Source organism: Chroicocephalus ridibundus, chromosome 3, assembly GCF_963924245.1.
Source record: "Chroicocephalus ridibundus chromosome 3, bChrRid1.1, whole genome shotgun sequence".
In the NCBI taxonomy this organism is placed as follows: Eukaryota; Metazoa; Chordata; class Aves; order Charadriiformes; family Laridae; genus Chroicocephalus; species Chroicocephalus ridibundus.
This window is the reverse complement of record NC_086286.1, coordinates 57,993,359-58,234,205: the sequence shown is the minus strand read 5'-3', so window position 1 is coordinate 58,234,205 and position 240,847 is coordinate 57,993,359. Positions and strand designations below refer to the sequence as shown.

The 240,847-nt window shown below is 42.0% G+C and overlaps 8 protein-coding genes and 1 non-coding gene across 15 annotated transcripts; 7 read left to right on the top strand and 2 right to left on the bottom strand.

Annotated features, from left to right (window-relative positions):
• Positions 1-37,017: 37,017 nt before the first annotated feature.
• LRP11 (LDL receptor related protein 11) lies at positions 37,018-59,429 on the top strand. Of its 2 annotated transcripts, none has more exons than XM_063329287.1 (7): positions 37,018-37,676; positions 42,851-43,008; positions 47,678-47,819; positions 49,987-50,112; positions 50,880-51,092; positions 57,602-57,703; positions 57,980-59,429. In XM_063329287.1, the coding sequence occupies exons 1-7, from the start codon at positions 37,139-37,141 to the stop codon at positions 58,132-58,134; spliced, it is 1,434 nt and encodes a 477-aa protein (XP_063185357.1). In that variant the 5' UTR covers positions 37,018-37,138; the 3' UTR covers positions 58,135-59,429. The 2 variants fall into 2 exon arrangements, with proteins under 2 accessions (XP_063185357.1, XP_063185356.1); XM_063329286.1 differs by having other exon boundaries at positions 37,020-37,676; positions 42,848-43,008.
• Positions 59,430-65,282: 5,853 nt separating this feature from the next.
• On the bottom strand, positions 65,283-99,291 carry PCMT1 (protein-L-isoaspartate (D-aspartate) O-methyltransferase). Of its 2 annotated transcripts, none has more exons than XM_063329285.1 (8): positions 99,009-99,291; positions 86,595-86,699; positions 85,430-85,461; positions 84,751-84,855; positions 81,409-81,529; positions 76,527-76,612; positions 74,739-74,955; positions 65,283-67,530 (listed from the first exon to the last, which is right to left on the bottom strand). In XM_063329285.1, the coding sequence occupies exons 1-7, from the start codon at positions 99,271-99,273 to the stop codon at positions 74,776-74,778; spliced, it is 894 nt and encodes a 297-aa protein (XP_063185355.1). In that variant the 5' UTR covers positions 99,274-99,291; the 3' UTR covers positions 65,283-67,530; positions 74,739-74,775. The 2 variants fall into 2 exon arrangements, with proteins under 2 accessions (XP_063185355.1, XP_063185354.1); XM_063329284.1 differs by having other exon boundaries at positions 74,786-74,955.
• Positions 99,292-105,277: 5,986 nt separating this feature from the next.
• Positions 105,278-115,687, top strand: NUP43 (nucleoporin 43). Its single transcript, XM_063329283.1, has 8 exons — positions 105,278-105,440; positions 105,843-105,965; positions 106,211-106,288; positions 107,211-107,388; positions 110,364-110,499; positions 111,420-111,571; positions 112,546-112,668; positions 113,950-115,687. The coding sequence occupies exons 1-8, from the start codon at positions 105,321-105,323 to the stop codon at positions 114,162-114,164; spliced, it is 1,125 nt and encodes a 374-aa protein (XP_063185353.1). The 5' UTR covers positions 105,278-105,320; the 3' UTR covers positions 114,165-115,687.
• Positions 115,688-115,854: 167 nt separating this feature from the next.
• On the top strand, positions 115,855-139,838 carry LATS1 (large tumor suppressor kinase 1). Of its 3 annotated transcripts, none has more exons than XM_063329282.1 (8): positions 115,860-116,122; positions 120,844-121,352; positions 125,347-125,482; positions 127,388-128,913; positions 132,719-133,301; positions 134,315-134,497; positions 134,743-134,849; positions 135,878-139,838. In XM_063329282.1, the coding sequence occupies exons 2-8, from the start codon at positions 121,002-121,004 to the stop codon at positions 136,391-136,393; spliced, it is 3,402 nt and encodes a 1,133-aa protein (XP_063185352.1). In that variant the 5' UTR covers positions 115,860-116,122; positions 120,844-121,001; the 3' UTR covers positions 136,394-139,838. The 3 variants fall into 3 exon arrangements, 2 of the variants coding, with proteins under 2 accessions (XP_063185352.1, XP_063185351.1); XM_063329281.1 differs by having other exon boundaries at positions 125,347-125,497; XR_010070329.1 differs by lacking the exons at positions 134,315-134,497; positions 134,743-134,849; positions 135,878-139,838 and adding an exon at positions 130,041-130,107 and having other exon boundaries at positions 115,855-116,122; positions 125,347-125,497; positions 132,719-132,860.
• Positions 139,839-140,310: 472 nt separating this feature from the next.
• On the top strand, positions 140,311-140,381 carry TRNAG-GCC (transfer RNA glycine (anticodon GCC)). Its single transcript has one exon. It is a non-coding gene; the product is annotated as a tRNA-Gly (tRNA).
• Positions 140,382-140,659: 278 nt separating this feature from the next.
• KATNA1 (katanin catalytic subunit A1) lies at positions 140,660-160,510 on the top strand. 2 transcript variants are annotated; one of them, XR_010070327.1, is made up of 12 exons: positions 140,660-140,743; positions 145,758-145,932; positions 146,647-146,804; positions 149,070-149,253; positions 150,789-150,910; positions 152,289-152,394; positions 152,736-152,894; positions 154,045-154,171; positions 156,002-156,136; positions 156,410-156,536; positions 157,608-157,744; positions 160,176-160,286. XR_010070327.1 is itself a non-coding variant. In XM_063329278.1 (11 exons), exons 2-11 carry the CDS (start codon positions 145,762-145,764, stop codon positions 160,372-160,374), a joined length of 1,488 nt encoding a protein of 495 aa, XP_063185348.1. In that variant the 5' UTR covers positions 140,660-140,743; positions 145,758-145,761; the 3' UTR covers positions 160,375-160,510. The 2 variants fall into 2 exon arrangements, 1 of the variants encoding a protein (XP_063185348.1); XM_063329278.1 differs by lacking the exon at positions 157,608-157,744 and having other exon boundaries at positions 160,176-160,510.
• A 3,937-nt stretch (positions 160,511-164,447) lies between these two features.
• GINM1 (glycosylated integral membrane protein 1) lies at positions 164,448-184,438 on the bottom strand. Its single transcript, XM_063329277.1, has 8 exons — positions 184,280-184,438; positions 175,097-175,156; positions 174,819-174,915; positions 171,803-171,954; positions 169,680-169,836; positions 168,780-168,910; positions 167,156-167,319; positions 164,448-165,359 (listed from the first exon to the last, which is right to left on the bottom strand). Exons 1-8 carry the CDS (start codon positions 184,382-184,384, stop codon positions 165,251-165,253), a joined length of 975 nt encoding a protein of 324 aa, XP_063185347.1. The 5' UTR covers positions 184,385-184,438; the 3' UTR covers positions 164,448-165,250.
• Positions 184,439-188,376: 3,938 nt separating this feature from the next.
• Positions 188,377-209,823, top strand: PPIL4 (peptidylprolyl isomerase like 4). The gene is made up of 13 exons (XM_063329276.1): positions 188,377-188,501; positions 189,444-189,511; positions 189,601-189,665; positions 190,164-190,281; positions 191,916-192,058; positions 192,414-192,510; positions 193,981-194,097; positions 194,938-195,062; positions 197,280-197,346; positions 198,269-198,380; positions 201,428-201,524; positions 202,167-202,305; positions 208,377-209,823. The coding sequence occupies exons 1-13, from the start codon at positions 188,432-188,434 to the stop codon at positions 208,599-208,601; spliced, it is 1,443 nt and encodes a 480-aa protein (XP_063185346.1). The 5' UTR covers positions 188,377-188,431; the 3' UTR covers positions 208,602-209,823.
• Positions 209,824-216,154: 6,331 nt separating this feature from the next.
• On the top strand, positions 216,155-231,752 carry ZC3H12D (zinc finger CCCH-type containing 12D). Of its 2 annotated transcripts, XM_063331044.1 has the most exons (6): positions 216,155-216,658; positions 220,706-221,145; positions 226,321-226,460; positions 227,553-227,787; positions 228,758-228,864; positions 229,609-231,752. In XM_063331044.1, the coding sequence occupies exons 2-6, from the start codon at positions 220,763-220,765 to the stop codon at positions 230,655-230,657; spliced, it is 1,914 nt and encodes a 637-aa protein (XP_063187114.1). In that variant the 5' UTR covers positions 216,155-216,658; positions 220,706-220,762; the 3' UTR covers positions 230,658-231,752. The 2 variants fall into 2 exon arrangements, with proteins under 2 accessions (XP_063187114.1, XP_063187115.1); XM_063331045.1 differs by lacking the exon at positions 216,155-216,658 and having other exon boundaries at positions 220,554-221,145.
• The last annotated feature ends 9,095 nt before the right edge of the window (positions 231,753-240,847 follow it).

Here is a 240,847-nt window from a genome sequence, read left to right as displayed (position 1 = left end):
TTCTTTCTGCCAACAATTATCTGAACAATACTATTGAACAGCCTTTCTACAGGTTTTTAGATGAATAGAAGTATCGCACCCTTTCATGGCTGGAGCCAGTGTCTCTTGCCAGGCTTTCTTGGTTCTCCGCCCTAGGATTTTGGACCATAGGATTTGGCCTTAGGATTTTGGTCTATGGTCTGTTAATGAAGAAAAAAAAAAAAAAGGATGCTTCCTTGAAAAGACACATGCCTGACTTCATCTCTAGTCTGACATACCTGCTAGCAGAAGCACATTCCTACATCATTCAAAATAAGGCAGCCCAGTGCTTATCCAAGTTACGTTTTTATGAATCTCTCTTAAAAAAAGACAAAAAGAAAAAACAGATGTTCCTTATTGGCTGAAGGGAGGTGGTGAAATTAATTCTGAATTTATTCTTAATTGATAGTACTCTGCATTGCACCATGCCTCGATGAATATATTAGACTGTACAGTATTATTATTATAAGAGATATGATATTAATGGCAGTAATGATTTTACCATTAAGTAATGCAGCAATAACCAGCTGTTTGTTTAATAGTGTTTTTACCTGGCTGATCTCCATCTTTCCTGTATTAGCTATGGGATTGGTGAATCCTCTAGGTTCATAGATTAACATGACACGACATGTTTCTTTTTATGTCAAAACATTTACATTATATTTATCAAATTAATAGAAGGTTTTAAATAAGCCCCTCTCCTCATAGCATGGCTAGGTTGTTTATTTCTAATTCTCTTATGAGTACTGCCGTTGAATTTTGTTCCTCATAGCGGAGTCCTCCGTATTTTCAGTAAAGTCAGCCGAAGTGTTTTCTCCATTAGCGTTCCCATTAGCCACAACAAGTCTTTCTCTTGCTGCCCGTGCCTGCCCTGCCTGCCGTTTCAACACTGACTCATGACTGAGAAGAGATTAAGACTTTGACTCGACAGGTTATAATCCTCTGCCTGCAATGGGAATGCCTGCTGCCCAGGGAGCAAAGCCGGGCTCTGCTGCCCTACAACCGCTGGTCCCCGCCTAAGGATGGCCCCAGCTGAGGTAATTCAGCTTGTCCTTATTAGATAGGGAGGCAGGGGGGAATACACACATATCTAATTGAAGCATGGGAATAATTTTTTTGGATTACTAATGCAGCTGGAAAATCTATGGTCACATTTATTAAATAAGCGTTTGGTCACACGTGTAACCTGGCTCACTTCATTACCCAGGGTGAAGGTTGGAAACTGCACCCTGTGAAGTGGTCGGAGCTTTTCTTGATTGCGGAACAGGCAGCAATTTTCATGTTCTTTCCAAACCATCTTTATGATTCACAACGGTCTTCTCTCTCTTTCTGAAGCTTTATATTATTGCACAAATGCTAAGAATGCCACCTGTTCTACAGAGCATTGCCAGTGCTTTAACATGTATTCCGGTACATTCATACATTGAAAAAAACCTAAAATGTAGCAATAGAGTTACACAAAACACACCTCTCTTGTATTTTCTTATGTGCTTGGTATCCTACCATCTGCTTTGCACATAATACTCATGCTTGTGGAGCAGCTTCCAGGATTTTGGCATTTCTATTGCAGATGCCATGCTTCTTCCCTGTTACAATGCCAAGCTTTTCTTTAATGTGAAAAACAACATACACAGGTTATACAATAGCTGACAAAGCTGAACCAGTGTAATTAAAGAATAATGATTTCTGTAGGAAACCGCTTAAAAAGGCTGCTAGGGCTACATCATATCTAGTTGGCAGATAGATACTAATTCTCAACTTATATTTAACTGTCATTAATTGCCATACTGAGGTAACGTACCCATCCAATTTAGAAAAATGCCAAAAAAGTCCCGAGGATCATTATAAAAGCACAGTTTTCATTAATACGCTTCCGAGTTTGGAACTGACACTGTGTTTGGCTTCCCAGAGGGCATAGCAGGGGGGAAGACAAAAGCAGATTTAGGGCATTGATGCAACAGGAGTACCCTACCTGGTGTGGGGGGACACCCCGAAGCCACTACACAACCCAGGCCACGCTGGGTACAGGGCATGGGCCGTGTCTTCTCTCAGCACAATGTCTAAGGACCTGCGTCTCTGGTCCAGGCTGATGTTATTTCAGTAAAAACAGCAAAGTATTATTACCATTATTACTATAATTATTGTTATTATTTTCTAATTTTACCTCCTGAGTGGGAAAAATACTGATTTCATAATTTTTGTGATTATTGCTAGGACTTTTTCTCCCACACTCCTTTCCCCACACAGAGCTTTGTTTGTGTGTTTCTGAGCCTTTTGCAGTGCTGAGCTGCTTCAGAGAACCACAGAGCTATCTTCATTTAGCAGGGGACTTTAAATTAGGCAATTAAACTGGACTGCTGCGGTTTGCCTTGCAGACTGGCCATTTTCTCTTACTACTTTTTTTTGGCAACCTTCACGATGATTTTGTGGCAGAAGTTCTTGCGGAGTTCATCCATGTCTGTGCTTGTCACCTGCCTTTGCATCTAACAGTACAATTCTGCCTCTTAGAAGGCTTTTTCCTGATCTTCCCCTCAGCAGAGGTGACCTTACTGCAGGGGAAAGGCTGCATCATCACCCGTTTGACCTGGAGGTTGCCCCAAGCTGAGTCTGGAGAGAATGGGGCAAAAAGTCAAGCTAAAAACGGGTGAAAGGAAAAAAACCCACAACCCCAGACTAGAAAGAGGCCCTGAAATTTGAGAAATAATCCCAGGGCAGCTCTGTTTATAACTCATTCCTGATTAGTTTTTGCAGAGGTCCAAAAGGTCCTGCTCTCCCAGCACAGATTTGGGAAGGCTCAGAGTAGAGCTGTGCTGGGACAGGTCATTCCGGTGCCATCTGCAGAACCACATGGCAGCTTCGGATGTGCAAACCACGTCTTTTTCCTCACGATGCTACACCCATGCCCACCACATGCTGGCATTCCTGGAAGCCGTGAGGACACAGGCAGGCCGCAGCGTGGCTGGCAGGAGTAATTCTGCTGCCTGTTCTTCAGATGTCCATCCTAATCCCGCTCCTCTTCTCCATGCCCAGTATAAAGCCTCAGGATGAAAGCCAGCCCCACCGAAGTCAAAAGTAAAACTCCACTTGAGTGGATGACGCTCAGCCAGTGCTGTTCGCACTACTGGACCTCACCAAAATGAGGTTATAGATCATACTGTAATATATCATTAGCCAACAATACCAATTCCAGTACTCATATACCAGATTCACTATGAAATTCACAAGGGTAATGAGGTATTCAAATTGATTGCTACAAGGAAGTGGAGCATCTCCCTTTGTCACCATTTAAGAACAGATCAAACATGGACGAAGTGCCTTGCTGCTTCCCAGATCCCCTTTTCTATGATTCCACACAAAAAAAACATTGTGAAGGTATTCTAAAATAATTTCAAAACCCAAATACATTCAAATACGTCACATGCGTCTCAGCCAAAAAAAGCATCAAATCCATCAATATGTTCTTCAATAGCTACAGCTTTGTCCCCATGCTTCACTGGGGACATCCAGCATGTTCAAGGCCTGGCCAGCATTGAGCACCGTGTAGAGCCAAAGCAGCTACTTAGTCCCACCTACCTAGCACCAGTAAAAACCTAAAATCATTGTTCTTTCTCTCCTAACACTTAACATTTACTGAAATCTCTAACTGAGTCCCCAGTGTAAGGGCAGCTTTAGGGTAAGTTCATCATCACTGCTCCATCTGTGGCCGTACAGTCCCTCGGCGAGTCCATCACTCACGTCTTCCCTTGCGCACCACGACCTCTGGCAACCACTGGAAACAAATGTTTGAATTTCCATAACATTTGTTTACTTCTCAAGCCTGCTTCACCTGCTCTCGCTAATAACGGAAGAGGTTTGATTTGGAGCAAATTTAGCCCTTATAGCCAGCTCGGTCAAGGAAGTATCAGGTCCTTACTGACCATCCTTTTGAGATTATTTTTTCCCTGTTTATTTAACTGGGAACCATTTCACATGTGCAGGGCTTTTCTTACATTTTCTGGGCACCAGAAATCAATCAGAGTGCGGGAAACAAAAATCTTGATGGATCATCAATATGTCAGGCTCCACCAACAAAGCATTCAATTTTATTCCGAAAGGGAGTAGGACATTTTGCTCAGTTTGCGGCTTTGGAGCGGAGCCAGCCCCGTTCAGCAAAACCGGAGCCTGGAGGAGGACACGGTGCCAGATGCTCCCGCTGCCCCTCGCTGCCACCCAGCCCACCAGCCCTGTGTACAATGTCACACCTCATGTGGCAAAGGGCCCTGCCAGCGTGGAAGGATGGAGGGAGCCAGTGATTTCAGCTTCTCTGAGATTTGGGCCAAGGCTGTTGCCCTTCTGCCCTCGCCCTGCTTACAGGGGGCACTGACCATCAGCAGAGCAAAAATTCAGAGTCTTTACTGGGAGTCCCTCCTTTCCTCAGGGCTGGCTTTTATGTTGCTGATTTATTTTTCACCTCGAAGACACAAAACATTATCCATAGAAATGGACGTCATTTTCAGAAAAGACAAAGGCAGCAGTAAGTCAGGCGTAACAGACTCACAGACATTTAGAAGGATATGAAAACTTATTTCTTTGCAAGAGTGCTACAGCTTTCAATTCTTTCTTTATTCTTCTTTGTTCTTTTCTTTGCAAGATTATTGTAGCTTTATCTTTGCTTAATAAATAAATTGTAGGCATTTCAGTGACTTGGCCTACAGTAGCATTTTTAGGGCCTTTAAGGCAGACCCCAACAGCATCATATCTTGTCCTCATGTTTTCTTCTCTGCAGAAGTTTAATTTTCCAAAACTAAGCTCCCCAGTTTCTCTCTGTATTTTCTTCGTGACTGTTCCACTTAAGGCTCAACAGTCTTCTACCCACTGGAAGTGCACCGGATTGACTAATGGAACAAACATCACGATTCTGGAAAAGTATTTCCAAAGCATGTATATTCTTGTTCGGCTCACGGTGTTTCTCTCGGTGGGAGAGTTACTATGCTTATAGGAACACGTTATGTACCAGTTAGTCAGGTGATTACACGTAGCTTTTTAAAGGAACGTCATGCCTTTTTGTGCAGTTTTGACTTGCTTTTATGGACTTTTTTGGCAGCTTGGTCTTTGTAGTTGTTCCCCCCCCCCCGCCCCCAACCGCACCATTGTTTTCAAGAATCTTAGAAAATGAGATATGAATGTTTTGATTTTATTCTTCCTGTTCAATAATTATGCACTTCACTCTCTCTTTTTGCTTTCCTCCCATTCCAACGGGACAGAAGCACAAAAATAAATCTTGCAATTACTGAAAACGCAGTTCTGGGCTACAGTTTCCAGAGATCAAAAAAAAAAAAAAGAATAACCCACAAAGAAACGGAGGTTTGATTTTTACGTTCTGGCAGGCAAGCCAACACGCAGAGTCAAACATATAATTAGGAGCTAGCCAAGATGGTAAGCCGCAGCCTTCAAGAAGAGGCTGCGTGGACTTGAACTGCCCAGCAAAATCCCGGGGAGGGATGCTTCCCGGGGTGACCGCAGGGAAACCCCGGACTCTGATGCCCTGACAAAGACAGGATACGACGTGTTTTTTCCACCGTGGCTGTTTCACACAGATGGGCAGGGGTGCAGGCTGCTCCCCCGCTTTCTACATGCCTGCTGTGACTTTCTCTGCCTGCACCTGCACTGGGGACCCCTCTGTCAGCTGCGGGGGGTGGGCTCGGCAGTGACCCCACGCCGTGGCTCCCACCGTCCCCCCTCGCTCAGGCACAGCCTGGCCTCTGAGCCCGTAAAGCTGCGGATGTTAGAAAAGCCTTTTGCGCTTTTTTTTGCCCTCCTTGGGATAAACAAGGATCCCGAACAGCGGGCAGGCTGCCCAGAAAGGCAGGCAGGCTTGGAAAGGGAGACTAGGGCTTTGTCTTTAACACTTCCCAAGGAAAAAAGATGTTTTCTTTACTTTGGAGCAAATAATGGGCATGTGATAAATTCGCAGGAGAGACTGGGCATGGCAGTTTTACTGCAAGAAAGACTCAGTAGCTAAGGCACTAAACTGCCTCTTCCCGTCCTCTCCAAACACCCTTTCAGGCTAAACTCATTTATTCTGTACTAAAGCCTAATATGCTGTAGGTATTATCCACATATTGATTTTTGTTTTTTTAACCTCAGGAGACTTCATTCATGTGAGGTACCCCAAGGTGTAAAATACACCACTTTTAAGCAAAAAAAACCAAACAGCCAAACAAACAAGCCCTGTGTCGGACTGGATGTTGCTCATTTTAAACTCTTCCATCCCAGATTACTCTTGTTTTCTATGAAGCCTGCATACCGAAAAGCACTCCTTCCCTCCTTTAGATCATGAAACACTGAGAAGAAACTCCCTCACCAGGGAAAAGCCTGGGGGTGTGGAGGGGGCCTGAGCTTCTCCATTTGCGATAGCACTGGGGAGATGGCTGGTGGATCAAGGCAGTCATAGGAGAGGACAAAGAGGAAGACTCACCAGGGAATGCTGAAGGTACTTTACATGACATATGCAGGTAGCTGCACAGACTTTTGAGGGTTAACTCCACACCCTGAAATTCCCTTATAATAACAGTAAGTATCACACACAGATAAAATCTGCTGTGCTACATCATTCTTTCCATCCCCGCCGGGAAGAGAGTATGAAAGCTGTCAGGGCTGCCATCCACGCAGTCCAAAGGCTGGTTCCCCCTTCCGCATCCGCAGGCTCGTCATGCACACACCTTCCTAATGGACTAGAATTGGCTTAATTTGATCCTGACAAAATAAAATTAAGTAAGCGCAAAACCACTGAAGCTATTGTACAGAATGTCTTTCTGAATCATACTTAGCTTCATGCCCTGCCAGGAGATAATCTCCAGCTAAATCCAGCCTCAGCTGGAAAGAAATATGGAACCGATTCAGCTCAGTATACTTCAGATCTCAACAGCGCAGTAACTACAACTGCTAACCACTCTTAAAACCTTCTCCTTTCCCAGGCTGTTTTAGAAAGCTAATCTGAATGATCACCCTGAAAATTGATTTCAATTTCTGGGTGCAGCTGACTTATTGGTAACATTAAAAAAAAAATCTGTTCCAGAGGTCTCTCATCTACCAAAGGTTTAGATTGTCTAAACATGACCATCCTGCCATATTTAGGCTGCCTGTTCAACCGCTTGTTCCACTGCTTTCCCAGTTTGTTGTTCAAGTCGATCATACAGAGATGGAAAACAGTTTTGTCTTTGTTGCAGAACAACGAGATATAAGGATATTCAACTGACAGCAGTTGTGATTAAATTGTGATTAAAATAAATTCACATTCAGATGTCAGATCAAATCCTGAGTAAGTGTAAAATCATTATAACCCTGTTGAATTCATTGAATTTCTGCCCATTTTCATCAGCTGTGGCTGTGACTAGAACTGGGCTCTCCTGAGTAATCTTCAGCTCTCTGTTACTAACAAAATTAGTAATTTGCTTTTCCAAACACCTTGCAATGTTTCTGTCCATTCATTTACGTAGAGTTCCTCTTCGGGGTTTCTTGTAGCTTGAACAAGAAGCAGAGGGATCCTGCACCAATTCTTGCTGAATCAGGGCTCAGTGCATATACTACCAATCACTTTTCTCACAAGGGTGCTTAAAATAGCAGCGTCAGCCCATCCAAGCTCACTGGGAAATCTGTCAGCAAATTTCATGTTTCTATTATTACAAGACCAATTTTAGAACCGGGAAAAAATCATAGCAGTGATAAAGCTCCAGAGTGTTTTAAAGGAATCCAGGTGGAGATGGGTCACCACTGCGAATACTTTCACAACGAAGTGCTGAAATTTCAGGGTGAATTCACTTTTAGCATGCTCCTATCATCTTGAATTGGCTTTCCACAAACATTTGGGCCATTAAAATGTTGATTGACAGCCGTGTTTACGCCTCATTTCTTATGAAGCTGCATATGCAAGTATTCATGATTAATCAGCTTTGCATTAGCATTAGCAATTATTCTTGCCAGAAATGCTAGCACATTTCCAAGTTTAGGAGAGCAGGTAGGAGTCTGCCTAGATCCATCCTTATTGTGGGCAGTATGGAAGCGTCTGCTTACATCCCAAAGATTTCCCCCAGGCACAGTTCTAAATTCCTCTGTTGACATGCGGGACCCCAGAACTGAAGCTCTAATGAGACTGGGGGAGGTGGAGACTGGGTGCCGTATGATTTACCAACTAGTAAGCTTAAGTAGCTAACACCTTGCTATCGCCCAGAAACTTTAAAAAAACATACATACGACTGGTTTAAAAATTTCTAATAATACATCTTGAGAGAAATCACAAGTGCTTGTAGATAATGCTCCCATAATGAAGGAACATCCATTATTTAGTCATTTCTGTCAAACATCACTTTAGAATCAGACCAGTCTAGCACTTTTCTTTGTCATGTGATCAAGCTCTTTTAGACCAGACTGCAGGCACTCTGGTTAACAGCAGAATATAAAGGAGTTCTGACATGTTCCTAAAAGAGAAAAGCGGAGAAAATTCCTCAACATCTATGAGCCCTGCGTAGTAGTAGTAACAAACTAGGTAACTCCTGATGCCTTGGCTAGTTGTGTTGAAGGGAAAGTCCGATTTAAATGCACACACACCCCTCCTGGAAGAGCCTTCTGGGCTCTGTAGCCCTATTTCAACCGCATTCCGAAGGGTGTCCTAAAGTCCCTGGCGGTGCAGCCCAGCACTGAGGCGGTCACAGCGCTGCTGCTGAACTGACTCACTCTTGAGAGGGCAGTGGGAAACCAGACAGCATCTGAAGAAATTTAAAGTAACGTGGAGAGGTGGCTGATTTCAGTTGGGAACCGAAGTATAAAAATAGAATTAAACTCTAATAACTTGTCGTGCCTGTGAAACTTGAAGAATGAACCATGCATTGCAGATAATGTCATTATGAAATACGACTTCATGGTTCTTCGTGGATGGATCCCTCAGGGTCCAAACACAACTGTGCATAGATTGTTTCACACTTGGTTGACTTTGGGCAAACCTGTAACATCTATTACTGTTGCCACAGTCAGTGTAAGAAATACGGATCTCGAAGTATGTATTTTAATCCTAATTATCTTCCTCTTATTTTTTTCAGGCTATAAAAAGCAAGGTGATTTACATTTACAGGCAGATTTTTGGTGTAAGTTTGTGTTCCAGTCTTAGGGACAGGCATGAGGACACAGATTTATACATCATAATTTTGGAGTACTCATAACAAACATGCATAAATTATTTTAAAAATGCAACAGTAATTAGGATCCTGAACACCAGATGCTGTTATAAAACAACCAACCTCTCCTAGGCCATAAAGAACTTCCTTTACCCACATGCTTGATCAAAGAAAATGGAATTTATAGTCTCTAGGTATTGCTTTGAAAAATTGGTGTCAATAAAGGAGTAATACCTGAAGACAGGAAGGATTTGGAAAGAAAATTTATGAAAAAACCCCAACCTAAAGACTCTGGCTGGAATCTGAATGTTCTGCTAATAAGCAAAAGAATTGCTAACTGGTGCTGCTGCCTTGTGCTGTTCCTGCTGCATCTGCCACCATATTATTATTATTTTGCCTCAAGCATTGCTGTGGAGCTCACTTTAGCTAATGATCACGCAACTAACAGTCTGTCAGCCTTAGTATCTGCGGGAAACAAAATGGAATTTGTCCCTACACTATTAGCCATGCTTTCTAAACACACTTCCTTTGGCCATATGTATTGAACATTACATTTAATGGCTGCTCTACTATATGCCTACTGGATATGCGCAATAAAGACAAAGATTATAGGGCAGTAGGTAGAACTCTACATAAACTTCTTTGGCATACCCTTGAAATACAAAACCGCTTACATCCTTGCTTAGTTTTTGGCATAAATGCAAGAGATGAGAAGCGGCGGGTCAGTAGACCGGCGGCCAATAGCAGTGCCAATTTATTGTAAGACTCGGTTTTTGCCTGAGGTCGTCTAATTACATGTATTGTAACCGCAATGAGATGCAACACAAGGACAATTAAAGCTTCCATTTTGAGGAGGTAAAACGTGTAACTCCAGTGTGAATGAAAGGGGAGCACAGGCAGCTGGAGTAAAATCAGAAAGGGCTCCTGATCTGTGAGACACTTAAACACAGGGAGGGGTTAATCTCTCTAGCAACAGTCACCCTAACCGCCGCTGCCCCCAAAGCCGTGGGTACCGAGCTGTGTCAGGAGAAAAGCTGGCTGCCCGTTGCTGCCCGGAGCGAGCTGGGAAGGCTCCGAAGCCCGAGTCCTCGCTCTCCTCCACTGCATTTCCTGTGGTGCTGCTGAGATGACCCATATGCTACGGTGCTGCTGAGATGACCCATTTCTCATGGCAGTGAACTCATCTGTGAACCATCAGGAAAGCATGAGAGAAGGGAACTGGGGAAAGCAAGTAGCGGATTCCTTTCGGGCAAACTATTGCTGCGTCAGAGTCTGTCCCTCTAGACTATGTTTCCCTCTTCCACAAATAGCTTTGCGTTAAAGAAATCAGGAAAAGTGAAATGACTACATCTTGCTTTTACCAATGTTTTTCCCTTTCTGAATGCCATTATCACTTTTTCTCTCTCTCTGGTCACTTGTTTAACTCCTCAAATTTCACCCCCTTGGCTAAGAAGAGAAGTGCTTGAGATTTACTGGTTCTTTTCAAGTGTTTAGTGACCGAGGCAGGAATCTGTCCTCCTACCTTGGACTCTGGAAAGCTTGAGTTTAGGACCACCTAGCATACGTCCAAATGAAGTGCAAGGAAGCACTTGAACCCATAGGGATCTCTCCACTTATTCTAAAACACGACAAAAGGAATAAACACTCACCACAAGGCAATATAAGGCTTATTCTCTACATCTCAGCTCTGTTATTTTCCATAACCAAGGTCGGGGTCCTGAGTATTTAGGTATTACCACTTTGAAGAAAGTGAAAATACAGCCAGTGCACTGATACCTGTTTTAGTGTTGTTTAGAATAGACTAAAGGATTTAATTCTTCATGCTGTAGGGTGTAATCACCAGAAGTGCTCTGAAAGGGTTGAGTACTAAAAAGGTAGGCATATTAATTCTCCAGGTCTTTTAATTAGCTTCATTTCCATTTCCCAATCAGATTCTACTTCCTTACACCTACCCCAGGGTCTTCCAAAACACATTATAACCCTTCCCACATGCTGCCACATGCTTTTGCTCAGTACCACCTGTCCACCAAAGCCAGTTTGTACCTTTCACCTTTTCTATACACATCATCAATTTCCATACATCTCATCAGTTACCAACATCTTTGCTTAACTGGAAGAATCTCCGTTGTGTATACACACTCCCTTAAAAAAATCAACTAAAAAAACCCTCCAAAGAAGATTCCTAGGGAAACTTACTTTGTTGTCCTATGTATATTTTGTGATGTACTCTATATTATGCCATGTAGGTCATGTCTGTTACTGACGTAGCTTCAGAGCTGAATACGTCAGGAATAAAGACGGTCTCATAGAGACAGGGGTGGCGTATTTAAGCGCTCAACAGGAGTACTGTGTACAGCTGTGCGTATCACAGGCGTTAGCAAAGATGGAGATCACCTGGAGTAAGTCAAAGGAAGGCAAGAGGAGGAGTTATGAGAAGAATGGGAAAATTGGGTTGGTTAGTCTAGAAAATGGGGGCTATGAGAAGTCTTTCAATATTTAAAACGTTACTGCAAAATACCTGAATTAATTAATTTCCATGTGACTGAAGACAGGGGAAAAATGTAATGGATTTATGCTACTTCATGAGAGATTTAAGATGACCTTTAGGAAAACCTTTCTAATGGTTACTGGTAGTTAAACACCGGAGTATCCACTGGGGAGGGAGTGGAGTACTTACCTGAAGTAATAGGGGATAAACCCACTGCTTTTACAGTGGTCTTGACATAACATTATTAAAAGTTTAAACGTGTTTCTCTAGAACATCCATCTCTTGCCACTCAGAAAGGCAACTGGCTGTAGATGGCAACTTCCTAGGGAGAAGCAGGAGCGTATCCTCATCACAGCGGAATGTTGCTACTGCACTCTGCTTTGCTGCAACGTGTGAGGCTGTCTTTCCATTTACTGGCTGATAAAAATTGTGCACGACAAAACTATGTCTCCCTCACTTTTTCTCTTAAGTGGAAAAACAGTCATTCCAGTATTCACGTGGCAAGTGACTTGCTCAGCTGGTTAGTAAACACTGCTAATTACGCTGTGGTTTTGAAGTCTTGAAACCATAAATTTGCACTACTATGCTTGCGACACCACAACAGAGGCTTGAGGAAATTAAAACAAAAATTAAAAGCAAGTTTTTGCTTTATAAATCACATGCAAAATCACTGGAGTCTTCAGAAGTCCTTTTGGGTTTTCAGAGAAGTTATCTCAAGTTAGATCTTTATCTTCAAGAGTTTCATAAAAATTGAAATAAGAAAAAAGTTTAATGTGATAAGCATTCTGGCAGAGCACCCAAGAGTTATACTACCTGAATGCTCTCCTTGGTCCCAAACCACCTGTGCTAACTTCGCAGAAGCCTGATACACCGTAGTCTTTTATTCATTGAAAACGTCCTTTAGTTTAAGCAACACAGTAGGTTACAAGTGTCACCTGGAGGTAAAATCATTCAGCATCTCTACACTAGAAATCTCAGAAAAGGAAAAGGCACAGGAGCCAATCCTGCCACAGTGGAAACCAGGGCAGGGGCATTTGGTCAATGAGTGAAGGTCCTAGAGAAAGCTTAATTGTGTACAAGCTTTATAAGGCACAGAAGATATTCATTTTTAACAGTAAGTGGCAAAGTAAACACAAGACTAAATATAAGGCCTCATAAATAACTACATTTGCAACTTTATATTTTATATTATAAAAATAAAATGATTGCTAAATTGTGTCAATCTTTGTTAGTATACAAATTCGAGTTGGTAATTTAATATTCTCACCGGTGGTTAGGTTCTACACGCACACACTTTTATTGTAGCAAGAATTGCTGTTTTCATGACCATCAATTGCTAGGATTATAAATGTTTGCACTTATTACATCCTTTTCTCTGGAAAATTAGCTGGAAGTGGCAGACATACACATTTTGACACTGAACAAAATCTGCTTAAGCTTAGCGAAGCATCTCCATTGTACAGGAAAGGATATACATTTACCTGTTAGGACAAGACTAATAAGGAAAAATGCATTTGCATTTTATAGGAATAGCGTATACTGAAAAAGGGGAAATCTGAGTCTGCCCAATATTTTTGTCTTTATGGTAACTGTGCTGCATGGGTAGTTCTTCCAAACAAAAAACAAATTGGGTTTATAGTGGAATAGGGCACTTAGAGCATGAAAGAATATTAGAATCTTGCTCTGTATTTCAGTTAAAAAAAAAAAGGAGTTTAAAATGAATAGCTCTTACTTGACATCTAAAATTTAAAGCAAAAAGCATTTAAGAGTTAACTGTGGGTGCATATAAGGATATTGACTAATACTGGAAATAAAAGAGTTAAATTTTCTGCTGGTCAGAATAAGGTAGGTATATCCTTTCTGACATTCCCTAGCCATCTCACTGGTCCCTGCTATGCTCTGACTTATAATCAGTATAATTTATGGAGCAATCAATACCTCCATTTTTATGACAAAATGACATCTTGTGTCCAAATGAAAGATCTCAAAACATCTGTATCAGCATGGCAGTAATCAGATTGCTTGGTTGCTCCGTATCACAAGCAGGGAACGCATCATAAGAATAAAGAGGGACGGTCACACACAGGTGCAATCTGCTAGTCGGGGAATAGCCACAGTAACAAGGCTATGTGAAATATACACTGTTCAATTTTCTGCTCCCAGGGACCCGGTTAGTTTCGTATACTTAGATGCTCAGCATCTCCGCTTGTCAGTCAAGCCACCATCTGCTCCCACTCACTGTAACCCCTTCCAGGTTGCCTGTGTACTACCACGTATCTTCAAATCTGTTCTCCTTCAAAGACTTTGAGACAACCTCTGATCCTTTCCCTCCTGCTTTGAGCGTGTCCCAGCTCCACATCACGCAGGCTGAGAAGCGCTGGCCTGTTAGAAGGTTACGTCCACATCATATTTGGAAGACAGACGCAAGTTTGCTTCAAGCTGGTAGGAAGGGAGCCGGTTCGGATGCAGAAGCCACGTGACTGCATTATCAGCACAATGCTGAGCTTGATGCAATGAGCCTGACGGAGAAACAGAATATATTAGCTGAGCTTCAGTCAGTGCAAAGCACGGGCAAAGCAAGCTTACATCTGCCTGCAATCTGTCAGGCAGCTCCATATTGTGCCTGAATCTCATAATTCCCCCTTCGGTCTTATTAGCCCCCACACAAACTGAAGCAGGGACAGAAAGCTATTCTGTTTGCTTTCTACAGATGAATTTGCTGATACTGGGCTTCTGTCAGAGACGGCACACCTGCGTGGATGGAGTTCAGCTCTGCTCTGCTGTGCCGCCATTTCGATCACAGCTACCAGGTCTACATTTGCCAGAAACCCTTTATACTCCGCATCTGCATTTACATTTGTTCATTTCACCAGCAAGAGATTATTTTATGCACTGCTACCTGTTTCCACCCACTGAGAATCAGCTTGCAGAGCCCTGAAACAATTATTACAAAAACAAAGAAAATTTGCAATTCTCATTCATTTTTGGTCTGTCCAAAAGCAGAAAAGTGCTGATAACGTAAGACTTGCAAAAGCACTGCTTGCTTTCAGTGGTCTACCATCACTAAGGATGAAACCCAGTTAGCCATTTTGAAGCACGTAAACATCATTAGACAAGAAAGATACTTTATTAACCCTTAGGAGGATATCCTCCTGGGAGACTTTACATGCAAACTTTCCCAAAGGCTATTTGCAGTGTTACATCTACTGAATATAAAGGCTGCATACTCCTGGCGAGGCCAACTGCCAGATGCTCTGGCCATTGAGGGCCCTTCTTTAATAAAACTTTGAGAACCCCTGGCTTAGAGTTCTCTGTCCACAGGCATTTTCTCTTTTTTTTTTCCCCCCAAAGAATCCCTGATATATAAAAAAATGTCTTCCTCAAGGAGACACAAGCCTGCAATCCCTGAATTGGCAGCCTAATGCTTAGGTTGCAGCACTGATCGTAAGCCTTGATCCCTTTTTGCACATTGTTATCCAACGTGTCTGTAAATTTCTCTCTCAAATCACAGAATTCATGCCGGAGGGGTACTCGCCATCCGTGCTGCTTTCTTCTTCAGGAAGTGAGGGTGTGTTATTCAATAAAAAGTGTCTAGCTTCTCAATGGGACAATAACTCTCAAATGGCATCCAAATTCAATGAAATTAAGGAAATAAGAAGATGCAAACAGGTTTCCAAGAGCAAGTACCCATTGCAAAATCAATACAGGTTTCCTCCCCACCACCCCCATGCTCCCAGAAACATCCAGTGGCTGTTGGTCAGGGCTAGAGCAAACTGTAGGACCATCTCCAGGCTAAAGGAGAGTGCAACAGGATCAGCATGCCCAGGGCTCAGTGATACCTCGTTGTCTTTTGTGAATCCTGACCTCATTTATCCCTGCAACACAGGTTTCATCACGTCTCTTGCAGGCACATGCATCTGGCTTGACTGAATTTCCACTGTGTCAATCTGCTTCTCAAATCCTTTCAAGCCAGCGAGGAACACCGGTGATACCTGAGCAGGAACAGACAAAGCTGACAAAAAGTGCTCAGGGCCATTTTGCAGTGGGAAATTATTTCATACTGTGTTTTGCTCAGAAAGGTCTGACAAAAAGCCTACCCCAAGAAACTTCTCTGCCTGCTGTCTTACACAGCTTGCTAGCTAACCAAAGGGACACAAATATTTTAAGTGTGAAATAATTGCAAATATTTTTATTCGAGAGGTTTTATTCAGCCTTAGATGAAAGACTTAGACATCTGAACACCTGTCTTTTTATTGACAAAAAATTCTGTTCAGTCTAGTATTTGTACTGGAGACAGTCAGCTGTTAGATTGCTCTTGAAGTATCGTCCTGCAACTGTACTCCAGTGTCTTGCAGTCAGCTCCTCAGGCTGGAGCACCTCTCCTGCACTGTTATCCCCGCTCCATAGTCTCTAGGAGAGCTCTGCAGCTTTGCCTGCACAACATACAGATATCGGGGATGGCTGCTTCTTCCTGCAGCGCTTGCAGAGTGAGATGGCACCTTGTGTATCCCCATGACTCCCCACCAGCACCTACCAAACTCCTCAGGCCTGGAGCCACCAGCACTCACCAGACGGGAGACGTGGTGGGGAGGGGAGCAGGAAGGGTCCTCCTCAGGGGCAACAGGGAGATGAGAACAAGGGTGCAGCCATATGCTTTCACGCTGGCAGGTGGTTGTAGAGAGTGATAAGGTCTCCCCTCAGCCTCCTTTTCTCCAGGCTGAACAACCCCAGCTCCCTCAGCCGCTCCTCATAAGACTTGTTCTCCAGAGCCCTCACACGTTTTGCTCCCTTTCTGCACAGTCACCCAGCCCTGCCCTTGGAGAGGAGGGTGATGCAGTGTGGCTGCGTCACGCCCGACAGCAGCTCCAGTAAGAGGAATTCCCCACCTTCTCCCCTCCCCAGGTTTCCAGCTTTCTTCTGACTACCTCCCATGTCACCCGCAGACTCTCTGAATCAAAAAAATCCCCATTTCCTGGGCTCAGAAGAAGTAGTCACTGCTCCGCCTCTCAGGGTTGCCCCCGAGGGACCATTTCCGTGTCTCCTCGTCTACCCGCTACAATCTCAGCTACAGCCGTCCCTGAGCTTCCATGCCCCGGGAGGCTATTTCACACCCATGCCGTGGCTTCCTGCCTCGGCGCTGGCGGTGTCTCTGCTTTACAAGCCACCTTTCAGGCATGGAAGTTTTATTCGAAGCTTTCTACTACAGGTTACGACGGCTCCTTGCCAGACGCCCACTCATTTACGACTAATGGGTTAGCCTTCACCTGCCTTACTCACGGCTAACTCTCACTGACTCTACGTGCCAGTTCAGGGAGTTCAGTCCTGTTGTGCTCTGGTGACATTTTATTCTAAATGCGTCAATATTTTCGGCAGAGTGACCTACTTTTAAGTTAGACAGAAAGAGAGGTGGAACTAAGGTTCTTCCCTGCAAAAAGGCCAACTTTGGTAAACCCAGGGAACTAGGAGATTAAGCCCGTTCAGCTGAGGATCTCAAAGAACTGAATGCCCACAATGCTCCACAGTTTTTAAAGTAAAAGATGAAAACTTACATAGGACTTTTTTTTTTCTCAAGAAAAAGAAAAAAAGCCACCAGAAAGGGATATAGACTTCAGTGGATGAACAGGCATATCAAAAAGGATATTAGGACCAGGCAGGGAGACACGGGGGATGGATGGGAATGATCACTAGATAAAGCTGTTTCGCAACATCAGTAGCAGAGTTGAAAAAACAGACCTGTCACCAGGCAAGCTGATTTAGCCCACGCTAAATCTGAGCTCTGCTGAAATCGTCATTTCAGCAATATCTTGTAACAATGAATCCTATGTGACAGTTACGAATTTACCCTTTAGTTTCACAATTCAGTATCTTTAAATATCTTTTGTTGCCATTAGTTTGACCGCCCCTAACATTAAATCACCGCTGCTCTGGTATTCAGCGCAGAACTGCCTTGTGAAATGTCTCACTTAGTAATTGCCTCCACTGCCCTTTCTTCCCAAGGCCATCGTTACTGTTTTCCTCCCAGGTTTGCAAATCTGCCAGCGGCTGCCACTGTTGTCTCCCAACCACACATCTCAGTGACCTCATCTCTGCAGGCCACAGTCTCCCTCTCACTTGACATTAACTCAGATCAACAAATCCACTCCCAAAGAACAGCTAATTATATTCCTCTACTGCCAGGAAGCTCCAGTAGGTCCCAGTGAATCCCAAATCAAATGTGGAGCAAACCTAGATCTTTGCCACCAGGTGCGCTCTTTGTTACCAACTGAAGATGTCGTGTGAATCTTCAGTTTGAATATGGACATCCCTGGGGCGTGCTTGTACAGCCGCAGTTCGTCTCAGGCATCCTTTCATAATTCTTGGGAGAGACGGCATTTTTTGAATCGCAACAAAAAAGAGTCTGTTTGGTCCTATCTCTATAGCATCCCACTCGGTTGCTTTCAGATGCAAGCAATATTCACGTTCCTCTCAAAGTCATTAAGCTGCATTTTCAGTGGGACAAAGCTGACCTGAAGCTAAAGAAGCTAAACCGCAATGGGATATAAAGAAGGTACCCTCACAGAGAAATAAATGGTTAAAAGATAGGACATAAAGGATAAAAGCCAGTGGAGGAAGATCGCCAGTGGAGTTCCACAGGAATACACTGATTGATCTAGTTCTAAGTGACCTGGAAAGCAGGACAAGATGAAGTAACAGAGTTTGCTGACAATACTAAGTTATTCAAAGAAGTAAATTTGAAGCCAACTGCTGAGAGCTGCAGAGGGATGTTATAATACAGAATGACTTGGAAATAAAAAGGCACCTGAATTCAATATTGATAAATGTAAAGTAATGCACATGGGAAAAAAAAAAAAGCCCAACTATACATATGCAATGATAGGCTCCAAAATAGCTGTTACCACTGTGAAAACCAATCTTGAGGTTATTACAGAGAGGTCTGTGAAAATGTCAGTTCAGTGCTCAGTAGCATTTAAAAAAGCAAATCAAACGTTAGGAAAGAAATGAAGACCAAACCAGAAAATACCATGATGTCACTGTACAGATTCACAGTGTGACTGCATTTGAATAGCGTGTGCTGTTCTCACAGCAAATCCTCACAGATTTTGATCCTCACAGATCACAAAAGTGGGTGGGAAAAACCAAAGATGCTCCAAAGTCCAGAACAGTTTTGAAATGGTCAACAAGACCAGGAGCCTTTGTCTGAAACAAGAGAAAACCAAGGAGAGCACACAATAAAAGTCTAAACAATCTTAGGTGGCTGGAAGGATGCAAATGGTGAATATCTTTTTGTTGTCTTCCAATATAACACCAAATGAAATCAACAGTGGTAGTTTCAAGGAGAGCAAAAGGAGATAATCCTTCAAACCACAGTTCAGCTGTGTAACTCCTTGCCACAGGAGGCTGTGGGTACAAAAAGTCTCTGTGGGTTTGAAAGGTTCATGGAAAGGGAATCCATTTGATAGTTACTAGCTACAAAGACCCAGAGTTTCCCAAAGATGCAGATCTTGGGAGTGTGAGAGAGGGCTCTGGCAGCGCAGCTGTGTCCTAGCTCTCTTTTTGCATCCTTTTTCCCACTGGGCATCCATTATTGCCCAGTGCTGATGGGTTGTGGTGGGACCCACAACAAAAGCTCTGGTATTTTAAGGTTGTCCCCTTGGGGGACCAGAGTCAGCCCCAAAGCTTACCCTCTCCTCCACGGAAGTGAGTGAGGAAAACTTAGCTCTGATATCTATTTTATGCTGGGATAAAAAAGAGTTTGGTCTAAGTCAAAAGGGAGGTGTAAGCTGTGTGACTTGGATTAATTTGGCATTCAGTGGGTGTGCGAATGATGACATACCCACCAATGGAACAGATGGTCTGGGCAGCAAAAAAAATAACTAGATAGCTATAAAATAAAGCAAGCTCCCTCCAGGCAAGTTCTGATCTTCATTTCACTGGGATAATCCTGAAACAATTTCATTGAAGGGACTGCGCTGTTTACCTCTTTCACTTGAGGTATATCTTAGATCTTTGCCTAATTTGGCCCCTTGGTGGAATTTACTTGCTGGAAATTCATATCCTTCCTCCAGGCTGAGTTTGGCTCCTTACGTTATTAACTCTCTTGTTGAATCTCTTATACAGTGTCTATGGAGCAGCATTTACACTGGTCTCTGGAAAGGTGAAATCAGTCTTACACACACCTCTCCTTGGGGGTGGCAGCTGGGGTGAAGGGGTCCTGAGGCCAACGAGGCAGGAGTGATACGCACGTCTCTGCAGGCATTGCTCGGCACCATGGGCAAGCAAAAAACCCTGAAACCTCTTTCACTTGAGCTAAAACAATCTTGAAGTTGTTGAAAGCCAGTTAAGGTATCGGTCCTTAAATAAAACCACAACACTAGACTGCAGTAAAAATATATCTCTAACAGATACATCCACCGTCCCTCCTTTTCTTCTCTTGCTCTTTCCACACACCCCAGGTAGCTCTTCGTGCTGTGACTGCTTTGGTGTCAGAGGTGGTGACAGGAGCGCACAGGTGACACCCAGTATTGCACATGGAATTTATCCCCAAAGCAAAAAACTTTTTACGTCCCTTAAAGTGACAGCAAGATAAATAATGACAATGTGATAAACAAAAGTATCCAGATTTTAAACGTAATACTAAAATGGAGAGCTCGGTGACAGAGCTTTATCCTAGAATCATATTTTCCACATTGTAGAATGCAGTTTTCTCTATTTTTGTGTAATCTGATAAACACAGGTTTTGTTACCCTAAGCATGAATGTTTGTCAATACCAACTTTAAGTAATAAGAGGCTTATTTGGTTGCAGGGAAAAAAAAAGAATGACTCATCCGGCTGCACATAAAACACTGCATTCTTGTAAATGTATCCCGTATATCTGTATACTTAAACAAGCCTAAGATATGATGAGGCTATATTGTTTCCAAGTAGAAACAGCATCCAGATCTCTGTGTGGGTGGATAGGCAGTGGGTGGATATAATAAAAACCTCTATGATGTATTGTACATATCCCTCTGTTGTTTTCAAATATGGTTCTGAATTATTAATACCTAAAAATGGAATTGTCCAGTTCTGCCCTTATGCATCATATTCTTTACTCCAATAAACCTAAATTTAGCAGGAAATGTTGAATATTTAATTGTGCAGCATAAGTAAAAAAGACTCCCAACCATTCTGGCAAGTCCCTGTTTCAGAGATGGCAACAGTCTTGGAGTGAAGTGCTTAGTTTTATTTTTTATTGCTATAATCTGCTGCTAAAGTCTTCTGATTCATGACTCAGCCACTTGATATGCTGTGATTAACTCCTCACTTTCACAAACCAGGGGGAGAAAACAGGGGGGTCTCTGACTTCATCCTTCATATCCAGGGCATCATTTACCAAGCAGATGAGAACAAATGCCCATCTGCATCAGGCATCCTAATTTAACTTTGCCTTACCTTTTCCTTTGGGACCCACAAGTGGAAGATGCTGAGTCTTTTGCTCATTGTTTCCTTGGCTGGTTTTTGCAAACCAGGCCTTGCTGCCTGCCCCATCTGCGTTTTTCCCTTTGGGCGCTGCCTGGAAGGAAAGCCGTGTGCCTGTCCATGGCGGGGTCCCATGTGTTTTTGCCTGGCAGCCCAGACGGTGGAGACACAGCTGCCTGTGCTGGGTGGGGAAGCACCCTCAGACCAGACATGAAGCGCCTGAGGTAGTCTGTAGAGCAGGATCTGCCCAGCTTGTGATGGCAGGTACTGATAGGAAGTGCACTAACAGAGGCGATGTTGATCTCCTTCAGTTTTGTCTGTAATTCTTACACGGTCTTTCTTCCCCTTTGTCTTGGCACTGGCACATGTCTAGTGCCTCTTCACTGCTGCCTTTGATCTACACCTGAGTGTTTTGCAGTTATGAAAAGTCTGTGGTTAAGGCATAATTGGGCTGTTTCCTTACCCTAGATCTCCAGGAAGTCCATGTCCTCTTCAACAATCCAAGGGGGATTCGTAAGACTAGATAACTCAAGAAAAAACGTACAAATGGGGTGCATCTTGCTGTGGGCCAGCATGCAAATGTACAGCTGTACGCAGCGGGGCTGTGCTGGGGGCAATTACATTTGTTAAAATCACAGCAGCATCCTGGAAGAGTTGGTAGGCACCTCCAGCAAGCTCTGCTCGCCCCTGCACCATGGCAGCCCTGCCCATCCCTGACACAGGGGTGTTCTGGGCTGGTCGGAGGCTGCACGGCCCCTGCCTGTCCCCACATGCTCCCCTAAAAACAACAGGATCCCTTGTCACCTGCTCACGCAGGAACCAGTGCCGTGCCTGCCCCTTCGGTGCACGCAGCCTAAACCCTGCTCTGCACACTCAGGGCCTCTCCCCCTGTACACACACACGTGCCGGGGGGTGGGGGGACAGTGCCACCTGATACCACACAATCATGGCCACCCATTTAAATAAAACAGGATGCTGAAGTCGGCCTCAAACCCCGGCGTGCCACTGCCCAGTCTGGAACGCTAAACAAAACCTGTATTTTGTGTGTCTGAGTTGATCCATCCCTATGTATGAAAGGGCTTCACCACTCATCTGTTCCCTATTCCGTATACACACCCATCTCACCCTCAAGAGCATGGCCAGCAGGTCGAGGGAGGTCATCTTCTACTCTGCCCTTCTGTGTGAGGCCACACCTGGAGTACTGTGTCCAGTTCTGGGCTCCCCAGTTCAAGAAGGACAAAGAACTACTGGAGAGAGTCCAGCAGAGGGCTACGAAGATGATCAAGGGACTGGAGCACCTCTCTTATGACGAAAAGCTGAGAGACATGGGTCTGTTCAGCCTGGAGAAGAGAAGACTGAGAGGGGATCTCATCAATGCTTATAAATATCTAAAGGGCGGGTGTCAAGAGGATGGGGCCAGACTCTTTGCAGAGGTGCCCAGTGACAGGACAAGGGGCAACAGGTACAAAAAGGAACACAGGAAGTTTTGCCTGAAGATAAGGAAAAACTTCTTTACTTTGAGGGCAACAGCACACTGGAACAGGCTGCCCAGAGAGGTTGTGGAGTCTCCTTCTCTGGAGATAGTCAAAACCCGCCTGGATGCATTCCTGTGCAACCTGCTCTAGGTGACCCTGCTCTGGCAGGGGGCTGGACTAGATGATCTCCAAAGGTACCTTCCAACCCCCACTATTCTGTGATTCTCTGATTCTGTGATCTACCTTGATGACTTTAGTCCTTTATTCACTACCATACAGCTTGTCTTCACTAGCAATGGATAGGTAAAATCAGAAAAACCTGCACATTCATTATAGTTTTTTAAAAAGTTATCTGTGTGTCATTGTATAAGTCAGCCAGCTGGCTCTGGCTGCAACCTCCCCTTCCCGAAACCCGTCAACAACAGGGCAGTGTGGAGTTTGACAACACGTTCACGTGGAGCTTGTGAGCGTGGCTTGGGATATTAGGGAGGCAGTATCAGGAAAAGGATTCTACAGAAGGACAGACAAGCAGATACAAATGCACACTGCATGTTTCTTACATACCAGATTATATCTTAATTCCTACTAAAACTGAGTATCTAGGCAATGGTGACACTCCTTCAAGCTAGCAGAGCTTTCTGCATATCATTTCTCTCTAGAACTTTGGAGATGTACAGATGCCACCTTTTGCTTTTCATTCACTTGTCCAAAACACAGTATACAAAATGTCTTACCTAAAAGTATTTCGAAAGCATATTTCTTACCCATAAAGGAAAAAAACCCTATTGATTATTTATCATTACACTTGCACCCACTTTATATGTACTTCCAGTGTCATGCAAATTATGAAGCCTGTAATTCACACTTCCATTTGTAGATAACAATAAGCAATTTCAACATTATAGTTAGTGCATGCAGTCTGGGACAGATCTGCAGCTTCATCTCCAGTGGAGGCAATAATGTTACATGTACATATTGTATCCCCGAATCATACGCACACAATATAACTTCCAGAGGGAGTGGATTGAAAGCAGCGCTCAAGTCAGGAGTTAAGAAAAGGTCTCTGAGCGTGATTGCAAAGTTAGAGATTGACAGAGAAAAAACCTGGAAATTAATAAGAAGCGTTATTAATACCAGAAGATGCAAGGACTACTATACGATTTGGAAGGCACTTTCTAGGACCCATTCAATCTTTTCCTATAAAAAGAAAGGGAGCAAGGAGTGTTTGCTAACCTGGTAACAAGGCATATTATTGTGCTGAAGAAGTGTGAAGCACTAATAAATGAAACTTGTTTGAATTATTCTTGCAAAGCCCACTGAGGAACCAGCGGTCACAGAGGTAATCCAGAGTACAGTAAAGATAGTTTACAGCGGTATATTGCAATTACAGATCACACTGTTGTTTAAAATGAAGGGCTTTAAAGTCTGTCCTTAGAGGTGCTGCACTGGGTGCTGCATGACTGCTTGTAAAGTAGGTAAGTTGCCCACTCTACAAATAGCTTGGATGCTCTCCACTCATTTATAATACATAGTTCTGGCTTCATACAGGTTAATTACAATATCTGAGGGCAGACAGGAAACAATTCTTTTAAAAATGTTACAGTAATCTTTTCTCACTCTCAGGTAGCTTACTCTTCAAATGCAAATCTGCTTTGTTTTTCAGGAACTCATTCAACTGATATTGAAGTCAAAAGTCAGTCTACTGATGGAGCTAGCTGATAACTTTTTGACCACTGGCAGCATCCCAGCTGACCACAGCTATCAAAAGCCTAGACTTTTTAACAATAATTCTGGGGGTTTTGTTATTCTTTAAAAGCAGGTGGGAGGGATAGCACGGTTTCTCATGCATTTATATAAGACATAAAGCTCCATTCCTGAGATAAAGTGACAATTTCCACTCTAGGGATAAAGCCCACCTGTTAATATTGTTGCCAGGACAGAGCTTGAGACTAAAGAATGAACTCTTGCAGCCACCAAGAACCACCTTAAATATTACTATCCTCCACCTTTCGAAAAAGACATTCCTCTTGAGCCTTGCCTTCTCTGAAAAAAAAAGTAAGTACATTTACATAGATTTATACGTACAAATATATGTATGTTTGTTTTATATATATATAAAACAAAACCAAGACCCTATTAAAGAAAAAACAAAGCCCTATTAAAACAAAGCATTGCTCCAAACACACAATTTTCCCCAAGAGAGTGATGAGGCTGAGCTGTTTAGTGGCAAATAGATCCATCACTTCAGGCTCATGCTTGGATATTACTATGGAGAAAGTAAAATGAAAAGCCACATCCAGCATAATGGAGCACTCACTCTCCGTGTGCCAGAACTACCGGCTGTGGAGAGGAGGACACCCTCCTAAGAAGGGACAGGTTGGCACAACTCCGAGCTGGACTTCCAGGCTGCCTGCGGGCTTCAGGTAAGCATGGGCTGGGGTAACAATTATGAGGTCCTTAACCCTGTCCCAAACCTGTAGGTTTTTTGCAGCACCCAAACTGAAGAGGAAGCAAGGGGACCACACGATTTTGCCCACCAATACAGAGTCCACTCATTTCCCTCAGCTTCAGAGCACAGAAGGGCAGCTTCTCTCTGTGTCTCTAATACGGCCCTCTACCTGCTCTTCACCCAGCAAGGACCTGATTGCTTTGTAAAATGCCACAGTCACATCCAGCCTTCAAATCCAGCTCTACTTTAACTCAAGCCAACACAACTGTGCTGTGCAGACAACCATAACCCTGCCCCGGCTCTTGGAGTGTTCTGAGTGCCTGGAGGACAGGGTGGCTTTGTGCAGAGGTAGTGCTAGGTGGCATCTGGGGAGACAATATGCAGGTTTCCACATAGAAGTTTGCTGGTGGGGCTGCGTGCATTTTTAGGGGACTGTGAAGTGCAGGCTAATGGGCAGAGCTGAGGTAACCTGTGTGGTGCAAATGGGTTGGTGCAAGAAAGGCAATTTGGGGTGCAAAGACTCAAGACCTGGCTAGCTGCTTCAGCCCCTTTCCTTCTGCTTGACTGACCTGAGGATGGTCAGGCTTAACCGAAGTCGTCTCACCTCCCCACACCATGGCAAGCATGACCCACATGCAATTCAGAAGGGATGCAGAAAACTCTGGTCTCAAACTACAATGTCTGTCAAGCAGATCGTGAGTTTCCCACTCTCCGGAGCAGACCAGGATAAAAATGTTGCGTTGTCCTTCCCCAAATGAATCACAAGGTTATAGATAGAATAGTACAGAAGGTATCACAAATTATCAAAATAAATTACTAAATTCTTATCCCATTATTTTAATGCAAACAAAGTTCAGAAGGATGCAGTACCTTTTCTTAGCTAAACAACAAGTAATGCAACCTTGCAACACCCCTGGAACGTTGGTGGGGAAAGCAGGCAAAAAATCAGCCTTTTCAGGACATCGGTGAGTACGTTAATGCACCCCCTTACCTACCACTGTACGGTATATAATAAAGGCTTCACATTCAGAAAGTCTCTCTCCTCTTTTTGCATAACCAGAATAAATCAAATCAGATTTAAAAAAAAAAAAAGAATTAAACCCAGATTGCATTTAGCTGGGAGACAGACGTGGGCTTGAAAGGGGGAGCAGGGGCACACAGGTATGGTTGTCTGGTTGAGAGAGCTGGTCTCAATATGCAGGGGAAGGCAGAGGAAAAGGGGCGCAAGGGCTCCATCCTGCTTGGCAGAGGTAGGGTGTGCTGTCGGAGGTAGTGGAAGGCAGGGCAGGGTGAAAAGGGAATTAAATGGTTGTGTCCTGCTTGGGAGAGGTGAGGTGTGATATTGCCCAGGGTAGGAAAGGAGAGAAGATGCAGAAGGGCTCTGTCCTGTTTAAGAGAGATAGGCCGTGCATCTAGGCAGGGGGAAAAGAATACAACGATTGTGCAATATGCGGACTTGGGGTGTGAGGATTGCAAATTTATTTCTAGTATAAATTAAAGCTACATCTCGAAGCGCAGGGACAGACTCTTCCAACTGATCAGGCTCCACTTACACAGAGCCCTGATCTGGAACTGGGATATCCTAGGGGAATAATTGCAACTGCACTGAGGATTTCATTCAGGGTGTGAAAGATATCCAGGAAGTCACTTAGAGAAAAAGTCATGTCATTAAACTACTGAATGTGGAAGCCGTTTAAGCAGATGTTTCCTTTATGTTTATTGTCTCGTAAGTGCAAAATCCTGTAACTGGAAAAAAAAAATCAGATAAATAACCAAAAAACCAATATGCTATTTCTCAAATTCTAAAACTGAAGGGCTGTGCAGGTGTTTACCCGGTGTCTCTGGGTTTGGAAATGCAACCTGGATTAGCGTGGCTGGCTGGATGGGGAAAGGCCACGAGCTAGCTGGGGCACCGCAGGGTGTCGGTTGGGCAATCTATTGCAAGGATTTGGCAGCTTTGTTACAGGAGAAAATTATACTGGGTATTCACGCAGGCTATTGCTAAGCTGTTTAAAGCACTACAGAGATTAATAAATAATTTAAGTGGCTTAAAGGAATAGGAGGATAAATTTATTGTAATCAAGTAACAAATGATGCAAAATACGGCAGGATCCCAAACTCCATTAAGAATAGGTGTGTGACTAAGTGGCATCTTGATCAAATGCAATGCCAGCCTACGGATAGGTGGGCTATTTTTATTGAACAGCCTACAGACGCTTAAGCAATACTTAAACGTATAATACATCTGCCATTCCTTTCTGTGTCAGACCACCGGAGAGTCAAAGGGCAAATATCCGGAGCGCTGCAGGAGGCCATGGAAGACCCAGACATCATGGAGTCAAATACCAAATTTTAAAAAGACTTTACCTTGAGACAATATTCAGTCTCAGGACATACTGAATAGTGAGTAATACCAGTGAAATGATCCTCAGACGTGAAATTTCAGCAACAGCTCGTGAAGAGTGAGTAAGCAAAGCTGAAATGCCCTATTAATATCATAGCTGCCAAAACAACAGTAAAGTCTTTCCCTCCTTGCCATGCATGCTGTAACTAAAACATCAACAGGCTAATGGCACAATTCTTGAAAAAATATTGCATTAGTATTTTCCTGGAGGATGCCCACTCATAAAAATGGTATTTCCGCTAAGAAGAGGACAGTTTTCCTGCAGGAGCTGAGAGAATTTTCAACAAAGTATGGAAATTACCTTAATATATTCCACCTATTTTCCTCCTGAAAATAGGAACTGATTAAAAATTGTACGAATAAAATGTTATTATAATATAGTTAAATTACTAATTCATATAAGCATTAAGTTACATGATTCTCCTGCCCCTTTTCTTGGGAAAAAGAGAGGGTAAACACATTCTTGCTTCCTCTGGAATAAAAAAGTTGCTGGCAGAAACGAAAAAGCTGAGGAATGAGAGGAGAAAACTTTTTAACAACATTAAACAAAGCACATAAGCTTTACTGAGAGCGTTTCAAAGACACCAGAAAACCCTATAGCACACACCATTATCACTTATAATCTACCTCTCAAGTAAACTGTCAATCCCACGCACTATCCAAACTTTCCATACCATCTGGCAGGAAGTTTACACAGAACCCGAGAAAATTTCTCTGATTCCAGCCTGGATGGACCTAATGGTGCGATTTGTGAGGCTGATGTAACTAAGCATTGGATATTTGTCCCACGCATAGACAAATCTCTTGGCTCTTGGAGAAGACATTCATTTTTTATTGACAGAATGGAGAAGGGTAAACAAAAAGTATGCAATCAAGTATTGATTCAAGTATTAGGAACCTGAATACTTGCAGACTATATATCGGCAGAAAGCAAGAGGTTGAAGTCTGGCCCTGCTGGAAGAGATCCAGAGATCTCCACTACAAGACTTACTTAGATTAAAAGAACAAATAAATTCAGTAGGTTTATCGAAATGAGCTATTGCACTGTACGCCTGCTACATAATCAAGCAAAACCAATAATAATGTTCTACAATCAGGTAGCTCCATAATATCCTATAGCAACACCTCAGTAACTCTTCTGGATATGATCTGACTTCCAGTCAGGATATATGATTTACCAGCCACACACATCTCACTCGGAGAGCTAACTTATGACACTGGCGATATGGTCTCAGGATTAGTCCTTTGGCTTTTCTGTGGCCGCTGGAGGTGTAAAAATACAAGCAGGCTTTCAACTCCAGAAGTGCCAAGCACGTACGCACCACGCAATAACCTGACTGTGCAGGGAAAGCCTTTTAAAATGGCTTCATGATATGAATCGAATACACTGTTACCGTAAATCGCACTGCTTCTTAGCACGGTTTCCAAATTGCACATATAAATAACTTCTCTGCAATATTAGCAACAAGAAAACCACCTGAGTGAAAAGTATACTGCGTCATGCATATGAACTGCATTCACTCACAGCCCCTTACACTGACTGAAGCACTATATGGTTAAGTGGGAATATAGTGTCTTGATCAAATATATATATATACATACAAAAAGTCAGTACTGCTCAAGTCTAAGTATTTTCTTTTTCTCTCTCTAAAACAGAGACAAACTGGTTTGGTCAAACCATGAATCTGCTGGAATCTTCACCTCCTGCCGGAACTGAGCTTCAGGGGAGTTGCTTCTGAGGGTCTGAAATAAATGGGTTTTCACTGCTAGTTGCCAGATTAGCCCAGATAAGAATTGCAGAAGCACCAAGAAAATGGTTGTGATCACAATATTTCCAGGCCACATCTGAAGCAAGAAAAAAAATATCTCTCATTTTAAAAGTATTTTTTAAGAATTTTACTAGCCAATTCTGGAAATTCGTAATATGCAATGTCTCAGATATGTATTCAAACTCTGGGTGCTTATTAAATAATGATGCGATCTGAAGTGCTGGGAAAAATTGGAAACTTACAGTCCCTGAAACAAAGTTGGTATCATATTTAGGACCTTTTTTGGTTAATGCAACCAGTGCATCTTCATTGTCAAGGTTACCCTGGGTAATCTGTATCTCAGCCTAACCAAAATGCAGATATTCTCCCATCACAATTTATATACTGTGACAGTATTTAAATTGTAGGTGACTGAGGCACCATGGCTGTGGTTCTTTTTGCTCACACCCCCTGTGGTATCTGCTTAGCCAAGTTTGTCACCTGTGAGGAAACATATGCGTCCTCTGAGACACGTATGGGAGAACGCTGGGAAGAACATTGGAGGACTATCTGCATTCAAGTCATTTTGCCTCAAGCTTCACTACAAAATGTGTGATTTGCAGCCCAACTTAAAGAAAATCCCGCTCTCTCATCCATCTAAGTTAATTTAACAGCCCTCCTGCTTTGACGTTCAGACAGACTTTTTTAATGAGAATAGAAGTAAAATGCTCGGGATAAAACTCATACGAGAGCTCCAATTAACAGGCCAGTTACGGCACACCTAAACCCCATTTCTCCACCATTAGCAAAGCAGGGACACCACTAAACCACACCACTGATTTCACACAGAGAGATTTGTGTGTGTGACCTACGATGCAATAGTGACAGCAGTTCTAATGTGACAGCGGCCAGAAATAGCAGGGGACTGCTAGAATGGTATAGTCAGGGTGCTTAAAAAAAAAAATAAAACAAAACCCATACAAATGCAAATATAGTAATCCAAGGCAAACACAGCTTAATGTGCAGAGGAGTAAGTGGATTGTGTCAGGTGAAAAACCAGGCAAGAATATTTTTAATTGCACCATTTAATTATTCAATGCAATGACCTCAAAGTGTGTTATTAACATGAATTAACTTTTCTATTGCAGCTCTCCTTTTGTAGGTATTGATTAGTATTTCCAATTTGCAAATAAGAGATGCAGATTATGAATCTGACTCAAAGCCTACTAAAGCCAGCAGAAGTCTTTTCTCCAAGCTGAAAGGGCAAGCTATGTGATCTGTTCTGCAAGACAGAGAGAGGATATACCGATCTTGTTTGTACACCTTCAGACTAAGAAAAAATGTTGTGCTTCCAGCTATCAAGGGTTCATTTTTTACGCCTGCAGCAGCAAAATACATCAGGTCCTACTTCTTTGACAAGATAATAGCGAGGCAAACCAATGCGGCAAGGCCATAAGCTATCACTTTTATTATTAAAAAGTACGTGAAGACCTAAGAACAGCCTTTGACTATTTTTGAACATCGAGATTCAGAATTAAAATGATTCTTTACATGAATCTTATTGTCTTTCCACCTAAGTATGGCTGCATGCACTTAAGACAGTAGAAGAACATGAAAGCAGCAACTCAGGCGGCTGACTGAACTAAACTGAAATGCACATTTTCCCCACGCTGGCTGCTTTATTAAACTAGCCAATGCATTCTCAGCATCAAGAGACAAAGCTTTATCAAAGAAATCACTTAGAAAAATCACTAGGAGATCTATCGGCTGTAACACAATGGGTTAAAATTATCCATAATTTCTATTGTTTAACATCCCCAGGAAGAGAAACAGAGAACAGAAGGGTCTGGGAAGCAAATGGAAGTAGAACTGAGTTTACAATGAGTTCCGTGTTTTGCGATGGAGGTTAAAAGGAAGCCCTAAAAAGAACACAGTGAAGAAGGCTGATGTCTTCCACTGCAGACCAAGCTGTCCAGTCAGCTCATGATTTCTACTGTTGTCAGGAAGTTAAACATTATCATCATTATATTTCTGTTTTCCTGCGGAATCAGTAAAGATGTGAAGGGCCTGCTGCCCTTGCAAACATTGCCAAAGCCCTGTATTTTCTGAAGAGTTTGGAAACTGCCAAAAAGAAAGGAGAAGTGCCGAGAAGTTCAAAACTGTTCATTTAAGAGCAGCATACTAAATTCAGAGTGTATAAATGAAGAATTCCGTATAAAACTGCTCACTGTGACCAACTAATTGGCATCTTTTTGCCCTTTGTATGAACAATCACGAGGGATACTGACAGAAAAAGGAGTGGTGGTGGTCACGGCCAGCTGATTCGCTAATTCAGCCGCATCTGCAGAGCCTGCTATTATTTTGTAAACTGTTACAAAATCTTGACATTATTGATCAACACCAAGGCTGCCACCAGCTTCCATTGACTCACTATTCATGAGCTTATTACCCCATTGATTTTTATCAACATACCATAACACAGATGAACGCACAGCTGAAATAGCAATGAGTAAATTGTTCAGCTAGATATTTTCCTTCTGGGAAGTGATCCTTTGTAGTCTTACGCATAATATCAAAGCTTTGCGTATTTCAAAAAACCCCAAGCATAAAGGATTTAGGCTGTCAGTTATATACTTTCAGCCAGTACATGAAATAGTTTTCCATGTTTTCAATATGCAGAAGGAAATTTTTTCATTGACTGGTGGACGCAGATTATACAAATCTTTGCTTAGCTAACACCTTGGAGCACAAGTTGTTCTGCTCCGGTACAAATATAGGCAGAGTTGGTGTCTTCAAAGGTTATATTCTTCTGACTGTTAAAAAATGCATAGTATTGACCCACCTTCATTCTCTCAACCATTCCCCTATTAACGGTGCTCTTTGCAAGCAAAATGACTTTTTCTACTCCTAGCTTAACCTGGGCTCTGGCTGTTCAATTAGGTTTTTACTGTTTGTAAATCAGAGGTAACTTATCTATACAGAACTGGCTGAATTCCAGTTACACATCCACTGCTCTTAATATCGTCTTTCCCAGAGAAGTATTTTAATCTTTTTTTTTTTTTTTTTTAAATAAAATCACAACTGTCCTTCAACTCTCAGACTGCAGCTTTACAGCCTTCTTGCCCAAAAAAAAGCAGCTGTCGGTACCATCGCACTGACCAGAAGGATGCTGAAGGAGCGCTGAAGGAGCATCAACATTTTCCAAGTTGAAAAGAAACGTTGCGTTTTTTCCGAGATCCAACCAAGAAATGTGGTAAGAGTGGTGCTATTCTGTCAGCAATATTAGGATTTCTTTGCTGAGCCTTACCCTACCCCTCTTTTTTCCCCGCTCACATCCATGCATGATTTTGATGAAACAATCAGTTCACGCTAGTAGTGCCTATACCTTAGCAGCGATGAGCACGATCGTTACGCGACCTCTCCTCTCACGGTGAATTTCACCTTACACCAGCTAATAAACATAATTAATAAATTCACTTTATAGAAATGGCTCCCCCTTTCTTACCCCTACCCATCCTTATTCTTTACAAGGAGGGTTTTGGGTTTTTTTAAATTATCTCAGTATCAGCGCCCTGCTGCTTCTTCTGCCAGAGTATCTGTTCTCGTACCACGTGGTGCCTGGCTAATGCCGTGCAGTCAATTATGCAGTATCTGGGCAGAGAAGCAATCACGGCACGTATGAACGCAATGTTAAAGTAATCACCTGATTTCTCTTTCTTAGCCTGATCCTTACCACTGCTGCTAGTGGGAAAGGGTCTCTAAAAAACAATCATCTCATGCCTTTTTTTCATTCTCTCTCTCCTTCCCTATTTTAGTAAAATACCGGGTTTGTGTTAGGCACAATTATAGTCAGGCACACAGAAAGCAGAGGGGTTTCTTCATGATATTCCACTTCATCAAGTAGTAGAGCTCTCAATTTTTGTACACAGATATTTAATATAGCAGTAGAAATACAAGCAAAATTATATGTACTCACACACACTGCCAAGATTGGGCTTGGCTATTTTTCTCTACTTAAAGAGGGCACGGAAAACTGTTTACCATACTTGGACTAAAACCATCTCAAGCTGTAACTGGTCGTACCTTTTTAACTTGCCTCACGGTGGGATGTACATATAATCAATATGATACGAACCATTTTCATGATTACATTACATTTTTCATTTAGGAGTTTGAAAAATGCTTCCTCCTACTGTTTTTGTAACATCAGCGCCATAGCATTGCACAATTTTGCTTGGGAGGGCAGGGAAATATTAAAAAATGGCAAAACACGAAAGCTGAGTTATAGACCTGCAACTCCTCCACTGCCATTGCTAGCATTTACCACCTGACCCTCTGTAATTTCTGCCGAACGCCTCGGCTCTCACTCTCACGGTCAGAAACCTGAATCTTCAAGGTGCAAAGAAAAGGTTATCACTTCAATTCATTCGTGGGCAAATTGCTTAAACTCAGCTGTCAATCGACAGTCCACTCCAGCATCCAAGCTGATTTGTACCTATCATGGGTGTTTTCTCGACAGATTCTCACAAGAAGGCTGGAGCAGAGAAAACGTGTTTAATGACACCATCATGCTGATGACACGTTTTCTGCAGATAACACTTGCATGATGTGTTTACCGTTTGCAGAGCATCTGGAAGATATCAAGTGAAAAGGAAGACATATTTCTTTTTCTGAAGACATATTCCAACAGAAACGAGAACACGAGTCCAGAGGAAAACACTTCAGATGGGGAAGCCTGGATTAACTTTGACTTTTCTTCCTGCTCCCTTCCTACCTTCTCCATTTCTTTCCATCTTACTCCATTATCTTTCTGTCCCGTGATTTTTTTATCCCTGTTCTTCTCTTACTTCGGGAAAAATATATCCAAAGGAAGAGAAAAGCAGATGCACTCATATCTTACTCCCATAGATTCAGTGTTTTATGGATTTTGAATATGAATAGAGATTGAAACTAATCAACAGATGGTTGGAAACATGAATATTCATGAATTCTGAAATCCTGTATTATTCTGCCAGGTATTGCTTAGGTGTAAAGAATACACACGTAGTCTAATCACCACCTTTGGAAAAGACAACTAGCAGTCTCTTTAACTGTCCCACGTCTTATGAAGTGCATATTTTGGACAATAAACTGTGGTACACCTGTGTGTCCTTTGAAAAGGGAAAAAGAACTAAGACCTGATAAATATCTTTATGAATCTCTAATGCCCCCTGCTTGAAAAAAATCACGCTATCCCAAAATTTCACGTTGATGATAGGCAGGAATAAAGTATTTTAAGTGTTGCTATAAACTAAATATTAATTTAGATTTGCAACTCCACAACCTAAAGAAAATCTAAGGCACTCACAACAATGAACCAGTAAAGAAATGCGACATTAAGTGTAAGTATTTATTTACACTTAGGCAGACATTAACATTTAGCAGAATCTATTGTATATAAGTAATAAGCTGCTGCCACCTTCTGAAAAAAGCGCAGCATGACTACGAATGGCATCTTTCACAAGGCCAAAGTAACATAAGATACGTGTTCTGAGACAAGAAAACTCGGCAACAAGCCAAGTTCTGCTCCAGCACCAATACAAAAAAAAAAAAAATCTGCTGCACTTACACATTCTTGGTCAAGAAGCTAATCTGAGGGTGGCCTCAACACTTCCAAGGACAAATGTAAAAGTATGTCGTCCTTATCCCAACTCAGCAAAACACTCTGACATCTACTAACCATCAAACAGGCAAAAGTAAGTGCCACTGAAGCAAACCAGCAGCACAGTTACTTCTCTTTAGCCATACCCTTCTTTACATGCCCACCTGCTTGAAGAGAGTCTGCTCACCCTGGGGACACCTTCCAACCATGACTTCCTCATCATAAAGCAAGAGAAAGTCAACATTTTTCTCAGTGGTTTCTGCAAGAACAACCTGCCTCTCCAGAGGTGCTGTCACCATCACTGACAACCAGGGGCCACCATCACCCCCAACCAGGGCTTCTTTCTGGTAGAACTGGATAGACCAAGAATGGTGGCATGAGCAACCCTCTATGCCCTGTAAACGGGCCGCCGCTAATCAACACTGGCTATGTGCTGCTCCAGAACTGGGACCCTCTGCCCAAGAAGCGGAGCCCCAAATCTTTGGTGACTATGAGGATGTGTTGGCCTGGTGCATTTGCTCCCTCTGCCAACTTCAGCTGCCATAATGGTGGCACGAGCTTTATTTATTTTTTACATTCTGGCAGCACAAGTAGTATGAGAGGGTACAATGGCAGAGCAGTCGCAAACCAGTGTCACTGCTGGCAAATCAGTGCTTCACAGACAGTATCTCTGTTATGAATAGGTTGATTACCTCTCCAAAATTTTCCCAAACAATAGAATCATGGCAGTTCGGCCTGATGATTATCAAAGGAAGTGAGGATTATATCATCTTACTGTCCAGCTGCTCCATCCTCCTATAACCTTTGACTGCATCATCTCAATTTGATAGGAAATGGAAAGTCTCAAAAACATAATTCTAGAAATTTAGAGAACCCACAGAGCACATAGCCAGAGAAAAGCAATTTTCAGAAGCTTCACTGCTGATGGGCCAACTGCTTCAAAGAATCACTGAACTACAGTGATTTGGAGGAGGAAGAGGTAAAATCATAATCCAAACTGTAAGCTGCATGCAAATTTCCTAGGCAACACCTATGGGCCTGTGATGGCAGAACGTTAAAGCAGATTTGTTTTGGAGGCAATTCTGAGTTATGCTGGGAACATGGCCTAAAACAACCCCAAAAATACGAAGGATATTCAAAATATCCTGCTGTAATGATCATTTTTTGATGCAGCTATTAAAACTTTTCCAGTAACTCAAGAAATGTAGGAGCCTGCACTTAAAGAGGCTTGCAAGAATGAAACCAATCAATATGAAAACACAGAATTACCACCAGACGTCTCATTACTAAAGAAAAAATACATGCACCACCCCTTCGTATGCCCTGCAAAGCCCCTCACCAGCTCTACACACTCACTGCCATGTTTATCTTTCCTAATGCCATTAGATAGTTCTCAGTGTGCCATTCCAGGGCTTCCAGGTTCCATCCATCTGACAATAAAAGAACGAGGCAGATGTTCTGGGGCTTGCTGATTTTCAGGGAAGCCATTCTGTTATTAATTTGTGTCACAGAATCAGCCTTAATTTCATAAGAAAATTAAAACAAAAGTTGTGACAGATGTAAAGCTGATATTTTTTTTAACATGGAGCATTTCTCTAAAACTCATTTAGCCTTTACTTCAAAAACTTGCATGAGCAGTTCTTCACCACCATCTTGGGTGGTTAAGACCCCATCTGGAATTTTTTTGCTAAAACTGAAGAAGTCACAGCTTTGCTCGTTACGTTACTATTGAGTGCTTTTTTTCTTTTTTTTTTGTTTAATTTCTGAGCAGAAACACTACACCTGGCATGGAGCCCTCCCCAGTTTGGGGAGTTTTTTTGTTTGTTTGCTCATGTTCACGCAACTGATGTACTTTAGAAACCACCAGCGTTTTCAGTGGGCACTTACCCCAATGCTCCGTAGGTGCCACCTCGCTGCGTGGACTCCCTTATTTGTAAACGAGTATTTACGCCCGGTGGCTTGCGCAAGCGGCTAAACGACGTGCGCGGAAGTTTCCGTGATGCGTTTGCCAAGGGACCGAGGCGCATTTAGAGCACTTTTTTCAGAGAAAACCGCTTCTTTTAGAGGCTGGGAAGGGCCGGCGCGGAGGGGACCGGCCCCCTGGCCCGGAGGCTCGGCCCGCGGGGGGGCGTGGGGTGGTCGGGGGGCGTGGCGGGGGGCGTGGCCGGGGCAGCCCCGCCCGGCGGAGCTGTTCAGGGCGGCGGGTGCTGAGCGCCGCCGCGCCGCCCTCGCGGGTGCCGGCGGGGGGAGCCGCTCCCGCCGCCCCTCCCGCCTGTGCGCCGCCGCCGCCGCCGCCGCCTGGGGCCATGGCGGCGCTGGTGCTGGTGCTGCTGGCGGCGCTGGGCGGGCGGGCCGTGCTGCCGGGCGGGCGGTGCGCGGCGCCGCTGGCCGACCTGCGCTCACAGATCTCGGGCGTGGAGTCGCTGCTGGAGGAGTTTCGCCGGCAGCTGCAGCAGGAGGAGCCGGGGACGCCGGCGGTGGCGGGCGGCGGCGGCGGCGGGGGGGAGCGGTGCGGCGGCAGCAGCAGCTTCTCCGCCAGGCCCGACTCCATCATCCGCACCAAGGACTCCATCGCGGCCGGCGCCACCTTCCTGCGGGCCCCCGCCGGCGTGGCGGGCTGGCGGCAGTGCCTGGACGCCTGCTGCGCCGATCCGCGCTGCACGCTGGCCGTGGTGCAGGGGCCCGGCCGGCCGCGGGCGGCGGCGGCGGCGGCGGCGGCCGGGGGGGAGCTGGGCTGCTACCTGTTCAACTGCACCCACCGCGGCCGTCCTGTCTGCCGCTTCGCCCCGCACCGCGGCTACAGCACCTACAGCCGCCGGCCCGCCGGACTGGCCCCGCCGCCGGGTAAGAGCCGCCGCCTTGGGCGTCGGGGTGGCCCAAGATGGGTTCGCGCGGGGAGGGCTGGCACCGGCCGGGGCCGCGCCTGGACCGGGGAGCGGCGGCCCCGCGGCGGGAGGGAAATGGCGGCAGCGGGGGCGGGCAGGGCCGGCGGTCGGGCCCGTTCGCCGCCGCGGCGCCGCCGCCATTTGCCGCCCGGCGCCGCGGGGGAGCGGGCCGGGGCGGGGGGAGACCATCCGTGCCCCTGCCCCGACGCCGGGAAGGGGCGCCCGTGTCGTGAGGCATCGCCTCCGCGGTGGGGAAGGACGAGGAAGTCCGGGCAGGACCCCCCCCTCCCCGAGCCGGGAGAGGCGGCTCAGCCGTGCCCCGGGGTGCGGGGGCTCCGCGGGGTGCGAGCTGGGACAGCCCGGCCCTCGTACCTCTGCCTCTGCCGAGGCGGTGGGAGCCGGGCGGGGGCTGGGAGCCGGGCGGTGGGGTGAGCGTGTTCAGGGGCCCCGCACCCCCCTGGGGATCAGAGGGGTCCCGGCTGCAGGGTCCGGTTGCCCGGGGGAGCTGCGGGTGCTGGGCATCCCGGAGGGAGCGAACGGCGAGTGCCAGCCACGCCAGAACCTGGTGCAGTAGCTTGAGGGCAAGTACGTACCCTTCCTTCTTCTGGGGGATCCTGGCCAAGTGTTACCACCTGAGTGGGTTTCTCATTCGGTGAATTTAGAATTTTCTCTGCCTAAGAACTCGGGAGCTAGGCTGAAGAAGAGAAGGATGTCTCACAGGTAGCCCAAAAGCAGCATGGAGGCTCCGTATCGCTGCAGCTGGAGTCTGGGCCACATCAAAAAGCAGCAGTTTGTTCAGCCCTGGAGCGTGTTTTAGAACAACATAATCCAGAGCAAACAGCTGCGGATGAAAACAAGTCTGGATTTCTAAATTTGGAGTCTGTTTCCCAGCATCTGATCCAAAGAACTTCCTTGCGCTCCCCCACCTCCTGTTGTTAAAACAGTTGCATCTTAATTCATTTTGTCTTAATTTCACTACCTTCCTTCGACTTTCCTAAATGTCCTCTTCTTCATCTTCTTCAGCGATATATCTCAACTGAAGTAAATTAGCCACTGCACTCAACGTGAAGAAAACCTAGTGGTGGTGTGAACAAAAGCAGTGTGTCCAGATGGCACCTGCTATTACTGCTCCCTTGGCAGGGGAGACCTCAGGCTTGATCCTCCGTCCAGTCCTGCCTGTTTTATGAGAATGCCAGTGGGAATCCCCTGGAGACAAGAGAGAAAAATTTTTACAGGAGTTACGATGCTTAAGTATTTTTTGCCAAGTGGGTGGACAGGTAAACTAGAGGGCTACAGGGAGGAACTTGTGGCAGTAATGATCTTAAGATGCCAGAAAAACCCAAGGTATGATTTTGACATTTTCAATGGGGGAAGTATTAGATCCACAGTACTATTTGCGAGATAGAAGGCTTAAGACTAGATTTTGCATCACATTCACAGAGAATTAGGCTTCTTTGAAAACCTTGGAAAATATCTTCAAATATCCTTCATAATTTTGAACTGCCTTAATTCCATTAAAATCTGGCCCTAATGTAGAGTGCAGTTGTGGCACAATATGAACAATACTACTGTTCAAATGATACTCTGTCTATTAGAAACCTGGAATTCCTTGAATTCTTGAATGCCTTGCCTTTTAGGTAGCTTTCATGACTATCAGCACTGGGCTTGCAAGGCCATTTCAGTTCCTAATCTGCAAATTGCTTTGTGTCCTGTTGGGTTTATTTAAAAGTCTGTCTTGTGGGTGATGGTGGTATCGGAAACAGGGGATTATGACTTCTTAATGCAATTACACTGGAGCTGACACAGAGCCACGAAGGAGAATGAACTTTTATTCAAACATCTGTCAGCCGTGACATAGACCAGGCGACATAAAATTAAGATTGAATTATTTTGCTTTCTGATGTTATGTTACCACTGCGTTCTTGAACTACATTGAAAAATAACCTGGACAACAGCGCATCATCACAGGACGATGAAGACACATCTGTCTTCCCTTGTATCACCCCACGACTGAATTTAGGAAATTTAGGAGAGAGCTTTGCGTTTTGAGGTTTTCTTTTGTAAGGGGATCATATTTTACCTGCTGGTTTCAGCTTCTTTTGTGGAGTACTGGGGTGTTGAGTCTTCTGCTGTTTTCTTTTTGATAATCCCGAACCAACATTTATCCATAAACACAGTGTCCTTATAATTCCAAAATATTTCTGAGCATTAGTATACAGGGATCTCCAGGGTGTTGTGGTTTCATTTCTGTTAAGGATCTTCAGTAAACAAACCCCAATTTCATATTTAATTCTGGGAGCAATTAATGACAGATCTGTATTCTTCAGATCAAATGTATCTCTGTGTACTTCCAGAACAGTCAGTGGTGGGATGAGTTTTTGAGACCAAACATTTCAGTGTAAATCCCAGTCCTCCACTTTACACCCAGTTTGTGCTGGTTTGGCCGTGGATTTACTTTGCGCTTCCAGGCAGTTGGTGCCGTGTTAACAATGAAACCCCTTGTGCTGCACTGAAAGAAGAGGCAGTTGGTTTTGCCTTTGTTAGGCAAATTTTTAAATATTTGGTGTAGAAAGTAAGAGGACTTGAGTGCCTCACCAGAAATGTCTGACTTTCCTTCTGTGCTACTCACTAGCGGTGAGCAATGGGAGGATTCAACACTAAGGTAAACTGATATCAAAGACATTCAGGAATTGGCAGTGAAATAACCTTTTGTAACAAAGCCTTCATTCAGACAGCCCACTGGCAGCTTCATTATCAGCAGGCCAAGTCTATATAAAGGATGGAGGAAGCAGAATAAATTAAGCCTGGCCTGTTCCCCCCCTAAGAAAAAAGTGTTGCTTGTAAAGATGCAGCCCCTTTTCTGGAAAGCAGCCAGCATCTCAGAGTGTTCATCTGGTATCTGAGTTTCGTATTGCTTTTTTACATTCAACCTAAAGAAAAGTTAGAAACAAAAGTTAAAAGAGCTTGATTTTTCTGCTAACCTGTGGCTGATAGTCCTTTACTCCCATGAGCAGTGATTGTAAGTGGTTCCTGACTATGCCTCCTTGCTTTTTTATGCTGACTTCTTAGAAGCATGTGTTCCCCAGATTTGGAGGTCTTTCACTCGCTAAGGATAAAGTATTCCATTGCTTAAAACTTCTCTGTAGCTCCACAGGCTCTCTCCTCCCATACCAGATGTCTCTCTCGGGCCAGTTTTTTTTCTTTACTAGAGCAAAAGAGGAGCTGATTTGCCATTGATTTGCCTTTCTGAAGATGTTCTGGTGGCTTCCAAGCAAAGGCATCGTGCCTCCATCCTTTGGGACCAGAGGCCTGAGTGTAGTCCCTCACTCATCTTTAGCAAAGAGCTGACGTGAATTTCTGTGACCTGCCCCAACGTGAAGTGGTCCTGCCATTGCAACTCAGGCTGTTGGAGTATAAAGTTAGTCTGGGAAAAGAATACCCTTATTGCTTAGGGCCCAGGAGAAGTGGGGCTTCTCTCTGCCTCTGCGGGGCATTGATCAAGTCATTTAAACCAGACAGGTGACATGAAACCTCTCTGCAAGGTAGAAGTGGAAGAATGGGCTGTGCTGGTTTCAGTTATTTGTATGTTTCCCTAATGTAAGGCACTTACCTTGAAGTTTTCTATGCCTTACCTACTCCTGAGAAAAACAAGAAATACAAAGTTTGCCATTTAGTCAGTGATAAAAAATTATCTTATTGTTCCGATGAGCTCAGCGTCTTCGAGCGAGTTCTTGAAACCAGAGCAGAGCACAAGCAAGGGAGAATCCCTGCACTGATGGGGAAGCTCCTTTTCTTCCCTTGTGCAGCTCTGCCCACAATGAGTGAAGCTACAGCCTTGTGTTCAATGGGTGCTTTTCTGAGCTTGACATCGATATCCTTTACAGGGAATCCTTTGCAGAGGTGGAAGAGCAGAAAGCACCTTGGCATTTCAGGGGGCCGGACATCTCATGCCCAGAGAAGGAATGAAGCTTGGGCAGGGAACTGCAGAAAGATGCGATCTTGTGGCTAACGCAGTCAAATGCTGACTTGTAGAACTAGATTTTATCCCTCTCTCTTCCCGAGGGTGCCTGAAGGTTGCAGAGCAAATGACTTAAACCACTTCTCACAGGCCATGTCACTTAACATAGAATCATAGAGTCATTTACAGAATCACGGAATTTCAGAGTTGGAAGGGACCTCTAGAGATCATCTGGTCCAACTCCCCTGCCAGAGCAGGATTGCCTAGAGCACATCCCTCAGGGCTGCATCCAGGCGGGTCTTGAAAGTCTCCAGAGAAGGGGACTCCACAACCTCCCTGGGCAGCCTGTTCCAGTGCTCTGTCACCCTCACCGTAAAGAAGTTTTTTCTCATATTTAGGTTGGAAAAGACCCTTAAGATCATCGAGTCCAACCGTTAACCTAACATTGCCAAGTCTACCACTAAACCATGGCCCTCAGCACCATGTCTACATGTCTTTTAAGTACCTCCAGGGTTGGTCGGATTGGCGAAAGTACTTAGTATTCACAATTTTAATCAAAAGGAATTGTACTTTGCATATAGCAAAATGCTACAAATCCTAAATAGTCTGAAAATCAAGCTTTGAATGTCTTAAATTAGGCACTTAAAATCAGTGGTCGTTTCTGATTATTTTTAATCATTATGTTACTGTGCACTGCTGCACCAGGATGCCGGCTTATGTTAAATAAATCTTTCACTCCTGTACTGATGTATTATAAAAAGACACTAAAAGAGTATTAAGTTATGCAGAGTGCTAAAAAGATGTGCAGTAACTGCCACCTGAATATGTATGTAATTCATATTTAAATCCATTTTCCTTAGTTCAGATTAAAAAAACCGCGCTGACGCTAACAATCCTGTTGCGTTAGTGAAACATCCGTGCATAGAAAGAGAGGCTTTCTATGCCATGTGCTTCTCATGTAGCAGTTACTTCCTGAAGACATGGCACAGTTAACTAAAATTTAAGTGGATACTATTTTGCTTAACAAAATATGCATTAATAAACATATCCTATCTTTCAGGAAGTTGCACAGTGGTGATTCAATACCTTAACCAAGAAAAAATATGTTTTATATAAATAGTCACTCAGCTTCCCCTGATAAATAACTGAGATTCTCTATTTTTTTATTGAAGAAGAATACGACGAGCCTCCGCGGTGCAAGGCGGGACAAGATATTGTGCTGCAGTCACCTGTCGACTGGGTGCTTTTGGATGGCCGAGAAAGCTCAGATGACCATGGAATTGTGCAGTATGAGTGGACGCTGCTGCAGGGTGACTCATCGGTTGAAATGAAGGTACACACGCAGCTTTGCACGTGGACAGTCATCCACAGATTGTTGTGTTCATTATAGCACAGTTTTACATGTAGCAGTAAAAATATTAAATGTATTCCAATGGATATGGCTACCGGGTGCCAAAATTAAGATGACTGTACAACTTGAGCATGTATTTCATAGAACCATAGAGCAGCCCAGGTTGGAACGGATCTCAAAAGATCATCTGGTCCAACCTTTTGTGGGTCAGGGAGCCTAGATGAGATTATCTAGTGCCCGGTCCAGTCGCATTTTGAAAACCTCCAGTGATGGGGACTCTACCATGTCCCTGGGGAGGTTGTTCCAGTGATTATTTCTGGTGTTTTATACAGTCCATCTGTATCCAGGATGGCGTGAGACAGCCAGTAGCAAACCAGTGGATGCTACTACTCTATTGTATTTCAGCTCTGCTCTATTTCACCCTTGTATGTGCTCACTGCACTTGGATTTTGGCTTCTGTGATCCAGGTTAGAGACACCTTAGTAATTCAGTTACTAAAGATAATAAGATATTTTCACCAACAAGTCTTCTGTCAATACTTATGGAGACACTGCAAAGAAATGTGTGATGTAGACCTTATGAGATATCTTGAAATACTGGTTTTTGCATCTGTATAATTTCTGTGCATCTCTGCAATTTGGGTTCAACTTAAAATAAACCATCAAGAGAGGGATTCTCCATCCTGCTCTTCTTTGTGAATGCTCTAGGAGTGGGAGAAAAGGAAAGGAAAAATGTCTCAAATCAATAGAGTGTACTTGCAGTCTGTTCATAGCCCACAGTATTCAGGGCTCAGCAGGGACTCCACCTACAGCAGGAGGGACATGTAAAGGGACGAGGGTGTGGACCATAGACCTTGCTGTTGCTGAGATGCTGCTGATGGATGGGAAGAGTTTAAATAGGACACAGGACGAGCAACGGAAACAGTCCAAAACCCAAGAGGCCGTGTGGGGCAGTGCCACCATGAGCGGTACCTGACGGTCACTGCTTATGTCCGCTCAGCTCAGCAACGTCAAAGACAAGTTGGACAAACTACCAGTATCAGCAAAGTTACTCAAGAATTGTAATGGTGGAGCAAACCAGAGTTTTGCCCAACATAGAGAGTTAGCTAACTGCATTGAAGCCTAAAAATGTCATCCATGGAAGAAGTCAACGGAGCAATTAGTTATTCCTTAGTCTCCTGGAGGGCAGTGTAGGTGGTGTGTAGGTAATTGAAAATCACCATGTGATGGTTAGGAAACATGCTGCTGGATGAACCCTTAGAAGACAGTGGGTTTCTCTGGTGAATAGTTCCCGAAATTTACGCACAAGTAATTTTTTATAACCATATGCCTTGCAGAAAACACAGCAGGGGTGTGCAAAAGTGTGAGTTCAGACAGTGCTACGTACTTTCACGAGTTTTATCTTATACTGCAAGATCCACATCTGTGGAAGGGTGACTATGGTCAGCCAGTCCTGAATTAGTGGAGGCTGTATTGCAATTTGAAACTATGTCAAAAACCACTGTGAGTTTTGTTTATCTTCATTTATTATTTTATTGGCTTGAAAATTAAAAAGTCAAAAGGCTTTCATAAGGAGTGCAAACAGCATAATACACAGAAAAAACCTGAATGAAGCTTTAAGAATAGTTGCTAGATACTGTCTGGATAAAATGAACATTTTATTATCAAGAATTGTTAATCTGGCCCTATGTAGCACTATTTTCTGTAAATAGCAATCAAACACTCTTTAAATGTATCTGTGATGTAGTAATATACCTAGAGTAACACAAAAATTAGAAATTAGTTAAAAAAAATTAAAGTTCATGTTTTTACTTTTACTCAGAGTCACTCCATAAAACAGGCACCAGTCATATTTATTTAAACCTGCAAAATTAACATTAATCTTGGTGATTTCTTTGTATTTGATAAATGAAAACAATCTTGACACAGGTTTATGTTTAGATAGATATTTTTCCATTGTGTTCAAATGGGTGGGGTTTTCTCTCACAGATAGGTACCCTGATGATTATCCACGATAATTTAATTTTTAGAGCTGAATTAGTATTTGATTATTTGTACAATCTTCAGTTGCTATCTTTAGTGCTTTAGTTGCTATCCTGAAGTTACTGGATTTCATGTCATCTATTCTTAGAAAAATATATACGAATCCATAGCTACGAGTGTTTAAATAAGATAAAAGGCAGCTGTTGCACTGCATTTATGTACCAAAGAATAAATAGAAGGCACAGGAGGGGGAAGGACTGCTATAAAGAGATCTTATCATATTGTAGAAGGAAGCCAGTGGAAATTTTTTTCTATTGTGACTGATTATTGCTTCTTAGATAATTTGCTTCTCAGATTGCTACCCACATGCTGTAGCTGCACAGCTCTGTGACACTTGTGGGCAATTCTTGGGCTTTTTAAATGCTGATTATCTGGAAATTTACTGTCTAGTTTGAGACAGAGTTTGTAAGAAAGAAGGTACAGTCAGGCATTCTTCAGGGCAGGACGGAGAAAGCACAGAGGTCACCAGGAGGAGTGGCGATGTATTCAAGAGTCAGTGGTATTTCTCTGCACTGGGAAGAGAGTTGGGCTCCACGGCTCACGAGTTTTAAATACCATACTTGCTCTCCCAGAAGTCATCTCTGACTAAACAGCAGCAGATGTTTTTTAGAATGCAAATACAACTGGGCAGAGAATGGCTTGAGAGCAGCCCTGAGAAGAAGGACTTGGGGGTGTTGGTGGATGAGAAGCTCAACATGAACCAGCAAAGTGCGCTCGCAGCCCAGAGAGCCAACCACATCCTGGGCCGCATCAGAAGCGTGGCCAGCAGGTCGAGGGAGGGGATTCTGCCCCTCTGCTCTGCTCTGGTGAGACCCCACCTAGAGTACTGTGTCCAGCCCTGGGGTCTCCAACATAAGAAGGACATGGACCTGTTGGAACGGGTCCAGCAGAGGGCCACAAAAATGATCAGAGGGCTGGAGCACCTCTCCTATGAGGATAGGCTGAGACAGTTGGGGTTGTTCAGCCCGGAGAAGACAAGGCTCTGGGGAGACCTTATAGTGGCCTTCCAGTACCTGAAGGGGGCCTACAGAAAAGACAGGGAGGGACTCTCTATCAGTGTAGCAATAGGACGAGGGGTAACGGTTTCAAGCTGACAGAGGGGAGATTTAGATTAAATGTTAGGAACAAATTCTTTACTCTTAGGTAGTGAGACACTGGAACATGTTGCCCAGAGAAGCTGTGGATGCCCCATTCCTGGAAGTGTTGAAGGCTGGATGGGGCTTTGAGCAGCCTGGTCTAGTGGGAGGTGTCCCTGCCCATGGCAGGGGGGGTGGAACTAGGTGGTCTTTAAGGTCCCTTCCAACTCTAACCATTCTATGATTTTATGATTCATATTAACTTCTGTAATACAATAAAGAATAGAGTTCTAAGGTGTCACATACTCCATCAGGAGGTAATCAACAGCAAGATCAGATAACTGAGTGCATTAGAATAAATAGAAAAGAAAAGAAGTTTCAGTTAGGAAATTCACTTACCAGATGAGAAAAATGAATTTGTCAGTACACCGTGCTATAAAGATAGGTCTAGGACTGTATTATTTATTGAAAATTCCTGTCTCTTCTAGGTATGAAAACCAACTATAAATAAGCAAAACCAGATGTCTTTCTTGAATTCTGGTTTTAATATTAAAGGTAGTCACAGAGGCTTTTAATGTACCTTTCAGTTACTTAGAAAGATAGCCCTGTATGCTTCATTTGTAAAAATACACTACGCGTTCAATAAACCTGCAGGGCTTCTTTGTAGTTACTGAAGTATGTATTACCGAATTCTCGGACGGCTGGAGTTATTTGTGAGTAGTAATTGTCACAAGGTTAGAAAAAGTTCAGCATTTGATACAAATACCACAGTCATTTTATAAAAACTTATTTCTAAGTAACAGTTGTAATGCCAGTTTGGCACCCGTTTTAAATTAGCATAAAATAAGTTACTTTACTAATTTTTTAATGATCTAATACAATTTAAATTGGTTTTCTATATATTTCTAGTGAGTGATCTAAATATTAGGTTTCAGAAAGTCACGTGAGAAATGATTTGCAGTTCAGAGCAAGGCATGGAAATTCAGCGTGAGGTGTGGAAAAATTCAGTCTGGCAATTTGTAAAAGTTGCAAGTGACTACCTGAAATGTCAGACTGAACAGAGGTGGGCAGTCTTATTAATAAAACAATGCTATCGGTCACCTTTTCATAAATCAATGTATAGCAAAAGTAACTTCTGTGAATACATGTATATTGTCTAAAGACTAACTCGATAGAGAGCAAAATATTTTACTGCCTACCCTCTAAAATTACATTTCTAACTATCGAAAAATTGACTTAAATTTATGGTTCTGTTTATTCTCCAGTGCTAAGATCCACAGCTCCAGGTAATTGAGTGTACCACAAAAACAGTGCCTACATGTCAAGCGTGTTTATTTATTTTTACAAATTGATGCAAAAAAAAAAAAGGCCAAAACATTACAGGTTGATACACATGCTTGATTGGGCTGGCTAGACTTAAGAGAAGTATTTAACCTGTGTGAAAAGCATTGTGCAGAAATGAGCTCCCTATTCCTAGAAGTTTACGGACGGATCCTTTATACCAATATTTTTTCGCTGTGTTTCTTTTATCAGGTCCCACAGCCAGGAACACTGAAACTGTCTCACGTCCAGGAAGGCGGGTATATTTTCCAGCTAACCGTGACAGACACCGCAGGTCAGCGGAGCTCTGACAACGTCTCTGTGACCGTTCTGCCCATGGTTCATTCTGCAGTAGGTGAGAAAATGACTGGAGCCGTTGTCTGTGTGTGACACCCGGGCTGTGACACTCAGAGCAAGGGTCTGGATGGAGGCAGAAGTCTTATTCTCCGTTTCTAGTGTGTTATTTTGCCCTTATTCATTACATAATGACATCTCCCTCAGGTTTGAATTGCTGTTTCGAACGGAGGAAGCAAGCAAGCATCAATTGTTTGTTACAGCAGTAATACTTTCAAGCATTTAAATGTTCACCCTTGTATTGCTAATAAGCGTGCAGGGTTGGAAAAATCAGAACCATAGGGTTGGAAGGGACCTCTGGAGATCATCTAGTCCAACCCCCGAACGAGATATTGCCACATGTATCAGGCACATCGTCACAGTTCATTGTATAGTCGGACAGCGTGTGGGATGTGACAAGGCTTGTGTGATAAGGAAAACACAGCTCAACCCAGTTAATAGTAGGTGTGGCACACAATCGTACAGTAATATTGGCCTGCATCTGCAGTCGAAAAGATGGGATGGTCCCTTGTTTTCATGCATTTCAGCTTTTCCGTGTAATGGTTGTTATCAAAGCCTTATGTTACTGGGGAAAGTAAAACTGGAATTGACCCATCATTTTAAAAATCTGAGCTCCAGAAACATGTAAGAAGCATAAAAGGTAGAGAGTAAGTTAGATTTCACTGGCTGTCAATTCTGCACTCTTGAATGTAATAACGTCTAATTACATTGTAATTAGCAAGTTGCTAATACGGATCTGCCACTCTGGCACACGGTAAAGGTTAAACTGGCATCACAACTACATTCAGCTGAACCAGTAAAAACTTTGCTCTTGCACCAGAGCGATATCTCTATGTGGGAGGGTAGTCCCAGTGGCAATAAATCGGTGTTACAAAAAAATTAGTTATGAGTCTGTTTAATAATGCCTGTATTCTAGTAATGGGTGATAGAGTCGCATTTGTTAATGTTTAGTCCAGCTAAAGCAGCCAGAGAGATTTGCTGATTTCTCTGTTTGCTGCGGTGGGTTTCTGTGGTCTCTCCTGGGAGGAGCACACAGAGGATTTGCTGCCTTTTTTCCTCTTCTAATTCCCCAAGCCCGTTTGCAATTCAAGTGCTACTGCTGTAGTTAAACCAGTCCACAGTGCCTTAATGCACACAAGACCGGGGCTATTATTAGTGCTGAAGTTCGAGAGATGCATTTTCTAAGTATGATTTTAGGGGTTTTAAATAGGCACCTGTGTTCCTGCCATACGATGGTCGGCATCGCGCAGCTTTTTGGTACATTGCAGGATAATAACCAAAGGCCGTGGCTTCCTTATGCAAATCGATTTGCCGTTACAGCATTAACCAACGACTGAATTTGATAGTGCTTTACAAAGCAATGAACTACACCACTGTTGGAAAGACAAAAGCATGGATATAAACTAAACACTTGATAATTACAAGGTGAGAATGGTTTTCCGGAGAGCTTTGAGCGTGCAAAATTAAATGTCCAGGGACACTCTCCATTTCCAGGGGAATCTAAATATTAAAGCAGGCAGCAATTAGTTCTTTCTGGTGAAGGTCACTTGTGAGACCTTGTGTTTAGTCCTGTTCTGGTGCGTGCCGCGTCGGATTTACATTATTGATGTAAATAAATGACAAGCATTCTTTTAGTATTTTAATTAGGTTGCAGAAAACATGCCATAAAAGATCCCATATAGTCCATATGCACGCATGTAAAATAACATATTGTCAGAAATACAGGATGGGTATGTAGTAGGAATTACGTGTTGGAGAGATGCAGTTACAGCCATAGAGATTTCATTTATTTATTTTTAGGACTGTCTTAGGTTTTTAAAGCCAGGGAAGGTCTCCTTTCGGCTTAAGCCAGCAGAGTTTAAAGTGCCGTAGGGGCGCTGCACAAGGTGCAGGGTGCAACAGCCTCCAGGTTGAGTATTCCTGTAGTAAAACAAGGTTGACAGAATAGTGGTGAGGGTGCCAGGAACAGCTATTAGCTGTATTAGCTTGTGTGTCAAAATAGCGTCATATAGCTGAGCCTGGCCTTTCTTCAGCTTTCTGCCGTGTTCGTGGTCCTTCTGGACACAGCATCATTTTGCTTTTTGCTTGGTGCTGCAGCTTTTAGTCACTGACTCAGTATTTACTGCTTGGATGTCTCTTTTGGTAATTTGGGAACCGTTTCTCAACAGCCTGTGTCGGGGTTTGCTCTCGCTACCAGTTTATCTGTGACGATGGCTGCTGCATTGACATCACGTTTGCTTGCGATGGCGTGAGACAGTGCCCTGATGGATCGGATGAAACCTTCTGCCAGAACCGTAAGTGCACCGGGCCACAGCCTAGATTGTGAAGAGTACCTGTAGCCTGAGTGACCGGAGGGAAATGATGCCCCTTCTGTGGCCTCTCTGCCCGTGACAAGCGGCTTGTGCCCACCGTAGAGCCTTTCATCGGAAATAGCGCACGGGAAGGTGTAACGTCCGCATACAGCAGATGCTCAGAAATTAAATCCCTTTTCTTCAAAGCGTATCAAAACTAACAAACGTCCCCAAACGACAGATTGCGTTAGAGTTCTCAACATGTAAAAGATGGGGTTCTTTACTTTCACGATGATTCTGGAGACAAGGACCCTGGTCTTGACCTGAAAGGGTGTCTCAGAGGTTCCCTTCCAAGTGCGGTTACGCACCTGGCAAGACTCTGAAACACTGGGAGTGTGAGCACGCCGGGGAACCAGTTGATTCACCGTTGCTCTCTTCGCTTTCATTAGTCATCCTCAGTATGTGCCCACACTCGGCTAAGTGAAGAAAAATCATCAGAGGGTGAATTGGCACGATGGCTAGCCACTCTTTCCTTGATACTTCAGTTGCTGGATTTTACTTGAGGGTTCACGTGCATACTCTTGCTTAAGAACGGACAGCGGGCAATTGTTAACTTGCTATGTGCCTGGAACTCACGTTTCATCATATGTCTGGGCCTGATGAACTTGTTTAGCCTGCCTCAAAGCCCATATCGCAGGGTCTTCCATCAGAACACTCCCATTCCCATCAATTCTATATAAAAATTATGATTTTTGTTTCTGTTAACACAGTCAGCCCAGGCCGGAAGACGGTGACTCACGCGGCCCTTGGCGCTACCCAGCAAAGGACTGTGGGACTGACAGAAAACACGGATGAAAACTTCTCTGCAGAAAACACCCTGAAAGCCACTGCCAGAAATCAGCCGCTTCTCTCAGTGGATGCAGACATGTCTAACCAATCGCTTTCTCAGGGACCAAAGAAACAAATCAGTGGATTTGTGCCAGGTAAGAATTGAAACGAATTGGTTTCAATAAATCATTCTCTTTAAAGAGAGAAAATGTCTTCCACCTTAAATTTCATTAAATTGTCTTTTGGTGCCTGGCTAAGGGTAAAAATTTGCAAATCTACAGAATAAAAAAGAAGCTTGTAACAATTAAGTTACAACTAGGTATTGCTTTATAAAGTCAAGTCTGGTTCTTACCAGGTGCAAAAAGAAAGTTAAAATGTAGAAATGCCGGGAGAAGTATATAATATTAAGGAACAAAATGTGCAGCAAGCTAAATAAAACTTCTGCCACAGGTTCAGCTGTGTAAGCTGATGTATACGGCTCTTTAAATCTGTAGGGGGTTAGCTTCAGGAGAACATAACAAAATACTGTTCAACTTGGGTGGTAGTAATTGCATCTCTCCTGGTGCTAATCAATGACTTTTTTTTTTGTCCCCTGAAGTAATAGTAATATCTTGATTATTATTGGCACTTTTTTTCTGAACTGTATCTCCAGGGCAGGAGAAATCTTTTATCGCTATAGACTAGTCGCAGTCTTTGGTAACAAGCAACCCCGGGTCCCCAGTAGTATTCTCCCTAGTGGCTGCAAGCCTGTCGGGAGTCAGCGTGTGGTGATGTTACCGGCGGAGTCACCAACCCTGGCCTTGGGAAAACTCCAGAAGCTGCAATGAAACTGGGATGTCTTTTAAGGTTCTTGCTGGTGAATTAGAATTATCTGAAATGGCAAGGGAATGAAAGCAAAACTGCGTGTACAGAGCCTAAAATGAGTGCGAGACCTCCCACTTTTATTTCTTCAGAGTTCAGACTGATTGTTGCTGCCCAAGAATCAGCTAATTATAAACAGCTTAACTTTCTCCTTAGAACAGAGTAGTGCTCAGTGCCCTCTGCTGCTGACTCTTGTAAAGGGCACCTCCCTGGTTAGCACTTTGACATTTCTTCAGATGCTTGTATTTTATCTGTGAAGACCCCAAAGGCAGTGAAAACAACCTTCTTCAAGAATTTGACTGCCTTAGTGAATGTGTGGGAACTGGTAGCAAAATCCTTTCTCAGATGACTCCCCCTTCTCTGGCTGTGTAGATGACCTCAGTGCTCCTTACGTGAATGACTTACAATTTTGAGGTCTGCCCCAAACCCTTCTCAGTGGCATAGACCTGAGTGACACCTGATACGGGGCCACCCAAACTAAACATCAAATTGCCAGAGGGCATTGCAAGCTCCAGTGGAAAGTCAGCTGCTAAGTAGGTTTCAAAAACCATCGGGCTTGTGAATCCAGGAGTAGAACCAGGATTGAGGTCACCAACTTTGGCAACCTGTAATCAGAGGTTATAATTGGAAATGCATGTAAAAGCGTGGCACTTTTGCATAGTCTGTTTACCCATTGCATAGTGACTTCCTTGCACCAGTTTTACTCTCAAGGTAGCCTTTTGCACAGCAGTAGACAATAAAAGAAAAAAATTAGTGTAAAACATAAAAAATGTGATGGGGGTTGAGTGATTAGTGTACTGCCAGAAGCTGCTGTAATCTTTTTAATTTTAAACAGGCAAGATTTCCAGCTGCCCATGTCGGGGTTTAATTCTTGTGGTTTTAATATTACTCTTTTGACAAGGCTCAGTCAGAATTTATTTTCAGTTAAATGATACTTAAGGATTTCCTTGTGGAATAGAAGGACCCAGTCCTTACTGACCCAGGAGCCCAATAATTTAAACCAAAAAAGAAGCAAACAGCTCAGCGAGTTTTTTAATCACCTACGGATCAGTTCCAAAGAAGGTGTATGTGGTGGGACATGAAGAGGTTTTAGGTACCTGGGTCCAAAAGGCAACTGCCAAAATCTGCTCTGAGTTGCCGTCTTCTCATGCAGACTTAAACTCCATTAAGAGAAGAGAAGGCTCCAGGGAGACCTTATAGCGGCCTTCCAGTACCTGAAGGGGGCCTACAGGAAAGCTGGGGAGGGGCTGTTTGCAAGGTCATGTATCGATAGGACGAGGGGCAATGGTTTTAAACTAGAGCAGGGTAGGTTTAGATTAGACATTAGGAAGAAGTTCTTTATAGTGAGGGTGGTGAGACACTGGAACAGGTTGCCCCCAGAGGTGGTGGAGGTCCCATCCCTGCAGACATTCAAGGCCAGGCTTGATGAGGCTCTGAGCAACCTGATCTAGTTGAAGATGCCCCTGCTCACTGCAGGGGGGTTGGACTAGATGAACTTTAAAGGTCCCTTCCAACCCAACACATTCTATGATTCTAAGGGTCACATGCTGTATGTTAATGATTCCCAGAGGTCCAGAGAGGTTCAAGTCCTGCCCCACTGGCAAGCACCACAGTCGTTATTGAGTTGAGGAGACATGCATCTAACCTGTTCCTAAAAATCCACCCAGATCCATTAATTAGATTTCTCTCCATCACTGCCATCCCAAGGAGGTTACAGACCAAATCTAATAATTAGGTGCTACAAAAATGAGGGACACAGAAACACTGGAGCAGCTCCGTGAAGCCTGTCTGGAAAAGTGTTCAGGAGGGCAATAATTGCCAGAGGCATTTTTGAGGAGAGGAAAGCAGCACTGAACAGAAATCATATCAGCAGCCTCAAAAGTTCAGTGACTCCGCTGGCAGAAATCCTGTTCTGGGACGGACTCTCTCCTGAGACAGTGCTGGACCCAGTGCTGGTGCCAAGGCAGAGCCTGTGCCTCTGAGTCACACTGTAAAGGTCATTGTTGGACCAATAACGAAGCTTGCTGGCCTAGAGTTGACTTTGCAAGCATCCAGGCTCCTGATATACTATTTTAAATAAATAAAGCTTTAATGACTTTAATGTCAACATGGTGAAAAGCTGTTTACTTAAGATACATATTAAGGGATATTGCTTTACAGCGGCAGCACAGGTTCCATCTTTTCACTTGAGAGCGCTCCATTCAGGGCTACATTTGTCTTATTTCTTAGTTGACATTTGCAGATCACATGGCAATATAAGCCAGGAAGGAAAACGTGATGCTCTTAGATCCAGTGACTGCAAGGCAGAGCAAGAGAAGGTGTTAATATCAAGGGTAATTTACCTACCAGAGACAACATGTGGCACACTCTAGGTGGCGGCTAGACACAGTGGAGCTTTCAGCTGACTTGTAAAAAACAGAAGTTTTTCCCAAGAAGTTGCAGGATGGGGGAGTTGCTTTGTTGGGTTTTTTACATTTGTTTTTATTACAGTGGTGGTTACCGTGCCAATAAAGACGGGTCCCTTCTGCTACTTACCACCCCATAAGCAGCTTTCATCTCTGAGAATAATCCAATAAAGATGTCCAATAAAGGGACCTCCTAGTCAAGGACCATCTTTTCGCCGTTTTAAAAGGAGCTGGGCAAAGCTGCAGTGTTTTGGGCTGTGGGATAGTTCCTCACAGCAGGAACATGAGCTTTCTGCCTATGAAGATAATACTAGGGGAAATTTGTCCTAGAATCCATTTTCTCCTAAGAGTTTCTCTGTTCCCAATTTCCCTTAACTTGTGTTCTTTACTCCAGTAGCCCCTCATGTTTGGCTCTGACTTTATACAAGCTTTTTAAGGATTTACGCTTAAGTATGAAAATGTCAAAATATGCAAGTCCAATGTACTTAAGGACTGTTTAAAACTTCTGCCTGACCTAGCAGGGGATCTAGTCACAGTAAAGGTGGGGAAAAGAAAAAAAAAAACAAACCCAAAAAACCCAAAAATCATTCATTGTTGATAATGGGTGAATCTTGTTCCGCACTGCTGCCTTTCCAGCAGGATTCTTCTACAGCAGGGTGACTCCAGGGAACACCGAGTCCAACTTACAGAAGGGTAGGGGTTGGAAGGGGAGATCGTCTAGTCCAACCCCTCTGCCAGAGCAGGGTCACCTAGAGCAGGTTGGACAGGAACGCGTCCAGGCATCTCCAACTTAGAGATAACCTCCTCAGGCACTCAGGGCGTGGAGTCTTCTGAAAAAGGCTCATGGTTTACTTTTGCCCAAGCTGGAAGGCCAAACATTTTCTTCCATAGTTGGGAGCAGATGCAGGAAGAGACATTTGATGTCAATAAAGGAGTCCTTTCCCTTTGCAGACATATCTCTGGAGTGAAGCAACTCAGACCGCAGCTCCTCCCAAGGCCAGCACAGCCCTTCTGCATGGCTGTCCTCGAAGTGCCCCACCGTCCCTTTCCAGGGAAGCCTTCAAGCCCAGCTGCATATTCTCACACTGCTGCGCTTGTAAATGAATATAGCAAAAATATAGTTGCAGCAAAGCACGCTGGAGTCAGCAACGGGCTGGTTTCTAAGCAGCAGCAGCCAGTTTAGCAACCGCGGTCATGCAGAGGGGTTGACTTCACAAGCAGCCTGAAGATTTGCGCTCCCCAGCATAGCCAACCCGAGTGTATGAATCACCATGAGAGCTTTGCATTGCCCTGGCATGGGGTCTCTACCTCTCCCTCCCCAGGCTGCCTGCGCCAGCTGTTGTTCGGTGTTGTTCCAGGCTGGGATTATGGGGTTTGACTGCCTGCCCAAGCCCGAGTCATGTTTTTGCTGGGGAGGCATCAACAGCAATGGCCATTACCTACATCTCTAATTTAGGGTAACTGGAAAGGGCTATAAATTAATAAATTGCTATTTCCCAGGCACAGACTAGAAAATGAAGAGCAAGTGAAAATAAAACTAAACCCATATAACACGTTTTATGTCGGACTCCTAAACCTGTTTGGGGAAATCCCTCTGTTTTCCAGTGGATAACATAAAAAATGTTGAGCAGTATTGACTCTGATGGCCTCCCCAGTCCTGTAAGAACAGCCACAAGTATTAACAAAAAGAATAACAAGTCTGTTATTCTTCTACCCTTCCAAAACTTTCCTGCTAAACTGCTCTCCATATTCAGATATACTTGCCAAATGTCTTTACAAGCAGTTGACTTAAATATTGCCTTTACTCAAATGTCAGGAAAACAGGCCTTTAGATCCAGCCTTGTCATATGGGCTGGAGCAGCTCTAAGACGAGCCGATGTCCTTTGGGTATTTCCAAAATAAAGACAAATATTCATTTAATTTCATTTGGGGCAGACAGAAGCAGAAGACAGCTGCTGGTTTTGGTCTCAGCTACATTCAGGTTATTTTGCACAGCTCTGATACATGCAGGTGCCTTAAAGCCAGCAGAGTTTACACTTAGGGTTGCCTGAAGTCCCCTTTGCATGCCAGAACGACTTAAAGAGCCCGGATGAGACAGAGGGCTGCGGCTTCTTTCCAAGGCATTTCCTAGCAGGTGAAGTTTGTGTTTACGCACCCCAAGCCATACCGGCAGGGCAGTAAAGCCAGAGCTTGGAAGGCTGTATTGTGCCTTAGAGTGGGGACCTTAGCGCGAACCTCACACCAGTATCGATGAAGCAATTTAAGCTTTAATTAATGCTCGTGTGTATTTGCTGCTGGCACTGACAGGGACGCGTTGTGTGGCACATCGGAGCTGGCGGTGGCGGATGGGGGTTGCTCGTGCTGCCTGTTCCAAGCTAATTGACTCAAACACTTCCTTAACGCCCACCACTACATGTAATTCCAATTACAATGTTTCACAGTCATATTTTTACAGATCTTGCGGCATAGTATGTTTCCACTGGCATTGTCACAGTTCTGAGGGCTGCCAGCAAATATATCACAGCACAGTCAAAGTGCTCTTCAATATTTATCAGTAGAAAACAAATACAGCCATTACAGTTAAAAACATAGGCGTATTTCTGACTTTTGCAAGGGTGTGTTGGTGGATTAAGCTGTCACTCTCGCACAAAGTGTCCCCATAGCTATTGGTGTAGGACTTCAGCGGGAGGGCAGGAGGAGGGAGTCCCAGCGGAGTTTCTCTTGGCTCCCGTGAAGCAAAAGCTGCCGCCGCCTGCACTCCCAAGCTGAACGCTTCCTGCCAGCAAACTACGCGTTGCCTCTTCTTGCGTAGTTACGGTGCTCTGCTTTATCTGCTGTACTACACAAAGCTGAAGTGACTCCCAGTCATCCTCTTTGGAATGTTCTCCCCACGTATTTTTGTGTCTTCCAAGTATATAAGTTCTGCGTCTGTATGTGTCGGGTAACAGGGAAAACGAAGGTAATTTTTGTAGCCAACCTATGCGTTTCCTGCTTTACAAGATCCAAGGGTGGAGATCGACATAACTTGAAATGGGCCTATTTTCACCTATATATAGCTAACTGCTTCAGTAATGTTTTAGCTCAGATTGGTCAATACCCCATTATGGAAGTTTGTGAAAGAGAATTTATAGCCATCTTTTTTTCCGGGGGAAATGGCACACTTGGCTTTGGTTGAGATGCGCTGTGGTTTGCGATGCAAAATGGAATTTACATTTTAGCTTTAGTTTCACATTATTTCAAAAATTCAAGTTACACAATAGGAGTCAGAAGTCCTTAAACTGTGGGTTTTTTTCCCTAAATTTAAGCGCTTTCCCATTATTTAATTCTAGTGTCCTGTGGATAAGTCTTCCCGAGTCACTGAACTTAATTGTGCATTTATCTTGCTTGACTTTGTGCAGACAACAGTTCCTCAGGGAAAAGAACGGATGATAAAAATGGGAATGGCATAATTGCGCCAAAGAGAGATCAGCTTGGAGGTGGTCGTCCAGTCCCAGAAACAGGTAAGACCAGACACGTGAATTCATTTTGGATTATGTTAGTTTTTCAGTCAGGTGTATACATCCAGATACTACAGTCAATAATCGAATAATGTACTTCCCTATTCTGAACTGATCCTAACTTGTATGATCATACAGTTTTGTTTCTCAGCAGGAGTTGCTCCACATGTTAGCACCTAAATGATAGACTAGCTGTATTTTTAAAGAAAAGTTTTGTGTTTTCTCTACTGATTTCACACTGTATTAAATAAAGCGTAATTTCTCTTAACCTCGTTGTAGGTGCTGTGTTACCCTTAGCCTTAGGCTTGGCCATCACTGCTTTGCTGCTGCTTATGGTTGCTTGCAGACTGCGTTTAGTGAGACAGAAGCTTAAAAAAGCTCGACCCATTACATCTGAAGAGTCCGATTACCTCATCAATGGGATGTATCTCTAAAAATTGGATTTAGGTCAGTTGTTTTCTCCCCTTCGTCCTGTGTCCATGAACCTCTGCCTCTATAAAAGGGCCAAAACCTGTAGTTAAGTTTCAAGCGTAGAAGAAGCCTGTGAGATGAGGAACATGCGTTCTTCCCCTTTGCTGACAAAATAAAAAAGTGGGTAGATGCCCGTGCTCAGAAAATAAGAAGCGTCCGGGCTCCAGAGAGTAGCTCCACTTGGCTCTTGCGCAGAAGACACTGCGAGGTGGGGACAGCCCAAACTGGATGTGGGGTGCCCTTGCCCTCCCCGCGGCAGTCGGGGTCCCGGCCACGGCAGAGCTCGCCCCGGGGCCACCGCAGCGGCCGAGGCGCGGAGGGCAGCCTGTGCCACCCAGCTCTTCTCAGCGCTGCCACTGCTCTGGGGACCGGGATGCTCCAGACTTCACTTACTTCACTGTCCAGCGGAGAGCGATTGTGTACCTTCCACCTGATGCCCTGGGAGTATTTTCATGAAAGAATTCGTCTTGCTTTGTTTTTTAATTAAAAGCAATCGCTATCTAAGCACCAGCTTTTGTAATGAAATTCAGGATTTTAGGAACAAAGCATCTTGTTTCCATTTGTAGTTTAAACCTCTGTGCAGCTACAGCAGAGAGTCACGCTTAACCAAATGCTGAAACGAAGGAAAACAAAAAAAGCTGAAATGAAAAAAGATACAAGTCCTCTGCGGAGGAGCTGGGACTTACCAGTGCTCGACAGCAGCCCTGTGCCATCCCAGAGCTTGGGGATCCTCTCCCTGGAGCTCGGGCCGCGTTCAGCCTCCTCCACCCCTCGTCTCCGCACCTTCCGCAGCGGGAGAGGGCAGCATGCAGCGGCTTGTACCCGAGGCGCCGGAGCGCAGGATTCCCACTGGTTATCCCGTAGCTCCCTGCAAAGCCTGAAAGCTTCGGCAACCTGCCCCCCTTCCCCCCCCGCCCCCCGGCAAAATTCTCATAGAATTAGAGCAAGTAATTGATAATGTGTGAGTGAACTTCAGGTGTGTTAACAGTAAAATGTGTACAGTACATGTTATATATACATATATATGCACACAGCGTGCTGTCTATCTTGTCTGACTGTCCAAGGATGTCGCGTTCATCTCGGGTCCCAATAAAAACCAGAGGCAGATGAGGCATGCATCTTTTTGTATGTCGTCTTTTGTACTTCAGTAAGTTCAAGTCAGCGAGAATATTGCCATGGTATACAAATAGTTCTTCAAGTTGCTCAGTCTTGATTACTTTATGCAAAATAGCTCTAATAAACCTATTTTATTCTTATATTTCTTGCATTGCCTTGATTTTCAGCTACCAGCTAAGTTTTGTGCTACGAGACCATAGCACGAGAGCAGACAGAAGTACATTTCTCCTGTCTGTGAAACAGCCTTAAAAGAAGCTGGAATGTGTACGGTGGGGGGAGTTGAGGTATTTTGTTGTGGGAAGATGGAGAAGAACAGGGCCTCTCCCTCCATGACCCGTGTGTCGAGGAGCACTGGAGCTGAGCAGGACAGCAGTGGCAGAGCTGCCTGTGCCAACCTCTCAGGGAATCTGGTTGCCAGTGCTGCTTGCTCAGGGCCCTCCTGCTGCGTTAAGCAAACTCCGGTGGTTCGTACTTCAGCATTACATTGGGTGCTTCTGCCGCTGCTGCCCATTTCTAATTTGGGAGCACGGACTCTCTTCCATCCCAGCCCACAGCAGGCATGGCAAATAGCACAAGACCCGAAAGGCCACATTTTAAATGCGGCCTTCTAGGAAAGATGTGCTGCCCGTCTGGTTGAGGTATTATTTCCCATCCCTGAAATTTGTTTGGGGTTTTAATTAAATATCTAATTCTCCTTGTCATGGTTTGGTAATTCTGCTTTGCTGTGTCAAACCGGGACACTCCTTCACCATCTTACCATAGCAGCAAGAAATGTGATCTTTTCTCACCGTGCCCATAGTGCTGCTCTTACCGAAACCCATTACTCTGGTACGCAGCCAGCAGGAGAACAAAAGGTTTGGTTTCGTTCTTCTGGGCAGGACAACAGGGAGATGCCGCACGGAGCACAATCCAGCCCGTACAGCCATGGTGTGAGAAGCCACCCAGCTTTGCAGTGGCTTTGCCCCACGGCAGGCTGTGTTGCTGTGCTGCTGCGAGTGGAATCAACCTTCATGGATTTCACGTGCGACGGCCAAGAATAAACACCTCCAAGCAGAGCTGGAGGCAGAGCAGCAGACAGCGAGCGTAGCGCAGGCGGCAAGCTGTCGCTGTGTTGTAGTTGCCACAGTCTTCTCAGGGACTCTTTCTTCTAGGAGGGGAGATGGTGACAGTTGCTGCTGTGCAGACCACCAGCCTGAGGCCTGGTATTTCTCGGGTAATTGCAAACTCCGCAGCCGGACTGAAATTTAAAAAAGTTTCCACCTTACCAGGAAGCCTGGGCTGCTTTCAGCTAGATGAAGGGCGAGACAAAGTTAGCAAAATAACAGATTGGCCTGGCAGCTCCTGCAATTAAGAAACAGTGGTCTCGATAACACGTGTTTTCAATTAATAGCTTTAATGCTATTTGACTTTAAAGAAGTGATCCTGAACTACTGAGCCAGAGCACCTCTGAGCACTGCAGAAAAAGCTATGGCAAGACACCCTTGTCAACAGACATGCTGGGGGTGCTGCCCCAGTCTCCCCCAGCGGCTCCCAGCCATCGTCTCCTGCTGACGCCACTTCAGTAGCCCCTTCCCAGCAGCTCCCAGGGCTGGGGCTCTCCCGTCGATCACGAAGGAGCACTCAGAGCAGGCACCGCTTCTACCCCATCTTCCTGGCTGCATTGCTAACTGCTTTCAAGGCTTCTCACACAAACTTCAGGAGCTCGGGAGTTTTACACAGTGTTTATACTGCAGCAGAAGTCAGACAGTCTGTGTGACAACCAAAACTACGTCACCATCACTAGTCTGTCAGATCAGTTTTTCCTATCCTAAACGCTGATGTGTCTGTCCACACATCTCAGAGTATGCTCAGTCCATCTATTTTTACTACCAGCGCGCTTTAGACAGGTAAAGCAGAAAATATTGATTGCTCTAATAGCATATACCTGTGGATATTACTCCTCTGCATATTAGGAGAGGTCATTACAATTTGTTTTGTCAGTGTATTTTAATGTTGATCAGGGTATGTATTTTGGTTAGATCGCTTTTTATGTTTTCAATTGTTTTGCCCTTCAGACGAACTTCCATAGACTTAAGGGTACAAGTAACAGGCAATACTTACCTGCGTTTTATCCAAAATTAGAAGTCAGGGGTTTTTTTCCATAATGTGGGTTGTTTGCTGCCCCCTTATGCTGCAAGATCCTAGAATGAACATCCCGGCAGTAGGCACGATTATAGCAGGGGCAGTTCCAAAAGCCCATTTGCAAAACAAAAAGGCTGAAATAGGTCAGTGTGATGCTCCATTTGCTTTTTAAATCCTAGATAAAGCGTTAAGGGTTTCGATCCCAAACTCCCCAGAGCGAGTCAGCAGCAGGGACCCATAGCAACCCGAACAGGCCACCCCAAACAAAGAGAGAAGCCCTCCTAGTAAGCCCCAGCAGAATTCAGAGTCATGCATCGCTGAGGTCTGCGCTTGGCTGCTTTCATGGACATCAGGAATTGGGATTTTTTCAGTTTCTAATGGCACAAGCCAAAAGAGTAAAAGCAACGGGAAAAGCTAGAAAAGTTTCGGAGAGAGCTGATGGACATAAAGACCAGACAGAGGCAATAAACACGCATTAATTAGTACTAAAGAAAAGAGCCCAAGGAACAATGGGCTTGAGCTGAGTAAGAAAAGAAAAACACGCTGTACACAGGGACTATCTAGAGGGGAAAAAAAACCGTGGAGAAGTACCTTTGCTATATATTTTTCAACTAATAGTTACTTAAAACAAGTCAGAAAGTGAGAATGTAGGGCTACAAATACATTTGTAATACAACAGAAACACTTGCTGAACACTGCACTCCGCACTGGAGCTCTGAAACACAAACAAAGGAAAGTCGAGGAGGACTGAATCAACACCAAAAGCCAGTTCAGAAACAAGTTTTTAAAGCTACCTGCTAAAATTTTCAGTTTTGCATTTGTAAGGCTCCTGGCTGAGTGTTATAAACCACTCATAAATCAACGGGAAGCCTATTTTGAGCAGGCTGAGGAACAACAGACAAGGCAGAAAGGTTCAGTGCTGTGAAGGACTGAGAGTCCCAGCTTGCAAGGATGTCCTCAGCTGTTCGGCCAACAGAAACATTTAATCCCATTTTAAAGAGGGCAGAGCAAGAAATTTTAACATAGTTCTTCACAACGACCAGCTCCTAATGCATAAAAGAGGCTCATTAAAGATACCTAAACTCCAAATAAATGACTGAACAAGACAGATACAGAGGGAGCAGGAATCTTGAACAGATGCAGGACTGAAAAGAACTTGAAAGCAGGCAGCACAATGGAAAGCAGGGACTACAGGGAAAGCATCCCTGAAAGCTAATTCCATGCAGGAGAGAGGACTTTCCTGAAGCTGCCTTTATAGCCAGAGGAGAGGAGCTTCTCTAGAGCTCTGATCAGAGCTTTGGCCTGGACAGATGCTGTGAATCTCCCATTTCCCTAAACAAAGGCCTTTGAGAGTGTCCTCCTAGTCCATAAGGCACCTGAAAAAAAAGTTACTCATTAACCTCAGACGTCCCTTCTCCATTACAGCAAAAAAAAAAGGATTTGGCAGAACATAGTAAAAAGATACTTAATCTGTTCATCGTAAAGACACGTAAGGTGCAAACATATACCTAAACACGGCTAAAAAATGGACTTCAGCTTCTCAGTAGCATCAGAGTATCTATCAGGTCAGGTCCTCAGAAGCGCATGACGAAAATGGCTGGACTACAAAGAAATGTTAAAAGATTGAAGTGAGATTTCAGAGAAACTCTGTCAACAGTCGTCATGAAAATAATCTGTTGTTGATAAAACAGAGCTTTGTTAAAAAGGCATAGGATTAAATCTTTCCAGTTTTCAAGTTTGGTGTGATGAGACATGAAGTGAGTTCTTTCCATTTCTCCTTCCTGAAGCATTCAGGCAATTTTCAACAGGCAGCTGGAGATCCTCCATACATATTTTGGCAACAGCTACAGACATTCAATTCATAATTTAAAGAAATAGGATTTTAGTTCCTGAGCACATTCTGCTGAGCATCTCATTAACACCCTGCCCAAGCGCATGAGAGAACAGTAACAGCCTTTCATAGGAAAACTGGGGACGCATCAGCTGCCTGAGGAATTTGTGCTGCGTGTAAAACAACCACCTGGGGCAGAAAGCAGCCCTGCCTGTGAAGGATGGAGTGTGGGAGGTAAACAGGGCAGGTAGAGGAAAGCTTACAGCCTCTCCGCCTGCATAAGGCTGAGTTTTAGTCCAAGGTGATTTCCTCATGCCTGGCTGAGGCATGGAAACCCAACTCTCGCCATCGGCTGCTCTGAGCACACAAGTGCGTATCGATTACAGTAAAGGCAAAAGGGGTTTATGATACCTGGAGGGTGTCCGTGCACTTCGCACAACCACTCTCCAACCTTTCACAATTATAAGCAGACAGACAAAAAACTCAAAGTGGAGCCAACAAAGGCAAATTGTATGAGCCGGCAAAACCAACTTAAACCCCTGCTTGAATCCATCTATTGTATACCACAGCATTTAAACTCTAATTTACACTTCCTGACGTCTAAAGTCTGGACATCCTGAAATGCAAAAGACCAGTTTCAGACTTCATTATCTCCTGCCCCTCACCCCACCCCCGCGCACACGCTGCCTTTTGGGCACCACTTCCCCCATGTTTTTTTGTTTGGCTGTTATCGTTTTGTTTGGCTCAACATCCTCACAGGACCTCATCGTGCCTTTGTGCTGAGCCAGGACCACTGCTCATTCCCTTCAGCAGAACACCTCTTCCACAGTGTTTGGGACAAAGAACAAGGGTTCCATAAAGGTAATTATTATTATTGAACTTTCCTACTGCATCATAGTTTGTTAAGAATCAGCTAAAAGGAAGCAGAGATACAAATCACAAGCTCAGTTTGCACTACTCATCCTTTGCATCATGTCAAAAATCAAGAAGGAATTGCAATCATATAATGATATCTTCTTTCTGTGAGCTGCATTTAAATCAAACGCAGCATGTCCTAGGGTACAGTAACAAGTAAAACAAAGAAAACCCTGCTGTTATAAGAATGGGTTAACACCCTTTTCTGGCAGGAATGACAGTTCAGTTTTCCTCTGGGCATTTTAGTTTACCTCATTGTGCTGACGGTTAATTCCACAGTCCCTCCACACTCAAAAACCCTGGAGCTTGTCACCCTGTCACAAAGACACTGCACACGCGGAGAGAACCGCTGCCAGCTGGATGCTCCAGAGCTAACCATGTAAAGCCTCCCTGCTCTAGGCCTTATTGCCCGCTTCGAACAACGCTGACTACGAAACATTTCGGGAATCATCCAGGTGGCTTCAGTCAGCAGTGTTTGTGCACTAGTTTCCCTCAAAAAAGTCATGTCATGGTCTCTATGCCCGCAAGTTAGCTGGGTGGTTTGAATGGAAGTAGTAAACAGAAAGTACCCACACAGCATGCCAAACTGCTCTTCTCTGTGGAGCACCCACAGCTGTTTGTGGGTTTGAGATACAGGTGTGGGCTCTTGGTTCCTCCACTCAGGCTCAGGAGGTCTTCTACTGCCTGAGCCCTGGAAAAAACAGGACAAGTGACTGTCACTGGTTCAGCCCATCTGTTATCCCAAGCTGTTCTGTAACAACACAGTGAAACATCACTGCACCTCTTATAAAAAAAATAAACTTTAATCCTTGCAAGTGGCAGATCATACACTCCTAGGCAGCTGGATTCAACCACGGACAGCTGGCAGAATTCATACGCTGTGCCCATAGTCTGTTCTGCAAAATACATAGTTGTGAACTAAAAGAAATTCCAAACAGCCAAGTAAAACTCCCCTTATATTCCATACGGTATTACCAGGCTTGGTAACTGCTGCAATATATTAACTGAAAATGGGCACACAGATCTGGTAATTTAGTAAGCCAGTATTTGTATGTGCTTGCTTTCTTTTTGGATACGTGAAGTCCTGTGAAGGTCAAAAAAACCCACAAAACCAAACAGACACCTAGCTACAGCTTCCTCTCAATTTGTTTTATTTGGCAAAGTAGCAATTCAGACAGTTCACACAGCACTTATTCAAGCTCTTCATATCTTCTGCATTTCAACTTGTCCTCTTCTCCAAGAAGTTTTTACTTCAGAACCATTGCTCCATCATGGCAGGGTTTTCATTTTCCAATTCCTAAATGCTACTCCTGGATACTCCTTTCTGTCCGAGTACCTCGGCTATCACCAACCCCTTCAGTGGAATGGGTGCACTAATGCCAACAGCCTTGGTCCCTGAAGTCTTACACCTCCTGAAGTGGTTCTCCCCAGAAAAGTTGTCGCCGGGTCTCAGCTTTATCATTTCTTCCAAGTTCGGCTAGCTTATTACACTGTGTCCAGAGACAAAGAATTTGGATACAGTTGAGCTCATATCTTTCATTTAACTGATTAAATTAGTGAGAAGATGTAAATAAAGCTGAACTCAAACCAAATGATACAGTGACCAAAAGGTTGAACATTAGCATGCATCATTTAAGATATTTCACTTCAACACCAAGAACTAGATTCACAGTTGATTGTGGGTTAATACAAATTTGTCAGACGCAAGTGGGTTTTTCTGAATTGTATTTTCTAGAATACACACTATATTAATTCCTTTATGAGATTATTCTTTGTGTATGTGCTCCCAGGCTGCAGTCAGATCATGAGGTGGTACATTAACTCCCAAACATCTAAATAAATTAAGTGATACATATCTCTTATGTAGGAATAGGATGGGGCTGACCCTCAAAAGGAAGGTTATTTAAAATGCTCCTCTTTCAGATTCAGAGGCCTTTGAATTTTAACTTTTATGCTTTCAGGGGTCAATCCTATCACAAAATTATTGCTGTTCCAGCATAAAAAGTCAAATATATTTTGCAGTGATCACTATGGGTTGGTTTTATGCAAGTTATTTTATTTTATAATCCTTTTTGCCATAAAAGAGAAAGTAATGATAACATGCTGTTTACTTTAATTCCTTGTTGCTCAAATCTGAGCAAGATGACTCAAGACACACTTCCTCCCTTTCACAAAGCAGCTCACCTTACTGTACAGCTTTGCAGTTTGTTGTTATTTCCAGTACCAAAACAGAAAACATGGGGCAGAAAAAAAGGTTTACAGCCTTCCAACTACTCTTCTATATGAAAATTTAACAATTGCATCTCTAACTGTACTTAGAGGAGTCCAGGATTCATTATTCCTTCCGCATGCATCATGTTCTCCTTGTATAGCAATGAAGAATTCACTTTCTAAAAAGCCAGAATTTTTCCTGGGTACCCACAATTAGAAGAATTAGGATATTAATACAGCAAGTGGCTTTGCCAAAAGCAACTTCCTTTTAGAACCAAATTGGACTATTTTTTTTAAAGAATCTAGCAATCTGTATCTCAGCAGTCTACTACACACTGATCTGTATCTTCCACACAAGCCCCCTTTTGATTTTAATGTTATTTGGCAAAGCAGCATTGCATAAACTGTTCAGTGATTGGGACATAGCTAACATCATCTTTACGGAGTTAAATCCATGTGTATCACATCAGTAGTGAGCTATAAACCCAAACGGAATTTCAAGACACTGTTAATTAATTTTAGAAGGAAAGGGAAAATCATGTCTGTTATGTCCAACTTGAACAGCGATGTTTGATAAGAGCGGCCACCCACCTCTGATGTCTTGAAGTTTAATATATACAAATGCCTGGTTTTAAGGTAGTAAAGCAGCTGATTGTATCTACTACATGCTAGTCTATGACACCATGTCAAAAGCTTAAAAAGGAAGTTCATCTCCTTTTAGTAGCATCTAGCAGACATCGGAACACAGAAAACCTGGTAGTACCTACGTAGTGTCGTGAGGTGCACAGAAGCAGTTTTACCAAGGGAAACAGGAGCCAAGAGAAGTGAGTGTTCAAGTACCCCCATCAAAATTAGAGTTCACAAGCTATAGGTCTTCATCTGCAGTTTTGCAGAAATTCACTTTGAACAGATGAAAGTAAAATAAAGGCATGTTAAATAAAACAGTGCCCACATAAAACTTTCCACCATTTCTTTATCAGATTTGCCTTGAGCATCTAAAAAATAAAACAAACACCACGCTTTTCCATGCTGATAACAACAGTATAACGAAGTCCAAAACAAGCTGCAATGCTGTTGGTTTTCAAAAAGCTTTTAGAACTGGAGATGAGCAGTCCACTGTAACACTATGTTTGGGTCAAGATGATGTAGCTTTTACAATTCATCCCTGTAGAAAGAAAAACACATGCAGTTATGTTTCTTCTCCCCTTGAAAATCATATTTGAAAAGTTTGATACAGAATCAGATTACATTTAAGTGCTTGAGCACTTCAGAAAACTCTTTAAGCATTTAAGAAAAAAAAAAAACCAACACAAAACAAAGACAACAGCAATCCCATATCATCTCATACTATCATGTGATGTATTGTGAAATATGGGTCCCTCTATTTTACGTTTAATGGATCATTTCATTCAATGAACATCCCCCGCACCACACAGCTAGTTAACATAGCTACCTGTCATCCAAACTCCGTTGGCTACAGGCTGGCAAGAAACTGAGCCAGCTTACTAGACAGACTATTGGCAAAAAAACATTCTCTGTAGCTGACAAAAAGGCAAGTTTAGCTTCAGCTGCAGTCTCAAGAAAGCTAGGAACACAATCTCACCTCAACGTCATGCAGTTTGTACCACCTATTTTATTTGTTTTGCAGAGGAGCTCAATTAGCTCCTGAAGGAACTATGCTAAATCAGGTTATGGAAAGGGCGAGAAGGTGTGTGTTAAAAGGAGATTCAGGTAGGAGGAAAGGATTAATCAACAAGTTTCTCTAAATCACTGCGAGGAATGTAGAAAATGCAGGGTTTGGTTCCTGCAGGACACTTAAGACACATTGGAACAGGAAACCCATAGAACCCATATTCCAACAGTGAAATTATCATATATTAGTGATTTGTTTAAATATTTCTAAAGCATTAACTTTAATGCAGAATGTCCATCAAATCTGAAAGCTGTGCACTGTGCCATTATGCATGTTGGAAAACTCAAACAGAAGTGTTTGCTTCCCCCCGCCCCTCAAGGCACAAGTGATCTATAAACTCATGACGAGTTTGCTGCAATTTTTCTTTTAGTAGGTGCATCACCCTCATTAGCCAAAGCAAACACTGTCTGAATTAAGAAAAACTTCACTAATGTGGTTGCTGGCTCAATACACAGTAGTATTTCCAGCTATCATGCAAACTAACCCACAAAAATATAGTGCTACATGCACGCAAGCAAAAGCTTTGAAGTTACAAAAGCATTATCCTTCAGCAATCACACAGCATGGAGTGATAGCACGCAAAACATTTAAAAAGCAACTGAAAAGGCTGTTGCAACTAGTGCTTAAATTACTAGTTTTCTATCTAATGCAGCTGGGAAGGCAAACCGTGTGATTTGTCAGTGATAAATATTTGCATTCTTTGCACTTTGCACTGCCTTCTAATAGTGAGGTACTAATCATACAGCTTCAGAATGTTGCAGTAATTACAGAAAGCAGAAAAAAGCAGAAGGGGGAAGAACACATCTTGGCAGGGGTAAAGAGTATGTTTATATATGTTTATAAGCAAAAGTTTGGAAGTTCTCCATATCTGCCTATTTCCAGAATGGGTATTTGCTTACTTTAAACAGATAAAAATAAATGAACATCTGATACTCAGTCTAAAATGCAGTGCTGGTAAATTTAGGACAAGGACTTAATTCATTCTTAATGATTCTAGGAGCTGCATTATCAGTTAATATTTACAACTTCAAAAAGCATACGTAAGTAACAACTACTGCTATTGCTGGTTTAGTCTCGTATGCCTAATTGCTGATGTGATTTCCATCCCAATTCCTACCATATACTCACACATTTGCAAGAGCCTGGCCTTTTACTGTGACTAGTAATTCTTAATCCTTTAAACCCAAGCTAGATCTTTAAGAAATTGTAAGCCTAAGAAAAACGCCATATTTATTCTGAAACTATTAAACATGATAATTTTACCCAGCCACAGACGCTGGCAAGGTTTTTGGATAGTGTTGTTGAGGCACTTAATGTATTTGAAGTGTGGGTTGGTTTTTTTTTTCGTTTAACAAAATGGTATTTGTACTTAAGAATTCAAATAAAAGATACTAACATGCCAATATTTTAATTGTTGGTATATTGCATTGCTTTAAGCTATTCCTGAACAAATAATAATGTTCCTGTAAGTTATGTATATCCTAGATGTTACTTTCAAAATAAAGATTTTCATATTCTGATTATTAGAACATTTACTGTATTAAGGGGATCAGCTTCCCTCAAGAGATTTTTCACTCACTCTTCACTACTCATTAATCTAACAGCTGCATGCCCGGCCTAATGATCTCTGATGTATGTGTTAAAATTACACAGTATTTATTTTCTACTGTCATGAGAAGCTGAGCTGATATGTGCACTATTGGATTATATATATATTAGGAAGTTACAGAAAAGTCTTCAATAAACCATCAAGTAGGTAACACTTCTCAGCTTTCCACCTAATGCGAACAGCTTGCAGACTTAAATACACGGTACAAAACAGCATCAGTTGATCTGAACTTTAGTTGTATGGATCAGAAGCTGCCAAGCTACATGATCCACCGGGTTTCACTTGCTGGTAAAACCCAGGATACTTGCCTGTTCTCCCAGAGGTAAGAGATCTGTGCTGCTACAAAGCTTAAAAGCAGACTCAAAGACAACTGCTATTTCCTTGTTAAAAATACGTATCCTGTTGTCCTCTAGAGCCATAGGAAAGACCTACTAATTAATTTGTATTTTTCTCCCCTTTTCTGGCCACAACTATTTTCTGTTGATTCTTACACAAGTCACGTAATTTTCCTCCACCTTCATAAATGCACTCCTTCCAATCTACTTACTAGCTCCTGCTTAGTAAGCAATATATATATTTAGGTTTTAAGTCATCACAATAGTCCCTCTCAAGCCCTTGTAATTCTAGCAAGAGAATCACTCATCTAATAATGTCAATTGAGGCATCAAAGCAACTCTATAAGCTCAAGTTAAAGCAAATGTCAGAAGTCATTAGCTCAAAATTACTCGTCTAAAAATAAATTTAAGAAAGCTAGAAAAATTTTGCCTTACTATTAGGGAAAACATATTCCACATTTCACATTGGGAATATCCAACAACAAACTAAGAAACATTCTCTGAAAAATCTAATAGGTAACATTTCAGGTAAATTTCAGAGTTGATTATTGGGAGGAAAAAAATAAAATCACAAATCTTATCAACAATAAGAAATAACAAAAGTTTGGGATACAGGTAAGTCATGAAGTTTTGCGATCTGTCTCCACCTCATTGGTGGAAGGCATTCAAATTAAGTATTTGAACAAGCATTTATAAATTTATCTCGAATCTGTAACTCACTCTTTTTGATCCACTTCAATTTTCTTGTCACTAGGCAGCATTTGGCTCCCTTTTTGATACATCATTCATCTATGAAAAATATGCTGTCATTACTGATACTGTATTTCTAATTCATATTAGGCTTCACTCTGAATTTCAGTATCTACTCAGTGTTTCAGGAGCCAATTATTTCTCCCTTTGTAATTTTATATGTAACTAGACCAAGTATTTGGAGTTGTAGCATTTTAATCTGGAAAGGTGCTGTTAGAAAGCATTTATTATTTGCTATGATCAATCATCAAATTGAGAGAGTAGGTTGAAACGACGAAGAGAAGGAACTTTTTCTGCAACCTATTGTTATCAGTTACATGACATGCATTTTTGCATAATACAAAAATTTTAAATTTAACCTAAAATATTTTATGCAGAGATTCTTTTTGACAAAGTAAAATAAAAACTTTAACCATAATCATTAGGCTGCATAGCCTAAAGAATTCTGGGCAAACAATTCCTGCTTATTTCAACCGAAATTAGACAACTAGCTTGTCAGGGGCATTTGAAACACTGAATAAGAGTTCATAAGCAGAAACATACTAAAATATTTCCTAATAAATACTTTCTCCAAAAAGGTGCTTAATCATGATGTACAGAGAAGTGGGATAACAGCCCCAGCCTAGTCACTGCAGTTTTTGCTCAGAAACGTTATACTGTCATTGTAATTTTGTATTTCATCAGCACATATGAGTTTAGCATGACATTTATAAAGAATTTCTACTAATGCAGTATTTTAAGTTAAAAAAAATAATTTGTTAACTTTGTAGAACAGCTACCTGTATGGAAATAAAATGCATGATTGCAAGAGACTTATTGCTAAGCGTTCCTTACATTGTTACACTCTTTAAATTGCCTCTCCATAAGTAAGGTGAGCTCTCCCAGAGAAGTAAAACCAGAGAGATCCTATTTACACAAGAACTGCCAATGAAGTAGCCAAAGAGCTGTGTTCTCAATTGTGCAGCACAAGAGGTCTTCTCTCCTCCCTACTTATCAGGAAGAGAAAAAAAAACAATTAAAAATTGGGAAGTTTTATGGGAAAAGATGAACATCTTTATCTCTGGTACACTAATGCATTTCATTTTGTGCCAGAGATAGGGTTCCTCTGTATATTCTCCTTCCCAATGTCCCATGGAATCACATTTAGAGAAGACTGCCACTGATATTTGGAGCTTAAAGATACTAGTGCAGCTGAACCCAAACTAGAAAATTATTGACTAAATTTAAAGAAATCCATCAATATTCACAAAATAAGATTCTTTATTTAGCACCACAATACTAATTTATCAAAATCCAAGGAATCTTTTCCTTCCAGCTAGCCCAGATTTTCTTTTGCTAGAAGTTCCAGTTTTACACAGTGAAGAATGGTGCAAAGCATCTGAAGGTAGGTTTGACCTCAAATACCACTTAAAGATTAAGTCACTGTTGCGCTGCTTTGTAAAGAACACTTTGCAGCCCTAGTAAGGAACTATACTAACTTCTCCAATATGTAAATGGCTAAGCAAAAATTTAAGTGGCTTCTTTCTTGCCAACTGGAAGGTATGCTAGCCTAAGAAAATGCTGCTGGCCTATCGATTGTATTTTGTGAAGGGATGCCAATTCTTAACGTGATGAAACAGTTACCTGCATTAGGAATGAAACTGCATAACAATGTAAACTAAGAGAACGACAAGCTAAACACACAGGATTCTTGAGCTGCTCTAAAAAAAGATGACTGCCCAATGAATGGTTTACAACAACAGAGTTTCTCATACACTACAGCTCTTTATTGGAGAAAGACTTAAAGATGCTCTTTCAGAGAAGCCTCTAATTGATCTCTGCTCACAAGTCTTCAACAATTTAGGAAAGATAAACTGAAATGTAGGAAGTGCAGAAAAAAAATATATCTCTTTCATCTTTGATGCCAGCATAGATAACAAATGCTGATTTCTAATTAGGAGTTTCCTTAGCAGCAGCTGGCTGACCATAGACTTTGGAATCACCAATAAGGAAAAACAACAAAGACAGATGCAACCTCCTGTAAGGTCAGCAGTCCACTGGCAATTATCCTTGAGAAGGGAATGGGAGTTTTCTTCAGCTCACAAAAAGGACAATTAAAGAAAAAACAAACATTACAAGAAGTGGACTTCTGAGATTTCCTTTAACAGATTTACAAGTCTGAACGACATTTAAATGTATATAGCAAGAAACAGCCTCTATGCCACTGTAGTGATCAAGGTAACCCTTCAGGCTAAACACTTACCTTTTCTGATAATACCACTCTATAGTCTTAACACCTAAATTAAAACTAAATAAGTAAAATCACAAAGTATTTCAGAAAAGAACAGAAACTGCTAATAAAATCTAGGGAAGAGAACCCCACAATACTCATGACTGCAGAAGGCACAAAGGCAATCTATTACTTCTTCCTGAGCTAGCAGAGAAAAGAGAATACAAAACTGCACAGAAGCAATGCAAAGACCTTAGAATTCTAGTCCTTAATACACTGTGCCACCTTCACTAGCAGCAAAAGATAACAACAGTCATTCCAGAAAGCCTTCAATAAACACTATAAGATGACACATTGCTGCTACAAAAAACCACAATTGCTACTATAATCAGATCAGGTGAAAATGCACAAAAATCTATAAATCTTCTTTGGAAAAAGGAAGGCTTTAGAAGAATACTTCTCTTTTCTAGAGTAAGCGAAGCATGGACTCCAAACCTGAATGAAGTCCACCACATTTGCCAGAGGAGGAAACCAACCACAAAGCAAGACTTCCAAAGCCTTACAAGAGGCAGGAAACTCCCAAGTACCACACTGAGGGGAGATTGGCAATATTCGAGAACAAAGTATTCATTTGCATAACAAATACAAAACATCCGAATAGTAAGCAGGCTTCACAAGCTTTGAACTAAGCAGTAACTCATTAAAGTTGTACTAAGAGTAATCTGTACATGGTGGCTATACAGTAATCCAAGAAACACTGAAATGAGGTTTCAGTAAGCAGCAGTTAACGCAAATGGCTTTATTTGTACTTTTTATGGACATTTTATTAGCTTAAATTCTAAGTGTTCATGTATCCAAATCACAAGCTATACTCCAGAATATCAAGGGAAAAAAAAAATAAAAATCTAAATTTAGGAGTTTTAAAGCTCAAAAGTTGTTTTCAGAACTCAATACACATCTATGCACTTCATTAATGCAGTTAACACATTCACAAGCACTTTCTGCCAGGAAGCAAAACAGGATGGCTGCTTTGTTCAGTGGCATATTAATGCCTAACATGGTTTAAGCTGACAGCTGTGTTACGTCTATGTTACTGGCCATTCAATTCAGCAAACTGGAAGGTTTACTACCTCTAAAAAAGGCTTTTAGAGTTTGCTGTGTTGGCAAACACAAATATGTCCCCATCAGAGACAGATGCCAGACTTTTAATAACACGACTGAGAATTTTCTGAACGCTACTCAACTACATTTATACTTTAGGCACGAAGGGATTCCTTTTCTCCACTTTCTGCTACTCGGAGGCTGAGAGAAACGTGCTTGCAAGATTATATTTCCCACAAAGGATTTTACAAAGATTTTTCTTCATTTGTGACATTTCAGAAAGATAAAAAATGAACACCCAATTACCACTAACTTACAGGACAAAACAATATTTATTCTTAAGTAGTATTTTACACTTTACCCTAATTACTGGGCAAGCTAATTATAGAAGGTTCATTGTAAGGGAAGTTTAAATTTAGAAAATACTGTGTTCAAAGCAACAAATAAGAAACTTCAACACACTAAAGACTAAAGAAAACATATCCGAATAAGACAAAGTGCAACCCATGCAATATTTTTCTTCTGCTTTTAAATTAACTCAAACTTAGCATAACCTCCTTTTGGTGATGCAGTAATGCAGACTGAGTCACTTTTCATGGTATGGAGGAGCAGAAAGCAATGACAGCAGCAAAGGCAGGCCTTGCAGTCTATCTGCTTAAAATTCACACCCTTTCACCTTGCGTGTGTGTGGAAGAAGTAAGTGGAACACAAAATCACTTCCACCTGGACCACTGCTTCTCTTTATCTGTTAAAGGCACATATATCACTCCCATCAGAGGCTTCATTTTGACACTGCCATCTTCTAGTTTGTCATACTGTTCGAGCATCTGGTTTCCCCCTGCAGGGCCAACTGGTAATATCAATCTTCCGCCAGGTTTTAACTGATCTATAAGCTAGAACACAACACAGAAATTAGAATGTAACCAGCCACTTCAGACAAGCTGGATCCAAAGTTTGTTACGTTAGATTAATAGCTTTGCCACAATTTATCTACTTACTATTATGGAGTAGATAACCAATTAGGAAAAATAAAAAATGCACTGAAAATAAGAGTATCACAACAACATGGTACAACAATGGGTATTACAGAAACATTCATGATAATTTTACATAATTCCAAAAGAAGGTAAAATAGTAATTGGATTAATTAGGTTGGCTGCAGTTTTAGTTTCTACATAAGAGGGGAAAAACACATAAATCACGGATTTTTTTTTTTTTATTTTTTTTTTAACAGCAGATTCAATCTTTTTAAACTGCCAGTTTTAACTGTTTAATGCTTATTATGCATCAGTACAGGCCCATTGTCTAACATTTTTGGGGTAACTCTCCCCTAGAGCCTTCAAGATAAAATTTGAGATTTGTGACTTTTTTGATTTATCTTCCTGGAATAATTTTAAGTTGTCTACAATACATTCACTACCCAACAGCTCCTCTTTCATTCTGTGAATGGAACAGCATTTTATGAAACTAGCCTAAAATATATGAACATGAATAAGATAAGTGATAAGTAACAGAGTATGTGAGACAAATGCTTGGATTTTTTTTTTTTTGCTTTCATAGATGAAGGTGGCGACTAATCACAGTAGTCTGAACCCCATGAAAATAATCTTAAGCCCTGTTACTGTTATAATTAAGAAACGTTTCGCTCATTAATAAGCTTCAAATTACCTTTTAATTGTCATCTGTCAATACTTTGCTGGGAACACACACACCCCCCACATCAAAATAAAGTAAAAAAAACCAAAAACAAAAAACAAAACCCACAATGGCCAGTGTCTGGAAATGTCTAGAGGTTTGAGGTGCTATAGACAAGTTAGACCTCAAAATTCAGATTTTAAAAAAACTTAACTGGTATCCAGCATATCAAAATTATGCTATATATTCCCATTCACCTGATGAAAGGAAGAGAAAAAAAATAAATCTTATCTGCAAAAAATGAACTTCATGTATGCGCAGTCTAAAGTCCCTCATTACTCTCTCAGCTTCTCTAGCAAGAACTGCCCTGTATCCACTCTCAAAGCTACGAACACATGGCATTGTCTGTATTTCCAGCTGAACATATCACTTTTTCAACAGGCTCAACACCTTGGAAACTGGGAAACAAATACTTAAATTTTGTAATTCAATGTTTGATGAAACCAAATTCATTTATTAAATAAAATGCTCCAGTTCATTGTTGAAGGAAAGCGTTATGCACAAGTCATTTTAATAAATGACTTTAATAAAAGACATTTTAATAAACATATTTTAATATGTTTATTTAGAGGAGAGTTACTGGAACATATAACTTTTGAAAACCAACAGGAAGCCCAGTTATAACAGAAACAAAAATCCCCACACCATAGAGTAATACCACCCTGCCCACTGATACTCCCAGCAGTGCAAGTCTACATATGTATGTATGTAAAATGTTCTTTACAGCTAAGAGATCACTGAATCACACACATAAAACATAGAGGCTTACTGCTTGGGGCACAACTGGTGCTGCAGCTCCTACATGAATCGCATCATAGGGAGCTTCTTCTGCATAGCCCATTCTTCCATCTCCCACTGCAAGAAAACACTTTTTTTTTTTATACATTTCCAAAAGGAGTGGAGAAAACAGCTGATCTGCTATATCTATAGGTAGATAAAAGGCTATCCTCAAATTTCAACTAAAATTCTGCTGAGCAGTAATAGCATGATGAAGTCAGTTTAAAAATATTAACACAACTGTAAAATAGATGCAATGAAACACCCTCAGAGGTACATACACACACTTATAAAAGATACAAAATAGCATTGAAGCACCTGAAATTACAAAGCATGGATTTATAACAAAAGTTCTTGGAGACACGTGGTCCACCCAGAAAAGATACTTAAGTAATTATGTGCCCTGCCATTCCAATTCAGGTGACTTTCCCCCTCATTTACCCTGTTGGAACATACGTTTTGCTTTGCCTTGCCTTCATGCACACCATTCCTAGGTATAATGCAAATCATAAGTCTAAAGCATTACATCTCAGAAATACATATCAGAAGACTCCAAAGGTAAGGAAAAGACAAAGCAAGTATTCACATAGACTATACACCTATCACTGTACTACCGGTTGGAATGACAGTACGTACCTACATTCATACATTAATGCAGTACCACACTGATCCCCACACATCCCCCTTTGCCAGCAGATCGGTGTCTCACTACCCTTCCTGCAGACAATTGCTGGAATAACACTGGTAATCAGGTCAGACCTGTGGCTAAAGCTCCAGGTGGCTGCTTGGAAGATATTAGGACTAATTAAGTTCTTCAGAGGGCTACCAATGCAGCTTCAGCTTTGCTGGAGAACTCATGGAGAAGCACCCTATCACTGATGTCTCACACCATTCCAGTTATGCAGGATGAAACGTGAACAGATTGAGGTTTCTAAGCCACTGAAGTGTCGCAAACTAAACTAGACCTTGAGATAAGTTTTGAAAGACAATGATGTGAATGTGGCATCCACAGTGTTTACAGGAAACCAATGGGAAATTCGGAGCAAGTTATGCAAGGGCTCTCTGGAGTTATTTAGGAACAAAAGTAGCGAATGGGGCTAAACCATCTATAAATCATAACTCACTGAGTGCAGAAGTCCCAGTGATCAGTCACGAAGAAAAAGCAAGGAGGCTAAAGAACATAGTCTTCTGCTCAGCACAAGTACTCATATGAGGTTTCCTATCTTCAGACTGAGCTTCAACTTCTGCGCAATCACTATTATCATAGGTTAATTAAAAGGCTGAATGAGTCAAAAGAAGTTTAAGCCATTGACAGAGGCTGAAAGATTGTCAACTTTTTGCTTTCCAACAACTCACAAGGCAGGAAAAATACATGGTGGCTACAGCAGGTTTCATTTTGACCCCAGTAACAGGGAGGGCCGCTTGGACAGTAACACTGCCCCTAAGTATCCAAGAGTGTATAGAAAGATCGGGACAGCTCCTTGAAACCATTAAAATTGGGGAGTTTGTCATCTTTCATATTAGGTCCTGAAATAAGACCCTGCAAGGACCTTCTACACCCAAAGCTTATGGACTATAAGAGAGCACATTTCCCCACTAGCTGAGAAGCCCCTTAAAACTCAGTGACTTCTTTCCTCATATCATCTGACCAGATGCCCAAACCACGACACCAGGACAAGCTCCAACCAAGGGCCACAGGCAGAAGCTGCCAAGCAAGAACTACCAATGCTTCAAGAGAACCCATGCCTATCGATCACCGATTCCACTAAGTCAGCTTTTATTACTGTTGTCAGTAATGAAGATGAAAGTTCCAGTATTTCCAGGACTTAATCTCTCTGACTCTGCCAAAGTGGGTTCTACTGGAACAACCATCTCAATGCAGTCAAGTATATAATTTATATTTGCTTATATCTTAGTAGCACTATAGACCTCCTTTAAAGAGGAAATAGTGATGTATTACTGTATCAAGCCACTGTTCCATCAGAGAAGGCAATGGAGAAAGACTTTATCTCAAACGTACAGATACTGCTTTTAATGATGTTAGTTACACAAGGTGACAGACCCTCATTCCCTAAGATGCAGTAGTAGGCATTAGAAGCAGTGATCTCCAGTACTGCTGGCAAAAGAAGAAGAGGTTGCTAAACCAAAGAAACAGCTGTGAAGGAAACTGCTGTTGTCTTCTGAAGAACACATGTATTCTGAGACTTAAATGCACCTTCTGCACTGTCTAGAGAAGTCTGAATGTGACTTCTGTGTATCTTATCACTTCACTGACAGTAGTAAAAAGGACATAAAACATCTAAATCTTTTGCTCTTAAAATCAACAGTCCAAGCCAAAGCTACCATCTTCAGAATCAGCATACCTCCACAAAACAGAACAAAACAAAAAAACCCAACAAAAAAAAAATCATGCTCCTTTACATGCATCAAGGACATCATGGCTCTTCCCTTTTAATATCCACAAAAATTCTCCTGGCTATAGCAGGCAGGTATATATCCACTCACAATGGGAACACACTTTTAAATATCCAGAAGACTTTAAAAAAAGTCAAGTCAGCATTCATACATTTAATGTGACACAAGTTATTATATTATTCAATGTCCAAGGGGAAACAGCAGCCCAAATTTTGAGCTTGTGCTTACATCCTGAATAACATCACCCATCCTACTCAGGTCTCCAGTTACATGCAGCCTGTTAACGAAGTAATCCTGGTGGTGGGTGGTGATGAGGCAGAAAGTAGCGTCAAGCCTTTCTGACACAAAAGCTTTTTTTGTAGCTTGTTTTTGAACCTAGACCTGATCTGCTGATCATGGTACTCAAGCCTTCAGCGTGTCTAGGCAGATCTGTTTCACACAGAGTTGTAGCATGAGCACAGAAACGGAAGAAAACTAGTTCACTGTGATTAGAATACCCTCATCCCCTCTGGCTATGCCTGCATCAGCAAATGATGCAGTACAATAGAAGTAGATCTGTACAGCAAAAGAGTTTTTGCTGAGAACCTGATGTCCATGCAACATATGCATTTCAAAATGATCACACTGGTCTAGTTCTAGTCTTTTTGGCTTAATATCCATTAACATATCAAACACATTTGGCTGCTTCTCAGAGCACATAATCCAGTCTAGTTTAACCCAAAAGGAATCAAAGTGTGTGCTCTCCAGGAGTACGCTCATGTGAGCCAAAATGTGGTAAGTGGAAGCGGTTGAGAGATTGACCTCAAAGGCCCCCTCCTGATTTAAAGAAAAAACAAAACAAAAAACAAACCACACACACACACAGAGCGACCCCCCCCAACAAACTAATATAGACATAGCCTTAGTATACCTACTCCCAAGTTCTCGGTGCAGCTCTATTACTAAGACACCCTAAAATAATGCTGATGCTTCTGAAATGCAGTTATGGCATATCTGAGGCATGACAAAGCAATGGAGAATGTTTGAAGCATACTTGTGAAAAGCCAGCAACTGTCATACAGTCCCCATCACCAATCAGCCCTGGGGTTTCAGGGTTTTTCTTGTTTGTGTGTTGGGGAGGGGGGTGTTTGGGGTTTTTTTTTTGTTTGTTTTGTTTTAAAAAATAGCTCTGTCGGGATTCTAGCTCCACATCGAAAAGCTCCCAGGAATCCAGCACAGTTGAAACATTCTTCTTCTCCACCTAATTCACAAAAGTGCTGCTCATCCATCTGTACTTTTTTAAGATGTACCTCACAACAAAACTATTCAGAAGCCTCTTAGTCACTCTGCTACACAGTCAAACATAATAGAGATTATGATGTTTACTCAGAATTCTAGACACCCAAGAGCATCAGAGTTTGTTTCAGGTATAACCAGAAGCATAAGTCCAAATTGCTCTCATACAGCAACAGTGGAAATTATTGCCCTCTCCAGCCCCAACAGTCTCGGTATAACTCCTTTTCCAGCAAAGCTTAAGGCCTAAGTGTTCTCAGTGAGTGACACTGCATTTTATACACTTGTACAAGTACATTGTGTTGATTGGCTTATTTTAAAAAGATTTAGAAAACTCCCTCATTCACAAAAAAAGCTGAAGAATCAAAATGGTGATTAAGGTAAGAGTCAGACATCACATAACAATAATTTTTCGAAGCGCTATTGTTAGAAGCCTCAAAATAATCCAGACTTTCAACTTCTTTTTGAACTTAACGAATAGAATGATAGTGAAGGGAATGTCTTCCCTCTTGCCAGCTTTGCAACTCTAACAAACAAAAAACAAAAACCCCAAACTTTTTGTTTTCAGTCAGAAAACCCAATTCATTGTCCTAGTATAATTTTTGCATTATTTCCTCTCAGTAACTCTGACTGAATGAAAGTAGTCTGGTGTCAGTTAATCCCTTCCCTAACATACAAATACTGTTAATTTTAAAAACAAGTGAAATAAACTTCAGTGATGCATACTGCCAATCTAGTACTTTTTCCACTCAACTCTTTGTGTGCAGCTTTCTCAATTACTCTATCAGAAGCATGAAGGCTTTGTTAAGATGCACAAGTTTAGATGACAGTACATTTAATTCAAGAAAAGTTGTGCATTCAAACACAATTTTAAATAGCAAATTTAACATGACAGACCTTCAGCACGTAAAATATTTTCACCGGAAAACACTTCCCTATTAAGCTTCTCAAACAGAATTATTACATATTCCTTAAGATTACCGGAAGTCATATTCTCAAAACTGTGTGAAGACTATATTTTTCAAAGGTCTAAAGCCGACTTGGATTTTAAAAATTTCATTTGGCTCTCTTTCTTTGGTTTAACTTCTTAAATCAGAATTTTTAATCACATCCAATTCCAGTCATTTTCAACCAGCTGCTAGAAAGAATATCAGTTTAATTAGTAAGTATATCAGTCTGATGCTCACCAATCAGTTTCACTCTTCCTGAAGACAGCAATGTGGGATCATCTTTTTTGACATTATTTATTGAGTCATCTACTAGTTCTTTGATATGATCAATTCCTACAACTTGTCCTTTGGGACCAACCTGGAATAAAAATATACAGTTGAATAATTTCTGCTAGTTTTGATTTATTTATAGAATGAGTATTTCTATCTCCTGAGCCCATTTCTCTAAAATAAAAACAAAACCAGTAAAGTGGTAGTATATTTTCCCAATGTTATTAAAACTACTGCTTGGAATGACACATCCTGACTGCTAGAAGCAACTGGTAATTCAAGTTTGTCAGTACAGTCTTATGAACGCTTGTTACAGCCATCTTTTTGAGATGTGATTCAGTTAAGTTATACTATTAGTGGAGATTTCTTCCCTGAATTTTTAGAAGTTGAATTTGATCATAGGTGTTTGCGTTTCCTGCAATAAAAAGTAACTTCAAGGACAAATACTAGAACTAATCTCCTTTCATGTTGAATAAACTTACTTAAAGATTAAGGGCTTTCTAGAGAAGACCTTACTTCAAGGAAAACAGTAAATAAAGCATTTTATGCTAAGCATCTCAAGAGTCCTATTCTTTCAGAAATAAATGCAGCAATTAACAGTCAAGGACAAAACACCTTCCACCTACCCTTGCAATCATTAATCTACTTTCAGGTTCACAGCTCTCTTCCACAGGAAGAGTGGAACTTTTGAGGGCTCATAACTCACAAAAGGTCACAAGAGATCTGTGTATTCTGAGGGGAAAAAAGGGCTACTGTATCTTATATTTCAATGTTGCTAAGACATGGAAAATTAATAACTGGTTATTGATACCACGGCGATTTTTTTTTCTGTTTTATTATGGACAAGTCCTATGTTAAAAATCATCAAAAGAGCAGTGTTATTTCTTCTTTTTCAAGTGGAAGACCACAAGTCTAGTCTTTGAAATAGAGCAAGACACATGCCAAGTTTTCACTACGACAATCACAGGTTGCTATTTGGAGGAATGCCCAACAGTCAGTTGTACCAGAAGCCGGCAAGAGATCCACTGTAGTCCAACAAAGGGTAACGTCACAGAAATTAAAATTTAGCAAAATGGACATAGCATGAAATAGCCTGATATAAAAGTAAGTGAACCTCCTGCTGCATGTCACAGTCCCTTAGGCTACTTCTGAGTCCCCAATTACCTCTGTCTATTACTCTGGAACTTTGAAGTGTGTGCAATTGAAACAATAGCAAAATTACACAGTTTTTGGTATCTCCATGATCTGTTTGGAATAAAAAAAAATATACCCCGCTCTTTTTATAATTCCAGTACCTACAGGATGAAAACTACAATTCATTTAACTTGCCAGCAATCTTTAAAAGCGAATAAATTTATTTAAGTTTGTATGCTATGTAGATAAGTTTATCACAACAGTTTAACACAAAAACACAAACAAAACAAAACAAAAAATCTAAAGATGCTTTACTAGTCTAAGTAAACATAGAGCTATCCCAGAAGTACCACAAATGAGATTATCATCATAGGAGTAACGCTGTCATGGCATCAACGTGCACTCAGGCACTCGTGCCACAAATGGGAGCTATTCATTCTAGATCTCAAGTAGACTGAGAAACAATATCCACATGATCCAGTAAGCACGTCCCCAACTGAATTTTGATAGCAAAACACTTTACCATCATTCCCCATAATACTTTCTTTCAAGCTTTTGTTACTGTTAGAAATAACTTTACAAAGAAAGGAAGTCAGAGCAGTACATGTTGTGGTATCTGTATTCATTCAAGTGGATGAAGCAAGATCGATATTGCACAGAAGTAATGCTATCAAACAGAACAAAAGCAGTTATCCAACATTTCACAAAACACATGTCTGTAAGGCATTCCACAGCATAGCACCAAGGAGAATTCAGAAGAGGAACTTGACATTCATATGGCAATAAAAAGATAGTGTGATGAACCTCAGCAAAATTGGAAAGAGATTTCCTTTTTTGTGGTAATTCTGACTTTTCTGCAGATGTTTTCAGCTTTTCTTATATAGCTGTTTTAAAAGAAAAAAGGGCACAACCACATCTTATCAAAAATGGCTATTCCTCTATGCATTCATAACTTTTTAGTGAGAAATATGCTTAACTTTGACCAAAGTTTTAGTGTTTGTAGGACTGGAGTTCCCACACATGCTACCAGTACTTGATTATTGACTACAAAGTTAGGCTAAAAACTAAAAATAGGGAGAATGTTGAATAAGTGACATTTAAGATTTCCTCTAAACTGCAGTTTGGTTAACTTAAACTATAATTTTTAATTTTTTTTTTAATTTTGCAGCTAGCACTTAAAAAATCTAAATACTTTTGCTAGTGCATTGCCTAATCCTAAATGTTCTTTTCTTAACACAGGAAACCAGAAGTGATTGCAGACTTGACAGATCCATACTTGAAAACAGAAAACTAAGTAGCAAAACACCCATGTGAGAATTTATCATACGCATCACCATATTCCAAATTCACTTCGCAGAAAGACAAAAAAAAAATAAAATCTAGTTGGCAGTTTAATGAAGCTCTCTGATAGTTATAAAGCAATGATAAAGCCCTGGAATAGAGAAGGAAGAACTGATTATGTTCCACTCCACAAATTAGTCTAATGGTACTGTAGTTACAACCATCATAAAACAAGTTTTTTCGTCTTCTTTTTTCCTGATGTAAGATATGGCGGAACCACAGGGAATTCCCTACATACAGGCTGAACAACTCAGAGATTAAATTACTTGGAGAAGATGTAAAAAGGATATAAATTAGTATCTAACTTAGAAAAGATTAAATGGATACTTATAGTGATGCTCATGCAATACAGTAACAAGAAAATAAGGTTAAATTCAAAGACAATTTATATAAATACAATATATTTTCCTGTGGAAGCAGGATTCTTTTAGGTCTTACTAAGCTGTTGTCATAACATGAAGACATGACAATTGATCACAATGAGAACATTCATAGCCACACAAGATAATGTAAAAATTGGGCTGGACAAACACACACCTCCTTCCTTCAAGCTAAAAAGCAACCACCAAAATGAAATCAAGGAAAAAAAAACAAACTTCCCCTCTAGGCAGTTTCTTCACCATCACATGATTTCCTGGACCCTTTAACTCATCCATCTAGTATCATCTAGGGTAAGAAACGGGTACTAATCACACCCAGGAGAGTAAATTATTTTCTGTATAACCTACATCAGTCCAGTGTACGAAGGATGCTTCCCCCCCAACTTTAATTCAGAGTTACTCTGCTACAGTTCAAACACTTCTGATGGTCAAGTGATTAAACTAAGTATCTCACCATTCGCGAAAAGCATGCTGTAAGGATTCCACTTCCAGATCCTACATCAAGTGCTTTGGCTCCTTCATATAACTGCTCAGACAGAAGTTCAAGAGCATATGCATGCTAAGAGAAGACAGACATAAAATTTCAAAATATTTTAAGTGTTTATTTTACCCAATATATGTTCGTTTCTTCAGTGAATTTTGGCAATGCACTGAGGATTCGTATAAGAAGTTTCAGAATTATTTTCTGTGTTGTGGTTACAAAAAAAAGCAGGGGGGTTGGAAAGGTTCTCTGGAAATCCTGTGGTCCAACCCTTTTTCAACACAGACGCAATTTAAATTAGGCTCCTTAGAATCCTGTCCAGTCAGCTGCTTTGCACATCAAAGAATAGAATTTCAACAATCTGTGAAACATGTTCCAGTGCTTAACTACCCTCAACGGGATTTTTTTTTCACCCTAGCAACTAATTAGAATTTCCCTTGTTGCATTCTTTTGTCCACTACCCCTCATCCTATGACTGTACATCTCCAAGAAAAGTCTGGCTCAATCTTCTCTGTGCCCTCACACTAGGCAGTTCACAACAGCATCACTGCTATCAACTGTTAATTAGATTTGCTAGAATAAATATTTTATTTCAGAAGGATTTGGATTTTTACTAAATCACCTATACTAATCACGTAAGTTTAAAGCTTACCATATGCGGAGCACTGATTGTTGCTTGGAAACCTGTAAAACAAGAGAATGGAAGAACATGTTGATCGTTGTTTAGACAGCAACCTTATGATATTTATTACCTTGACTGTATAATGCGACACCTTAACTGTCACCCTCATTCAGGGCACTACACCCACCCACCCCAATGGTTACATAGGTACTCTTCCTGCAGAAGTGCATTGAGGTACATCATCTGAAAGTTATGCCATGTCAGGTCTGGACAGGAAAAAAAACAAACAAAAAATTCTATCCTTGACCTTAGTTACAACCTCCATTTTGCCACTATATTGCCTTAACTTGATTAAGTATGTTGAATTCAGAAGAGTAATGTCTCCCAGAATAACAAAAAGCCTTTTTCACTCGGTCCCTATGTAAAAACCTGGATTTGTTGAGTTTGATGTGGTGGGGACCACAGAACTTCTGGAGACAATAACCTCATCTATTTTGCAAACAGCACACACCTATGAGAAAACATGGAAGAACACTCACCAATCTTTGTTTCTGTGGAGATACGTAAGCTTTTGAGTATGCATCTTAAAAGATTTTTGAATTTTCCTATACAACTAATAAAATACCACTACAATTCATAGTTCTCACCACCCACTATTAAAGAAAAAAAAAAATCAAGAAAAAAATAAATTAGCACTTTTACGTAATTCATTCTCCTGCCTTGGAAAGATAAAACTGGGATCTGGATGGGAAACAAATGTCCTATCAGCGGAGGTTCCCATTTAAAGCCTATTTTCATATTAAAAAAAAAAAACTCACATAAAAGTTTAAGGAACTCTGCATCGATCAACTGAATAATTTCTGTAGAGAAAGACTGCTTCTGACATAAACCGGATACAAATGATTTTTCAGTATTTAAACATCAGCTGCACCACCATAAATCACTGTGGTTTAATAAATACATATCTACATGTATTAATAAGGACTAAAAGACAACCATCTACTTGACGTATCCAAATATGCCAATTGCATTCCATACAAATTGAAGCTTAGTTAAAAGGTGTTGAATAAACTGATAAAGAACTAATCACACTTCCAAATTTTAAAAATTATGTTTACATTCTTGACATATGACAAAGGCAGTCACAGTTATGCAAATTAGAACAATCTCAATCATTTTTACAAGATGCTCTTACCTATAGACTGTGGAGAATCCATATAAGGGTTGTATTTTGCATAGTGGCAACGGTCTGTAGCCAGCATTACTTCAAATACCTTGTCTGATTTGATTATTCCATTTTCTGTAAATAAACAAATAAATAAATAAAATTGAACGCATTGTTTCTCTTCTGCAATGCAAAAGCACGTGAAATACATTAATATATTCCTAATATTATGAGAAATCATGCTACTTACCCTAACACACTAACCCTCATCATGCTAGAATTTCAGCTGTCGTCACAGATCAAACAATGCTTAAGCCACTGAACTTTGAACAAGACTTTTTCAGCAATTACAGATGCTTTTCTGAAACAATAGATACCATTTGCAAAGATCTATCCCCTAGAAAAACTCAACTTCATGTACACCTTTGATATTTCTGAAAATATAGTCAGTAAGAAACTGATATTACTCTACACACCAAACAAGATATACTTCACATTTCTATGAAGCTATAGAAGTGAGTAATTATTGAAAAATATACAAAAGCAGGTTAGAAATGTGAAGCTGCAACATCCTTGCTCAGTACTTTATTTTCAAGATCTGTTTCTTTCTCATGTTGGCAAAGGAAAAAAATCCTTTTGTAAAGAAACTCCTACAGAATCAGAATTCCTATGCTGGAGCAGACTGTGGTCAAAGAGTTTTTATTTCAAAACACTTTGAATCTCTGCTCACTTTTCAAAATAAAACGTAAATGCCCATGCATGTAAAACATCAGAAGCACTGTGCAGTGCAGCCATTTTTTCTTGCAATTGTATTGAAGTTTAACATTGATAATCCTTTTTTTAAAGTTCTGAAGAGACATTTATAAGTAACAGAAAACTTTATAAAACAAATGGAAGAAACTAATTAGTCACTTGCTTTAAAAGATACAGTATAAACTACAAATAATTGAAATTCCAACAATGGATCGCTTCATTGAACTACTTTAAACAAGGAGAATTTATTTGGAAAATTATACTTAAAAGGAAAAAAAAACCCACATATAATTTGACTAGTTTCAAAATTTAACCCAAAATGCAGTAACATAAAAATCAGATTAAGAAGTTTTTGTAAGATTGTCCTAACTGAAGTCGCACCACTGTTTTTTTTAAAATACTACCAACATTAACACACCTGGGCTAACTTCTGCAGAGGCTTCCCTGACTCTTTACAGTGTGCTCCCAACTACTCTTATCAATCATAGGATTCTCTTTCTTTTTTTTCCTTATCTACTATCTGTTTCCAGGATTTAATTATCTTATATAACAGAAGCTTGAATTCAGAGAGCAAAATAACCCCTCCAAAACATTTTGCTTTTTGGTCTGAAGATAAAGTATCAAATAGAACTGCAATGGGAATACACTAGCAAATTATTATGGAAAAGAAAAAAGAATATTTTTTAAAAAGAATTGTTTAGAATTATTTCCACACCTGATAAGTCCCAGAAAAACGCATACTCCCCTCACAGACCACACACATTACATGTATCCTGTGCTTTGACTTCATTTGGAATTGTATAGTACAGTCACAGTTAGAGGAAACTCCTCATTTCAATGCAAGTTTTTTTCTGAGACAGCAGGCATTTGTAGCAGTTCCTAAGTTAACTTACTGAGCAATATAAGATAGTAAAAGGGAAAAAAAGAAAAAAAAGATTGTTTTCCCTGACCACTTGGAATTAGTGGTATATCAGTTCCATGAAGAAACCATAGAAACAAACAAACGGTCAAAAAAAACAACCCCAAAATTTTCCTGTTAGATTCTCATTAGGTATCACTAAGAAATTAGTATCTCTAAAATAAATGTACTTAAAAAAAAAAAGGAGAGGCAGAAGAATAAGCAAAGCTGATTATAACAGGAGTGAAAAGATAAAGGTTCTGAGTGACAGAAGGGAGGTCAAAAAGCAGCAGCTGAGAAGTACTCAGGAAAGATCTAAAATAGTGATTTATTCCTTAAGACTGTGTATTGTGCAGATAGATGGATACATTGTAGAAGCTATAGGCAGCCATCTGCTCTTTCCTTTTGTGCCTTAGGGAAAAAAGCACGCAGAGAATACACAGATCAAGCTTCCAGTTTGAAAGAGCAACTGCAGGGCCCTATGGTAAGGCCGAGAACCTCCCCTAGTTTTCAGGGGACCTCCTCTGTACTGCTGTGACTGCAGGCTTCTTTCAAACCTCTTCTTTCACACTACTCTACTCCTGTCATCTATCTACTTGGAGTACCAGTAAGTAGATTCACCTCCCAGCATTTACAAGTTTTATTCTGTCTTCATTCTATTACTTTACTTATATATTTTACCCACTCTTCCCCCAACTTGTTTAATCAGAGTGTAAGAACACCATGGCAGAGATTATTTGTGGATGTCTGTGCAAAACAAAGCACAAAACTTTGTTTCAGCCAAAGCACCTGTAACTTTATCAAGTATGATGCTTACACTGACAGGCAAATGACCCCCAAAAATTGGAAACAATAGCTACTAATATTCTATGTATCCTGAGCAATCAGGATGCTCTCATTCAGCAGACACTCCTGAGATTTGCTGAATGCTGTACTCTTTGATCAGTGTCATCTTTTTAATCAGTAAATGAGAAGTTAAGCAAGTTACTCGTATTCAGTCCCCAGCGGAACCAGTGGGAGAAGCTGGATCTTATGTCTCAGCCATGTACTTCAATTATTGAATAATGCTCCTACTTCATAAAAAATACACCTCTCAGCTATGAATGTGGAATTACAGGGCATCACATTATCCCCCCATAGATTAAGTCTGCTTTCCAAATTTGCTTATTATACAATGGAGAAAACCAGAGTCAAAAAAAGAAAAAAAAAAAAAGGAACTCTTAGAATACTAGTGCTATAGTGGTCCTAAGTAAAATCAACAAATTTTACGTGGGAATTAAGAAAGGCAATCAAGCCCTAAACATAAAGTCAACATTGACTTTGTAGTAATTTTTTCTGCATTAGTAACAGAATTGTTCTCAGTCTCATGATTGAAAGTAGAGAAACACAGCAACTGCAAGGTACCGAACTCCAATTAAAGTCCTTTCCTTCCTGCAGCCATCAGTCCCAAGATGACCAACTGCCAGGATCTTAATTCTGTCTCAAACAAGTCTCTGTCAGATTCTGAACTGAAGTCCAGAGAACAATTATATCCCCTGAAAGAGACAATAATAAGAGTTTATATTGCAAAGATGACATTCTAATTTCATGCCATCTCTAAGTGCCGAAGAAATAATTTATTGTTGATTGTCGTGTTAATAAAATGCTAATGAAAACATTTTCTAAAAAGGAAGCTATATATCACAAGAAAATAATTCACAACTAAATATATATAAGTCAGTTATCTTTTCCAAAGATAACCTGCACAGAAGACTCTCCTTGAGAAGACTGATGGGTTTCAAGATTCTGATAATCAGTAGTGCAAACAAATCAGATATTAAATTATGAAGTGTTTACAAGCAAAAGCTAATACACAAACACACTAGCTTACAGCTTAAAAATCAAAAGTAAACTCTGTTTATTAGAGTTACATCAGCACAATTCCTAAGCTTCAAAGGGCTGAAGCTGAAAAGTAACCACTTAAGAGTAGAACATGGCCTGAGGAGTTCAAGAGTTACTCTGTGCAGAGGCTGTGGCAACGACAACTTGACATAATTGGAGCATGTTTTGAAAACTCACTCTGGTCTGCTTCTTTTCCACAAATAACACCATGAAAACAGGAAAAGAGCTCACAGAACAGTCCTTGGATTTGAAGGTGGAAATATACCACTGTTAAATGCAACCTGGGAAACCGGGCAGTTGGCTGTCAGAGCAAGGAAAAAAGAGCTAAAGTAAGGAAAAAGAGCTAAAGTCTGAAAAGACACCATGGACTCACAACAAGTAAACAACCTATCTTTTTATTTAACAATAAATACATTACTGAAGTGCTTATCTTTCAAAGAACTGCCTACAACACTGATGGTATCCTGACTGTTGATGTAACAAGTTTCCAACCAAACCATAAAATACTAGCAGTCAACACTTACACCAACACTAGCTTCCAGATCAGAAAAAGGATGTCTCATTGCCACATGACAAAATTCAGCACACAAGCTTACTATACAAACTATAAACAGCTACTCAAACACCTCCTGTTGCTGGCTTCACATAAACAAAATGCTCATGCAGATCCCAAAGCCATTTACTGTGGGACTGTTTCAGCATCCACATAGTTCTGTTTCTCACCAGAGTACTTTCTCCATAATCAACCACTGCAGAGTACTTCACTTATGGAAATGACTTTTCAGTAAAACAGTGATATTTTTACATCATACAGAGGTCTTAAAGCATGATGCACAGCACGTACAACAGCTCTATATTACAAAAGATTAAATCAAGTAGACTAAAATTGCTTAAATGACAAGTAACACTTGCCAGATGACTCCATCTGACCCACACAAACCAGCTAGAAACTTTCAAGAGGAAAGTGGGCTGGAACAGAACCACATCTTGATTTTCAAGCAATGTGAAGTCAGTTGGTTTTAAGCAGCTGATCAACTGATGTTTTTAAGGTCAGGGTCTTTTTGTGTGGGGAGAGGAAGGAAAAAAGATGGGAAAGAAAGCAATCCAGTTAATAGAATTTTATTTAAGTAACAAGCATAGTAAGACTTCACTGTAAACTGTGAACACAAAGAAAGTCCTTTGAACAAGAAGTGGTGGATCAGCATCCCAAGATCCAATAAAGGACACTTGACCCCAAAACATACAAAGTTCTTTGTGCTAAAGAAACTGAAAGTAGGTGTTGGCAAACAAGTGATTTTTAAACAACTCATACATACAAACCTCGTGTGCTTTCCTGATAATTTAAGAGTATCTGCCTCAAACATTCAGCTGCATGCCTGTTATCGCTATGATTTTGATTCACAGTAATACGTTATTCAAAAAGAACGTTGCATACAGCTAACTGGAAGGGATCGGTTGACAGTCTGTCATTTAGACACATGACAGAAAGACTGAGGAAAGTAAGGTCCATCAGAACTAATCTTAGAGACCAGAAATTAAACACAAAGATTGAATCCCATGAAAATCCCAGAGAGGCAGAAATTAAAAAAAAAAAATAGTATCTTAAAATATTAAATTAGCATCTGAATGCTACTCAAAACATGCAGAGGTAAGCCCACATGGAACCAAAAAGCCAGGTTCAACATAACAAACTAGTATACAGTTAAATACAAACTTACCTTCCAAAATTTTACTTCTACTTTATGGGAGTACTCCTTCCCTATTTAATAACGACCACCTTCACAAACAACCTGTCCATTTTCATATAAGAGATAAGAGCACTCTATTCATCTTCATGGATCTGCAAGTCTGCAGATAACTAATTTAGACCTATTTAACCACAGCTGTATAGCTCCCTCATACTGTAGGCCAGTACTGCAAAGTTGGTATTAACCATTTTCTTCTCCGGGGGTGGAGAAAGGTATACTAGTTCTTTGCTCATAGTCCTATAGTGCATTATCTTTATCACAAAAGCTGTCCATAACACACTCACATTTATTGAAACGGTTATGATGATTTTGTCTAAATTCGTATCAGCAGCTGACCAAAGAAACTTTGCAGAGTACATGAAAGAAGAAAGTGACTTTAAGGTTGGCTTCATCCTGCAAGAACACAGAACTGCACTGTCCAATAAACTTTAATGCCTGTGTACAGATGAGGAAGACTTCACCTCTGAGCACACCTTGATTCCTCTACATTTGAGAGGACTGAGCTTCACTTAAAAAAATCACACTGCATGTCAAAACTTATGAGTTCAATGGAGGTAAGAGTTCAAGTGACAACAACCACCAGTAATAACTAAAAAACATTGCAGAGGGTAAGATAAACTTAGCTGAATAGGAGACAGAGATAAGCAACTCTCCTCACAGTAAGGCTTGAGGCAAGACTACTTCAATAGCTTTAGCAGATCTTTAAAGAAAAGCAGATGCTGCGCATCTTACACCTTACTGAGCAGATCCCATGCAACCACTTTGCTGCTCTGTTTTTCAGAAAAGCCAATGCAAGACCAGCAGCCAGACCACATGAACAGTCTGTTACGAAGAAGGTTTCATTAAAACGGGTGCTAGTACTATGCGAAAGCTGAGGAAGATCTAAAGATCAGTGAACATGACCCTGACTCTTAGGATAAAATGACAGAAAGCTGTCATACTAGCAGAAATAAGGAAGGATTTCTAAAGTTATATTTGACTGTCCATTTCTTTTAGATTTTGACAGTGCAAGCATTTAAAACTATCTCATGCTCAAGTCCAATGTTGCAGTATTCAGATTCTGAAGTCTTAAAACGTAACTCACAAGTCAACCAATCCAGGAAAGACATCATTCCAAAAACTTACTGATCTCAAGCTCTGAAAGAGTTTACTCCATTTTTGCCAAAATTTGTTTAATTTAAATTAAATTTTTAAAAATGAGTAAAATGGACCTCATCTTACAACAGTCTTCAGAATTTTTTTTCCTTAAAAAAAGTATTATCATAAATTATAATCATAAAACAAAAACATGACTTTGAGGTATTACATTCATAGAAACATTCATTCATTTCTTTCCAAGCTTACCAATAGCTCTTAATACTACATCAGAATATGGTACAGAAAGAAACAGTAGCATTAAAAGAAAAGCTTGGAGATACATTGAAACTAAAACATAGAGAGTCCCTCTTTCTAACATGCCCACAAGCAACAGTAATCACCTGTAAGGGACAGCTTTGCAAAATTATTTCCATGTTACTATGGATTATTAGGCAGCTTCAGACTACCAGAAAAAAAAAAATAGTATTATGCCATTAAACCCCATCAGAGACACAAAAGAAAAAAAAAAAAGAAGAAACATTTTTAAATTAAAATGACTGATTATAAAGTGCTGTGATATAAATAAGCAGCTAAAAACACGGTCTCTTTTTCTTCCTGGATGACTGAGGACATGGACTTTGTCGCATTGAATTTTGGGGTTGATGTGGGTAAGAATAAATATATTTCTAATGTTACGTTGACACCTTGTCTAACATTAAGTGAAAAAAATCAATGCCAAAAACAAAGAACCAAGTTAAGAACACAATCCTAATTTACACACAGATAAAATGTGCTGAATGTTTTTAAAGTTATTTTTATTTTCTGTTAACATTTGTTATTTTCTGGGATGTTAAGTTGTCTTGATTTACTTGAAAGCCTCCCTCTTAGAAGGTCAAGGGTATAGAAATTCCTTCAAAGCATTTCACCGACATGGGGAAATCACCAATATTTAAATCACTAACAAAAAGAAAAGTCTTGTGGCAACTTTTTTAGCCAGTTATTCAAATTACTTGCTAACAAATTAAAAAAAAACCTCAATGCTCCCAAAAAAATAGCATCACAGATTTCAGCTCTATGCCACCTGAGACATTACCTAAGTTTTAGGAAATTCAGATGTTCTTAAACTAACCTATCACTGGATGTGTTAATTTTTAATTAAAAAGTATAGTTCAATTTTCAACTGTTTCACTATCCAGCCATGAGTTACAGCACTTAGTCACTCAAGCTTCAATACAACATACATGTTGAAAAGTGTGTTCACTGAATGCAGACAACAGGCAGCATAACTGCTTGTATAGTGGAGGTACTAAATTTGGGTTAAGTGGTTTTTATTGATGTGATTTTCCATTGCTATTTCCCTTCTTCATGTTCATCCAAGTTACATTACTTTTCCTTGAGCAAAATTAGCCAGATGTAGAAGCGATTTGGATAAACCAAGGAAAGTGAGACAGCAGGAAGAAAAACAAAACCCATGTTTAGTTCTTGCTGAACCTAGCTTGGGTTTAGCAAAGCCATATTCAATGCCTTCATATTCATGGCAGTTCCCAGAGAGATTTGTCCTCAGCAACGAGAAACCCGCAATAAAGGCACGGATTCATTGTAGATAAGCCTTCACCATGATGAAACTTGCCAAGATGTCATTTTTAATTATTTAACATCTAAATAATAAAACGCTCAGAGAAATATCTTTAGCGTGTCTACGAACAGAATCCACAAAGCCTGACAATACTTGAATATATACTGATTTGGAACACCATTCGCACTGAAAAATTAGGAATCTGGTCTCAAGTGAGGCACAAAATTCTATGGAATTTGTGGTACCTCATAAATTACAATTGCTAACTTTTGTGATACAAGTTTATTAGATGAGGAAGAGAAAAGAGCGTAGCAGCAAACAAGCCCACAGATGGTTAACAACATTATGCAGCACTTTAGCCACAGTCCAGTTAATTCACCTTCACTTTCACCTGGAAACATGGTTTCAAATGCATGTATACATGGTTGTAACACCATTGGCACAACATGATCAGAGAAATAAGCAAAGATAGATTGTCATACAGCAGCATACCATATCGACTGGAGGAGACAGGGAGAGGTGCGATAAGGAAACTTAATTAACTTTGATGAACTGTGAATTGGATAGGGACCAATTTTTCAGTTCTGCAGGTGGGGAAGCAAAGCTGATTTCTAAGATGCTGGTGTGTAAAGTAACAGGACTTGGCAAGAGCCCAAGTATGAAAGACAGAAGGAGATCAAAATGACCCAATTGTGAGATGAGAGAACAGTGGATAACTGAAGATAAAGACAGGGGAAAAAAAGCTGCAGACTTAGAATCCAAAGATCTTAAACCAGGCAAGATAACAGTAAATAAACAGCCAATTACCCAGTCTTTTCCTGCTTTCTCAGCATCCCTATACAGTAAGTTATAAGAAAAAGAAATTCCAGTCACAGTTATGTATTTAAACTTCGTCAATTATTTCTACAGCTAGTATGATTTCTAACCTGCATCTAGATAGCTTCCTAGAAGTGTTGTCTGCTAAAAGATCTTCATTTAAATATTTTTAAGGGGAAAGTTTGATCAAGTAAGTTTTAAGGCACGTGTTCAACTATTTTCAGTTAGGAAGAAGTGAAAATTGAAATAATTACTCTGTAAAGATGAAAAGCATTTTTTTAAATAGCTCTAATGCTGCAAGAATCAAACATTCAAAGAAAAAAACAAACTTTTTTTTTAAAAATGAGAAGTAGTTTTCAAGAATCGCTGGAAAACAAAGCAGCTGAATACCTCATGGAAACAGCACATTCAAGGACAGCATTTTTGTTATGAAGAGTGGATTTTAAGCAAGTTTATTTTGTATACGTCACAAATCATGCATCTATGATGCCTCAAATTAATGGTGCAAGAACATGTTTACAATGCAACAAGCAGCTAAAAATCAAAACAACCAAAGAGTCATGTAACATTCTTCAGTCACTTGTCTCTTAAGTATGCACTGAAAGATATGCAGAGTTCCAGGGCCCTCTTCGTTAGTTGTCCCTTTTAAGACACAAAGTAAAGATAAGACTTGTAAAGAATACTTGCCTAAATCCGCATGCAAATACACAAAAGTGCTTACCACTGCTCTAACACAATGATTGTTTCCTTTATAGAAGCTTAATTCTATAGTTAAGGCAACAATGAAATGAGAATATGTTAATATAGTTTCATGAAATTAGAGCACTTTATTGCCACAAAACAGGGGCGTAACTGTCAATAACAACTTATAATGAAGAATAGCCTTTTTAGCTGTTTTACAGGAAAAGAATACGTAGCCTACAGGAGTTTTCCATTGATGTTTTTATTTGGAAGCAAAACCAGTTTAAGAAGCTCACATTCTCCCCAGCCCACTTACACTCATAACAAAGTTCGCTGCTTCTCTAACCACAATAGTACAACAGTTTACAGATACTTAGGAGTTTAAACCCCGGTGTTTCCTAAGAGGAGTAACGAGAAAATGATCCAGTCTTACAATACAGCCTCCCTCACAGCAGTTCTATAAGCACAGTGAAAAGAAGACTTGTGGCACAAAGGCAGGAGCAAGAACCTCTCGACCAGGCTTTGCTGCAGAAGAAAACATACTATGTCACTACAACCTGCATTATTTCCTTTAAGTTATGAAAATTACACACTAAATAACATACTCAGTTACTAAGTTACACACAAGATAAACACTCAGACTACATCAAATTAACCTCATCTCCCTTGCATTCTTTCTTCTAGCATAAAAATGCTAGAAATGCTATGCTATGCTTTTTAAGGGGAAAAAAAACACATTGAGGGATTCTACTACTCAAAAGGAATTCTCTAGAACATTTTAGTCTTTCTGCAACCAATGATTTTTAAGTTTGTTAAAACATATCCAAGAGAATTATATATCATATAAAACAGGACTTTCTTCTAAACTTGTTCCCAACTTTAGCAACCAGCTATCATCTTACCTGGAGAACTCTTAATTAAGAGTTATGGTCTTAATCCTGCAACTGCTCTGCACTGATAAAGCCTTATGCCATCACTGGTGTCCCACTGAGGTCAACAACACAATCTTGCTGCAATATCAAAAGCCTCCATGCCTTCGCAACATTTTGTTTCTAATCCACTATTTAACACCCCTCAAAATATTTTGGCATACATATACAGAACAAGGGGGGAGGGGGGAAATTACAGACTGTATTTTTCCAGGTAATTACCATCACTGTGTATTTGGAGATTACAATATTGAACACTTCCAGTTTACTTTCCTCTTCCTATTCTACTATTGTTATGTACTAACTATAAGGGGTTTCAGCTTTTTCATTATTATTATTATTTGCAAAGCCCTCAACAGTTTCCATGTGTTGAAAAACACTGTCATTGTTTTCTTCAACAAAGAAATCAGTTTTGCCTTCAGGTTCTGAAAGCCATAGACAATTCTGGCAATAATCACTTTTTGGACATATTTTGGAGCTTGACGTTCATTTTTATGTCAGAAAGTTTTCCCCTGCTGTGTAACGGAACAGAATTTCACTAAAACAGTATTTCTAGCCCTTACAGTTGCAAAACAAAACAAAAAAAAATTGCACTGCAACTCTCATAACTAGATAAGTTGTTATTTATTTGTTAAACAGGTAGTTTTTAAAGTGAATGTGAAAATCACTTCAGCATGCATTGCTCTACTGGATAGAAGTGTTCTCAAAAGAGTGGCAAAATACTGGAACAGTGTTAGTATCAGAGGATCTAACATAAGCAGACCGGAGAAAAAAAACAAGGATGATTCTCCTATGTTTCCAAAATAACAATGAGGCCAAACAGGTGAAGTTATCTGTAGTCTTGCAGCATCACTGAAATAGGAGACAACTGCCATAACACAGGCTCCAAATCTACATCCTTTTACGTCTAGGACACGGACTCGAGGAGAGGAAGGGAAAGACTGGGTGTAAAGAAAAGAGTCACTACAAGCATACCTAATACGAATTAATCCGAGGCTAACAGGAAAAACGGAAGCTCTGAATAGGGAAGGTGTTATCACCCTGTGCTCTCAGCCTGGATCAGGTGTAAATGACCCTGCAGACTTGGGCTGAAGTACACCAGTGAAGAGCAGCCGCCCAACACCTTGCACACGCAGCACGGGGACAGCGCAAGCCTTCGGCAGGGACAAGGAACGCCAAGTGCCGGGCGGTCCCCGCAAAGTTCGGCGACAGCACGAGTCCGTAGCCTCGGCAGCTCCTCTCCTCTCCCAGCCGTCCCACACCACCACTTCGAGAGGAGCAAGGCAGGACTGGGGCCAAAAGCCAGCATTTCGGACCTCACGCGTGGACTGCTGCCCCACGCTCCTTCCACCCAACGCAAACAACCTCGGGCCTTCTTCGGCGCGTTTCCCGAACCCGGGCAGCTCCTGCTGCGTTTAGCCGGGGCCTCAAGGACCGGAGGACGGTCGCTGGGCGCCCGCCGACACCACCGTTCCCCCCGCCCGCCCTGCGAGGGGCCTCGGGGGGCGGCTCCCCCCCGACCCGGCAGAGGCGGCCGGAGCCAAGCCAGAGGGACGCGGAGCCCGCTGCCTGCGGAGGATCACGGGCCCTCCGGGGCTGCTGCCGCCGCGGCGGCCCCGCCTCAGCTCGCACTAAGAGCGCTACGGCCAGGCGGCGGGAAGGGGGCCGGGAAAAGGGGAGGGGGGGAGGTGGCGGGCTGACAACAGCCACGGCCGCCGCGCAGCGCTTCCCCTCCGGGACCGCCATCGGCACCGCCCCTCCCGCCGCATCTCCTCCCGCAACAACAGCCCAGGCCCGCCCTGCGCCAGCGGCCACCGCCCTCCCTCAGCCCGCCTGCGGGACGACGGCGGAGCTGCTACACCGCTCCCTCCCGGGAGGGACCCGGACGGACACCCAGACACACACCCCCCCGGCTGGGCACCGCCTTCGCCTCCTCCCCCCGCCGGCACCGCTCCTTGACAGTTGTCGGCTGGGCGGGCGCCGCGGGAACGCCAAGTGCGTGCGGCCGGTAACGGTCCGTCCGTCCCCCGCTCCCGCCGCAGCTGAGGCGAGAGCGGTGGCCCCCCCGCCCCACCAGGGACTCACTGCGGAGGTTGTGGATGAGCTCGGAGTGACTGGCGCCGCCCGACTTCCAGGCCATGGCTAGACACGCTCTGCGGAGCAGGTACAGAGCCGCCTTCAGCGCCGCGACTGCGCACAGCAGCTTCCCCAGGAAGGACACAACCTCCAGCGCCGACACAGGCGCCGCCTCCTCGCCGCCGCCGCCACCTCCCCCTCCCGCCGCCGCCGCGGCCGCCGCGCGCCCGCCGAGGGGAGGGGCCACGCGCCCACCGCCCCGCGCGCCCGACATCCTCCCACCGCTGCCGCCGCCGCCGCTGCCGGCCCGCGCTGCCCCCCGCGCATGCGCCCCCGCGGGCGCGCGTGGGGAAATCCGCGGGGGCGGCGGTTGCTCTGCCGTCCCCCCTCCCGCCCCGCCCGGTGCCCAGGGGCTGCGGGTTTTGTGTCAACTGAAGAGCTCCGTTAATGAATGGGGCTAAGGTAAACGGTACCCCCCCAGCTTTGGCCTGTCGTGAAAGGAGCCGGCAGCCGCCGTGTACTGACAAAGCGGGGCGGGGGGGTGTGTGATGGCGGCACGACCCTTACGGACAGGCCAGGCCCGGCCTGCCGGTAACGGCGGCGCCACCACCTCCCCCCCCGCCCCGCGCCGCCGCGGCGGTCCAGCGCGCGCCCTTGCGACGGAGCCAATTACCGCCGTCCCGCCGCGCGGCATTATGCATGGGGCGCGCCTATTGGCCGTCGCGAGCCCGCGCGGGCCAGGCCTACGTGTCGGAGGCTGCCATTGGTCAGTCTCCGAGGACGGCCGCCGCGCCTCCGCCCCGCAGGCGGCAGTCAGTGGGGGGGGGGGGGGGGGGGGAAGTGGCGAAGGGAGGATGTGACCGAGCCCATGGAAAACAACACCCCCTTCACCCCACCCCCCCCCAAAAAGAATGGGGAGGGATGGGGGCGGTTATGAGAGTTGGCACACCTGTCCGTACGGCTAAAGGCTGCCAGGGGCACCGACGGCCTGCTACGAGCGCGATGCTGTCGTAGGACGAAGTTACGACTTAAAATTCCTTTTAAAAGGCGCCGAGGTCATAACATCAGTGACTCGGAATTTAATAAAACGCCGAACTGACGCTCTGTCCCAGCGTAGGCGCACCATGAAGTAGCGATCTTAAGGGAAAAGTTGCACCTCCGGTTCCTCCCGCAGCATAATGCAGAAAACCACAGAATTAATTTCCTACAGTCATGTGGTATTCCTGGGTACTCCTGAACCCCTCAATGATCAATTTACCCACCAATCTTCGTTTGCCACCTGTTATTTATATGTGTTTCTATTGTTCGGTTGTTTGTTTTTGTTTTTTTTTAAGGGAAAGCAAATTCCATTATTGCAGACAGTTTTGGGGAACCTGCTGTCAGACTTCTACATTTGTGCCCCCTTCTGGTCCCTGCGAACGAGCTTCCACACATAATTCTGCAGCACTTCCTCTCTTAACCAGGCACAACGGCGCAGGGATGTCATCTGCTTGGTGCCAGACAGCACGGTTTTCGTATCGTTTCTTTTGAAACATGGGAATAGCGATACATAACTATGAATGGATAGGCCCTATCAATAGTAGGTTGTGTAAACATTAGAGAAAACAAGGCATCATCCAGCAGATATAAATTCAAATATTATATTGTTTCTTAAAAGCGTTCCTGATACAAGGACACACATAGCCTAACATACCACCATGGGAGACACAGATAACATCATCTTCTGTGCAAGAACCCATGCTGGGAGGGATGAGCCTGTTCCAGTTCCACGCAACACATATACTCCATCCCATCATTGCTGGCTCGGGTGAAGGAAATGAGCTGAAGGTGGGCATCTGTTTTTCTGGCTAGCAGTCAATCCAGGGCAAATCTGGCAGTTGCCCGATGCATACACCAGGTCCCATCCATAGACTGCCCAGACCTTTCCCATCTGAGTCTTTTAATCCTGGAGACAGAGCCACTGCTTCATTCTGTATTCTCCATCTGACTTCTCCTAAGCATGATCTGGCAGCTGCTCTACAGTCCGTGAGAGACTCCCAGCCTGCCCCAGAACATAAAAGGTCTCCCTATTGTATCCAGTGGGCTGGGAGAGAAGGAAAGAAGCCGTGGAGTTAGAGGAATTCCCAAAGGGCAGCAAATACAGTGAACAGACAGACATTGTAAAAATACACACACAAAAATACTTCATTGTTTTAAATGCAAAAGGCGTTTTCTGTTGTCAGATGCAAGCAAACTGCATTGCTCTCACATAGAGAGGCTGTTGGCAAGAAACTAGCTGGCCCATGTTTAAAAGCATTCCAGGGATACTTACCCCCTTGGGAGACCAGAAACACAAGAGAAACCATTTACATGGGAACTGACGCTGCTGACCAGCACCAGCCTGAATTAGGGTTCAGCTCGTCACAGCGCACAGAGAAAGAGCCCACCTTTATCTCCCAGGAACTCGCAGGCTTGCCCAGGCACTTTCGGACTGAATGTACCTATTGTCCATCTCTTGGCTACATTCTTGGCATGACTGTTCAGAGAATGACAAGAACATAAGCGTGAGCCTTCCTAAGCAATATCTGAGGTGTCTTGGATGGATACCAGGCATGTGTGAAGGAAACAGCATTCGTCTCTGCAAGTTTCTGAGAGCCAAGTTGCCTCAAAGGGCCCTGAGAAACTAACATGCACCAATAGCGACAGGATGCACCCAGTTGTGCAGTAAACAAACTTGAGGGTCCCTAGCTCTTTCTGCTTTATAGGCCCAGGCCATGAGTGCATTTATGTAAACTTATTAAGAGCATATCCATTACGATAAAACTAAAAGGAATGTAGACATTCTACGCTAAAGACAAGCAGAAATTAAAAAAAATAAATTAAAATGTTTCCTGCCCATCAGCATTCACGTGGAAACATTCCATCTGCTCTGACACTCAGCATTCCTGTATCCTCTTCCCCCTCACTTGTCCAAACCAGCATGAGCACCTTGGTCCCTGGGTGTCCACTGCCAGTTGCAGGTAGAGCCATCTTCTACATCTTCCACAGGTAGAGCCATCTCCCTTGACTCTCCAGGTCCATGCTGGTGCACGGACAGCCCTGTTAGGGAGGAGGCATGGGAATGCCAGCAGCCAGAGTGGGCCATCATTTGATTGTTCTGACATGGAGATCCCACTAATTTTAAGCACATGACGGATCTCTCTCCTTTTCCGCACATTCACCCACATCTCAATCTCTTAGCAGTACTTATATACATTTATATATAAACCCCTCCACGCTACTATTTCTGTTTCATCCCTTCCCTCCCACCTCATGAACCCATTAGATTTTTAAAATTCTTTGAATTTAAAAAGCGTATGAAAAGTTGATCATCACTGTCTGATCCCATCTGCTTCTGCATATACATACTACAAGCAGAAATTTCCGTGTGAAATGTTCCTGCTGAACATTTCCGCAGTTATGTCCCATACCCCACACTAATTGGCTTCTACACCTACAGTCACTCCTCTCCTTGCCTCCATTCTGGCTTTAATTAATCACTCTCTTTCATCTAATTTCTTTCCCTGCAGTCTCAAGCCAGTTTGGTGTGTACTTTGATTTTGTATTTCCATTTCATAAACTCACATTATTTTGAACTCCGCATCCCTCTTTTCACAGCCCTGCACTCAAAGAGGAGATGAGAAGGACCCACGCACATCAGTGACTCTCCGTGTTAGGGAGCAGCAGGACTGGGACCCCTCTGTGAGAGAAGGTGAGCCTGGAGCCAGGGATGACAATGCCACACAGCAGGACACCATCCCACGGTGTCCAAGCGAGGCAAGCAGAGCAGGGCTGGGGACGGTAATGGTTTTGCCATCAAGTAAAAGCAAAGTGACAAGTCAGGCCCCACGTCAAGCCAGCCACCAGGGCAGGGATGTGGCTGGGCACGGGCCCTCCTACAACACAGCTGAAGCCAGCAGTGCGTGCCCCAGCCCAGATGGGAGCCCCGGGGTGGGGCAAGTAAGGCTTATGAACGCCCCCGGGGCCCTGGCACTCTGCTCTTCAATCTGCTCGGCAGTACCCTGCATAGCGACTGCGCTTCTTCAAGGCATGGAACTGGGCACGAGTCCAGGAGTTACGACCAACAGTAAATATGGTGTCTCCAAATAAATTTCTTAAAATATTGTTCAATGATAATTGGAGGAAAGCAGATTATAAGCAAATAGGGTTCAGAATTAGCTTTATCCTCCCCTATTACACCCACTGATTTAGTAAGTGCCTTCATTCCCAGGCCCCCTAACCTCTGGCAGAGGGAGAGGCATACTTTCCATTTTCTTCCCTTTCACTCACACTCCTAGCTTTAGCCACATTTAAGGATAATCAATAGATGCTCCTTGTTGTCTTAGCTAATAAGTTTGGACCCAATGCCCAGAGTCAGCTTTGTCTAGAATTTAACATCCTTTTTGACAACCTCAGAAATATTTGATGAGGCGTATTTTCTCCCCGTGTTTGTTTCCTCCTTTTATTTGTTTATTTAAATCTGCTATCACACTGAAACAACACACTAACACAGTAAACATCTTTCATAGTGATCAAACACAGAGAATATATTTATAGCTTTACAGAGCAGCCCTACATCCATCACAGCTCTCACCTCCATCACATCAGACGCTGCCAACATTTTCTTAAAAAAAAGTGTAAGACAGGGAAGAAAAATTGTGATTCTTCTTTCCCTTTTAATGAAAATAAGCCTCTATGACCAATCTACTCCCCTTAATACTTCCCAAGTGCTTTTGAACAAGCAATCCTGAGTAAAGAAGGAAACCATCCAGGAGCACAAGAGAAAATATACACAGAGAAATAATAAAGTAACAAAAAAAAAAGAAGTTTGCCTAATAAAGCATTTAAATAATCCTAAAGTGTTATCTCTTCCACTTTTAGCTATCTGGTCTGTAGCTGAGCTGTATTCTGAGGCTGCCTATTGACCTTTCTCACGAGTGTTATGAGAGTTAGCTGAAAATACCCTTGGAGTTGACAGTGACTTGCAGGATTGCTGTTAGCAGCTTAATACAGGGCACCAGAGGTATTGGCTATTGTACAACAATAATGCTACTGCAGCATGCAACAAAGCGGTTTTAAGGCTTGCAGTACGGCAGGCTACAATAGCATCCAGCTTGTTGAATACGTTCAGTGTTGTATTCTGTTGTACATGAAAATAAAAGTTCCTCACGACTGAAGTTCAAATGATGCATAAAGCATATAAAATACCACTGATTTGGTACCACATCTGAATTATTACAAGACGGCACAGCGGACTTGATGGGGAACTCAAGAATGCTGTATAGAAAAAAACTGACAGATGGCTCTGGCAGGCAAACTGCAATAACACAGCTGGAAGTTTGACCAAGCCACTGCCACTAATGCCGGTAAATCCACCTGACAGAGCGCTAGCAGTGGCAGCTTTGAAAAAAAATGCAGCAGAAAATCAGGTTGTAAAAGTAGGATGGTGCTTGCGAGAAAGTCCCTTACTGCACTGCAGTGACTGAATCCTCTGAAATGACAATGTAGCAATGTCAGCCTTTGGCTCGTTTTACAAGAAACCTCTGATTTTTTTATTGCAGTTGTTTATGTCTCACGTGAAATACGGTAAAGAAAGTACATGTGTGCCTTTGTTTGGTTTAATGTGCTATTCGGAAGAAAATAAATTATTGTTGTACTTCTTTCTGTACAGTCAGGAATCTGACAGAGGGAGAAGAGTATCACTCCCAGATATTTAAAAGCAAACCCCGACCACAGATTATTAGTTGCTTTAAAAGTCATTGATTTGGAGAAAATAAAAGTTGGCGACCTTGCGAAGATGACACAGACACGTAACGTTCTCGGGGGGAAGGCGGCCCAGCTGAGCAGCCGGTAAATATACACCGGAAAATTCAATTATTTCTTTATTTCTTCCTCTCCCGGACCCGATTCGGCAAGTAGTGCCTGGGCGATGCGCGCCGGTGCAGCGGCTTTGCTGCCCGTGATGGCGAGGCCCGAGCTCGCAGCGGCAGGGCCGGGCAGGGCCGGGCAGGGCCGGGCAGGGCCGCGGCAGCACCCCCCCCGCCCCTCGTGGCCTTACCGGTGAGCGAACGGTCGGGGCTGCCGGTAAGCGCCGGCAGCTGGCGCTGCGCGGCTGCTACATAGGGCGGTGCCGTTCAGGCTGCCACCCTGCTCCCCGCCATGCCCGGCGCTGGCCCACCCGGGCGCGCTCACGCTCTCCGCCCCCGCGCCCTAACCTTGTCCCTCCGCGCCCGCCGTCGCGCCGCAGCCAATCAGCAGGCGCGGCGCGGGGCGGGCGGGAGCCGGCGCGCGGCGGGGGCGGCCATGGAGGAGGTGTGCGCCAAGTTCGTGTCGCAGAAGATCAGCAAGACCCGCTGGCGGCCCCTGCCCGCCGCCGCCCTCCACCCCCCCGACGTCTTCGCCACCGGCTCCTGGGACAACGAGGTAGCGGGCCGGCGGGCGGGTGCGGAGGCGCGGCGCGTCCTTCCCGCCGGGGCGTGGGACCGGCGGCGGCGCCCCCCGCCCCCTCGGCCCCCTCAGCCTGGCGCGGGAGAGCGGCGCCGGAGCCCCCTGTTAGCACCCCCAGCCCAGGCGGTCCCGGTTTTCGCTTGGCTGAGCCTTGCTCGCGTCCCGGTGGAAGGCGGGGTCCCGCCCCACTGCTCGGCAGGGTTATCCCGCTTCCCCCCACTCCTCCGGCCGGCGGAGGCTTCCTCCGGAGCGGTGCGCGGCCTGCAGCCCGTTGCTTTCCCTGGCTGTAGAGAGAAGGCGGTGACACCCGGGCTGCCTTGTTGTTAGATACTTTCAAAAGCGTCTTCGAGTAAAACTGGTGGTGTCGTTCCTGTACAGGACAACAGGATCTCCATTTGGTCTATTGGAGACCTTGGCAATGCGGGCATCAATGGTGAATATCAAGGAGAGCCTCAGCTGCTGTGTGACATCAGGCACAACGGTGATGTTATGGACATGCAGGTAAAATAGCTGTGTTGAACAGATCTGTACTAGAAGAAATTAAGTGATAGTGAGCTGTCAAAATGCTGAGATTGACCAAGAAAAATTCTTATGAAGAGAAAAAAACAACCAGTATCGGTTTGTGGGTTGTTGGCTGGTTTTTTTTGGTTTGGTTTTTTTTTACTATACCTAGCAATAATTTAGGTTACTCTAAAATCAAAATGGTACTGATATCAACTAATAGTATGCTTCTTATCTCTCTTTAGTTTTTGGATCAAGAGAGAATAGTGGTTGCCTCATCAACAGGAACTGTAACTGTATTCCGTCATCATCAAAATAACCAGGTAAGTAACTTGCCCTGGCTTTAAGCTGCTATTCTGTGTAACACAAGTCACTTTGATCTCAGCGTAAGATTTCTCAAAAGTACCAGAGCAAGAAACATCTGCATACCAAAATCACTTTTTTGAAGTCTGTTAGAAAAAGCATTGGCTTTATACATACAAGGAAACAAAAAAGCATTTTGCACACATACTACATAAATTAGATTCCAGAGCCAGATAGACTGGGTTATCTGCTAGTATGTATCTGTAACCAAATTGTCCACTCACTGAAAACATAGTTTAAGAGTTTAGATTGGTTTTGGGGGAGTTGCTATTAATGGACTTGTGTCTGCCTTATTAGAGTTTTTGCATTTTTGAACTAAATGACTCATGTTGAATTTCTTCTCACAATTGTCATGTGAGGGAAGAAACGTAAACTTTGAATTCTTTTGCTTTGGTGTTAAATCATGGAAAATAAATGTGTAATGGCTTTTTAATGCATTCATAATGACGCAGCAAAGGCTAATTGTTAATAGTTTGATATGGTACCTAAAATAAACCGAATTCCTTGCAATCAAAATGTAAATCTGACCTTATATTTTGTAAAAGCCTCAGCTCTTTTCTCTTGTCCTGGGGAAAGACCAAAGGGATAAGTCTAGTGAAAGATGTTTCACAGTTTATAAATAGAGTGTGTTCTTTCTGATTTTTAGCTCATATGAGAAAACTGGTTCAGAGAAGAAATAATCAATGTTTCATTGAAGGGTTGTGTGCTCAAGAGTTGAGGAAAATGTAGATCTCTTGATTCTTATTTGTGTAGGAGATTCTCATTCTTGTGAGGTAGTGTGGCTTTCCTGGAGCTTGTTTGTGGTTTCGTGAGTATTCTGGAAGCTTTGGTCTATCAGGATCATTATTTAACAGCAGAATTTAATGTCCGGTTACTATTTAGACTTTATCCGCCAACCATCGGTGGGAGAAAGCCCATTATCATGTGGATCAAGACACGTCTTGTGGTGGAGCAGCATGTACTGGAGTCATTTGCAACAACCCAGAAATTGTCACTGTTGGAGAAGATGGTAGAATAAATCTCTTCAGAGCTGACCAAAAGGATGCAGTAAGAACTATAGGTATGTGAAATAACTGTTCAAACTATTTTAATTTGGAGTAGCTTGTTTGGTTTTTAGCTTCTCAAACAATAACCAAAAAAAAAAGTAGGAAGTCAATTGAGAATTGAATTAAATATTCCAAGTTGAATGTATTTGCTCCAGATATTCCTGTATTCCTACAGACTTTGTGTACCTGAATTGTATTTCAAATGTATTTCTATATTCATTCAGATATTTGCAAGTTAATGTTTTAACCGATGGAGAATTTTTGAGCCAAACATTCTCTGTAGGCTTCTGTTTCATCTAGAATTGTTAAATGCTATGAAAGTATACGAGAAATATGGTTAGACTTCAAGTAGTATTGTGTCCCAAGTTCTTCATAACTGGAGGTCAGTGAAATGGTCATTTCAATTCACTCTTTGTATTAAGATTAACCTGCCTGGTGTCCATATTCAGAAACATCTAGTTCGCTGTGTCTAAAGGAACACCATTGTTCTTCTGCCAGATATCATGGCTTACAGTGATCACTTCTCCCTTAGTGAAAAAGCTCCATATTTCCTAGACTAACAGATCATGCGAAAGTTGTCAAAACCTGGTAATTCTCAACTCTTCTGTTATGCTAGTCTCATGAAAATAGAATACGAGTTTGTAGCATCTGTTGAAAATGAAACTTAAAAGCAGAAATAATTTGAAGGACAGTAATGCTATGTTTGATACTGGCATTATTAAACTGGGACTTTCTCCTTGAAACTACAGTTTGACACAGTGCCTGTGTTTCTCCTCAAGCGAAATCATGCCTCTAACAGATGAAGGAATTTACACAGTGGTAAGCCAATTAAGGAAGGAAGTACTCTGGGATTTCTAGAGGGAGTACTTATGTGTGGATGGCTGTATACACACACACACAAGATAAATCCTATTAATTGCTTACAGTTCTTTACTGAAGCTCCTTGAGAATTCAGGTAGAAAACCTTTCTATGCCTTTAAAAAAAAAAAAAGGTAGCAAAACATGAGGCAGAATTTATTAGCATGTGCCCCCAAAACACAGCCACTTTCCCTTTGAGGGGCGAGAACATTAACTGGTTTAAGAAGGATAATTTTATTGTAACATTTTAACTTGTACCAGAATACTCTGTGTTAGTATCTGTATATAAGTTTAATAGAGTAGAATGTTTTGCTGACTCACAGGAAGCAGATGTCCACAAAAAAAAAATGTATTTTTCTTTGGGCAATTGGTCAGATGCTTACACATGCAAGTTGTTTAGTTTTTTTTTTAGTGCTCCCTTGACAGTACTATGTAAAAATGTGTGCTTTGTAGTGGTAGCATCAGCCAGTGTTATGCTGCAGTAAGACTTTGCATTGAGATTTGGTGGTGCATAAACACTTAAGAAATCACATGTGAATTAATTGAGACATTTCCTTTTGGAAATGGGAAGGGAAATGTTACAATAGGAATGGTCCATAAATAAATCAATCACCCCTATGACTTAGTAAGTGAAGTTTACCTGGAGTTGTGTGGAAGGGACTAGCATGAACTCATTGACTAGAGATTACTTTACAGTAAAAGTTGGAGGAGGGGAGTGAACATCTTGGAAGATGCTTTCAATTTCTCGAAGTTCTTTCAAGTGCTTCCAACTTCAGGATGGAGTTCTGTGGTGTAAGCAATTCTTTGTACTGGTTCCCAATTCAATGCACCTTCACATTTCCCATGCGCTGAGCTGAACCCTCAACATGTTTTAAGAATTCTTGTACCTCATGAAATATTTGTAAAGGACTACCTTGCTATTTTTGTTATTGTTTCATGGATTTAAGAGTATAACACAAAATCGATATGTTTATAGTCAGTTGTGGTAGGAAAAAATCTCCAAAGTTAGAGGTGATGTAAAAATCTTTTTGAGCCAAAAGATGTATCGTTGCTAAATCACTTACTGTTATTCTGTCACAAAATTGTAAATCATTTAGAACTTTAGTATTCGGCAAGCTAACACTTCTGGTTTTTTGTTCCCCTCAGCTTTCAGGCAGAAAAGAAAACTCATTCAAATATCTATAACCAGGCGTCAATGTAAATCGTCTGTCTTAATATCAGAAAAGGTTTGCATCTTATGCAGAAAAAAGTCACCTGTATTTTCAGTATGGACTTACACAAGGAATTTTAAAATGCTTGAGGTGAAAGTAAACTTAACAATGTTACCCCATCATAATCAAGATGAAAAGTTTATATATAGTAACAATCAAAACAGAAGAGTATGGTGTGTATGTTATTCTTTCCTAAAGCCTCAAAAGTTTCACCTCAATGCTTTGAAGTGTTTGACATTGTAAATTATTCTGACCAAAAGAAGCACTAGAGAAAAGGACCTGAAAGAAGAGCTTTGCCATTGAGTTATTAAGATTAACAAGCAAAGCGTAATTCTGGTTTGAGGTAAAACAGAACCAACTATGAGAGGCTTCTGGGACAGGGATGGATATCACATTGACAGTTCTTAGAAAAGGTCTAAAGAAAGTTGGTGAATTAAGTGCTTCTGTATACAACTGCTTAATGTTCTCAGCCAGAATTACCATTTCTTGTGTTCAAAAGAACTGCACCATGGCAAGCTCCATAGCTTGCCTCACATCAGTAGATGCAGAGCATATAAAGAAAACTCTTACAAAAACCACGGACCTGGCTAAATTGTTTCCTCCTCTTAGGAACTATAGAAAGAAATCTTATATATCAACAGGTAGTTCTGTAAGCACCAGAGCTAATTAAATATAGCTTCTTACAGATTTGTCTCAGTAGTGTTTGATATAGGAAGCAAGGGCTTCTTTTTCACCGGGTACCTTGCAACGCTTAAAATTTCACATTTCATTGGTCTGTCTCTGCCCCAGAAATGCAGAAAGGTTGTAACCATGTTTAAGCAGCTGTGTTCTGTTTTCTAAAAAAGAGATATTTTGTTGTAAATAAATAGAGACTAGCATTCTGTAGGGTTTTCTGAATGCTTTCCTCATCTCTCTTGCAGACAATGCAGACAGCAGTACACTCCATGCAGTGACTTTCCTTCGCACAACTGAGATCTTGACAGTAAATTCAATTGGACAGTTAAAAATATGGGACCTCAGACAGCAAAGAAATGAGCCATCTCAAATATTTTCTTTGTAAGACCTTCTTTGTTTTGCATATTTACTGAGAAGCATGTGCTGCTTTATATAATCTGATTTAGGTCTTTCCTGTTACTGTCTTGACAATGAATGGGATGATAAATGATTGATTTTTTTTTTTTAGAAGGTTTTTAACTTCTGTGATATTTAAATAATCAAAAGCAGACTCTGCTTAATGGCTGAATTACTATTGTGGCTGAGCATTTTATTTAGGTGATCTGTTTTATGACTTAACTCTTGAAGGACTATTGCACCTGTACACTTGCTCCTTTTTAAGAAAAAAACAAAACAACACCACAAAAACCAGCCCTCAGCCCAGAACTCTGTCTCTTTCCCTAATTAAATATACTTTACATCTGTTTTTCTCCACAGGCCTAATATAGAGTTTATGGCATTTGAATGATAGTTTTGTGCCTTATGCGGTATTGTGAGAAAACAAACTGAGCTAGGTTCAAACCCTGTTGTCTGTGGAATAATTTCTATTGCTGTTAATAAGCTGTGGTTGAGGTACCTGGTTTTGTTAGTGTCCAGTCTCCCTTTGTAATTCTTCGTAGATGTTGAAACTGTAACTATAATATGAATTTCAGAGTAACCTTCTTATTATTGTAGGTGTACTTAGAGCATTATCTGTATGCAACATTTTCTTGCTCCTGTAAAGCTGTCAGATATGGCATAGATGCCTGTATACCATAGGGCACAGAACCTGATGCTCATCCAAGTGCAGCTTCGTGTTATTGCCATACCTCTAATTTCCAGTAGATGTCATGCGGCTTCAGCCTGTAGTGATGCGGAATTGAAGCTGCAGTCGATACCGTTACCGTGTTTGTCAACACTGCTACTCATTAAGGAGGAGAAAATAGAAGCTGAATAAAGAATTCATGTCTGGGTTTTTTCTTTTTTTTCCTTCTCCTTTGCAGGACAGGTGACAGAGTTCCACTGCACTGTGTGGACAGGCACCCCAATCAGCAGCATATTGTGGCCACGGGGGGCCAGGATGGGATGCTGAGTATATGGGACATCAGGCAAGGTACTATACCAGTGTCCCTGCTGAACGCTCATGAAGCAGAAAGTAAGTATCTGAAATGGAGGGGGGAGAAGAAAGTGGCATTATAGACACTTCTAATTTCTGTAAAAAAAAAAAAAAAAAAAAAAAAAAAAAAATTAGGTGGTGTAACTACGATAGAAAGCAGTCACATAATTGCTACTGAATGTGTTTTCAGTTGGCTTCAGTTTGTTCCTTCTCTGTATATGAGGCTGTTTATATCTAAAAGCCAACTTTATGTACACTAAAACTAGACTTAGTAAGCAGCTCTTTAATGAGTCATTAGGTGCATTTAATCAGAATGACTATGTTTCTAGAAGGGTAAGTATAGAAATAGAAATTGATGCCGTGGTATGCATGTGTAGTAAAGCAAGAATGCAGTTACTAGCAAACTTGGAAACATGAAGAAGGAGGGGAAACTGAAGATAATATAGATCCATTTGGTGCTTCCACAATGCTGGAAAAAGCTCCCTTTCCTGGTAACTTTATATGAACAAGATGGCAACTCATTTTGTGATGAAAATTTCTTGACTTGATGCCACAATTATATTTAGAGAGTAAAAATATTTCTTGAGATGTTGAGTTTTACAGACTTAAATATCTTTTCCACAGTTGTGGTATTTAGACACAAAATAATAATGTGTGTGCTGGGAAAGAATGCATGCTGTGTGCAGATTTCAACTTAACAGTAGGGAAGATGGGATGAAAAAGTATTCAGAATGCCTAAATTCAGATAAGATTTTAACCTTTGGCAATTTTCACAGTACTGAAAACGCAACAAAAGAGAGTCCTCTTCTCTCCCACGGGAGGGAAAACTGCAGTGAACAAGTACGGGCTGGGTTTTGTCTCCTACCCACATATGCCTAAGAACAGAAGGTTTTGGTGGGGGCCCTGGGTTCTTCTAAGTGCACGTCCACATCATACTAGCCAAAGTGCAGTGTGCCAAGTACTTGATACTTGTTCTGAAGTGGTTTTATTTGGTTTTGGTTTGATACTTCCAGTGTGGGAAGTTCACTTCCATCCCTCCAACCCCGATCACTTATTTACGTGTTCTGAAGATGGATCTCTTTGGCACTGGGATACTTCCACAGACGTGTCTGAAAAACCGTCTTTTCTTCATCAAGGTAAGGATGTTTGAAGTCAATCTGTACTGAATTTGTCAGTTGACAACATAATTGAAGTTGATGTTCTCACATGACCCAATTAATAACACAATTCTAATACAGAAAATTAAAAGTTGGTGTCTTTGCTTAGAAAGAAGGCCCAGATAGACATGTCAGGAAAACTACTTATGAGGTTAATAGTCGTGTGAGTGTTTTGTGGTCTGTTTTGTGGGTTTTTTAATCCACTGTACTCTGTCCAGCATGTGAAGGGGCACATCTAGTATTTCAAAGATAGATCGTGTTCACTTAAAAAATCACCTGTATAAAGAAAAGACATGAGGGCAGCCTAAATGACACACTGTTATATGAGTCTCTGAGGGAGGTATACAAAATGTTATAATAATGCAATAACTTATACATCAATCGGATACTGGAATTATGAATTTATTCTTCAAGGTCATAATTGGAACTTTCAATTAATGAAACTGGATCCCTTTGTATCGTGGTAGGATTTTAATTAAAGATAAGATACTGACTTAATATAAACGCTCATTTTCACATTCTAGTCACAAAGACTGTTTAATTACTTGTCACTTCAGACCATAAACAGTGGGGAAACTTTCATATGATCTGCTGCCTTTGGCCTCAAAGTTGCCATTCAAAGCTCAGCCCTATGTAGGGAAACAACAGGACAACCAATTCAAGTTCCCCTCTGTGTGTTTTCTGGTATATTAAATATAAACCCTTTAGCACCACTTCAGCCACTTGTTAATTTTGTACTGAATGATAGTTCCGAAACTGAGACTTCACTTTGAATGTAAAATGTTACATGGAAAAAAATTTCAAAAATCCAGGTATATCGCTTGCTGCCGAGTAAGCAGGGAGAAGGGACGGTAGGGAATAAGCAAAGCTGATGCCCCAAATATAGCAAGACACTGTATAAACAGACTTTTGTTCTTAGGTCTGTCATTGCTTTAGTCTCTGCCTAGAAAAACTTGTAGATACTTAGACTGTTTGTTCAGCGAGATGAGTTCTTAGCTGTGCTGACCTGTTTGTCTTAACCGAGGACAGAGCTGGTAGCAGGTTTCTGTAATCATTTCAGGTACTTGATTATTTTTTTAAGCTATTTTTTCCTTCATTTACCAAAGAGACAACAACATCTGTTAAGTAATCTGAAAACTGGCTTAAATGTAAAATGATATTCCCATTATGTCTGTCCCATACCTACTACGCATCTCCAAATTCTGAGAATATGTAAACTAAATTGGAACTTATTTCCCTCTTTCCCTCTCCTTCTTTCAGGAGGAAGAAGTACTACCTATTTTTCCCACAATACCATTAACCATTCTGTAGTAAGTGCCTGGCTAAGCAACGATCCTACCAAAGACCGCATGGAAATCACCAACTTAATTCCAAATCAGACTTTGTCTGTGAATAGTTTAGATATTTTAGGACCATGCCTAGTATATGGTACCGATGCAGAGGCTATTTACGTGAACAGACAACTTTTCGCATGAAAACCACTCCAGTATCCTTTTGAAGTACTGATCACCTTGAACTCCTGGGAAATGTCAGATTCATCCTTAATGGCTCATTATTCTGTTATCAGCGTGTGGGGGAGAGGCCTACGGCTTGGTGCTGGTACTGCAGAAGAAATGTAAGGTGCCTCAGGTTCTGACAGCTGTCACTTATTATTGATGTTGTTATTGATGCTCTGGGATGGGTAACAAAACAAGCGTATGTCTAAGGTTGCTCTTATTTCTTCCTCAGTACCTGTTTGGTTTTGGTAAGCAGGATGGTAGTCACTAGGGCAAGAATTTTTTTGCTGTAAACTGATGTCTATAATACATACACACGCATGCCAAGTGAAGAGAAGGTAACCCCCTGATTTTTATTATTTTCTCCTGCTGCTCCAAAGATATTTTTCAAGTATTAATTCCAAGGCCAAACTATGGGGTTCTTCTGAAATTCTTTTTATGTCATCTGAGAGAGATGGGTTTTTTTAAGCTGAGTTTTTTTATAAATTTAGGGGAACATAAACTTTTTACGTTAGTTCATGAGAATTGGAAAGGAAAACTGCTGAAGCTGTGAAATGTGGAAGGTTCTGTAGGAATCTTAGCATTTTAGTAACACTATTTTGGATTATATACAGCTTCATCATCGACGCTGCATGTTAAAACTTGACAATGTGCTGGTAACTCCCAAAAGAAAAGTGGGGTTTTTTTATAGTTGAGGTTGTAATTGACAGGTGTGTTGGCTGTGTTTTCAGGTGTGAGAATAACTTTCTGAACTTGAGACATAGTCTTTGTCACAATCAAAATTTCACATCTGGTCTCTTGCAATCTTTGAAAAGTTAAATTTCATGACTAGTGTTGTATCTTCTTTTTGTGCAGAGAACCCTTTCTCTTTTTAATAAAAAGTTTTGCACAAGAATGCTGGTCTGACTTTACTAAGTTAGTTCAAACAGATGTAGTCATCGTTGCAGGAAGGTAAATAACCCAAAGTTACTTGGACTGATCCTGGGGATACAATCTGAAGGATGGAGGGAAACCTCAGGATTTGGGCAGCAGCAGATTAAGTTATAAGGTTTTTACCTGACATTTTCCATCAAAACCGCTTTAGAGTGTATTTTACTTTTATGTTGGTGAGAAGAACCTTCTTGCTGTGTTGTGGTAAGAATCCCGTACCTCATCGCAATGTCTTGTGTGTCTGGCTGGAGGAGACGGATGGGGATATATCCCTTTGTATAACAACGTACAGAGTGTCCAAGAAGCTCCTTAGAGCTGCTTTAATTTCATTTCCCAAGTTGTTTGGAACACAGTGCCCTGCCAGACAAGAAATGCTGGACATGTATCTCTGAGCAGTAACTGATGGGGCTGCCTTCCTGGCGACTTGCATACCTTGGTCCGTAACAAGTCCTTCGTTGGGGCACTAACTGGACCACGGAGGCTCACCAAAACTCCTTTCCCCGTTAGACGCTCGCTATTTATCGGTCGAGTTCGGTACTGCCACGGAAGGGAAAAGCAGCACCTGAAACCTGGCGGCGGAGGAGGGGGGGTCTCTGTATTCTCCGCCCGGGGCAAGGGCCTGGCCCGGCCGCCCGAGCACCCCCCGCCCCAGGCCGGGGGCCGGGGCTGCCCGAGCTTCCCCCCCGGGCGGGGGCGGTCGGCGGCCGCCGGGCTGCATCCGGGTCGGGGCGGCGGGGGGAGCGCCGGGCGCGCGGGGCAGGCCGGGAGCTGCCCATATCCGGGAAGCCCTCCGCGGCGGAGACACCGACAAAATGGCGGCGCCGAACTGAGAGGCCCCTGGCGGCAGGGGCGGGCGCTGGCGGAGGCACCGAGGACCGAGGAGCCGCTGCCGGTATCGCGGAGGGCCGCGGCGGTCGTCGTCGTCGCCGCGCGGGCGGGGCCGAGCTCCGGGCGCCAACGCCCGGGCCCGGGGCGCTGCCGCCGCTGCCACCGCCTTCTCGCCGCAGGTAGGTCCGCTGTGCCGCGGTGGCGGAGGGGGGGGCGGTGAGAGGCCGAGGCGCGGCCGCGGCGTGGGGACGGTAACGAGCTCTCTCCTTCACGGCTGACCGGGGAGTCCTGGGCCCTTCTCGCCCCGCCGTGAGCGGGTGGGACGCGGCCGCGTAAGACAGTGCCGGCTCCGGTTCCCCCGCCGGAGGTTGGCGCCTCCCAAGGCGTCTTCTCGCTCGCCGGGGAACGGTTCCCCGGGGAGAAGCGGCGGGGCCGGTTGGGCTCTTGCGCCGCCGCCGGGCGAGGGTCCCGCCGCCCCCGCGGTGGTGCTCGGCCGCCATCGTCCCGCCGGCCGGCGCGGGGGGAGCCGGTAGCGCAGCACAAGGCCGAGCTCGGGTCGGGGCCTGGGGCTGGCCGGCCACAGCTGCGCAGGTGTCCCGGTGTGGCGGGATGGAGTCGGGACGGTCGTGGCTGTCGTGTGCCCAGCACTCATCCCGGCGCTGAAACCCTCCGGGTCCCGCCGTGCTGTAGGACCTGTCGGTGCTGGGACAGGTTACACTCTGGTCCTGAGCGGCTGTCCTGCTTGTAGCCATAACGATGTCTCTTCTGTGCACTGGAAATACTTACTGCTGCTACCGAGAATAACCGAGAATACGTTTGTGCGTAAGAAGAGCTGTATCCCGTTGAAGGAGATCGCAGAGCGTAAGAACGGAAACAAGTGGAGTGAATGCACAATGGTCCCAGTTTTCAGCTAGCCTCTGGTCATTTCCAGCTCAGTCTTCCCCGACCCTATGTAGTTGTGTTTATATACTAATTTCAGGGTCCGGTTTTCTCCTCGTGCTATGGAAACTTTTAGCACTGGAAATGCATCCTCTCCCAGACTGCTTTGCAGCTCAATGACTTGTTATCTGAAGAACAGCTTCCTTTTGTTGGTTTGAACCATGCCCCATCAAACTTAATTTTATGTCTCCCAAATTCTTGATTGTTTTGTTGTTTTTTTTTTTTTTTGCTAGTGATAAAGTGTTGTGATTATGTGTAAAATAAGTTATTAGAATAGGTGCATGAGAGAGGGAGTCAAAATAGATTAATATGTAGCGTTCAATACTTAATGGGTAATACAAGTATTTAAAAGTATGTTCAAAACTTTGGGAGATAAGAAGTGTTACATATCTATTAAAAGGCTGTGTGGTTTTTTGCCCAGAAAAACTTGGAAGTCATTGACAGTTGCATGCAACCATTCTGCATTCTCATTCAAATGCCTGTTTTTAAGTCAGATCTTTCACGATTGTACTGTAGAAAGACAAGTATTTTTTTTTTCTTACAGTTTGACCTGTAGAGGAAAATACTCTCCATATTTTGAAAAGAAATTAAAAACTATTTTTTTAACTCCTTTAGGGAAGTGGAGAACTTCATCAGCAGAAACAGCTGCATTAACGGACAGATATATCATTTACATTTAATGACAGAAAACTGCAAGGAGGAATAGATGCCAGTTCCCATGGATACAGTTGGTGTTTGCTAGTTAGAAGTACAAAACTGAGATAGGTTTCTTACTGAACAGTCAAAAGTTTCTTGCTTTAAAATGTGTACAAATGTCTATACGAGGAGGTGACTTCTAAATTTTGAGATTCATATGTAAAGCAAGGTGAATTGTAGTAATGCTTGCTTTCTTGTACTTCATTAAACTGGAGAACCAATTGAATTCGGTTTCTGAGCAATTAAGACTGTAGTTTCACATACACATCAAACTGCTGGTACCCATCACTGCTGCCAAAAGAAACAACCCACCAAAAAAAGTTACTGTTTATTTGGGTAAGTTCCTTAGCTTGATTTGCTCTGTGTGGCCTTGCAAACAATTATGCTGGTGCTAGTAAGTGGTGGCAGATAAGTAGACTGGCTGGTTTACACTGGTAAAGCTCTGCTTCTGCTGCAAATTTATGTGAAAGTCTGGCTTTATTTTCCAAGACTGATTAGTCCATATCCTGTTATGCTGCAGTTGCCAGCAAATACAATTATCTCAGTTTTGCACCTAAGAAATGGGAGCACCAGCTGCTTTCCCCCCCTTCCTCCTCAGGTGGTAGACTCTAGGTCTCCTGATTTATGGTTTAAGTGTCCTGTTAATTTAACCTTGATTTCTCTTGGGGCTGTTACCTTTGTTTATCTCAGATACCCGTGGTGTAACCATAAAGTGAAATGCCAGATTAAATTATTGTAAAATACATAGGTGCAAAACAACTGTTTTCTCCAGAATTCCAGGCCTTTGGAACTTCTTAAAAAGAATAGCTCACGTATGGACATTTTTTTCTTCTGTCATTGGTATATGTGTGACACAAGATCAATACCAACTGTTTTATCTAGATTACCCTGCCAGTGCTGAACTAGTCATTACTCCTAATTTTGATTGAATTTGAACAAGTAATCTAGATTACTAAGACTGTAAGATATTTAGCCTTGTTGTCCTACGTTTTGGGATGAGTTTCTGCTAGAGGTTTCACTTTTCCGGAGGAGGTGATTCTTTCAAGTGTTATTAGCATATATCCTCGCACTTGGGTATCCAGCACATGTGGTTTTTGAAGCAGGTCCCTTGGAAAGAAGGGGGACATCTGTAGCAAAACCAGTAAAATGGTCTAAATATAGTAACTCCATTTTCTTTGGAAAGAGTGTTTTTAACAAAGTATTTTGGTCTTAAATATGGCATGTTTTGAAAAAGATTTTGAAAGTGGCTAAAATTAAATTATGTTTTAATTGCTCTCATGCTGTACTTTCTGCTGAATCTAGATTTCTTAATACTTTGAGCAGAACTTCACTGTTTATTATTAAAATTCACCTACAAGTCTGATGATCTTTCCCTTATTCAGTGAGCACTGAAGAATTGTATACTATCAGACTGCAGGAAAAAGCTTTAATATAACTACCAAATTACATTTATTTAAGGTTTCAAACCTATCTCAGGGCAAAGAAAACTGGTGAGTGCAGTTATAGTACCTGAGATTTAGATAGTTTCATTAGAGAAATTACATTATTTCTTAAGTGGTTCTCCAAGGAGAATGGGATTAAGTGGGTGTCCCTTGTGTTTCTTTTCACAGTCCTTATTTACGTATTACTTCAAGCTTTCAGGTTTTATTCATATATGGGTAGCATGTGTATTTAATTCATATAATTTGCATGTGTATTAGAGGGTTCTTTTTCCTATTAACTTTTTGTTCTATTCTTCCTCAATAACTGAATTGTTAATTGGTTTATGACAGTGCAAATACTGTAGAAGTGAAGCCTGGATGAAGAAGAGTGAGTTTTATGTATACTGTGTAAAGCTTAAACACCTGTTTAATTCATCTCTAATACAAGAAACGCTTATCAACACACTCCTTATTTAAGAGACAAAAGATGGTTACAGACATCTGAATCCTCAAAAATAATCCTTCATAAAACTAGAAATGCAAATTTTTAACATTTTGTGAAACAGAAACAAGAATAAGAACATTTTAGTATAGCTACTGTTAGACATTGCATTATAGTAAAGGAACAGTGTGAGTTGAGCTTTACCATCCTTCTAGTTGCCTCTAAAGAAAAGACAGTGCTAAAATATGGAATTTTTGTATCTTGTGCTATCTTTGTAACTGATCTTCCTCTGTGGAGCAGTAGAGGCTGCAAGAGTTATATTTCATGATACTGTAAAGAGGTGAATGCTCTGTAACTTCTTCAATGTTTCACTTTAGTTGCTATATCCTTTACCGTACCAGTGACAGTAGTTACAGTGCTAACTAGTGCGCAGCACGAATGCAGGGATTTGAGTTCTCTGCAGATACAGGGTTCTTCTCTGATGAGTCAGCTCCTTCAAAATGCAAATGTTATTTATTTGTTTTTGGCAGAAAGTTCTGTTTCCCTTACCAAATGTCACAGCTATGCTTTCGGTGAATTTGATGCTTGAGTTGTTAAACAATTTTACAGTAAAAAAGTTTGGTTAAATTTTCTTTGCTTTCTTTTCCCCCCTGCTCTCATCCTCCCTTATATAAAATAAACTTAAAACTCACTTAACTATTGACAAAGACTGGTTCAAGGCGACTTGAGCTAAGAGACTGTGACAGCCTTGGAAAACTGAACCCTTAAATGGGATTAAATGACAGATGGTACAAGAAATCATAGTGTTGCATACGATGATCTAGGCAAGTGTTTATTTTTTACGTGTGTGACTGCTAAAGAATGGATAAAATCATGGTAATTATATACTCTCACTGGTGTACTTTGTACTTCTCACTTCCATCTGTTTGTGGAGCTTGATGTCAGAATTTTATCTGGTCCATATCCTAGCTAACCGGAGAGTTGAGTCAGCACCTTCAGCTAAAACTGTGTTGATGGACAGAAGGTGGGTGGTGAAGGGAGGTAGCACCTAGCAGAGAGGGAAGGCGAAGAAGCTGTGATGGGGTAGCGCACACAGCAGTTCATATCTGCTCTTGGAAGCTTTGTCCACCACGCTGAGTTCCTCTTTACTCTGTCCACATCCTTTGCAATTCAGGGCTATTCGGACCTGAGGCACCTAAAACATTTTTGTTAACAGACTGTTAGAAGCCCAGCATGGTTTATAATTTAGATTGGGTAAAGACTGCCTGAAGAAGTTGCTTAGTGTGCTTTTAATAACTGTGAAGGCAGTGCTGCATGTGAACATTTCACTGCCACCGATGCTGCATTGTGAACTTTTTTTTACTGCTGTATGTATAATGAGATCTTTTTTTGTTGTTAACAGGATAGCTGTTTTGGGTTGTGGCAAGCTCCAGCACTACAGGAACCCCAGTTTCACAGTGAAGACACACTGCTTTCGCAAGTTCTGAAACTACCAGCCAGTCTTCCTTGAATTTTGGTGTGCGCGAGTCCTTGGTGGAGGTTGCATATATACATGTTTTCATGAAGAGAAGTGAGAAGCCAGAAGGTTATAGACAGATGAGGCCTAAGACGTTTCCTGCCAGTAACTATACTGGCAGCAGCCAGCAGATGCTACAGGAAATACGAGAAAGCCTCAGGAATTTACCTAAACCCTCAGATGCTGCTAAAGCTGATCACAGCATGGGCAAAATGTTATCTGAAGATCCTAGGCAAGGCCGAAATCCCCCCAAATTCGTAACATATCATAAAGTTTTGCAGGAGATAAGAAACTCCCTTCTGCCTTTTGCAAATGAAACAACCTCAGCTGTCAAAGGAACATCAGAAGTTAATCGACAAATGCTGCAAGACTTACAAGCTGCTGGCTTTGATGAGGTGAAATGTTTTATTTTCAAGATTTGGTGTTCTGCTAACTATAAACTATTAGTGCATGTTGGAGGGGGTGTTGATCATGGAATGTTTGAACAGCATATGATAAGCAAAATAGATTTTTCAATATCTGGTAAGTTTCTAATTACGACGTGAAACTGGTAATAGTGTGGAATGAAGAGGAGGAATAGGAGGATTTAGAGATGCTTGGCTTTTTTTGGTTTTTGTTTTTTTCTTTTTTAAGCATATTGTGTGGTTTATTCTTATGTGGTAAGGGCAGGTTGTTTTAATTATGTAATTTTAGGCAGAGAGAACTGGGCACTCTAGAACATGGATTTTGCCTCTGATATGCAACGGAATTTTGGATTGTGCTCAATTAAAATATGGCCATTTTAAATTGAAAGGCAGTACCAAATATTTCAGAATTTAATTTTAATGAGCTGTTTACATATCTGGCTAGTAGAAACTCAAACTTCGTGGAGAAAGAAATTTGGCTATCCTTATTTATGGTCTTTGTCAAATACAGATAAAATAACGAAATACCTGACAAAACTAGTTGCGGGGTGTCTTCTCTGTGGTATATTCTCAAGACAAAAATGTCAAGTCTCTTGAAAATCTTCGTCATAAGTAATTAATTCCGCTGTTGTTTTCATTATAAAAACAGGGAACTAAATAATTGTTTGATTTACTTATTTTTAAATTATTGACTAAACTTATTTCCATTCGTTCATTTTAATAAGTGAAGGGAGTCTAAAATGTGGTTTTCAGGAATAAAAAATGCATACAGTTACAGCTCCCGTGTTTTTACTGGGACTTGCATGTCAAAGTAAATTACACCTGTTTTCATGCCTTCTCTGTAAACCTGAGTACAAAAGCAGCTTTAAATAAAAGGTAGCAAACCACTCATCTTTCCAAAGGAAAAAGGCGCAGAAGGACAACAGGGGTTGCCTTTACAGGAGTGGACTGGTTGCAGTAGTGACCAGCTCACGAGCTCTGCTGGCTGTGAAGCTTCGGTATTTACAGAAGCTCACCTCTACCAAGAGTGGGTTTTTTGTGTCCATTTCACTTGCTCAGATACACAGTCCAGGCTGTCTTTTCAGTAAGAGTGGAAGGCTTTTATAATGATAAATGATTTTGTAACAATTTGCTCCTGCTCTGTGGTTTGTTGCTGAGGTTCATTTTTTTGTTGTTTTTTTTTTTTCTTTTCTTTTATTTAAAGTAGATCAGTTCTCAGATGCATTTTTCCAGATTGAACCCGCAGTCACTTTTTGTAAGCTGAATGATAGTATGTGGCTGGCTAATAAAGTAAAAAGGTATCTTGAATTTGGTATTTTTGTTGTATCCTTTGTATGTTCAAGCCTTTTACTCCTACCTTTTGTTCTTGGATACAACACTAAGAATTCCCAGGACACTTGTGATTATATGGACCTTTTTTCAGGCAGAATGCCAGTGTCAGCCGTTTCTGCCATGTGTTAAGCCACAGCTGGGTTGCCACAATAGTCCATATGGCTTTGGCCTGTGAACGCCACCAGGAACAGATACAGCTGAAGTAGGAAGGCATTTTCCTTGGTAGGGGTATTCGAGTAGCAAGTAGGAATGAAATCAGAATGTGTTTTGAGCTGGGATTGTTTTATGGGCTGGATCATAGCTGGGGTGTGTTGGCCAGGTGTAAGCGGCTGGTCTGGGCTGTTTCCAACTTCCATTAGGCATGTTTGTGATTTACCAGATCATGTGTAGAACTTTTTAATTTCGTGATCTCGGGTGCATTACTTGCTTTCTGTAGAGATTAACCTACCTAGTAATGTCTGTAGTAGAGTCTGACTATAACTGCTAGGTACCAAGTCCATTTTTTGTTTTAATTTGCTCTGATTGCGACCTAGTTATATGAGCAGTGTTTCCTCATCTCAGCTTTTAATGACATTTCATTAAGTTGTTGAAAATGGATTTAAAGTAACAATACAAATTTGTCTCTTTGCCATATTGACAAGTTGTTGCTTGGTGACTCAGTCACTGCTTGAAGTTTGGAAACATAATGAATTTATTTTTAACTTTTCGGGTTTTTTTAAAATATATTGAATGTCACAAACATTCTGGTTATTTCCCCCCTCCTTCAGGGAGTAGGTAGTATCACGGTTAAAGCTGAACATATAGATAGATATCAATCAGTATCAGGTGTGTGTATATATATACTCTGTATATAGATAGTAATATGTATGTATAGTAATTATGGGACAATGCAGTTCATTGTGCTTGTTGCTTTTTGTTTTTTAAAAAAATCCTAAATAGCTTACAGGGGAGATCTCTTGCTTATTAGGATTCAAGTTCAGTCCTCACGTTCTGTGTAAGGTGATACTCTTCAAGACATTGAATACTTCATGTCACATAGGTGACCAAGTATTTTGTTCTTCAGCTACAGGGGAGAGAGATCCTTTGGCTCTTACTCGGGTCGTCCAGTAGTGGAGAGGGAACTAAACTTCATCTCTTAAAAATATTGCTTGTTCTGTACTTTGAGATTCTATGTGTCTTTATGGCTTGGTGATGTGAACTTGTAGAATTAGGTTTCTGTATTGTAGAATTACTTGCCTAAAAAGACAGTAAAATTGGTTTTGAAACCGATTAAGAAGAAAATTAAAGTCCACAGGTAAAAACGAATCCTATGGTCCTATAAAAGTATATTCAAATTGGAAATTAAATACTCTGGACAACTTAACCTTCTGCTTACACGATGATCAAATAGCATACTGGTGCTGAGAATGTAGGTCTTTGTAACAGGTCAGTCTTGTCTATAACAGTAGAAGTGTTGCAGACAGAACTGTCTCATGAAAGAGCTACGAGATCACAAGTTGTGTCTGCTTTTTCCAACAATGTCAGCTGGTCTGTAAAGGTTGTGATGATGTCGTTATATGTATTTTTTATTTATTTTAAAATTCTTTTTTAGGATTCTGCTTTGTTCACTGAATTTATTATTGTGTCTGAAGGCTGTATGTAGTTTTGTATGTTTGTGGTGTTAAAAACGTACACAGGCATGGTCAAAGTATAAAAGTGGGTTTAAATTTGAAATTGATATGGACTGCTTCCCCTCTAAGCCCTCTTTGTTGTGCCATGTTGATTTTAGTAGGAGGTGAATGCTGCTATATGTAGGTAACCTGTTCAAACGTAATGCGAACTGAAAGAATTGCTTCAGTATGACAAAGTATGGCCATAAAAAATCACTAAAGACAGTGTGCTTAATTATAGGGAGTTACGCTGTTGATTTGTTTCAAACTTGTTGAGTCAGCTGCATAAATTCCATCAATATAACTGGGAGAGCAGTGCCTGACTTTTAACCATCTCTGGAATTCTGCTTCTGTTGCTTGACCTTAATCTCATCCAAGTCAGTGGAAAAAAACCTGGTCCATCATACATTTTCCGTTGACAGAGCTGGGATTGGCCATCGGATCAAAACTTGTGTTTGGATCGCTAAGAACACAGAGCCTAAATCTACCACAAAAATAATAGAATTTCTGACAATAATGTGTTTATCAGGAAGAATTCCTAGGGAGAAACTAATGGATATTTGTTGACAAAAAGTCATGCTGAGTTGAAGGAAAATGAGCAAAAACCGCAGTTCTGCATTTCACATTAGGATATCTTTCACAGAATAACTTCGGTTGGAAGGGACCTCTGGTCGTCATGTAACAAGCTGTTACGTGGGGAGTGTGTATCAGTAATAAATGCTTATATAAGCAAACTGTTTGTACAAATAGCAAGATGATGCAATTTACATCAAACTACCGTGCTTCAACAAGTTAACTTTTTTTCCTGAAGATCCAAACTGTATTAGTGTTTCAGAGGATCTGTTGTGGAGAAAACATTTTAAAATTAGTTTTAAATAGATTGACAGCAATCAGTTATGTACTTTGGTAAAATTACTGGTGGGTATTTGGCTAAATAACCATGACTTTTGTTAGTTTTGCCATTTTCTTGTAAATTATTTTTTGTATATGATTTTTCTCTTTAGGATATGGTTATACAAGCTCTTAGACAAACTAACAACCGGAGTATAGAAGCTGCCATTGAATTTATCAGTAAAATGAGCTACCAGGATCCTCGTCGGGAGCAGATGGTTGCAGCAGCAGCAAGACCTGTAAACGCAGGTATGAAACCACCAGGTAGGTGTATCCATGGTAACTCGGTAACTCAACGAGTGCATTCTTACAGGTGAAAAATACAAAACAGCAAACTCCTCCGTCATGTGCTCACAATAGAACAGAGGAGATGGTGAGATACAGGTTTTTTTTTTTTGCTTTTAAAAATAGCATGTAAAGTATATAATGTAATTTTTCTGAAAGATAGGTGCATTTGACATGGATTTCTTAAATGTTTATTTTTATAATGCATGGGTTTAGTATTGTATGTAAGCATTTTATACAAGGAATGGCACTTGGATCTTATTTTAGTAATTTTTGTCCCTTATTGGTGTGTAATGCCCATATTTTATTCTTGGTGTCGGGTGCCATTTAGAAGTCATCCATGAGCACTGAATTCTTATTTGATTTTTTGTCTGTCTTTGCACACTGTCCCACACAGCAGCACTATGTATGTGTGTGTATTTTTGTGTGTATATATATTATATGTATGTGTGTGTATATATATTCATATGTCGTATGGCTACAGTATCTGTATTTTATGATGTCCTGTTTAAGGATCCCTCTCTCTGCTTAATTTCTTGCTTGGTTCCAGATTTTGTTTGTACAGTTTTTAAGGCAGACTTCCTGGTTTTCATAGATGTTGAGGGCCAGACTATACCTTTAGTAGCAACAGAGTCACAATTTTGCCACTTGCTATTATTGGTCTCTTAACACATGCAAGTACATTTTTTAATACATCTTGATGCTTTTCTTTTTTTAACAGGTTTTAGTAGCATAGACCTAAACAAACGGTACCTTTCAAACGCAGCAAAAATACTGAACTCTCATTTGACCAAAGTTGAGTGCTGAGCTGCTAGCACTGTAAAGTTACATTTTAAATTGACCAGATAGGTATGAGGAGAAGTTAGTAGTTAGGAGTAGCAAAGTACAGTATTCTTTTCATTTAGTCTCTGAAGCAGGCTTAGTCAGTGCTTGTATGAAGCTGCTAGCTAAATGCCACCATTTAGCCATGATTTTCATTGTTACTTACAAAGATATAAAAATTAACACGTTCTTTTACTGAAGATACAGTAACTTTCAGCAGTTACAGTATTGTATGTGTTTACAAGTATCTCAGTAATAACATTGTAGAAACCCCAAGACTACATGCATTATCAGTTCCTTGCATGTTACCTTGTTTATATGATGCAAAATAATGTCTATGAAGTAAATATACTGTAGAGTTTGGCTCTATAAGTTTTGCTTTCATACAGTTTTAATTCTTACCTCTATGCAACACTTCTACTCATAAATACATAACTTTTAAAATTAAAGTACTTAATCAAATGTTGCATGCAAGGAATATAACAAGTTTGGATGAACTGTATGCATACAGGGGCGTAAGCAGGCTCTTTGATTTTACAGCATTCAGTTAAATTTTGGTTTAAGAACACTAAGTGTTTTGTAAGTGTTAAACTGGAAGGAATAGCAACGTGACTAAACGCAGTTTTCTGTGCTGTTGCTTTTTTGCATTTGTACTGAACATCTCTGCTGAGAGTTGTTTGTGTGCATGATTTAAAATACATGGTGTGCCTAATAATTTTGCATATTACCCTTTTTTTAATTACTAGTCGAGTGCATCAGTAATTGAAGCAAAATGCGTCTTCAGAGAAGTGATTTCAAAAAACTGTGATACTATAGTTTCATTGCATTTTTTTGCTCTTAGGCTGTGTACTGAGCATATTGTCATAGCATGCTGTGTATTAATAGTTACAGATAATTTTTTCATGTGAAGTACAGTGGATTATGCTATGTCAGAGAATTCCTGTCCTATTTCTGTAGTAATTAATGCAGAAGAATAAAATATTCGAAGCAGTAAATAGAAATAATTTCTAATACTATAAATGCTGTGTTTTCTTGTTGTAAAACCAGGGACTGTACAGCAATCGGTTAACCGCAAGCAGAGCTGGAAGGGTTCTAAGGAGTCCTTGGTTCCTCAGCGGCATGGCCCTTCCCTGGGAGATGGTGTAGTTTATCGCTCAGAAAGTCCCAGCTCTCAGCCTGATGTAGGAAGGCCGTTATCTGGATCTGGCATTGCGGCGTTTGCTCAGGCTCATCCTGGCAATGGACAAAGAGTGAATCCCCCACCTCTACCACAGATAAGGAGTGTCACTCCTCCTCCTCCACCTCCTCGAGGACAGACACCCCCTCCAAGGGGAACTACTCCTCCACCTCCTTCCTGGGAACCAAACTCTCAAACAAAGCGTTACTCTGGAAACATGGAATATGTGATCTCCCGTATTTCTCCAGTGCCACCAGGAGCATGGCAGGATGGTTACCCACCTCCACCTATGAATCCCCCACCCATAAATTCTTCCACACAGGGTCAGAGAGGTATGAGCGCTGTCCCCATTGGCAGGCAACCAATAATCATGCAGAGTTCTGCCAACAGCAAATTTAGCTTTCCCTCAGGAAGAGCTGGAATGCAGAATGGCAATTGTCAGACAGAATTCATAGTTCACCAGAATGTGGTGTCTGGGAACTCAGTGAGTCGCCAGCCACCCCCATACCCCATGAATCCAACTAACAGGCAAAGTCCCACAGCACTACAGATGCAGGCAGGAGGATCTGCTCCTCCTTCAGCGTACACTAATGGGAATCTTCCTCAGGCAATGATGGTGCCAAATAGAAATAGTCACAACATGGAACTTTATAATACAAATGTAGCTGGAATACCAGCGTCCTGGTCACAGCCCTCCCCTGTGCAACCACAGTCATCACCTGGCAATGGGCACGACATGCCTACATGGCAACCCAATGTTCCCGTACGGTCAAATTCTTTCAACAGCCATCATGGAAACAGGCAGAGTCACTCTAGCAGCTCTCAGCCTTCGGCTACGACAGTAACAGCTATAACGCCAGCTCCCATTCAGCAACCGGTAAAAAGTATGCGTGTGTTAAAACCAGAGCTACAGACTGCCTTAGCGCCCACTCACCCTTCCTGGATGCCACAGCCAGTGCAAACCGTTCAGACCATTCCCTTCTCTGAGAGTCCATCTACAAATATGGCAGTTATGTCTCCTGTTTCAGAGGCTCCAAATTACCAGGGTCCACCACCACCTTACCCAAAACACCTGTTACACCAGAATGCCTCTGTCAATCTGTATGAGACGGGACCCAAGATCAACAAGGAGGAATTACCTATTTTATCCAAGGAGGATGAGAATGAAAAGAATTATGAATGTGTTGATTCAACAGATAAAGAAAAGAAACAAATTACAACATCACCTGTTCCTGTTAGAAAAAACAAGAAAGACGAAGAAAGAAGAGAGTCTCGCATTCAAAGCTATTCCCCTCAGGCCTTTAAATTCTTCATGGAGCAGCACGTGGAGAATATACTTAAGTCACATCAGCAGCGTTTGCATCGGAAAAAACAACTAGAGAATGAAATGATGCGGGTAAACTTTCTTCTTTCTAAATCTATGACTAGAACATTTCCTGTATTAATTTTAAGAAATATGTTTAAATAGTACAGATAATTAGAACATTGTGGTATATTGTGGTATTGAAGTCTATTTTTAGTTTTTGTGTTTGAGATGTGGCAAAGTCTTCATTGCTTTGTTTATGTATTCCATTGTCTTCTTAGATATTAATTTTTTCTAAGTAAGATTTTGCGTGTAGTTCATCTGGCTCATGTATGATAAGGCAGGAGAAACAAAATCATTGTTGCATGAACTGAGATTTAACTACATGGCTCATAGGTTTTTGTTATGGGTTCTATTTTATCCTGATTTTTGCGTGAGTAATATGCAATATTTTAATGATTTAAAAATATTTTTAGTTTTTTAAAATAAACACTGCAGGTACAAGTAGCAAAGCAGGGACAAGAGGTAGTCTGGTTAGTGCGTTTTTTATACTCACCCAAGCAGCAATACCTTTTACATTCTGCACTTCATTTCCAGCAGTGATAGGGTTTTTTAAGTTCACATAAAAAAAAATATTTAAAAGTTACATTTTTAGCATGAAAGAGACGTGGTACCCTTTGCCTAAGTACTTTATAATCCAGGCTGTAAGAGTATTCCTTTAAACAAGGGGTAATTGAAAGGGATAATAAAAAACATACATCAACAAAAACATGTAAAATCAACTTCTTTGTGCCCTCATGAAGTCAGTGGTCTATTTCTGGGATTTCAGTGTTCTACTAAACAAAAAAAGGTAAAAACTGGGGCTGATGTATACATATGTCATTTCAGAAGAGAAAATAGTGAGAAGTAGTGGAATTAAGATTTGCAGAAATGGAAATTCGAGATGTATTACTTATATATATTTCTTAATTGTTGCAAATTTGACATGTACCTCTTAATATATTCTATGGAAGAATGTATTTGGTTTATGCCACTTTCTTGAAGTGCTGTTTCATAAATCCATGTTTTCTTACTCTTTGAAAATTCTTACTGTAAGCTGTAGTGTTTTGTAAGTGTTTGCTTAATCATGAATAAGTAAATGTTAGCAAGATTTCTTCCTGGAACTCTTTCTAGATCTTTATTCTTAGTCTTCTCTCTTTCCTTTTCACTTCCACTAACAGCTGATTTAAACTGTTAAGGTGTGGGAAGCTTTCCTGAACTCTGTAATCTCCATCCCTGTGTAGACACGTAAGATTTTGGAGCAACAGTATTTATTAAGAATAGCATGATCCCTTTTTAGAGGGCTTTGCATGCAATCCTGCATCAAAATTAAGCATGAATTTATTTTTACTGTTTTTGAGTACTTAAATGTATTATAATTAATGTTGATTTGCAAACTTCACTTTCCCTTCCTACTGTGTTGTGTTCCATAGTGTCGCAAGCATAAGTATTACTGATATGAAAGCACTGATACAACTTTTCTTGATATTTTTCTTGTGCATCTGAAGGACCCTAGTAAATGTCTTTTCTTACATGAAATGCAATTTACAATATTTATACTAGATTTAAAGCTGGGATGTTTAATTACAGGCTGAAGGGTGGAAAATGGGCTGTCGTGCTGCAGCAGACCTCTCCTTTTTCATCAGGGTATAGGAGAGGAATCTCACAATACTGAAGTATATTTTGGGTCTTCATGAGAAGGAGAAAGGGAAATTAGCTCATTACTTATGGTAGTCAGGTCTTCAGATGTCTTCTTGGCATTTGTAAGTCTTAAAAAAATCCCCCCTTCTGCATTGAAGTGTGCCTTAAGCATGTTCATTCACAGAAAAATTAAGATGTTTCTGTCCTGGAAGACAGTGCCTGGGTATTCCTGCAGTAATGTGTTGAGAAAAACAATTTCTTGATTCAGAATAGGGGGTTGAACCTATTTCCCACATCTAGTTTTGAAGCTACTGCTACCCAGTCCTAGATATTGCCTGTCTGATGTAGACAAAATTTTTTTCTCAAATTTGAGACAGTCTTCCCCATTTAAATCTTACTGAATTGATATTCCTTGTGAAGTTTGTCTGAGTAGGTGAGCATTTTGTATGCATTTTCCTAATTGCATCTCTTTTGGATCCATTTTTGTTATGATGCCTGTAAGAAATTTTCTGTGTTCTAACGGTATTTTCTTCAATAGGTAACGTGTAGTATCCTGAAAGCATTTTTAAGATACTGAATGATATCTAATTAATCTTTTATCTCGCCCTTTTTCTCAGTCACATCTGTTATATTTTGTTTCAAGTTATGTTGTTAAGTTGGGCGAAGTAGAAATCATCTAGTGACATGCAGTTTATACAGGCCTTGACTAGTCGTTACCTAAGCCTGATGATGGTCCTGAGTACTGTTATGCGGACAGTATCTTAAACATTTGAAAAATTAAGGAGGTGGAAGCAGCAGGATTTGGTATCAAGAATTGATAAGATGTAACAGTAAGAAATTGAAAACTTCTAGAATGGTGCTTTAGTAACAGTTGTGATGTTTGCAGGTGTTCGATTTGGCTATGTTCAATTTTATGATCAGAACATCCAGGAAAAAGTAAGGAAATGTACTCTAGGTTGAACTTGGAAATCATTGCTGTAGGATGGTGATTTCAAGCCGGGTAGGCAGATAAAATAATTGAGATGCTACGAAACAGGGAACATAGAAGATTTTGAAAATGCTGACAGAAAACAAAAGAAAGAATGTACATAAAGCTATGTGGGTGTAGCATCACAGAGAAAACAATACAAAAAAATTGAAGAAAGATCCTGCTCACATTAAAACCAAAAAGAAGGGATATTCAGATTCCAGGACCTGAAATTTGCCAAGAAGGATGGCACAGGAATTGAATGACACTTTAAAGGGATTGAAGCCAGCAGAAATACACTAGGAGGAGCCCAGGTTGGAATACTATGAGAATGCTCTGTGTGGTTCTTGTAGATAAGGGTTTCCACGCTGTAGGTGATGAGTTATGTGTGGCCTGTGAGTGTTTCAGCTGTCAGAATGCTAGTGGTGTTGGCCAGAATACCAGGGATGTTCGTTCAAGATAGGGATATGTACACAGATGGGAGCCAAGAACTGATACCGTGGGGAGGAGTGAGGCACTTCAATGAAATTGCTCTGCTCAACTTGTTGGTATGTAGAGCAGAGAGCAGTAGAGAGAGTGTGACTGAAGTCCTGTTAGGAAGGCGGGTTATGTGGTAAGAGGGAAGATCAGGTCTTGGCTTGTGGCAGAGGCAGGTGCTTGGTGTGGGTGGACAGTGGGAAGCAGCGCCATGTGGATCTGGTTTGTGTAGCTACACAGGGAAGTGCAAGATAGTCGTGTACTCCCTTCTGTAACTGAAATTCCAGTGTTGTGGTCAGGAAGCATAGTGACTTCTGCTCTAGCTAGTCTAGAAAGTGGGAGCCTTTCCCACTGTAGCTCCTTAGTTTAGCCCTCGGCGACTAGGCACATCTTGGCTTCCTTTAGCTCTGCAAAGAGACTGAGGGAGAGAGTTGATGCACGCTGTTGCTCAGATAGGTATTATTTGCAGTGGGTTTTATCAGTAGTTTGTAAATTACCCTTTCTGTCCTTGAGAACATACTCCCTTCTCAAGAACCTTCTGGTGCATGGCACCTCGTGCATTTTGCTGTTGAAAGTGATCACGTTTTGTTTTGTATCACTCCTATATGTTTTCGTAGAGTCCTAATGTGTAAATTTAAAAAAAGGCAAAACAAAAACCTTTTCCCATGCTGTAGATAAATATTTGGTTTGCTTTACCTAAGCCTTGTAATTATAAGATCACCAAAAATTAAGAGTACTATTCACTCTTCGTATTTAATTCTGTTTGCTGCACAGGTTGGATTGTCACCTGAAGCCCGAGATCAAATGAGGAAAATGTTGTGCCAGAAAGAGTCTAATTATATTCGGCTAAGAAGAGCTAAAATGGACAAGTCGATGTTTGTAAAAATTAAAACCCTGGGAGTTGGTGCATTTGGAGAAGTTTGCCTAGCAAGAAAAGTGGATACTAATGCTTTATATGCAACAAAAACTCTGAGGAAAAAAGATGTATTGCTTAGAAATCAAGTTGCTCATGTTAAAGCTGAGCGGGATATCCTTGCAGAAGCTGATAATGAATGGGTGGTTCGCCTGTACTATTCATTCCAAGATAAGGACAATTTGTACTTTGTAATGGACTACATTCCAGGAGGTGATATGATGAGTCTCCTAATTAGAATGGGTGTCTTTCCAGAAAATCTGGCACGGTTCTACACAGCAGAACTGACCTGTGCAGTTGAAAGTGTTCATAAAATGGGCTTCATCCACAGAGATATTAAACCTGATAATATCTTGATAGACCGTGATGGTCATATTAAATTGACTGACTTCGGGCTCTGTACAGGTTTTCGATGGACCCACGATTCAAAATACTACCAGAGTGGTAAGAGAAATATAAAAGATTTCTTTTTTATTTTGTTGATGTGTCATTTTTTGTAAGGAATTAAATAATAAATGAGTGTAAAGATGACTGTGCTGTCTTCCTTTCTGAATAATAACGCATCTAACAGTATGCCTGCACATCACTCAAATTTTAGAAAGCAGCGTTTAGTTAGACTTTGTAAGTGTGAGCATTGATGATGAGCTATGCTGCTGTAAGTTTGTCACATTAGTGGCTTCTGAAATTTGGAGAGAAAATCACAGCAGTAGCAAGATAGACAACAGCCCTAACTCTATTTTGAAGATAGGACTGATATTTTAAATTTAATTGTTCTTGAAAACCTCGCCCCAAGTTCTGAGTGTCTCGTGTGCTTCCTTTTAGTGTAGCCTGTTGATTTCTGAGAAAGATTTAAGTAGGCTTTTAAAAATCTTACTTGATTGCTCAAAGCAGCAGCAAAAAAAGAGCAAAATAAAATTTCACAGCTGAGTGATAAAATACAGATTTTGTAATAATGTATTTTTAATTTGCAGAAAGAAAAATGTATCTTCAAAAACAATTTTTAAATTACTTTTGACTTGTTTTTGTCAAAATATCATGTTTCTTAGGCCAGACTGTTACACAGTCTCTGAAGAGAAGTTGAAGATTTAAAATTTTATCTTCTTTTTTGATGCTTTAAATATTGGGGGGTTTCCTGTTTACATAAGAGCAAGAACAATATACACCCTGTATCCCCAATGTGTCTGTGTTAAGGAAAAACTCAGAAAAGGTCAAACTCAATACTTTCTTGTAGTTATGTCAAAAATTAACTTAAAAAAACAATGTCCTCAAAAGTTGGTATTTGGTATCATAAGCAAAAAGTCAAAATCTTGATATTGATGACCTTATCTCTCAAACTGAGTGTTAAAATTGAAACAGATTCTGTCTTATAACAACAAATGTTAACAGATAAAATCTCGTACTAGTTAAGAACTAAAGTAATCTTCCTCATTTTTGGCATCTTTCTCACTTGATTATAGGTGATCATGCACGTCAAGACAGTATGGATTTCAGCAATGAATGGGGAGACCCAGCAAATTGCAGGTGTGGGGATCGGCTGAAGCCACTTGAGCGAAGGGCTGCACGTCAGCATCAACGCTGTCTGGCCCATTCCCTTGTGGGCACACCCAATTATATTGCGCCAGAAGTATTGTTACGAACAGGTAATTCATTCTTAGCACTGTAATCTCGCTGCAGAGTGACTGATATTCAGGTAGCTTGCTTCACCTTCCTTACACTGCCACTTTCCCCAAGTATGTAATATTGTGACAAAAAAATTAATGGTTATTAATATGGAAATCTTAAACAAATATTGAATAGAATTCTCTTGTGAACCTGTTTTATTCTTAGAAGTACAAGATTAAAATTGTACTAAGGCTTTGACTACCTTGTTTTGACTTCATTTCAGGTTACACACAGTTGTGTGACTGGTGGAGCGTTGGAGTAATTCTCTTTGAAATGTTAGTGGGGCAGCCTCCATTCCTGGCACAAACACCACTGGAAACACAAATGAAGGTAACTTTAAAAGTATCGTATTAACAGTCTGAAAAAGCAGGCTTGAAGTTTACATAGTCTTTCTAATTTGTAAAGGCATCGGAGGAGATTTTTGAGAATACTGCTTTATTCAGACATGTTATATAAATTAACAAGATTTTAAACTTTACATTACTGTGGCCATGCACTTAATTTGTAAAGGGACTTCAAGGGTCACGTTCATATCTTTTAGCTGGTCATACAATAAACATGCCAACTGAAAATCACATTTCAGATCTCAGCTATAAAGTTTCGCTTCCTGCACCTGTGCAGTTATTATTTCGCTTTCTTTTCTTCTCCTCTTCCAGCATCTGGGTATTCTTTTTCCACCACTTGGTTTCTATGCCTGCTTCCCTGCAGAGGATTTCCTTTGGTGATGTGTCTGCAGGTGGACCTGCAGGTGCATGCAAAGGTGGAGGAGCAGCAGATGACCATGGCTGCTCAGGGTCACTGGTGGCTCAGAGCCACTGGTCCCTTTCTTCCTGAGCCCCAGCTGTTTCAGGGAAACCATGGGGCAGTCAATGGCAGGTGCCACTTTTACAAAACTGCATTCAGCCTGCAAGATACTAGTTGGCTCAAACGTAGTGCAGTATTGATTTTTTTTTTTAATTATTCTTCCCAGCGCATCACATAAATCAAAATTTGTTTGCCTTACCCTCTTTTTTAAAGTTGTAAACAATGTGCCTAATCTCAATTTTCAGGCACTGTTTTTCATGCTTTCTTTGTTGGTTGAGAGCAGAGGTATTCAGTGCCAGACTCTAGTTTAGATCTGGAATGTGAATAAACTTTACCTGGATCTTTCCAGATTTCCAGACAAAATATTCCTTGTATTTGCTGAAAGAGCAGCTTCACATTTTCCCCTCTCTAGTGTGAAAACACTTACACGTGTTGAGTGGTTGCTTTGTGGCTGCTGGGGTTTTTTGTTTGTTTGTTTTGTTCTTTTAATTTTCACTGTTTTTTTTCCTTTTTATGAAACTGTAAATAAAATAACACCTCTTTTTGCTTTAAAGGTTATCAACTGGCAAACTGCACTTCATATTCCACCTCAAGCTAAATTGACTCCAGAGGCCTCCGACCTTATTATTAAACTCTGCCGAGGGCCAGAAGATCGTTTAGGCAAAAACGGTGCAGATGAAATAAAAGCTCATCCATTTTTTAAAACCATTGATTTTTCAAGCGATCTACGACGACAGTCTGCTTTCTACATTCCCAAAATTGCTCATCCTACGGACACATCAAACTTTGATCCAGTTGATCCAGATAAATTGTGGAGTGATGATGATAAGGAAGGGAACAGAAATGATACACTTAATGGGTGGTACAAAAATGGAAAACATCCTGAACATGCCTTTTATGAGTTCACCTTCCGAAGGTTTTTTGATGACAATGGCTACCCATACAACAATCCAAAGCCCATTGAGTATGAGTATGGTAGTTCCCAAAACTCAGAACAGCAGTCAGATGATGATGATGATGATGACCAGGCAGGCAGAGGGATCCAAAATCGTGACCTGGTTTATGTTTAGTAGGGGAATAAAGATTAAAAACTAAATAAACTTATTTGCAGCTGCAATTTTTGAAAGTCTCTTCTCTTGAAAACCGAGAGAAGATTGCTAGGGTAAATGCGTGCACGCTTTTTTTTTTTTTTTAAACACTAAGGAAATTGTGTCTTCTCTTTCCCTCTCTGTACATTTTGTTTCCCCAGAATATTGGGAAATCCTTCTTAAATATTAATTTATTCCAGCATTGTTAATTGTTTAATTTAGAAGAGATTTGATGTTAGGTGAAAAAAAAAATCACTTGAATTTTATTATCAGTTCTTTGTACTCTAAGTACTCAAAATAGGAAATAGTGATTTTTTATTTTTTTTTCCTGAGATGATGCCTGGTATCTATTTGTACATATACTGAATAATTTTAGAAAACAGCGCTCTGCTCCAGAATTTTTAATGACAGTTTTTCCTTGCATTGACCAAATATAAAATCTACTTTACAGTAATAAAGCTCTCTGATACATTTCTGAAGAGGAAAAAAAAAAAAAAGAAAAAGGCTGCTGTACCCTCACTTCTCACTGTATTTAGCCTAATTATTCATAGTATTGGAAAAGCTGAACCGTCTGTCTGGTGAAATGTTTCCAGCTGCTGTGATATTGGCATAGTTCTCAGCTTTGGAATAAGAAAGTGTCAATCTTGGCTATTGTATGACTGTAAAATGATAAAGCATTATGATGAGTATTTTATTAAATAGTAATTGAATTTGACATTAGTAATGCTGTAGCATGCGACTGGTACTCTCAAAGCAGAAGGACTGCTTGCTCAGAAACAACTTGATGGTCTTAGAAGGAGAGGAAAAGAGCTTTAGGAAAAACACTTTCTGAAATCTAGTTTAATTTTCTGACTACAACCAAACTGTAAAGTGTGTACAGTTCTGCTTTAGTTGGAATTTTTAGTTTGAAAAATAAATTTTAGAATAGTTTATTATATGTTTGAGGTAGTAATGGGGAAAGATTATAAATTATGTCTTTTGAGATTGTTGTTGTGGAGACCAGTTTCACTTGGCTTTAACAGTTTTCCTCCTAGTTACACACACAGGCAGTGAGGAGCAAGGTCATGCCCAGTCCATCTGAGCCATCAATACAGTTTCAGTGGTCCGTTTCTCACAGCCCAGTTCAGAACAGAATTGGGAACTTATGTCTGTGTCTGCTGCCTTCTGCATGACCATTCTCATAATTTCCCGCAGCAGGTGAGCAGGCATCCCCTTGGGTCTCGTGGCGGGAGGGTGCTGAGCCTGTTGAGGTTACTGGCAGCAGGGAGGGGGGCAGCCCTCTAAGTAGCTTCCCTGAGACAAGACCAGGAGTTACAGGTGAGAGGCAGGAAGAATTACGGTTTTTGTGTCTCTGCTCCTTTCTCCTGAAGCTAACGCAATGGTAAAGAAAATGCACTATTTTTAGTAAACTTCATGTCTTTTAAAACACTTCCTCCTTCTTGGAATTGAATTCCAATGGCTAATCTAACAATGTGCCTGTAAGTATTACTGTTTTCTTAAATTATTATTTGTGCCATTGTGCTGGCATTGTTGACTATCTAAGCATCATGAAATTGGTGTTCATAGCTGTTCTTGCAGTAAACAAGAGTTATTAGTTTGCTTTTCTCATCAAGATGGTTAAGAAATTCTTGTGCACTTCTGACCATTCCTTTCCGTTCTGTGCTCCAGTTCAGTGTCTCTCTGTGTGCCAGTGCAACTGTTTATAGTACTGGGATAAATACTGGATCAGTGAAAAAAATGCTTGGTGTTCAGCATTTGGAGGTCTTTCTTGTAAGCGTGTCCGTTTGAGTGATCTAGTTTCTAATGTGGTCCAAAAAATTATTGGCATAACTGAGGAAGGAGTGAACTGCAGTAAAGAGGGTTGGCAGCGCAGAAACTTCTTAAACAGAGTTTTTCATAGAAGAAAACATTTGTGGAAGTTCACCCCTCTACTGTGAAGTGCTTACCATGGTTAGAGGATGATTATGAAAATTGTTTTCTCAAGCAGGTAGTTACTTTCTATAATGAAATTGGGCTTGTAGCTTAATTAAACAGTTCATGTTCCGTCTGCTTGTTCCACAGCTGTTGAAATAGAATAGCTCAAGATTCATTTCATTTAGCTTAAATATTATAAAATGGCTGCAGTGTATAACTACTCCATTTTATATATTATGTAAAAAGGATTGTTTTCCATGTAAATAAACCTTTAAAGATTATCCTCCTTAATAGTAAGTATCCCAGTAAAACTGGTCTACTTGTCTTGGAGTAAAGTATAATATATTACTGGTTACAGGTAATTTAATCAAGCCTGCCTTACCATTTGTGAAGTGTGCAGAGAAAATAATGTCAATTCTTCATTAAATTGACTGTTAAAATTGCCTTTTTATCTGAGTATATTTCTCCTCTGCCTGCATTGTATTATGTTATATTCCTGCCTAACACTGTAAAAAAATTAATAATAATAAAAGTCCTGTAAAGGCACCACGGTTCTATACAGGCAAAACCAGTTGCTTTTATTAAAAGAAATTATTGAGTCTTCTAAGCACATGTGCAAGTACTAAAATATTAAATATTATTTTACCATTTTGAAACCAATGTAGGAAGGGCTCACATCTTCAGAATTTGGTAGATGCTTCTTGCATCTTGTGTTAGAAGCTGTAATATACCTTGTTTGAATTTTGCCACCTATATGCTGCAGTATTATATATTTCCTTGCAAAAATGCGATGTCCAAGTTATCTGAGAAAGTTAGTTGTACGTAAGCGTTGTCACAGCGCTCCAACATGCTCTGCCTTACCTGTGTTTTGAAACTTCATGTTTCATACCTAGATTCAGAGTCTATTGAGGTTCTTCATAGCTGCTGCTTCAAATGTGGGCGTTTCACTGGTGGCTGGTGGTAGGGATTGGTTTGTACTGGCGGTTGAGCAGAGGAGCTCCTAGCCAGCAGCTGTGGAATTCTGCAGGAAGTCTTAGTCCAGGTTACTTTCACTTTGTCAAGCATGAAAATAAATTTCTCTTGTATGTGCCCTTGTACGCGTATGAATGGTATTTATAAAATGTTCTCTAATCCTATAGCTGTACTGTAAATACTATTTGATATTCAGTGGCATTCTGTCCTAGGGCAGGCCCTCCAGCTGTATCTTTTCTATCCTCAACTTGTAATAGAATCTATAGAATATACAGCTAGAAAGTTGCTACGAGATTGACTGATCTGCTGTTGCGAAGCTGTGAGTGGGAATGATTTAAATGATTTATTTAGACTCCTCTTAACATTATTCAGCTAATAGGCAGTGCAGGGGCTGGGTTCTCAGGTGATGCTGCTGTCACCCAAGATGGGCTTTGGTTTCTGATGTCTTTGGTGTTTCATTTGCTTTAATTCAGCTGAAACAAAAAGATAATAAATTTGGTCAATGTCGTAGTAAAATGTTTGAATGCCTTAAGATGCTCTTGATAAAGGCACTATTCAAGTTTACTGATTTACATATATCTATTTAGATATATAGAGATCTGTTCTGTGTGTGTATATATATATATATAATGTCTTTTTTTTTTTTTTTTGTATGATAAATAGTCTTCTGGCTGTCGGTTCTTTTTGGCTCCTCTGATTAAATCACGCAGACGGCCGCGCCCTTCCGCTGAAGCAAATTAAACAGTTCATTTATTACGCGCCCGCTTACTCGCCTTCACCATCTCTCCTTTCCTCACGACCGTGATAAGCCCCTCACCCGCCTCTGTCGCGACAGGCCGGGGGGGGGGGGTTGCTACGTGCTGGGCATCCCCTCAACCGCCGCCGCGGGCTTTCAAACGGTCGCGGCGGGGCGGGCTCACCCCGCCGCGACCGTTTGAAAGCCCGCGGCGGCGCACGCGCAGTGCGTCCACCTCAGCTTCGAGGGACGGAGCCGCAGATTTTGCAACGTACGCGCATTGGTGGTTCAGTGGTAGAATTCTCGCCTGCCACGCGGGAGGCCCGGGTTCGATTCCCGGCCAATGCAAGCGTTTGTTTTTTTCCTTTTTCTCTCTCCGTCCACCCTCCGCCATATTTTATTTTGGGTTTTTTTTTTTTTTCCTCCTTTAAAAATTAAAAAAAAAAAAAAAAGCTCAGCGCTGTCAGTAATAACGCCAAAACGGACGTCAAGGTGTTGATGGGCGGACTTTGACCCTTCGCCGGGCTGGAAGTGACGCAGCCGGATTTGCCTTTAAACTGCGGGCGGCGGTGGCGGCGGGAGGGAGGTTGGGCGGGAGATGCCGGGGGTGGGGTTAGCGCCGCTGGAGGAGGAAGGGGGAGGAAGAAAGCGGAGGGGTTGTGGCTGCTGCGAGGTGCTGCTGCCGCGGCGGGGCCGAGCTCTGGAGAGGAGTAAGTGAGAGAGAGACGCGCGCTGTCTTCCCGCCTTATGGCGGCCAGGCTGCGTCCTGTCGTGACTCCCCACCCCGGCCCCGATACGGCCGTTGTGGGGTTCCCCCCCGCGCCTCGGCCTGAGGCGAGGGACGACGGCGGCGCCCCGCGTGGCGTGGGCCGGCCTGAGGGGAGCCGGGCTCCCCTCCGCCCCGGCGGGAGTCGGGGGTCGTGTTCGGCTCCTCCGTCCGCTCGCCGCTTCGGAGGGGGAGCAGTCGCTTGTCGCGACACCCGCGACCCTTGCACCGTCGGTCGTAATGTCGCTGCGGTAGCTTGCACGTGCCGGGAGTCGCCCGAGGCATCGCCGCGGCGTCCCTAAAGTCATGGAAAGGCCGGGGCGGGGGGGGGAGACGCGCTTCGGCTGCTCTCGGAGGAGCCGGGCCGGGGGTTTGCTCCCTTCAAGCACCAGCCCCTCCGGACACTGAGCTATGGGCTGTGCTCCTCCCTCCCGCACACCTGTTGCTTTTTTTAATTTTTTTCTTAATAAAGTAAGCTTTTCGCAATTACATTAGTTTTCTCTGCAGGGAGAAGGGGTAGGCATCAATTCTAGACACCCGTTCTGCTGCAGACCCTTTCTAAGTTTTCTGAGCAGCTCGCTAAAGTAGCAGTGACCATCTGTAAGAACGCCAGCCCCGCTGAAATGGGGAGCAGGCAACACGATTTATGGTTTTTTAAGTCTTTTGAAAAGCTTAGCCTTGAAAACATAAAATCCTTTGCCAACAGTGTATCCAATGATTTTTTTAATTTTTTTTTTTTGCACAGACATCTAAGTATGCTTGTGTTCGTGGTTGCTGGTGATTTTTCTTTCCCTACGGTTACTGTTAGATACAACGAGTGGATGAGAACCAGTTTGTTCAGCATCCAATAAGTCTGGCAACTCTGCTGTTTCCCGAGTAATTAGCACAATCGCTCATCAATACCAAATGTTGCTAGGAGTGGATGTTATGAAGTAGGATATTAAAGCTGGAGGGGAACTCAGAGATATGATGCAGTCTAATCGCAGGCCACTATGTCATCTGTAAAAATTGATTCCTGAAAGATATTACTTTGGCGGGTTTTTTTCCTCTCTTCTGGCCTGCTGAGAGAACTTCCTAAATTTTGCATGATTGCTTTGATGTCAGAGCCTGCATAGCAGGCTGAAATAATGGAAACGTGTCTGCTTTGCCAGAATTCAGGCTCTGGCATAGTCCAAGCATTAAGGTTGGACTGAAGGACTCTTTGGAGGTATTTTCCCTTTGTGGCTTGTGCAGTTCTCTGAGTCAGCAGAGTAGTTGATGGATCCCCAGAGTAGCTGATAGACCCCAACTTTAATCTTCTCTCCCAACATCTGCTTGTTGATCTCATCTTTTATTTTTTTAAAGTTGTGGGGGATTTTCGTGTGAAACAGGATTGAAACAGTGTTAGGTTTTGGCTTCCCAAATTCTAATGTATGAACGCGAGCAGAAATTACTTATAGTCGTTCCTTATGATAATTTCTTACATCCACGATGTACTCTATCCACAACGACTTTATTCCCACTGTTTTCTTGACGATAGTTGGGATCTTATATTTAACATAAAATATAAAAATAAGTTACAAAGCCTTATTCTCAAAAGTTGTAGGTATCTTTGAACCTTTGTTAGGTTTCAGCCCATGCTACTGTTGGCTGTTCCGAACTCTGACAGTATTTTAGGGGCTTGGAGCAAATGATAAAATGTATTCTGTTACTAGAAATGGGTTGATTTGATGGGTTTCTATTGTGTTAATTTCAGGGAACTGTAAATACTCACAGTTAATGTAGAGAGTGAGCATTTGTGTTGTGAAGTGTGTTTTTACACAGTGTAAAATTAAACTTGCAAGACAAAGTGCTTAGGTTATTTGTCTTATATCCTGTTTGTTGTAAACTTTACAAGCTCCTTCAGTTGCTGTTGGAACAGAGATAACTTCACTGGGCATGATTCATGGAAGGGTCATAGCTGATAAGTGCAGCCTTGCTGCTTTGACATCCTGTTACATGATAGTACGAGGTTTTTGTAAACGCTTTAAAAATTATTATGTGGTGCAGGATTAGTTGCTTTTGTGTTTTTATTTTTTAATTCCTTCAGGTCTGGTTTAACTCTGGATTTGTACGTACTCACGCCTTTCTCATGTGTTATGTGTCTTACACCCTACTCTGAGCTGCCAGTCTACTATAACTTTCTGCTGCAATCTGGTTTCAGATTGGCACTCTAACTGCAGGGTTTACCTCCCCACCACCACCATTTTACAGCTGCTTCATCATCTTCAGTTACAGGTGCAGGATGCCTGCAGCCTCATGGTAACGTATCAGCTCTGACACTGCCTGTATTCAAGTGGCAGCAGCAGTGGCATGTCCAGACATATAAGCAGAATCAGCAGCTTTTTCTGCCCCATTTGTGTACAAGAGCTTTGTATTTGGAAGCCGCTTCAAGCTCTTCTGCTGTTATGACTCAGTGTGAAGCAACAACTTAAATTGGTTTTCTAGTTTAAACTAAATTCTCTTGCCTTCTCAATACCACTGATGAAACAGACAGATTCTTAGGTTTTCGTTGGAATTACTACTTTTGGTTATGTTGGAAGCATTCTAAATTTAAGTGAGCACCTTCTTTTTTTTTCCCTTTTCTTTCCTTCCCCCCCTCCCCATATGGGATGTTAGCTCATTCTTCTTCTCTGTCTGTTTCTCCTTTCTCTTCTTCCTTTCTGTCTTCTCTCACCTGAAAAATCATGTGCACTCTTCTGTTATGTGCAGTACTGTCATTTTGGTCCCAAACTTTCGTACCTTTCGGACTTAACCTCTTTAGATAATTTTTTTTTTTTATTCATGCTATTTTCACATTTCCAGATGAAAACTGCTCTTACAAGCTTTTTTTTTTTTCCTGAATATTTAAACAGAGTTTCTGTTTTGCTTGGATTGCTCTACAGCATTAAGTGTAAAAAAAAAAAAGTTATCTATGACTTGTCCCTGTGTTTGAAAGTCTAGTTTGGCTTTAGTAACTTGCTATTACTTGATTTTTTAAAAATGTTTATTAGCAACTTGCTCAACTTGTGATTTCAGTAGTGTTAGTCATCGGTTTGAATTCTCAGGACAGGCAAACAGGTGTATCTGGTAGGATGAGCAGGAGTGGAAAAGCTTGCTCCTAAATATAGCAGGGAAAACTTTGGTAATATCTGCGTGATGATCCATACAGCAGTTGACAAACATCCTGAGGTAAAAACCAACAAAACTCCCAAGTCAAACAGTGTCTCCAAAGCCTAATTAGCCTGGCATATGGTAGTCTTTGTAGTTGCTGGTCACATTAGCTATCAGCTTGTAGACATCGTTGTGGCCAGCTCAGCGAGCCTCTGGCCAGAGTGAGATTATATAGTGTAGCTTCTTATGACAGCAGGTTTTCAGGCTCAACTCCACGGGTCCCTTCTGCGTGGATGGGTGTGGGCTGTCAGAGATTTGCTCTTCGGGCTGAAACTTTTCACAGCAGCTATCTGCTGCAAGGGAAACTGGGGAAGGAAGAGCAAGGCAGAAAAAAGAAGAGGATGTTGGCTCAGGAATGGATCAGCCATGTGTCCGTGCATAAAGCTACTTGGGAAGGGGACAGAAAAAGGAGTGGAAGTCTTAAAATGTTTGATTTGTACTTAGCAGCCCCTCTTTACAACGGGGAGCTGATATTTTAACAATCAAAATGTGTCCTCTGAAACCTCTGATAACGTGTCCAAATTTGACCATGACCTGGTCTTGAAATGTGTTCAGTCTTAAGTCTGTTTATTGCGCATGTGAGTTTAGTACCTCTTACATTCTTTAAATAGTTGATCTGTATCAAGCATGCTTCATCCCAGGGCTTAGCTGTAATTGCTTGTCTGCAATTGCTTCTTACTGGTATTGGATACAGGTACCGAAAGGAGAGCAAGACGACAGCAGGCATGTTTTTTTGCTTATTTTAACGTTTTCTGTGCTTGGTTCTAGGAAATTAGGAGAAGAACGGGGAAATTCGTGGGGTGCAAGAGACAGGAAAAGTGGAGACAGTGCAGGTATCTTAGAGAAGAAGGGGATGGGATGTATAAGTAATGGATAAGAACATAGAGATGACTGTTATATGGACAGTGGGTGTACTGTAAAGAGTAAGTCTACTGCTTCTGATTATTGCTGTATTTGTGTAAATAATAATTCTGTGCCATTCTAATCTAAAAGCACAGATTCTACTAGTGGTACAGAGTGGAAATGGTCACAGTCCATGTTTGTTCAAAAAAACTCCAACCTGCTAGTGGGGAAGAGTAGCATGGTTTGAACAAAATGTTAAATAAAGTGGGTAGCTACACACTAAACATTTAATTGTGGCGTTTCCTTACTTTTCAGCGATAAATTAACAGCCTCAACATTTTTCAAGAGTCTCTTTTTAAGTGCAAAAATGAAGGTGATAGGAAGGTGCAGGCTGGGTATGGAAGGTGGATATTTGTTTCGAAGAAACATTAAATAAAACTGAAAAATTGTAAAATTAAACAAATGGGAAAATAGTGTTCTCAACAAGGCAAAATCAGACAGTTAAACTTGTATGCGTGGAAAGTTAAGGCAAAAAAATTAACCAAACCTAATGCATCTGGAGGAAGGGCTTTGGTTTATTGTTTGTTGGTTTTTTTTTAAACCACAAGCCATGATAGTATGGGTGATGTTGTAGTGCTAAAAATAAAATACCAAGAGGGAAGGAGTGTATGCAGTTGTGGCTTGCAACGGTACGTTTAAATCTGCATATCTTGCATATGCTTTTCAATGAAGTTTTGTGAAGAGTTTCATTTCTAGTAATACAGAAACAATTACCTTTTTATGTGGATGACATTTGTTCTAGGGCCTTTTTCTAACCAGTGTATTTCCAGCTTCTACATTTCGATATGCCAAATGTGGTAATGAGCGTATGAAAATACTTGCAAAAATTTGTTCTAGTCCTGGGATTATTTTCTTTTTTCCTTAATATTGCCTATTTTTTTCAGTTTCATGTTGAACATGAGCCTTGTTATGATCAGTGAGAATGTAAAGCTGGCCCGTGAATATGCCTTACTGGGAAATTATGACTCTGCGATGGTCTACTACCAGGGAGTTCTCGACCAAATGAATAAGTACCTCTACTCTGTCAGAGATACGTATCTGCAACAGAAATGGCAACAGGTAAATAGTACCTTTCTGGGACGTTTTGAGCGAAAAGCACTGAAGTAGCAAAAATTGCGTGTCTTATGGTAAGCAAAAGTATAAAAATACACCATTCTCTGATAAACTGTAGTGCTGTTATAGATGGGCTTTTTTTGTTATTACACAGACTTATTTAAGTCTTCTTTATGATTTCTTGCTCTGATAATGACAAAACAGGCAATGGAACACAGCCCTGTGCAGCCAGTGCACTGTCTGGCTTGTCGGCTTCTTGCTGATGAGTGCCCCTGTTATGCTGAAGTTTTTTAGGCTGGTATCATTCTGAATAGTTTTATTTCCCTCTCAGTGTTTTTCTAGTGGGCCTTATAGATCCTTAATAGAAACTGAGTTGTGGCTACCATGTTAATTTATCCTTAACACAAATGATCATTTTTTTCATTGGCATTCAGTCTATTAGGTTGCACTCTCTTCTGTCATGCTCGTTTAATATGCAAAATTTATCAAAAGTCTCTTTGGTGTTAAATCCAAAAATCTATTTGTTTATTCTTTAAATGTGCTGAGGAAGGCAGAAAAACCTTCTTAATATCTCACGTGCGTTATTCTTGTCTATTAAAGTAAAATCAGGTAGCTTGTGAAACCTTGTGGAATCCATCCAAGCATTACATGAGCTCGAACAGAGGACTCTTACAAACTTATTTGCAATGTGCTTAATCTACCTTTTTTTTTGTTTATCAGGTTTGGCAGGAGATAAGTGTGGAAGCTAAGCATGTGAAAGATATAATGAAAACTCTAGAGAGTTTTAAACTAGACAGTACTCCTTTGAAAGCTTCACAGCAAGAATTACCAGCTCATGATGCAGAAGTCTGGTCTTTGCCAGTACCTGCTGAACGTAGGTAAGAGGAAAACCGAAGACCTAAATTAACATTTATCAGGGCAAAGTGTGCTTTCACGTCAGCCTACTCCCGTGTAATTTTCGTTCTAGAACTTAGATGTGTAACACTTACACATTCTGGGGCTTTTATCTTATATAGGCTTGACTAATGTCGAGCCTTTTTTTTTTTCTCCTTTTCTTTTTTTTTTCTCCTTCTCTGACTTAAGATAAACTTGCCATTCCATGGAAGCTCAATTCCCAAATTGATCTTCTCATCAACTTTAAACTGATTCTGCATGGAGCTGATATGAATAAGATGAAGAAGTATTATCAGAGTAACAGTGAAATCTAGAAATGTCCAAGCTCAGTTCCTTTTGTGTAGCAAGGTGGTTCCCTGATCTGCCTCGTGAACTGGTCAGTTAGGCTAGCATAAGCCCAAGGGAAGGGGTGGGAACAAGCAGCTGCAGGCAAGCCTGCTTATTTCAGAAGTAGTTTTAAATGATGCTGGGTTAGTGTCTGTGAAACCAAGGCCTTGTGGTGTGGTTTGACAGCATAGCTGCTGCTGAAAGGACAGTCCTACCCTCCACAGTTGCCTGAGGTTTATTTCACTTTTGCCTTTGTTGGGGCTGTTTAGCTGGTTCAGGATGCTAAACTGGTAAAAATACAGTGTTTTGTGGGGCTAGTATTTTTTTGTTTGTCTCTTAGTTGGTTTTGTTGTGTTTTTCTTCCTGAGATTAGCTATCTGAACTAGTTAATTGGAGGTTCTAACACATGCCAGTGGTAGCGTGAAGGAACGAACCAGGAGTGCATGCAAAGCAGGCATGGAACTGTGCGTTTTGACAGAAAGTGATTATTTAGATCGGCTTAGCTGTACTGTCAAGCTGTTCTTTGAGGCCTTGAATTTACAAGCTATTTCTCACAGATGGATAACTTCAGTGTTCATAGATGCATTTTTCATTTTTATTTTAAGCCTGCTTTCTGAAAGAAATGGGTTTTGTGTGATCACACTGTCTCTGTTTTTCTCATTTAATAACTTTGGAACACTGCTAGACAGTTTCATTCAAACCTTCTGGAAAAATGGAGTCTAGGAGGTAGAACTTTCCTAATATTTTGAAGCTTTCTAGAGAAAAGATACACAAATTCATGTTTCCAAAAAGGAAAAGATGTGAGAGTGTGTTTCTGTTCCATTTCTATTGTTAGCTGGTAAAGTATTGAGTTGTGGTAATATGAAAAAGCCGAAGTGAAAACTTGGACCATGTAAATTCCTATACTGAGATAGCAGAACTCACAAATTTATGTGGAAATTAGATGTATAGTCACACTTTTCCTTTATTTTGAGCTTTGGGGTGGAATTCAGAGGTGGCTAGGTGCTCATAAATAAAAGTGTAGGTTGGTAGATACTCCATTTGGAGAATGAAAAGACTTTAACACATAGGGTCTTACATTAGCATATTCATGCGCCCAGTATGCGTTTTGCCCTGAAGAGGTACGTACAGTTCTGACCAGCTTGCTGCTGTGAATCAATTAAAGGCAACTTTTGTGAAGGTACTGGATCCTGATATATCTTGAATGATATGTCGAAACACATCTATTAGTCCAAGTAAATGTTCTCCAAATCTTCCGTTTTCTGTTCTCTAGAAATATTCCCTAAACTTAAACTTGACTGATAGCTTATTAATGCTGGAATTTTAGGAAGGCCCGTGGAAAAACTGTATCTGTGAGAGTAATGGATTTGTATGCAGATGAACCTGAATTTTAAAAAAGAAATCCATAACACCAATTACAATACTGGTTTATTCATATGTGCCTGTAGAAGAACTCCAGTTTCAAACAGCTGGAGGCCTCACACACACATTGTCTTTCCTAAGAAGTGAAAATAAAAGGAAGTGAAAATAAAACTGTCACTCTGAATAAACATTTACATTTCTTTGGGTAGGACAGTGAGGACCATTGTGATAAGGAGAAAATATATTGTGTTGTTTTTTGGGGGTGGGGTGGTTTTTCTTGGTGGTTTTTTGTTGCTTTTTTTCCTAAGCTCTATAATACTATGTTTACTTCTGTTTATTTATACAAAGCAAGGAGGTCATTTTAAGCAAATGAGCCCTGAGTTTGTGGCAAAGGGAAAATGGATTTTTAGTGACTGTCTAAAAACGTCTGTCTTGTTTCTGACATACAGATTTTTATCTTGAGCAAAATGGCTTTTTGGTTTGTAACCACTTGATTTGGTTATATAGTGCTCACCAATGACTTTACACTGAGGCTTTTTGCATATGTTACAACTAATTAGACCTTCGCCAGGACCCAGAAAACGTCAGTCTGCTCCGTGCAGTGATTGCAGAGGTCACAATAATCGTATAAGCGCAGCTGTCAGAGGCCCTCACCGTCCATCGTCTCGAAATCCCAATGATAAAGGGAAGGCAGTCCGCAGCCGGGAAAAAAAGGATCAGCAAAATAAAGGAAAAGAGGAAAAGGTAAGCTTGCATGTTTTCTTAATATTGAGTGTATTTGTAAAATTAGATGCCTATAAAATATTGCTTCTGTTCAAGTCAGCATGCTGATTTGACTCTCACCTTGGAAGGTATCTTTGCTTTATGGACAGTCTTGGTTACAGATTAATTAAAAAAAAAAAAAAACAACAAAAACAAACCCTCATCTGGAGGAAGTGATCTGGTAAATGTGGGCTTGTTTACTGCAACTTGGAGATAGTTGTTAAAATATACCACTGAATTACTGAAACCAAGCCTGATGGAACTCATTCAAATGGGATGTCCTTGTGGTTTCTTTAATTGCTTTCCTATATTGTAGACTGAGATTGACTCAGCTGTTCCAAAACATTTCAAGACTTATTTAATCTTAAAGGGAGACCTTTACTTATTTTTTCTTTTTTTGTTCGGATCTGGTATTAACTCCAGATAGACTCTCTTCAGTTAAAAACAAACACAAACCCAACATAATTTATGAGAGAGAATGATACGGTTTTTTTGCTTGTACTCTGGTCTCCATAAATTTAGCTGATTGCCAGAGTAAGAGATCGTACTGAAGACACTAAATTCATAGTTTTCCAGAGTCTTATAAATCAAATATCCATGTAATAGTTTGTTAGCTTCAGCAAACTTATGTTGTGGCAAGGTGTTGTGGCCTGTGGAAACAGTATAAACTACAAGGGTGGAATTGTTTAGCTATGTAAGCTACTACTTTTATTAGGAGCTAAATTACTTTGTCTTTGACTGATAATCCTCTCTCACTAAGGATATACACACACACAGAGACAGGATAGGTCTCTCTCCTTTTTCACAGTTATTCTGTCATCACCAGTGCTTGCTGTTAAGTGTATAAAAAAACGGGGTACATCTAGTGCATTTTATGTCCTTTCAGTTGCATGATCTCTGCTGTTTGAGCCCTTTCAACTGTGTATCATCTTTGCTTCTGCTCTACTGCAGAGCTGCTTCTCTGCTGTTCTTGTCCAAGCTTCTGTATCATCAATTAATTAGCTCTCTTTTACTTCTGTGGTCTTCTTGCAGATGACCTTTGCTCATCCTACATAAGGAAGTCCTGCTTAATTGTTTTTGTGTCTCATATATATGGCATATTTGTGACACAGGATTTGAGATACTCTAGCTCAATGTGACGCTTTCTGATCCAGTCTCACACATAAATCCCCCTACCCTCACAGCTACTGTCTCGGATAGTTTTTGATTTCCCTGGGAGAAGAGGTGGACACTGTTACACTGGGATAAGTGTATGCAGTTCTAATTACCTACTAAAGCAAAGAAGCTGCATGAGTACAATGTACTGGCTTTGGGGAGAAGGAGACGGGACCAGGGCAGTCCAAAACTCTGGGTGAACCACATAGATCCTGTAGTGCAGCAGGATGCTTCATAATTTTCATGCTGGTTTATGTTGCTGCCTTCTAGAAATATGATGCTATGGTGGGCTTGTTATAAAAAAATCCACCGGTAGCATAACCATTGTTATGTACTTGTGTTGTTATGTCCTCTATATGTAGAACAAATCCACATCTGAGATTTCAGAGTCTGAACCAAAGAAATTTGATAGCACTGGATATGATAAAGATTTAGTGGAAGCTTTGGAAAGAGATATAATTTCTCAGAATCCCAACATTCGATGGTAAGTTTGAACACTGCTGCCAGTCTTTCTGACTTGTTTCTTTTTCCTCTTATACAATATGACAAGAATTAAGTCTTTCAGCATATGCTTACGTATAAAAAGTACCTACAGTTTTTCTTTACTCGTTAAATAGGCAACTAAACTTCCTGTGTAGTTGAATATTTTTAGAACTTTTTTTCCACCCGTAGATTCATAGAATAATTTGGGTTGGATCTTTAAAGATCATCCGGTCCAACCCCCTGCCGTGGGCAGGGACATCTTTCCCTAGATCAGGTTGCTGAAAGCCCCATCCAACCTGGCCATACAAAGCTTCTCAAACTTTTAGAAACGTTTGAGTCCTGAAATCATTTTTTGAGATACTCTTTTGCAATGGATAAGATTCTAGTGTCTGCTAGTGTCTCTTCATTTTAAAACCTGTTTTGCTACCCAGGGGCGTACCAAGATAAAAAACTAATTAACAAAGAAGTTATGTCAATATAGGAACCCTTTGAAATCTTACTGGATGTGATGTGTCTGCCAGTATAAAATACAACCACGTGCCAGTACCTTTACATAAATGTGTTAAATATTAAACCTTATACAAAGGTTGTTTTGTGTTCCAAATGTTTCCAAGCTTAGGCGGTTTTGTGAGGATTAAATGAGCAAAAATCTCCTGGCAAACAAAGTAGGCTTTAAAAAAAACTTGAACAATCCCACAAACAACTTTGTATGCATGCAACTGTCATGTATTTCATTTTAGTATGTAAATACATGTTTCAGTTGTTATATTGAATCTTAAATTACAGCTTCAGATTTGAAACTACTTCTCCATATAGATATGTTTCAAAACTAAAATATTAGTTGGGCACGTGCTGATAAACAGAAGGCCCTGAAAGTTACCCTCAAGAAAATAAGACCAGCCTATAAAGTATCTAAGAATTAATATATTTGTAACTCTGAAAAAGAATTCTAACAATTCTTTTAATTCAGCTCCATTTCCTAGTCTTCAGTAAATTGTTCTCGTAACGATGAAAGATGGTATTCAAATTTCAGGGACGGACAACCTCTTGGCAAAAAAGTGTTATCTGTAACTAGCATAAGTTTAACTAACCTGCCTTATTCTGCCTATTCTTTCTGTGAATTGGAACAACGGTGCTCTAGTGAAATAGTTAATGCGTCTCTCTGCTTTTGCATCCAGCTGGAGTCTGCTGTAGCTGGATGTCTACTATAGTTGTTGTAGGCTTTTGCCACTAGAACATAAAGAAATCCAACTCATCTTCCTGAGTTATGGAAGAGCCGTTACATAACAAGTTTAATTGCATATTGGTTTGAGCTGCGGACTGATTCTTTTGCAGCCTGTCTGAATCTGTCAAACAACTTTCTCCTTTTTTTTTGTCAGGGATGACATTGCTGATTTAGTAGAAGCTAAAAAGCTCCTTAAGGAAGCTGTAGTTTTACCCATGTGGATGCCGGAATTTTTTAAGGGAATTAGAAGACCATGGAAGGTATGAAAAAATCTGATCCTGTGATCATAAGTAGGATTCTGAGATTGGATCTTGGTGGAACAAGAAATTTCAGGTGTTTCACAGTTTATAAATTCTTTCCACTTTTTAGTAACAAAATTTATGGTAAATAGTACTAACGAAATAAAATATGTCAGCCAGGTAACTATACTACCTTCAGCTGTATAATTGCAAGTAAGCAATAGTAATTAATTACCTAACTTTGAATAACTTTTCAAGGGAAAGTTTACATCTAGTATTTTAATATTACGCTGTTAAACAAACTGTGAAATTGCCTGTGTTTTGAGTCTTGTCCTAAAAGTGATCCTTTTTCATTTTAATAGGGTGTATTGATGGTCGGTCCTCCTGGTACTGGAAAGACCCTCCTGGCAAAAGCTGTAGCCACTGAATGCAAGACTACCTTTTTCAATGTTTCTTCTTCCACGCTTACCTCAAAATACAGAGGAGAATCCGAGAAACTTGTTCGTCTGCTGTTTGAAATGGTGATTGAAGTTTCTGAATATAAATAGTGAGATAATGAAGTAGAATTACTTCTGTAACAGTGAAACCTTGCCAAGATTTAGAACTCATAGCATACATAAACAGCTCTCCAAGTTTCAAACACTTTAGGACCTTCTGATTTGGCTGTGTACATTCAAGATCTGGGTATTCCTAAATAGCTTTATAAAAAATGAAAAATGAGGTCATCTTTATTTTCAGGGATAGCTTGTTACATTAGAGGTAGCTCTGTATAAGCTGATGAGTGCTGTAGAACATACTTGAATGTAAAACTGGAGATGGAATCCAATTGTTTTCTGGGTGACATCCCTGCTCAGATGGTGCATGTTTTGATGTTGTTGTGGGTGGTTTTTTTGTTTGTTTGTGCTTAAAATAGGCAAGTTTCCGAACTGTAGTTGGCTTCAAAGCACATAACACATGAAATTGGCTCAGAATATTTAGTCTTTTTTTTTTTTTTTCGTGTGTTACCAGGTTTGCATGTAGTGTTTGCTAGGGTGCCCAGTACTGAAGGGGGCAGCAAAGTAGCAATACGGTAGTCAGAAAAGTCAAGTAAAAGATACTTTACAATATAGTTTGATCATATTAAATGAGTTGATATCATGCCTGTCAATGAAAAATGCATATACACAATGGACAGCATCTCAACTGCTGTAGGACAATAGCTTTTATTATTGCAGGTCCTTGTCTTTGACTTCTCTTGTTTTCAGAAAGGTTAGAGTTATTTTGCAGTTGACCTGTATGTTGGACAGATTCCATATCGTGGTGTCCTAGCTTAATGTTTGTCCTAGCTTTAACTGAGTTCTTATTCAAGCATTCTGTGATGACTTTCACAATTATAAATGTTATTCCTAATGTGTAAAACTGCCTTTAGCCTATTAAACACTTGTTTATAGCCCTAACAAATATAGGACTTTGCCAAAAACTGTTGTGCTCAGATGTTATTAATGAATGCACAGCCGCTCTGTCGTTGTGTGCAATGGTCAAGGAGAGGGAGGGAAGATTTGGTATTGTTTGATACTTACAAGCTGATTCATTGGGGTAAATGTGTCATTACCCAGCTCTGAATATACTGCTATTTCTTATGTGTGAGTGGACTGCCATTTCAGTTTCTGCTTTATCTTTTGCTTTCTTTAGGCTCGATTTTATGCGCCAACAACTATATTTATTGATGAGATCGACTCTATCTGTAGTCGCAGGGGAACTTCAGAGGAGCATGAAGCTAGCCGACGTGTGAAGGCAGAACTGCTAGTTCAAATGGATGGTAAATAACCTGATCGCTGGGAAGTACTGGACTGGAGGAAACTTGAGGGAGAAAAACAATAATCAAAACTTCATTCTCAAGAAGCAATTTGTTTGAAAGCCTTACATAAGATTGTGGTAAAAAGATACAAATGCACTATTCTGACTATCAGTGTGGAAGGAAAAAAGATACCAATTAATTTAGAATTTTTAGCATCTGAGCAATGACCTTATATGATGGACCTCAGAGGAGAATATGAGATGTCAAAACTGCAGAAGAAAAAGAAGTATTAGTTGCTCCTCTCAATCTTTACCTAGCATATCACATCTTCTCCAAAACGAAGCAAAAAGTGGTTCAAAAGTACTGTCACCTGTTCCAATTTAAACTTCAAAGGCAATCACTACACTTAGCTTCTTTGGGATCTCTTTTTCTCCTAAAGATCACAGAATCACAGAAACTTCAGAGTTGGAAGGGACCTCTAGAGATCATCTGGTCCAACTCCCCTGCTAGAGCAGGATTGCCTAGAGCACATCACTCAGGTCTGCATCCAGGCGGGTCTTGAAAATCTCCAGAGAAGGGGACTCCACAACCTCCCTGGGCAGCCTGTTCCAGTGCTCTGCCACCCCCACCGTAAAGAAGTTTTTCCGTGTATTTGAACGGAACTTCCTATGTTCTAACTTGTGCCCGATATAAATAAAAAATAAAGGCAATTTTTTTTTTTTTTATAGAGGCGGATGGGAGAGTTTTCTTTTTAAAACACTGAGTTCACTACGGCTATTTGGTTAATATTTTGCAAATCAACAAAGTTTAAAAGTGGGTAATGCTGTGCAAAGTTGCTATAGAGGCATCCTTTTTATACTCTTTTGGTGAGCAGGGAGAAGGAAAGGAGCAACTGAAAAGTGCTAATCTGTGGAGTAATTTGTGATAGAATTCCAGGAGTCGGAAGATTTGTATATTTATTTCTGGTTCTCTGATGTTGATAGCCTTTTATGTTTGACTTTAAATAGTAGCAGAGCTGTTTGTAATGCTGCTCTCATAACTCAAGTATGTACATAAGCTAATTTTATTAGTAACGACTATTTGAAGTCCTTTTGCTTGAGCGTTCATAAATGGTGTTTTATATGCAAATTTTCAGGCAGAGTAGGTACAGTGACTATTCTACACCGCGATCCTATGATTATAAGCAAAAACAGTAAATGCAGAGGGTAGCAAGTTTAATGAAATTAACTTCTTCCTATAGCAGCAGTTTCACAGTGCTTTAGAGACTGAGGTGTTCTCTCTGCCTCTGAGAAATTGTGAGTCCATCCACCAAATGTAAACATTCAGTTCAGCAGTTTGTAAGAAGCCACCTGAGTATATGAAACATTTGGCCTGAATTCCTAAGTGAAGAAACTTTGTAGGGGAGTAATGCCACTTTTGTATGGCTGTTACTGAGTACTTTTGGGAAACGGGGGGCATCTGATTTTTGGTGTAGTGATGGCTTTGGGGTGGTTGTTTTGTTTTTCCTCATGTGCTGTTCAGGACATTGATATGAAAATTCAAACACTGTAATGGCAGAAATGCAAACAATTCTGCTGTAAAAACGTTCCAGCCATGGTAGAGAGAAACTTCCTGATCTGAGCAGTGGCCTTTGCCACTGCTGCTAATTGAACAGTCTCCATTTATGCTTGCAGCCTGTCATGTAGACGAAAAACTGAACTCTGTTGCACTTAATGGTTCTATTGCACTTTGTCTTGCTAAAGTGCAATAGAGTAGCTCCTTTAATGTTATAGAATTGGGGATGTTGTTCTCTCTCTACATGCAAATTCATAAAGCATATGTACATTTTACTTCTTCCTTTTCCCATTGCAGGTGTTGGAGGGGCTACTGAAAATGATGATCCGTCTAAGATGGTCATGGTACTTGCTGCTACTAATTTTCCTTGGGATATTGATGAAGCCCTAAGACGGAGACTGGAAAAAAGAATTTACATTCCTTTACCATCAGGTATGAAGACGTAGGGATAAGAGTGGTTGAAAAGACTAAATCTAAACTTTGTCAATATTCCTTTAATTTTGATCACCCGCTTTAAAAATCTAATTAATACATGTATGCAAATTCATTTATGAATTCAGGACTGGGTTAAATCTAAACATTGACCATTTACCTTTGTAGCAAATACAATATCCTTTTCTCGTTCTTCCCTCTTATCCTTCTTCAATTCATTATTTATCTTTAGAAAGCAAATTGTATAGACTCAATTTTCTGTTCTTTGATTAGCAAAAGGTAGAGAGGAACTCCTAAAAATCAATCTGCGAGAGCTGGAACTGGCTGATGATGTCGACCTTGCAAATATAGCTGAGAAAATGGAGGGTTATTCAGGTGCAGACATTACCAACGTATGCAGGTATGTTAATATTGCGTCATTTGTGTTGCTGCTGCTACAAACTCTGAGAAAACTGTTTGTAAAGTAACTAATTTACATGATTAAAGTTCCTGGATAAAAACAGACTGTAACTTGTCTTTTATGTGTGGCTAAAAGGTGAAATATTGCATTAATATTTGCCTAGATTTCCATTTCATATTTTCATATAATAATGATAAAGAGCAGTTGCAACATAGTAATCTAAACAAGCTATGATTTAGGTAAAATTCCATGTTCTTTCATGTACACCAAATTCCTAGCATGAAGAATATCCGAGGGATGGTAGACTTTAACTTGTAGAGTTGCAGTCATTCCACTGAGGTTCAGCTACTTAACAAAACACCCATGCCTAAGAAGTGATAGTGGCAGAGACCAGAATAACTAAAGTAAAAATGCGGTGTGTTCTTCCTTCATGACACAGAAAAGGTGTTGTGTGACAATAAAAGAGCTGTGTACTCAGCACATTGGCTTTAGTGATGAGGCTGACTTTTCGTCTACCTCCTCTATCTCCCCTTCTCCTCAGTACTCTTTACATACAATCATTTGTAGGCTTATTCTATAAACTAGATTCCTGAAATAATTGACTAAGAATACCTTCTCATCCTTTCCCAGTCTTTTCTTTCAAAAATTAAAAAGGGAAGGAAAGGATTGATTTTTTTTTTTTTTTTTAAGAGATTAATATCAGTCATCTGGTTTACCTTTAAAGATTTGCACTGTCACAGTTGCAGTGGTGGCAAATTATGGAATCATCAGTATGGGACAAAACTGAAACTTGTTAAGACGCTGTTGTCATCTAATAAGCGCCTGTGTAACTATGCTTTCAGGCTTTGGAGGTCGCACTGAAGTGTGGCAGTGCAAGGTTTCAGCTCCAAGTTGTGCCAACACAACTGTTGTGGGGCTGTACTTTGGAACAGGGTAAGAGAGAACTGTTCTGGATTAAAAACATCTCCTCATTACTTTCCCCAAACGCAGATCCATTTCTTGCCTTGATTCTTAATACCTCTCTGCAAACACTTGTCAGCACAACTGAGAGGACAATATGCTTTGCCGCAGGGATGAATGCGAGTGGCCTGTACGCAAAACTGCCACCGAAGGCTCTGTCAGCAGGGTCGCTTAAGGCTGAAGTAAGAGTTTTGGAGGCTCAGTACTATTTCCTGAACAAACCTTACACAGTGTCTGGGAAAAGAATGGTATGTTAGTTGCGCTGAATCAGTGTTGTGCAGATTTGTTCCGTTTGTAGGTTTGTGAGGTGAATTTGTGGTGTTCTTTTGCTCAGTCCTAGTGCTTTGAGAGGAGTTTGTGCCTAATAGGTTCATGTTATATGAAAGAGAGTTTATTTGGCCTGCTTCTTTGTGCATTTTAGACACAGTTTGTCTCCTCCGGACCGTTCAGTGTTCGTTATTTGTAATTAATTTTATACTGGCTACCAATACTCTTGTTTAAAAGTCAGAATACTTGTAATGTTTTTGAGTGAATTTCATATATATATATACACACACATATACACACGCTGTTGCTTTTTATTTTTAATCAAAGTCCATTTGTACAAATGCTATTAAAAAGACAATGCAAAAGCAAACAAACAAACAAACAAAAACCCACAAAAGAAACGCGCCAGTCTTTCATTTGTGGCAGTCTTTCTTAGAGATGACTGAGTTGGCAGCAACCAGAAATCCAGACAAGCTGGGGTTTGGATGTGCATGATTTGAAATAAGTAAGAAAGTACTCATACTAGCCTGTGTACTTACACTGTGTTAATGGTCTCAGGAAAAACAGATCTTAAACATGATTGTTTCATTTACATTGAGACAAAAAGACATACGGCTGATTTAAAAGTGCTGTTGTGTGGTTCAGAGATACTGTATGTAAGCACAGTAAAGTTCCAACTTGTAGACTATAACAGTCCTTGCTAGTGACACAAGCAAAACTTAAGAAAAAGTGAGCCAAAAACTCCGGTTTGCTCAAATTATTCTCCTGCCTTAAAGAATTTGAGGTGAAATCCAAAGTTTGCTGAGCCAGAGTGAAGACTGGTCAGAGATAACAGTACAGTTGCTAACAGTCAGCATTTAACTATGGAAAATCAAGGTGAAACTTTATTTTAAAAAGACATTCAGGAAATGTAAAATGTGTCTAAATTGCATGTTAGATGTGAGGATGAACTGGCCTTGAGTCGTTGTTTTGAGAGGGCCATGAAGGTTGAAAGGCCTTTGGAACGGAACTGAGCCCCGCTGCGTGTTCCAGTGGGTGGCTGCTTATTTTTTGAACGTAGCTCTGGTGCTTCGCCAGGCACTAAGGCTGCATCTGAGAAAGCACTAAGAGTTGACCTTGGAATGTCTGTCACCAAAATTCTTTACAGAAGAAAGTCGTAGCAGCGGGACTTGAATTTTGTGGGTGTGTTGCGCTATGCTGGGTGGGTTTTGGTTGTTTGGTTGCGTTGGTTTTGTTGTTCTTTGTGTTTTGTTTTGTTTTTTTTTTAACTGCCGTCTGGAGGCAAATTAGATGGATGGGATGCTTCCCCCTCGTCCCTGGTCCCCCACCCCCAATTGTGTGACACTGGCTTTTAGTTCACAAAGGATGATATAACAGCAAAGCGTGGTGATATTTGAGTAAGATGGAGTTCAACAAGGCAACTTTTTGGAATTGTTCTGAAACTTATTATTGTTGGTTTTGTATTATGCATTCTAATTGCTAACAATTATTTAGCAAATCCATGAAGTCTGTCAGTTATAGTTTCTTTTTGGGGGAGGTGGTGGAACTGAAGCAGAATATGCTGAAACTGTCTTCATAAATCCTCCTAGAAGACAATGTATAAGTTTTTCTCTTTGGATTCTCATCTACTAATATGATATGATACTGTTGTGATATTGCCAGGATTACCCTTCCATCTTTTTTACTCCTAGACAAAATAAGTAGCATTTTCTTCTTATTCTAAGCTATACGACGATGAATTAGCAGGAACTTTAGTCTTTCAGTGTTATCCATTTATCACCTCACCAGCTCATCACCTGCTGCTACTGATAGTACTATCAGTAATAGTTGGAAATCCAAATGCAGTCAACCTTAATGCAGCAAGAAAAGACACGCCTGTAAAGGCACTTAATACTTACTAAGTTTGAGGACCCACAGGCTGAACCGATTTTGTAGTTTAACATTTAGCTGTGAATGTATAGGTTGGAGGTAGATACTGTTGATGCCTCTGTCTTTGAAGTGGGATTCCTATTTAGACCAGGAAATACTCAAAACATTCCAGTCACTTCTCCTTATACATTGGAGGAGTGAAACCATTACTTTGTCTTGTTCCTCTTTAGAAATACTATAAACAGCAGCTACATCATAGGTGTGCGCTGGCATTGGATAAATCAGTTAATCTTCACCTCTTTTGACTAGCTTGTGGATAGTCGCTATTCAAAGAGGCAGTGAGGACAAATCCGTGTTTGAAAAATATGGATAGCATGGTATTGTATGTTGTGCAAGCACTTGGAGATCTTCCCGCAAAAGTTCACAATTCCTTGTTGTATCTTGGAATGCAAGAGCTTAACTGGAACGCTCTGTTGAGCCTTTCAGGCAACTGAACTCGCCATTCTGTATTAAGTAACTTTTTTTCTTTTTCATCCTTAATAGAGATGCTTCGTTGATGGCTATGAGAAGGCGTATTGAAGGCTTGACACCAGAAGAAATAAGAAATCTTTCCCGAGACGAAATGCACATGCCAACAACTATGGAAGACTTTGAAATAGCTTTGAAGAAAGTTTCTAAATCAGTATCTGCTGCGGACATTGAGAAATATGAGAAATGGATAGTTGAATTTGGGTCATGCTGAGTTGTCTTATCTTGAAGAAGCCACCTTACGTCTTAAAACAGCTTTAGAAGTAATAAGTAGTGTGTCAGTGCACTGCGTGCTCTTTTTAACTTTTGTAATTTAAGAGCAACAGATGTCTAAATAAATTTTTTTTTAAAATGCAAATTCTGTCTAGCTCTCTGAACTAGTTCAAAAGTTACCCATCTTTCTCAAATGTGAAAGATGCTGTTGGGATCTGCTGTCATTGTCAATATTTTAAAATTACTTAAATTTAATACTAGAATTCTTGCATCAGAGGGTTTACTCTTGAAAAATAGCTGTTACACCAGAAAAACACCAAACTTGCCCTGCTAATGAGTAAGGGATGTTGAGAAGTAGAAAATGCAACTGCAACAAGATGCAGTTGAATAGATGTTTTTGCTAGCTGATCCTAGAGAATCCTGCCCTTAAGCTATTCCTAAGGTGTTAATAAAGAGCCGGTACAAAGGCTGAGATTTAGAACAGCAGCCCTTGTGCCACCACCAGTCAGTAAGTTCAACTGAAGTTTAAGCAAAGGCTAGGATTAGGATCAGCACTGGCTTACAGTCTCTATTAAGTAATACTAAAATATATCCAAGCAGTGTAAACTAATGCCGTGCAGCCAGCAGCGATGCAGCGTCACAGGCGTAGTCTCCTTGTAAGTCTGAGAGAAACCAAAAGCTTTCTGGCATTAGTGCTGAAACGTGTTTGTCTCCCTTGACTGTACGGTAGTGTGAGCTTCAAAACTCCCGAGTGGTAGGTTGGGTCCTGGTTCACACGGTTTGTTCTGGCAAGGCTGTTTTGTGAAGGCGATGTGCGTGTTATACTTGTGCGCATTTGATTTCTGTTCATAACCCTGACTTCACAATTGATGTAAAATCCAAATTCTCTTTTTGCATTACTTGGTAAGTGCAGTGTAGAAGCAGTTCTCTGAGAATGGTTCTGTAGTGACCAATTTAGGTCATCATTTTAGATTTTGCCCAACGGTGGTCATTTTGACTAAAACATCTGTTGTTTCTGTCTGTCTCCTAGTATTTTGGAAACACCTTCGTGCTAGCTCTCCTCAGAGCAGCCGGCTGTAGTTCTGCTTACAGCTAAACTTCATGCTTTTTCATGAATCACGCGCGTCTAGACTTGTTTCAGCTGGTAGGTACATGCTGTATGAAACTGGCTGTGGAATTCCTGCTCGTGTGTCTCTTCAGATGCTGGAAGGCAGATGGGAAGGACAAATGAGAATGAAAAGTTGCAGTCTGAGTAAAAGGCAAATGTCTCCCAAGTACACAGCTGTGTAGATGCCATTATTGTGAACATCTTGTTTATGTACTTAAAATTCACCACTCTGTCATGGGTGACAGCTGGACACACTGAAAAGGGACTTTCAGCAGTGTCGGTGATGAGACGCTCTGGGGAGGCACTGAGATGCAGATATTGTGGAGAGCTCCTGAATCCCTGGGTGGACCTGGCACGATGAACCCAGGAACAAAGGGAAGAAGTTCAGGTGGGTGTACAAGTGTGTGCATTTAAAGACCTCCATCTCCAAAATGGAAAACAAATTTGCCTCTTTCTTTTCAAAAGGATAGCTGTATGTGTCAGAGTTAAGAAAGAGATGCAGTATTTTGAAGAAGTGGGTTCTCTTTGTACTTATTTTTCTGTTTGTATGTTAGGATGAGTGTACCGCTGTCAGCTGTGTTGCAGGAAGAGATTGTTTCTCATAAATCACTTCATCGCAAGCAAACCAAAATATTCAGTCACCTGAGTAAGAAGGGAAAGTAGGTAAGCACTAGGCCTTGGAAGCAGTAAGGGGCTGCTTAGACTGAAAGCGTGATGTATTGTGAGAACTTCTAAAGTAAACCTCGCTTTAAAAGCAGTAGTTGAGTCCTACAGCTCAGCCAGCCCCGGCTGAAGGAAATGAACACCTGCGTAATACATGGTAGAGGGAGGGGGAAAGTGACAGATGCTGAATTGGTAGCTGAGAGGTTCAGCTTGTTTTGGAAGGCAGGACATGATGCTACCAATTCCTGCACGGAGGGAAGGGCCAGCGCTGCTTAACTGCCTGTGTTTAAAGGGCAGAGAGACATTCCGAGGGCAAGATGGAACAAGAGGGTTGCAGCAAGAGCCGCAGTTCATGAAGAGGTAGGAGATGTCGCCTTTCCTAAAAACCTACTGCCATCCTCCAGAGAGGGATTTTTTTGGGGTCATTGGTGGGGTTTTTTTGGTGATTTTGTCATCTTCGCCCCTTTCTTTTTCCCGAGCTGGCACCTGTATCTTTGTCAGCTCATCTCCTGGGGAAACGAGACCTGCCATGACAGTTGCCCTTTCCTAACTGTAGTAGTCACAGTAAGGAGTTTTTAAACTGGTTTACAAAGTCACAGTAAGGTGTTTTTAAACTAGTTTTTAAATTGGTCCCAGCTCAAAGCAGCACTCCTCTGAAAGGTGTCAGACTTTTACGACTCGGGAAAACCACATGCACCCCAAAGCACAACGGTGGCGCTTGAACTTCTTAAGGCTTGATAGCTCCAGCTCCATAGCACAGCAAATGTCTGGCAGTTGGTGTGGTCAAGAGTTAGTTACACTGGTTTTTTTTAAATTTAATTTCAGGAACCTGATGGTAGCATTTCTTTCCTTGGGCTTTGTAACTTTGTAGAACACAACACAATAGAGAAGAGGATCACTTGGCTCGTGGAAACCGGCCACGCTGTGAAGCAGTACCAGGGCTTTTTCAGGCTGAACCTCTCATTTCTGTTGCAGCTGTTTGTTCAGAATGGAGTTACATCTCCTTGGGGCTGTGCAGGTGCTGGGGTTACAGTTTCACAAGTGGGGATGCAAAGAGCAGAAGCCAACAGCTGCCGAATTTCCATCTGCAGTGCGATTCATACTGTGCTTGTGCAGTAAGGAAGAGTTGTTGTGTTTCACGTCCATCCTATTCTTTTATCTTTTTTTTCCTTTCTCTTCCCCCCGGTTTTTCCCTTAGAAGCTAAACTTCAGCCTTATACACCACTTCTGTTTGAACTATGTCAATGAAGGGGCCAGGGCTCTGTTCATGAAGTGGAAAGAACGTTAATTTCCACATAAAGAGGAGTTTGTCTAGAACTGTTTGGAGATTTGCTCTTGCCTGTGCGGTCCCCCTTTCCTGTGCTAGAGTCTTAGCAGTTTCCCGTTTAGCCATGGATGATAACCACCCCTTTGCCATGTGTTTTTTCTTTCACTAAACTGCATTCTTAATTCAGGTGACGCTGTAGCTCTAGTGTCACCTCGGTCTTACACGGTTACGGTAGCTCAGCTGTGGTGGCATCCTGGCAAGCCCTGCGTGGGGCTCGGGGATGTCAGTCACTGCCCCTCGCTCATTCCTCATCAGCGGAGGAGCTGCCCCTCGAGCGTTTCATGGCTCCACACCTGCCCGAAGCTCCCTGCCAGATGTGACACATCCCTGCTCCCGTCAGCCTGACTCAGCTGGGTGTCACCAAATGTCTGGGATCCTATGCTCTAATGACACTGAGCTTGAGGAAGTAAATGCAAAGTACAAACCCACAAGGTGCTAGAACAAAAAATAAAATTTAAAAAAAAAAGGGGGGGGGCAGTTTGAGCAGTGTCCCTGTTATCTTGGGCTGACACATACCACACCGTGCTGCTGGGGGGTGGGGTTTGGGTTGGGTTTTTTTGCAGGGCAAGTCAGTGTTTGAAATGTTTCTTTTACTGCTGCAGCGTCGCCAGTTTAGTGAGAGCTCCAGTTGTTCCTGTCATAGACAGGACAAGTATCTGAGTAACTTAGAGATCTCATTAAACTTAAAATAATCTTAAGGGGGAGAGGTGTGTGTGTGTGGGGAAATCCTAGCTTTTCTCCCTCGCTATAACAACTTAACCTGAACACGGATAACTGATTACTCAAATGATAACTGTGCTCAGTCTAATGCCAGGTAGTTAAGGTTCCTTTTTTTTTTTCCCTAGTCATTCTCCTGACTGACAACTTTTGTAAGAACGAACAATGAAAAGCTAAAAAAAAAAAAAAAAAAAATACCCTGCATTTAACACACTGCTACTTTATGTAACTGAACATAGATGCACACATGAACACAGTCTAATAAACAATTAAATGTTTATTTGAAAAATGTTAACAGTACAAATCGGCATGGGCAGACTGGGCCTACTTAGCAATAGTATGCCAGTACTTTTGTGGAATTTTGTAGAATTTTCTTTTTTCTTTTAAGACTTCACATAGTCCGGCTGTCACAGATACAAAAAGCACATTGTTTACAAGTGCCAAAAATTTTTGAGTGGAAGGGGTCATAAAAGTGTAAAGTGCTTGAAATATAAATCTGCCTTTTTAATTTTTGTTTTGCATATATAAAATGTCAAATTGCTTGAGTAACACAAATGTTTGGTAGTGACATTTTCCTTGCAAGGCACACGCGACCCTAAGAGACCTGAAACCAGGTTGGGCAGCTCTGTTCAGGCTTGCAGGCACAGCTGATGTTTGCGATACTCCTTCGTCCTTTTCTGAAGAACGCTCTCTGGAGACTCCAGGACACCCTGAATTTCATCACCTCGCTGTTCAGGATAGCTGACCTGGTTTATCTAAGGGCGTGAAGGCAGCCAGCATCCTGTCCGAGGTGCGGAAAAGTGACTTCACAGAAGTTAAAACCAATGGTAGCCCTCAGGGTGGAAAGCTGCTTTATTTTGAAGCTTCTGAAAAGGCTGCACGTTTACGCAGAGGCACAGGAAAGCCAGCTTTGGGCCTCGGCCTGACTGTCCCTTTACCAATTCATCAACTGACTTAGTTTTCTTAGTAGGAAACAAACAAGGTATTAAGATCAAGTGCCAAATTTCAGGTCAACTAAAAATTTGTTTTCAAAAAAACAGGAACTCCAAAGTAAACGCGGCATTAAGTACATGCTTTCTCATCTAAATTATTTTTCCTGTCTGGAAGATCTGAAGGCAAGCTGATGGTAATCACAGGTACAAAGCTGACTTGATCCAGGAAAAGGATGCCTCTGAAAGGTAAGATTACCTGCCATTAGAAAACAATATACAAAACAATTCCGTGTTCTAACAATTAGATTTATTCTTAAACTCCCCAAACTTTGTTTAAATAAATGCAGCAAGTGAGTATTACCCGCATAATACCTCTTTTATGAAGCTAGAATGAAAACTTGATGGAAAACTGCTTCCAAAATGTACTAGCTGTGGTCTCAGAGGGGTCCCTTCCCCCAGTTTCTACATCTGATGCGTCAGCAGCGTAGGCTCTATATGCTCAATTTTGTAGTAGCCTAAACCTGTCTGCCGGCAGGAGCTACTTTGTCAGTCTCTCGCACCTAACTCTCTAAAACTAGCTAAAGCCTCTAGTTTATCAGTGTGCAGTAGAATGACACTAAACACTTGGGACGAGGTCCTGACTCACACCTGCAACTCTGTCTTTCACCAGATGAGACCTCCTACTCCTTCTTAGTGGTTTACAATCAAATTAAATGAACTAAACATTTACTGCTTTTTACAGGTAGTAAGAAAATTACTGTGTGGTTTTGGGTTTGTGCTTTGTTGGGGGTTTTTTAAAGCGGGGGCAGGGAGAACCATCCTTCTAGTGTTACAATTTTTTTTTAAATGCTCTGGCAAGCTGTGCACAAGCCCCATGTTCTCCCACTGGAAGAGAAATTACCGCAGGCTGGTTCCTCTGCTCTGTACTGAGCTCTGCCACGGACAGGCCATCAGACACCTTGAACAGTTCATGGGGATTAGAGTTTCTTTTCCTAGCTCTACTGAGTTCAAAGTTTCACATGTGGCCCTCTTAATCTACTTAACTGCTGTGGGGGATACAAAGTATTTCTTCATTTTTTCTGCTCCAACAAGTTAGTTACAAGAAGTACTCCAACCTGACAGCAGGCTTTGTGACGTGGCAGGGGGAAGAATGGTCTCTCTTGTCACTGCCGTTTCCAACCTGCCTGATTTTCCAATTCTCCATTTTCCTAGCTCTGTCAGAAGGACTAAGGCCACCCCTATCCCTGGGTGGATACATAAATTAACGGCACTCAGGGCCATTCAAAAGCACAGCTGGTCAGTTGCATTTGAAGACGTCAGCTGTGCTTGTAGGCGATGCAGCATGCTACGCTGTCAGTCGCTCGTCTTCAAAGAACGTATGGTTCCAAGGGTTAGGTCTTCTAGAATTGACTTGGGTTGCTTTAATATCTACCTGCTTGCCCATTCCAGCACTAAATCTACCCTGATTTCTTAGCCTGCTTCTCTGAAAAATATTAGTGTTGCTGTTAACACACCAGCTGAGAGAATAAAGTCATCCGCAGTCAATCAACTTCTGACCTTCTGCCACCAGTGCTAGCACCAATCGCTATGGCTTGTAAGTTGCCCACGTAGGTAGCTCCTCATGGAGAATTCCCATTCCAATTTGCAAAGCCAAACTTGAGGCCTTTCATAAGTACCGTAACAACTCCAACACAGTAGGAATACTAAAAGATTTAGAGTTGTCGGAATTGTTTAGTTCTAGCTTCTACCCTCCTCTCTTGGAGCTATGTTAATGGCATCTCACAATGTAGTCCTTAGAAGACTTAATAAAAGTTTGGCAGTATGACAGCCAAGCTAAAGACGTTTCCAATGAAAGATCTGCCCATGTCCCTCTGAAATGCCTATGTGTCAAAAAGTCACTTGGAACGGAAAGTTACCAGCAGCCATTTCATTGAATTGCTGCCATCATCTTCCTACAGAATGGGGCCGTTTCTTGAAAGATCTTTTTAGCTAATGTTTTGCCTTAGAGAAAAAAAAAATAGCAAAATTTACTTACTTGTTTTCACAGGAAGGGAAAATCACCTTTAAGACTTTGAGAATAAGAGCTGCGCCGACAACTCCAACTACAATGACTTCCATCAAACTAAAGAAGATGGGTAAAGATCGAAACCAGAATCTGCACAACCCTTTTCTCAAGTCTTCCACCCACTGGCACATCACCTATAAGCAAACAGGTAAAAATAAAAAGACAGGTTGCAAACCATAACAAATGCAGTTTTTGTAGCTACTGGTGAATCACATTAGTTAGTTTTAAATTTATGTGTGCTTAAACATACATAAAAGCAGGATGGAATTGATTGCCGACTCAGACCTCTTTCTTTTTGCGAAATCTGGAACAGGGTGAAGGTTTAGTTCTCTGCTCATCCTGGCAGAGTTCCCTGAAAGGAAAGGCCACTTTGGAAACTAAAGGACACTTGAACAGAGCAGGTGAGGGGTGAGCCTAGGCACAGAGAAGCTACGACACCATGGCAGTGTACAGCAGGGAAAGGGTTACTGACAGCCCAGGAGAGGGGCAGCACCTTCTCTAGCCCATCTGTAACTTTCAGCCCACTATTTTGGCCCTCCTGCCTCAGCTGAGGGTTATAAACTCTTTAGGCCACAGAGGAAGCCATCAAGCCCACCCCTGCCCAATCTGGAACTGAAACTTCTCAAGCTGTTACTGTGTTTCTTACGGCGGCAGAGACCCATGGCCCATCTCCCAGATGGGTAAGCACCTGCTTCTGAGCAGTTGGAAAAAAATCTCATGTAATTTAAAGCTAAACAAAATTTGAGAATTGTTATAAATGCTTAGCTTGGTATAATGTAAACATCACAGCTCACTCTCATGAACTATCTGTGAAGTCCGAACATTGCAGGATTTAGAAACCCATTTGATTCCTACTGGAGTTAAAAAAACACTCCATCAGTTTCTGTTAGGGGTAATTTAGGAAGGTTTTGTTTGGTTTTTTTTAAGTTTCCTAGAGTATGTCTGCAAAAGTCTGTTCTTCTCAGTGGTTGGCTGTGGGGATTTCTTGGACTTCTGTGGAAGTCAGTTATTGTCAGATTCCTCACACAATATAAAATCCTGGTCTTTAACGAACAGGAAACAGCCAAACAGCACTCTGAGAAGTCAATACTAGGTCAAGTAGGAATGGCAATTCTCTCTTCCAGAAATGAGTTATGACATATTATGTTGCTTTTTTTTCAAATCAACCATAAAGAAACAAAGAAAAAGGTCTAGGAATGTTATATACCTTCTTACCATCTTTAAATGGAAGTTGTGTTTGGTCTTTACATGAGGAAAACCCACTATCTAAATCCTAATAATCCTGTGTTTGTTTGCTTTGTTCTGTAAACATCCACAAAGAAGGAAAACATAACATTTGTATGTGTTTCTGTAGACAATACTAAAAACGTGGAAGGAAGTGTATTCTTTCAAACTGTAATACTGAACAACATTCAGCTCTATCTGCAGCATGTTACTACAACTTTTCCTCCTAAAATGTCACCAAGCTGTATGCATTTCATCTCTGGGGAAACAGGGAAAAGGACAGAGGGAGGGGAAAAAACCTGCTTCTCCTTCTTAGACCTGTTCTGAAGGTATATACTAATAATTAAAAAATGCCAAACAACAAAACTACCTTGTAAGAAGATGGAGGTTCTATCCTAAGAGGAGTCTCTGGTAACTTTCCAGGTAATGTCTCTTCATCTACTGTAGTTTCTACTTGCCGGATGAGGTACTGACTGGTAGTTTGCAGTGGATCTTGAATATCTGAAGAAGAAAAGACAGATTTAGTGGGGGGCTTGCTTTTTATTTAACTCACTATTCGGGAAAACAAAGATATGCTGCATTTCTGTACTTATGGTACAGTTCTCACACATTTACAGCAAGAACACAGAAGTCTGACTTTTCTTTTTTTTACTTGCGTAGTGAACTTGATAAGAAGCAGAGGCAGTACTGCACTGCAGCCTTTAGCTGTGCCCCTAGCTGTGAATTTCAGCTGTTGCCAGATTAAAAGGTGGTAAACTAGATCAAAACATTCATCTCCTATGAAATCCTTGAGAGTTTTTGATTAAACAAAACTGAAAGAAGATTAAGGCATCAAATAACATCTCTTGCTTTTAAGTTATTCAAGTTTAATAACATAAAACTATTCTCTGGTTTGGAAGTGACCCAGACAGGTATTTCCTCTCCAGTTTTCTCTTTCAGTCTCAGGAAAAAGGGGAAGCTTTAGAGAAATTTCTATCACACAGCACTGAGAGAGAAACTTATTCCTGTGAGATGTCTGGGTTGCAGATTTACAAGTACCAAGTGCTTCAAAGGAGAACAGATTTGAAAACAAAGTACCTAGAAGAGTTGAACTTAGGTGTTTAAAAAAAAAAAAAAAAACAAAAACCAAAACAGATAAAACAAAACATTTTCCTGTTAATGAAGAAACTGTTTCACTATGTAAATCACAGGCATAATGATGTTCTTTTACCCTTGTAAAGCAGTACATCAACTATGGATAAAAATATTACGTAACAGCTAAGAGAGATACCTTTTCCTGAGAGGTTGGGAAGTGTAAATAACATGTCGTTGTCCCTTGGGATGGAATACAGCATGCTCTCTTTCAAAGGGACAGTGTAGTTTGAATGTCTAAGTACTCTCAGGTCCTTTACTAAAATATCTATTTCTGTCACTTCTTCCTGCTGAACCTACAAGAGACGCAAACTGAGTTTAAAGTAAGAGTGAGGTAGGCTGGCAGAGAAAACCAATACATCGCAGAAAACTCCAAGCCATTAAGATTTAGACATAAGGATGTTATAACATTAATTATTATTTTTTGGTTTTACTTACCACACTTCTATAGACTATACCACATTAGAAAATATGCTGAACAAACTGAGTCCCTCTCTCCCTGCAAAAGCATATGGTCGTCACTCCATGGGCTTTTAACTAAGTCTTACATAGGTCATTACCATCCTCCTTCAGGGAGGCATTTTAGGGCATGGAAAACTCAAGTATGTAGTGAAAAAGCACTTGCAAACATTGAAAGTGTTGCTGAGGCAAGACTGACACCTCTGTTTTTACAGTAACATTGCTTTTTTTCAAAAACTGAAAGAATAGTTTTCTTCCTCCTCTTCCAGTGATGCACTGGACCCATTTCATTTAATAATCACCGCAGGTAGTGCTTATATAGAACACACTCAGCATAACTCCTGTCAATAACACATCAATAACTGCATTGTGAGGCCAAGAACTGACTGAAATCCAGACCGTTTGTGTCCATAATCCTAACTGCTACAAGGAAATATAACTACAAAAGAGGACTGCAGCATGTGATACAGTTTCACTCCTGCTTTCAGAGCCATAGGCCAACCATCGGCCTCCTTTTGCTTCAAACATGCACAGAAGAATGCAATGAAACAGATCATTACCGTCAGCTGATAGCTAATGAGAAAGATTGAAAGCTTTTGACTTAAAGGAACAAGTAAGGCAACGGCATTAGCCTTCTGTTTGTCCTTACCAGGTCCCTATGAAAACCTGACACGCATTGTGATGTCTAGTTTGAGATCTGAAATGCAACAATACTATTGGGTGACAACTGAATCAAACCAGGACATATTAGCCTACTAACAGTGGGATAAACACCTCATTAGAAACTAAGCTTCAGACCTCTCAGTGGGATTTTTCATTAACAGAGTAAAATCTTGACACGATGCAGATCCTTGTAGAAAACACTGCATGCTGAGCATGCAATTAATTAAGGATCAATGGTATTATTATCATCATTTTCCTTTAAAAAAAAATAAAGGCATCAGAACAGAAGGCAGCTTGAAAAGAGCCTGGCTACATGTAAGATGCAGACCTGTACTGAAACAAAAATTTGACAATTTTGCTAGCTTCAGCAGCTGTATCTTCTCTCCAGAACCTCTCTGGTTGGAAAAATAACTATACCTTATAGGTGATTTTGAGAACTCAGTTCTGCACTTTTCAGTCTCAGCTAGAATTGTAACCTCTCACATTCACTGGCATTTGCGCAAATACAGTTAAAATTTGGGGTTTATTTCTGTTCATCTCCAAATCCATGTGCATATTATATATTAATTAAGTATCTTACATGCAGAATATTCTAAGGCTAAGCTCTCAGGTGTCGTGGCTTTTTGCAACAAGCCCACCTGCTGTAAGACTTTGCTGCTGCAAGCTGTTCCCCATGCTATATGCTTGAAATGCTTTGTTAGCTTGGAATAAACAATGGGGGAAACCTCAGGACAAGCCCACGCCCCTTTTATTAATTTTGTACATTATTTTGTAAATGAAGTACTGCTTGTGAGTCTGAGTTTGCTTGCATAAATGAATGTGTTGAAAAAGCATGTGACAGAGTTAATGATGTTCTAACAAGCTTAAGGGAAAGTCATCCAACACTAATTATTAAAATAAGAATAGAAGCATTAAAATTTGAAGTCTCCTCATGAAAAAGCCCCGCCACTATATGGCCAACTTAGATTGGTATTACTTCCCTCAGTACTATGCTAGCTTGCATTACATTACATACTTTGTGCTCTAACCACCAGCAAGATACATGTAGACCTTTTGATCCTTGGTAACTACTTGCCTCTCCTAAATTAAAACCAAGCAGAGTGTTTGGGTTTTTTTGGTTGGGTTTTTTTTTTTTTTTACCTGTTTTCCATCAATTTCTGTCACTTCTTCCTGAATGACAATCAACTGCAAATCAGAACTGGATGCCAAAGGCCACTCATGAACCATGATGCGAACACTGACAATTCCCAGGCGCTGCTGATCGGGTGAGTTATCCAAGTTTCCGTTCTCCACTGTTAACACACAACATCACAGTTTTCAAAGAGAAACGACCCCAACCAGAAAGCAGCATACAGCCACGGGGCAAACAGTTGCAGCTCTGACACAGAAGCCCTTGCACACATAGCATCTGAATGGAAAAGTCATTACAACTACAGAGGACTGCTAGCATCAAACCAGAGATGCCTGAGCAGTTGTACGAAAATCTGTATGATGCTGATGTCCTTAATAGTTCCAGTAACTGCTGTTATAAGCAACAGGTAAAACAGATACCGTGATTTTTTTTACCAGTATATCCCCAACTCAAACTCAGAGCAGGTCTCATGATATAACACAGAAGACAACAGCAGCACTGTGTGATACCCAGATTGAGGGAGCTTGCAAACAATATTGCATCCCTACCTTTGTGGTTTGCATTTAAGCACTCTGAGCAGCACTCTTTGGCTTCAATATTGCTGCATTCTTATTTTAGTTGTCCAAAGGATTCATAAGAGTAATGCCACAGCCCAGCCAGCCACCTGTGTAAACATCTTGATTCGCACAACATTCCCCTTCCTCTCAATACAGAAACAAATATGCTCTTTTCCAGGCACGCTGCACACACTACTCAAGATGAGTGTCAGTTCCCTCACACGTGTTTTCTCTGCCCCCTTGTCCTGTTTTCGTATGTGACCATCATGCCTCAAACTCTCTTCCTACCGAAAAGCTTTCAGCTATTTCAACAACCTAATATTCCACAAGTACACAGAAAACTGCCTTTCCACCCTCGGTGTTTTTGCATAGTGTCAGTATCCTTTTCCCAGCTACCATGCCTCTACTACAGGTGAGGGCATGCTAGTACTGAAGTGCTGCAGAAGTGCAGGAGTGGAGGTGACAGATCTCTCCAGCATGCAGGACAGCAAGGCACATGAACTGAGACTGAACTGGCCCCGTTTGTAAGCCACCGTTGCTGTGTCACTTGCAGGGCCAAGCCTAACAGGAAATGTGGGGCAATGTCGGGCTAGTGTCTTCATTTACACAGTAACAACTCAGTGTGTTCATTACTTTTATGCTAGACACCTTTCTTCATAAAGCTATTTTTCTTATTTTAAATATAGAAAAATACTTTTTGTCATCATTTAGCAATATCTTCCATTGCAAAAATAAGTGGCAGAAGGAGAGGAAGAGGTTAAAGAGCAAGAGCAAGGTTCCCTATAGGTGTGAGCCAGAGCACTAACCTGGCTGCCAAATGTCTTCTGACTTACAGCAGCAAGCGTGCATTAAAGGACCAAAGCCTGAAAGATGCCAAGTAGCTGAAGCTGCCTCTGGTCCCAACCTTTCATGTGTCAGGTTGCTTAATCCCCACCACGTTCAACAGGGGTGAGAAACACCCATGCTTCCAAAATTGACATTTGTGGGAACTGCAAGTGGGGATATAGGTGCCAGGCATGATCTGACAACAGTGTCAAAATAATACCATTCAGGAGACTTTGTCTCTGTCTCTACTCTAATATTCAAGAATATTTGGCTCAAGTTTGTTTTTTACATACATTCATCAGTACCTTTTCCCTCTGTTAAGAGGTAACAAGCATCTCAATATTCCTTTAGCATTTCACAAACATTACCTGAATCTATTGTCAATGATATAGTAAGTAAATAGTACAAACATTAGTTTACAGATAAGAGAGAGGTACTGTGCTGAGGACTCAGACCCAAACACAGAGACAGAGAGTTCCAGGTTCCTAGCTCCCAGATCAAATCAGTATTTTCCTCTCCCTTTCAGATTCATGTTCATAATTGTAGTCAATGCAAGCTATACAACTATGATCTGTAAAATTAATAGGAACTACAGTGGAGTGCTCAGTATCTCTCAGAATTAGTCAATAAAATCACATCTATTTTTCTGGAGTCAATCATCTTGCAGGTAAATGACATTTTGCCATGTTTTTCTACCTGAGGATAGAAAAAATAGAAGCAATAGGAACATAATTGTCCCAGAAAGAGAGAAATTAATTACTGCTCTCCCTCTCCAGAAAAGAAATAGTGTCAAATTAATAATTGATTATGCTTGGGGAGGAAAAGTTCAAGAAACAAGGTCATGGCTCAGAGAAGCGATTTAGAAAAAGCATTAGTACTTTCTAAGTAAATGCCTTATTGTAAGCAGAGCATGACCTCAGAAACCAAGCTGGAGACTGACTGCACCTGATCCATCAAGAGACCACTCTGAACGCAACAGAAGCTTAAATCAAATGAGCATAATGGCCCTGGTTTAACTAATTATACAGTATTCTCTGTGTATCTCAAAAAAGTCACAGTACTTTCTGTTCTTTTACAAAAGGTGTAGCATTGAATCAGTGGAAAAAATAGCAGTTTCAAGATAATTCGAAATCATTAACCACTGCAGGACACTAGCAAAATGGCAGTATTCGTGGTACAATAATCTATCCTCCAGAAACTTGTCTGTCCAGTAGGTGCAAAAATTAGATAATTAAAAGATCTTCCTAACAATAATTCATACTTTTGTTACTGAATCTCTTTTTGGATATATGCCAACCAACGTAGGGACACAGCCATTAGCAGGGTGGAGTTGCATCCTTCTGTTTACATTGTCTAGCCTGTAGTGCAAAACATTCTTTTGAAAGGACAGGCATAGTCTGGATTTCAGATTAGACCATTTACATATAAGCATGTGAATGTGACTTGAGAACAAGGCAGTAAGATTTGTTTTTCCACCCATTTTAGTAGCAAAATTATCCTACCTTGGGAAATTATTTGCTTCTACAATGCTCAGGTTTGCAGGGTGAGAGAACATTGTAAACTTTGGTTACTAGATAACAGGGAAGCCAAATACCCCAGGGGGAAACACAAAAGAAGGAAAAAAAAGAAAGAGAATACTCACATATTACTGTTTGACATGTTATGTGGGCAACCCCGCTTTTCATAGGAAAATCATTCAGATATACCTGTCCATTAACATAGGTGATATTAAAAACAACCTGAGAGAGAGACAGACAGACAGAGTGAGTGCATGGTTCCTGGCCCTATGCTACAATTCTCTTCTCAGAGGACCACACTTCATACCGACTGACATCAGACAAAACAACATATTTGCATCCACATGCAGACTTTGTTTTACTGCATATTGATTCACTGAATAAATAGAAAAGCTGGACAAACCTGTCCTTTGTGAAATTCTCCACTGGTTTTCAGCATCATAACATTGACTCGGATCGTTTCCTGGAAAACAAAAGTGAGAAGAGGTGTAGGTTTCTGAGGAAACACGTAAGCCACTTCAGGCCACAGGCAGCTTTCACACACTGTCCTGACAGAATGACAACGTACAATTCCCAGAGCACATTCCCAGGCTTTCCACCCAGCAGACAGAAGAGGAATATGCTTACTTGTTTAATATAAGGGTTGGGGTTTTTTTTCCCCCCTTTTTTTAATAAAGAGGATTGATGAAAAAGAAAGACAACTGCATCCCCTTATGGATAAAGTTTGGGGTTTTTTAAAATAAGATAAAATAATAATCAAGCTAAATTCTCAGAACTTGTTTCACATGGATATAATGGAAAACAAGTCTCTCATATTAGCTGAAAAATAATAGACAACACAAGGTAAAAATCAGATCAGCTGGAAATGTTTTTTTAAGTGCTCCACTTAGTCTTCAAGGTGAAGTATAATTTAATACATGTTAGCCTATGCTAAAGAACACTTGGTTTTGTCAGTGTCAGCAGTAATCCTATTTCTTTTCTTTGGTTATCATTCCCACATTATGCCACACGGGATACCTCCAAACTCACAGCTAATGGGGATTTGCTTCCGTCTTCAAAATGCTAATTGCTGTAATTTATTGGCTCACTCATTCTGTTTTCTCCTTTCACTCTTGTAATTTCAAGGGCTCTTTTGCAGATGGGACCTTAAATCTCCCAGGCCAGCGCCCAACAAAACCTAGATAAAAAAACCAAACCTCTTTTGGACATAGCCAAAAGTAATGATTGCCACACTGTTTTTCTGAGTCTCCGCTTCAAAAATAACATTAAGCTCCCCATTTGCCTTTTGGGAGCCTTGAATGATTCTAATCCGTTTCATTTTGCCCTGGAAAATTTCTCCATACCTTCAGCATGTTCTTTAGCTCTGTGTTTGAGACGTGGTTTCACAACTAACAGCTAAAAAGTGAGTTATGTCTCAATAAAAAGTTGAACTTGCTCAGAATTTAAAATAAATAAATAAAAATTTAAATACATAAGAAATATTTTTGTTTGGGATTTTTATAAAACACTAAGTTTTTGGACAGGAAATACCTGAAATGTATATTAGCTAGCATAATATAGTCCCAATTCATGAACAGACAGCTTATGAAGTGCAACTATAATGTAAAAATAATCCTTAAACCAGCAGGTGTTAATTAGTATATGCAGGTAGCCAGAGCTGCCAGAAACTGAAAAACAACATCCAAATCTGATTCAACAGAAAATCGGGCATCTTGAGAAGCATGGTTTAAAATCTAATACAGATAACCTTTTGGTTGGAAATGACTTGTCACTGATGCTTCAGATGCATTTGTCAAATCAGTAGGAAAACTCTCTGGCCACTGAGACCAAACAGAAATCCCTTTCTCGATGCCCCTTGTAGGAAACAGATGTTTATACTGACTTTTCTTCAAAACTTAAATCCCAGCTATTCAAAGTAAATGAAAATTACCTATTTAGTTAGAGAACTGGAAGCCTATAACTGAAAATATAAACCCAATTAATAATATGATCATAGAATACAATCTATTCTGTCATCCTGTAATTTCCTCAAAATGTCTTACTTTCTTCTCTGCCAAACTTTTAGATCTTTTAGCTCTAGCATTCAGAGCTGTACCCTCAGGCCTTTTACACACTCAAACTGTTTAACAGATTACCAAAACCTTGTGTCATTACTTCCTACGTTCTTCTGTTTTCTGGGAATTCAAAAGGGACAAAAAATGGGTTTTCCAGGCAGTCTTAATAGTCCTTCAGTTTTTAAGCCTCAAATGAAATCTGAGTTCTTTTACACAGTAAGTATTTTGCAATCTTTTCTCAACATCTACAAAGTGACTCACTGAGATTACAAGAAAAAGGAAATGACTGATAGCCTCTGACTACTGAAAAATGGAAAATCCCCCCTACAGTTTCTTGGTTTTTTTTTAAAATCAAATGCCTTATTTGAAAATGAAGGGCATGGGGCAAGATAGGCATGCTCAGCAATTGAGTATTATATCTACAAAATGAGATATATATGCAATGATTAATTTTCTTCAAAACAGCTGTCAATTCTGTTGACGTAGTATCCACAAGCACTGTCATGAATTCCAGTACATACTTAAAAATTCCACACGAAGAGCACACTACGTGCTTAAGAAATTAAAATATTTCAGTGGATCACTTCTGTGCTGCCAAAGTTACAAAAAATAGATCATAGCTTGCAGACAAATAAGACAGGGTAACCGCTTGCTGCCTCTGCCACTTAAAAAGCGTGGATCTCTCCCGCACATCATCCTTCCCTCTCATTTATGCCAAGTCAGTGAGCCAATGTAGCTCATTAAATTGGCAGGAAAACTTTCCCTTTTTTTGCCAGACTATTCTTCTGCCAGTTGAACAAGCAAGGAAGAGCCAGACAAGCATGAGATGCAAGAATGCAGCTGGGAGGCAGGAGCCGGGCTACGTGTTCTGATGGCCACCGGCTGTTGGATTTGCTCTGCTGCACGGTCTGCCTGTCCTCGCAGCGTCTCCTTAGGAGATGCCCATCCTCACCATCGTCTCAGGAGATGGTGGTGCATCTCCTGAGCAGCACAGGTTCATAAAGCTACTCAATAACTAGCTGATGTAGCCACTCCACTACATCAGCTATACCTTTGCAATTTTGTGTTCACAAGCAACGAATATTCTTGCCATTCCCATGACCGGTCTGTTCCCATCAGGATCCAACAAATTCTACTGATAACCTCCCATGTTCTGTACATCCATTCTCCTGAGTTGCCATATGTTCTTGTTTTGCCTCTTCACTAAGCAGTCTCACAAGACTTGATGACAGTCTTGCTAAGAAACATTTCAACCAGATCTCAAAGTTTTGGTGCTAAAAAATAATCAGTTTTCAATTGTTCTTGCTTCAAATGTTCCTGAACTGATAAAGAAACATCCCAAGGACCAGAGGAAGATCAGCTTTTCCAGAGTCTGAATCAACTATTTTAATGTCATTCCTGACAGACTTATTTTTACAGCTCTCCAGTGACGTCCAAAAATTTCACACTCTCCTCTACTATTTACTCTAGTACTCAGCTACCTTTGACATTAAAAGTTTTCCTAATGTCTAACCTGAAGCTTCCTTGATGCAATTTATGAACAGCCCGTTTATTACTCTTCACAATATCTTCCCACGGAACATAGCAGTCCTCCAACTCAGTCTTCCTGATTTTATGCTAATGCTCCCAGTTCACGTAATCCTTCCTTGGAGGCGAGTTCCTCACTGTTGTCTTCCCGTGGCTTCCCACTGCTCTTTCCTGCAGTGCCGCACCCAAAATTCAACGGGTTCTGCTGTGGCCAACCTTCCTGACCCTACGCACCCCACGCCAAAATCTACATGAGGGCAAGAACCACAAGATTACACGCCAAACACAATAAAAAGCTGGGCAGGGGGGCTGGGTGAAGAGGAAGGGACTATTGCTCACAGGAGAGCAGAGCTCCATCCCAGCTGACCCACCTTCATCCACAGCAGGGAATGGGTGATGCACAGCATTCCCCCTGTGAACACAACCCCACTTGGTACCCCCTTGATATCCACTCATGAATAAGTGCTTGAGAGCCATACGTTGTTATTGCTTCTTAAACTGGGAGGAAAACAGACTGGGCAGGCCAACAGCTCTTGTACCATGCTTTCACGATGAAACGCCTGGCCTGACAAGCCACACTTGCTAGAAAGTCCTCCAGCGATAACTCAAATACCCATCTTTCCAATCTTAGGGGTGAAGATTCACAGACTGAAGATTCACAGGCTCTTTCAACAGAGAAAATACTTTGTTATTTTACCATAATAAAACTCACTACTTAGGGGAAAAAAAAAAAAAAGGCATCTTATGGATATATCTTATGGCTATACACATCAGTACTAAGAAAAGTAAATAATCCCACATGATTTATTTTGTGTATCAAAAGCATAGTAAGCCAATCCTGTAGTAATGACGTCACTGAGTGCAGGACATGGGTCTTATGCAGTAATCAATAATATTACACAGTCAGGTTCTGGATAAGCCTGAACTGTGAGTATAAAACTTGTTTGTATAACTTAAAACACACTTTTCAGTATTAACAATATAATGAAAGTTCACGTACATTTCAGACAGTCATGTAATTGAAAAGGTCCCGAATTCATCGGAATATTTGAGAAAGCTGCACTTTGACAGAGTCATAATCAAAGGACAGCCCCAAGAAGCAATTCAGGTCCCTAGGAATCAGGTCATGCTTCCAGCTTACCACTGACACCCATTCCATCATTCACAGCACATTATGCCTTCCTGTGCTGGCACATGCCTTCACACAAAACTCTCCAATTTACACTAAAAATGGCCGCATCATTCTTAACACTGTTGTAGGATGCAGGTGTCTCTCCTGAGATTTCCTATGATTTCTCATCACAGTTTTAGTGCTTCAGCAGTGATATTTACAGTGCTAATGGCCACAGTACTTGTAAAGAGGACAGCACTTCTACCACAAATGTATGTCGTTCTATTCTAGGACAGCTAGGCAACAGCTGTAACAGTTTGGTGACATACATTACAGTGAACTACTGAACTTTTGTGAATTTGGATCAATAGAGATAAGCAGGTAGTGATCATTTTCTAATACTTTCTCTTTTACCATGTGCTGCAACAGAACCCAGGAGCGTTCACTGGGGCAGTATAATCGCAGTAGTAGCAGAAGAGCAAGATGGGGAAAAGATGGCACCAAAGAATACAAAGCAACTGGCATAAGTTAAAAAGGAATATTAATTAATTTTTAAAGACTCCCCATACCAGTGCCACACAAAGCTACAGAGAACATTTCGCCCCATCTTCGTCTTTTATGAAAAATGCCGCACAGGACAAAGCTGCTGGGTGTAATCACACAGGAACTTCAAACAGACCTGATGACAGAATCACAGAAAAACTTCTTCCGTGGGCAGTGGGTCCTTGACGGGGTGCACCACACAGGTTCTCCCAGTACAGGGTAACTGTTATGTCCTACACAACTGCATTAGTCACAAAAACCCCATCTAGATTCAGCCGCTAGCAGCCAACCCACTTAAAACACAGCTGTTCTCTATTGAGGCTCTCCAAACAAGGCTCTTTCTGCACTAGAAGGCCTGTGGGAAGCGGAGCAGGCAGCCTGAGGAACAGATGGCATAGTGCCTTGCAAGATGGCCAGCTGTACGGAGACCTGGAAGACAGACAATCCCCTCACAGCAATTACGCAGGCGCTTTTGGGATATTCTGTTTGCGACAGGAAAATATAAAGTCCAATGAAGGCTGCCAAACAGATAAGAAACAAACAAAACTAATAACTTGTTTCTAAATCTGAAAAGAGATTATGGGGAAAAAGTGTTTGATAAGACAAACAAAACTACCACTCAAACTCATAGCATTTGAGTCTTGGCAGTTCCATGGACAACTGGCTCTGAGTAGTGTAACTGTATATTTTCAATCCAGGGCTCTGATCTGAGCTTCTCACAATTCTTTCATCAGACTCAAAACAGAACTATGTTGCAGGATGAATCTTAACTGCATTCAGGCATAACTGAGTTAAGAAATAATCGTGGTACGTTTGACATGACAAGATTGACTTGACAAGTTTTTCAGGATGATAATTAGTCCCTCACATTTTACAAAATTTTAGTACAAAATCTGCTCCAATAAGGTTTGGCATTATTAAACTGCATGACAATATTTGGTGTAAGATAATGAAATCCAGTATTTGCTTAAGTAAATAAAGATGAACTGTCTTTATCTAACACAATGCCTTTGCTTTACTTTTTCTTTTCTGAACAAGCACGCTTATATTCCTTCCTTGCTTTGTGATGATTCTTAGTATAATATTGCTTATCCTTTAATTTGCCCTACATATGTTGCTAGAATTAATCACCTTTGCTTTCTCCCTATTAAACCAACTCATACTATGAATATTTTATCAGGAGTTTTAAAGGTGAATACTTAGTCTCACATCACCGGGACATGGTTGCATCATACTGCTTTAATTTAATCAAATATACATGGAAAGATGATGTCAGATCTTTCAAGCATAAAGTTCAGAACATGTGCCAGGCTGTTAATAGAGAAACTGGCATACAGCAGTGAAAGAAACATTTCAGCATGTCACTACTGACAAGTTCCTTCTTTGATTAAAATACATTGCACCCACTGCATACATACTCAAATGGCTGACATAGCGAAGATTACTTTCTTCTGTTGTGAAACAATCCATCCATACAGAGGTTTCTTGCAGCCAACAAATAATCTGAAAACAACGTTTTTCGGGCAACTAAACTAAAATTAAAAAAAGTCCGATAGGCAAGTGTGCCATTTAGAAAGAACACTGCTAAACCTAAATTATCAAGAGGCAAACAGAGTAAGCAAACAACAGAGCATTAGCATTCGGCCCACTGTGCTTTTAGCCAGCTCCTATCAGCACATTAAAAAAAAACCAAACAAACTCCGAAACACAAAACCTAGTTCTTGACCTTGCACCAGAAAAACACATTACTTTAGTGCGTAGGCCAGTTGTCTTATTGCATCATTCCCTGCCTTTTTTTTTTTTTTTTTTTTACTTTTTAAACTTTGTCTAATATCAATCAGTCTGTAATCCAGTTTTGCTCATCCAAATTTCAGGAAGAGAAAGAAAAATCAACACACACATGCAAATGTTTTTAAAAAAAAAAAAAAAATAGTCCAGATTTCAAAACAGCTTATTTAAGAAACTCCAAGTATTGCACAACAATGGAGGCGTACACGTTCTGGAGCTGAACAAAAGCATTTCAGCCTTATGAAACGTTATTCCAGTCTTTCAAGGTTTTTCCTCAGTCCTTCCATTATGGTTTCTGGAACATCATGGCCATCAACTTGGACGTAAACTTCAATACCACGTACAAGAATTACAAAATGTGAAGCTATCAGTTGTATGCTGCCAGTGGGCTCACAGAATTGTAGAGTGCACAGCAGTATCCCGTCAAAGAAAAGCTGAACACGTTGATGCTGCCTGCTCCCAGCCAGTCTGCAGTCCCAAGCCATTCTGAGGAAAGACCACGATTATTCTGACCCCATCGCCCACTGTCATAAAGCTTGTGGCTTCTGAAGCCAACCTGACAGCGCAGCATTCCCACTCTGCCTATTCCAGATGCCTAGGCACTTCTGTTCCTATCAGGTTACCATAAACCAGCTCATGCTCAAAACCCAGCAATTCTTCTACTCAAAACTTTCTCGAGATGCATTGTTCCTTCTACATCAAAAATTATCCCGTATGGACAAAAAGTAGTAGTGCAGGAGGAAACACAAGTTTTTACCTTTTTGAGATTTAAAAAGAAAGACTACTGAAGTAAAAATGTGTATGTTCCCTTTTTGACTCTTAAAAGAGCTTTTCTGCATATACTTATGCCACCACACCAGTATAAAGCTAAAAAAAGTGCTGACACTTCCAACTAGCAAAAACTGAGCTGACGGACCACCAGAAGTACGGCACAAATGGACAAACTCAACCCCACAAACGGCACAGCTATGCCCATGAGGCATTACATCCCAATAACTAAGTCAAGCCCTACTAGCACTCTAGAACATACCTATTCTGTTTCTGACCCCAAGCTGGTTTCCACGGGACCGCTCCGGCACCCCGTGCTGTGCTCACTCACGCTTTCAGATCCAGAGATAGCACGCGCAGATGTGCCACTGTATCTTGTACAATTGCCAGCTGTGACAACCTTAACACTATTAAGTTGAAGTTCTGGTGTGAAAGTGCGATAGTTTCTGAGTGGGAGGTAAGCAAGAGCATAGGTCTATATTCCATTGCCACTTCATGTGTCTTTTTGGCAAATTCAAGCTAGCGCTCCCTTTCTCAGAGCAATATGCAAAGAGGACTGAGCTCTCTCTGCTCTCTTTAGTGCACCTGACTTCAAGCATTCATGCGCTTTCATAGGTGTCTGAAGATCTAGATCCCCGCTTTGATATCAGAGCTAAGCAGATCTCTCTTCAAGTGTTCATATAGAAAAGCAGAAGCCAGGAAGTAAGCCCAGGAATCCCGCTGTGCAACACAGGATGTGCCAGTGCGGGGCCTCTGTCAGGCTTTCTTGGAAAGGTTTTACTTAAATGAAAAAAAAAAAAAAAACCAAAAAAACAAACCACCAAACCCTCTGGAGGAAAAAAGCCATAATGAATTTACTCATGTGACAGCAACTTCACATTGGCTAGACAAGCGACTACAAACCCAACACAGCTCTTCCCTCTTTGCCATCTCACACTTCGGAGTTCATGGTTATAACAATTAGAGGATGTGTTTAGCACAGACAGAAGTACCCAGTTCTCTTCTGTAGTTCCAGAGGTCAAAGCTCACCAGTGCCACAGCACATCTCCTTATTCCCACTGAGAAGATCTCCTAAGTAGTAGGCAAAAAATTCATTCCGCTCTTTTAAAAAGCCACCAAATTTAACTTGAAACTAATCTCACCAAGATACAGCACAGGTACTGGAATGGAAAAATGGACAGCATGATGCCCTGGAACATACCAATACATCAAAACCCTTTTCTTGGTTCGATTCAAGAGTACAGAAATCACTTGGAGCAAATGCGGACCTGAGGCACTGCGTACTTCTACAGCGCTGAACTGCCAAGATGCGGGTAGACAAGCATAAAAATACAATATAAATACATCTACACTGCATGGAAGTAGCTTTCTCCCCACTCAACCTGTCAGATATTTATTTCAGCATATCAAATCCTATATAAATGAACTATTGGGGCGGGGGGGGGGGACACTACGCAGCCGGTAACGAGTTTGTGGCCGATGCATAATTTTATCCCTCTATACCATTTTTGTACCTTTCGGACCGAAGCGCAGTCGAGCAGCGGGACCGGCGCTCTCAGTCGGGGCGATTCGCCTCGGGCTGCCAAGCGCTGCGGCCGGGACACCCGCCCTCACACCCGCCACACCGCCCGCCGCGGCCACCGGCCCCGCCAGCCTGCGGCCCAGCCCGTGGCGGCCGCCCCGCCGGCCCTGCGGCCCGGACAACCCGCCCCGGCGGGGTCCGGCTGCCCCCGCGGAGGCAGGGGGAGAGGGACCGGCTCCGCCGCGCCCCGGCCCGGCCCGGCCCCGTCGGTACCTGTCCCAGCGGCAGCGGCGCGGCCGAGCCCGGCGGCGCGGCGGCCAGCAGCGGCGGCAGCAGCACCAACAGCAGCAGCTCTCGCCGTCCCAGCGCCGCCTCCATCTTGCGACCGGGGAATTAAAACAAAGTGAAACATCAACAAGCGGCAGCGGCGGCAGGGGCGGGGCCGGGAGGAAGCGGGGGAGGGCGGAGGGAGGGGGCCGGGCCGAGGAGCCCCCGGCGGTCTGCGGCAGGGGGCCGGCCCCGGCACCGCTGCCTCTGGGAGATGCCGGTTCAGGCCTTGCAGAATAACGCTACCGTTAACAGGCGATTACGGCCTTTGGAAGCACTTTGAGTAACAAGAGAGTTACCCGCATAGCTAATGCTAATAATTACTGCGCTGTATGAAATGGCCAACACGCCCTCGTCAAACCGAGCTGCTTCCTTGGCCGCGGGCCGCCTGCACGGCCAAGCCAAGGGCAAGGGCCGCCTGAGCCGGGGTGGCACCGAAAGGGTTGTCAAACACCGGCACAGGCTTGCCCAGGGAAGTGGTGGAACCTCCATCCCTGGAGGTATTTAAAAGATGGCAGACGTGGTGCCGACGGACACGGCTCAGTGGTGGACTTAGCAGCGTCAGGCTGATGGTTGGACTCGATGATCTGAAAGGTCCCTTCCAACCCAGACGATTCTGTGATTCTATATGACATGGGCTGAGCTGCGGGCGCCCCACGTCGGGAAAGGCTTCTTGAAGGCCAAAGCTGGCAGCTTTGGGGAGGGAAAGAGTCATCAGAAGGGGAGAAAGCAGAAGATGAAATGTTAAAGAGCTAGAGGTCTTCAGCACAGAGAAGAGCTAACAGAGGAAAACTTAACAGCGGCAGTCAAAACCACAGAAGTCTCGGGCAAAGAGAAAGGAAACAACCTGTATCTCCAAGTCCTCGGTGGATATGAAAATTAAAAGTGCTTTATTTGCAACAAGAAAGATTAGCAAAAACCTTTCTAACAGTAAGGGTGGCAAACATCTCAACGGCTTGTCCAGGGAGGTTTTAACAGAGCCAGGGCAGGGCAATAAATTAGCTGTCCTGCTGAAATGATTTGTAGCCCGATTTTATATTGCTCCATGACTCCCACTTGGTTGATAGCGAACATAAATCCTAAAACCCACAGAAACTCAGTATTTTATATGCAGTTTGCATTCATGAGGCACTGGTATAAGCACAAGATACAAGGCACTGGAAAATGACGCCTGAGAGAGTCATATATTGTGAAGTATATTTCATACGTATTATGTGAAAACCTCAAATATTTCATCACTAAATACATTTATTAACAGTAGTTACTACTATTTTAGAGATTAGAAAAACTAAAGTTGATTAACTGAATTCTCCGTAATCACACGAGTCAGTAATGGAAAAAGGGATAAAAACACTGACATCTTAATTTTTACCACCTCTCTTGACCATCACCTAGTTTACCTAGTTTTTCTTAGACCTGTCCTTGAGCTGTATTTTTTTTAATCCGTTGTATTTGGTAAACGAAATGAAATAGGTGAAGAGTCTGTTGACTGTGCAGTCTCACGATGCAGAAAACTACACGTTAAGTCAGCTCCCCAGCAAGACATTTTGCTGAATCTCGTAAAGGGCACATAAGAGTCTTCGGGGATATGATGGCAGCTACAAGAATGCAGCTCTTGTTGGTACTTGCAGTCATTTGCATGTGCTGGTGGGAGGAAGTTTAAATTACCTGAATTCCTAAACATGAGTTGCACTCTGTGGGTAAATAAGAGTGGGGGTTACCTCCCAATAGGACTGGTGAACCCTAGACGAGCAAAAGCAAACTATGATAGTACAGTGTTTTGTGTATTAGATTAGTGATTAAAACTTTCAGAAAATGTACTAGAGGCATAATAATTAATGGTACCAGGGTATATAAAAATACAGGGAAGCAAGGATCACTGACCTGCAGAATTTATACATTCTGTAAAGTTCAGGCTGGGTTCTCAGCTGACCTTGAGGAATTCAGAGTCTCACTGAAAAAGAACAGGAGATGAATTCCTGTTCCTTTTTGACTGTCCCCTTTTGCAAGTTTCCTGGTAAACTACCTATCAAGTCATCCTTTTCTTCCATTTTCATGTCCTTTGTTCTTTCCTTTTTCCCCCCAATCTTTTGCACTCCCTTTTCTTCAGTTGTCTTTCTTTCTTTGTTTTTATTCTCCTGAAACTTAATTAAAACTGCAAAAATTAAGTGCTAATAATGCTTTCAACATACTTGTGTTTTCCCCAAATTTCAAAGCTTTTATTAGTCTCACAGCACAACGGATATCATAACAGTTTTATTTAACACAAGTGGTTAAAATTCATAGCAATAACTAAAAAACTAGTGATCTAGTTTCAGAAGTGATCCGTCCTTGGGCAAGTCAATTACTACTTGGTGCTGGGACAGGCTGGGAGCATGAGAGGGCTTTCCCTTTTGGCCCAGACACACACCTTCTAGGCTCCTCTAGTCTACTGGTTAATGTGTCCTGACATTTGTAACTATTAAAATGGGTAACTTTTAAAAGTATTTTGTGCTAAGACTAAGACTACTGCCTGAGCTGCTGAGTGTGCCAGAAGTGCTGTATTTTGGTGGGTTTGTGTTCAAGTTGGAACTGATGTTTCTGACTTTTTAAACTCATCACAAAAAGCCATTTTTTCCTTCGAAACTGTGGGCTATTAGAAGACAAAAGGCGGTATAAAGAATAAAGAAATTATTATTTCTTTTTCTTTTTGACTACAAAGAGTGATAAAAGCCTGGCCTAAGTAAGTGGGATGCTTTCTCGCTGAAGTGCAAAGTACGAGTGCTCGAAGTAGCAAGTGAATAGTTAAAACTTCAGTCAGCACAGGCTTGCATAAAACTGATGTACTGTTTGCATCCCTCTTAAAGTTTCAGAGTAATAAATGTAAAGTGTGCCATAGTGCTTTCTTCTATCAATAACTGCCATACAGAATGGCTTAAAAACAGCTTTGAATCATTTCAGGATTGATGTACAGACTGGGAATAAGCTCACAAAACCAATACAACCCTGAGAAATGCTTGATGATAGCATAAACAGCTTTGAAAACTAGCACACTGTGGGGGCAGAATAAAACTTCCTGCAGTGCAGATCTCGGTCACAGAAGCAGCCCAGTGTCTCCAGAACCATCATGCATCAGGATAGGGATGAACAGAAAAGTAGGTAAATTCCGTGTTTGGCTCTTTATAAAGGTGCTGTTGTATAATGTGGTGATCTGGTATTACTTTTGCTGCTTCTTAAAGGGGAGATCCTGCTCTTACCAACCTTGATGCACCTCTTTGTCCTGCTCAGCTGTGCATTCCCGCTCCCCGCCTTCCCCGGTTCCCTTTTACTGTGTGGCGAGTCAATTCCGGTCAATAATCTGGCAGAAAACAAATTCCGCAATAAAAAAAAAGAAATCCTTTTCCAACAGATTACTGACTTGAGTCGACTCATTGTGCGACGAGTAGTGGAGCGTGATCTGAGAAGAGGTGAAGATGGCGCAGATGTCCCTGCGCAGGGGAGCGGGGGTCCCTTGCTGTGAAGGTGATGAGGCGTGTTCAGCTGTGACACCGTAAGCCCAAGAACACGCTATGGCATCAGCTGGGAGGGAATAAAATTGTGTTTGCTTATCTGTCCTTTCAGCGTCACCCACAGCGCTACAGGTTGTGTTGTGACCCTGTACTCAAATATTGGGACTGTTAAATCGCTTTAAAACCCTCCAATGAATATCTGTGCGGTAAACCTGGTTTTCTTTGACTGTGTAGAACAAGCACAACTCCCCCCCACAGCGAGCACCACGCTCAAAAACCGCATCATCAGCCTCAAAACGTGTACTTTGCCAGAGCAGGTCTCTTCTGGGGGCGGCTCCATTTCCCCCCATCCCCTTCAGGAAGGGCTCCCTGGACGCTGACCCCCGCTGCCTCCCGCCCTGTCCCCGCCGGAGGGGACCGGGCCGGGGGCGCCGCCCTGTGGTTCGCCCCTTGCACCTCCGGGGCGCCTGGCAGGGGCAGCTCCGGGCCGCCCTCCGGCCCTCCCCACGGCCCCGGCCTTCCTCGGCGCCGGCTCCTCCTCCGCGCCGGCAGAGGGCGGCCGAGCGAGGGCGGGCAGCGCCGCGCCGCCGTGCGCAGGCTGGTGGCAACCATGGCCGTCCTGCTGGAGACCACGCTGGGCGACATAGTGATCGACCTGTACACGGAGGAGCGGCCCCGCGGTAGGAGCGCGGCGGGCCGGGGCCGGGGGAGCTGGGAAGCCCCGAATAAAAGAGCAGGCGGGGCTGGGGTGGCCGGCTGCAGGTGGCGCTTGCAGCCGCGCCCGGACGGATGGCGCCCGGCTCGGCGGGGAAGTGCCGGGTTGTGGCCGCCGCTGTGGCCCGGCGGGGAAGAGGACGCGCGGCCGGCTGCCCTGGCTGCTGCCGAGCTGCCCGGGGTTTTCCGCCGCTCGGGGAAGGAGCAGGGGCCGTTGGGCCGCTCCGCACCCCACGCCGTGCCGGCCGCTCGGCTCCCCTCAGCCGCGCCTGGTAGCGAGGCGGGCCCGTCCCTCCGGCTGTCGCGGCTTGGGCCTTCAGCTGCCGGCGCCGCCTCCTGAGGGCTTCAAAGCCGGCAGCGCGCCTCCTCCCGCCCGCTGTTCTGTCGCGACAGGTCGAGCCCCCTCCGGGGGTTAGAGCCAGGCGGGTGCCGGGCTTTCTGCTGTCGCAGCCCTCCCCGGGTGCAGCCCGTGTGGGGGTGCGTTTGAGATGCTTACAGGCGTCAGTTGCTCTTGGGAAGCTTGGGTATTTTCTTTTGTTATGCTTTTATTATACCTGTATTGCGTATTTATTCATAACGTTAAGGAAACGTAATATATTCTAAATAGAAAGGCAACTGTGATCTTCTTTCCTGTGTGTTTGGAAAGAAACTGGGGAGAAACGTGCATTTCTGTACAAGTAGCTGCATTTAGGGTCCTCTGAATCACTAGAGGCAGGCTTTAGGAGGGGAGGAAATGTTACCTCTCCTTAGGGCATTTCTCACAGCGCTTATAGGTTGTACGCTGATAAGTCTTAGCACAGTCTGCTCCAAAAACACTCTTCGACACATTGAATATATATACTTATGCCTGTAATATCTATACTTACTGTATCTGGGATTTTCTCTAATGTTGGTACAATTTCTTACAGCTTGTCTGAATTTTCTGAAGCTCTGCAAAGTCAAGTACTACAACTATTGTCTTATTTATAATGTACAGGTGAGTATTGTCAGTTCCTTTTTTTTTTTTTTGTTGGTTTAAATTTGCAAACGTGAAAGCAATATCTTATGTATTCTGCTTTGTGATAGAGGGATTTTATTATACAAACTGGTGACCCCATGGGAACTGGCCGTGGAGGGGAATCCATCTTTTGGTAAGCAAAAGTTTAACAATTTGACATATTATATGCATCTCAAATTACTGTGTGTGGTCCTGTCTGTATGATGAACTAAGTTTGCACATAGATTTAGTGGCTTTCCATTTATCTTGGAAGAGAAATTTGTGACATAAATTATTACAGTGTGGATTAATTTATTTTTACAGAACAGACTTATCAAAATGCATATTCACTTTATGCCTTAGAAATATGTTATCTGCTCCATGTAAGAGCATACAAACAAACTCACCCGTGCCAAAAAAGAGCCTCTCTGAAATGCCTCAGAGAAAAATCTTTTGTTCCCTGAAATATAAAGTGAATAATGGAAGTGTACAGGTCCATAAAAATGTGCACGGATGCAGTGTAAATTCTGGTTTTATTTGAATGCCAATATAAATTTTTTTAAGGTGTTTTATTTACTGTTTTACAGCATTTCTTTATCTCACTTCTAAAAATTTATTTGCCTTTTAACATATTTATTATATATATTTTCAGTCAACTGTATGGCGATCAAGCTAGATTTTTCGAGGCAGAAAAAGTGCCGAGAATTAAGCACAAGAAAAAGGGAACCGTGTCAATGGTGAACAATGGTAATGATCAGCATGGATCACAGGTCAGCATACAGTGTTGGAAAGCCTTAGTACACGTCTAAGTAACTAAAATGAAAATTTCTTGAATTCACAAAGAAGCATAACAATGACAGTGTCATCTCAGTAGCATCATCTTGTAATATGGTCAAAAAGCATATAAAAAAACAGCCATAAATAAGTATTTTGCATAGTGTTCCAGGTGCCAATAGTTATTTAATTACAGACAAGAAAGAAGATTGAAATGCTCAGATTCAAATCCTGTCCTAGATTAATTTTATAAATTATGTTTTTTAGCATTCAGTCCTCTTTATCTTTTTCCTTCTGTTTATTCGCTTCTGTTAATACCTAGATGGGATTTTGCTAGTGTATAGAATGGGCAGGAAAAAAATTCTTTAGTTAAATGGAAGTAAGGGGGGAAAAAAAAAAGTAAGGAAGCTGGGTTTTGAAATAATCTTAAAACTTTCTGGTTGTAATTTCATGTTAGTTTGAAAACTGAAATCATATCACAGTTTCCTCTGTATGGTTACATAAAGGTGTGCATTAGTAATATAATGTAAGTTTACAGTTTTATACCAACCAGTGGTGTTGTAAAACAATTTTTGAAAGTGGTGGTGTTCCCTGTTCACAGAGTTTTTGCTGTAGGTATATTGGAAACTCTAGTCTCATAGAATGATATTATTTCAAAATTTTGATTTTAGATGTATTGTCATTTTTATATATTAAAATGCCTAACTTGTAGTATTCATATGTTTTAATTTAAAAAAGAGCGGTTTTTTAATAATCAAAGAGCAGTTTAAAAAAACTACAGTTTTATTCCAGCTAGAGCTTGTAATATGTGGAGTTAACTTTGCTGCTTCCCTGCATTGTATGTATAAAATTGTTGGGGGGCGGGGGAGAAATCTTAGGAGAAAGAGATGACATTTGTATTTACATTTAAGAATGCAGCTTGTTAGCACATATATAGGCATATGGGAATGTATGCAATTCCCAAGAACGTTATTGCAGCTTTTTCCTCGGAAAATAAAAATTCCAGTAAAGAATTATGTGGGGTTGGCTTACAGATATAATGTAGCTTACTGTAACCAGGACCAAATACTAACCAGTCTCAACTGTGTTGCAGAGAATGAGTGAGGTGTTACCAGTCAGATTGTAAAGAGTGGATGTAATAGTTGTGTTCTGTTATTTGTGCATATCTGCTTCTTCCTCCTTTGTTCATTACTAAGAGTCCTCTGGCTTTAATTTGTTACCAAGTGTTCAGTAGGTGTCAATTTTCGTAGTTTCAGTTTTGCCCTGAAGCAAAACACCTGATTTGTGTTAGGATCCATTTCAGTGCCTGTTCAAGCTGATCTAAGTCAATGCTACTGTGTTCTAGTTCTCTCAATGCTACTGCATCCTAGTTTTTGGGAGAGAAGGGTTTGGAGCTGTGAGCTTGTGCAGAGGGAGATTTGTGTGAGAGAGCCTCTCTTCTTCAGGCAGTGGCTGTGAGCTGTAGCTTGGCTCACTGTGTTCTCAGACCTGATGAAAGAAGACTAATCTTCTCCCTCAGAAGTCAGGAATAATTTTTTTCCCCACGCTGATTTCAGTGAGAGCTGTACCTCTCCTAAGGTAAAACTCGAGCCCTGAATTTTTCTGTTTACTGGTTTTGTATCTTTTGTAGTTTCTTATTACTACAGGGGAAAACCTGGATTACCTTGACGGTGTGCATACAGTATTTGGAGAAGTGACAGAAGGCATGGATGTATTGAAGACGATTAATGAAACTTTTGTAGATAAGGATTTTATCCCGTATCAAGATATCAGGTGTGACTGTTTTAACTTTCCTTTTTGAGGAATATGTTATAATTAAACAAATTAATCTTTTTTTGGAAACTAGATTAATATAGCAATGTCAGGTGACCTGTACATGGTATCTTAAATACTCTTTTATTGCAGTATTATTGGTAAAATAAGCAGGTACTAAAATAAACAACTGTATAAGAAAATGCGCAACTATATTGCCTTTACAAAAGCGTCAGTACTAGTATTTACAAGCATACAGTATGTTTGGCTGTTTAAGATGTAACTGAGAATCAGTGGGGATGGTTTTCTGTTACTTGGGTAAAGAGAGTTTTATTTGCATGTGACTGATGCAGGTCTTGATTTTGTTTTCTATAAGGATAAATCACACAGTAATTTTAGATGATCCATTTGAAGATCCACCTGGCTTGTCTGTTCCTGATCGCTCACCAGAACCTACTAAGGAACAGCTAGATGTGAGTGTTTGTGACAGCGTCTTGGGGAAAAGTTGGAAGAAATAATTAAATAAATTTATCCCTATTAGTGGCCATCACAGACGTGGTCAAAATAAGAATTCTGTCTTTAAGACTTTGTCAGTCAAATCTATATCCTAGACGTACTACACATTTTTAGCATAGGAAGATAAGAGATGTTCTTCTACTACGCAAGCTTGAGTTCTGGTATGTCAAATGCTTGTCTGTTATATGAGGCTATTACTGTGTTTAATGAAATACAGCTGCTTAATCTTTCAAGAAAAGGATAAAAGGGTGACTTGGGTGCTTTCCCCAATGACTTATGGTGGAGTTAGATTGGAAAACCATATTTTAGATTTCTAATTACAGTGTAGATAAGCAAAATATTAATTTTTGGCATTACTGTTTTTTTTATACTTTGCTAGAAGACATAATATAACTAATTTTTATTAGTATTAAAGTGCTTACTGCTGTTTCCCTTTTAAGTGTGAAATGGTCTGTTTCAGTGGAAGTAATCTTGGTAATTCTTTGAGTTATATCTGCAAGCATGCATACTATTGTGGTGAATTTGTTCAAACAAGGGATTTGATAAAAACATAATTGTGTTTATTGATAACTTACTCATAGCATGCAGTTACGGAAGTTGCTATGTGAGATTATCTCCTTGTAGGGAAGGGGTTGCTTGAAACAATAAATAAATTGACTGGAGAGAGTATTGTTTATTTTTAAGCTTAATAGGTGCAATTACAAGGTTGGAATTAGGCTTTTGTAGTACATCTGCACTGTGGTTAATCCCTAATGTACCTTTAGATGTGTTAAATGGTATAAGGAGTTTAATAGCTCACTGCCAGCTGCGTAAAGATTTGAAAACTTACACTTCCCCTATAGTCTATCTGTAAATACAGCTTTTGGTGTAGAAATGCCTGTAAGAAGGGCAGCATTCTAGAGATGCTGATGCGGAGAAAAAAATTAAGCCTCAAATTCTGCGTAGATTGTAGGCAGGATGTAGGTGTGTGTGGGGAAAAAAGAATAATTGTTGTGATATACTATATTTAATGTTCGAGTCTTATTAGACACCACAGATATTTGCAGTGTTCCTTATCTTAATTTCTGATAGGAACTATCTAGATTAGAAATGAGTTGACGCTTGTGGTGAGATGTCAAATATGAGATGGGAGTATAAAAGAATTTAGAATATCTAACTGAATATGTTTCAAATTGTGCCTGAAAGTTCATACATAGTTCATAGTGCCTGAAACACAATACGATAACATTTTTTCTCTCTCTTTTTTTTTTTTGTTGTTTTTTTTTTTTTAATCTAAGTGGAAAGACCTGTTCTGCAGAGGTGCAATGCTTCAGCTTTTTTCATGTTTTGGGGCGTGAGGGGGGAGGTCATGCAAGTAATATTTAGAAAGTGGGAAAGACTTTTTGGCCATGGCATGGTAATAAATAGCTTTTTTCTTCATTTTTCAGAGTGGCAGAATAGGAGCAGATGAAGAAATTGATGACTTGAAAGGACGATCTGCAGATGAAATCGAAGAAGTTCAGGCAGAAAAAGAAGCAAAAACTCGTGCCATTCTTCTGGAAATGGTGAACATCTCTCTGTGTTTACCTTTTAGATGCTATTCCTCTGTGTGTGCATGTTATGTTAAGTCTAGGAGGATGTGGTACAATGAAAAGGATTGACCATGAGCACTGGAGGTGGTTTTCTGATAAAACTGATGATATTTCATTCTTAGAGACACAATTAAAAGCGGGCCAGTGGAGGCTTTATTAAAACTTGCTGGAAATGGATTCAACTAAAAAACGTAACATACGTAATAACACTGCTGACTATCTTTAATTTTGGAAAAGGTTTAGTATATGTGGGAGAGAGCTTTGCTAATTTGAGATAATCTCTTCCCAATACATATATGTCATTGAGATTGCTTTATTCATATATGTAATGGCTGTCTTCCATCTGTGGAGTTAGTTGAATTCACCATTGCTTAACTTTATGTTCTTCCTTCTTAAATATAATATTTGGTAACTGCTGGCTGTTGTAAACTCCATATGGTAACAAAAACATTTCAATAGGCTTTGAAGTCCCTTTTGTTTTAAAATTTTTTTAACAAAAAAAAAAAGAAAAAACCACACACACTGCTGAAGGATGGGTGAATTCATGGGGATTGCAATGGGGAAAGCAAGTAGTAAGTATTTGTGACTTTCATAAAGTCCCAGTGGCGGAATTGCAAATAGATAAGCATTTTTAGGTGCTAGGGAAAACAATTTTTAGTGACATTGAGTAGGAAAAATATTTTATTAATTTTTGATTTTGTGGTAGGAACATGTCTGAGATCATCCAAAAGATGTGTTGCCAGTGTGCTTGTAACAATAAAATGTAGAGAGCTTTAGGCAGAAGTGATGGAAGTCGTCTTCTGTATGCCACAGGTGGGAGACTTACCAGATGCAGAAGTCAAGCCACCAGAAAATGTGCTGTTTGTTTGTAAACTGAATCCTGTGACCACAGATGAAGACCTAGAGATAATATTTTCACGATTTGGTCCTATTAAAAGGTAATTATTGTAAGATAAAAAAGAAGACCTTTTTTGCTGAAACTGAACTTGATTCCTACCAGTCTGTTTAGATTTGGGTGTTAAGTAGTATTCTGGTGTCTCCAGAGATTTATCCTGTGCCTGTATGTATTTGGATAGAGACCACAACAATAGTGATACAAAGTCAGATCTAGCTAGATGAGCATCCTGTCCCAGCAGTGGTTTTAAGTGAAAGCCTAGGGAAGTGTAGGAATGAGGAAAGCATATTCTTTCCATTTCCCCCATCCTCTCCCTCCTTTCATCAGTTTTTAATCTCAGATGCTACGTAAGCTAGATACAGTCTCTGGGTTTTTCTTTTGCATGGAAGTATGTATGGTTTGGGATAAAGCGACAAACGTTTCTGGCATCCGATATACTTCCTGTTAAGGTGTTCTTCGTACCTGCTGCTTTTTTCAGTTTTGAACTTGGGTCTTAGTAATTTCAGTTGATTCCTCCTAATACTGGTATTAAAAGACATGATGGGCGGTGAAACCTTCTTTTCTACACCTCTCTATCCCATACCCCAAAGGCATCTTTTTTTCTTGCTAAGAGTGCTAGCTTACACACTCGTGCTTTGTAGAGGAATTTTCCTTACCTTGATTCCCCTTTCTCAACCTTTTTCTGTTCTTTTGTTTTCCTGTGGTGATGAGAGGATGAGAACAAATTCCTTTTCTAGTTAATGCTGAAGCTTTTTTTTTCCCTCAATGCACAATTAGGATTCCCCCCAGTGCTTATCTTGTTGTGCTTACCGACATTGAATATCATTTGCTGTCTTGTTCAGTTGGTCTCCTGAGAACTTTCTGCAACTCTTTCAGTCTGAGTTTTTGCCTCCTTTAGCAATTCAGTATCGTAAGCAAGCTCCACTGGTGACCTCTGTACTTTCTTGGCGAGAAGTGACTGTTTACTCTTACCTGGTCTTTCACATGTTTATCAACGCAAAGGTGTTTCTTATGCCATTGCTGCTTAGTTTCCCAAAAGCCTTTGGTGTAGGAGTTTATAAGAATTTCCAGAGGGATTTTGAAAGACTGCATCAAATCGTCATCACGCATAAACATACTAACTCTTTCGGAGAACTTCACTTCGGTTTATTCAGATGGCCCTGAGTACGTCCTATTTATTCAGATGTGCTTTCACTCTGTTCTGCATTGAGTTTCTGCCAGTTTGTGCAGTAGCAGCATACAGGCCTGCGGACTCCCAGATCCATCAATAGTGATGGATCATGTGTGAGTGAAATCAGCGTTGGGTTTGCCACTCTTAGGAATTTCTTATACTTTTTTTTCCTCTATCAGTTTATTCAGTACCTCTTCCGCAATCCTTCTGCGTTCAGGTAGATTCTTTGAATAATCCAGAGGAGGGTTCTGGCACAAGACTGTTCTACCTTCTTCCTCACTGATGAATACTGCAAAGAATTCATATAGCTTGTCTGAATGGCCTTGTCGTCTTCTTTTTTTTCTTTTATTTGTTCCTTTGGGTTTTTTTTTTGATCTTGATCATCTTTTGGATTGTGTATCCTAATCCTGATTTGTCGCTTTCTCAGTACACATGGGGGAGGTCTCACTTAAGTCTCACCTTAATACCACATTTCTTGCCCTTGTTGCTTGTCTGAACTCCTTCAACATCCTGTAGTCAGAGCTCTCATGTCATATACAAGAGTTTGGTAATGCTGATGCAATACTGTATTGTATTGTTCTCATTTTGCATCTACTGATTCAATATGTCAGGTTTCTTATTTTGGCCAGTGAACTGCCTGATAAGGTGGCTGCTAAAGAGGTACTTGCTAAGAAGAGAAAGTTTGTCACATGATGTCTCTTTAAGCTTTCCTTAAAATGACTGAGAAAACAGAATGTGACATTTCTTGTCTTGCGTTAGTGAAATGCAAGAAGTCAATAACAAACAGTGATGTTGGAAAATAGGTTTTGTTTCATTAATCAGAAATTCATCCCTAGTTCTACACTTCATGTTAACCACTTTTGAGTTAAGTGTAGTAATTACTCAAGTAATGTCACATGCATTTTTTTTTTTCTGTGCAGACACCCCCACATCACTAGGTGTCTCAGAATCAAGAGTTATAATACCTTCAAGGGGTTTTTGGTTTTGTGGTTTTTTTAACTGTTACTCTCCTTTTTAAGTAGTGCCTGCTTATCCTATTTTTTTTTGCTCCAACAGTATTGACTACTTATTTTCCTATCAATTTTTCAGCTGTGAAGTGATTCGAGACTGGAAGACCGGTGAATCTCTTTGTTATGCTTTCATTGAGTTTGAAAAGGTACGTTTTTTAGGTATACTGTGTGTGTATTCTGCTTATAAAAGTTCATTTATGGTATACTTCCATTAAGGAAAAACAATGAAATCTTTAAGTGTGGGATAGCTAATATTTTTTGCTTACTGACTGAATTACAGAAGTTGTAGGCTCTAAATGAGGCAAACGTTTAAGTCTTTCTCTATTCTGTTCTCTAGAAAAAATAGAGAATTTTCTCCATTCTCTATTGCTCAACCAAGCAATAACAATATGTTGTGCTTGGGTTGTCTTGAAACCAGCGGGAGGGGAGCAGGTCCCTTTTTTTCCTCCTGAGCACATTAGGAATCTGAAGAGTTAAAAAAAGGGAATGCTAGGAGAGAAAAGAGGCATGCTGCATAAAGAGAGGAGGGTGTGTGAAAGAAGATAGATTGGTGTGTACATGAGTGTCCTGTAGTGGACTTGTAAATGATGCTCGCTTTTATCAGCGTGCTGCTCGTGCTGTGAGATTGATAGTAAAAGTTCTCTTGATGGTGCATAGCTTCTTGTTTGTATCTGCTAATCTCTCTAATCTGTGAGGGAAAACTGGAAAACACTGGAGAAGCGTTCTCGCTTTTCTTAAGCGAGAACTACTTAGGTTCTTAAAATGGAGCTTTTATTAGTTGTTGTCCTTTATTTCCCTGTTTTTCTGAGTTTACATGTGCCAAACATGTAGCTGGATTGGTGAATTTTTAAAACAGTGAAATGAACTGAAGAACTGGGATTTGAAATGCTTACATTCAGACAAAGACTAACAATTTCTTTTGAAATGGCACAACGCAAGAACTATGCTTTAGGCAATTTTAGGAAAAAAAAGTGTGCTATTAAGCAGTGGAATTTGTGTTTGAGCTCTTCAGTGAATATTGCTATGAAATAATCGTGACTCAAAATTTTCTGGAAACATTAATATCAGGAGGAAGACTGTGAGAAAGCCTACTTCAAAATGGACAATGTGCTGATAGATGACAGGCGGATACATGTGGATTTTAGCCAGTCTGTTGCAAAGATTAAGTGGAAGGGAAAAGGTTGGTACACTTGTGATTCTTTGATCCTCATAACTTCTAAACTGTAAGTTTTATGTAAAGAGAAGCGATTGTTATGTGCTTAAATCATCTCATCTTCAGGGATATACATTTTCCTGATGTTGTAATAAATTGAGCAGCACAGTTGCTGGCTCTTCTCTTTACTTGTTCCATAAGAAAAAGTAGAAGGGCTTACTACTATTATATTAACATTACATTGCCATGGATTACACTCTTATCAGATGTATTTTTGCCACTAAATCATTTGTTCCTCTTAAGCTGTAAGAGTGATTTTTTTTTTTTTGTATTACTTATTAGCAAAATAATATGGCAGTACACTGTTACTTTCCAGTTTCTTTTCTTTATTCAGTGTATGACAGTTGGGTGTATACAAGAAAAATTCACTGTGCAGGCCAGGGGTTTCCCTTCTTCACCTCCTGTAGGTCAAGCATATTACACATCAGACTGTATGCTATAGAACCCAATTCCAGATGTTTGAGGATGTTTCAGGAGGAAAGAGATTGCGGGAGAGGTGGATACAGTGGTTATTTGGTTGTTGGGGACTTGGGGAAAACACTGGACTTGGAGATGTGACTGTGTATTGCACTGGTTATCTTCTTGTGTGTCTTCGCCTAAAAATGCAGTCAGCCCTCAACGGTTGGCATACTGTTTTTCCCACACTGGGGACTAGTCACGGGCACTGAGGTACTAGAACTTGTCCTGCACAGAGCTGAGATGACTGTAATCTATACTGCGCTCTGCAGTGCATCCTGTGGCTAACTAACCGACTATGTGGAAAACTTTCTTTACCTGGATAACTTACGTCTAAATTGTCCTAAATATTGGAAAGCTAGCTATATTGTCATCTTGTGCTTCTGTGGTACCCCAAAAAAATGACCTAGGGGATGCATTCCACCTTCAGTAGCCATTTCTTGGAGCTTGACCCCTACAAATCAATGAGCCCTGACGATATCCACCCAAGGATTTAAGAGAGCTGGCTGACATCATTGCGAGGCTGCTCTCCATAATCTTTGAGAAGTTGTGGAGGTCAGGGGACGTCCCAGAAGACTGGAAGAAGTCTGATGTAACCCCCATCTGTAAGAAGGGCTTAAAGGAGGATTCAGGAAATTATAGGCCCATTGATCTAACTTGGGGAAGTTATGGAATTAATCCTCCTGGGGAATATCACAAGTCAAATGAAGTTTGTGATTGGGAAAAGCCACCATGGATTCACCAAGGGCAAATCGTGCTTGACAAACCTGATCACCTTCTATGACAAAGTAACCTGCTCAGTTAATGAAGGGCAAGTGGTGGACACTGTCTATTTGGATTTCTCCAGGGCTTTCAACATGGTTCCCCACAGCCTCCTCCTAGAGAAACTGATGTGTTAAGGTCTAGACAAGCGGTCTGTGTGGTGGGTGGGTAACTGGTTGACTGGCTGCACCCAGAGGGTGGTGGTGAATAGCTCCTTTTCAAACTGGCAACTTGTCACAAGTGGGTCCCTCAGGGATCGATACTGGGCCCAGCGCTGTTTAATGTCTTCATAAGTGATCTAGGTGATGGGATCAAGTATACCCTGATGAAATTTGCTGATGACACCAAACTGAGTGGGGAAGTGGACGCTTTGTAAGGGAGAGGCACTGTCCAGGAAGACCTGGATAGGCTGGAAGAGTGGTCTAACAAGAACCTTATGAAGTTTAACAAGGACAGGTGTGAGGTCTTGCATCTGGGAAAACGTAAGCCAGTGCAGTATGGGCTGAGATCTACCTGGCTGGGGAGCAGCCCTGTGGAAAGGGACGCGGGGGTCTTGGTGGACAAAAAGCTCAATAGGAGTCAACAGTGTGCTGCTGCGGCAAAGAAAGCCAATAGGATGCTGGGTTGCATCTACAAGGGCATCACCAGCAGAGATAAAGAAGGCATTATCCCAGTCTACTTGGCGCTTGTCAGGCCACGCCTGGATCGGTGTGTTCAGTTTTGGTCCCGGCTATACAAAAGAAGATGTGGGCAGGCTGGAGAGGGTCCAGAGGAGGGCCACCAACATGATCAAAGGACTGAGAAGCCTGCCATATGAGGAAAGGCTGAGAGAACTGGGTTTGTTCAGCCTTGAGACAAGAAGGCTTAATGGAGGCCTTGTCACCATGTTCCAGTGTTTAAAGGGTGGCTACAAAGAAGATGGAGAGTCCCTTTTTACAAGGAGTCACAAGGAAAAGATGAGGGGTTGAGGGGTAATGGGTACAAGTTACTCCTGGGGAGATTGTGATTGCACACAAAAAAAGTTTTTCACAAAGAGAACAATGAGCCATTGGAATAATCTCCCCAGGGAAGTCGTGGATTCACCAACACTGGACACTTTTAAGGTTCAGCTGGACAGGGTTGGACCAGATGATCCTTGAGGTCCGTTCCAACCTGGTGTTCTGCGATTCTGACCTAGCCAGTTAATAGTGCAGTTTTAAGTATGACCGTGAGGTGGCAGCACGTTGCTGTAGAATAGTTTAATCTCTGAGCTGGTACTTTCAAGTGAATGGATGGAAAATGAAATCTGTCGTCCCCCTCTGAATCAAGATAGGACAATATTTTTTTTTTAAATAACTTTCTCTTTGAATTCTTATAATGTAGCTGTCTCAGAGGTTTCCTTTTGTGCAGCCCAGAACAAAAAGTCATTTAATAATGAGAATATTCTTTAGGCTTTTATGGTAACAGAATTTTCAGTAGTGTGACATAGGACCTGTAGTCAGTGGGACAGAACCAGTTGCTAAATCCTCCTTTGTGATTCTGTTCATGTGTTGCCTCCACTGGACAAGAGTGAGGAGAAAGCCATATGTTGTCTAATGGGGATCTGCAAGCAAGAGAAGGACAGAAAATCACAACTTGTCTTGCTCTCTTCTACTCTGTTACCCAGATGTCAGTGTTGTTTCTGGAACTGTACCCTGCTATGAATCTCGGTATGGTTATGAAGAGCCCTTAAATTCATAAGCAGAATTTAGCGATAGGTGCAGGTCTCGGTTGTTTTTCTTAGCTGGAGTGAATTGAATATATTTTTGTACGGACAGGTGGGCGGTATACCAAGGACGATTTCAAAGAATACGAAAAGGAACGTGACAAACCTTCAAAACTGGCTCTGAAAGAGAAGGTAAAACCAAAGCAGGAGTATCCTTTTCTGGTCAAAGGTATTTTTTGAACTAAGTACAGTTCATGAAAACAGCCTGGAAAAGACTTCTTATTCCTAAAGCTTGCCAAATGGGTGGTTTGATGACGCTTCATGTAACCATTGGGTGTTTGAGGTGGAAGTAAGTATTTTTCATTTTTCATTTGGTGACTTCAATTAATTTAGTAAAATCAGAACATGCTGTTTCACTTCCATGTTGTGTGCAGGTAAATAATGTTCCCAGCCTAGACCCCTGGAATGACGTATGGCATAACAGAGTTTTTTAAGTAGTTTCACAGGGGACCTGCTGCATCCAAAAAGAGATCGTAATGGTAACTAATCATGCTCTGTGATTATACTTTGCTTGTGGCGAGCATGAGAGAAAAGAAGACCATAGCTTGTTCAGATATTCCATAGGTAGAAAAGAAAGGAGAACTGGGAGCTGGCTGTACTGTTTGATACGACATAATTCGGTCATTTTAACACAGCTGACTTTTCTCAGTGTGTGTGATCCTATTCTGACTTGAAATACAGTCTTAGTGAAACCTGGTCTGATAAAAAGGGATTTGTTTGCTTCATGAGCTTTTATGTTCTGCTGTTTATTGATATTAAGTAACAGATCTGTCCTTAACCAACGCCATCAGTGCCAAGTATGATCTGGTGCTGGATGAGGATATAGAAGAGTCTCAAACAAGTCATTCGCACTTGTCTAAAAAACAAAAGAAGAAAAAGCACCACCACTCTGAAGATGAAGAGGATGACAAGAGGGCAAAAAAATCTAAGGTACTTACCTCTTCATGCATTAACTTTATACACGTTTATTGTTCTCCTAATAGGAGAAGTCAGGAAAAAAAAAAAAAGGTCTGGTACTGAACTGAGGACATGGTGTGCGAAGTCCTGTAAAATACAGCAGTTGTAAATGTACAGAAGGCTGTACTATATGTACTGTACAGATACTAATGTATCTGTGAAAGAGGCTTTCCAAATCTTTCTGGACTTTTGAAGCTTGGCATGTTTGAATGGCTTTTTGCAGAAACATCCTGAAGAGGCAGTGTAGCCTCTCATAAAGTAGGAGATCTTCAGCACTTTGAACCTGTTGTTTCCATATTCTCAGTCATAAATTAGTAGTGAGTCATATTTCGTGAATGCAAACCATTTCTTATTTTCTTGCCAGACCAGCATGTGTTGGTTTTTTCCCCCTATGGAATCAGAAACACATTCTCTTTGTGTTATATTTTTTTTATTCTTCCATAACTGTTTTGCGAGCATTTGTGTAAAATCTATATGCAGGTTTGCTAGCATCTGTATTGTGGACACGTATGGTGCTGTAAGACTTGGTCTGTGGAAGAGATCATCAGGAGACAGTAGTTCTGTCATTCATTAGTTCCACTGCAGCCTGTCAGGTCAGCGCTTGGAATAGTGTCAAGATGCTGATGTTTCATGGAAACAATGTCTTCAAAGATAAAGTGGAGGGTTAACCACCACTGAAGCATGAGCATTAGGGAGAATTGAGCTAAGCTGAAAAACAAAAAACCCAAACCCCAGTATTTTAACAATGCAAGCTTTATGAGTGAGAACAAAGCTGTCTTCTAGCAACTGCATCAAGTGATGAAGTTCCAGCTGCAGTAAATAAAGCCATTGAGTACTGCTTTAAGTTGTGTGTACAGAGGGTATACATGATCCTGTTGTTTCATTGCATCCCTTCTTGCTGTGATGTTAAAAATAGCTTTTGTCATGAACGTTAGCAATTAAATTTTTTCAGTGCCACCAGTGAGCCCTGTCATTCGTTCGTGGTACAAGTCTTTTTGTCACTGTCTGTATACTAATTTGGTCGGGACCCTTTGGGTGGAGGGCAGGGACCTGTTCAGATAATTAAAATCTAGATTGGAGCATATACATACAAGAGGTATGGACTAAGGTTGGTTTAGACTTCTGTTTTTTTGGCTGATTGACATTGTCGTTTTAACATTCTTGAAACAGATATTCCTGGAAGTTTTCTTTGTTCTTGATGGTTCAGAAATTACATGTGTGGAACTGTCTGGTCACGTGTTATCGCGGAGAAGGTTTTAAAATCATTCAGATGTCTCCACCCCAGCAGGTGGTACAACAAGTACTGGCAGCAACAGACTTTTAACCTCTGTGTGTTATAATTGTTACAAGGGGACTGCAACACACATTAGCAGTAGATTTCGTAGCACAAAAATGTGAGGATGGAGGGATTCCTGGTGCTGTTTCCAGGTTCTAGAAAAGACTGTTTTCTAGTGTTTGTGATCTCTTCTGTGTCTCTGTATATCTTTGTGATTTAGTCCCATTTCTGTTGTGGTTCATTCACGTAGTCTACTGCTGCTGTATTCTGGTATATGCTCCTTTCGCACTGCGTTCCTCTCTGTTGTTCACCTTTACCCATTTCAGTGTAAAGAGCTTAGCCTTCTTATGCCCAAAATCACAGGTGGAGGCTTACCTCCATTCTCTGATGGCAAGCACCATAGTACCCTCTTGGAGCTGTGAAAATTAATATGTGGGAAGAATTTTTCTCTGTCTGCACTTGCGTGTTCTTGTTAGGGTGTATAGTGTGTATAGTATGCATGTACTGAGCAGTATGTTCTCAGTCTAATATAGAGATTCAGTAAGTATCTTGCACATGGCCCTTTCCAGATGAAATCTGCAGGCAGCTTTGCTGACAAATCCTGTTTAGCATATACAAAATGTATTCATCTTTTAAAAAAATTTTTTAGATTTATAATATGGGCATAATTTGGGGAACTCGTACAAGAACAGGGAAAGGAGGCATGCTCTTGAGGCAGAGTATGTTCAGTGTGAATGCTGAAGCCAGCACAAAGCATAACAGTATGGAAACTTTTTTGATGAATGGCAGCATTTTTAGTATAGGCAAAAAAAGCATTTTCCCTTAACCCTATTTTGGAAATACTAGAATATATTTGAGGTAAGACAAAACAACAGCAGACCTTTCACAACTAATTGGCCAGTGACATAAGCTTCCACCCTGAGCCCCTAGTGTGGCAGAGATTTTAATTAACAGAGAACAGGGTCTTATAATGGGAAGTTCTGGCAACTGAAACTGCAGTCTGTGCTACCAGCTCCAGGTATGACTGAAGGGGTTTTATTTTCCAAATAGTTTCCATGATGTTGAGTCATTTTTCTGTTTTCTTGCTGTTTCCTTTTTTCTTTAGTATATTTTGACTCATCCTTTTCTTCATTTGACACCTGTTTCCTGAATATTCAGCCTCTGTGTTGATATTTTAAAAGTATGTTTTTGAATCTTGTGCTGTTTGACTTGATTCCAGAGGGTAGAAGAGGTAGGGTGTTGTGGCTTGCCTTTAGTAGGTAACAGGATGTGGGTATGGAGCAGGAGGCTGCACTACCATGTGGGTGTTTGATTAGGATTTGTTAAAGTTTTTTTGAATACAGGTCATGCTTCGGCTTGAGATCTATATTATGACTTTGTTCTCTTCCTGGTTTTCTCTGTGTTTTTTGGTTACTTGGATATTATTTTTTTTTTTAAGATAACTGGATCTGTGGAGGAATATAGCCTATCCAGTGGATTTTTGTGAGACACAGGGCTTCCTGACTTTCAGGTTTCTCTAGCGCATGGTTTTGGCAGAGATACTGATTTTTCTGCTTTTAATTTCCTGCCTTTACTGCTTATTGGACACTCTTCTATTTATACTCAGGGTCAAGTTTGATCAAAATCTGCCTCCTGAAAAGGCTGTCTCTATTTGTTTGGCCCTTTTAACTAATGTGCTTAATATACATAGAGGTGGCACATTTATTCTACTTTGTGGTCATGATATTTCCAGCTGATTTACCTGCAAGTGCTGTTTGGCAAGTTACTACTTCTGGCAAAGACAGCCATGAACTTCCAGAGAGGTGTCTTTCCCGCTTTTCGTATTTCCTTCCTTGTGTGTGTTCACCACCGCAGTGCTGGATTAAGAATTGGGGTGATCATTGCTTACTCACTGACTGATAAGAGGCTGTGATCCTGGATTGAGAAATCTGGACTTCAGCAGTAAGAGGCAGTCTGTTTTTAATTAGGAGTCTTTTTCTTCCTTTTCCAATGGGAAAACAACATCTTTCTGACATGGATAGGGCATAAAAGATTTGATTTCAAAATACTGTTATTTTTGGTAACTTAGAGTGTTTAAAAAAAAAAAATGACCTTTTTCTGTGCCAAAGACTTTAAAAAGGTAAACTCTTATTTAAGGAGAAACGTAACCAATTTTTTTTAGGGTAACTAAGATGCAATTTATTCTATTAATTCAAATTACTAGACTCTTTTCTTTACACTGCTAGCTACTGTGATGACCTTTTTGTGGCACTTTCAGACTTGCCCTGTGTTCCTGTACCATAGGTGCTTCTGTGGATGTCATTGTGCTTAGCTGGCTCCATTCTCATATGACTTTTTTTAATCCTTTCAGCAAATTGCCCTTTTCTGTGGCATTCAACATGGGCTAATTGTATTTGCTCTGAAGTCTTCATTAACCTGTTCCCTGCCCTGACTTGGCTAGTAGCCCGTCTCCAGTGTTGGCTTGCTAGAATTTTTAACTGAGTGCTGTTCTGCTTTTCTCCTGTTTCTCCCATGTGCTGGGAGGAAACTTGAGCAACAAAACAGCTAGAAGGCAGCAGTTTGTCTTTCTGGCCACTGTTTTTGTCTTGTTCCTCTCTATTCCACCACCACTGTGTCCATTTTCTGATGTTTACTCAGACCCTGCTTCAAAGGGGCTTGGAACCTGTCGTCTTGTTCAAATGTATGGAGACTGAGGCTTTTAGGTAGAAGAGTAACATGGCTGTGCATCATTCTGAAGATGGACAGACCAAGCTTTTATAAATAGCTGGAAGCACCACTCCTTTTTGGTGGATTCAGATTTTAAAATCTGTACTGAAATAAAGTTTGACAGTAAAGATGGGGAATAAGCATTTGGCCACCAGTGAGTTTACTGTACATGGCAGTAGCAGAAATTTTTGGTTATGTAGATAAGGATCAAATCTGTGATTACTGATGTGCGTGTTGATCCATGGTGTTTATGTTGCTTATCGTAACTCTAGTATTTCAGCATTATCTAAATAATTCTAAAGGTGGTGTTTGCTCTGGGAACCATCCTAATCACTGCCTTTCTAGATAAAAGCTCTGTTTGGAGTAGGTTTTTTTTTTTCAGTATTCTTTTAAATAAAGTTTGCTTGTTTGTACATGCAGTGTAGGTTTTAGCCATACAATTGTGCATGCTACTGTCACGAGTACATAATTAGAAAAATGAAAATTGTATCTGAAATGAAGAATGAAGTACTGTATAATTTAATGCAGACATTGTCATAGTTCATAATGATCTGTGTTTAAGTGTTGTTATTAAAATTCCATAAAATGGTAGCTGTCTACTGGAGCATATAGTGATACTAAACATTCAGGTGATCATACCTTCAAAATGAAAGTGCCTACCGCTTTCTTAATAGCAAGTCGTGCATGTATCTTTCTGCAGGATTCTGAAGCTCCCTCTTGTATTTTGTTTGCCTGTATGTCTTAGTTGAATAATAAGAGCAAAAGATTTCAAAACTCAGTGTGGTATATTAAGAAAAATCTTTAGTTCCTTGAAATGAAATGGCAACTTTCTAAGTGATCTTTATCTTTTTACTTTTAAAACTGCTATGATGCTGTGGCCTGTATGGGTGTTGGTGTCTCCACGTAGTCGTTCTAGTGTGTTGTGATCTTGTTAGTGTGATGTTTCACCATCTGAGAATTAAGCCATCTTTCCTTCATTTACTAATAGCCTGTCTCAGTGGCTTTGTATTATCTGTCTAGTGAAACAAGCAAAGCAGGTGTTCTACTGACAGCAATTCCTCCTTTGTTACATAAACCTCATTTCTCTCCAGAGCAAATCTGTTCTGTGCACTGGGCCGCTCAGTCAGCATTCTCAGTGACGATATGCAGAAAGCCAGGGAAATTCAAAATTTCCTGGGTTTTTTGGCTACCTGAATTTGCAGCATTTTTCTTAAAGATTTTTTGTGTGTGTACTCGGACACCATTACTACTTGTAGTACATACTGTTGGTCTCTTCTTTTTGGGCCATTTTAAATTAGGTAGACTCGTACCCCTTAGAGTTTACTATGTCTCTGTATGAGCATATCCGAATGTGTTTTCTATATGAGTTGTACCCATCAGCCTGCAAAATACAACTGTTTCATTACCTAGTTATTGTTTGACTGTACATTTAAAAGGATTGGATTCTCCATGCTGCCTTTTCTTGTGGACTGCTAGCTTCAAGGAAGTGAAGTTTGCTTGTGTGTGCGCGCGCATAGTTTTGGTCTTTGTAGTGCTGCTGTTTGTTTTTCCAAAGCCTAGAATTGCGGACATTAAGGATTATTACAGGCAGGTCTTAAAAAGTGTTCTGCATCTTCATAGCACTGGAGTGCCTGTGAGGCTTGAACCAGAGCCTATGATTGGGATACTTCTATTACTTAGATAAGAAACCGAAATCCAAATCTAGCTTAGAAGCTTTTGTGATTCTTATGAAGAGTTTGATAATATCCATCGGAGTGGAATCCCTGATATAATCAGTTTTTGCTACAGCTCCTTAGGAAATACAAGCAGCAGCATGCCTGGCAGATGTGCTTTTTTTTCGTAAGTGCTGCCAAAACCTGTAGACTAATCTTTGTGTAGTTACAGTGGGTTTTTTTTTTTCTTTGTTACCTTTTTCAAATAATCATGTGTGTGACTCTGTTTCAGGTAGTACCAGGATTAGCTAAGGAACCAACTGTGCTTGACTCTTTTCTAATTCTCTTCATGCCTTTGTGTATTTTTCCCTTTTGTCTATAACTGCATATCTGTCCAATTCCTTTAACAGGATTCCGATCGAAAACATGAAGGAGAACGCTGTAGAGAGAGGATAAAGAGTGAGAAGAAAGACAGGCATCGGAGTCGCAGCCGGTCTCAAGAGAGAGAGTGCACTTACAGCAAACAAAGAGACAAATACAAAGATGACTTCCGAATAAGAGACTGGGATAAAAAAGCAGACAGAAGCAGAAGTCCTAAGAAATCAAAAGACAAAGAGAGGTCCAAGTACAGATGAAGGATAAGGAAAAGAGAGAGGAGAACTAAAATATGGCTTCTTCCAGCATTTCCAACATTCTCTCAAATGGATGTGCACTTACTGGGTAAAAGCAGTTACCTTCTGTTGGCAGCTTGGCTTTATAATTCTGTGACTGCCAGAGTAAGCCTTGATTCCAAAAAGGTGTTTCAATAAAGTATTTCACATTAGTGAAATGGTTTGGGTCTCCGATAAGGAATGTTGTCTAAAGCTTTTTGGAAACATAATCACGCACCAACAAGTGAATTTCCCTTCTCCACTGTGACAAGATGTGCGGGACATTCCTCCTTTCTACAAGGAGGTTGTATTTATCTTTCAGCATTTTCAGATGCTTTGGCAATGAGTGCGATAGAAGACCTGGGGAGACAGAAATGTTCTGTGCACGCTCTTTCCAGAAAGAGGGCAGATACCCACTTGTATATGAATACGCAAAGCTCTTTGTTTCTTTCCTTTAAAATTAAATAGATTGGTTGGCTTCCCGTTGGCTTAGTCTTGTCAGCTCTGTTTGCTGACACCACTGTGCAGCAGTGGTTAAAGTCGCTGAAGTTATTGCTGTACCGCTTGCAAGGGTGAAGGAAGTGCTACACCGTACAAAATCAATTGCACGTACTTGCTCGCTTATTTACACAGATCACTTGGCTGTGTGGCATTGCTGGAGGATATCTCTAAAAACTGAGATTCGCTTGATACTTGGCCCATCTGTACTCACTGTTAAAGATCTGGCCTCTAGTTTCGGGGGGTCCAGCTGCTATGATGTCAGGCAAGTAATGTGGGTAAGAAAGAATAGTCATTACCAGAATTAGCAGAAAAGCAGAATTTGTACCTTGCCTTGTATTTGCTAAAGCCTAGATGGGATTAATTTTCAGGTTTCCTGGCAGAAGTAGATCGGATAATAACTCTTCATCCGCAAAGGAATGCAGGTGGTGTGATCAGAGACTGGGTTCTAGTGGAAGTTGGCAAGCTCTTAAATGTCTGGCTTGCTCCGATAAACAAGACCTCACCATTTAAATAGTGTTATCCAGTATGCATACATTTTAAGAACATGTATGTCCTCCTCTTACTCTCTGGAGGAGGAGAGATCTTGCATAGTCAGGAAGGGAGGGAGAGACATGGGGAATAGTATTTGTCTTTCCTTCCTCTCCATGGAATGCGTGATGGCTCAGAGGCAGCCTGCTTTGATGAATAAATTCAACTTTTCTTTTTATGATTGTGGTTTTTCTGTAATATATGCTGTAGTGTCTGTAATATGTAATAAGATTTTATAGCTTGATGGCCCTCATTGAGATGTGATTTGCAGGACAAAGACTAAATCTAAAATTCAAGGCAGCCAAGAAGAGAGAAGAGTTGCTGCAAATTACTGTGCCCTGGAGGGCCAGTAGCTGTGCCTGGCTAGAGTATTTGAATGGACTGTATGCAGAAAGTGAAGTTCTGATTAAGATGCATCTATGGAAAGGCTTGTACTAAAGGAACAAAAGCTGCTGTTTAACCCATGCAGAAAAATCTGACTAAGCAGGCCAGGCCCAATGCCTGGAATATCCAGACCCAAGCTGATGGAAGATAGTGAGGGTATTGTATACAGGAATGTGCTTTCCAGAGGCAGCTAGCCTGTCCTCCGTTTGTTAAACATTGTGTTTGGCTAAGAAGCTGCCTTTTGCTGAATCCTTTCTAACTTCTGTGTGCTTCAAAGCATGGGAATAGAAATCCAGGGGTTTCATAACTGTCTCCTGACAAAATTTTTCGAAGCATTCACTGGGGACCTGCAGGGGCCTGTGCCATCCTTGCAGAGTCTGAGCAAGAGAGCAGGGCCTGCCGTCCCAGAGGAGCAATAAAAAGAAAGCCTGCTCTTGGGAGTCTGTCGGGGGGAACCTGGGGCTGAGGACTGCTCGCTGTTCCCGCCAAGAAAGTTTCTGTCTTCAGTCTGGGCATAAGAAGACTTGCAAGGAACTCTACTAGGCCAGGATATGATGCATTGGGGGTAGTGCTGCTGAGGCAGTAGGTTTTCTCTAGCTCAGCCTGCTTTGTTAAAGAAACAAGATTTCCACTGTTGTACTGCCCTCAGTTCTTTTCCACAGCATGTTTTTGACATGCAAAAAACACTGGCCAAATTTGACAAGCATGTGGAGACGGTGAAGCAATTGTGGTTTTGCTGCTTTTAGGAAATGGCAATAATAGAGGGGAAAAAAGCGTCCACGCTGAGAAAAAGTGGGATTCTTGCTGAACACCAGAGAGCCTCGTAGGGGAGAGATGACAAAATTGACTTAACAGCATGAAGAGTTTCAGCAGGCATTCCTAGGCTTCTGCTAGCCCCCAACTACTGGGGGACGTACACAATTTCTTGTTTAGAAACAAATGTCCTATATGAGGTGAATGTGCTCTCTTCTCTGCAGCAGAAACAACTGTTTGTTTTTTTTTTTTTCTCACAACAGATAAATGCTTCAGAACTGAAAGTTTACGTGAGTAGTGTATGGAAGTAAATAGTCAATTTGTGTTAGTGGTCAAAGAGTCTTCAGAATAAAAGGTTAAAAAATAAATACATCCAAAAGGTGTATGCCTTAGTGCTTTAAAAAACATACCCAGTATCTTCCGATTGACGCAGTTACCTCTTAATATTTTTAAGATGAAACTTTCAAATGTGGATGTTTCAAAAATTAGGTGATGGTGTAAAAGCTCACGATTTGGAGGCATGTACTTAATTTTAGGTACTACTAAATAAGACGGCCTTTCTGGGTTACTCTGCTAACACTATGGAGAGATCGCAGTTCACCTGGTACATATGGATGGCCAAGCCATCCATGGGATTTACTGCGACGGTCATCAGAAGTTATGGTTGTGTACATGTGGTTCTTCTGGAACTGACACAGATGAGCTGCATGGTCAGTTGAAACCACAAACGTTTCCTGCTCTTCCTGTCCTGCCAGAGGTACTAGAGCGGGCAGGACTTTTTATTATCCGGGAGTTGAAGAGTTGACTTGTTTTATTCTAATGAAAATTCACACTTCCCTGTCCTTGTTTCCTTTTCGTCAGTGCTATCTCCAGCCTTGGTTTCAGTATTGGCCTTGGTTGTTAAAAAGCAGAACAGAACAAAAAACTACCTTCCTTTATAATGTTGAGGATAACGTTGAAAATGTTGCAGCAGAAGCATCAGCTTCTTCACTTTGGGTTAGCTGAGGCCTGTTTGATGGGGAACTCTTCATGCTTTAGGCTCTGTTCAGAGGTTAAAGGCTTAAAAACCATCTCCTTAGAGTTTTCTGTTGGATTCCCTTATTTGTAACGACTTAAAAATACGATGTAGACTCTGTAAACCCTTGTATTCCATGGATAAGAGGAAGTTAGAGCCCTATTTTGTAGTCATACATTGCTGTTCCTTTATTTCTCTGTGGACTTGACCAAAATGGTGTATGAATGGGGTCTGGTCTTAAAGCACCGAAGGCAAGAGAGAAGCCAGGGTTTTGCAACAGAGATCCCGTGGGCATCACACAAGTGAGTAGAAACAGCATAGGGATTGTATGTGAGCGGTGGTTGTTCCAGGATGGGTGTCTTGGTGAGCAGTTACCCAGAAACATTCATGGTACCCTGCGTTCATCCTGGTGTGTCCTCTGCCTGATGGCTGTCGGCCGTCTTGCTGGTGGCTCCGTGTTTCTTTTCTCAAAGATCAGGAGCGGGTTTATGAAACTCCCTGAGCATAGCCCCGGGTTGTGCTGTGGGCGGGTTAGGGAGCTGGCAACACCTAAGCCTTTGTCAAAATCCCCTTTTGGCACAGTGACTCGGTGTGTTTGCTCTTCCTTTGGGATGTGCGCCAAAAGAGTTCTGCGCAGCCCCATGCGTGGACGGCAGAGCGTGCCATGCGTCCCCGGTTCTGGGCTACCAAAACTCTTTACTCTCTGTAGGTAAAGCTGTACCCCCTTCCTTCCACTTGTCAAAAACCCTAACCACCACCCAAACAAAAAAAACCCAAAACAAAGCACAGTCTGTGTCCCCCAAATTATTAACTATTTGGACAAGCATTTTAATTGCACATTTAAGAAGTTTCATTCTAACTTTTCAAGAAGTTCAGAAGCATTTCTGAATCTGTTGCTGCTCTTATCTTTGTTCATCTCACCCGCCTATAGCCTGATTTTTTTCATATAAAACTTGTGTGTTACAACAGGATTACATGTTTTGCTTGTTAGCTTCCTAGAGCGTGGATAATATTCTGTCAGTCACCTGTTGCATCCGTAGGGATAGCACAAGCAATTTGGAAAATGTTAAATTACCCCAAGGTTTATGTAATTACTTGCTCCAGGGCAGTATTTTTGTGTAAAACTTTTGGTCTGGTTACTGACAGAAGGTGCTTTTTCACACTGGGTGAGCCGGTAGCAGCTTGGTTTAAAAGGCATCAGTAAAACCATATTAAGGTTTAGGTCTTCCAAGCATACAGTAAATCATGAAAACTGAAAGATGGTTCCAAGAAGTTTCTGAACTCTTAAGCCAAACAGCAGTAAACTTTTGAACTTGAAACTTGTTTGGGACTTTCTGATTGTAAAAGGTACTTTTTACTATAACCCCAGTGGAATACACTTGTGTAATAGCAGTATATTTTTATATAAAAGGCAGAGGAACGATAGATATTTTAGGCAACAACAAGTTGAGGTCCTGCTACATCACATCTTAAAATGGGATTGTAATTTTCTAAGAAGTACAAGAAGTCACTGTTGGCTGTGCTATTGAGACCAGTCCTCCTCTGTTCTCCCTGTTCCATGCTCAGACGGAGTGCTCGCTACTGTTGGGTAGTTCTGGGGAGGGAGGAAAGGTGGTCGTTTCGGCAAGCATGTGAAAATACCTCTTCCAAAGGTACTGGCGCTTTACCAGCCTCAATACGGGATTGCCAGTCAGTAACTGATCCAGTGCTCTAGAAGGACCTTCACTACGGCCACCTACGCTTGTTTTGTTTTCCCAGCAGGTGAACTTTTTCAGATGAGGAAGACACTAATAGTGCTTTTCTCTGGTGCTGATGCAATAAATGACTGTTTCCTTTAGCAAAGCAAATAGCTCACCGGGGTGTGTAGACCAAAACACCTGTGGTGTTCCACACTACCAGTTTCAAGAGAAGAATGTTTTTTTTCCATACGAAAGTCTAACACCATCAGGAAAGTGGTTTTGTGCAGGAAGCCTCCTTAAACGTCATGCTTGGTCCTCTCCGTAGCCTCCAGGAGCTGCTATAACGAGGGTGTCTTCCTTTGAGGTTGGTAATGATTCTTTCGGGTGAAGGTCGGGTTGTTTCACTCCTCAGTCTGCAGCTCAACACAGGAACACCCATTAGTGGGGTCGTCTTCCCCTCCAAAAACCTCTCCCGCTGTAGCCCTTTCCCTCTTGAACATAGTACCGTTGGGCGGCAATAAATCTTCGCCCGGTGAAAACTCGTCGTGCTCGTCAGCGCCGGGGAGCACGGCAGAGAAAGGAAACGTCTCTGCTTCATGGTTTAACCCCAGCCAGCAACCAGGACCACGCAGCAGCTTGCTCACTTCCCCTGCCCCTCCGTGCCCCAGCAGCGTGGGGAGAAAAGGAGAGTTGAGATGAAGACGGTGTAACAGAACAGTAACAGCAGAGCAAAATAATAATCATAGAATGGTTTGGGTTGGAAAGGACCTTAAAGATCGTCTAGTTCCAACCCCCTGCCAAGGGCAGGGACACCTCCCACTAGACCAGGCTGCTCAAAGCCCCATCCAGCCTGGCCTTGAACACCTCCAGGGAAGGGGCATAATAATGATGATGATGATAATGGTAAAAGAATGTACAAAATAAAATTATACAAGTTTCTCGCACCACCTGATGATCAATTGCCCATCCCATCCCAAGCGGCAATCATGGATCCCTTCCCCCCCCACTCCCCTGGCCAACCCCCGTTTATATACTGTGCATGTCCTCTATGGTATGGAATTTTCCTTAGGCCAGCTTGTCCTGTCCGTGCTCCCTCTCGGCTTCTATGGGAAGCTGAAAAAGTCCTTGACTAATATAAACATCACTCAGCAAGAACTAAGACAATATGTGTTAGCAACATTATCCTCATACTAACTTCAAAACACAACAGCTACTAGGAAAAAAAAAATATTCTCTCTCTCCCAGCTGAAACCAGGACACTATGAAACCACAGCCTTGGGTGCTCAAATGTTTATCTACCTGCACTGGTGAGAGAAAGGGTTTGAGACATCTGAAAAATTAAATACGGTCCTTTATTTCGCATGGTCTTCTGTCTCTCAACCAGAAACCACCTAGGTAAAGGCCCTTAGCAGATTTCAGGAGTTGGGTGAGGGTCTTCCTGGCTGACTGTGATTGGAATGACGTTGAAGTTTTTTGCTTGTGGCTTTTCTTTTTACAGTAGGTGGGTTTAGTCATTTCATTACAAATGAAAGAGGAGGGCAAAATTCTCTTATCTGATTTTCTTCTTGTTTCTTTTTATAAGCTCTGGTTTGCTCTTACTTATATAGTAAAAATACCATTTTGCTGAGAAGTATGAGTTAAAACTATACTGTGCAATGTCGTATGCTTTGCTCTGTTGCCTTCCTGGATTATAAATAACGCAGCGGCTTTCTCTTTCCTTTCCAATAACAGTGCTCCCTGGTGGTCTTGCGATGAGGTATTCGGCATTCTGCAAGTTTAAACGGAGAAAAGAAGATCCTTCTTCTCCAGGGATGTGCAAAGGCTGCGATGATAACTGTTCTGGGTAGCCAAAAACTAACATGTGTGTATAGTTTAGGAACACTTCCCTATTTCTGCAGCTGGTGACCTGCCCAGCCAGACCTGTGTGGATCAGAGGAAGTTTTGTGCCGCTGGAAGTAGCGGGTTTTCTGCGGCCCTTTCACCCTGTGGCTGCCCAGGCACGGCTCTGCACAGCAGCCCGGGTCCCACAGGGTTCCCAGGAGCCTGGGAGCGATGCAAAAAGGCAAAAGCCATCGATGGGAACCAGCTGGGAAGCAGTGGCGAGGCTCGCTCACCAGCCACCAGTCACTGGATTAAACAGGATGCCACTACCAAGGGTTTGGGCCGCCCTGCTTCCTCCCACAAAGTACGCAAGCAGGGGGGAATTTCTGGCTGGGAAGGGGCAGCCCTGCTCTGGTGTGTCACCGTGTGGCAGTGGCAGAGGTGCTCTCCTTCTGCAGCGGGGGATCCCCCTCCTCCCTGGCCCTGTGGGCAGAGGGCACCCCGCCTGCAGAGCACTCTGCAGCATCCAAAGGGTCCTACAGGTCACCCCTCCTCGAGTCTCCAACCCTCCCCTCTGCCTAAAAGTGGGTTTGGGGCATGTTTATTTGCAGCAAGGTAAGGAAAGAGCAGAGGAAAACCTCAGGTTTCTATCGGGAAGTGCCTGTTGGCCTTTGTTGTGGATGGGCTGCATGTCTCTGCTGTGGTCTTCCAATGGAGGCACCAGTTGGTTAGGAGCTTTGGTTTGATTTTTGACATTTTACTGTACTCTCGCAGAGCAGGTTCCCTCAGATGTAGAGGCGTTTGAACGAGGCTTTGCAATACCAGGTGCTAAGCACAATGGTGATTTTTTTAAAAATATTTTTTCCATGTGTCCCTGAGGGTCAGAAATTTGCCAGATGCAGGGGAAGGAGGCTAAAATAAGCATCCCTGGTGGAAAACTTCACTTGCCCCAGAATTCATATGCTATTTTCTTAATGCCCGGTGTTGGGGTTCCCTGCCAGAGTGGGTTTGACTAATCTTTGCCTGTGACTCAGAACCGACACGTGTTGGGAATCTCTTTTTTTTTTCTTCTTCTTCTTTTTTTTTTTTTTAATTTCCTTTTGAAAAATGAAGTGAAAGTTTATCAACCTGTACAGTGAAATGAGACCTCTGCCAGCCAAATGAGGAAGTAAAACCTTCCTATAGAACGAGCTCCAACCTGCTCACTGCACTTGTTTGCTCGCAGTTGACATCAGCCTTGCCATAAAGCCTTTAAATACGGACCGATGACTTCCTTGTGAGCCTGGTACTGCCCTGAATCCAGCTTCTGGCTCGTGGATGGTGGGACAGGACCGGCGGGAGGCAGAAATCGCAGCTGCCAGGTAAGGGGCAGAGCAAGTGGGTCTACCTGCAAGTAGGGCTCGCTCTCTGGGGTGTTTGCTTTTGTAGGTTTTGGCAAATGCAGCAGGAAAGGTGGGGAAGAAAAAAAAAGGCAAATCTTTTCTTAGTCATCAAGACCACAAATGTCTGGTCTTGTCATTACGAGTTTATGTGCATCCCTCATTTACAAAAGTAAGAATTCTGATTTTTTTGAAGGCAGAGCAGCCCTTCTCTCAGAGAAAGAGCTCATGGATGGGCTCGAATGGGCTGGTGGGCTCAAGTGGTTTGCGGTGTCATTCTCAGGGACAGAGGAGGAAGAAGAGGCGTCCCAGACCGAAGGTGTGAGGGGGAACACTGTCGTGGCAGGGAGCTGTGGCTGCGCTCCTGGTGTTACGCAGCGTGGACACCTCTAGTTTAGAGAAGATCCAAACCTGCTCTGCCTCAACCAGTGCCGAGTCCAGCCGGGGCCATGTTCCCCTCTGTGCCTGCTGCCACCCGTCGGGCAGGACGGGGCTTTGGCGGGGGCTTTGGGGAGCCCCCGTTCCCCCTGAGTCCAACTCGGTCCTTATTGTGGTTCTGTGGAGCCAGGCTGCGGGAGATGATGCTTAAACACACATCTGCGCGGCACCAGGTCCTGCTCTCGCTCTTCGCCAGTGGAGCAAACACCCGGGGGGAGGACTAGCCAAAATTATTCTTTAAAGCCATTCAAGATGAGGAATTAGAAGATAACCACTATTTTTTTGGAAAGTTTTTACAAAAAGTTCAAATTATTATTTTCTAATCTTCCAAATCTGTCAAAATACAAAAAATACAGAAGACCTTGACAGGTCTCTCAATTTTTTGGTCAAAAGTAATTTTTTTTTTAATAGTTAAAACATTAAGATTAAAATAGCATTTTGGAAGCATGACTAAAGCCACTCCCTCTGTGTGTGTGTGTATGCAAGAGGGGACACAGCGCCGCAGATACAGAGGGCTGCTTTTTAACCTAGAACGGGGGATGGGCACACCATTACCTGTGGGGAGATTTAGCCAAGAAATGAGAAGACTTTGGCTCTTGGAGGAGGGAAAACAAGAGCAGCTTCCCAACAGGATCTGCTGAGGTGAGGGAGAGGAAGGTGGCAGGAGGAAATCTAAAAGTAGTTCGAAAACGAAGGCCATGAAATTTATAAATGGGATTTCACAACCTGTTTGGCTGTGATAGCAAAACCCGGACTCTGTAATAAACAATTTCTCCTCTTGTCATATGCTTTTGTGCTGGTTATAAGCAACCGACTGACCTGTTGGACTTGGGCACGCTACTGACTGTTTAATAACGTGTAAGCTAGTGATTTTATTATCCTTTAATTCTCCCTTCAGATGGGTGTTGACCTCAGTGTTGGCTGAGGCTTTTATCTCCGGGTTTCAAACTTTTCCTCTCTGTGGTGAAAACCCTGCAGTCACAGCATCACTCGCTTTTAATATTTGGCCCAAACTGCAGCAGAAATCCAGCGCTTAACTCTGCAGAAGTAGCGCAGAGTTTGCTGGTGACGGCTGATACCGCACGGCATCAACCCCCCCGCCCCCGTCAGCCACCCGGAGCCCAGCATTTCCCGAGCGTTGCCCCGGCTCACCAAGGGCTTCATCGCTTGTACAAGAAGGGCAAAATGCAAAGGCTGCAGCTGTGGACCACGGGCTTGGGGCTTCCAGGGATGGGGTTGGAAAAGTGATGCGGTGAGCAGCCTTCATCCTGCACATGCTCCTGTGTGCTGCTGCTGCCGGGGGCTGCGAGGCGCGCGCGCTGCGAGACGGACGTGGCCTCTGCAGCCTCTGCAGATGGAAAAGGGCCTGGTTAAATGGTGAAGGAGTGAACTGAGCCCATTTTCTGATGAAATCCAGGAGAAACATACACACAACGCAATGTGATGCTAACGTGGGAAATTGCTCTGATATTAAAAAAAAAAAGGAAAGAAAAGGAAAGGCATCAGGATAGACAGAAGAACAGGTTTAAAAATAATAGAGCGAGCTATTAAAATACGTATTAAATATTTTCTTTTCAACCTGAGGACAGATAACAACTAAGTTTTGTCATTTATAATGAATTATTAAAATAACCTAGACTTAAAAAAAAAAAAATCATCAATTAGTACATATTAAGTGTTTGGAGCCCCTGACTGGACACCTGGAAGCAGGGTTTGCTACATCGCCAGCCCAGCTGGGACAGCTTCAGCTATATTCAGGTACAAAGATAGGTTAAGGTATTTCAGTAGTTATTTAAAAGCTGAGAAACCATTGCAGTAGTGAAAAAGCAGGCAAATTCCTTTTCATCTTCAGGCCATGAGTTAAAAACAAGGATTAGATGTAAAAACTGCGACACTTGTGGAGCGCGCTGTGAGGAAAACCAGTCAAGCCCACTGCTAAAATAAGAAACATTTTGTTTAGATAGAAAAATACACGTGGTAACTGCTTTCCCCTTATGTATGTGACATACTTAAGGTGTTTTTTGTTTCACCGATGCTATTTGTCACTTTTAATAAAGTGACAGATTGCTTCCCCCGAAGAATACCTGAAAGTTATAAGGCTATTGTAGAAAAATAAAGGTAAAGGTTGTATGAGGTGGGGTTATCAACTAATTATCAGGTTTTCCTGCTGAACGGGTTGGTTTTAAATTAACTGAACCCAAGGCACATTTCTTCTCCATAGTCCGGGGAGACCTTTAATGGCTCTGGGAGGAGCTGCACTCAGGCTCCTCTCCCGTTCCCTGTCTCCAGTCCCTCCCTGCCTTCCTCCACATGGTTTTGGTTTCTGAGCTCCTGGGGCATCCCACTGCTGGGCGGGGAGTGGCCGGCGGCGTGTGGGGGTGCTGGGAAGGGGAGCCGGTGGGTGCAATGTGGTTACGGCTCTGGGCTCATCATGGAGGCAGTTGTTTGGTCAGGTAATTCTGTGTCATTTGCTGTCTGCAATCAGAGAAAGGAAGAGGGTTGCCCTTACGTCCTACACATGGGTAGATGAACCAGCCACGGCTTTTATCAAGGTAGCACCAGTAATTGCAGAGATGTGGCAAGAGAAGCTTCCGTGCGAGCATGCCAATGGTGACCAGCGACAAGCCAAACAGTGACATGTTTGGCTTGATGGATGAGCGGTCACCCTGCATGTCCTGCTCTTGTCACTCTTGGGCTGAAGCAGCTCTGGGTATGTCTGTGTCCGCTGCCCAACACCTTCAGTTACTCGGTAGACCAGAAGCATAAATAGCGCAGTTCGGGAGAAGCTTGAAGTAGCTTTCTGCTACTTCTGCACACTCATTTCTGAATTTCCAGTTTCTCTTGACACTAAATCTAAGCGAAATTGAAACGCTTTTCAGATTGCCTGCTTCCAACCACTGCCCCAGCAGCTTTCAAAAAACAAGCCACTTCTCTGAATACCAAAGCCCTCACTGAAATAGCAAATAACAGGAAGAGAGTAAGTCAGGCATCATCGGAACAGATGAGTGACAGAATTTCATAAGGTATGCCTGTGTGTACACACGTGGACACATACTAGGAAAAACAAAACTAAAAAAAAAATTCAGAGTTCCCAGCTACTTTGCAAACAACTTGTTTCCTTAAATCACTCAATGAAATGTGCTGTACTTGTTAAGTTGCTATGGCATCAGAGCTCATCCAGCAGCATTCGACAGATTTTTATCTGCGGCTTACAAACCACACTGAGCAAATTGAAAATCCCCCGTTACACCGTCCTTTATATCATTTCCTGTGCTGATAAGTTTGAAGAACAGACTTACGCATACGGCGTGTCTGTGTACAGACAGGCTTGCATAGCTCATGAAGTAGGATGACACCTGCCTGACATAACTCCTGGAGAGTGACAAACATTGCATGGGACGCTCCAGTGCTTTTATAAATAAGAGTGGACCAGAAAAATGCTGAAATGTTGAGAGAAGACCGGACAGTCTCTTCAGGGAGAAGCCAGGTGATCAGATAGTCTCTTTGCTGTGCACTAGGCAAATAACTGAGATTGCAACTTCTTCCTTAACACTTGCGTTTCCTTGTTTCTAATCTTTCCCCCACCTAAAGCTGATGCCTGTTGGACGAGGCTGGGAAGACAGGAGCACTGGGTTTAAAGGAACGTAAATGCCTGCTAGGATGGCACTGGCCAGTTCACTTTCTAGCAAGCCAGTGCCACCACGCTCCAGAAAAGTTTCTACGACAGGGGTGGAAGCGCATCAGAGCAAGCTGGATTTTTTCTGCAAGCTGGGCTATGGTAAGCAGGACATCTGCAAAGTGCTGGAGAACCTGGGCCAAGAGGCCCTGGAGGATGATGTGCTGAAAGAGCTGATTCGGATGGGGAGCAAACCTCAAGCCCTGCAGAACCAGGCTCAACCTTCCCCGCTAAAACTTGTTGCCCGCGGATCGTGTAGCACTTCACCGGGGTCGAAGTGGCTTGGAGAAGATGACAGTGACTCTTCCGATCACTTGAGACCCATTGTGATCGATGGCAGCAATGTGGCAATGAGGTAAGCTCTGTTTCCTAAAAGGGAGTTCCCTTCCCCTGAAGCTTTTGAATTTTAAAGCTGATGGCTTGAGGTATGTTTTTTTTTCTTCAGGTGAGAGGTGCATTGATGTATTTGGTGTATTTGATGTATGATGCATGAAGCACTGCTTACTCTCGTTCTTTGGCTGAGGCACGGCTTCTAGGGACCTGCTGTCTCTATGCCCATAAATACGTACGCTGAATGCAATCGCTGGCTCGCTCTGCATTTTGACCTTTTATAAGCCAACAGCTAGCTAACCACTACTGTTTATGGCAGTATGATTCAGCAGCTCTCCCTCCCTTTTACTTCACCACTGGTGTTTCCCTGCCTTTTCAAATGGGTACCTACGATTTCTGAATCTATGTGCTGAGGTGTTTGCAGGAAAAACTGATGACCAGCTAGACAAAACAGACCGGCTAATCTAAGGAGGAGAGGGAAAATAAAGATGGGTGGCTGTGGTTCCTAACAACAGCACAGTTTTGTACTGTTTTGACTTGCAAGTAAACCCCAGCAATGTTCCTGACTTGTATATTTTTCTTGGTTTTTGGTTTGGCTTCATTTTGATGGAAATATCAGGAAATCAATAGTTGGCTTTTGTACTAAATAGTCTTGTTTTTTTCTTAATTGACACCGTTTCTGGGAAAGGTCACAGCAACCCATCCCGGCCAATTACATTTCCTAAGCAGTGTCCTGACACTGTGAAAGCACTCTCACTGATGGGGAGCCTGGCACGTCTGCGTGGATGGGAACTCCAAAGGCAGCAGGGGGTTGGCCTCTGCTTACCCAAGCAATAGGAAGAGCCAAAAGCCCCGGCAGTCGAGAGCCTGGGACACACTGTCATTCCACTGTCTTTCCCTGTTAACTTCCCTTTCCGCTCGGCATGGCCAAGCCTGTCCTCGCAGGGTGGGACAGGGCGGAGAAGGCTGGCTTCGGTTGGCTTTGGTGTGAGGTGAGATGAGACAACATCCCTTTTGGTCAGAGGACAAAGGGAACAAGCACTTGCAGACCAACTGAAGACTAAGCAGATTATGCCATCTTCTGGATGAAGAGAGAAATCCCATTTGAAAACAAGGGTTTAGGGCAGCTCACAAGGAATGAGAAATACACAAGGGTGGTATGCTGAGGGTGGTGAAACACTGGAACAGGTTGCCCAGAGAGGTGGTAGATGCTCCATCCCTGGAAACATTCAAGGTCAGGTTGGACGGGGCTCTGGGGAACCTGATCTAATTGAAGGTGTCCCTGCTCATTGCAGGGGGGGGTAGGACTAGATGACCTTTAGAGGTCCCTTCCAACCCAAACTATTCTATGATTCCATAAACACAGAAAAATTGCTTAGCCTTGGCTGAGCCATAAGCCTGGTAGCCAGGTATCAGGATCTCCTGTCCCCATTTGTATTTTCACCCTAGGCCCTCCTTAGGGTGTCCTTCTTGCCTCTGTGCAATAGAAATGAGCACCCGTTCAGGCCGAGTGGCTGAGCTGAGCACCTACCCTGTCATTGCTTTAGGGGCTGGCCATGTGCTCCATTCTCCTGGCACAACCTTGTCCTAACCAATTTACCAGGGCTCTCTTAGAGCAGACAGAGGTGGACAAGGCAGAGAACAGCATTGTTTCCAAGGTGGCAGAAGATGCAGCAGGAGACCCAGAGGAGGTTGGTGGCTAATGAGCTTGTAGTACACTGGAAAAACTCCGAGATCATTGGAGCACCAGCTGGGCACCAGCCCACGCATGGGAGCTTGCTAGACAGAGATTATTCAAAATAAATGTCGTTACAGGTATGTGCAGCAGATGGCTTGAGCTACCATGTTGTACTGCTTTCCTAGAGCACATGCCCACCTAAATGGGTTTTCAAGAAACCACCCATGCTTCTGGCATGTAAAAATCTAAATATTTTTGTAGAATAATTTCCAAAAAGTTACACTGAGAGATATTTGCCTGCTAGATTATTGAAGGCTGGTGTTCTGCCATGGATTCCTCATCTTTCACCTGAAAGGAATCAGAGGAATGTGAAGTACTTGTTTCAGAGTTTGAGAAAGGCAAAGGTTTTACAGCTCCTCTCAGACATCCCCCAGCCTCTGTCTTGATAAAGTTACAGACCACTTGGCATGATGGAGAAGAGTTTTGAGCTTGTTAGTTCATGCTGAACCAACACAGCCTGGAAGGAACTTGCTTTCCTCTCCTGGATGCTTTTCCAAAGAGGTGCTGAATGACATTTACTTTGGCTAACGGGATGGGCAAGTGCTTCTGATATCCTCAATTTGATTTTTCTGGTTTGCTGCTGTCAGATGGAGAAGGGCTGTTTGCAGCATAGCCAGGGAAAAGGGATGTTAGGTTTCCTTGATGTGAAAAAAATCATCATCAGCAGCACCAACAATTGTGAAAGTACAGGAGAAGCAGCAGTTTAGGGATGAAGCTGTGAAAAAATGGAAGCTTGGAGAGGCAGTTGCCTGGGTGGAGAAAAGCATCTCGAGCATTTGTATTTCTGTCTCAGGACTGGTGTTTCCGGAACATCTCAGAGCTAGTGTGGAGGGCCTATTGCGGGGTGCAGGGTTTTGAAAAGGACGTGTGTGCCCCAGGGTAGTAAAGCAAGTGGGTGGTCTCCAATCGTCAATCAGCCTCTCCACAGGAACCAAATGGAAAATAACCTTGCCTTCAGCCAGTCTCACTAGCCAGATGTCTCTGTGCACTTTGCATTTCCATCAGATGTAATAATGAGAAACTTACCTGTCTGCCAGCCCGTCCATGGGAAGAGGTTGGAAAAAAATGGAAAAAAATAAATCAAGTTAAGTTGATATGAAAAGGAAACTGTTGTAACCCTATTCGCTGCACACCAAAGAGTCTATCTTGTGCTTGCATTTAATTTTTAAGCTGTGATAGGTAAGGAGGCCTTTTCCTAGGCCAGCGGAGTCCTGCATCAGGCTCTCTGCCTTCTGCCAAAGCTGTGGCTGGTGCTGTGTCACGACCAGGTGGAGACGGGGCCATTCGCAGTTTTCAAAAGGAGTTGTTTTGAATAAACTTCTCAAAGGGGTTGGAATCGCACCATTTAAAAAGGATCCACTTCATGCTAATTATGGATTAATTGCCAGAGTCAGAGCCAGAGCCAGACCAAATTGCTGCTTCGGTTTCTGAGAGACGGGCCCTGCTGCTCTGTGACCCAATGGGTCCTGTTGCTGAGAGGAGGGAGAGCGATGGGACTGAGCTACGACAGATCTGTCGTCAGGCAACACAAATTCACCCCGCAGGGGAATGAAAAGTTTTAAAGGCCCTGCTCCGTTTCACGGCAGACGTGCTGTTCCCGTGTGTCGGCGCTGCAGCGCACCATGGTGTGTACAGACTCTCTTAGAAACACGTTCCCCAGGTTTGGCTGCAGCAATGCAGCAGCAACTGGATTAAGTGATAACACTGAGAAACAACTCCAGGTGCCTCTTCTCGCTTGTTCTGCTTGGCGTTTTGGCCGAATCCCTTGTGCTTGAGTGCTTTACCTTCTGCACTGGGCATACATCCAGAATTACTTTCCTAAAGCTGACAAGGTTATATATATGAGTGAGTAGTCAATGTTAAAGCAGGCTTTTGTTGAACTTCCTTTGAGTCATGGCATTAAAGATGTACCTAGACTCCCTTTCAAAGGCAGTTATCTGAAAAAGTGACCTGCACTTCCATTTCACCTGTCCAGGTAACTTTATACCTATCCTGGGTAGAACTTATCCTTTAAAACCAAAGAGAACAGTTGCTCTAGAGTATACATTAGATGTGCCAAACACTTCTGACCATTTATTATTGCTGGGGTTTACTTTTAAAGACTTTCTATTGCCTGGGTAGCTGTTAATAAACAACCGGGTTTCTTCCTCCAGACTGCACTGTTTTCCATTTGTGGCCCCCATTCCAGCACTGAAACTTTTATTAGGTGTATGATGGAGCCTCGATTGTGAGGCTGATGTAGGCAGAACCTAGATTTGAATTCCTGGAAGACGGTGGGGAGAGAGGCATTTAAGACAGCAGCATTGTCCTCAATTGGTCCATCACTGCAGGCTGGTGTAGTAACCCAGAGAATCATTTACAAGTATGTTTTGCAGAGGCTGAGTGAGACTGTGGTGATACTATCCAGAAAGCTCAAGGTACAAGGATGAGGTTTCTGTAGATGCTATGAGGGTGTTTATCCATTTTAGGACTTTGTGTAGAGTTGTTTCCTTGTGCGGAGGTAGTTAAAAAATTACCTTCCTTTACATGTGCACTGCACTGTAGTAACATTTTTAGATAAGAGAATGACAAGGAGTAAGAATTTTCAATGTGTCTGTGGGAGAAACTCAGGAAGGATATCATCCCTAATTGTTTTTCTTGAGGTTGTTTTCTGTGTCTTGCTCTGAGTGTTGATGATTCTCCAGAACCCGCCTTGCCTGCGTCCTCTACGGCTCCTGTCCTAGGGCTTTCCTACTTCTCTGTGCAATGAAGACAAAATCCACCAACTAGGGCAAGGTAAAGATGGCACTGAGGTGCCTGTGGCCATCTCCACTGAGGTCTCATCCCTGTTTTGGTGTCCGGGGTTAGATTGTCCATATTTCCCATCCTCCCTCTAACAGTTTTCCCTCCCCCATAGCTTGACTCCTGCTTCTGACAGAGATCAGGAGCTGCATGACCCGCCACCACACTTGCAGCCACTTCAGACATTAAAATCCCTAATGTCACTGTTACCACAGCAGAAAATTCCCAAATTTTATTTCTCACAGGAGAGCCTCACGGGTTTCTGCTTGTGCTGGAAGAAACTCTTACTCCTCAAACCGTTGTCAGACAAGGCATGTGAAGGGTCTGACACAGCCCAAGATCTTGGTGGTACTTTAGCACCCACGTCCATCCAGATACAGATGGAAGCAACAGGCTTGGGTAGCAGGCAGGTCATAGAAATGGGGGATAGGATACCTCTGTTTTTAAGTATCCAAACTGCTTCAGACAACAAGTTTCTGGTTCCGCTGGAGAAGGCGTTTGGATCTGTCCAACCAGGACACCCTGCCAGGTAGTTTTCTTGGAAACTGGTGAATGACACAAAAGCTGTTTGTTTTGCCTTTTCGTTACTGGCTCAGTTAAAGAGAACTCTAAGTTTCTTGAAAGCTTTGCCTCACTATCCTCCATCCTCCTCCTTTTTTCTTTTTTTTTTTTTTTTTATAGTCATGGAAACAAAGAGGTATTCTCCTGCTGGGGGATCCAGCTGGCAGTGGATTGGTTTCGTGAAAGGGGGCACACGTACATCAAGGTTTTTGTCCCACTCTGGAGAAAGGAGCCCCCTCGACAAGACAGTCCAATTGCAGGTAGGTCACCATCCTGGACATAATTTGGCAACCATTAGGTGCAGTTTGGAGGCAAGGGGTGTGAAGAGTCCAGTATGGGTTTTCCCTACAAAGACACACAGAGTGCAAGTTGTGTATTGTGTTTCCATCACTTAAATTAGTCATTAATTTATTGCCGCATGCTCCTGGCTGGCAGCTAAAACTGCCTACAGAGCTTTGCTGCGCTGCTTTGAGCCTTCTGCTTTAGAAGCACGAGTTGCTGCCAGCTGAGCCAAAGAAAGAGTGAGTTTGTCCGCTCTCAATGAGTCTGCAGAGCTTTTAAGGCCAGCCAGGAGACAACGACATCGTTTCACACATTATCCAAAGGTGGCAATATCCAAAGTGTTCACTGCTGCATGACTATTACCTGTTAGCCTACCACCCCCATCCAGGAGCTACATGGGTTCCTCTTCCAGGAGAAGGAAACGTACCACCTAAAGTCTGTGGAGGGGGTGGCGAGATTTTTATATATGTATTTTTATAGATATGTATATATATATTTGTATATCTATATAGTTTGTATGGAAATAAATCTGCCACATTTGTGCCAGCAGCTTGATATCTGTGGCTGCAGATGAGGTGGCTGGGCATCCGCATTTCTTTGTAGCAGGAATGACAAGAAGCCGTAGTGTCCTTAACAACAGCAAAATAAGTTTGTTTTTTTATTTATTTATTCTATCAATCAGGCACATTTTCTCTGCCAGCAACACTCATGCCAATGATGGTTATGAGCCTTCTAGCATCTAGTGGGGTAAAAAAGGAACTACAGGGGTTCAGTGTATCTCTGGTGTAGAATTCAAGGCATCCTTCTCTGGATAAGACTTAAAAATTAAAAAACGTATCTCAAGTTTTAAGATCAGCTGTTTTTGTAAAAGACCTTATTTTCAAATTTCCAAACTACCACCAGATATCAGTGCCTCTGAAAAATCACACTGCTTTAAGTTGCCTAAAGTGCTGGAACATCTTTAGATTCTTGTAGGTTTCTAGCACATGACTGAGACCTGGTCTTTACCAATTGATATTTTTTTTTATTTTTATTTTTTTTCCTTCTGTCTCTGCCAACCACCCCACCAGATCAGCACATTCTTGAAGAGCTTGAAAAGCAATCGATCCTTGTGTACACCCCATCCCGGAAGGTGAAAGGCAAGAGGGTGGTTTGCTACGATGATCGCTATATAGTGAAAGTTGCTTATGAGAAAGACGGAGTCATTGTTTCCAATGACCATTACCGGGATCTCCAGAATGAAAACCCCGAGTGGAAATGGTTTATTGAGCAGCGACTACTCATGTACTCTTTTGTCAGCAACAGGTAAGAGACAGTTGTTTTTCAACAAGCTCGAATTTAAACATTATGGGCCAAGTCAGCTCCAACATCAATGCACCTCCCACCGGTAGCAGAGTACCCCAACCTTTTTTTCTGAAAGGAATTTACCGCAACTGTTCTTATTTCTGTAGTTTCTGCTCCCTCAATTTTGGTCTTAACCTCCCCATGTCACTTTTCAATGAACTTCTCTATTTGAACGGCAGCATTAGTGACCAGCTTTGCTTCTTGCCAATCCACCCAGGGCTTGGTATCTTTTAATTTCTATTTCCTATGAGAAACAGAATTAAATCCATGGGAGGAGCCTGTCTCTCTGGCGGTATTTTCAATTTGCATACAAGGCCAAACAACACTTTTTCCTATGCTTTTGTAATCATAACTTTCTAGAAGAAGAGAGACAAGAAGCTGGTCTCTCTGGCCCTTTACCATCCCCTTTGGGGAAGGCTTCCATTAAGGCACTTGCACCGTGCCTGCGAGGCTGAGCCTTTCCTGAATCCTTGAAACAGGCTGGGCTTGTTTATCACACCACATGCATGACCGGCTGTAGCCCTGAATTAACTGCTGGCTTTTTAATCCTCGTTCTCCTGAGTATTTAGTAAGAAAAGGGAAGGGAGCTGATGGTGAGTATTGCAGTGCTGGTACCACAGAAGAGTTTGCGGCTGCTCCTTCAGAGAAAAAGGAAGCGATGCTGCAATGGCTGGGACCTCTGGCCGGCCGTGCCTTTACAGTTGTTTTAAGTTACCAGGAAAAAACAACAACCACATGAAGCTGAGGCATCGTTGGCTTTGCAGGCAGGAGGGCACTGTGTCTACTAACACAGCCTGACTCACGAAGGCCAGGCCACGAAAGGATCACAAGGATTTTCTGACCTAAGCTTGTGCCACAAGCTGTGACAGTACCTTAGCTTCAAAAGCGCGAGGTACTTTTGTTACCCCCCCGTGACTTTTTGCTTTTCCAGGTTTATGCCTCCCGACGATCCGTTAGGCCGGCATGGACCCACTCTGAGTAACTTCCTCAGCAAAAAGCCAGTGCTTCCGGAACCAAAATGGCAGCCTTGTCCCTATGGTGGGTTTCTCTCCGTGCTGTGAACTGACACCCCTCTTCCTCCTGCCCCTTGCTTCCCAGCGGCTCGTTCCTTCAGCTAAGGGCTAGTGCCCTTTGCCATGTCCTCTCCTGCTTCCTGCGGCAGGGCTTGGGTCTGGGCTGCTCACACGTGTGATGCTTTTTTTCCTCTCCTGCTTAAGCGGCTTCAGCCTCAACAAAGGCAGCGGCCATTTCTGGCTCCTCCATCCTCCCCTTCGGGCAGCACCCAAACCAGGCACCCTGGCCATGCTGACCACCCCCAAAGCCTGCACACGCTTGTCACTTTGCGGCCTGGACGTGGGTTGTAGCACTTGGGAAAGGCCATCCAAACACTCCCCCCGCTCCCCTCCCCACCCATGGCCTTCCAGTAACGCGGGGGTTTCTCAGAGGTAAATCCCTCATACCGTTTTTTAGAGCAACCCTTCGTGGCAGCAGCTCTCCCAGCCCACTGAGGGTAGCGACCGGAACATAAATGAATTTCAGACGCTTCCAAAATAGCAGAGACTTCCTTTCACTGCTGCTTCACCCTGCTATTTAGGTCAGCAGTATTTAAATCTGGGGTCAAAAGTACTGAACTGGAAAAGAGCACTTCCCCTCTTTGCTGTTTGTGCGCCCCACGCCCCTGCAAAAGCACAGTGCTGGGGAGAAGTGATGAGGCGGTTAAATGACGTGGGTGCTAGAGACAAGCTCCTGTTTGATTTTTTTTTTTTTTTTTTATTCTTTCAGGTAAAAAATGCACCTATGGCAATAAATGCAAATTTTACCACCCAGAGAGACCACAGCAAGCTCAGCTCTCAGTTGCCGATGAGCTCAGGGCTAAAATAGGGGTCCCATTAAGCCTGGGGAAAGAGGAGGAGAAGCGTAACTGCCCGCCGTACAGGACGGGAGGAGATCCCACACCGCCTGACGCCTGCACAGAGACGCTGCCAGAAGCCAGCGGCTGCGCAGGGGCTTCCTGCTACCCAGGGTGGTCACAGGGAAGCTGTCCTGGGCAGCCCCCTGGCACCTGGGCTGGTGGCCCTGGCTCTGACCTGGGGCTGGACCAGCGGTTGCTACAGACAGAGCTGCCACGAGACCAGGTGCTCCTGGAGAAGATGTCAGGGCTATCCATCGGTGACGGCACCTACAGCTACAACCGGTTCATACATACCTCTCAGGACAGAGAGGTGACGGACAGCCCTCATCGCTGCGGTGACCTCAGGCACAACCCGTACCCACTTCATCAACCCCACAGCTTGGACCACTCCTGCCCACTGGGAGGCTCTTTCCAGCAAAGGGTGCTCCCGCCTGCGCGGGGCGGGATGTGCCCAGACCTCAGCTGGCCCCAGGAGTCCCACAGCATGCCTGGCATGGGACAGAGGAGCCACTGCGTCCCTGGTGGTGCTCAGCACAAACAGGCCCTGGAGACTCAGCACCGTGTTTTGCCACCGTCCGTGGCTCTTCACCCTCACCCTGACCCACTTCACTTGTACAGCGAGCAACGGCCGCAGCAGCAGCACTGCTTCCCCAGCCGGCCCCCAGGGCAGCCCTTTCTGTTAGACTCCAGCAACGGGCTGGGCTTCTTCCAGAAAGCCCTTGCTTACCCTGATGCCTCCTACAGTGACTACTGGCCCACCCCAGCTGCGAGGCCACCCTCTGCCCAGCAAGCAAATGTACACAGGGAGCTGTGCTCCCTCTTCCCTTACGGCGAGGTGAACCGCATCATGGCTTTGTACCCCGATATCAAGGATGTTGCTAGCTTGACTTTACTGATTCAGAGACACAGAAACTTGTGAAGCCTCCAGACCAACCCTTTCCCAACAAGCACTCCTCCTGGGGCAAAACAGATGCTACTCTGGGGCTTAACTAAGTGTTATTAAAGGGCTTTATGGCAAGGATTATAGCTGTTCCAGGAGCACAAGTCTAAGCATCAACCAGCTATGTCACATTGGGGCATTAAGTCAAGGCAAACGCTGCCGTTCACTGCGGTGGGGTCTCATTCACCTCCCATGGAAGTGGGGGGGGGGGCTCAGGGTAACTGGGCTGTCAGCATTTGAGCCACACTGGTGACTGGTTTCAGCATGGCATAGATCTTAGATCTTCATTAACGCCTTGAGACACTAGACATGTTTTTATAGTCCTAACATATTGTTCAGCTAGCCTAAAAGAACCATACTCCACAGTCCCCAGTGAAGGGTTCTCCACAGACCCCCCCCACCATGACTACTTGCTCAGCTAACATAAAAAGTAATTTGGCCTATTTCCCCTAACACACGTCTTAGGGTCCATATTATTGCCTGATACAGGCCCAGCCTTTTATCAATGAGCTTTCAAAGATACATCTTGTGTTTGTAAACCGATGCTGTGAACACAGAAGCACTAGCAGAGGTGGTGGAGGTATCCCAGAGCAGCTGAAGTTAGCCTCAGGTACATTTCTCACACACAACGGGATCACGCACAATGCAAGTCAAATCAGGGAAGTCATCTTCAGTGTAAGTCCTGATGAGGATTGAGGGCTCAGGGTGGTTAATTCCAAAAAGAAGAAACCCAGATGAGGCCAAGAGAGAAAAAGGAAAAAAAAAAAAAAAAAAGCTTTAAAGCATCTCTGTTGTATCAAACAAGAAAACTATTGTTGACTTAACCCTTAACAACAAAATGTGCTCCCATAATGCAATTATAGAGCTGATTTACGATTACAAACATTTAAACTGTGTTCTGTTGGGACATGTTTGATTTTCAGTAAGCTGTAAAGCTGCTAATCTCTGCATTAGTCCACTGAATTCCTCAGGTTGTAACTCAAATATTAAGGTTGATCTTGAAGGTTTTTGGCATTATACCAAAGTCTAAGTATGTCAGTATGACATGTTTTAAAAATGTTTTAACACATTATAAAACGGTCATCTAAACCACTTTGTTCTGAATAATGTCGTCTTTTTTCTTTTTTTTCTTTTTTCTTTTTTTCCTTTCTTCTTTTTCCCCCCATTCTTCTTAGCACTGATGCTTCGTCAAGTCCAACATTCAGTTGGGATTTACAAACTCTCTGTCCCTGCACTATCTCTGTTAGATTCTTCACTGAAGGGCAGTCATTGATGTTGGTTCCAGAGAGGAATTTTCCACGGCCCTCACTGAAAACTCTGAAGTCTCTTGCTTTCGAAAAGGTGGCTAAGGAGTAGTAATTCACCTTTTGTGACATTGTCACGTGGTGCATTTTGTGAAAGTAGTGATAGTTTGACCTGTTTCCCTCCGGAAACCACCAGCAGATTTTTTTTGGTGGTAGTGATTAAAGAATTTTCAGGAAATAAATATAATGTATCAGTTCAATCTCTTACAGCCATGTGGTTGTCTCCAAGAAATTCTAACTTGAAGTTTGGAGGTATGATTTACCTTCACGGAACATGACAGTTTTTCCCATCTGTCATGAATTTTCCACTATATATTACAACTGGATCACCAGAATGGCTGGTGCGTATCGCCAATATGCAATACCCCCTGCATATTACATAAAGATTAGAAATGACATTGGAACAAAACTATGGAATAAATGCCCTGTGAAACGCTTTGAAAAGTAATTGGGTTCTACAGCCATCGTTTTAGTTGCACTGAAATATGCCACGCACCGCACTGAACACACTGGAACAACCTGAGATACTTCATGGATTAAATGCTTATATATTGTGCCTATGCAAGGCCCGGCTCATTGGCTTGCCTAACAACCTGTACCGGAGCTTTCCCAGCTACTGCTGTACACATATATACTGCCGTACACATATATACTGCCGTACACATATATACTTGCAGAGAAAGCGCGATGCAGAGTGGAAAAAACACCTTCCACATACTCAAACAGAGCAAGTCCCACATGACAGCGTTCAGAAAACACACACATGGCAACGGAGCAGGATATAAGCATACATGTCAACATTTATTTTTATGCCTGGAATGTATGTTACATATTTCCACACAGAAAGCATTTAAAATCAATAGGAAGATTGGCACGCAGCCTTTACCTAGTGCCCTTGGCTTGCTGGAGACATGCACATAAGCTTTTCCCCTTTTCCTTTGACGTTGCACAGGAATTTGGTGGTTGTTCAAAACCCTCTCTTGATGTTTAACTTTATTTTCTTCTTTCATTTCTGCTTTATTTACTGGGGAATCTTTCAGTAAAATACATAGAACGTGCATTCTGCTGAGAAAGTGTCTGAGAGAATAAATCAGACTTTGGCGCTAAACTCAACTTAGTTTCTCTTGGCTCTTCTGCTCTCCGGAGGGTTTTTTTCTCACGGAGCGTTTGTTCAAAGGGCAGTTCAGCAGCAGAGCTGTGTCACCGCCTGCTTGAGAGGAGCTCTGCTGCTGGCCAAGAGCCCGCGGGAAACACAGGCTCTTCCGTTATTTCACCACGGCACAAGCATCTGGGACTCCGGAGTTTCTGCTGCGGAGCCTTTTACACTTTCCAAGACAGGAGGGATTGCTTTTTGGCTTTGTCAGCTGCCGAGGAGAGGGAAGGGGGTGCTTTTGCACAGACAGGGCAGGAGGCTGTTGCTTTTTGGTATCTCTGCTGAGATACATTCAAGTCCAGCTCTCGCTGCCAAGTTGAAAACGAATCCATAAATCCCAGCAGGCTCAGAAAGCTCTTAATGTTCTTTACTTTTTAGTCGTCAAGACTCTTTTAGGAGAAGCTGGAAGCAGTGGGAGCAATCCTCCAGGAGATGGGCTGCTTTCCTAAGGGAGATTTACAGATTGCCAAACTCATTTTAAGACTAAAAAAAAAAGTCATAAAAGAGAATGCTCTTCCCTTCTCTGCTTTTGCCCTTTCCCAAAGTTAGGAAGCCACAGATACCCTCCTCTGTGAGGGTCTAGGGAAACTAGATACAAATATTTTACTGAAAAGTCTTGGGTGCAAGTCACCGCTGCAACAGCTCCTCAGCATAAAAATGGGGAAAGAGGGTGGTTCTCTGCCCCCGAAGCAGTCCCGGGCAGCCCACTGTGCCTCCCTCCCACCTCTTCTTAAATATAGAATTTCTCCCTGGAAGAACATTGATGACAAGTCTACTGATTTGGTGAGCTTAGATACCATAAAAATTAATGCCATAAGACACTCTGTGAAGTAGATAATAACCTTGCTCTGTATCTAACACTTACATTTGCCAATTATTCTGAGAAGTTTTGCTAATGTTTTAACTCACTTCCCATAAGAGCCGGCACGATTTATAAGCATTTGAACTAATCATAAACAACTAAATAGAGCAAGACAATTTTCATGGCTGCTCTCCTCCTTAAAAAAGTTGGATTGCTAGGGAAGAAGCAGCAAGCCCTGTACTTCACCAACTGTGACAGACCACCTCTGCAAGTCAAAAAACCCCCGAAGCCTCTGGCGAAAGCCTTTAACAGACAGACTCCTACGTTGGACACAGGTACTTTACATACATATCTCTAAGATAACAATTCAGATACTGTCTTTCATCTTTTGCATGGACTTTTCCCAAGCCCGGAATTGGAACATCTCAGTTTCACTCCTGGAGCTGTAACCCCTTCACCCTGCCACCGTAAGCCCTTTGCTTCTCTGCCCCAGGGTAGGTCTGCTCTGCATTCGCTCACATATACACAGCATACATATACATTCTGGTATTTACCTCCTACGTGCTGGTGGGACAGGGATACTTTGAACTCTCGAGAAGAATAGTTTAACATTACAGCACCACTTGTCATTAGCATTATTAAGAAAGTGTTATGACTTGCAATCGATAGCGAAGGGACTTTTCTAGCGTTTTAGCCACATCTCCACCCCTTCTCCACCCTTCTCCACCCCAAGTTGGGCTCACTGCCTTGAGGTCTCACAGCAGGCTCAGAGGAACTCTTTAGTAAGATGTACAGATGTGTTGACTTGACAAATGCAATAAAAATGGACATGCAAATGGAGCAAAACTGTGAATACAGTGACTTGTGGGGTCAGCACAGGCAAGGCGGCAAGCCAGAAATTAGGACAACACATGCAGGGCTGGCAGGCATTTGAACGCAGTAAGAAAATTAGATGATGTGCCTCTGTGGATGAACGGCAGCATCAAAATTGCTCACCATAACTGCACTGCCTGCTCATCTTCTTTGGCTTCCCCTCTGTCACACCATTTCCTCGGCTTCCCTAGTTTTTCCACATTTTTTTTTTCTCCCGTTCTCATTGGGCTCCATTGCACTCGTTGTGGAGTGGGTCACAAGTTACAAAATGCTTCCCCATCCCAAGTCCTCTCCTCCTGCTTCCAGAAAACCACACGTCCCCACCCACTGCCCCCCCAAACCCTTGTTTCGTGCTCCCTTCCTTCCCCTACTCCCACCCCCCGGGTGCTCACCTCCTTCCTTGCTGTACCATGTACTCCCCCTACTCAAGTCCAGGTTGTGTCCCATCTCTCTCTTCACCCCTGCTCTCCAGCTGAAGGGTTTGCTAGGGGGTTCTTTGTTTACTTTTTTTTTTTTTTTAAATATTTATTGGTTTTGGGGGTTTTTTTGTTGTTAAAGCCACGACATTTAGCCTGGCAGAGATCCGATACTCTCAGGCTGTTTTCCCATCACGCCTTAAAAGCAGTCTTCCTCGCAAAAGCTTTTTGGGGAAGGAAACGGAGGCAAAGTTACATTCACAGGTGCTCGTGCTGACTTTGTACACATTTCTCTCCTCTAAGGATCAAAGGGGATGCTAGCAGAAACTCAGCCACCATCTGCTCTTAACTACCTGATATCTTACTGTAAAAGCAACATTCATTTTTCACCTACTATCACCAAGATTGTCCATTTGAGGGAGTTACTAACACTACTGGTTTCATGCAGAAGACAAATGGGCATTAGGGCAGATGGCAGAACAAAACCCTAAACTAGAAGCAGGCAGCAAAGCATGGATGGCATAAAAAACCCCAGTCAAACTGTACAAATGGAAATAAATTTTCTCATCAAAGACCAAGGAGGTATTAAATAAAAGTAAAGAACTGTATGTTGTGTACAGTATGATAAACCTCGGAAAGGTACTGCTGTGCAAAGTAAGGTTGAGAAGGGTGGCTGCCATCCGCCTGCAGCCTTGCAACACTGACCAAAGCGGGGTCCGGCTCTCCTGGGCCTGTCAGCTTGCTGAATTTAATACCCATAATTTAATACCTGCAGAGGCTCCAAACAACTGAGAAACCAGGTAAATAAGAAGCGGTATCAACTACAGTAACTGAACGAACTACAACATTGAACACAAAGACAAGACAAAGATACTATCACCATCCGGCGATTTAGTTTCCAGATTAGACCTAGTTTTACTACGGGAACAATGTTCTATTGCTAGAACTGCCTAACAGGACTAAAGAGCAACTGGCAGTAACGAAGGGGGGTAGCAGGAGAAGCAGAGGGGAATGTCATGGCTTTTACCACTTGAAATGGCAAACGGCAAGAAGCACTTCATAAATAAAACCACGCTCTGCAGCTCCAGGGAAACAGAATGCCTGAGTGCCACGAGAGCCTGGCAAAGGCTGCAGTCCATCCCAGCACCGCTGCAAAAAGAGATGCTGAAGAAATTCTTAGCAGGGAAGCAAAACTTGACGGTGATTTGTTACTGCCAAAAAATACACAGCCGTTGGCAGACAATTATAAATGTTACTCAAAGCTATCATCGGAATGAGAAGTACCGAGTTCTCCCCACAGGAGGTCCTGTTAGGAAGAGACTGAAGGGAATACAGAAGCTTGTAAAAATGTTATTTCCAGCAGGGCAACATTCTCAGAGAAGAACTTCAGCATCTGAATATCCTTTTGCTCATAACGTAATACATGACATGTGGCGGATTTGGAGCCCTGGCTTCACTTAAAGCAGCAGATGGAAGATGTTTAAACTTTTAGAGCATCTCTTTTAGGTTACATCGATCATATTTAAGCCTTGCAGAAAGGAGGGGGGGGGGGGAAGGTGAGTATCAGCCTAAGCTGAAGTCAAAATAACAATATTAGGGGAAAAAAGGGGGAGAAAATCCCAGTTCTAGGTGAGTAGAAAAGTAGGAAAAACACTCTCCAGTGGTTATTTCTCTTCATCTTTTATGGCATTGATATGCAACTAGGGATGGTATTTGGGAGACACTGGTTTAAGTCAGCCTCTGCACTTTGCTCTTTGATGTTCTAATGTTTGTACTTGCCCAAGGGAGCTTAAGTAGAGCTGTTGAAAGAAGAAGTCTGGACAGCCGAGCGGAACGGCTCTAGGAAACGTCCAGCGATCGACACCAGCAGGACACGCACCAGTAACGTGTTTTTAAAACGCACGATGGCCGAGTCCACCACAAGGTGTCGGTGCGGTAGCACCAGACACGGCCTTTGCCGCCGCAGGGCTGATCACTTGGGCCGGGCGGCCCCTCCGCGGGGGCTGCGCCCGCTCCCCCACGCGTGTGGGGCAGAGCCGGCAGGAAACTCAACGAGGGCAAGTGTCGGGTGCAGCACCTGGGGAGGAACAACCCCCTGCACCAGGACAGGCTGGGGGCTGAGCTGCTGGAGAGCAGCTCAGCTGAAAGAGACCTGGGAGTCCTGGTGGACAACAGGATGACCATGAGCCAGCAATGTGCCCTTGTGGCCAGAAAGGCCAATGGCATCCTGGGGTGCATCAAGAAGAGTGTGGCCAGCAGGTCGAGGGAGGTCATCCTCCCCCTCTACTCTGCCTTGGTGAGGCCGTACCTGGAGTACTGTGTCCAGTTTTGGGCTCCTCGGTTCAAGAGGGACAGGGAACTGCTGGAGAGGGTGCGGCAAAGGGCTACCAAGATGATTAGGGGACTGGAACACCTCTCTTATGAAGAAACCTGAGGGATTTGGGTCCCTTCAGTCTGGAAAAAAGACGGCTGAGGGGGGATCTTATCAACACTTATAAATCCTTAAAGGGTGGGTGTCAGGAGGATGGGGCCAGGCTCTTCTCAGTGGTGCCCAGCGACAGGACAAGAGGTAACGGGCACAAACTTGAGCATAGGAAGTTCCACCTGAACATGAGGAGGAACTTCTTTCCTTTGAGGGTGGCAGAGCACTGGCACAGGCTGCCCAGAGAGGTGGTGGAGCCTCCGTCTCTGGAGACATTCAAAACCCGCCTGGACACGTTCCTGTGCAACCTGCTCTAGGTGACCCTGCTGTGGCAGGGGGGTTGGACTAGATGGTCTCTGGAGGTCCCTTCCAACCCTGTGATTCTATGATTCTATGACCATAGGCGGAGAGCGCACTGTGGTGGGTTCCGGTGCTGCTGGGTGCGAAGGCAGCTTCGCCCAGGCCTCCCTGGCCACGGAGGCTCACGCAGGTTGGAAGAAATTCATGTACCCACAAGGCGAGGTTTGGTCACACCGGCTGAACTGATTCCGCTGCCTTCTCCCAGCTGCTGCTTCCTACATGGAGCTGGAACACACCACGTTGTGAAGCATTTATCCCGCAGCTGAACTTCAGGCTGTGCTTCACGTTTAAGCGGCTCTGAAAGTACCCATGGCAGCTCAGATGGTCTTAGAAGCCACAGCACCATGTCAGACCCTGGAGCAGCGAGAGCCAGTCGCTGCATGACTTGAACAACAGAGTTTTAGAAAGGGGGCATTTTACAAAATACCCCCATTATCCCGTCATTTTATTCTCCCCTCACCTACAGCTGCCCTGACATCGGCGGCGCAGGATTTATCTTGGCGGGGGCCCAGGCGCTGGTGCCAGGCTTCCCTTTCAGGGCAGCGGCCCTGGGAAAGTCACTCGGGGTTAAGTTTAGAGTTCCAGGTTGGCACATTCTTAATGCAAGCCAAAAATAAGTGTGAATGGGGATCAATTTTATGAATTTGCTGAGCTGCCAATTATATTTTAAAGCTGAAATCTGAAACTAGGTTTGCCAATTGGATAAGTGTCACAGCCAACCCTTAGAAATTAATTGGAAAAACACTTTCTCTTCAAGTCCGGAGAGCATTGCTTTACAAATGTTATCTCTAAAGTATTGCTAGATGTACTTTGGACATTATTGGTGAATCTGAACACAGACGATTTTAACTAATTAAGTTTATTCTCTTGCATACATGTCGATCAGGAGTTAGGCAGATACACACCAAGTGTTCCAGGCATGCAACTGTAAGGCAGCATGGAGGGGGAAAAAGAAAAGAAAGCTTCTTGAAAGTAACTCAAAACACCACAATTTCCTTTTGCCTTCCTTTTACACCCACCTTCCTTTTATTTTTGGGGAGCGGGGTCACCACAGCTGTACAGTTGCCCAAAGCCAGGTCGCTTGTGCACCCACATCTCCATAAAACCGAAAATAAAACTGCCCGCAGCCAGGCGGAGGCTGGATGTCCAACACCACACACGAACTTGAGCTCGCAGCTATCTGAAACCTGCTTGCGGCCTTGTTTCTAAGCTCCTTGCCAGAGGCACAAATAACCCTCTCGGGTCGTGCTACTGCATCCCTGGCACAGCAGCAAGGCTGGCTTGGAGGCAGGATTTCCTGAGCGTCTTGATGGAGCCCGCATTTGCCCACGGGCCGGCAGCTGATTCCCCATGCCGTGCCATCCTCCCTTTCACTTATTCAGGCCCTCTTTAAATACTGCATCTGCAGTACCCAGCAGAACTCAAAACTGTAGCCTTCTTTATGTTCTGAAAAACGCAATTCCTGTCCCATTTCAAGGCAGAATTGCATCATAGTAAGAATATTAGAAAAATTTGTAATTTTCTGACTTGCTTTCCTGACTTTATCGTCTATACAAGAATCTGTAAAAGCAAAAGACACCCCCACCCTTTTTGCACACATCTGATTAACAGGAAACTTTCACGCTTACATATTTTTAGTAAATTTGCTCTCAAGAAATTGCCATGGTGAAAGCAAAGACCACAAGAGGAGTAAGAAAAAAATGTCTCAATTATAACTGAGCTCTTAAACACTTAAGTTGAAAAACTACTGATTTGTTCAGGGTATTAAATTCTAAGCTATATAAATCCACCGGGAAACTTCCAGAGCAAATCTTCTAGAGGACATAGGTGATGTCCTGTACAAAGTCAGGTTACATCGCACCAACACAGAGCTGGGACCCGAAAGGACCCACAAGGCAGGCTGCACGCAGGGTTTCGCAGGAGTGTCCCCAGGGGACCTGCTGTGGCCCTGCCTGGAAATGCCGCATCTGAAGAAGCGCAGAGTCGTCTGCGCCGCAAGCTGCACGCCCCTGGCAGCAAAGGTTCCCACAGGCCGGCGTGATTCTAAATGAACCAGGAAACACCTGCTCCTCTCCTTCCCGCTCAGGGACCAGACAGCTCTATACGGGGTTAATAGTACAATAAAACATTGCCAGCTCAGGGTTGACACAGCAGCTCCTGTGCGTTACATCAAGCCCTGCACCATCACACACGCTAGCAAGAAGGTCCAGAAAAAAAATGACAAAATACACCACTTGGGAGCTCTTCGCGACCATACCATAACCCCTCTCAACACTGCAGCAGGCTTACCTGCTCCAGGCTGGAATGGGCTAAAAAGGCAGGAAAAAGCAAACTCCAACCCAGATATTGGAGGCTGATGAAAAAACACCTGGAAAAGGTCAGCAAGTGTGCTGGCTCGCATTGCTGCTTGAGGACGCGCAGAGAGAACTAACCGTGCCTGTGTCCTGACAGCTGGCAGGCACCCTCACAAACCACCAAATAAAACACACCCAGAAAAAGCCAACAGAAACAGCAGGTACGGGGCTGCTTTTGTAGATAAATACAATCCAGCCGTGTTTCAGGGCAGGGAATACCACAAACGCAGCCTCCTTCAGACAGCAGCGACAGCTGTTGCTTTAGAGGGTCACGCGGGAGTTGCTAACAGATGACTAACACCGACAAAACAAGCCTCTGGGCAGCCCAGTTTATGCCACCTACCTCAGGCCCTTGTCCACCACTTCTTCACTGGTGGGCTTTACTCATCAGTCTTTTTTAAGTTTGGAATTAAATGCTTTTACTCTTAAAAAAATGAGAAGGAAAACAATTAGGTTATGGCAGCAACAACAGAATCCAATTGCGC

Bases quoted from the DNA above. Each gene is read 5' to 3' on its own strand.
- LRP11 (XM_063329286.1), top strand. From the start codon at position 37,139: ATGGCGGCGCTGGTGCTGGTGCTGCTGGCGGCGCTGGGCGGGCGGGCC. The intron at 43,009-47,677 runs GTACACACGCAG...TTCTTTTATCAG, and splicing joins ACTCATCGGTTGAAATGAAG to GTCCCACAGCCAGGAACACT. The intron at 57,704-57,979 runs GTAAGACCAGAC...ACCTCGTTGTAG, and splicing joins TCGTCCAGTCCCAGAAACAG to GTGCTGTGTTACCCTTAGCC.
- PCMT1 (XM_063329284.1), bottom strand. From the start codon at position 99,273: ATGTCGGGCGCGCGGGGCGGTGGGCGCGTGGCCCCTCCCCTCGGCGGG. The intron at 85,462-86,594 runs GTAAGAGCATCT...CTTGTTTTACAG, and splicing joins GGATTCTCCACAGTCTATAG to GTTTCCAAGCAACAATCAGT. The intron at 81,530-84,750 runs GTGAGATACTTA...TTTTTATTCCAG, and splicing joins CAGCATGCTTTTCGCGAATG to GTTGGTCCCAAAGGACAAGT.
- NUP43 (XM_063329283.1), top strand. From the start codon at position 105,321: ATGGAGGAGGTGTGCGCCAAGTTCGTGTCGCAGAAGATCAGCAAGACC. The intron at 107,389-110,363 runs GTATGTGAAATA...TCTCTCTTGCAG, and splicing joins GGATGCAGTAAGAACTATAG to ACAATGCAGACAGCAGTACA. The intron at 111,572-112,545 runs GTAAGTATCTGA...TGATACTTCCAG, and splicing joins GAACGCTCATGAAGCAGAAA to TGTGGGAAGTTCACTTCCAT.
- LATS1 (XM_063329281.1), top strand. From the start codon at position 121,002: ATGAAGAGAAGTGAGAAGCCAGAAGGTTATAGACAGATGAGGCCTAAG. The intron at 121,353-125,346 runs GTGAAATGTTTT...TTTTCTCTTTAG, and splicing joins AAGCTGCTGGCTTTGATGAG to GATATGGTTATACAAGCTCT. The intron at 134,498-134,742 runs GTAATTCATTCT...ACTTCATTTCAG, and splicing joins AGAAGTATTGTTACGAACAG to GTTACACACAGTTGTGTGAC.
- KATNA1 (XM_063329278.1), top strand. From the start codon at position 145,762: ATGTTGAACATGAGCCTTGTTATGATCAGTGAGAATGTAAAGCTGGCC. The intron at 152,895-154,044 runs GTGATTGAAGTT...TGCTTTCTTTAG, and splicing joins TTCGTCTGCTGTTTGAAATG to GCTCGATTTTATGCGCCAAC. The intron at 156,537-160,175 runs GTATGTTAATAT...CATCCTTAATAG, and splicing joins GACATTACCAACGTATGCAG to AGATGCTTCGTTGATGGCTA.
- GINM1 (XM_063329277.1), bottom strand. From the start codon at position 184,384: ATGGAGGCGGCGCTGGGACGGCGAGAGCTGCTGCTGTTGGTGCTGCTG. The intron at 168,911-169,679 runs GTATCTCTCTTA...TTTCTTCTTCAG, and splicing joins TCCCAACCTCTCAGGAAAAG to ATATTCAAGATCCACTGCAA. The intron at 167,320-168,779 runs GTAGTTTTGTTG...GTTTGCTTATAG, and splicing joins AACCTCCATCTTCTTACAAG to GTGATGTGCCAGTGGGTGGA.
- PPIL4 (XM_063329276.1), top strand. From the start codon at position 188,432: ATGGCCGTCCTGCTGGAGACCACGCTGGGCGACATAGTGATCGACCTG. The intron at 189,666-190,163 runs GTAAGCAAAAGT...ATATATTTTCAG, and splicing joins GGAGGGGAATCCATCTTTTG to TCAACTGTATGGCGATCAAG. The intron at 198,381-201,427 runs GTTGGTACACTT...TTGTACGGACAG, and splicing joins GATTAAGTGGAAGGGAAAAG to GTGGGCGGTATACCAAGGAC.
- ZC3H12D (XM_063331044.1), top strand. From the start codon at position 220,763: ATGCCTGCTAGGATGGCACTGGCCAGTTCACTTTCTAGCAAGCCAGTG. The intron at 221,146-226,320 runs GTAAGCTCTGTT...TTTTTTTTATAG, and splicing joins GGCAGCAATGTGGCAATGAG to TCATGGAAACAAAGAGGTAT. The intron at 226,461-227,552 runs GTAGGTCACCAT...CCACCCCACCAG, and splicing joins ACAAGACAGTCCAATTGCAG to ATCAGCACATTCTTGAAGAG.